Source organism: Gobius niger (assembly GCF_951799975.1).
Source record: "Gobius niger genome assembly, chromosome: 8".
NCBI lineage: Eukaryota > Metazoa > Chordata > Actinopteri > Gobiiformes > Gobiidae > Gobius > Gobius niger.
This window is the reverse complement of record NC_136859.1, coordinates 8565260-8823596: the sequence shown is the minus strand read 5'-3', so window position 1 is coordinate 8823596 and position 258337 is coordinate 8565260. Positions and strand designations below refer to the sequence as shown.

At 40.9% G+C, this 258337-nt stretch overlaps 4 protein-coding genes across 4 annotated transcripts; 1 reads left to right on the top strand and 3 right to left on the bottom strand.

The window, feature by feature from the left end:
- Window positions 1–29477: 29477 nt before the first annotated feature.
- On the bottom strand, window positions 29478–62731 carry sim1a (SIM bHLH transcription factor 1a). The gene is made up of 12 exons (XM_079561326.1): window positions 62257–62731; window positions 51610–51689; window positions 47717–47806; window positions 45739–45847; window positions 45578–45663; window positions 44408–44607; window positions 43397–43503; window positions 43177–43324; window positions 33121–33289; window positions 30794–31021; window positions 30545–30713; window positions 29478–30461 (listed from the first exon to the last, which is right to left on the bottom strand). The coding sequence occupies exons 1-12, from the start codon at window positions 62429–62431 to the stop codon at window positions 29800–29802; spliced, it is 2223 nt and encodes a 740-aa protein (XP_079417452.1). The 5' UTR covers window positions 62432–62731; the 3' UTR covers window positions 29478–29799.
- A 7902-nt stretch (window positions 62732–70633) lies between these two features.
- ascc3 (activating signal cointegrator 1 complex subunit 3) lies at window positions 70634–229317 on the bottom strand. Its single transcript, XM_079561281.1, has 42 exons — window positions 229264–229317; window positions 228625–228742; window positions 224851–225001; window positions 219089–219669; window positions 211134–211251; window positions 195921–196122; window positions 194609–194744; window positions 192648–192773; window positions 170094–170297; window positions 163504–163644; window positions 155697–155861; window positions 145479–145655; window positions 145246–145317; window positions 142723–142857; window positions 123259–123450; window positions 120743–120967; window positions 119282–119401; window positions 118005–118169; window positions 117805–117891; window positions 117555–117731; window positions 115708–115933; window positions 115471–115625; window positions 113597–113695; window positions 112946–113114; window positions 109819–110039; window positions 109599–109684; window positions 107862–108028; window positions 106628–106773; window positions 104298–104418; window positions 103783–103925; window positions 98143–98280; window positions 97931–98051; window positions 97721–97853; window positions 96104–96229; window positions 89569–89680; window positions 86945–87079; window positions 81274–81498; window positions 77759–77910; window positions 77498–77648; window positions 73841–74047; window positions 71304–71479; window positions 70634–71224 (listed from the first exon to the last, which is right to left on the bottom strand). Exons 2-42 carry the CDS (start codon window positions 228727–228729, stop codon window positions 71077–71079), a joined length of 6636 nt encoding a protein of 2211 aa, XP_079417407.1. The 5' UTR covers window positions 228730–228742; window positions 229264–229317; the 3' UTR covers window positions 70634–71076.
- On the top strand, window positions 163954–167918 carry LOC306966714 (microfibril-associated glycoprotein 4-like; the record flags this gene model as incomplete). Its single annotated transcript, XM_079561527.1, has 5 exons — window positions 163954–163977; window positions 166298–166492; window positions 166871–166967; window positions 167067–167234; window positions 167639–167918. The coding sequence occupies 5 exons, from the start codon at window positions 163954–163956 to the stop codon at window positions 167887–167889; spliced, it is 735 nt and encodes a 244-aa protein (XP_079417653.1). The 3' UTR covers window positions 167890–167918.
- A 2471-nt stretch (window positions 229318–231788) lies between the features above and the next one.
- On the bottom strand, window positions 231789–236475 carry LOC306966819 (uncharacterized protein; the record flags this gene model as incomplete). Its single annotated transcript, XM_079561635.1, has 5 exons — window positions 231789–231815; window positions 232141–232260; window positions 233294–233386; window positions 234054–234209; window positions 236344–236475. 5 exons carry the CDS (start codon window positions 236473–236475, stop codon window positions 231789–231791), a joined length of 528 nt encoding a protein of 175 aa, XP_079417761.1.
- Between the last annotated feature and the right edge of the window lie 21862 nt (window positions 236476–258337).

Here is a 258337-nt window from a genome sequence, read left to right as displayed (position 1 = left end):
CGCATATACTGTCGATTAAACGCTTTTCTACTGCGGCAAAGAGAAAACTTATGCAATAAAAATGGATACAGTAAAAGCAGGTCTGTGTAAGATATTGCTCTTTATTAAGGGGTGCTCTCCAACAAGTGAATATCTAGGTTTGTTTAAATTTGAGTTGTTAAGATTTAGTTTGGCATTTGGCCATAGTTCTGAGATGTTTCTGACTTGATTCAATATATTTTGTCTTTATTTCAAGTTGATTTATCTGTCAATGGGAGAAAATTGCACTTGTCCCATTGGCAGTTTTACTTTGCTAATTCAAGCAAGATTATTTTAGAACCATCTGATCAGTGTCATCAAACAAGCAAAGTGTTCATGGTCCGATAAGGAAGAAAGTCTAAAAGAGTGAAATTCACTCAAAAACAGACTAATATTGTCAAATCAAGTCATTTAACCTCTTAACCCCCTCATGAACATAATAAAAAAGTGACAAAACACACAATTAAAGAGTGATGAAAACGCAACAAAAAAGTCACACAAAAGTGACAAAAATTAGATGAAAAAGAGCCGAAAACACGACAAAAAAGCAACAAAAAACACAACAAAAATGTATTAAAAAAACACAAAGAAAACACTTCCAAAACGTGACAAAAAACGTGCTGGAAAAGCAACAATAACACAACAAAAAATGTGACAAAAACACGACTAAAGAGTGATGAAAAAGCAACATAAAAAAAAAAAAAGAAAGCCACGGAAGAGCTCCAAAAAGTGACAAAAACACAACAAAAACGCTACAAAGAAGCGGCGACTATGTGACAAATAAGTTACAATTAGCTTTGCAGGTCTTAGCTTTCAAATATAGCGTAAGCTCCAGTTGAGAAACTTTTAGATTTGGGTAAAGCCGAACTGGAGAAAATGTGCTCAGTTAAACCCATGCTTGATTTTTGTAGTGTGCTCATTAAGTATTAATAATGTATTGATAAGCATTAATAATCTGTTTAGGGTTAAGGCTAAGATTAGGTTTAGGCCTAGAGTTAGGGTTAGGATTAAGGTTTAAAGTCAATGGGCCCGATCTTGTGCATCAAAACGCAGACGATAGCGTGACATTTTGCGCTCAGTAGGAGCGCACTTTGTGATCTTGCCACTCCAGACTTAGCGCATTTAAGTGGGTGGAGACACACATTTTCCTCCAACCAGATCGACTCGTGCTTTTTTTTTGCTTCGCGTTCACGCCAAGCGCGGCCGATCCGCGCCACAGCGGACGCTGTAGCTCTTTTTCTCTCGAGATGTGAACATCGTTTAGCTCACGATGGGGTAAATAAAGTTTTTAGTTTGACCTGTGAGAGCCTAAGGCTTAAGAAAGAACGCAAGACAGCGCAATGTAAACGAGGAAGTGAATGTCAGCCGTGTTTCCATCAGTGCAGTCGCCTCCTCTTGTGACGCCCCCTCACAGGTGGCAGAGGCGAATGGCACATGAAGCGCAGCCACTCGGAAAATAATTCACCAAGAGCCTGCGCCGCCCCGTGCGCCGCCACAAGATCTGGCCCTATAACTTTATAAGTATAACCAATTTATGGGCTAAAAAACGGTATTAAAAAAAAAAAACATCTATAATAATTCAACATTCATTTCCTATTCCAGTCTGTCCACAGTAAAGCAATTGTTGTGTGGAACCAAAGTTTGGACATTTTTAATGCAACACAATTATAAAATATCCCTAAACTTCCTGTTCCGAGGGGAGCCTGTGAAAGAGGATCCAGTGTCTCTGTTTGAAACTGGACATGTGTTGATACGATCGTGAGTGTCTGTGGTTATCCCTGCTGTAAAACCCGAGCCGTCGTCTCTTTGAACAGAACAAAGTGCTGTGTCTGTCCTGAGATTATCCCTTCAACAGTGTCCATGGCCCACACAGGACGTCCCGCGACCGGATAGGCCTGGCACATCAGGGCACATCGGTATTTCTGCCCACTAAAGCGTTGATGTCTTATAGGGATCCATTGAAAATAAAGACTGATTTTAATAATAGTAATAAATAATAGTGCAAATGCAGATTGTGCTCGGGCAAGACACTTCATTTTATGCCCAGACTTTTAGCAGAAGCCTGGCAGATCATTAAGCTTTTGTTTCAAAGCGTCATTCGAGTCGGGACGTCCTGCCTTTGGTACAGGAGATGAGACTATGGCAGGTTACAGAGGGTTGGGGGCATCGGGGCGCGCGTCCATCTCGGTGGGGAAATTTAAGACGTGTGGAAATGTCCCGCGCGGGGAACGTGGACGATAAAATGTGTTTGACAGTTTTATTGTGACCCAGGGCGCATCCTCAAACGGGACAGCATGCGGAGCGGCCCGACAGCTGCACATTTTGTACCCATAAATATAAATAACTAGGTTTAATAAGAGGCTGTATCTTTTTATTTACAGACTAATGCAGATGTGTGATGTTTGCAGCAGGGGGAGCTGTAGAGCAAAGCAATGTTTTCATGTTGTTGTCACGGCGATGGCCGCTGGTTGCACTGCTTTAAAAGGGGCTAGATGCAAGTTGGCCATTTTATACTCACTACTGCCACCTCAGGTCATACATGTAACTGCACCATCTATATTAAGCTCATGCATGACGGCACTTCGGACCGAATGAACACCTTTTTGAGTGACAGTGCAGGATTTTAGAGGCAGTTGTGGGGAACAGGTCTGAGCTCATTCTACACAGTAGGACATGGCTGGAACATGTAGGGGGAGGAAAAGACCACCTCAGGCGCCGACATTGTCCGCCATTGCTGCAGTACCTCCGTATGTGGGCGGCAAAAAAAGCTAGTTTTCTATTGGTTAGCATTGCACTTTCCACACGTTTTAACCAACTGCAAAGCCTGGTTTTGCTACACCTAGACATTGCTCCTGTGAAAACACTGGGTTAGTAACAAATAAAGAAACCAGGATGTTTTTTGGAAGAAAAATGTTAGCAATCTTGTATACTAATGAGGGCTGGATCTTTATTGACCAGCCGTTAGCATTAGAGCTAATGGTGCAGGCGTGGCTATGACCAAACAACATTTCCTGCGAGGGCTGTGTCTAGAGTGAAGATCCCGCCCTTATGCCCTTTTTAGGAACATGCTCCGTCACAGCAGGGTAGGAGGAGTCTGGAAATCCGCCATGATTTCCTCCTCGAACGTAGTTATTATGGCAAACGAGGAGGAGTGAGGAGATGGAGTCTATTAATATTGTCTATGAGTCACGAGAATCAATAAATCAATCAAGAAGACTGTAATTCTTGCTTGTTCCTGTTACCTCTCAATCTTTGTCTGTCAGTTGGTCAACCTTTCCCTTTAAAGCCATTCATATAAATGCATTATCGCCCCTCCTGCTTCTCACTGTGTTCCTCAGCAGCAGCTCCTCCTTTGCCTCTCCTCATCTTTGCCCAACTCTTCAACTACACACAAGTTCTGACCCTCTTCCTGCAGCCAAATTTTGACTTTCTTATAGATATGTCCCTTCAGGCGTCATCCACTGCCTCTGCATCCAAGAACATTTTTAACTTCACATAATTATCTAAACACAAAGTATAAACCGAACCAAAGGTCTCTGCTCTGGCCGATGTGGCTCTATTCCATGGGAAATTTAGTTGTGTCCAGTTGTGGCTAGAGAAGAAGGAAACTGAGGATTGGAAAGAAAGTGTTTAGAAAAGAGACATTATAATCAGAAAGTTAAATGTTCTTGTCAACTGCCCGATGTCTCTGGTCTGGACTTGGGTCTATACTTGACTGGTGTGGATTCTAGTCTTGGGCCTGGTCTGGTTTGGACGTCTGGGCTCTGGTGTCGATGGTCTGATCTCTCCGGTTGATGCAGTCTTCGACTCCGTAGACCCCGCTGCAGCTCTCAGCCGACACATACTTGCAGACACATTTTTGCAGATGCTCAGACACACGGAGTGACGGATGAGTGTTGCATTGACAGTTCAGAGAAACTCGACTCCAGCTCCACAGGAATAGACAGAGTCCGGGGTTACACCAGGGCCGCTGTCTGCACCTGACCATCACCAAGTGCTCCCCGAAGTTCTCAAGCTACTGCCAAAATAAAAGTAGCTTTTGTGGGAAAAGCACTACTGGTATAGAATTAATAGTATAACAGTTTCTTATTATGGATTTCCAGAAAAGAGGTGGTCTCAATGGTAACAGGGAAACTTGGTTTGGTTTATTTGGTTGGGACAGAGCATATTAATGAAAACACACACGGATTGTCTGAGGCTAATTTCCATCCGTCGTCCCCACTCTCAAACACACTCTTTCATCTTGGCCTATTGTACATGTTTTTAGTGGCAAGGGAAACTGGAGAGCCTGGAGGAAACCTACACAGACACAAGGAGAATATGCAAATAATCCAGGTGGGAATCGAGCTCTAACTGCTGTGCCACTGTGCCGTTGCTTGTGAATTGTGGAGTTTTTTGTGCATTTGACTTTTTGAATGTTTTTCTTGTGCGTTATTGCATCTTCGAGTGGTTGGAAAGTTGACTCTCGATGCAGAATAAGTGATCATTGATGTCTTGTTCTAATGGACAGTGAGGCCTGAGTCCCGTGTGTCACGTCTTAAGCACACTGGCAGAGGAGAGCGAGTCTGAGCCTTTGTTGTTCCTGTAATGATCGTAAAATGCTGATTTGTGAGGATTCTCCTTCCCGCTGCCGCTTCGCTCCTGATCAGAGCTTTGAGTGACGTAAGTTCGATGATCCATCAGGTCTCACCAGTAAAACCAAAGGAAAATATTCAGTTGCACCCGTGAAATATTTAGGTCAGGTTGAGGCATAAACAAAATAATTGAATAAAGTTTCATGGAAATCTCTCAGTTCTCACTAAAATGAACATAATAACAACCCATCAAAATCTTTGTATGTAATAATAAAACTGCACAACTTAAAAACAGGTTGAACTTTTTGCCACATTTTAAAATCCTCTAAGAGAACATGTGAGTGAAAGTATTTGTTCTCGTTCTGTGGAACCAAAGTCTGATGGAAAGCTAATCTCCAGGCTCATGTTTCAGTTCACAGATATGAACAGGACATCTGTGTTTGAGCGGAATCAATCAGAAACTGTAGCTCCACACTCCGTTTGGAGAGACATGATCGATTCATCGGGACCAGGCCTGATTTAGACCTGCATGTGTCCGGGGCTGAGGAGAGCATTAGGTCTGCGGCAGGAATCTGCTTTTCTAAGAAGCTCCTCACAAGTTTAATGAGTTTCACTTTAGATACATTTTCCTTTTGTTCTGCCGTCCTTCAACACAATCTTCAAGATTTTAGGTAAAATATTCAGAGAAGACTTGAGTCATTTTCTTTGAATGTGTTGAACTACATCATGTAATAACAACTCACCACTGAACTACATCTAAGTCACACAGTTACACAAATATCTTTGAACCAAGCAGTTTTCTGCTACATGAAACCAATGTTCATTTTCACAACATATTTTAATTTAGTTTTGATGAAAATATAATTCAATTTTAGTTGAGATTTAGTTAAAAAAAAATCTTTAATTTTAGTCTAGTTTTAGTCAGCTAATATTGCAAGTACATTTAGTCGACTAAATTTAAGACAAATTTTGTCCATTTAGAATATTCATTATAATCATATTTAATCAAGATCCTTTAATCATGGAGCTGCTCCCACATGAACAAAGCTCAGAGAATTCAGACGGTCAATAGAAGTTTGGATGATTTTAGTCTCTCCTTTTCATTTGTATTTAGTCTTATTTTAGTCGACTAAAATATCTGGACATTGTAGTCATAGTTTTAGTCTCCTGAAAGACTTTTAACTTAGTTTTAGTCTAATTTTAGTCAGCAAAAATATCACTTTGACTAAAATTAAGTCATATATTTATACATACATACATTTAGTCGACGAAATTAACACTGCATGACTTTACTGGTCAGGGCAGTTTCATGAAAGAGGGTGGAGAGAAAGGAGAGACAGATACCAGAATTGGCTGTCGGGACTCGAGATGTGTTTAAAATGAAATGATGTTTAATGTATGTACTAATTGAATATTACCTGTACATTGAAATATTGAAAATATGACATATTTACAAATGGTGGCAAAATAAAATAAATAAATAAAAAGAACTACACCAGACTCTAGAACCTGTGTTTGTCGGCCGAGGAGGCGCGGAGCAGTTGATGAAAACAGAAAAGGCAAACCCACACTTTCTTTTTTATTTTTAACTTCCTTTCTCTGGCCAAACTGTCCAAGATAACATTTTCTTCCACACTTCATCTGTGGATCTTCCCGCAAAATAACAAAAAAATGAATTAAGTAAGTAATTTCAATGCTGCACTGCTTGAAATCACGAAGTGTGCACGGGACAGCTTGCATGTTTTTTTTTGGAGGAATCTTTTTTCGTGTCTGGGAAGAATTTTGAAACACATTTTTAAAGTTTAAAGTCTGAAATAAAATGTGGTGTTGCACAGTTGGTAGAGCGGGTCATCTCACGATCCCAGCTGCTGAAGATGCACCCTGTCCTTGGGCAAGACACTTCACCCTCCTTACCTCCAGTGTCTGCGTACATTGGTGTATGAATGAGAGAGTGAATGGGTGAGTGGATCCTTGCTGTTAAGGCCTAATGAAGGTAGAAAAGCGCTGAGACCATTTACCGTGGTTCAGTCACATGAAATGGACACTCTATTGTCATCAAAACCCCTACAGATTAATGTCCAGTAGCGACGTAGCTAAGTGCCGTAGCTCAGTCCAACTATTGCCACTTTAAGTCTTTGTCATCACTCTCTCACGGCCCGCTGCTGTCCGCTGGTTTGTCCCGTGAACATGTTGAATCGCTGAAAGGCTGCTCTCCTCGCAGGCCGCACTCTCTTCACTCTCACAAACGTTCACACTCAATAAGACATTATCGCCCCGCGGAGGTGCCAGGACCGTGGCCGCGTGTGGAGGAGGGGGAAGGCGACAGTGTGGCGGGACGTCCCAGCGCAGGCGAGAGGGGCGGGAAGCGAGGGAGCGAGGGTGAGATAAGTAGGGTGTCTATGTCAGACTGATGGCTCTATCTAACGCCAAGAATTTGTCGAGATCGACGCCCGAAAACTGGAGCGTACACAAGGCAACGGGAGGCTATTTCCGAGACACAGCTGTTTAATCGTTTATCTGCAAGACTGTACAGACTGAATACGGAAAAGAGGAAATTACTTGCATCTAAGGCTGGGGGGGCAGCTCAGATTTTGTCTGTACCAGTACTTACACAATGGCCTACTTGGTTTATGATACCTGGTTGAAGATATCTTGCTTTAACAGTATAAAGGCAAAACATCTCTGTGCCATCACAACCTCTATCTGCAAAACAAGTTGATCTGACAATAAAGTATTTATATCTCTATCTACTGTATATCAGGACTGTTGAAATACATGTTTTGTCCTGGAGGTCATTTGGCAAGCCCACTCCCCAATTGCAGCATTTTAGCGGAACAGGCCACCATTTTTACATCCTGAGATTATGTTCTTACCTGAGCTTAAACAAGTTGAGAGAGAGCTTGGTCACTTTGAACTTCTCCCTGTTTGGAGCTTTAGGAATATACTGGGACTGAGGTCACACAGTTCTTCCATACTGTGATATGTTCTTGCCTGAGCTTAGACGAGTTGATGCTTACCTGTGTGGTCTTTGTGTTTGCCCGTGAAAGATGACTGAGCGCACGCACAAAGACCAGACAGGTACGCATCAACTCGTCTAAGCTCAGGCAAGAACATATTTCAGATGGAAAAATGGTGGCTTGTTCCTTTTAGCCACTTAAACACAGCAAGCGCCGGCAGATACAGTCTTATAACTCTCACTCGGCCAGACAAGTGTTATTTTAGCCCAAATATTGTATTAATTAAAAGGCCTGAGTGACGCTAAGCTCGCACCAGACGGACATGGCAACTTGATATCCATAAACAATATTTTAGGGGTTCCGATCACGGCTGTTGGACTGTTGGCTCTGTGATTATCATGTTTTAGCAGGTTCAGAGCCTTCTTAATGAGAGTAATCTGTAGCCGCAGCTATTAGCCTATTATTATTTATTTCTTATGGGAAATTGCCTGTTTGCCAGACCCGATTATTGGGTACTGCAATATTCAAAATACACAGGGTTCATACCAGAACCTGCAGCTGAATATGTTTCAGAACTCAACTGTTGTGTTTTTGACCAACTTGCAAAATGCATCATTATTTTCCAAGAAATTTAGATTTGATGTCAATTGCAATCCAATGTTATGCTTTCAATGATAAGTAATGTCAATGTGCCACAGAAATCCTGATACATATTTTTCACATTACAAGAAAAAAAATCTGGTAGGGCCTTTAGAAGAAGGAAAAAGCAACCTATGACGTATAGCAGATATAAAATAAATGGGTGTATTATGTTATGGCTTGGATCCTTCTTAGATCAGATCAATAAAACAATATATTAGTTTATAACAGACTCTTTGTGCTTCATGCCATGTTTGCTACCATACATTTGCCCGTAACACTTTTGCCCAAACATGTTATTTTAAACCTAACAGGTGTCTAATGAATCATGGGTCACACCTTATGACTCCGGTCTGTTGCCCCCCTTACACCCCTCTAACAAACACACACACACACACACACACACACATACACACTTGGTCTGGCCCCGTTTTATGCAGACACGCAGTCTCTGGACGCCCTGTGTACCGTGTGAGGGGGAGCGTGACCTTTTTGACACCTGGGCCAAATCGTGCAAAAACCCAGATCCCAGAAGCCAATGACGGAAGTGATCTGAGCAGCTGACGGGAGGCTACACACACAATAGATTTGGAAAAAGCCTGGGGTCTCTCTGTGGCGTTTGCATGAGTACATTTAGAGTATGCTGCCATGTATGTATTGTATGTAACAAACAAAAGAAGCAAATACAAAGCGATTTTGGCTGGTAAATGGTTTCAACTTATATCGCGCTTTTCTACCTTCATCAGGCCCAAAGCGCTTTACAGCAAGGAACCCGTCACCCATTCACTCTCTCAGTCATACACCAATGTACGCAGACACTGGAAGCAAGGAGGGTGAAGTGCCTTGCCACCGTCGCTCCATGAATGAGCGATGGGCGAGTCCATGACGGGCAGAGGCGATGACTGGGCGGAGGTGGGTTGCAGCACAGCTGGCCAGAGGACAAGGCCATGAAAGAGAATGGTTAAATGTGGAATCCTGGACGACGACTGACTGTGGCAATGGAGTGGCATTTGATGAAGGGTCAGTTGGATGAAGGTGGATGACACTGTAATGAGTCTTCAGGGTTAATTCAAGCTCAAGATTAGATAAGATAAGCCAATATTGACCTCCCAATGGAAAATACTTGTTCCATCAGCTCTCAAGAACATTCAGGAGGTGCAAACAAGAAATTTGCAATTGAGGACAAACAAGTATATAGGGATATCTTATAGACAATGATGGTAAACGTCAACAACTGTGCCATCAGCAGCGTTTTGACTTAAGGATTCTTAATGTGGTAAATCATTGGGACAACTCTTAGTGCCATCTACAACCCCTGCTGTCTGAAGAGAGAGCACCACATCCAGCATGACCAGCCCCACCCGGCTCCTCACCTGTTCCACCTGCTGCCCTCAGGGAAAAGGTCCATCGGTGCCAGTAAAACCAGACTGGCCAACAGCCTGTACCCGCTCTCCCCTCCGTCCCACTGACAGCAAACCATACCCGCACTCTGCAGTAACTGTGATCTTTGCATTGCTGTGTTTATTATAATCACATCCAGGTCTGATCATATTCTCTGTTTCTGACGACCTTTTGATCCGTTTCTGTGATGCCGTTTACTGCTGCCAAGAAAGAATGTTACTGCATATTACAACTACAATTTGTCTACTTGACAATGACAATGACAATGAAGCAATTATAAAGCAAAATGTGGTTTTAGTGGCCCAAGCTTCTCATTGAATTGCCACACATTGCCAGAAAAGGTACTTTTTACTCATTCAAAAAACTAACACAGTGAGACAGTACTACATGAAACTTCCAAGTCTAAATAAAGGTGTGGAGACACAGTTAAAGCCTCTCTTAAAAGCACAGTTGAATGTTTCACTGCATTGACCACCGGTTTGTGGCCCTAAACGCCTTGTAAACTTCAATATGCAGCCCTCAGTGAAAACCTTTGGACACCCCTGATCTAATGTCAACAATCCACAAGATGTGACTGTAAATCCAATTTATCCGACTGATTATGTTGGCTTAAGTAACCTTTGTTGACATATGGACTTGTGAATGTTATTGCACTTGTTTGTGTTGCCCAGGTATGAGCTGCGGTTAAAGCTAATGGGGATCCGTAATGAAGATAAATGTGTTCGGTGGCACGCTTTTACATGCTATTTTATAACACTCACGGAGCCTTTAACCGTTTACTGAGGGCCCTGACAGAATCATGGGAAACACGAGACACACTTTGAAACTGCACTTATAAAACTGTTAACACTCTTTCAATTCGTATAACACTCCACACATACAGGCTGCTAATGGAGAGCAACACTGCAGAACATTCCAGGTTTCATGTTGCTATACTAAAACAAATGAACTGTCGTAAAAGTCCAAATATAAGCGAACATGCCACTGGGTTATCAAAACGAAGCATTTGGCAGTTCCAGGACAGAAACTTCCCCGATAAAATAAATGTCGTGTTTTATCCTATTCACAGAAATGTTGCTCAGTGTGGCTTTAATAACTATAAAACACTGTGCAAAGCCATTTATTATTCACTACTCACGCGCTCCTCCTCAGCAATGCTTTTTCTGTAGCCGCATGATGCGTCTCTGCTCTGACCATGAGCACCAGGTTACACAATGACACATAACGTTCAGGTTGGTGAAGTGTCTCGCCCATGGAAAACCAAAATAATAACCAACAGTACAGTGCAAAATATACACAACACAGGGATGGAGAGAGAGGGAAGGGGAGGGTTCAGTTTTCTGATGAGGTGGTCCTTCAGTCAGATGGACAGTCACAGATTGAGATTGGACAGTCTTCTCCCTGATGGTAAGTAAGGTTGCAAAATTCTGGGAATTTTCAAAGTTGGACATTTTCCATGGGAAATGATGTGAATTACAGGGAATTAACACAACTGTAGGTGTTAAAAATAGACATAAAACTGCAGCATTTGAATCTAGACTTTAGCTCAGCATTCAACACTGTAAGCCCACAGCAGCTAATACACAAACTGCTCCACCTGGGGATCAACACATCACTGTGCAACTGGCCACCGGCTGTACGTGTCGGCGGCAAGTCCTCCAGAACCATCAGAACACGGGGGCTCCCCAAGGCTGTGTGCTGAGCACACTCCTGTTCACTCTGCTGACCCATGACTGCACTCCAAAGTACGACTCAAACCCCTTCATCAAGTTAGCAGACGACACAACAGTGGTGGGCTTCATCAGCAACAGAGACGAGTCAAACTACCTGCTCCACAACAAGGACGAGAGAATGAACTATTTCGATTTATTGTGAAATGAATTGACAAATAAATCTTTGAAATCTTCTTTGATAGTTATAAACTGAAATATCAATCACAGGGGAGATCAAAAGTTTCACCTTCGCCATGTCTGACTCCAGGATTCGGAGAGGACAGTGTTTTAGGTTATGTGGCCAAGAAAGAAGGGTTTGTGGAAACATTCCATGTTTGTATCTGATACATTCAGCAAGTATGTGCAGTATTACAATATGACATAGCTTTAAGTCTGTGTCATGTTTGTGTCATGTATCTGTACAGATTGTCCGGTTTAATGCAGACACAGGCCCTGCCCATTTCTCATACAGTATTGGTCACCGTTTCTCATTATGTGAGTTAGACGCAGGTGAATTTAACCAATCACTTATTAGAACGAGTATTAATCATAAATTATATTTAGAGAAGTTTCTGTAAGTTTGGCATGACGATATGGAGCCTCACACTTGCATGGGACTGGGATGTGACTCAAATGCATGTTTTATGGTTCAAAAACATAATAATAGTTCAGTAATTGTTTATTAAACAAAAAAAAATGCAAAAAACAAAATGGTTATCTAAGCGTTTTGATTTTTTTTTTTTTAAGTCTCAAAATTTGTAAGCTTCCCATCGAAATTTGCTGGAAAATTTCTGGAAATGTATCTATTCTCCGGCCCTTTGCAGCCCTAATGACAAGACTGAACAGTTGCTCAAACAGCTGAGCTTATGCCACTCTAGCGTGTGCTGCAATAACCTGCTACTGTTTGCTCAAAACCAGTGAAAAAATGCAGATACGTTATTCGAGAAAAGCAGCACATCTCACCCGGAGCCTTCAAACCACCATCATTAAAAGCACGTCCTAATCTGAGCGAGAGCCGATCTGCACTGAGATCATTGATCATCTGAAACAGGATTATCTGCGTCTGTTTTATGAGATTTAGAGTAAGACGAAACCGTTTTCTGTCACCCCCGGGGTCACAGCGCAGAAATTAGCAACTTTATTCAATGCGGGATTAATTAGTTAATGGTGCTGTATACTGCTGCACTCGTGAGGGAGGGCTGTGGTTCTGCCGTGGCTCTGAAAAAGATTTGGCTGACTCAGTCCAAGTTTAGTCTGGATGTAAGGCTTGTCGTATCCCGTACAGCATATTTACTCCTGACCAAGATCCTGGCTCAAGATCCTGGCACTCAAAATAAAAGTGACTTAGAGAGACTAATCCATAGGGCTGGAACAACATATCATTTTGAAATATAGCGCATATACTATATCATCTTTGCTGTGATGCGCATATATAAGGCGGAGGACATGGCCGAACCAGCTGGTGACTTTGCGTAGCCAAGCAGGATGCTCTGGGCTGGCATGTGCAGGCTCTAAGCTCTTCGTTGGGAACCCGCCGGGACCACCTGATGTTCTCGATGGTTCTGAGAGTCCTGCTATCAAATCTATCTATTCTTGCAGCCAGAGTCTTGTTTAAGTGCCAAGGTTCCGAGCCATAAAGCAGGATGGACAGTACTGCTGAGTTGTAATACCAGAGCGTTATCTTGCAAGAGATGGTCTAGTGTCGCCCGAGTGGTTTTCAGAGAGACTGCAGAGCTGATGCAGCCAGGGCTCTTCTGCGAATGATCTCTGGTTTTAGGTCCCCGTTGTCTGTCACTATGGACCCCAGATACACAACTCCCAGATTGCCCAACTCACTCGGAGGCCAAGCTTCTCTGCCTCTTCACTGTACATGCCCAGAGAGTCTCTCAGCTGGATGTAGGATGTGCTGAGCAGGACGGTGTCGTCAGCGTACTCCAGGTCAGTCAGGTGGCAGCTGCCGAAGGACACTCCGGGGACTCGCTCACACACCCTGGACATCAGATGGTCAATGATGCAGTTGAAGAGGTCAGGAGCAGCCACTGAGAAACCAGTCAGATTCTCTGCCTGTTGTTGTTTTACTCAGATTAAGACTTAATTATAATTATTTTGGAAACTCATCTTGCACTTTCTCCTATCACAGTTTTTTAAAATGAAAAATCATAATACTTAGTTGATATGAACACATTGTATCATGACAATAAGTGCCGTACTAATCCATGCGTTTGTCTCCAGCAGGTTAGACTATTGTCAGACTGCTGCAGCACATCTGGAACGCTGCTGCTCCAGTCAGGACTAGAACCAGGAAGTACGACCATATTAGTCCAGTGCTCAGGTCACTGCATTGGCTGCCTGTCGCTCAAAGAACTTGTGCACAAGTCTCTCCATGGCGTAGTGAAAAAGTGCATCCCTGACGAGTGAGAGCGATATGACCAGTCTTATAAGAAAGCCTGCAGGAAGTGGTCGCCTGCTGGTCCCAGAGTCAGGACTAAACACGGTGAGCCTGCAATTCAGAATTATGCAGCTACAATCTGGAACTATGAGCCTCACCTTCCCTATAGACCAGACATTTAGTATGAATACAGGCCCTTCTTGTACTATTGGTAAAACAAGTCTAGCACTCGAGTTCCCATGGAAAAGTGGCATCGCTCGTACTCACAGATTCACCTCCACTCTGATCTTTGACTTCGGCTCAACTCTCTTGTCCTCTGTTTGCGTGACTTTTCTCAGGTCAAACACTTTCACATCTGGAATGGCTGTTGCCCGAGCCCGCGGTTACTCATTCTATTTGCTTTTCTCGACAAAGTTCACTTTTAACCAACTTACACTCAACAGAAGTACATCAGGTTAACAAAACCGGGCTCCACTCGTGTCAACAGCTTAGTCTCTGGCATTTCACACCTTTCCTCAAAGCAACAGTAGCAAACTCAGGCGAAACACTTCAACGCAGCGGGTAATTAAGCACAATGCAGTCACCCTGTGGAGATAATGAGGCTGAATAGAAATGATTTTAAACAGATCTCAGAACAATAATGCTTTATTTTCTACCATTTCAAAGTTTATCTGACCAAACAGAGACACTTCCAAAATGCAGTAGGTTTGAGTAGTCTAGCCTTAGATAAGATGAAAGATCTTATTGCCAATGGAACATATTTTTGTTTCTTCATTATGTTTATTTTGCATCATTTCAAGTGGAAAAGAAATATTTTTAAATGTAAAAGTCAATTTGTCTGATTTCAAGTAGGATTTATGCTTGTTCCCTTGGCCTTAGATTAGTTTAAACTGACTGAAATTCAACATACAGTACCTGAATTCAAGGGATTTTAAGTCATTTATCTCATTTAAGATGGTCATTTTTCCAGTGAGGGATCCCTGTTGTACATGCTTTAGTAAAATCGGAGGGAAAACCCCACCCATAATCAGGGAGAACATGAAAACTTCGCACTCAAAGGCCCCATGGGAATTGGACCTTCAGGCTTCGAAGCAAGAGAAATACCCACTGTGCTGCCCATTTTTCATTTAACGGGGAAATTGTTGCGACAAATGCAGTGTCATAATGAGACAGTAAGCCATTAGACTAAAATCAGACGTTTCATGAGTTAGAAATTTTAAAAGAAAGTAGTAATAACAATAAAGTCCAGACTACGTCCATCCACCGCTGTTTCAAGAAGTACATTCCCATTCAGTTTTCTCATAATCTAACACTGTTATTCATAATGCACTTTACAAAACAACACTGTTGACCAAAAAGCAGCAATAAGCCACCGCATGATGACCTTAGTGTTTTTATGTGGGGGTGTTATACTATCTGTAGGTGTTTGGTAATATTCTTTATCACACATCTTTATCACTATCTTACACTTTGTTGGCTAGAAAATGCAACATGGATCCAAAACAAAAAACTAAAACAAAATATCCAGTAGTTTCCCTTCCTGATCTTCCCGTGAGCCACCACTGAAGATGCAAAGATCATTCAAAGCTGCTCGAAACACAACTCCAGGTATGTTTTTGATGAGAGAACATAAGACACATCTTTGATCATTTAAGAGGAACTTTAAAGACATCGATTTATGCATTTCCTCAAAGCAGTCAATCGTATAGAAAGGGAATCTAATGCTATACTTCTGAAAACGTAACCTCAGTCTTTAGTGCAGGCCACATATTGAATTGTATATGAAGCGATTTAGCAGAGGTTTGAAGAGCATAACCTCAACTTAATTTACTGTAGAACCTCTGTCTCACAACAGAATGTGAATTACTGAGATTATGATGTTGTAGTCAAAGTGTGTGTTGAGGTTTAATCACTGGAACATTTGGAATGTGCAAAATTATTCTAAAAAGTCTTTTAATTGAATTTGAAATATCGGTCCGTGTGAAACTGCTGAGACCATTCATGGAAACTCTATAGAAAACACATACAATTCACTTAATATTACAAAATCCTTTCACTAATATGATACATAGCTTTGGGATCAGCAGTTACTCAACAGCTGATAAGCATCCTTCAAACATCTAAACATGAAAAGTCTATGGAAATAAGGGGAATTTTACTTCCTGAACCAGTGGTGCCCGACCACATTTGACCTCCACTTAGCACTTTGTGTGTAAGTATGCGGCGCAGTACCAGGCCGACATGTGCGCATACCCGCTAACGGCTGCGCAGTGAAAGTGCGAACCGAGTTAAAGACTAAACCCTGAAACTCCCTCCACAAACTCGCCAAGAGCAGGAGAGAAAAGAACGATCTGCATGAGCCGATTTGTAACTCCGGTCACAACCAGGCAGTAAGCAACCAGTCGGACCGAATGGTGCGCGCAATTAATCTCCAATTCAGAAGCACAAAGCAGCTCGTTTGTATGTCCGAGAGGCCGGAGTGGGAGGCAGAGGCGGGGGCCGAGGGTCAGAGGGGAGGGGGGTTATGGGAGAACATGTGTCAGGGGTGTAGAGACAAAAGTCCTTTGCAAACAGTGCATACGGCTCACCTCAGCGCGGTGCATGTGTGTCTGTAAAGAAAGGCTCTTCGGCCATTTCTAGACCACTCGCGAAATACTTTCTACATGTCGACATGCACTTGATGACTCACGTTTTAGATGCATTTGCTTTTTGTTCTGAACAATCTGCAAACATCTGGGTAAAAATGGTAAAGGACAAACCTTGAGTCATCTCCTGGGTGAACTCCGCATTTTATTTTAGCTTTCATCTGTTTTCTTCCCTATTGTGTTTCCTCAAACACTCAAACGCCCCGGGACACGGCTGCTGCTGCAGAGGGTCCCAAGATTTTTACATGAGCACTTGAATGTTATTTTTGATCCACTATTTCTTGGTCGGGAGGCAATGTCCGTGACTGTTACTGTAGAACCGCTACTTTCTACTTTTCCTGTATTATTATGCTCTAGTTACTGGGATTAGAGAATATGGCCTGTCAGGTGTCACTATTATGTCCCCCCCCCTTAAATGCCATGTGAGCCGAAGCAAGTGTTTTAATTGGTCTAAGTCCGCAGACAGAAGCTGGACGTGAAGCTATGAAGGCCAAAGCCATAACATTTGATGTGTTTGTCTCTTCCATGAAACCAGCGTTCTGCCTTTGTGCCAGTGTAAACAACATGAACCAGACACAGACAGACAGCGCCCGGATTCAGGATGGGACGGGCTTTGATGAGGGGTCTGTGGTCCCAAACGAGGGGAGAAAGGAGAGAGAGTAAAAGGAGAGAGGGATTAGTGATTGAAAGCCCCACCCAGTTTTTTTTTTTCATTCTCATATTGTTTTGTAGTCGAAGTGAGTGTAGCCCGGATGTTCCAATGCTAAAAGTTAAGTCATTTTAGAACTCGTAAATGTCACTAAAAAGAGTGAATACTGATGAGCAATGTGGTGGAAAAAACACAAGCATATTGCAACAGACACTAATGTTTAAAATAATAACTGTGTTTAAGAAGCTGGAGGTGCTCACTTGTATTCAAAATGTTGATTATCCAATGGCCAGGCATTATAAAGAGAAAGGACATGACAACACAGATACAATAAAAGCTATGGTCATGGAATCTATACCCCTGAGCTCCAGAGGAGGCAAGAGACTAAAACGTTTTCTCCAACGTGAGACATATTGGATCCATAAACTTAACGCAACATGCCGGCCTGGACTCAATGAGGAGATCAATTTTTCTCCTTTTTTGTAACTTCTTGCTGTTTTGCTGCTTTGTTTCGTCATGTGTAAAGTGTGTATTAGCAAATCGTACTGTTTGGAGAGTTTCAATATGGCCACATCAGGTACGATTTATTACAGCATGCCTTGCCTCCTTATGTACGCACTATGTTCTCTCATGTGTACTTATTTGTAAATATTGTTTGTTTTGTTGCCTGTGACACATTGGTATATATACATATTTTTTCCTGTGATGCAAAGGTATTGGACGTTTTTTATCAAATATTTTTTGTCTCGTGACAATGATCACATGACCTGACAAGGTATTTAAACCTGAATCAGCCACAGCCGTAGGACAAAGACCTAAGGGTCGAAACGTGTCTGAGTTTTAATAAATTACACTAAATCCAGTTGTGCCTCGGAAGCTTTATTCTCAACAAAGTTTTTTTTTGTAAGTTAATAAGCATTATACCTGATTTTGTTCTTGTAGTGGAACAAAAAAGTATTTGTATACATTTTTTTTAACTTGAAGGACGGTGTTTATGGCATTTCTGTAAAACTGACCCGGAAAACTGACCCGGAAAAGTTGTGAATGTGCCTATGACCTTGTCCCTAAGATATTATGGAAAGAAAAATTAGAGCATGGACAGCAACTAACATACTAATCTAGGGGCTTTTATCGAAACATCAGGTATAGGGTCATTAAGGAAGGGGTTTGATTCAATTTCTTGAACATACAGATGTTTTGGTTGCTGTGACGATTTGTTAGTAATCTTTTGACTTTAATAATTCCCAATTAAACTTGACTGTGATTGGCTAAAATGAGGTGCGCTTGATCCAATCAGCTGAATATATTCTTCGAGCAGCCTGTCTCCTTCACCAACAATTTAATGATGCTGATGTTATTATATAATTAAGTAATGTCTTCTTGTTCTACTTGTGTAAAGTATTTTTTAAACTACAATTACTATAGTGTCCCATTTGATTAAGGACTTTTAACACCATCGAAGTGCCTCGGATCTCCTCCTTTTCACCAAGTTTCAAGGATATCCATTGGATCCTGAAGAGCACCCACTTTCCCAATGTTCTTGTGGGTATCTTAAGAGAGGCTCCTCGTTCAGATGCAGAATCCGACCACATCAGATGATGCATTTGTTGATGGTGCAGTCGGGTTAAGACAGGAAACAATGTGCTAAATTCAAGATGGGCCAGCCTTTGATGAGAGAGGAGTGTCCCGTTTCAGGATGCAGAGAGGCTTAGTGATGAAAGGTTGTGAAAATAACACCAGCGCCTGGGACCAGAGCGTGAAATTGTGGACAGGGGGTTTAATTTGTCTGTAAAAAGAGCATCAGAGACACACGCAACACAAGACTAAAGTTGTCCCCCTTTAGACTTGCATAAACGTGGAGCCTTCTTCCTTGGGCTTGATGTTACAGAAACTCTCATAGAAGTTTGTAAATGAGTGATAGTTGAGATCCGTACTGTAGATTCAGCAACTCAACAAAAAAACAATAAGCCAACCAGTCCACCTCAAAAAATATACAAGCAATGAATGTTAAAATGTTAAAATGAGTAAGAGCAGAACGGTGTTTCAAAACAGCAGGGATATATAAGCTCTCTTGCTTAAGGATAACATTTCCTCCTTGGTTTAGGGATGTTTTTTCCTACCTTGAATCACCTCTCATTACAGAATACACATTCACAATCTCTCTTCCAAAGCTCCTAAGTGTTAACCTTGACAGAGTAATAAATAACTATAGCAGACTTTTAGCAGAGCATTTGGCCATGAGCTTGACTGTGAGTCACAGTCACAGCAAAGACGCTTTTATCATATAATATATTCTTAAAAACAATCCATTTTGTGTTGACATGAAATGTGAAATGTTCAGCAGCCTAATATGTAGATAGTTGCCAAGTTGTAATTATGTATTGTACATATTTACCGAGCTTTTGCTCACATGAGCAGTGCGTACAAATGAGGATCAGCACAGTCATTTTTACTAGAAATCAGATTTGGGGCCTAATAGATGCAATTTTCATTTGGTAAACTAGGCGCAGTGTGTGAATTCTGCATGATTGCAGCCCCAAAAGCAACATTTTTCTGTGAGACAGTGGTAAAATAAGACTCCAAGTCTAAATAAAGGTATTAAAACCTCTCTTAAAGAAGAACTAAGCAACTTGTTTACCTTAATAAATCCTTTGCGTAGTCCCCTAATACTAAAAATAATAATTGTAATGGGATGATTGGGGGGTATTTCCTCTCCCCTGGCGTCTCTGGCCAGAAAACCCCAATTGCAACTTTCCCTGCACCGGGTCGGAGGTGCGATACACACAAATTTAATCCCGAAGAAGAAGCTAACAGGCTAACGGGCAAAGCTAACTGTGGGCTAACGCCACTTAAACAGTATTTACAGCCAAGTTTCAGTGAAAAAAATGATCTCCATTGTGCAATTGGATGTACAATATTTTCTGTCAGCGTATATTTAATCTCACGGACAATTAATGAGTTAAAAACCGTATCATTCTACGACACCTACAGTGATGCTAATGGCCTCTAGGGGCATGAGTTACTTAGTTCTGCTTTAAATACATACAGTTTAATGCATTAAACTGCATTGACCACCAGTTTGTGACCCTAAACGCCATAAAAACTTCAATATGCAGCCCTTGATGAAAGAAGTTCATCAATAACCTTTTCCAGCTTACATTCACTTTTTAGCAAAAGAAGATTTTATTACTTTGTGAACTCACAAATTCACAACAGTCCAGTTTTCAGGACAAGGTAATCAAAGTTTGTCCATTCCACTAACCTCACCTTTTTGTCTTAGAGCTGGCATACCTGGCTTTCTCAGTAGTAAATAGTAAATGTATTTTTACCACCGTAGACTATACTGTACACACCACAGTTTCTAAGGAAAAAAACAACAAAAGGCACAAACCGTTTGGACGTCTCCTCAGTGGAGACGACGTGACTTTCGGTGATATTTGAACATATGGAGCAGAGCTTAGGCAGCAGACAGGAACAGTGGAATACCGAGGTAATCCCTGAACTAACATCGAAGTCTGTCGTTTGGATTTGGACGGCTCAGAATCACACGTGCACCAAAGTTTAACAGACGAAGACTAAACACTACAGCAGTTTACAAATTAGACAAGAGAGTACACAAGGAGCCGGGGAGGAGACATGCACCAAAACAGGAACTAAATCATGCCTTAGATTGAAGTTTAGAAAGTAAGAATGAAAAGATTGAGTTTCCTGGGCCACCAACGAACCACATTTGGCCCCAGGGACGAGCTTTGGGTGCCCCTGGTCTAATACATTTGTTAACAGTGCATTACTCAGTCACTTTGTCTTCGCGTGAGTCGCCTGCAGAGACTGAGCCTCACCTGTTGGACCTGACCGCAGACCGAAGGATCGAGTTTCTTCATTGGTGCGAGTCCAAACTTCGGTCGTAAACAGGTCGGGACAATTTCCACAGTAAAATTACACATGCATTATCGAATCCACGTGAAGACGTTATTTTAATAAACCGTGGGGCGCATGAAGGACCGGCAGCTTCAAAACGTGGCACACGATTGGTTGACTTTAGGTTAAAGAGCGAGATGTTTCCGAGTGCAGTGGAGAGACCCACCATCACCCCAGGATGACAAGCCCAAACCCAAATACACAGATAATTTGTATTAAACACAGAGGCTGGTAGTACAGTTCACTATGTAGCTTTTTGAAGAGATTATACTTCTTAGAGTAGTTTTAAATGAGTGAAATAATAATGAAGTATCTGTACTCAAACTTGAGGGGAAAAAATAAACCTTTTTCCACTGTGAGTAAATATTTAAGTGGCAAATGCTTGATTTTGATTTGTAAAATAGATGTAGTTCATCTAGTGCACTATGTTCTTCTGTATTTTCATGCCATTTTCTGGGAATTTTTTTTGTAAATATCACAATTCTGTGGCTGCATTGAAAATAAAGTAACAAGGACCATTTTCTAAGATATGATCTTACCTGAGCATAGACGAGTTGATACGTACCTGTCTGGTTTTTGTGCGTGGAAGAGCGTGGTAGCTTCCAACTTCACCCCCGTTTGGAGCTATAGGAATACATTGGGAGAGGCCAAATGCTAACAACATTTTTGGCCGTTTTGCGTGACTGAGCTCACACACAAAGACCAGACAGGTACGCATCAACTCGTCTAAGCTCAGCAAGAACACATCTCAGTATGGAAAAACGGTGGCCTGTTCCTTTAAGGGAGAACGTGAGTCACTCATGTGATTCGCAGAAACCTAGCGAGTGTGCAGAGCCACCTTAACCAATGGGCTAGCAGGGGCTGAAGCCCAGGGGCCTACCACAGGCAAGGGCCTATCATAATCAAGAATCACTTCACTTGACTAACAATGAGTGCAAGGCGCTCCTATTTGTGAGTAGACCCACCCTACCTGGCCCAGAGGGACACATGTAAGAGTAGCAGGGTTTGGGTTTTTGTGGGATTTAGGGCTATGGTTATAATTTATCATTGGGGTTTGCGCTGAGGGGGGTTAGGCCCTACAATTCTGTTTTAGCCCCGGGGGCCTGTGGGTACATTAAGGTGGGCCTGCGAGTGTGTCATGAATACTTTCAGAAACACACAAAGTTATCTACCACTACATCTCTTACAACAAACACATTGGCTCGTGATTTGGACTGTGAAGCGAGGTCGGTAAAGTTCACCACTAAATGTTCCCTCTCGTTCCGAAGCACTTGACTCGCCGCTAACCCCTCCTCCTGCTCTCAAACCCATAAAACCTGTTCCACTGCAACACATTAGCCCCACTCTGACCACTCCATCGCCCCCAAACCGCTGCTCCCGGCTTGTAATGTGCCTCCGACTAACATCTGTAAATGATTTGTCCGTTTGGCGTTGGCACGGACACGTGAAGAGAGGAGGCAGAGAGGAGCTAATTTGGGCCCGCAGTCATTAGACATGCAGCGATGCCTTTTAACTGCTCCAGGGGCCGATCCAGGGGCCAGCGCGGGGCCCGAGAGGGATCGATAGAATGTCACTTTGAGGAAAACACTCAGACAAAGTAATCCAATTAGAACAACTCGCCGGCATCAGCAGCGTTTATGTAAAAAAGAGAGGAACGGGCCCTGCAGAGAAAGAGTGACATTCATCGAGATAAACTGGTTAGCCTGTTAGCACTTTTTAAACAAATCATTTATTACTGTTCTCTCTACTTAGAAGGAAGATATAAAGCAAAGATTACTTACATTTTAGAGCCTTCTTGTGACATTCCTCTTCATAAACATACTGTCAAGCCATTCATGGAAGTGGGAGTCATTTTTAAAATCTTCTGCAGTAACTAACCGAAGATCCCGGGTGAGTACCTTTACCCTTTTCCATGGATGAAGGAACAACGCTAATTCCAGATTCAGAGAAGTCACGCTATCCTACGCATACATGATGGCTCCGGTCCCTCACCCAAATCTTAACCCCAACCTGATGTTCCCAAAGGCTTATCTTAACTCCAAACCCCTGATCTTAGCCCTAAGGGAGAAAACCTGCAGAAGAGGCCTTGAAATTTGTTTTTTGGTAGGGAGTGAGGAGGAAAGCTGCGCTACCGAATGACTCCGTTATCAAACCATGAAAGACGTTGGTAGTAGTAATATTTTTGCTGACTAACATGAGACCAAAACTATGACTAAGCAGGAACAGGTCTGTGCTTTTTTTCATGTGGAGAAGCTCTATAAAGCCGTGGGCCTTGACTGAATATGACTATACTCAATATTATTACTGTAAAGTTCACTAAATCCATCTTCAACTTAGTCGACTAGATTTACATGCAGTTTGAGTCGACTAAAACTAGACTAAACTTGAAGACAGTTATTTGACTTCTTACTGCATTCTTTGTCGTAATCATGGTACAGTATATCTTTGATCTGAAGTCTATCAGATCAAAGAAGTCAGGCGTTGAGTCATTGGTGTCGCGGTCTTAGCCCGTCCACGTTGGAACGAAGGAACCCCGCCTACAGGGATGGGACTGAAGCTCCAACGAGGACCGGACGTTCTGCGATCTTGGTCCGTCTTCTGAAGGGCCTGTTCGTCCTGGGTCTCTATAGCCTGTCCATCCATGGAAGGGATTTCTCCTTCTCATTTTTAATTTCTCCCACTGGATTTTGGGACATTATGTTTGCCTGGATACTTCATTTGCCTGGAATTTACATTGTCTTGTTTATTGTTTTGTTTTATTGCTCACCTTAGGAGCAGTGATATCTTCAGAATTCTTTCGGAGATTTTACTGCGCGGACGTCGAGGTGCTCCTAAGGTGATCCTAGCCTTACAATATCGTACCCCTTTTTATCCACTTAACTATACTTGGATCTTGTAACTATTCACGTAACCGTATTTAAATAGGGAAACCGTGGAAGAGCTTGGTCGCTTCTAACTTCACCCCTGTTTGGCCCCATGAAGGAGAAGCTAAATGCTAACAACATCTTTGATCTTTTTGCGTGACTGAGTGCGCACACAAAGAGGAGACAGGTACACATCAACTCGTCAAAGCTCAGGTAAGAACATATCTCAGTATGGGAAAACAGTGGCCTATTCCTTTATGAAGCCATTGAGGGAGACAATAACATAATCTCCTTCTTCCTTAGGGTTAAATCCAAAACATATGTAGCTCAAGCTAAGTATAAACAACTGTGCCTGCCGTGGGAAAAGCATCTTATCCAAAACTACATGTATCTTACCAACACAGTATGTGGATGTTTTCCCTCCCCGACACTTGTAAGGTGCAGACATGTTGTATTTACCCTTTTCACCTTCACCTTCAGCGACCAGGCTTTTGTTGACAGTGTCTCGGCTCAAGGCTGTTCCTCGGCAACCCGTCCGCCGCTGATGTCCTCTCTCACGGGCCAGAGGTGTGAGGGGGGGGGGCTAAAGTGAGGAATAAAAGGTGCTTCGACGGGCTTTTAATGTAGGAAGAGAGAGGAGAGAGAGAGCAAACAAGCTGCTCCAACGTGTCATGATGAGCAGTTTAGCGATGCAGAAACAGCTGGCCTCAGACGACCCAAAGAAGAGCGACTAAAAGATGCTAATTATTCAAGCTGGTAGAGAGCACGTGCAATCCCTCAGTCATTCGGTCTTTATACTGGAAGTACACTTGAGGATTGTTTGAGTTGATCATGTTTCAACTCTCATCCATGAGGCTTTGTCAGTCTGAAGATGTTGCTGATGGGAAAGCTGGATATCCACTTCCGAGTGCAGAAATTAAACACGAGATCAGCACCCAGCTTGTTATTTGAAACTCCTTAATTATAAGTTGGTGCTACTTTCACACAGTTTCTCAGAGATTCTCAACTGGTTGGTCAGGACCCAGAGGTGGATTGATCGTTCATAAATTGTATACTGTATTTTGATATTCAAAGGGGCTAGATGCAAGTTTGCCATTTTATACTCACTACTGCCATCTCAGGTCATACATGTAACTGCACCTTCTATATTAAGCTCGTGCATGACGGCACTTCGGACCCGAATTAACACCTTTTTCAGTGACAGTTCATTTTTTTAGAGGCAGTTGTGGTGAACCGGTCTGGGCTCATTCTACACCTTAGGACATTGCTGGAACATGTAGGGGGAGGAAAATACATTATTTTAACATTTTTAAACTTTGTACAGTCCCTTTAACTTACTAAAAAGTAAAGTCCAAAATGTTGTGGTCTTCAGTCTCTTCAGGTACTTGCCCTTTCTCGTCTAGGGGTTCACACATAACGACTGAGAATAGCAAGAGCGACAAACAGTCTGTCTCACGTATAGAGGATGTACGAGATATCTGAACGTGCGTTGGCAGCACATATATGAAGTCCGCAAGTGCGACGTACGGAAAGTTTCAGACAAAACGTACGAAAAGACATACGCTGACCGTACAGACAACGCACGAAGATGTACAACGTGCGTACGTTTGTTTGAGTTTGTTTGACGTGACAAAGACCCTCTGCGATGGGTCTACGGCTCAAAGTTAAGCAGGTCACACATGCCCATACGACCGATTGTGACTCAGGCTTAAACTAATTTCTTAAAAACACTAAGACTTAACCTAAATTAACAGATTCATTCAAATTAATACTGCTGCTGTACTGGAGACTGCAGTGTGTTTTAACCAGAAGGGACTTGGATACTTACGTGTGTATATATACAATATATACAATATGACATTGGTGGTGGGATTTCTGACTTTTATTAGGGGCAAATCTTTAGGACCCGTTAATTTCAAAGAGTCGCTTAAAGGTCTGTCTTCTTTTTATCCAATTTTTGAATGATTTTCTATTATCCAAGCCCCACGGTTGCCAGATGTACGATAACTATCGTATTTGTATGATTATTTTGACCCTTGTACGATGTATGATTAACAATTCAAAAAAGCCCTAAATGTGTGATAATTTCAGAGCGCCAGATGAAGTCTGGTTAAATGCACTGTCCCCTCAGCAGCACTTTGCTTTCGCTCTGATCTGGAGTCAAACGAGTAAGAAAGAGTAAAATGTAAATGAGGAGTATCTGTTTTGAATGTTGCACACAAATACTGAGAACGAAACAAGGTAAGGGACAGATGCATCCTCTTTGGTTAGCAGAGTTGCAGAACTTGAAAAGCCATGAGACATTTGTTCATTTCAATGTGATTGTGTTTCAGAATAAATGTATTACTTAAACAAATCCTAAACTGGATTTTAAAAAGTGCACCTGAAGTGATTGTTATTTAAAGGTAGCCTGTATATAGTGCATACCGTGTGAATGAATCAACAAAAACGAACCAAGGCACATTTTTCAGCAAAAAAAAGGATTTAATTTCATGACATCTCTCCAGTCCAAAAACCCACATGTGCGACCGCAGATGTGCTTCAAAATCAAAAACGTTTACTCCATAATAAATACAAGTCTCTGCCTGTGCGATAAAACAAAAGTCAAAACTACCTTTTCAGCTCATATTTACAAGAGATTATAAATAAATTCCTACGAAATGAACACAATTCAGGCAGAAACAAATGAAAAACAAACCAAACGGGTATAAATATAGTTCATTTGAAAATCCACAACAAGGATCGATTCGAATCTCGTCACACGATAATAAAGGGATTATGAATGAGATGATTGGGTCAGATTGCGTACGGCCACAAGTGTCGAAGGCGGAGATTAGTAAGAAAGCAAGTCCTCCAAAACTCATCCAAAGAAAACCATCAAAAATAAATCAGCAGGTTGTATTGTCAATTACGGACCAATATAATGCCACTAACTGTGATGTTATTCAGTATTTACTAAGAGACTCATTTCGGTATTTTTTTGCACAAGATTATTTCAATAACCTGGAAAAAAACTGACCAATTTACCAAGATTAAATGTTAACTTTCTGCAAAATATCACCTCACTGAAAGGATGTTCGTGGTCATGAAGTTATGAGGTACAACTAAGCTTAATTTAGTGGGGAAATGGGCTTTAAAATCAAAAGAAGACAGTGGGATTTGCATATATTTATTACACCTACCAGGCCAGGCATTGCTGCACAACTGGTATACGATTACTTGAATTGAAGTGTAGAACGAAGTTGCTAGGTGGAGAGTTCCCAGGGTCCCAAAAGCACTTTAATTCTTTTGATTTTATTAAGCATGATGGACTAAATCTGAAATCTGAAAATCTTTGACTTAGTCCATCTGTATTCTTACAATAGGTTTGCTTTCACAACTATCTAGACCAGGGATAGGCAACCTCACCATTGCGACCTAAAGTGAAGAACTTTTTTCTGCAAATGCCAAGTGGTATTGGCTTCGGGACTCACCACTACCCTTGGATGACAAGCCACGAAAAAAAAAAAGGTTCTCTATAGACTCGGAAATGGTTCCAAAACCCACTTTTGGGTCCCAACACACCAGTTGAGAATCACTGTTTTGCTACTTCTTGCAACTCTTCTTTGCATGATAATACTTCTCAATATCATCTTAGGGGCCAGAGGTTCTGTCCTGGAGGGCCAGATTCGGCCCCCGGACCTGAGGTTGCCTTCCCCTGATCTAGACTGTCATAATTTGAGGTGGATTGAGGGCCAATGCAGCTCAGCGGAAGAGCCACAGTTTTGGAAAGAAATCTCTTAACAGAAAATCTCCAAATGTCTTTGGATTCCCACAAACCTGACACTTTCATCTTACGGCTGAAAAAACTTCCACCTGATCAAGCACATAACTTTGAATATTGTTACCACTTCTCGACAACTTTAGAAAGGAATTTGCCTTTAATTAATCTGTGCCGAGAGAAGACGACTTTGAAACTTTGTGACTGTTTTTGTTTCATGTGGATAGGCCCAGCCGTTACAGAGATATTGACCATAAACATCATCAACATTCAGCATTTTGACGGTTACCATAGTTACCACAATAGAAGTCTTAGCTGCACCAACTCCATTTCAAATTATAGAGATTATGGACCGTTAGGAATCCTTAATGAATATAGACCATTTTAGATTTTACCTTAGTTACAAATTAGCATGTAAAACTGTGTATATAAATGCGAAGGACCAAACATACCTCACCATGTGTTTTGTATTGTTGTCCCTATATTCATTTGTATGAGAACGGTCAATTCAAAACAGGTCTTGTAACAACTGTAATACTTTTCAGTGACATTTAAGGCCTTCATTTTGATACAACAAATCGGAAAACTGGTGGATAATTTGTCATTCTCTCTCTAGGTAAATCTAAGTAATCTAATTAGATGGGTCTAAATATTAGCAGCAAAAGAATAAAAGGTGCTCTAAAAACGTTTGGGACCCACTGGCTATACAGTACGAGAGCAATAGTTTGACTTCTGTGATGAAAGTGTAAAAAGACGATAATAGAGCTGAATTTTGAATCGTCGAAATAGTGAAATTGCATGGGGTATTGCATGATTTGTCCCACAGACTTTAAACATGCGAGTCAAATACAGGAAGTAGAGGACAAATTTCCCAGTAATTTGATGCCTTAAGTCAGTGTTCATAGTAGTAGAAGTTTTCAAAGTTGTCAGCGGGACAGTGGTGAGTCAAGAAAATGTCACCTCTTCTCTGAGGACTCTTCACGCTTGGTAATCAAACTGCTGCTATTGTGCTTTTTACAAGTATTTGGTAATAAATTCAAGCTCATCGTGATCACCATCTTACACTGGTTACACTGGTTAGAAAATGCAATATTGATCAGAAACGGTGAGCCTAATTCAAAGTGTCCCACGGCCTTTGGTCCAGGTGCATTGTCTCTAAGCCCTTGATGGCAATCATGTGCAAGCAAAATCATGTGTACAAGCATGTGCACATTGTGTTGGTTCTTCTTAGCGTAAATAGAGAAGTCAGAACCATAGACTTTAGTTTGTGATGCTGGAAAAAGAAACAATTACAGTGAGTTGAATCTGCAGCGGCTCCAGTCTGCAGATATGTCGGTTTAAAGAGGCAGCGGCCGATTAGACGAATTGTTAATGAAGGAGATGTATGAGTCCGATCGATCGCTCAAATAGAACTGGCTCTACTTTTTTAAAATCCCATCCCTACTGTGTGTGGCAGGAATTACTCAAAACATAACTACAAGTATGTTTTTCATGAAAGAACAATATTGTAATATGATACAGGGGGGGGGGGGGTGTATTATGCAAAACCAACTATTCAGAGGTTTTTACCATCTTACAATGTTGTTCTTTCATCAAACACATCACACAGCTTTGAGTAATCCTTGAATCATTCCCTGTGGCCATTCAAAAAGTTTCCCCTGAGCTCAATCTCTTGCTAAGCTTAATTCTTTCATCGCAAAGTAAAAACACTCGCCACACCAGCCAAACCGACTGAAATCTGCACAGCAAAGAAGAATAAGACGCTTACAGGAGTGAAACCCCTGGATATTCTGTTTCATCTGTTTTAGATCAATAATGCATTTTCTAACCAACGAAGTGTAAGATCTGAGTGTTTCAGATTATTACCAAATACTTACAAAAAGCATAATTCCCCCTCTTAAAGAGTCAGTTCTGCATAATACCTCTTTAAATGAGTAATCTGGTCTTAACCTTTGTCAGATACACTTATTAACCTAACCATTGTTCTTCACTGGAGTGAACCCAAAGGTCGGAGGGTCAAATGTAGATCTCATCCCTTGAGGAGCTTGAAGCTATAGCTGGATTACCATGTTTGAACAGATGTGCGTGAGGAAGTTTTTCGAATAATGTAAAAAGCCATCAACTCATACAAACCACTCCAGATGATTACTTAGAAAACCTCTACAGTGATGAAAATGATGTGAAATTATATCTATTATGGATATTCCTTGCTTGTGGCGTATAACTGACAGAATGCTAGCATTCTTAGCAACTTGACGAGGAAAGGTTAGCCGTTAGCTGCCGTTGGTAATGATCACTGATGTCCCTTTAAGTGCTTGGCCTTGCTCCGCTAACCGCGCGTGGGCGCCCATTTCCATATGTGCCGTAGCTCGCAGTGAGTCCGGATCGTAGATGCTCTCCAGAGTATACCCACTGAGGGAGTACGCCGCGTGCTTGTGGCTTAGCGGGTGGGACTGGTACAGGGCCGGAGCGGGGGTCGGCGAACCGGAGCAAGCGCCCGATCTGGCAAACGAATGGTGCAACGGTAGAGAAATGGGAGGCGATAAGTCATTCTGGAGGTAGTCTTTGGGCTTTGAAATGGGGCTGTTGCGTCTAGACAAAGGTCCCGGGCTCGCGTTTGGGCTGACCACGTGGTTGAGACCCCGACACACCATGGTTTGCAGCGGTAACGGCGTAGGAGGGTAGTCTTGGTTGTACACGGGGGCTTTGGGGAGTCCGTTAGCGGGGCCTAGCGGGATGTCCTGAGGCAGTTTGCGCATGTTCAGCCTGCTCTCCTCCTCCTTGATCATCTGCTGTGTGGCCCGGATGAGGCTCTGGATCTTGCTAGGTTCCTGTGGGGGGCTGGAGCTCAGGGGATCGGATCGAAAGCGCTCCCCTGAGTCCGAGCCGCCGTCAGGGGAGCTGACGACGCTGTCCTCGTCCCAGTGACCGCGGCCTTCGAACAGACACAGCCCAAAATCAGAACAACGGATCTTTTGGCCTCATCTCAATGCCTAAGAATTGCATTTAAAGTCTCACCGTGATAGCTGTGGATGGCAGTGATGTGGGGCATGCTGCTCTCGTAAACCTCCGTGGAGCTGCGGGGCAGAACTGAGCGGCCCACGCCCCACCAGGCCTCTCTGCCCGAGGGAGGAGGACCCAGGAAGTACCGGCCGGCCTCACAGCGCCCCTTATCGCAGCCGTGGCCCTGTATGAGGAGAGGTCACAGTGGCAAATTTAGGTATTACAGTAATTGTGCTAAACATACATTACGCTAGCTCCCGTTACCTGGGCGTGTGCGTGGAGGTGGTGTGGGTGCGCCTCTGGGTGGGGGTGGTGCTCCTCCGTCAGCCCGTAGCAGAGCGTTCGTGGCTCGGTGAATTGTCTAAACACGCAGGAGGAGTCCATGGATTCGCCGTGGTCCAGGAGCTGAGGAGAGGCCGAGTCTGTGAGGGGACTACTGCCCCACGGACTGTCCCGGTCTGACTCTGAGCGCTCCGCCTGGAAACCCCCGTACTGTCAGGAGAGGGGGAAAGAAATGAAGTGGAATATTGTGTATAATTGTTAATTGTGATCTTTAAAGCTGCTCTTGGCCTCCTTGGCACTGCTTTTTCGGGCTTTGTAAGTTTATTTCTTTACTTATGTGCTTAATGCAGTGTATAAATGCAGAAATTCTCAGAAGTATAGGTTTTTAAATGACATGTGGCACTTACACCTCACCAACGCATGAATGTACTTATTTGAAAAAAAAATCTGTTATTCACAATTAGCCCCTGAGTCTGTCATCATAAGCACCATTATAAGTTTAAGTCAGTATTCTAGAAAGATATGAACATGCTAATGGTTAGCCTAGCTAGATGCTGTAGCTCTGCCTCTCACTTTATGCCCAAATATTGATATGTTTAAAACAGGTCTCTCTTGTAAATGAGATATTGAATCTCAGGGGACAAACCTGTATAAAAAAAGGATAAAAAAAAAAATCTAAAATATTTCTACCGGACAAGCTCAACTGTTTTTAATACCCATGCCATGCGCATTAAAGTGATGGAAAACAACATTATCGATTGTTAGTTAATTGATATGACAAACATTTGAGCCACTTAAGTGCGAAGAATTAGCACAGGCGGATCGGTAGGTGATGGTACCAATGGCCGCTGGCTGCTCTGCTTTGTGACGACAAACTAGGGGCCGCCATTGCTCCATCATTGCTGTAGTACCTCCAAATAGCCGCTAGTCTCCCATTGGAATGCACTGCGCTTTAGATACGTTAAAAACAACTTTAAAGCCTGGTTTCTAGTTTTCTTTAATGTTCTACTGCTAGATATTCCTCCTGTGATAACGCTGGGTTAGTTACAATTAAAGAAACCAGGCTGTTTTTTGTCTTTTTGTTTTGTTTTGTTAGAAATCTCGTGCTAATTGAGGTCGACTGTTTGCATTGGAGCAGCACGAACTACACGTCGAGCAAGGGCCGAGTCTACAGTGAAGATCCCACCCTGCCCTCTTAGGAACATGCCTCGTCAGAGCTGGGGAGGGGGAGTCTGTAAACCCGCCAGGATTTCCTCCTCGAACGTGGTCATTGTGGCAAACGGGGAGGAGTGAGGAGGAGATCTATTCTTTTTAACAGTCTATGGACAGTACAGAGGACGGTTCTGTGTTCAATTGAGGCAACTGGTAACTGGGATTGTTGCCACTTGAAAATTATGACTTAGATCGTTTCAGCTGAATGAACAAAACAGCTAATGCTACAACTGTACAGCTCTACACCTAACAAGAACATTATATAACATCATATCGAAGGCTGTGACCCAAAGTAACGTTCACTTCACTGATGCGGTGGTTTGTCATTAGCTACACTAGCCACCATTGCTGTCTTCATCCCATATCTGAACTCGGAGCACTCTGATCATCTCGAGTCTACATGTTTTAATTGTAACACGTTGCAAAATCCAAGGTCTTTTCCCTAAATGGAAGATCGGGAATTTACCAGTTGCCTGGAACGCAAAAAAACCCAAACATGAAATACAGACTGAAGCGGAACAGCTAATCTAAACTACTCCTGGTATGTTTTTTTCTTAGTCTTTGTTTGGTTGATTCTATTTATGGTGGTTTTGGTCGGACTCGGTGCTGCAAGTGTACGACTCTGAACTCCAAAAAACATGCTCAATAGGTTAATTCTGATCATGACAAATGCAGTGACTCAAATGCAGAAAAGCTCAAACACAAACAGCTTATAACATTTAGGAACGACTTGGTTGATAATGCAGAATTTACAGTCGAGCTCGGCCAATTTCATCCAGTTTCTCATCAGATTCTTTAGACAACATAATCATCCTCTGAGCTCTTTTTGGAAGCGCTCCATTTCTCTGAAGGCCCAGGACTTGGCTGCGTTTTCGTGACCTCACTGTTTAAATAATCACACCATTAAAGCTATTAAACCATCTGGATAAACATTAGCTCTGTTTACCACAATAACAGGATTTCACGGAGTGCCTCGAGGCTCGCCGTCTTTGTGTTTAAGTAGTTTGCGGGCCCATTACCGAACAATTTTGAAATAGCGTCTTTGAATCCTCTTGTTCACGGGCAGGGGTCTACTGTACATGGCCTAGCTCTCTTACCTGAGTATAGGGGGACAGCCGGGCTTTAGTTTTGGGCCGGGAGACTCTTCCGCGGGATGTCCTGCAGCTGTCCGTCAGGCTGCCAGTGCCACTGCTGCTGCCAAACGGGAACGACGACTTGGAAGAGATCTGATCCAAGGACAGCTGCAGTCCCTTATACTCTGTGTCCCTAAAGAAACACATCCATTTTGAGAATTTCAGTTAATTGATGTAAAGTATAGTTACTCTGCTGAGACCCTGTTAATCTTGTTGTTTTAGACCTCGGGAAATATATTTTGAAATGCTTAGTTTAACTGTTAATGCAGGTAATTCATATATGAAAGATTGCGAAAACAATGTATTTTACAATATAACTTACACCAGACAAAATACTACAAAACCACAGCCTTCAACCTATCGGACAATCATTTAAGGCTATTTTATTCTTTTTATTAGTCTAAAAATAAGTAGGTAGGTCTACATTCAATTGGAAGATGATATAAGATAAAAAGGGCTTTGCCAAAAGTAAACAGAGAGGGAAGCAGTTCAAACAGTATTGAGATGTATGTGAGTTTGTGATGAAGCAGGCAACAGTTTAAAGGGATATCAATAAATAGCCTAAATTATTTAACTACTTAGTACTAGTGTTTTGGGGCAAGAAAAGCTACTATACTACAACTTGTCGGCGTTCATTCATGATCCAAGAGGCATAGCCGCAGCTTATTCCTTGAAAAGATGGGTATATGGCACAGGGCTTCCTTCTGCCTGAAGGAGTCCCTCACCTTTCTCCACGCTGTCATGAAGCTCAAGCAAGGACTGGACGTTAGCCACAATCTTCAGCCCTATCTGTGAAAGGACTCCCCTCAGCCCTGGGAAATCTCATCTATAGCAGAGAGTGACTACTTTCTCCCATTCATTCTCAATGGGGAATATGGATGCTGTACACTTTTTGGCCACCAGTGTCAAATTGGGGGCGCTGTTTCACTCCTTTCGCAAAGTTAAGGAAACACTGTTGTGGTGTCTTGGTGTTTATCAATCACAGAGTGTTGTAGCACATCAGATACCAGCTTACCAAATTTAATTGCAAAGGTTGTTGACATTAAACAAAGGTACATGTTCGAAGTTGATTTAAAAAAGAATTTATTCTGAACTGACACTTTAAAAATGATCTAATATGGCATTTTCTTTGAGTTAACAAATGAAAGAGATAATACTGCTGTAGATACAGGTGTTGCTGTTGTTTATGTTCTGCACTATATTGCTAAAATAGGCTTTTGCCCTAGTTAACATTTGTTTTATTGTAGCATGTTATATACTGTACATAGCTAGAATCAAATGTATATCAAAAAAATAAAATAAAGTAATGATTATATTTGCAGTTATATGTTATTCACATGATATCGCCATGCTTGGCCCGTGACCCACAGGCACTTTTTCATTTTGGCCCTCGGAGACAAAAACTTTGGCCACCCCTGATCTATAGCCTATCCGTCCAAGGGAATGGGATCTCTCACTGAAATGTCATTCGCCTCAAGGTCTCTCTCATCTCCCATTGGGTTTTGGAGTTTTTCCTCGCGTAATGGAAGCTCTGAATAAAGAGAACGCCCGGAGCATCATCAGCTATCTCAACTACCCATCTTTCACTGTTTGATTTGATCATTGTTGTTCTCCAAACTGTTGGTTCTTGGCCTGAGCACTGGGTAACAATCTTTCAGACGCCCCATTAAAAAAAAAAAACACTGCAACACGTATTAAAGCTTCTGAAATCATCTTTAAAAAAATGTCCATTGTGAACTAAATCTTGTAAAAAAGAAAAGTCATAAATTTCACACAACTGCAATATTTGTTGAGTGAAAATTGCGATTTCCCCCATCAGCGTCCGTCGGCGTGCTTGTTTGTGGAGGATGGAGATGGCAGATGGACCGAAAGCTCCGTCCCTTCTCCATTTTAATTTCAAATGTGGTGGCTGCGGCGCGGGCCTCTCGCTGCGGGGAAAATGGGAATTGATTGGTGGCTAAAGTGCTCGGTGGATTTCTCGGCGGAGGAAGAATCGAGTTTTGAGGCAACACAAAAGCTGCACAGGGTTTACTTTGGACAAACAGCAGCGGCTCTGCTCGATCTCTCCACACACAAGCCCACATTACAGGGATTACATTAGCTACAGTCCGAGAGGATTCTGGAAAAGAGACAACCAACAAGTGCCAAAGCTGTCGCCGAGCCAATCCATGCTTGTTACTCAAATTTGTCCATGGGAGGAAGAAACTGGCATGTGTTTTCTCGTTGCTGTTTTTCACTGGTGTGGTAAAAGAGGAAACCGAAAAAATATGCAAGAATCAAAGTTATTATTGATAGTTGCAAGAGAAAAGATGATACTTTATTTCTTATTTACAGTATTGTAAACAGGCCTGGCTTGGCTGACCCTTTCTCTTTCCAAAAAGGATGAGTATATATATTTACACTTAACATCATTTCCAGTTTTGCCTTGTATAATATAAAAAATATCAGTCAATGTATTAAAGCCAAGTTTTGTGTCCCGACCACTAAGTTGAGAACCAACAAATACATAAAAAAAAACAAAAAAAAACTATCTTGACCGAATGACACAAAAACAGTCGCGATTCAACTACCAGCTTCCTGTCGTTCTGTCACAATGTGAATCAGAAAATCACACTGTAAAGTTCAGGCTGTAAAGTTGTCCTCTGCAGAGAACAAAATATCCTATCTCAGTGGGGTTTTATCATTTATGAAACCTAATAACGTAATACTGGAATTGGGCGGGTGAAGCCATTCCATGGGTGAAAAAAACATTTGCCTTGTTGTTTTCAATGTAAAATTGGTTATTAATATCTTATTTTTTGAACAAAATCAATATTTTGAATGAAAAAATATCAAATCCAAGGCTCCGAGAGCTGCTTTTTCAATAAAAGAGGGAGAAAGGGGTAATTTTTCATCATCACAGGAGCCCATGGGCTCTGAATAAACAATATTGAATTCTAGCCGCGCCGTAAGTCTGCGGTTTTTCAGATATTTTGGGGCAGGCTTGGCTGCCCAGACCCGGCAACCCTAACAGGTGGCAATGCATAGATATCATATAATAAAGGCTAGGTGTCTTGTCGACGTCCGCACACGGCAGCCATCTTGCCACAAGGAGCTTGCTCACTTGTAACATTGTGTTTTATGGTGCATGTACTTTTTAAACAACCATAACGTTTTCTACCAATTTTCAAACAGTTTGGTTTGTTATAAACGTCAGAAATTTAGTCATGACACTGCATACATGTGAATAAAAAAGAAAATCTGAAATTTCAACATGTTCCAGAAACCAAACCATTTGTAAATCCGTCAAGAGTTCAACGAGATAAGAGGATATTTGTGTTTGTACCTTACTTAAGATACCACAGAACTCGCCAGAAAACATCCCTGTGCCGGAAGTGACTCCGCCTTTAAACATCTAGCCTTTATTATATGATATCTATGTAGCAATGTCGAGGGGGAAGAAACCACCTCTCATGGAATCACAATTTTTCACTTTTAAGCCGCTTTTTCATGGACTAGAAACATATTTATCACAAACAAATAAAGTCAAGCCAAAATCGAGTCAGTTTGTTCACAGCACATTGTTCAGTAGAAGCGAAAAACGGCCCCTTTAGCAGACGCTAGCACATGTTGCATGACGCTAACATTAGCTTCCTGGTTAGCATTGTCCGTTTTTTAAGTATTTATGGATTGCTCCTCTCCATAAAAAACATAGTCGTAATTCAGCATGTGTTAAAGTAATGGTGGACAAATGGGAGAAAGTTTAACGTTTCTTTTGCCCCCTCTGGCTGCTTCGAACATGACCATATATGGGCAATTTCTGACAATGACATGCTTAAAAAGTGCTGACTTTCAACCTTATTCTGAAACTTAATCTAAAACGTTGATCCAGATGTAGAACTCAAGTCTACATGTTTTGGAGGCAGTTGTACTTTTGTGAAAGACTTTCCTAAATAACTTTCAGGAGGCAGAGTGTATTGTGGTTGCGGGTGTCGCAGGTTATCGGCCTGAGCACACAGCGGGGGGTCAGACACAGGTGAAGAGCTCTTATCTCGTCCTATCTACGGCTGAGCACACGAAAGCTACCGGTGAACCAACATTCACTGTGATAAAAGTCTGACCTCCCATTGTGCGGAGTGTGAAAAGCATTTTGAACCAGCGCCGTGTGGGAAAAAGCATTTCTCCACTGTCAAAGAATTAAGTTATATAGGATTTCAATTATAGTCCTTCATAGGGAAAATAAGTCTAAAGTTACACTAAGACTAAACCATGGGGATGCATTTATGAGGTGCAAAAGGAAGTAGTTGTCAAATGGGACACACTGGGCTTAACAGTATCATTTACTGAGCAGGAAAACATCCATCAGGCCTGTGTAAGTGTGGTTTAGACCTGGAAACTGTTGTTTTCCACTGTGGTGAGTATCATTTTAGCAGAGAGAAGTTGAAACAAGGAGGAATGAGAAGGCCGGGATTTACTCTTTCAACTTAAACAGCGCTTCAAACAGTTCAGCAGCAGAGTATGAAGAACTTTCTGACGTTTTTGGAAGAGACGGGATTGTTTTGTAGAACTAGGGCTGGATGATATGGCAAAAAAGAATTGTTATGATTTGTGGGAGGTAGTGCATTCTAACATTGTAAGGAGGAGGAGGAAGAGAAGAGGAAGGGGGAGAAAAAGGAGGAGACGAAGAAGAAGGAGAAGAAGAAGAAAGAAAAAAAGGAAAAGGAGAAAAAGGAGAAGGAGAAGAAGGGGAGAAGAAGAAGGAGAAGAAGAAGGAGAAAAAGAAGGAAAAAAGGAGAAGGAAAAAAAGAAAGAGAAGAAGATGGAGAAGGAGGAGAAGAAGGAGAAGGAGAAAAAAAAAGAGGAAGAAGGAGAAAAAGAAGAAGGAAAAAAGGAGAAGGAAAAAAAGAAAGAGGAGAAGATGGAGAAGGAGAAGAAGAAGGAGAAAAAGAAGAAGAAGGAGTAGAAAAAGGAGAAGAAGGAGAAAAAGGAGAAAAAGAAAGAGAAAAAGGAGAAGAAGGAGGAGAAAAGGAGAAGAAAAAGAAGGAGGAGGAGAAAAAGGAGGAGAAGGAGAAAAGGAGGAAAAGAAAAAGAAGGAGGAGAAGAAGAAGGAGAAAAAGGAGAAGAAGAAAGCTGAAACTAACCCAAACTAACCCTTAGTGGAGCTTACTAAAGGCGTTTTATTGAGCTAAGTTAAATAAATGTGGTAACGTCATTTCATGTGGAGGTCTGGAGCTCCACTGATCACGTTACTCTCCATCAGCTGCATTTAGACCCTCTTGGAAGAAGAAGCAGAAGAAAAGACAAAGAAGAAATAATGCCTTAAGCACCAAGGAATAAACAAAGCAAAGTACTGGTATCAAATAAAATGTAAAAACTGAAAGGTACACAGCCCTATCCTGGACTCAACCAGGGAATACACCAGAGCATGAACGTGACAGTAAAAGGGGGAAAATCAGTGAAACAAGCGGGAGCCATTAGGAGTGATTTAGTTTACAGCCCATCAATTAAAAGGCCGTAAACACAGTGATGTTACGGCTGAGACGGCAGGGAGCAGAGGAAATATGTGTCAAGCTGTTAGGAACAGGCGTGTCGCTTAATGAGAGCATTTATAGGCTTTCAATCATCACGAATCTGTCAAATCCACACATCAGAGCCATAACAGAGATGGTGAAGCTAAGAAATGTGGCCAGCAGCAGGTATAGGCTCGGTGCAGTAGGAATCTAGGAGATAAGACGTTCAGACTGCAGGATAAAGTGACCCAAATCTCATCTCCAACATGACATGAGCAGCTCGGTGACTAATCAGAGGTGAGAAACTTTGTGGAACACCAGCACCAAAGTCTCTGCTGGAGTGTGGAGGAGGACAAGAAAAAGAAGCAAGAGACACTCGAGGCTCATTCATTCATTTTTTACTAGAGGCTGATATATCGGACCGATATTTGGGGATTTTACACTATTGGCTATCGGCCGAACTAGCGCCGAGAAAATATTTCCGGGAACATGATAGAGACTTCCCGCATTTTGCATTGGAAAGAGCATAGTTAGGGCTTTAAAGCAGTACTAAGTAATTCCACCCTAGAGGCCATAAGCACCACTGCAGGTGTCGTAGCATGTTTCATTTTTTTTACTTATTAAGTGTCCGTGAGAGTAAATACTACGCTGACAGAAACAACAAAGAGAGGGAGGGATATTGTACATCCAATTACACAATGGAAATAATTTTTTCCCTCAAACTTGTAAATGCTGTTTATGTGGCACCAGCCCGCAGTTAGCCTGTTAGCTTCTTCTTCGTGATTAGTGTGTATTGGTGCTCCGACCCGGTGGCAGTCAAGTTACAAGTGTGGTTTTCTGGCCAGACACACCAGGGGGAGATGAAAGACCCTCCAATCATCCCATTAAAACTTGTATTACCCCCAGAGGGACTACGAAAAGGATTTATTAAGGTAAACAAGTTACTTTGTATACGAGTCCTCCCACAACCTTCTAGGCGAGAAACATCGCAATGAAAATTGGCTAGCTTCAAGTTTGTTAAGCGCAGGTTTCACTAAACCTCTGTTATTATGGACGTGCTGCATGTCATTTTGAAGTGCAGAATCTGGAGAATTCAATTGCTGAGTGTTTTAACCTCCACTATTGTATTTTTGATCACCAAGTAAAATGTTGCGCAGCTAGTAACAATATGCTAATGCTAACGACAACTAATCAAAGCTAGGACAGAAACTATGACTGAATCACCTAAAGTGATCAAATAAAATCAGCCAGTGCTGGAGTGGGCAAGTCTTTGTTTTTACAGCATTTTGGAAATATATCAGCATAGGTCTGAGAAAAACCCATATCAGTCGGCCTCTAATTTTGACTTTATTTTAATGACTTCAAAGTGCTTGAATATAAATAAATTTTGGAGTATCTTAATAAAAGATTGCGAATGAAACAAGCTTCAACATTTAACTTTTACAAGCCGTTATTCAAGTGTACACGTCTCTTTTGTTTTTTGAATGGGACTCGTAATTCTAGACTCTTTGTTGTGTTTTCATCTCTTTTTGTGTCGCTTTTTCCTTGTGTTATTGTTTTCTTTTCTGGCACGTTTTTGTTGCTGCTTTGTTGTTGATTTTTGTCACTTTTTGTGGCTTTTTTGTCATGTTTCTGTCACATTTTTGTTGTGTTTTCATCCTCATTTTCATCACTGCTTTGATGTTTTTTTACAAGAAGCTTTCTGATTTGTGTAAAGCCAATTTGGTTAAGGTGGAGGGTAAGAGGTTAAATTAAAACAGCCTTTTCTTCCAGCTTGTCCAAACCTTTTTTGCATTGAGCATCACATATTGAAAAACTTCAGTCTCCCTGGTTGAATTGTAGCATGTAACTCCATAAATAAAACATCTTTTGACTTGAGCAGTACCAAAGCTGAGGTCCGCAGTCCCCCTTGTGTTTATTCAGGGCTGGATAAACTGTACCGACGTCTCCACAGGCTGCATACTCTGCAAACCAATCCACAACGGAGCCAGACAGTGACATAACACCGGGTCGATCCGCGGACTGCAGATAGCATACAAATATGTCCAGCAATCCCGCTCTCATTGCAACAGCCTTTGTTTCCTTTGATAGAAAAAAAAAAATCTCTATTTCTGAATTGCGCAAGCCTCCACAAACATGTCATTTTTCCAATTAACCTCTCGTTAATTGCTTCCCACAGAACTGTTTGTGTAAAGCTCCCGTTCCAATACTCATTATCTCGTATGACGGAGATGACAGCGAGATTCCATACGAGAGCGCTCGTCTCTCGTCTGCTCGTATGTCACTGTGTTACAAATCTATACGGATGTGTCTGAGGATTGTGATCTACACGACCGATCTGAACACTTTGCAAAGCGCAGTTTGAAGTGATATCGCAGGGAAGCTATTATTATACAAATGATCATCCTGGCTGTTTACAGAAAAGGCTACTCCGAGTTTACTTCCACTCTCACCTTGCAGTTATCGCTAGCCACGAAAGTTCTAGATATTCTACAAAGAAGATATTTCTGGGGATTTCTGACAGATTGAAAAAAAAATCCTGTACTCTGAATAATTGTGATCATGGCCCAACCGATATATTGGCCGGCCGATATTAAAGTCCAAAATTGGGATACTTTCAATATCGGCTATCGACCAAAATCGGCCGATAAAAAGGCTGATATCTCTGGGACTAAGACTTCCCATTTTCAGCACCGGAAAGAGCTCAGTCAGAGCTTTAAAATGAGCCCTCCCTCAACTTCCTAGGCCTCAGGGGAAACATTATGGTGAAAATTGTTTGTACACCTATTTTACATATTTTAGTTTATAAACTTTGGCGTATAATTTTCGGAACCATAAGAGACTTACTGTTTTTTGTTTTGCAATCTACTGATTTTTGTCTTTCCAACAAGCTCCCTCTGAAGTAACTGCTAAACATAATTATACAGCGCCCCCTGCTGTCACAGTTCAACGCTGACACATTTAGAAGCTTCATACACAGGATTATGGACAGTTCTAAAACGATCAAAAATATCAGTGGTGCATACCGGAATCGGCTAATCAAAATACCCGATAACTGTTTATTAGCTTAGTTAAGTATATTCAAAGGACAGCGTGCAGTTACATTAAAAACATGGCTGCACCAGATTTAGCACTATGCTAATTTCCATCTGTAATCCTCACATCGGTCGACTGATATTTATATATATATCCATGATAGAAACCTTTACTATAACAATATATGCTTAATTTTAGGCTATTTGAGGGATTAAAAAAAAAACCCAACAACATCAAATTAAATAACCGAGCCAACCTCCTTCATATCGGTATCGGACCCCGAAAATCCCTCATTGTGATTGTGCATGAGGCTACATTGAGTAATAGACAGGTAATGTAAAGTTTAGAATAAGGCACTGATGAATTAATAACAAAAATAATGGAAGTAACTATGAATAATATGCATAGAGTTAGCGATTGTATGTAACTTGTAAATCTTCAGGAAGAGGCATATTTGTAAAGCGTTGCTTCATTATAAACTTCTATAATTTTTTTTTTGGTATGACTAATTAATAGTTTGTAGATGCTTACTTAAATATTGCCAATTGTTTACAAACACAAGAGCTCATCATTAAGTCTTGGCTTGCAGTAATTTTTTTCGTAATTACTTTTTTGTATTAGGTACTTTACTTTAATCGTTATTTCAGGTTCGATTTAGTTTCGTTTATTGGAGCTGTTTACATTCATTTTCTCACAGAAATCACATCATTATTTACACAGTAATGGAAGCTCAAAAGGAGTGGGCTGAAGCTGAAGTTTATGTGTGGCCATCCCTTATTACACACTCAGTACTCGTGCATTTCACAGAAGTATTCTCAGTGGGAACACAAGTAATAACAGCTGCACACTTTACATTACATTGATGTAGATTATTCCTGTTTATCATTTTCATACCCAGGCGCACACAGCCATGAGAATGTACCTGCTTATGAGTTACGTTTTCAGCTACACAATCAGTAACATAGATCTTACTATTTGCAGCATCTGACCTGGGAAGACCTTGTAGCTACAATCCACATCAAACATATATTGTCACAAGCTTATAAAGATCACTGTATAGTATTTGAGTTATACATCTATTGCACAAACCAGTATGAGAGCATCTGTATTAACGTGAGCTTACATAAGGCATGTACAGAGAAGTTAGAAACAGAGATGTACTGCACCAGATTATAGCTGAATGAAGCCCAACATAAAGCCCTTACTACTGCTATTACAACTCATCAACCTTACACAACACTTTTCACTGAATTTCACATTGAATCAGTCCCTTTCATATTTCAAGGCCATAACTGTCACATCAAAGTTCCCATTAGTTCATAAGTCTTTATAGCAGCCATTCCCAAAGTCTGTTGTATCGCAGTGCCCTGATCGAAGCAACGATGCCACCCCTCCTCAATAATGATAATTCACTCTATTCAACAAAATGCATGTTTAACAGCAAAAAATGACATAGAAAGAAGCAAATAACCATGAGAGTAGATTCTACACTCACGTGAGGACGTAGTTGACGCTGACGATGCAGTGCGGGCGCGAGGAGCGGCTGTTGTGGACGATCGTGGCGTAGCTCTGCACCCACACCCAGCCGCCATGTTTGGACAGGAAGCGGTAATACTTCGTGGTGACCTGCCCTTTCACCAGCACTGAAGCATCAGATGAGAAACAAAATTATATCTTGTAACATAATGTCATAGTGATAGCGTGTTTGCACTCACAGAGGTGGTGGGCGCAGCGCAGGTGGAAGGAGTCGCAGCTGTGGACGTGATGGTACAGCGTCTTTTCGATGAGGTCCTGAGGCTCGTATCCGGTCAGCTCGGCCACTCTGAAGCATCAAATACAACATATCACACAAAAATATCCAGAGGTGGTCTGAAAGACATTTACTTAAAGGAATAGGCCACCGTTATACCATACTGAGACATTACCTGAGCTTAGACGAGTTGATTCTCAGTCACGCAGAAAGACCTAAGATGTTGTTAGCATTTAGCCTCTCCTCCTCTCCCCTATGGGGCCAAACAGGTCACTTCTAACTTCACCCCGTATGGCTCCGTAGAGGGGAGGAGGAGAGGCTAAACGCTAACAACATCTTTGGTCTTTTTGCATGACTGAGCGCACGCGTAAAGACCAGACAGGTATGCATCAACTCATCTACGCTCAGGTAAGAATATATCTCAGTATGGAAAAACTGTGGCCTGTTCCTTTAAGTACTGTAATTAAGTAGAGTTTATTAGAATCTGTGCGTTACTTGAGTAGAACTTATTACTTTTACTCACCTACCCTTCAAAGATAAATAAAATACTTTCTACTCAACTACATTTCAAGGATCAAAAGTAAAAAGGAAATCTGTCAATGTGTTTTGCTAATTCTAAAAGCCTGATAATGCACACTCCAGAACTGTAGGTGGCGCTGTGCGAATATACTGTCAAATGCCAATGACTCACAACAAGGAAGAAGGTGTGTTGCCTTATGGGAAGCAAATTCAGGTGCATTTTTGGTCTTTTTGAAGATGCAAAGTTATTTTTCCCCAACACTTATTTAAACGGATTTGTACTTTTAATACTTGACCAGTTACAACTGTATCTGTACTTTCACTCAACTAATGAAATGAAGAACTTTGCCACTAAAACAGCCATTTCCAAATTAGTGATCAAATGTTGGTGCTGCTGGTCACAGAAAACAAAGGGAACAACCTAAAAAGACAACAACGTGAGTGAACCCACACGCACCGCGAGTCGAGGAAGATGAGCTTCATGTCCAGGCTGGCCCTGAACATGAACATGTTGCTGTGCAGTTTGATCTCGGTGACGGCGGAGGGCGGTAGAGAGTGGCCCACCGCCACCAGACCCACGTTCTGATAACAGCCGTCGAACGGGGACATGTCCAGGCTGTACTGACGCACCTTCAGGTACCCGCTGCAGTGGATCACCTACAGGAGAGTATTTAAGGGGAGACACCATTTTTTCAGTTTGGTGTCTGAACATATACCTAAGCTTTTACCTGGAAACAAAAACATACCTAATCATCACAATAACATGTTTCATTATTGCACTGATTCAATGTTTCTCCATAGATGTATAGGACATTTTTTTCAACATATTTTTTCAGAGGGATTTTTCGATAGTTCATTCCTAGCCTGATTGAGTTTTGAATTTCAAAACACAAGGCGAAATTTCATGTTTTGCAGATTTTTCCACTAAAAACAGCTTATTTTAAAGGGACTAGATGCAAGTTGGTCATTTTTATACTCACTACTGCCACCTCAGATCTGACGCGTAACTGCAGGTTCAGTGCAGGAATTTAGAGGCAGTTGTGGTGAATAGGTCTGGGCTCATTCTACACATTAGGACATGTAGGGGGAGGAAAATACTTCATTTTAACATTTTTAAACTCCGTTTAGTCCCTTTAAAACTAAACAACATATCCCAAATCCCATATTATAAAGTCTTTGTAACTAATATGTCAACAAAATAACATCACAATTGAATTGGGTTCAATTTGTTATTCAGATTTTGTAGCAGAAAAAGATGTGAAATTTGGGGCAGTTTTAAGCATAAACTCCTTATTTTTGTATGAAAACATAAAATGACTGAAAACTTGCAATATATTTTTTTATTCTCATATTTATGACATAAATAAACAGCAGAAGCTTCAAATTTATATCTTTAAATTTAAAAATGTTCCCTATTCACCTGCATAGATGTGGCTTAAGACATTCCTTTGTGTATCTCAGCCACCTGGATTTAACAAACTATGCTATGATCTGGGGTTGCTGTCGTGGAGCAGCCACTAATCACATCAGTGAAATTGCGCAAATGAATCGGTTTATTTTCTGAGACAAACTAAACTAAACAGAATTCATCATCAATTCATTGGTTAGCTGGATCCTTGAGTCTGACCTTGTATCCTCCACATGTGAGTCCAGCGTTTCTTTTGGCCAAGACACATTTCATTCGGAGAAAGAAGGAGCGCTCCATTTCAAATTCTGCAAAACAGAGTGAGAAATCAATGCTTTGTTAAGTCGATAAGGCTCCGGGTTGGGATTTTCCCCGCGGTTTACCTTGTACGAAGTGCGAGTGGTACGGCTGGTGGGCGGTGAGCACAGCTGTCATCTCGTCATGGTCGGCCGGGTGGATGTATTCAAAAATGCTGTTTCCAGTCAACTCTACCTGCAGAAAAAACAATCAGCTTAACTCTTAACGGCAGGAAACACAGCAGACAGGGCCTCCAATCATGAGCCGAGATGATAGCGGCCTCAGACCTGGAGCACATGGACTGTTTGAATAAGGATGAAAACATTGGGCCTCCTGAATGTGGCGCAAGATTCTTAAAAAGATGTTCATGAATGAGGCCCATCGCTCCTAGTTGTTCGTGAGATTTGCTCTGCTGTAGTGAGGACAATTTGAGTGTGGAGCTGATCACGTGATGGTGTGAAGAGGCTTTTCCTGGACAAGGGCACAACCTCATCATGACATCAGCGTTATGGATGAAAAACAAAACAAACAAAAAACATTCTCTCATTTCTCTTTGGAAAAGTCTCATGCTGTCTTCTTAGTTGAAACTATTGAAGGTTGTTTTTTTAGTAAGACAGAAGGTTTGTTTACTCATTCCGATTACTTCTCCTAATGTTCCTCAGAAGCATCATGAAGTGTCATGTCTAAGGCAGCTTGCATGGATTTAATAATAAAATCAATATAAAAGCTTGCACCCCCTACTGACTGACACCTTCTCCAGGATGATGTCCCAGTTGTGGGATCGAGAGGCCATCGAGATCAGAGAGTGTAACATCTATGAACCAGGACGATGGAGCATAAACTTAATGCCACACCTGGGACGCCGTCCTGGTAAAGGCGCCAGTCAGTAGCACATGACGAAAATGACCATATTAGTCCAGTGCTCCGGTCTCTGCACTGGCTTCCTGTCACTCAGAGAATAGATATTAAAATAGTTCTGCTTGTGTATAAGTCCCTTCATGGTCGGATCGCAAAGTGTGGCTGACGTGTTACAGCCGTATGAACCACCTCGGGCCTTGAGATCCTCAGGAAGGGGTCTCCTGGTGGTTCCCAGAGTCACCACTAGGCCTGTCACGCTAGCAAATTTGTAGTTCGCTATATTGGGGCAGGAAAGTATCGCGATAAACAATGTTATTGACTCTTAACGATACTAGATTACCGTCAACTCTCAGGCATGAAAATGAGAGTTTTTGACAGTAAACCTTTGTTCTAAAAGTGCATAATCATATCCAAAAATACCACACAAGCTGTTTGAAACATGATATAATGTAACTGATAGGGGGGTAATGATAATGAATGTACAGGCGAAAGATATCGAGCCCAAAATGTTATCACTTATCTGTTATTTATTGAACGATAAGTCGATATACAGTGGGGGGAAAAGTATTGGGCCAAAATCCAATAGAAAGTTGGAAAAGCCTCAGTTAGGACAAGAGACAGTCCTCAACCCTGACTATGTTTAAGTCCAGGCTGAAAGGACACCTATTTACTGCTGCTTACTTGAAACTCGTAAAGCAGGAAAAGGAAAACCTCTGTCTTAAGAGAACAATCCTTAATAGTCTGCTATGCTCATGAAATATTTGAACCTTTCAAGCACGACCGGGCCTAGATCAAGATCAAATCAGAACAAAACCGGTTCTGAGAAGAGTCTAAAATAGATCTAAATTGGGTGTACAAGAATATAAACAAGATTATCTGTAAGAATAATCCACTTGAATCCACCTCTTGTGCCACCAGTGGTACATGGACCACAGTTAAGAGCCCATCTATTATTTAAAATGTAGCTATAGTACCTTTCAAACCCATTGCCCCATGTAATCTATGCAGCAATTGTTTAAAAATAAATAACAGGTCACACTAAACGTCTCTTCCTGATTGGTTCACTCAACAAATGTGCCTCGAAATCACACTCAAACCGAGCAGCACCAGCATTTTCTAGGCAGAATCGGAGAAAGATAATTCAGGCTACAATATGTAAAGACTTAAGTGTGAAAGAAATGTGTTGAAATCCATTTAAAAACCAACCTGGGAAAGGCCTAAATGAACCGATGCGGTCTCTGAAATGTACATGATTTTCCCATCCGGTGCCACCACGAAGATGAAGCCGTCCAGAGTCTGCGGGGAAGAAAAAAACAACCAATTTCAATTTCACAACTAATTCACTCTCAAAACTGCCACGGGCAACGTAATGAAAACAATCAGCTTCATTGCCGGCAGCAAGTGGAGAATCAGTCATAGGCTCTTCATCCAAACAGAAACCGCCTCAGACAAAATGGGCAAGATTTCACATTATGTTGATGGGATTTATTTGGAAAACAGCTCGTCACAATCTGCTTAAAGTCTGTGAATGTCTGTGGAGAGAGTGTTATTCCCCTTTAAAGGTTTGAGACGTCACAATGTAGCTTCACGTCTGGAAATTATTGTTAAGGAATCTGGGAGCAAGGTTTGGCAGATAAAAGAGCAGAAACATAGATTGTTTGTACTCAAAAGTAATTTATATCCTGATTCCTGCTTGTTCAAAATTTACATTCAAAATCTCTGCAGACTTTTCAGAAAATCGAAAGGCTCGCATTGTGAAAGAGTGATTCAGGAGCATGATTTTCACACGTGGATTTCGCACCACAGAGTCTAGATCTTAACCCTATCTTTGGGATGTGCTGGAGAAGGCTTTGCACAGTGGTCACAATGTTAAAAAATGGATACAGCACAAGATCTTTTGACTAGGGATGCACCGATCCGATACTGGTGTCAGATATCGGAGCCGATAGTGGAAAAAATACAATGTCGGGATCAGCTACAAATATCCAATACTGAACCGATACCAGTTTTGGCCCTCAGTGCCTTAAAAACACAACTTTTACCAAATAAATCTAAGGGATTTACCAAATAAATCTTCGGTGGTTAGCATCAGTATGCTAATCACGCTAGCGCTAATGCTAAAGGCAAATAATCAAGGCTGGGTCAGAAACTATCATAGAATTACCTAGCCTAGTAGCCTAATAAAGAAATAACTAAAAACCTAAACCTAAAGCCTGTCATAAACCCAAGGATATTTAGTGTAGTAAAGTCCAGTGATCCTTGTTACATTTTATCCAAGAGTTCATCAATAGATATAATTGATCTGTAATATCATCGGTCATTATCGGATATCGGCAGATACTCAAACTCCAATATCGGTAGCAAAAAAGCTGGATCGGTGCATCTCTACTTTTGACATAGCAGAAGCTTATTGAAACACGTATGTTCTAATCAAAGCTAAAGAGGTCCAACAAAATAACAAAGTGTGACCTTTTTTGTGGAGATTTTAACCTGGTCAGGCTATAGTACATGTTTGTGTTCGGTCCTTTCTAACTGTGTCATTTTCTCATGCAAAGGGAATACTAAAGGGATTGTTATGTAAAGAACCCTCTGGTGTGTGAGACTGCTGAGCTCGAGAGGTTAACCAATACATTGGGAATACAGTACATCGGGCTAATATCATGGCAAGGCTTAGTTGTAGCACAATTCAGACACAAGGCAATTCAAAGTGATTTGCAGTTGCATTTCAAGATCACGGTGATTATAGGCCGATATCTCCGGAAACGAAAGTGTTTTTACCCTCTTTAATTGTCAGGTGACCTTGGGTGTTCAGAAAGGCGACAAGAAATACAATTCATTATTATTATTATTGCTGAACCATAAGAGATGATTATCATTTTTTGTTTTGGAATCTGCTGATTTTTGTCTTACGAACAAGTACATGTGAATGCCCTGGGGGAAAAAATCAGCCATATGCCCCTTAAAGAGCGCCCCCTGCTGCCACAGTTCACCACTGACACATTTCACCGTTTAGAATAATTGTTCACAGGATATAGGAAAGATATTTTCAAAATCGGCCAAGAATATTGGCAGTGCATATCGGCATTGGCCTGAGAAATTGGCCTCGGTCAACCTCTACTGAGCTCCATTAATCATATTATTAGATTTTTTTTTTTCCTTTACAGGGCTTTCTTTAAGAATCCTCCAGCTTCAGGCATTCATCAGAACCAAAAATCAAACTCAAAAGCAGATAAAACGACATGTCCACCCTCTGACCTAACCCCTGAGGAGCGTCTAAAATTGCACCTTTATCATGGTACTGTGAGCAAATGCTGACAAAGCAAGACAATACCAGACGATATTATGTATTTACAGAAACACAGTGGAAAACACCCACACTGCTCGCTCATTATTTGCGCGTTATCCGTGAATTTGGAAACACGTTTGTGCCACAGGCTCATTTAACGCTCGTTTAGCCCTGTCGTTTTCCTCTGTGGTAGCAAGTGTGTTTTTACGAGCCTGTAGTGCTGCCTTTTGTGTTTTTGTCATCGAACAGGGAGAACGAGGGAGAGGGGGGGAGAGAGAGAGGGAGAGAGTGCGTGACCAGGAATGCGTCGGGCTCATTTGCCTCTTAAAGCGCGAGAAGGAAGGCAGCGGGAGGTGTCTCGCTCTGCCACACGCTCAGGCTATCGCCGAACAATGGGCCCCAGCCAATAATCGCATTAATAACAGATATAGGACTCTTCCAACAGGGCAGAGAGGAGACAGATATGTATCAATCAATCACATGTATTTATACAGCACAGTTCAAACTAGACCAACATGTTTTTTTCTAAAGCCGATGCCGATATTTTTCCAAATGTTTTGTCTATAATCCTGTGTATGATGCCTCTAAACTGTAAATGTTAAAAGGACTTAACTTATATATAACTTATATAGCGCTTTTCTACCTTGACCTGGGCCGAGAGCGCTTTACAGTAGGAGCCAGTCACTCTCTCATTCATACACCACTGTGCACAGGCGCTGGAGGTAAGTAGTGTCTTGCCCAAGGACAATGAGCATTTGCAGCTGGGACTCGAACCCACGACCTTCCGACCCGCTCTACTAAGATAAGATAAGATAAGATAAGATAAGATCAACCTTTATTAATCTCACAAAGGAGAAATTCACTTGTTACAGTCGGCGTTACTTCACAGTCTTATTGTACAACCTAACTAACTAACCGCACCGCCATCCACCCCTGCAAAATGTAAAATGTGTCAGCGTTGTCAGCAGGAGGCGCTTTTTTAGAGGCATATTCAGGACATTTCTTTTTATTTGGTGCTTCAGAGGGAGCTTGTTTTAAAGACAAAACAAAAAACGGTCTCTATCGCTTATGTATAAAATATGATTAGAAGTGAACAAACTTCTGACCAATTTTTATTGTTATGTGTCTCATTAAAGCTCTGACTTTCCACTTAAGAAGAAGAAGAAGAAGAAGAAGAAGAAGAAGAAGAAGAAGAAGAAGAAGAAGAAGAAGAAGAAGAAGAAGAAGAAGAAGAAGAAGAAGAAGAAGGAGGAGGAGGAGGAGGAGGAGGAGGAGGAGGAGGAGGAGGAGGAGGAGGAGGAGGAGGAGGAGGAGAAGAAGAACAAGAAGAAAAGAAGGAGGAGGAGAAGAAGAAGAAGGAGGAGGAGGAGAAGAAGAACAAGAAGAAAAGAAGAAGGAGGAGGAGAAGAAGAAGGAGGAGAAGGAGGAGGAGGAGGAGGAGGAGAAGAAGAAGAAGAAGAAGATTCGATGTGGCATTGTTTCAATACATTTCGTGACATTAATACTTCACCAAGATCTTGCATTGATGATGGGAGAGTGCAATCACTGTGCTAAGCCTTCTCCAGCACATCCTAAAGCTTCTCAATGGGGTTCAGATCTAATCCATGAATCCTGACATTGTCATCTTGGAATATGTCCGTGCCATCAGGGAAGAAGAAAGCCATTGATGGAATAACCATGGGAGGACCTGACCGACTGCAGCCACCACAGAACAGTTAGATAAATCCAGGTGCCGATTTTATTTTTTGGCCAGAGAGTGTATAACAAATACAAAAGTTCAATATAGATATAAACGGTGGTGTTGTGTTGTTACCTGCAGCAGATGAGAGCCCAGTTCCACACTGACTCCGTCTAAAGAGGAGCGACTCACGTGACCCCACGACTCTCCCAGACCTGACCAACAAAACACAAAACAAGGCTCAAAGTCAAACACATTTGTTCAACACATAAACATGAAGCAGAGAGCACTCGACACGCCGCCTTTCTCTGTAAAGTTGTTCTGGTAGGTTTCCCATAATAACCCCAACGAAAACATGGACAGTGACCAAAATGTTGTTGTTTTCTTCCGTTCTGCCTCTGGGTGAAAACGGCAGAATCAGAGACTGGTCCAGCTAACTGATTCATCCACCAGGCTGTCAGGAGGATCCCCAACATTATATTTCTGATTTTATTGAGTGATTTTCTGCATTTTCCAGCTTATTGTTGAGTATTGTTTATCTTTATTTTACTGCACTGCATCCAATATACTCATAGTAAACAGCTTAAAGGAATATTGATTTTCATTTAGTTAAACTGGAAATAAAAGAAATATTTCATCATTCATTATTAAACATTATGTCAAAATGTCATCTCATGAACACAATGCCGTGTTGTGGAATTTGTGTCTTGACCCACCCCTGACTTTTTTCTAAATTCATGTAAACAAACACCACAACTCAATTTACTATAGGGACAACCAACTCTACTCATTACGACAACTTACCCTGCAACATATTTCCCTGTCTTTGAACGTTAATAACTACGTGCAGTAAGATACAATAAAGGGAGGAGTACTACCTACTACAAGTCAAGGGTTTAAAAACCTCTTACTACCTTCCCTCTTAAATCTAAAAGCTTCTAGACTGGAGAGGAACAGTGTAGGGCTGGGCGATAAATCGGAATAATTCAATTAATTCATGCTTTTACAGTAAAAACAGACGATTTGGAAAATGGCTGAATCGTAAAATCGAATCCGCTGTTCCATGTCCCCCCAACGTGCGGCCAATTTATCAAAGTTTCCGACGCTCCGTAGTGAAATGACACGAGTGGAGAAGCAGAGACTTTCTGACGATCTGCTGCTTCACAAAGGCCGCGTGTTGTGTTTTAAGAGGACGTGCTGGAGTTTTCTTTCCCGCTTTCCCGTCTGCTCCTGTGCCTTTCTCTCACTCTGCTCTGAGCGGACCATTTAACTCCGCCCCTTTCCTTTGAATCTCCATGGAGACGGTTGTCAATCACAGCAGAGGCATGAAGACCACGGCTTATTAAGAGGTTTTCCTTTTGCGAACAGACAAGGAATCTATAACAGAAATAACCATTTTTAAATAAAGTGTTGTGTTTATCTTAATGGGCCCAATTGTAGCTACATTATCAAACATTAATGAGCAGCAGTTTTATTCATATGAAAGATCAGGAGACTTTTAAAAGTTTATTTCAAATAAAATCGAAATCATAATCGTCCAAAATGAGTTAAAAAAAAAAAAAATCGAGATTTTATATTTTGGCCATATCGCCCAGTCCTAGGACATTTTTTGTCTCATTTTGAAAGTGTTTTCGTTATTTTTTCACCTTTTTGTCACATTTACTGCTTCTTTTTGTTGCCTATTTGTTTAGTTTTTGTCACTTTTTGGTGTGTTTTTTGTCGATCGTTTTCTTTGTTTTTTCCACTACATTCTTGTTGTGTTTTCATCCTCGTTTTCGTCGCTATACTGAAGCTTTTTTCCCAAGAAGCTTTTAGATTTGGGTAAAGCCAAACTGGAGTGTAACACGCTCAGTTCAGGCGGGGGTTAAGAGGTTAAAGCTCACGATCAGGGGGTCTCCAACCTTTTCCCATGATGAGATACTTTTATGCAACAAAAGCAACAGACAGCTAGAGGTTTGTCCAACTATTCAACAATCTTTACTCTACTTTAAGTAAGTTTCTTTTCAAAATGTTTAACACCAAAGAAAATGTAGAAATTGAATTGAAAGCCTTGGGCGGCGAGATCCCCGTAATAATAAGCTGTTGGGCTTTTCCCATAGAATTATGAAACTGTGAATATTTGGTTAATGAAATGTGAACAAACGCTTTAAATTTCAGTGTTTCATGTATGAATAAGGAATATAATTATGAGAGAAAAATTCACCGCGATTAATCGATTTTCCCAAGCGTGATTCAAGAAAATAATTGATAGCGTCTCTATGCTGTTGATGAGCAGTGGACTCTAAGACTGATCTTCCGAGTACAACCAAGATCAAGATCAAACTAGGACTAAAGGGTTTTTTAATATAAAGCTACATTGATCTAAACTAAACCAGACTAAAATAAATAAAAAAAATGCCTATATAATTTGAGAACCACTGATTTATAGGCCATGTTGCATTAACGACAGCCAGCTTTCTTTGCTTATTTCCCGCGTGGTCGTAACGTAACAATAACTCATCCGAGACAATAGGCCTATGCAGACAGTAAATGTCATATTACTGCAGTGGTTTATTTATTTATTTTTATTTTTTCCATATCATCAGTATGGAGTTTATTACTGCTGGGCATCGTCTGCGCCGGGAAAATGTTTATCGAGAGCCAACAACTTGTTCGTCAAATCCGCGGCCAAAACGCAGCAGCTTCTCCGACAACAACGTGCAAAGCCTGACGCCAAAAATAGACCAAGCAGCACGCGGGCATTTCCTGGACCGAGATCGCTTGCAAAATGTCGCCTTTTTTTTTTTTCCCTTCTCCTCACTACGACAGAAGACTTGTAGGAGAGAGAGAGAGAGAGAGGGAGAGGGAGAGAGACCAGAGCAAACACGAGGGCCACCGCGCGAGCCCCAGCGCGACACATTGAAATGCAAATCCCGAGCAGAAGAGCAAACAGGCGGCGCGCGGGGGATCAGAGCGCGGCCCGTTCAAGGCTGGGGCGCGAGAAACACCGCGCGACACGACAAAAGCGACCACTTAATAAACTCATTAATATCATTATGAGGCGCGGACGCGGGAGAAAGAAGGGGATGGTGACGTGAAGTTAGGATGAGCGTGAAGGCCGGGAATAAAATGGCGTTCATTTTACGCACCAAGGATTTGACAAGACTTTTTTTTTTTTTTAAGACACCGCTTTTTCCATTAAAAGAAGTGTAGTATTAATAATTTAGCATGTTTTTAGAGACTGGCTTTGTTCTTAAATAATTAGGAAATAGAGGAATAATTGTGCGTAAACGCTGCGTATGAGGAAAACACGATGCTCTACGATGAACATACTAAACAAAAAAAACAAAAAAATGAACATTACTAAACTAAAGGACTGTATTATCGCGTGATTTCACCTCTTAACCCTCGCGTGAACCGAGCACATTTTCTCAAGTTTGTCATTACCGAATTTTAAAAGCTTCTAGGAAGAAAAGCGTCAAAATTGCGTCAAAAAACGTCACATAAGAGCAACAAAAAAAGTGATAAAATGTGACGAAAAAGCGATAAAGTGACAAAAATGCGATGGATAAAAGGTTAAAAAAAAGTTACAACAAAATGGCAACAGTGCAAGAAAAAGGATCTGTTTCGATCAGTATTGTGGTTCTTAGCTTTCAAATGAGACGTTGCACTGGCTTATAGCTCTCCAGTCAAGAAGCTAGTTTTTAGATTTGAGGTCGGTGGAACTGTAGAAAAAAACACTTGGTTAAGAGGTTAAAAAATCCTTTTAAAATCCTTAATCGGCGTTAATGGGAAACCTTTAGGCACTTGACGACTTCAGAAAGCGTATTAACTCGGCTGTTTGAAAGAAAAACGCCTGTTTCAAAGAGTTGATTATAAAGTTTTAAGAATATAGGTTATTATAAAGAGAGAAAATAAGTTTTGTCGTGGCCTAATTGAATATAAGCTCATTTCAAAGCCCTATTATACAAGTAACTGAATTCATAACCACCAACGCCATCGGCTAATTATACTAAAACGAAGGCGAGACTCTGCAGGTGAAAACTGGGGTTAAAAAATAGGTGTCAATGTGAAACTTTTCCTGTAGATTGCTAGAATAATGGATTGCAAGTATCAAATTAGTATTTCCATCAGAAATTATGGCATTTATGCATAAAAAGGACAAACCTTGCTTGCATTTCAGGGACAAGTTTAAGATTCTAGGCTCATTTTGTGGATAAAGTAGATGTAGAATATTCAGAGGGGATTGTGGAACGTTTAGGCTATTTTACTACAATGAATTGATGAAAAAAAAAACAAATCAAGCAAATCTTCATAAAATGTGGTAAAGTATTAGACAAGAACATCTGTTATCTGTAGGTGCTTTAGGGATGTCAAGTGTGAGATTTATTTTTGTTTATTGAGAAAACAGCCTTTGAAGTCCCTGTACAGAATATGAGAGAAAGTTGATTTAGTGTAATATTAAAACACCTTTATAGGAAGATTTGACAATGTTTATACTTTATATGTTACGAGTATGGCTGGGTACATTTTTTTCAATAGCGGTACTTCAACGATACTTGGTTTTCGATACCTATACTAAATCATGTGTCATATAGAACCTTAAAACAGATCGGCAATGTTAATTATTGCTTTTCCTTCCATTTCATTTCTTTTGCATCTGTATCTTGAGGTGAAACAACCAAGAGACTTCCTTTCACTACAAAAGGGCAGAAAAAAACACATTCCTAGATTTTCTTTTTCCCCTCCATTTATAACCATTTTTCCCCCCATTTTTTTCATATTTTGCTCCAATTTTTTGCCCTAAATTTCCCCCGATTTTTGACATGTTTTCCCCCCAATTTTCCCAAAATAAAATAAATATATATATATTTAAAAAAAATCCCAACATTTTTCAAAAAAGTTCCCAAATTTACCACCATTTTTCCCCCCCAATTTTCCCCCAAACTATTTTAAATACTTTTTTTTTCCTTTTAACTTTCGACAGCATCAAAACTTGAATATAAAGATTCTATACCCACTTTCGATGCTTTTATTTTTTCGATACCAGTACTACCTATAGATTTTTTTCCTGATCCCATACTGGTATCGTTTAACAGTGTACAGCCCTAGATGTAAGAGCTAACAGGCCAAAGTCCAACAAATTTGAGAAGAGTAAAAAGTTTTGTTGACAGACAATAAAACACAGTTTGGTGCAAACATATATAAAACACAGCGTCCATCTCCCTCTTTTCAAACAGACTGATCCAGGTTCCTCTGGCTCCGGCCGTGCCCGGACACTTGGACGTGTCCTGTTTGTAAACCCTCGCAGATATTTGTGGGGTGACATGTAATTGAACCGAGCGAGGCTCAAGTCGAAAGGTCGCGCCTCTGACAACTCTCGAGAGCCGTAAATAAAGTCAGCCGAGCGCAACAACAAAAAAAACCTCCCAAAATCCTATCAAGATGAAGAGCTCTCGACTGCCTTTGTGCGCTTATGCAGATGAGGCCCGAGCTGTGCTGAAGTGCTGGACCTCTGTCGGCTGCACCCGGAGTTAAAACCACATTATGTATCAAACTCTATACGCATGTTATAATAAACTGTGGGCTCGTTTGTTCAGACAAGTGAAAGAACAGAGTATTTTCTGTAGTCCACCTATGAAATCTGTAATGTGCTTTATAATCATTAATAATAAATAATTGTTTGAATAATTGTCATTTTGATTAATTTAAGCCAAGTTTAGACCTTTATTAGTGTAAGACTAGACTAGACTGTGTTTAGTCCTGATTTGATCTTGATCTCGGCCTCAAGGTCACAAACTTTGTAAGGTGGTAGAGTTTGGTCTAAACATAGTCCTGGTCTGTGAAATAGAAACGATCAAGTGAATAACAAAGGGTTAGAGGTTATTAAGGAAGCTTTGGGAATGTTTTGTGATGAAATAACAAATGCTTCGCCAATGCTTAGCGTTGACCTCTAACCCCCTGCCTTAACCAAGCGCATTGTTCGGCATTACCTGAATCTTTAAAGCTTCATGGCTGGAGAGTTTATAGCCTACAGTGTAACGTCTCATTTGAAAGCTAAGACCTACCTGTCGCCATGTTTTTGTTGCTCTTTTGTTGCTTCTTTGTTGGGTTTTTGTCATGTTTTGGTCACATTTGGTTCTGTTTTCTTCCTCGTTTTCGTCACTATTTCTTTACACTTGTTTCAAAAGGCATTTAGATTTGGGTAATGCCGAGAACTGGCACTAAATTACAAAATATGTCTGAATTAAGGCTGGCAGGTATTAGACCAAAAGCCATATCCCGATATATTTAGGTTGAATATCGATATATATATCCCAACATTTTTCCTGAGAGCTGTGAAATGAAGTGTTAGTCAAAGCCAAATACGAGAAGTTTTATTGAAAACTCACTATAAAATGTAAACATAAACACTGTATAACAAAGCTCTGTAAAATCTTAAATAAAAATAGCCTAGAAAATAAAATAGGTCAATCCTTTTTTTATATAAAGAGATAACAAAATAAAGTGCTCAGTTTAAGAGATTACCTGTTTCTTTTTGTTAATGGCTTATCTGAATTTGAAATATCCCGATATATGCGATATGGTCTAATTCCATATCTCGTTCAAAAATATATCGATATATCTTAAATATCGATATATCGCCCAGCCCCAGTCTCCTTTGCTCCATGAAGTGAAAGCTTTTCTACATTTCGACTGCCGTTACAAACTTGTTGTTGCAAAACGTGTCTCTACAGTCCTGTTTTACAGTGCAGATGCCTGGGCAGCCACACGCTTGTAAAACAACCCGGCGTGACAGCCCTGACATCGCAGAGCCATGCCAGAAATGCGCAGAGGTGAGCGGGCGCTCGCCACTGACAGACAAGTGACAGAAGGCACCAGTAAAGGCGCAATTTACGACATTTTGGGGACGACTATCGCCTCGCGGATGTGGGGCGGTTTAGGAAGACGAGATCTATCAATCAGTGATTTAAAAGTCAAACTAATTGCCAATGCTGTGACTGTTGAGTTTTTGGACGTGTCTGGGTTATTTTTGGGAATCCCCTTTGGACACTTGAATGCTGCCTTGTCAACCTATGCCTTAATGTGTGGCTATAATCTGTTTTACAATGACATATATATTATAATCTGCAAATTGCAAAGACTATGCAACATCCTTATCAAAACATAAAGTATCTTGTCTCCAGTTTGCGAACATACAATATACCTTGTATTTAAACATGAACCTGTTTTGCATTACAATAAAAATGTCTAAAGCTTGTGTTTCTCTCACTGAATTGAAAATATTGAACAATTTTACAGCTTTACAGTGTTGGATTACAGAAATGTATAAACATTTGTGGTAAAGAAAACAAATACATGTTTCTGATGAGAGAAACACAAGCGGGCCTAATCCAGAGCCCTGGGGTGCTTCTTTTACAAATAGATGTCAGCACAAAAACGACAACTACAAACAACTTCCAATGCACTTTTTTCAACACAAGATGATAGTTAATCAGTAGAAATATTAAAACGGGGGTAAACCGTTGCACAAAAGTAGCGTTAATATAAAGAAATCTTGCTAGAACTACTGGGATTATGGAAGAATTGCCCCCGTGAATAGAGTTAGCGTCGTCTATTTGCGCATGTGGTCAAAATGAGTCGTCTCTAAAATATCCGTTGCCGTTGTGCCAGTGCTGTGATCCCGTGGTTTTAAACTATGTCTACTATGCTGCATTTTGGAACGGAGGAATTTTCTAATTTTCTCCTGTTTGCCTCAGTGTAAATAGCTCTCAGCTGATGCAACATTTCTGTGCTTAACACGGCGTTTTCCTGATGCTGCTTTTACATACGAGTATTTGACCGAGCAATCTCAGTGTCATTGATCAGGACGGGCCGACTTTGAACTTGATGGCCTTATTGATCCAGAGCCGTAGGAGACAAAGCCTTGAGAAAAGTTAATTTCAAGCAACGCTTTTTAATGTATTAATGTTTGAACCCTATATGAAAATGTCAGCACAGCAGGATTATGGCCATAGCTAATGCGGTTTTATGCTATTTTAAAGTGGTGATTCCCAACCTTTTTTGTTCTCAGAGTAATATAGTATTGAAATACAACTCAGTTTCACATTATTTTTTTAGATCTGAAATAATTCCAAGTACCCCTGGTTAAGGGGAGACACTGCAGGCAAAATCCATTTTTTCAGTTTTCAGGTTTTGGGCCAAATTGGTCCTGCTTGATCTTCACAATAACATGTTCAAATATTGCGCTGATTCAATGTTCCCCCATAGACTTATATGGGACAATGCAATTTCAAGGGCCTTTTTCTCAAAACAAATTTTTCTGTCATTGTGGCGACACTATGTCCACGTCAGTCGGACCTAAAGACCCATTTATTGAGTTTTGAATGTCAAAAAATGAGGCGAAAATTACATTTTGACAAATTTTTCCACTAAAAAACAGCTTATTTTAAAACTAAACAAGAAATCCAAAATCCCCTCTGAGAAAGTCTTGGCAACTCATTTACCAATGAAATGAAACAATAAATTTGAATTTAGCTCTATCCATTATCCAGATTTCGCCGCCGAAAAAATGTGAAATTTGGGGCATTTTTAGGCATAAAACACCTTGTTCTTATATGAAAAGATAAAATGACAGAAAACTTGCAATGTATTTTCTTCTCACATTTATGCCAGTGATCTACAGCAAAAGTTTCAAATTGATATCTGTAAATTAAATTTGTTTCCCTATTCACCTGCAGTGTCTCGCCTTTTAAGAAACCACCATTATTAGCATTTTACAAAGTGTTTCTTTTCCGTAATTTTACCACTTTGGGCTCACACTTATATGACTGGAAACTGGGGTAGAAGAGAAAAGGATTTGTTTAAAAGGTTTTGGTATCCATTGTAGGCCTTTCAATACAATGGCAGCAACTTCAATTAGGACTTTATTTAGTCATAGTACTTAAGAAATGCTCCAAAAGGATCCTAGAAATAATTAAATGCCAGTACTTTGACAATGCATTTGCCGTACAGTATGTGCTACTTTGAATAGACATACATTGAACAAAACACTAACTATTATTCCAGATTCTTCTTATTATACACTGCTTGTATATATATATAAAAAAAGGAAGGTCTGGTGTACAATATGTTTTTGTTTATCCAGTTTTAATGCCTGGTGATGCCTAATTATTGTGCTTTTTCTCCCAAAACATACATATCCGTGTAAAAAGGCGCTTCATGTGAACCTCCCTCTCTCCCTTTCTTCTCCGTCCGTCTGTCTTTACGGTTGCCATCACGCAGCTCCATATGTTGTGTGGATCAGACGTGCACATCATACTAATATGCCCGGCTCTGCAGTGGTCACGCAGCCTCGAAGCTCCGCGCGGATAATCTGCTACAGCCCGCGAACCACCGGAGGCCCCCCCAGGAGAAGGCCCTCCGATGTGGGGACACGCAGAGGAGGCGATAGAGGGCAGGGGGGGGGGTGGGTGGAGGTCAGGGCGATAAATGACACGTTTCTCAGGAGGGAAGCGGCTGATACATACTGGGATTCTCACTGGATTGAAGCAAAATTACATCTGGATTATATAAATCATGACTGAATAATAAATATCCACAATTTGCTTGAATTATGGATTGGGTCTCACAATTTTCTGCAATGTTTTCTTCTCCTTTTTCTACACATTTACCTTCCTGCATTAACACGGAAAGTATGACAGTATATCTATGGCATTGTACACACATAATCAAATCATTGTGTTTAACTGGTGAGAAAAAAAAAAGGGGGGAAAAGGAGTTTTTTTTTTTCTGAATGGGAAGAATTGCAAATGTATGCAAATGAGCAGTGTTCCCATGAGACCTGTTAATGTTATTTCAGAGGAATTACAAGAGGTTTACGTGTATCCATTACATCTAAAGGCTAATTATTGTTAGAACCTGGGCATTGATGTGTGATAATAAAGATGCTTATAGGGTAGTGTGAATATAGAGATAAGGTGGAAAAACTAGGCCCGACAATGGCGGAACAGGCAACAAACGAAACGGGAGAGCGCGTGTCACAAAAGGATTCTTGGATCAAAACCTATTTTCGCTCTAGACGAACACTTTCAACAATGTAGCTAATTTAGGTTAAATCGTGAAAAAAACCTACTTAATCTGTTTATTATTTATTTATGAAATTATTCCACATTATTCCATATAATAAAGAGCACTTTTGCGTAGCCTATTTTGGACCAGATTTGAATAGCTAAAAAAAAAAAAAAGCACGAAAATAGGCCTATAGGAAAATACGAACAATAACTACAGCCACATGTAGCGTCAATAATCAGTCGCCAAAATAGTTTCAAAAATCGTTTTACAAAAATGTAGCCATTTTCGCTCCTCGCGGTGTCCGCAGCTGCGCGCGTGGACGACACGCGTTCCGCTTTTATGATCCAGTCATTATTGTTCAGGCACTTGAGGTTTTTAAAATCTTGAGTGAAAACTAAAGTGTAAATTAACTAAAGTAATTTATATAGACGGTGATTAAATTGTACGATGGGCCTTTTTTTAATAGTAGCCTAGTAGGTCAGGGGTAACACATAATAAGATAAAACAAAAAGGCACTTTAAATTTCTGCCAGTATTTGTCAAAATTTTTTTAGTGAAAAAAATTAATTAGTCCCATTTCGCAACAATCCTGGCAGCTTAGCCTATAATGTTAAATAGGCTATTTTTTTCCTGGTCTATAAATTAAAAAAAAAACGGAAAAGAAAAGGGGGATAAAATAAAATAATACATAGAAGAAGCTAAATAAATAAATAAATAAATAAGATGTTACCTTCGGGAAAGACTATCCTCATCTTGAGGTAGCTGGTGGTGAGGCGGATGATGGACGCCTTGTCGAGCTGGGAGGTGATGGCCGAGGGCAGCGGCAGGAGCTTGGCCAGTTCATAAAACTCACTGTTCTCCTTCTCCCGCCGGGTCCGCGCCGCGTTCTTCGACTTCTCCTTCATCTTCTTCGCTAGTGTTGTCCCTCTCGGTCTCTGCTCTCATAGCACTCCCGCGAGGCTGAAGCGTCTCCAAAACAGGGCCATTTTTGTTTGTTTTTTTTACTCCAAAAATCCACAGAGCGTGTCCATATTATTCCCAAAAGTGAGCGAGCGCAGCGTTGAAAATGCACGCACAGTCAGCCCATTTGAGATGTCAGCGAGCTGGTTAGATACATGATGCCTGCTTGCAATAAGGGACTGCACCTACCAGGCCACAAAAAGCAAAAAATACGCACAGAAAAGAGTGAAAACACCATCACATTTCCTACTGCATTCCCTCTAAATTAAAAGAGCAATTGGGCTCCGCTGCTGCACATGCCCGTCTATTATTTGCCACAGCGCTAAAAACCTGTTGGCCTTGTTGGTCGGTATCCAGTCAGTCAGAGAATCCTCTTGCGCATGGCTCGTCTCTCTCCTCTCGTATTTGGACGGATACCAACACATCCAGCAGCCACAGCCTCCAAATCCCACCCACCACCGCGATCCGAGCGCGCATTGGCCGCCCGGAAGGAACTGCTCGCGAGGCATTGGACAATTCCCAGACAGGCGGAAGGTAATAGTCAACTCTCTAAGGCTGTTTGATGGGTGTTTTTTATACAGATTTAGCCGATAGAAATGCAAGCATGCAGACTTTACCCTGGATCTTAAAGGTATACACTGCTTAAGATTCCAGGCAATGTTCTAATAGCATTTGGAAGATCATCTGCTGGATCCTCCATGGAGAAAAGTTACGGGTCAGGTCTGAGGAGAGGCCAGACCGCTCATAGTGAATGTGTTTTAATTCAAATTATTCAATGAAATGTTGCACAGTGTGGTTTTTTTATTCAGTTGTTTTTTGTTTTGTTTTGTTAAAGCAGCCTCTAATGTTAGGAAATGTTGAGGCCCATCATGAAGTCGTCATGGTTACCTGAAGATACAGACGGCATCTCTGGAATCGCCCATATATGGTCATTCTTGAAAACAGTTAAGGGGGGAAACAATTTTGGAAAAATCTAAACTTTGTCTAATTATTCAAAAACTACTGTAACAAATGCTGAATTATGAATATAGTTTCTACTAAATAAAGAAACAAAGACATGGGGAGGAGCAAACGTGGTTCAACAGCCCATATATACATGAATAACGGAGAATGCTAACTTGATACTACATGTTAGCATTGGGCTAATGCTAACGGTTAGCTAGCGCTAGCTACAACTGCCGTTTTTTCACTTCTACTGAACAATCTGCTGTGAGAAAATATCCATATGGGCCTGATTTACATTTGACTTTATTTATGTGTGACAAATAAGTTCATATTCCACCAGAAAATGGCTAAAAAGAAAAATTGTGTTTCTCTAAAGAGAAGAGATGCCGTCGGTATCTATAGAGTTCGGGAAAGTCTACAGTTACCATGGAGATCGGCCATCTTTGCAGCTGTTAACATACATTTCCATTGACTAACATTAGCTAAAAAAACAGTTTATAAAGTGGAGAAAATAGCCGTGGAACAGCTCCGTTAGCTGCTGAGTTACTGCTGGTAAATCCATCTAACACACTGTGGTGTCCAAGTGTTTTAATGTGAACAATAACTCCAGTATTATAACTTCTAAAATCTCCATTAGTTTACAATTGCTGCTAATCCCATAATGCTTAGCGATATGATGTCACATTCCCGAACTCTATAGGTCTTGTTTAGCCCTGTCAGCTAGACTAACTAGTCCAATCATTTACATGTGGCTGGACCATATGGCTCACTTTTTTCCCTCATATTGGTCAATTTCGATTTTTGATTCGATTTCATTTTTTTTAATAATAAAAAATAAAGACATTTACAGGCTAGCTGATTCAAGAACATCTACATATCTTTTATAGCAGTGGTTCAAGACATGAAAATAATGACTGTGTTTAATCTCTTAACCTTCACCTGAACCTCCAAGCATATTGAAAGAAAAAATCATGATAGCTACAAAACGAGTATGAAAACGGAATATAAGAGCAACAAAAATGTGACGAAAAAGACGATGAAAAAGTGACAAAAAGCCACAAAAGAGCAACAGAAAAGCAACAAAGGAGTAACAGAAAAATGTGAACAAAAAAGGAATGAAAAAAAGTTTAAAAAGTGACTACAGTGCAAGAAAAAAATAATCTGTTTGGATGAGTTTCGTCGGTCTTAGCTTTCAAATGAGGCGTTACACTGGCCTATAGGCTGTAACCAAAAATAGTCAGCTATGCAGATTATTATGCCCCATCAAATCCTTTGTTCATTAAATCAAAAATACTAAAACTACACGACTTAGTTGATCTTGGCACAGCTATTGTTATGTATAAGGTTCATAACCATAAGCTTCCTGAATGTATTCAAGAAAGGTTTAAACTCAGAGAGACTGGCTGTAATCTAAGAGGAACTCATATTTATCAGAAAAGTGTATTTGGAACAAACACCAAAGCCAGATGTGTCTCAGTCAGAGGAGTAAATGTATGGAATAGTCTAAATGACACCTCAGATAAGTGTTTCACTTCAGCCAAAACCCTTTTCAGTCATTGTTTCAGTGTTTTGTCTGTGTGAAGATACTGACTGAAAATAAACTAAGCTAAACTAAAAGTCCTGGTCCGTCTTACACGAGATTTGAGAAACAGTGCAGGGCCTCTGACACCTCTGTGGCGGCACATGTGGCCAAACTTGGCTCAGGAATAAGCTTTAAACTTGTGGGAGATGCCAGTCGAGTCTATGGTCGAGGCTGAGGATGTGGGATGTTGTTGGGATTTTAAACGGCCGCTGGCAGAGACAACAGCCTGGATTTAAAGCCTGGGTGATTCCTGGACAGAGGTGCAAATTAGTGAATAACACCACCCACTTGTATTTGGAATCCTATGCTGACAGATCCCGTTCACCCGCTTTGAATAGCTTATAGTTAAATTAATGAGAAGTAAATATAGGTTGTGAATGTGTTGTTGTGTTTCAGCTTGAGTTTATTTAAATGATCAGTTGTTAAATCACCAGAAGAAGCCTAAGTACCACAGTTTGGTCATCTTTCTTTTACTATTACCAACACCACAGTAAATCTCATTGTTCATTATTGGTAACATCTTGACTTTACAGCACAGTGATAATTTGGTAATAGGCTTGAGAGTGTTATGTACACCCCTGTGCTGTTGTACTTTTTATTTAACCAAACGACTTGTTCTTACTGCGTGGTAAAGTGCAACCCTTATTTTCATTTTGCTTTAATTGCTGTAATATTTGGTTGGACCTCCTTTATCTTTGGTTACAGTCAATGATCGAGGAACATGCTTCAGTATGGTCCTTATGGCGGGAGCTGACATTGCTGTAATACCACCCAGGGGCGACTCCAAGGGACACTTGGGAGCATTGATTCTAATGGGACTTCAGACGTCCCAAGAACGGGTTAAAAGCCTGGCTCCAAAGAGTTTTTCTTTTTCTAAAAAATGCTATGACCCATGTGGTAACGCTAGGCTAGGTGAAATATTTTTAACCACGCTAGTTTTTGTTTATCAGCCTGAAAAGGATGAAGCCTTTTCAGTGCATTGACTGGCTCCAGAGTCTGTCAATCAAGCTCTGGAGGATCCGCCCGCCCCACGAGCGCAGGGCCTCCCGCCTTTTTGCCCTTTTAAGGCGCTGGCTGCGTAGGAGGAGTCTGAGCGGCCATTATGGTTTCATACAGGACTCGGGACCTTTTCTGTGAATGGGGCTGAACGGGTACTAATCTATCTCTAATTATTATATCTATGGTTACAGCACCCATTCACTGTAGATTTGTTTCAATAACAGGGTTTCTACAGGCAGTCGAATTTAAAGCTTTTCAATAAGGCTGCACAATATATCGCAATAACAATATTGTATCGCGATATTAGGTGATATATCCACAATATATCGCAACATTGCTAAAGCCTTCATCTGACTGAGATTGACACATTTTTTGCAAACTCAATTTTCCCCATGTTTTGGTCTTTTTGAAACAATTTGCTTTCGATTTGTGTTTAATTAAATTAGAAAGGAACATATTGTGTTGAAATGGTTTGGTAAAATATCACAGTAATATCGTAATCGCAATATTGCACCGCCGTATCGCATATCACAAGTTACTTCAGTATCGTCCAGGACTACTTTTTAATGCCATTTTTAAAACCCAAATACTAGGGCTGGGACGATCACGATACCCAGGGGCCGATCCGATACATATTGCGATACAGTAAGTAATTATGACAAGTGATATGTTTACCTTAAAATGTGTCAAAAGTAATGTGTCTAAAGTTTATACTTTTACTGAAGTGTTTAGATTGAAAAGTGCTTTAACACAACATGTAACAAAGTGCTGTGTAACTGTTACTGAAAAAAAAAAAGAGTGTATGATAGACAAACACAAGTATTGAACGTGCGATACTTGATAAAGTATTGATACTTGGTGTTGCAGCACAAAGTATTGCGATCCAAGTCCGATCCGATATTTTGTTCCAGCCCTACCAAATACTATATTTTAAAGCCACTATCGCAAAAATCTGTGCATGTTTTACTTCTTAAAGGGGCTAGATGCAAGTTGGCCATTTTATACTCACTACTGCCACCTCAGGTCATACTTGTAACTGCACCTTCTATATTAAGCCCGTGCATGATGGCAAAACATATTTCATGCCAGTTTGACTTTAATTTGATGCCCCGTATAAAACCCTGAATACGATTTTAATGTCAAAAGATCTAGTGTTGCATTCATATTACTTCAAGATCTTGTATTGATGATGGGAGAGTGTGACTACTACGAAAAGCCTTCTCCAGCACATCCCAAAGCTTCTCAATAGGGTTAAGGTCTGGACTCTGTGGTGGCTGATCCATCTCATGCTCCCTGAACCACTCTTTCACAATGAGAGCCATGATGAACCCTGGAATTGTCATCTTGGAATATGCCTGTGCCATCAAGGAAGAAAAAATGCATTGATGGAATAACCTGGTCATTCTGGATGTTCAGTCAGATGATCTCATTCTTTGGTCTCATAATGAACAACTGCAGCAACAAGATCATAACAATTCCCCATGTTTTCCCTCAGTTTCCCAAATTTCAGCCTTCTCCAGAGCCAGGGCCTTGGTCAGGAGGAGTAACTGTAGGAAAAACCTTCTGTGCCTGTTTTAGTTTGAGAAATCATCTTGTTCATCTTCATCTGTTCAAAAGAAAAAAAAGAGACGTATTTTTGATGAAATAATGCATTTATTTGAGCAAACTTTGAGCAATCTGTCAAAACAACAAATTCAAAGTTTGGACACATTACTTTTCTAGATCTCAACCTAAAAGATCCACTGCGGCCAATGCATCTTCTCAACACAGCCACTTCAGCAGATGTGATAACCTGCTCATTTTCCCATCACGTTGAGGAGTAAATCACCTCGGTATTTAACATGTCAAATCACTGTGTTTAACTAAATAAACTTCTTATTAGCAACAACATTTACTTGTATCACAAGTATCAAAGGTCCATACATGCCAGTATGACATATGCAATGTTTCACACTTCTCTGTGTTTGGCTATTTAGAGGGAAAGCTCAATAGTTTCTAAAAAGGGGTCGACAGAAATGTGTAAAGATTGTGTGGACAATTTGAGGCCGTTGTTCTGTAGCAGGATTTAAATAATAATAATTAAAAAATAAGCTATATGAAGTCACACAGCGTCACACTAGTAACTTTGCTGGGAATATACTGTGTATGAACTAGACTGGGCAATACATCGTCCATAATAAAAGATAATATTGAGCAATACAGTTTATTTCAATTGTCAAGAAATGGGGAAAACATTGAGGGAAATGGGGAAAAATTGGGCAAATTTTAGGAAAAATTGGGGAAAATTTAGGGGAAAAACTGGGGGAAAATTGAGAAAAAATTGAAAAAATTGAGAAAATAAATTGTTAAAAAAAATGACAAATAATAGGGGAACATTTTGTAAAAGAAAAAAAAACAGGAAAATTGGGTGGGGATTGGTAAAAAAATGTGGGGAAAATAAATAAAAAAATGTGGATAAAAGAAAATACGGGAACAAAATTGGGATTTTTTATAAATGTTTTATTCTCCTGCCATTTTGTAGTCTGTTCAGGACTATTATCTTTTTGAGCGACACACCAGAGTAAATTAAGACGTTAGCAGCACATTTTTGCATATTCCTCATGGTTTGCAAAAACACAGCTTCATCATCGTTATCGAGATTTAATTAATAATTTAAAAAAAAGTTATTTGAAGTCACACAGTGTAAGTGAGACCTGACTAGTAACATTACTGGGAATATATATGAACTAGAGCTGGGCAAAATATCATCCATAATATAAGATAATATCGAGCAATAAAGTTTATTTCCATTGTTAAGAAATGGGGAAATAACAGGGCAAATTTTACTAAAAATTTGGGAGAATTGAGGGAAAAAATGGGTGAAACATTATAAAAGACAAAAAAAAAGCGGGAAAATTGGAAATAAAATGCGGGGAAAATTAATTAAAAAAATAAAATAAAATAGGGGAACATTTTTTGAAACATTTTGTACGTTTTATCCCCTGCCATTTTGTAGTCTGTTCAGGACAATTATCTTTTTGAGTGAAAAACCAGAGTAAATTAAGACACATTAAGCACATTTTTGCATATTCCGCTTCATCATTGTTATCGAGAAAGTATTTTTGTCAATATCACCCAACATTAATAATATGTTTAATATCATATGGCATGCTTTGATTTAGTTTTCTGCTAAGTGGCGTTGCTTTAATATTTTGGGAGCACACATGACTCCACATAGTGACCCGTTCTTCACAAAATACTGAGCAATCCCTCGACAGACAAAGCGGCAGTAGACATCACACCTCGGAATCCTTCTGATGAAATGTTTACAGCAACATTTTCAACAATAAACGAAGCATTTTAAGCTGATCCATTGACTAGTGTTAAGCCAATAATTGTGCATTTTCCCATTGATTGGCAACATAGGCATTGACAGACACCGGCACTTTGCTATTTTGAAAAGTTAGCATAAATATGTACCAGCTCAAGAATCCATGTAATCTCCAACACATTAGCAAACAGATGTAAATAGAGGTATTATCCTTTTTTTTTCTCCTTTTTTTTTTTTTACCATGTTTTAACAATGTTCCCTCCTCAAAAGCACATCTATAGTTGTGTTTTTCTCACTCGTGCTCTGTAGTGTCACCTGGCACAGTTTCTGAGGCCTGTCCAACTTTAGTAAACAATGTCAGCCAGCCCGATACATCCATCATTCGTTTTCCCCCAAATCAATGTCCAGTTGTTTTTAATAATTAGCCAAAGCTATTCCGGTTTGAATGAGCATAACTGGGCTGCACTTTGGTGCCCTCTACTGCTCTCTTTTCACGTTTCTTATAGTCTGCATCGATCACCACGACTGGCCCAAATCATAGCTCCTTTAAAGGGATATTTCAGAATCTTTGACACAGGGCCTCATTTCCTAGTTATCAAGAGTGTTATTGATTTCTGGATATATATATATATTTTAATTCATGGAATCCTTTTATTTGAAGAGTGTAGTGATAGAGTAGTGCTAGGCTAGTGCATGTCTATGGTAACTAGTAGCCTGCATTAAAAACAGTCCAAGCAGTCCACTTATAACACCAGACTACCCATATAAATGCCTGTGTTGACGGAATATTTTTTGAAATATAACCATTTTGCATTTTAAAGAACTTATATTTGAGCAGCATCAGCTTCCTGGTTGTAAGCTACGCAGCGGCGGAGTGATCTGCGAGGTTACCGGATCTACAGCAGTTGTGCAGGCTATTAGCTACCATAGACATGCACTAGCCTAGCATTAGCCTAGCATCACTAAACTCTTCAAATATAAGGACTACATGTCTAAAAAAAAAAAATGTATATCTCTAGAAACACTCTGGATAACTTGGAAATGAGGCCCTATGTCAAAAATCCTGAAATATCCCTTTAAAGTGGACAGTTGTAGCTTTTACGGCTGTGGCTTTACATCCGAGTGTGGATATTTGACATTTTACAGCTCATTTCTGTGTATAGGACAGTTATCGGCAAGGACTAAGCTGGTTTGCATCTCAATGTTTGGTTGGAGCGCCCTCTTCTGGCACCAGAGGGAACAGAGTCCCAAACTCAAACAAAATATCAGCAAAATGGACTTAAAACTGAACTTAAAAATGCAGTGAAGACCAGGAATTAAAGATCAAAGCGCTTTTGCAGTAGAAGAACCCAAAGCCGTGTGATTTTGCTACGTTTTTGATTGGAGGAGCAACTTAACACGGTTAAATGCTGAGAAAAAGAAGATGTTGCTCTTCCTTCTTCACTCTGCTCTCAAAGCGGTGTTTTTGGCACGTTCAGAAAGCAAGAAGACTATGGAAATTGCCCACGAAAGTTGAAAAAGGCAAAGGCAATGCGTTCTTAAAGTGTAAGAAAAAGAAATGTGGAATGACTATAGCTAATCGCAAAAAGGCAAAGTTGATTGCATAGTTCAGCTCTATGTTAAATCGAACATAGATGATATTAAGCACGCGGTAATGTAAACAAAGGTATCTTCAAACTTTCGAATGTTAGCATGGTATGGTTAGAAAGTCAGTTTTTGGTGTGTTTTTTGGGGGCCGTGTCCGTCGGGATGGGTCAGCTCACAGACAGGTCGGCCACGGAGTCGGACACTTCCGTATTGACTTGGGCCGAGATACTGGCGTTGATCACATTCAGGTGGAGGTCGTACTGCTGATCCAAGCCCAGGTAACTGTCGCTCAGCACGTACAGAGTGTAGATGTATCTAGAAGGAAAAGGAAATGAGATATTTAAGAAGAGGCAGATGGAAGATGCTCGTGTCTAAACCAGGCTGCTGCACTTACTTCCCGGTGGTCTGAGGGGTGAAGAAGGCGACAGAGGCGACCGTTTGGTTCCGGACGTAGCCCACTCGTTTCACCGCCAGCAGCTCTCGCCGGTCCACCTCCCCCAGCACCAAGAACCAGCCCTCATCCTTCGATTTGGGGAACCGCGGAGCCTGCGCCTTACTGTCCTGCTTCCTCTGAAATATGAGGGACAACACACGACATGCAGTCAGGCAGCCGGTCATAAGCACACCAGTCTTAAAGATAGTATTCTGATTTTGTTCTGTTGTCAGCTTCAATCAAATGCCAGTACATTCATGGTTTGTATTGCACTTTACAAGCTTAACATTAGTGGTGAAGCGGTTCAGCTATCTCACCGTTCAGTTAGATTCATGGTGCAAGTGCTATTTAGATCTTACGCCCGAGTCTGATAAGAAATTTGAGCCGAGATATCATGTGGAGGTGTTGTCCCGTGTTAGAGGACAACATTAAAGGGACTATACAGAGTTTGAAAATGTTAAAATTATGTACTTTCCTCACCCTACATGTTCCAGCCATGTCCTAATGTGTAGACCTGTTCACCACAACTGCCTCTAAAATCCTGCACTGGCACTCAAAAAGGTGTTAATTCGGGTCTGAAGTGCCGTCATGCACAAGCTTAATATAGAAGCTGCAGTTACATATAGGACCTGAGGTGGCAGTAGTGAGTATAAAATGATGAACTTGCATCTAGCCCCTTTAAATTGCTATTTATCATATCACAGACAGACTTGAATGGTAGGACTAGCGCAATGTCTCGAGTTCATGTCTCCGGGTCAAGTACCGATGGTAAATAACCTTCTCCTGTATAAGACATCCAGACTGCAGCCTATTCTTCATCTATCCTCTCCAACACCATTGTTAATTCTCTAACATCCCGTAGTTCAGCCCTTTTTCCTACTTCGACCCCAACCAGGCTGCGGTGTGGGGAGGGGGGAGCTGCGGGTGGAGTAACACACATGTTGAGTGTGTCGGTCACGTTTCTAAAGCATGGGCGAGGCCAGCACTTTGATGCCGGTGCTGCACCAAGACCATCGCTTCATTGTCTTTACCTCAGAACTGTTTATCTCCCAGTGGGCTAGATAAGTAGTTTGATGTCCATACAGTGTGTAAAAGTATGGAAAATGCAGTGTGATGTTTGTGAAAAACGAGTGAAGAGGAGATGAGAATGACTCTTGTCTGTGGTGCTGCTCGAATGCCGTGCGTGTAACCTGTCCCGCACTGCGCTCCCCTCTTGGCCCTGGTGCAGTGTGTGGGCGCTCTCATGTTACAACATAGTCAAACACCTGCGACTTAAAGTAAGTGTGGCCAATTAATGTACTTTTTCTTTTTACATTTAGTTGGTGCGGCTTATATTCAGGTGCGCTCAATAGTCTGAAATTTATGGTAAATAAAATAGCCTAAATCAGGGGTGCCCAAACTTCTTCTTTTATAAGTCCATTTTTGACACGTATCTTTGTTTATGTCAACAACCAATAGTTGGAAAACTGGGAAAGCTGATGCTACAACGCTCTGTGATTGATAAACACAAAGACACCACAACAGTGTTTCCTTATCTTTGTGAAAGGAGTGAAACAGCACCCCCAATTTGACGCTGGTGGCCAAACAGTGTACTGCATCCATATTTACCATTGAGAATGAATGGGAGAGAATTGGTATTAAACATATGCGGCACTCTCTGGCGGGCCAATGGAATTATGGGCCACACTTTGGACACACCTGGCCTGAATGATCATTATTAGGCAGTATTTATAATCTCAATATAGAACCGTGTGCTCGTTAAGTGTCAAGTTTTGCTTCATACGTAGACAGCAGCAAACACACGTATTTGAATTTGAATTTTGAGGCTGGATTATGTCCAAGTTTGGATTTGTCTGCACCGCTGACAATGCGCGGTGCACTGGATCCATCATTCACCACAGCCTGGTCATCTGCTGGAGAAGGTCTGAAGGAACCTTCTGAGGAAGGGCCAATGCCCGAAACGTTACATCTGGTGTAAGTAATAAATACTATTTTTGGGAGCTATACAGTTGTGCGGACACTTTTTTTCTCTTTCTTGTGTTCCTCTTTGATCCTGCACAATAATTCAGACTCGATGTGCGTGTTTTTTTTTGTTTTCTATCGCTATCATCTGCAGGAGAAGCTCTTACAAAGCCATGCAGATTTCATGTGTTTTTGGAGGATGTAACTGGGTCTGGAGGGTCTGCAGCTTCCTGTTCAGCGGTAAGGGATGAAGACATACATGCGCTCTGTTTGGGTGCACATACATACGCGCACATAGCTATGGGTAGGACAACCCTGGTGTAGCCACTGCTGCCTGGAGTCTGACAGATGGAAATGTGGCCAGGTTAATTCATGCCAACGGCCGCTTTGACAACCCTCACACAGACATCTTAGTCATAAAGGCAATAGAGTCTGGCCAAGCTCCCACATATGATAGAACCTCTGTTGCTTTTATGTAACACTATATTCATAAGCTTTATCGCTGCTGGCAGAAAAGTACAGCCTTGAGCACTGACCCTCTGCTGTCCCACGTTGCTCCGTCTCAGCGACACCTGCAGCACGTACTCCTGATCAGCGTGGAGCTCGCACCAGCTGCTCTGGTCCCGAATGTTCGCCCCGGCTGCAGGTAGGGGGCGCTCCGTCTGTTTCGCGTCGCCCTCCCACCAGCCCTTCACGCTCATGCGCACGTCCAGCACTGGGAGGTGGCTCAGGAACGACCACGCCTGAAAGGGACAGGGCAGAAGACAACGAATGTAACAAACACTTTCGGTAATTGTGAGATATATCGAGAACTTAAGTCAAAATACTATGTTCCACCAGCTGATGTTTTGTTATCTATACATCTATGTGTACTTTTCCTTGAGCTACAAAACCCAAAATACTAATTGTGAACTGTTTATGCATAGTTAATAATGAGGTGAGCTAAATGTCCAGGCGCTGCTTTTAATCAACAATTCCACCAGAATCCAGTCTTCTTGGGCCGGGTACCATTACATTTATTCCGATACCAGTGCTTTAACAATACTTGGTTTACAATATTGATACCTGAATGATACTTTTTCCGATACCTCCACTAAAATAATTGTCATCTCGAACCAGAAAACAGAACAATAATGCTAATTTATTCCTTACAATACAATTCCCTTTGAATTTGTTTCATTTATTTGAGAAAAAGAAGAAGATGATTTTTATTTATATAGTGCCTTTCACAGACATGGTCACAAAGCTCTTTACTTGAGACAATTGTACACTCACTCTATACTCGGTGGTAAGTTACGTTTGTAGCTTCAGTTTCCCCTGGGGGAGACTGACAGAAGTGCTGTTGCGACTGCACACGTCTGCATCAACTGTGCCTCTGACCATCATCATGCATTCTTCCTGGCCTATTGTACATGTTTTTAGTGGTAGGGGAAACCGGAGTACCCAGAGGAAACCTACGCAGACACGGGAAGTACACGCAAACTCCACACAGAAAGGCCCCGTCCAGGCGGGAATCGAACCCTGGACCTTCTAGCTGCTAGCGAGAGCGCTAACCGCTGCGCTACCGTGCCACCCATTTAACCTCTTAACCTCCACCCGAACCAAGGACATTTTGTCGAGTTTGGCATTACCCAAATCTAAAAAGTGTGAAAATAGCGACAGAAAACAGCCGAAAACGAGGACGAAAATGCAACAAAAGAGCGACAAAAACATGACAACTAAGCAATGAGAAAGTGACAGACGTGTGTGACGAAAACGCAATAAAAAAGCCACAAAAGATTAACAAAAAAGTGACAAGAAGCGAGAAAAGTGTTGGAAACCAAGGCCCTAAAACAATGCAATTTGGGAAGTTAAGATGCCTCTATTCCCTTCAAAAATGACAGGAAAAAATGACAGGAAAGATTGCACAATATTTTTTCATGTGTCATACTCAACAGCAACAAAACCCAACCCTTATATTAATAACTTAACAAACAGCTACACTCACATGGACCTTTAGATCAGCCCCAAAGCTCCGGATTAAAACCGATCCCGGGCTTCAGAGCATGTTCAGAGTGGAAACACACAGGTGGACCATTAGCCATTAGATCGGTGTGTGCGTTCGGAGGGCGCACACTTGCTCCGAAATCACCGGGAAAAGCTATTTATGAGCAGATTACTGCGGTCCGCCCGGGCAGCCTGAGACGCCGCGGCACATCTAATCATTTAATTACAGCAGGCAGCACACGCCGGGGGGTGGGATGGGGGGTTCGCGGGGGTCGTGCGGGGCGAGCGGAGGGGGGACGGTGATTGGGTGAACACACAAGGCTCAGGACACTCTCATTACAGCAGCAATTAGCACTTCCATCAAAGCTGAAAACCCCGTCAATACAGCGGTAATAGAGGAGACCGGAGAGCTGTGATGGGACCAGCTCCAAGCGTCGTGTGTCACAGGAGCGAAATGTGGCAAAAAGAAATTGTTAATTTATATTTCTGAAGCACTCCAGTTATGTTAAATTGTGGCTACTAGGGCTGCGGAATAATTTATCTTTAGCGCAATATTAAGTGAAACAATAAGAAGCCACAATAGGCTAACATGACGCTAACTTCCTACAATAACAACTGTTTCCTGTAATTTTATTCCTATTTTATGTATATGTCTGTTTTTATGGAAAATGTATATGAAACCTTTGGAATTTCTCACATTTCTGACTAAATCGGTCATAAAATGTCGTCTGATCTTCATCAAAATCATAAGAACGTGTAAACAGTGTCTGTGTGAACTAATACCACCCAAACATTTACATTTTATCATATTTTTATTGGCCCTAACATGTAAACATTCACAGGAGAGCGTTGAATAAGTAAGTGCACCCCCTAAAGCAGCAGTTTTATAAAGAGGAATGGTTATTGCTGCAAAAGAAGGATCAGCCAGCTGTTACAGGGGTTCACTTATTTATTCCATGCATGTTGTAACCTGGCTAACACCATGCTGCTGTGTGGGCTCGAATCATTTCGAACTGCACAACAGCCTGGGGGCCATGGCCGAAATTTTCGCATGGATTTGGGAACCAATCACAGAGCGAGGAGGGACGGCAAGACGATGACGCGCTATTCGACATACGGAAGCTTGAAATTTATTTACGGATTTAAAAAAAACGTTTATTTACGGATCCAACATGACAGCAGCAGACACAATGGTATTTTTCGATCAAGCTTTAGACCTTGTTCTAAATAGTTTAACTCAAAAGTTTACAGCGGGTACGTCATATGTCATCTCATACGATGATACGATTGGCTATGGCTACGTGCAGACGCATGATAGACTTTTTTTTCGTATCGCCCAATAAACGACTATGGACGATCGTAAACCACACCTCTCCTACGAGAAAATGAATTGGTGGTCCCCAGACTAAATATCACTTGTGATTTTAGTCTGGTGTTAGCCAGGCTATGCATGTTGTGAATGTCTCAGGTTTTTCTGCAAGATATCTTGATAAACTTGTGAATTAATTGATTTTTCTATTGATGACAGCACGTTGTCCAGGCCCTGAGGCAACAAAACAGCCCCACACCATGATTCTCCTGCTCCAGACTTCACAGTGGGGAGAGGGTTTTGATGTTGATGCTTTTCCAATTTTCCTCCTCACATAACGTTGTGTGTTCCTCCCAGAATATTCAACTTTGGTTTGCAAAAGAGCACTTGGATGCTCCACAGCACTACTGGAAAAATATACTGTGACTGATTAACCCAAAGATGAATAGTTTGGGAGGAAAATCAGGTATAGTCCCTTTAATAACTTTTCAGTTTGTAAAGCTTTTGATACATCTTCAATTAAAAATGGTGTGTTTTTTGTCAGCGAGTTAGGACAAAGCTGATTAGCCTGTGTCATGCTGTTAAACTCTTTTTTCTGTTATATCTAATGGAATGTACTCATTTAGCTGAACTATGACAAGCCCGTTTGTAGGACATTTCTTTTTATCATGTTGCGCAGCCAAAGTGCTTCATGTGATCCATTTAATTTTGTTTCATTCTATTTACTTTGTCTTCAATCGATATGTTTAAGCCTTTTACTGTGTTTTGTCTCATTCCACTTTATCAATCTTAGTAAATCAGACTGACACCCAATCCAAGTATTCTCGAGTTTTTTCCCATTAATCACAATGTTCACTCAGATCCGTGCAGTTTTTATATTTGCAGTTTGAAATCGTACCTGACTGATTTGATTGTGCTGAAACTCCTGTCCGAGGATTGAGGCAAAAACGTTTTCTTTCCCTTCACAGACGCCGATCAGCTCCGGAAGTCCTTCAATCGGTCCGGTGTATCCGACCCTCTCAGACGACCGCCTCTTACTCGACCATTTCCTATAAAACACCGGGCAGTTCTTTACAGCTACATTGTATTGGTGATTATTGGATGAATAAGAGGTACTGAAAGGCACTCTTGGAGGTCAAACTCTGTTGTCTGTTATTACCTGAACAGGTAGAGGTGTTCCTTCTGGACGTGAGGTAGAGTGAGCAGCGACGACTCGTGCAGCCATCGGCCCTGGATCACCATCTGCACCAGGTTACAGACGCTCAGAGCCGCCACCAGCCAGCCCTCGCTCGCACACACATCCAGCATGGCCTGGGCACACGACACACGGGGGTAAAAGAGGATCAGCACATGGGACACATTAGTACCAAGGATGTGCAGCTAACACCGTCCTCATCAAATCTGTTGGTTAATTTCAATTGTTGATGCTTTTTTAACAGATCATTGTTTGGAAAATATTAAGTGGTGTTAGTAGAGTGGAAAACATTACCACCCATATCCTGTCTCAGCTCAATCAATACCAAATGCTTCCTCTGGTTTCATTTAACACATAAAAGTCTTCCATTGTCTCGTCCAAACTCAAAAACTAGGTGTTGCTTGTGCCAAAGAAATGGCTGTAATTAAACCTGTCGATTATTAAATCCTATGACGATTATTGAGATTGACAGAAGCAGAGATTGTGATTTCGATTAATTGCCCAGCTCTATGCTGAATACACAGCTGCTCAAATAAAAAAGATAAATGTAATGAATGAATGAAAGTAAAGGCGCCATGTAGACCACCCACACAGCTGCTGGGTCACTACAGGGTCAAATATGCACAAATATTTGCTTAAATGTGCATTATGCAACTTTTTTTTCCACATAAAAAGTTGCATTATGCACATTTAAGCTGCAAAACATTACAAATTCATTAAAATAGAGATCATTATTATTATTTGGGGGCCCCGTGGGATCTTCATATCGATAAGGGGGCCTTGACTTTTCGAACTTTGGGAATGGGTATAAAAATCTAATCAAATAGAAAAATGTACTTATTTTTTTCTCTTATATTGACTACTCCCAGCCCTAAATAAATGTTTTCTTCTGCGTATTCCTTCATCAAATGAATTCTTTTTGAGCTTATAGCCATGTTAATAGTTCTGATTTCAGTAATTTTTCATATTCAACCTGTCTCCGTCTGAAGTATTTCCCTGCTTTGAGTCAAAATGCTCTATTCCACCCACTGATGTCATGAAGTGGTCCCTTACTTGTCCACAAAATGCTCCCCTGCATTTCAAGTCCATATACTTTAATTCGCGAATTTCTGTGCTCATATTGCCTTCCCCACAAAGCATGTCTCGGTAATTGCTTGCAGTCTAATTTTGTGCACAGTTTTTGCCCATATACATTATTTTTATTATTAGCAAACTGTTATATGATAATTATGGCTTTGCAACACAAGACAAAGATATTATCCGAAAACTAAACCCGATAGACTGCTGTGTTCTTTCTCGAGGGCGTGAAATCGGGCTCATTTCGGGAGGCTGCTCTGCGTTGGGAGGAATGCGAGACATTAGTTTGTGATTTGTAGTTTCGACCTGACGATCCACTCCATAAATAATACATCTTTTGAGCGGTCAGCCATCGCCGCTTTCCAAACGAGAAACACAATTACAGACTGTGTAACTTTGGCTTTATAAAAGTCCTCTTTGTCCGGGAGCTTTCCCCCCCGACGTGTGAAGAGGGTAAATTGTTTGCGAGTGTTTGTTTAGTTGCTGTTTGAAGTCGGCTGCGAGTCTGCAAGCCATTGTCCACATGTGCAGGTGATTTTCCACACTCGGCTGCTTCTGCTACCGTTTACCGACATGGAGGTTGTATCGCAGCTTATGCATTTTGTCCAAAAAAAAAAAAAAAAGAGAGTAATTCTACATATTAAGTCTGTCTCCCTCTCATTTCAGAAGTGGACCAACCTGTATTTCCTGGATTTATGCCACAATCGATAGAACACACATCGCTGAACCCAAACGCCATTCATCACAGCACCATTGATTCATTAGCATTCTGTTTAGCAAAACATAGAAGCTTAAATTATGTACTGACCTCTTTTCTACACTGCGTTCCAAATTATTATGCAAATTACATTTTTATAACATTTTCTAAATAGGTAGCGTTCACGATTTAGAATGTGATGATGTCATAATGTCAGATGGAGGGCAGGGCCAATGCAATTCTATGGGAGAAATAGAGTTTTTGGAAGAAATCTCCAAAACAAAAAATGACAAATGTTTTTCCTCTTCAGTATTTGATCGTGATTGGATTCACAAACCTGTGATATTGTTTTTATGTCTGAAAGTCCTTTCTTTTGGACAACATCACACTCATGTTTTCGCATATTGTCACCACTTTTTGATGTTTTTCGGGGAAAATAATTGGACATTAGTTCAAATGAGCTGACAGAGGAGACGATGAACTTTGTGATAGTTTGTGTTTCATGTGAATTCCTCCAGTAATGACTGAGATATGAACCAAAAAACAAAGGTATAAATACATGCATTTTGTCAGTTACCACAGTTACCATAGTTACCGTCAGTTGCCCTCCACCTCAATGTTAAACTATAGGCTCTTTAAAATGTTGTGATGTCACGTGAACGCTACCTATTGTCAACTCAAATGAGAGTCAGCATAATTTTCAAGTCTTTAACTGGTAGAGGATCATTTAAATATGGTTGAAAAAATCTCCCAGTGATAACAGTATTTTTTTCAAAAATAAAATCTACTGTTCCAAATTATTATGCAACTCATCGTTTCAACACATTTTAAAGCTTGTAATTGACTGAAAATGGTGAAAATTTGTTGAATTTGTAGCATTAGGAGGTCATATTTACTGAAATCAAAAGCTATTTCAATCAAAAACATCTCAACAGGACAAGTTATATTTTACCACAGGAGCCCTTGTGTGATAGCAGCTCCAAAATTCTTAAATCCATTAAACTTGTGACTTTTTGGACAGTTTCTGCTTGGATTTGTTTGCAGGATGTTAGAATGGCCTCCCGGAGCTGCTGTTTAGGATGAAAACTGCCTCCCACCCTCAGAGAAGTTTTTTTCACCATCCACAAATCTCTTATCAGTATGATGATTACGCTTAATCTTTCATGAAATATCGAAGGTTTTCATATCTAGACCAAGGTATTCAACTAGTTCACGCTTTTCATCAGCAAAGAGACCCTTTTCTTTCCCATATTGCTTGAAAATGATGATCTGCTTAATAAAGTGGAACATCCTTTTTCAGTAGTTTTTCCCTTAACTGGGCTTAACCTGACAACTAATCATCCCAGGTCTCTGAGATTCAAAATTCTTTTTCTCAAATTGCATTTTTCTCTCATTGTGGCGGCACCAACAGTCTTCACATTTTCCAGCCTTGGACTGAACAATATTTTGAAGATTTTTTCAGAGGGATTTTTTAATATCTAATTCCTAGCCTGATTTATTGAGTTTTGAATGCCAAAAAATAAGGCTGATTTTTCCACTAAAAAAACTATTTTAAAGGTATCCAAAATCCCCTATGAAAAGGGCTTGGTAACTAATTTATCAATAAAATAAAACCATACATTTGAATGTAGCTCAATCAATTATTCAGATTTTGTACTTATAGTCCAAGATGCCCAAAGTAGTTGAATAAGGAGCGGTCACTGACCTGGCAGATACGAATGGCGTTGTCCAGCACAGTCTTGGTGTCGGTGGCGTAGTCGCTGCAGGGGAGCGGCGCGTGGCTGAAGTGCGCCTGCAGCAGGAGGTGGGTTTTGGTGTGAGCGCTGTCAAACGAGTGCGGGTTCACCTGCAGGGGGAGCTGCTGAGCCAACGCACTGTTCAGCTGGTCTTCGTTGTGTCGCACGGGAAGCTCGGCGTACTCCTCCGCGTCCTTGAGAAGAAAACACAGCAGCATAGTTTACGTTAAGACAGTTTTAAAGGGATATTTCAGGATTTTCTGACATAGAGTCTAATTTCCTAGTTATCCAGACTGTTGTTGACTTCTGTAGATGTTTTTTTTCATGTCCTGATATTTGAAGAGTTTAGTGGTGGTAGGCTAGTGCTAGGCTAGTGCTAGGCCTAGGCTAGTGCTAGGCTAGCGCATGTCTATGGTAACTAGTAGCCTTCATTAAAAACCTCTTCAGAATCATGGGGTCGTCCTCCAAACGTTGCCATATCTGATATGTAGAAAGCTCTTTTGTGAATTCCACGCAGGTAAACAAACTACTGTAGATCCAGAAACCTGGCAGATCACTCCGCCACTGCGTAGCTACAACCAGGAAGCTGATGATGTTCAAATATAAGTTCTTTTAAATGCAAAATGGTTATATTTCAAAAAATTGTTCAGTCAACACAGACATTTATGTGGGTAGTCTGGTGTTATAAGGGATTGGCCTCAGGTGCACTGTGCTTGGGTCAAGCCTAGCATCACTAAACTCTTCAAATATAAGGACTGCATGAATTAAAAAAACAAAACATATATCTCTATAAATCAACAACACTCTGGATAACTAGGAAATGAAGCCATATGTCCAAAATCCTGAAATATCCCTTTAAACACAAGTCAGCAAATCCCTGGAGGTCCTTAGTTAATGCCGACACAAGTCAGAATGAGTTACATGACAAAAGTCGGAGAAAAACAAAAAGTTTTACAGTAACCGTTTCACAAGAGGATGTATTAGCACAGCAGAGAGAGCAATAGTGGCCCCAGTCACCTGTGCACTTCCGTCTTAAAGCCACATATCACTCCTTTGAGGTCGAAACTTAAGATAAGGAGAAGAGATAGTTTAAAATAGACATAAAGAAGGCGCTATTGGTGGAAAAACATCGGCTCAGAGGATCTCCTTAGCTCAGAATAAAGATTTTACATCTAGCTTCATATTGGATAAGTGTATAAAAGAAATTGCTGGGGCTATTACAATTCTTGACTGGCATGTTAAGGCTTCTGAAGCCTGTTTCCCAGTCTTTTTCAAATGGCTTAAAAGTGAGAAAAGGCCTCTGAAGAAAGGGGCCAAAAGTCCTCAACTCAATCAACCCAGTCCAGCTGACGGTACTTCAGTGGACTACAATGGAAAATCCCTGGATCTTTGAAAAATGACACAAGCAAAATGTAATCCTGATTGTTGGGACCATTTCTTTTGGTAAATGACTAAATGTTATATAGACACTGCGAGTTAAATTGATGGAAATGTAAAATATCCCATTATTTATTCAAGAGTTTCATGGTAAAAAAGAAAAAAAAAAAAAGTAAAAAAGCTCTGGCACAAGACCAGATCCCAGACGCTGCAAACCCTGTGAGCTCCAGTGGTGATGCCTCTCCATCAATCTCCCCCGTGTTTGCCTTTGCACTGAAATGCACAGACACGTTTCTCTCACTCACTCCTGCATCCGTTCAGCCAAAGCAGCCCCATAAACAGACAGCACTGGGGCATTTGTCACAGAATATACTAAAACAAGGACAGTTCGGATCTCATCTGTTACCGACCGAAGGCACAAATTTAAGGGAACAGAGACTATAGGTGGGATATAGGAAGCGTGCATTGGTTTGGTGAGAACAGTGAATGATTAATTGCTCTTCGCCTTTGTGTTTGCATTTGGATGTGATGAGAGGGGAGGAGATAAATCTGAGAGGTGGTTTTAGAAAAGGGGGGAAAGAGGATTTTTTTTTGACTGTGCTTCAGGAGCCAGTTCTAAGAGCAGAATACACGTGATCATAATAATAAGCGACAAGAAGCCGAGAAGCTACAAGTACAGAAAGAGGGTTGAATATGTGGCAACAACTGAGCAACATGTAGTAAACTAAAGCCAAAGTACTATGTTGATATTCATTAAAAGAAAATGTGCTGTACACTTCAAGAATTGCTGCATACATGTTTACGGTATCAGCCATTCCCAAGGTCTGGGACATCGCGGAAAATTTCCCAGGGCTCCCCGAATAATAATAATTGACTCTATTCAAAATGAATTTGTAATTATTATAAAATTACATGGTTTGTATTATTATCATACTCTCTGTCTAATCTCTCCGGACGCAGAGAATGCCCTGTAAAGGGAACCTGTCGGACCAGGGCTTCTTTTATTCCAGAGGCTGAGATAAATAAGATATAACAAGATAAATGATGTCATGCCGCTCAGCAAGATAGCTGCAGCACCTTAGGTTTATCCGATTTTATGCTGATTGGCTCTAAGCTTGTTTTACTGTTCTTTGTTTTTTGTTTTACTGTATCATGTGTGGACACTTTTAGGACAGTAATAAAGTTGAACCTTGAAACCTTGAACCTTGAATTTCCTGTGAGCCAGCAACCATTACTTTCCCCCATGTTTAACACATACTGCACAAAGAGTTGAATAAGATTAATAGATATATTTTATTAGCTTCACATTTATAAGTGAGCCACCTGCTGCAAATTTGAATGTTTTTATTTTGGCAAGAGACAAGGCTAACACCCCATAGGATTAAAACATGTACAGGAAACAGTTACAAGCGCAGGAGAGAGAACAACGCTCTAAAAGACTCTTAGATACATATGGCGTCTCTGGGATCATCAATATATGCTCATGCTTGAAGCAGCCAGAGGGGGAAAACAAAGCAGGAAAATAATGAATCGCTGTCCCATTACTCTGAAACTACTTTAACAAATGCTGACTTATAAATACTTTATGCTTCTACCAAATAAAGATACAAAGATATGAACAGAAGCAAAGTGGATCAACAGCCCATAAATACAGGAGAAATGGACAATGCTAACCATGAAGCTAACGTTAGTCTCATGCTACATGATAATGCTAGCTACAATTCCCTTTTTTTTGTGCTTCTACTAGACAATCTGCTGTGAAAAAAACATCCATTTTGACCAGACTTTGACTTGACTTTATTTGCATGTGATAAACATGTTTATAGTCAGCCAGAAAACGGCTATAAAGAGTAAACCATTTTGATTCTCCGTGAAGCCGTGAATTCTATGTAACTCTATGTGTAACTATGGCAACCGTGAAAATCTGGCTTTTTCAACTTGGTTTATGGCTACTATCTCTGTAATTGCTCGGTCTTATCCACATGAAACAAAAGCTGCCATATGCGATTAAACTACTTAGCAATAAAGCTGTCCAAAAATGACGACATTTTTCAGAAACATGCGTGTAACATTTGTTGATTTGCTGCTTTCTATCTCTCTCCCATAGACTCACATTGGCCCCTTCCCTCCATCTGACATTATGACAGCGGTATACGTGCGCACAAAGAGCCGGGGTAACATCCAGGCGCTTAATGCAGGAGGAGGAGCAGGAGGTGTGACTATTGTTATTAGTGAACACTGCAACGATTAGGCCCAAGTGGAGGAGCATGCCAGGGCTTTGTGATTGTGACCCAGGGGGAGGGTCCACTGGGGGGCGGGGGGTGGGCGTAAGGGTCAGTGGCCTGTTGTATTTGATCGCCTCGTGGGACAAAGGCAGACAGCAGAATGGGTCGTGTGAGACAGACAAGAGTGATGAGGCTCTCTCCATATGTTAGTGCCATTAAAAAGACGAGAGAAGGAAATAAACCTACAATCCGCAGAAACACTTCAATGGTGCCAGTGGCTTATTTTAATTGATAGTTGTTGTTTTTACAGATGCGGAAAAAGCTATAAACACAATACATATTTATGTTGTGGTCTCCCCCGGAAGTTTGATTAATGGACAATTTCATCCCTGAACATTTTATTATCGGCATCTTTGTTTCGTTCCTGTCGGACAATTAGGAGCCGGTAATGTAATATTGCCTAATAACAATAATTAAGAGCCAGTGACATAATCATTTTGTACAATTATAAAAGTGAGAAGCCAATTACGCAAAAATGGGACAACGATGTGATGAATCCATTTTTTTTTTTAAATCAAAATGAGAGATTCTTTTGTAAGTTGTCTTACTTTCTTTTTTTCCTTTTTCAGTTTTGATTGCCCTTCGATTTTATTTGACAGGACAGGTCTTGTAAAAGGGGCTGAAGAGCTGGGACTCAAACCCACAACCCTGTCATCAAAACAATGTTCTGCCATATGTTTCGTGAAGTTTCGTGAAGTTTAATGACACATAACTTTTCAGAATTATCACATGCTTGAACATATCAGACTGAATAGCTTTGCTGCAATAGGATTAAAGTGAAAAATAATGTTACTGCTGCAGTGTTTCCCACAGATTTATGAGGTGAATCTTGGATAAAGAATCTCACTTAAAGTCACAGTGTATTTAATTTTCTATGTTTATGATAAAACAAGAAGCAAAAATGTTCTTTCCTATCCAAATATCAGCAGTGTTTAGACTATGGGAGAGTATATTACATCCTGATCGTTATTAAAGGAACAGGCCATTGTTTTTCCATACTGAGGTTTGTTCTTACCTGGGCTTAAACAAGTTGATATGCACCTGTCTGCTCTTTGTGGAAGAGCGTGGTCACTTCCAACTTCACCCCCATTTGGAGCTATAGGAATAAACTGGGAGAGGCCAAATGCTAACAACAACATTGGTCAACACAAAGACCAGACAGGTACTGATCAACTCGTCTAAGCTCAGGTAAGAACATATCTCAGTATGGAAAAAACAGTGTCGTGTTCCTTTAATGGGATACACTGCTGTACTATATAACATAAATCCTGCAATAACCTCAAGGGCCTGAGGTTTTATTTCCCCTGCCTTGCACCTCTGGCTTTTAAGGCAAACTATTCTCACTGCTAGTAACAAACAAACAGTGAGGGTTTCACAACTGTCCTGGATTTTCAATTTAGTTTTTCTTTCTTACAACTCCTAAAGGCCTCTTTGCCTCTTGCAGATTTGGGTTAGGAAAGGTGTCCACTTTGTCAGAAATCATTAGGAGTTCAGCCTTTTGATGCCTGTGTGGACTTATGTTAAACGCAGAAAGAATGACACCCTCCCTGTGAGTCTCTTGAGAATCCGGACTCATCATCTCGCAGCCACCAGTACGATGCAGCTTGTGACAATAATGAAAAAGCAACAAATTGGTTCAAAGCTCGTTAAGGCACCGCCACAGAATCACCTTCCCCCCTCGGTACAAGGTGTGAAGCTCGGGTCAACCCGTCCAATCAGAAGCCGGCTCTGGATGACCTCACAGTGACACGTACAAGGTCAAAGCTCAAACCAGGAAGAGAAGAGCTAATGATGAAGACATGGGTGATAATTTGCACAGTGAGACGTGACATTTATTTCTTTGTGAAATAAATGTCACAAAGAAAAGTAGAGATGCACCACCTTCCTGGAATCACTTTTAACAGCAACTTTGATTTAATTTTCTTGTGTCTGTAGTTATGTTTGGCTTGCTGGGTTTGAGATATGGAGACAAACTCACCGTGAGGACAGACAGCAGCTCCTCAATGGGCAGCTCGGCTCTCAGTCTCTCCTTGAACATTCGAATGGTCTGATGCTTGAGGTAATAATATGAAGAGATGCGTCCGTGCGTCATGGGCTCGATCGTCCGGTCATCCTGGGGAAATATAACAATATAACATATTTTCATTGTCCCACAGGAAGATTCTAGTTCTCTGTATCTGAATACCGATACTAAAAGTTGTATGGAAGTCAGATATTAATGTGAGAATTTTGATTTCTGTCATATTTATGCACTGTTATGCACCTGAACCCCCAGCAGTGACTCTATTCACTGCTCCTTAAAGAGACTAGATGCAAGTTGGTCATTTTTATACTCACTACTGCCAGCTCAGGTGTTACGTGTAACTGCAGCTTCTATATTAAGCTCGTGCATGACGGCACTTCGGACCCGAAGTAACAACTTTTTGAGTGACAGTGCAGGATTTTAGAGGCAGTTGTGGTGAACAGGTCTGAGCTCATTCTACACATTAAGACATTGCTGGAACATGTAGGGGGAGGAAAATACTTAATTTTAACATTTTTAAACTCTGTATAGTCCCTTTAACCCCTTAACGCCTATTGGCGTAAATCGGCAACATACCTCTTCTTGCCAGACTGTGGCTAAAATAACGCACGTTTTCCCTTGATACCTGTTTGCGCACATCCATGCCGTACCTAGGAACGTTTTGCAAGCACTAGTTTCTCGTAGGACCGGTCAGAGAAGGAACCACAAGCGGGTCATGGTAGCTATTTAGCGGAAATAGCATTTCTGCAAATCGAGGCAGCAACTTTGATGAAATCTTCAAATGTAAATTGAGTTGTGCTAAAATAAAATTATGCAGCAGCTCCTTGTTTCCATCTTTAGATTATTGATTGGAATGAACTTCGTGTGATGGATTTTTTTTTTGTTATTTGAAGATTTAGGTACGTTGCCAATCGGCAACATCAGGCCATAAAGGAAAACTGCAGTAGCTCCATCTGGTGGCCACAGTGACCGCATTTTAGTAGTATTTAGATGTATTACAGTGCTAAAACGTTTTTTAGAACATGCCATTTTAGTGAAATTCTATAATCATTGTAACAATAACATACAAAGATATAAAAAAAAAAGTTAGCCCTTTTTTTACACAGAACAAAATGAAACCGTTGGTGTTGTTTGCAAAGCGACCACAAGGTGGACCTACTGGACCACAAACAAGAGTTCCACGTCCGAAAATAATGTGCAATTATAATATAATTTGCAAATAAGTAATGGTAAATAGAGGTATCTGATGTACAATGTATTATAAAACCTCAGGAAAGGGAGCAAAATATGATAATTAGTCATAAAAATTGTAGATATTTTGTAGATAAATTGTCTGCACCTTTATAAAGTGCTTTTTTTTCACCTCCCTACATCAGGTGATGAAAGCAGCAGCAGCAGGGAAGGCACTGATGACAGGAACAGCAGTAATGAAGATGTTACTGAACATCCTGATGCCCTTCCTGTTACCAGTGCTGCTGCTGCAGGACGGCATCAGCTGCTCAAAATCAACACTTTGCAAGAATTTAGTGAAAAGCGTTCGCTCTGTTTACTGTTCTAATATCCTAACCTGAATACACAAGTGTTCAGTGTATCTTACAGTGCATTTACATTTGTAATAATTGTGAATAAATACATTTTGTCATTTTCATACATTTACAACTTTTGCCTGTTGTTGCCGAATTACAACATACCCAAAATTGCACTTATGCCTGTTGTTGCCGATTGGCAACATACCTAAAACTATATCTATACTATGTGCGACATAAAAATTTACAATCTCCACTTAATTTAGCATCAGCTTGAAAGCAAAAACACTGATAATAAATTTTTTTATATAATGGGAAATTAGTTCAGGCGTTAAGGGGTTAAGGCAGAAACATACAGTGTTTTAGCATGATGGTCAATTGACAAATTCAGTCCAGTAAATTGTTTATATTGGAGGTTCTTTAGCAGGGGTCCTCAAACTTTTTTTCTCTGGGGGCCTCATTATCGTTCCTGACTGTGATGGGGGGCTAGGCCGTGTTGGCTATAACAGAATTATATGACCCAGACAAAAATGCAGCAGGCCTCATTGTGAAGTAGAGATTACTAGCCTGGCACAGTCATCCCCACTACGATATCCACAAGATCAACACTTGATTCCAGGCACATGTTTATGTCCTGATTTTTTATGTCAGTGGCCCTGCTGGACACGTGTGGAATTGTTTTTCATTTATTTAAGCTGCCCCCTCGTGGCTGGAATGAGTATACATATATAAAAAAATCATCAATCATCAACTCCGCACAGGAATGGGCGAGAGACTTTTCTTTTGACATACTCAAGGATTTGTGCCCTACATGTCAGGGGCCGGGTTAAATCATCGTAGTCGTAGCCGTAGTTTGAGGACCCCTGTTCTATAGCCTTCAGTATAGGCATTTGACTATGAATATTGTGGCTGAACATGGATGAAAAAGCTACATCTCTGGTGAGGGTAACCATAAGAAATGCACCCAGACACAAAATGGCTGCACATGGTCTGGGATTTGATCCTGGGACCTACAGTATCTACTGGGCTACAACGGAGTTAACCACTACGCACCTCCTGTATTTCGATGCAGTAGGAGCACTCCAGGTCTCGAAGGCTTCTCTCGACCAAAGTGGACAGATACTTGTTGATGGACTCGTGGCTGATGTCCTCCAGGTTGTAGTAACTTTGAAAGGAAAAAAAAACATGTTCAATTTACTATTTTACTAATAGTATTTTAATTTAATTTACTAATTACATATAAAAATAAATGAAATTAACCAAACTTGACAGGTATACACACTTCCAAACACATTTGAATTCAGCAACGAAAAAAGCGATGGGAGCAACAAAAAAAAAAAAAAAAAAAAAAACAACTACAAAAACGCTTCAAAATGTGACAAATGCTTAGCTTTCAAATGAGCCGCCACACTGGCCTATAGACTGTCAGTTCTCCGGTCACTTAGTTCATGAAGGCTCTCATTCATCAATACGCTTTTAAGATTCAGATAACGCTGAACTGGAGATAATGTGCTCGGTTAAGAGGAGGAGAAGAAGACTTTATACTAAACTTTATGGAGAACCATTCATGAACAGCAGGGGAAGGCAACACTTGTTAAAATAAAGTAAAAATACTAAGACATTCTCAATTCCTATTGTAAAAAAATCCTGGAAAAGGACACTTGAATCTCCCTTTTTACCCAACCAATCGGTGGGAGAACGATATCGATAAGACTTAGTACTGGTAACTCAAAGTGCTTCAATACAACACAAGGAAAAAAAACTATTCCCCACATAAAAAGATAAATACTTCAAGTATTAATAAGGCAGTATAAAGTTGTCATAAGCTTTATTATTATTATTATTATTATTATTTTTTAACATTTTAACCTCTTAACCCCTGCCTTAACTGAGCAAATTTTCTCCAGTTCGAAAAAAGCATCAAAATAGCGACAAAAACAAGACATAAATGAGGATCCAAACGCAGCAAAAAAAGCAGCAAAAGAGCGACACTAACGAACCAAAACAGACGATAACAAAGAAACAAAACAAAAAACCACAAAACATAACAAAACAGTCAAAGAAAAAGAGATGAAAAATGAACAAAGAAAACAACAAAATGCAGCAAAACAGTAAAAAAGTGAACATAAGGTGGTGAAAAAGAAACAAAACAGGCGGCAAAAATTAAGTCCAAGACCAGTTTTGTCTTTGCTTTCAAATGAGGCGTTACTCTGGCCAACAGGCTCTAATCTCTAGTCGAGAAGCTTTTAGATGTGGGTAAAGCTGGACTGGAGAAAATGTGCTCGGTTCATGTGGGGGTTAAGAGGTGAAAGTCTTTAATTGAGACACAAAAGTACTAAATGAAGTCTTAAGGTGGAGATTTTCAGGTAGCGAGTTCTGTAATTGTGAGGCTTAGAGGTCAAAAGTGGCTTCACCATGTTTAGTCCGCACTCTTGGAGCTGCCATCATACCAGAGCCAGCTCATCTCTCGGGCTCATACTAGGTTAGAAGGTCACATAGATACACTTTAGAGACTTATGAGCCTTTGTAAGAATATGAAATCTTATCGTATACGAGCAGGAGCGTGCTTTGTGTCGGCGCTGTGCCTCTTACTGTAATAAAGCCGGGACGGACCAGCTGAGGGAGAAAATCGCTGCCTTTTTTCCCCTGCGTTTAATGACTCCCAGGTTACGGCGTTATTACATGAAATAAGACAAACCCGTGGCCAAAATGGTTTCCACGTTTCAGGAGGAGAGAGAGGAAAGAGTTCCCACATGAGGCTGCTCTGCGAGTGTAATCAAACATAATCTCTATTAGCTCATAATATTTGTGTGTGGGAGAAACAGGCCTGGCTTTGTTAAACAGGCTGCAGGTTTTCAGCACATCCTCAAGGCATTGCACACGGGTATGATACAGTACGAGTCTGTGCACACGCATTTAGGGCAGTATCTTGCTATTTACAGTATATATATATATATATATATATATATATATATATATATATATATTTACAGTATAGTATAACGGGGTACTCAAACACTTTGTTGACACCCAAACGGTTTGACATGAAATTCAGAAGTTTAAACCAGATCTAAGTGCTGCTGTTTATTTGTCTGCATGATTTTATTGGAATAGCTGTTTCTATAGCAAATCAAGTGTTCGAGGTTTGATCATGACAAAATTTCTTCTTAATATACTGTAAGTCTCAGTGACTTTTACCTTTTATCCGGTACCCAAGTTTGAGAACCACTGTAAATAATCAGAATTTTAAACATCATAAGCTGGAACTATACTGGCTCAAGATTTCTCAAAAAGCATACAGTAGTTTCTCTGGAACCGACAACATGAAAAAAGCCTGTTAAACACAAGTTTCACTGACTAAACCTCAGTGAATATGGACATGCTGCAGCTCATTTTGAAGCTCAGAACGCTGAGTTAGTTTTAACCTCCGCAACTGTATTTTTGATCGCCGTGCAAAATGCAGTGGTGAGCATCAGTGTGCTAAAGCTAGCGGCAGGATGCTAATGCTAACATCAACTAAGCAAGACTGGGACAGAAACCATGATTGAATCATGTAAAGAAATAAACTAAAACCACTGCTGCAGTGGCCAAGTGTTTGTATTTTATTTTATGAAATAACTTGTCTAACATAATATCATCAGATCGCTTTATGTAAGTTGGTAATATTAGTGCAACCTAAATTTCCCCAAGGAAATCGTGTAGAATAGTCCAGTGATCCATGTTTAATGTTTTTACATTATTTTATCGATTGATATAATTGATAAATGGTGACTTTCTTTTGCAAGAAAAATTTAACACTGTATATTCACACTTGAGGACCATTCACTTTTTGACTCAGAGAAAACCAGGACGGAAATGTTTTTGATAAATCAGCCTTATGCCCCTAATAAAACGCCCCCTGCTGTCACAGTTCAACACATTTTACAGTTTAGAAGCCTCATATAGGATTATAGAAAAGTATTTTTAAAAAATGGGCCAAAAATATTGGTCAAAATTATCTGCCAAGCATATCGGCATTGGCCAAATAAAATCCCAAAATATCGGCATCGGTCTTAAAAAAAAACATATCAGTCGGCCTCTACTGTATACAATAAATACAAATAAAAAACCCATAAATTTAACCCATCTGATCCAGTTTTGAGGTAAATACGTTCAAACCAAATGTCGATTTCACATAATAAATGTAATTTCATTTATTCACGATTCACAAATTAGTGTTTTTAAGTTCATCCACTGACAATGGTCCAATCAGAAAGCCCCCTCAGCCCCATGTTTTGGGTTGCCAGATCCTCTGGCTAAAACCTGTAGGTAATATAGTATGAATGGTTTAGGCACCCCTGTATAATGCTATTGTTGTAATGCCATTTGAAAACAGCGCGTGTGCAGGCTATATACACCCTGCGTTTAATAGTTAATGTATACAGTAATGTTTATCGTTCACCAAATCCGTTAAGACTTAATCAATAACCAAATAATGTCAATAACTCTCCGGACGTTAGCCAGAGCCCTGTCGTGTGTAGGTTTATGTGATCTAGAATAGAGCCTCTTCATGATGTCAGTATTTGATCGGGAAGTTCCACCGAAGCGCCTCGTGCTTGGCACCCTGCGCTGGCATCGCTACAGGAAATCATTATCCTCATTAAATATTTACACATTTTGAAGCTTCAGAGAAAACAATGTGGTTTCCTGAATCCTGTTGAATAACAATGGAGCAATTAAAGCGTTCTTCACAAATACATTTATATCACAAATCAGACAAGATTACTTTATTAGATTACTTTACAACTTTCTATCCTGTTTAAGAAATTAATTTGACAAAAAGCTCCTCCAAAGACATCTGTCATACTCATAACATTGAACAACTCCTGCCGAAAACTATGTCACATTAACAATCAGAACTAAGATTTTCTTAACTACCTTTGACCTCAGCTCTTAACCCCCGCCTTAACCAAGTGCATATTCTCCAGTTCAGCTTTACCCAAATCTACAAAACTCATCTGAACTGTTTTTTTTTTTTCATTGCTTTTTTACAACAGATTTTTGCCACATTGTCATCACATTTTTGTTGTGTTTTTGTCTCATTTTTTTTTTTCAAGAAGCTTTCACTTTGGGTAAAGCCAAACTGGAGAAAATGTGCTTGGTTCAGGTGGTTAAGAAATATGGCCATCCCCGGGTAAACAGGAGAAAAGATGTCCTTCGTCAAGGACTTCTTCCAAATCGGTAAATAAGATAAGAGAATTTAAGTGGAGGAATTCCTTTGTTACATCAGTTTTTAGACAAGGTGCAGACAATTAGAACAAATGTGCAATCAAAGAAACAAAAGTAAACGTGCAATCAAAGAATATCATTTCTATTACTTATTATCAAGCAGCACATAGACGAAAACCTCCCCCTTACAAAGCCAGCATGGACACAGCCGTTTAAAAGCTATCATTCATTTTCATTCTATGCCACACATGTTCTCAGGAGCTACCCGCTCGTATTTATTTACCACATTTCTGTTCGGATAAAGCCATGCTCATTATCATCAGTCTCATTTGGCCCTGACGGTGCAGTCGACAGTTATCGGGCCCTGGGGAGTGCCTGTTAGCCGAGTGTGTTAGTCTGAACGTAAAAAAAAAAAGAAAAGGGGATAGCGGCAGAAAGCTGAAGAGATAAATTAGCACGGCCAATACAAACCACAGCTGCACAGGGACGGTCAAAGCAACACAAGTAAAGATGACTGAATCTAAGATGGTTTTCAATATACAAGGCAACAAGATATGACAAAATTAAAGGCTCTCACAATTTTAGAATACATACAATTGTTAGCTGCTGGGTCTAAAATGCAGTGGGACACTTTTATCCATTGAAATATACTGGAGGACGGCAACAATGGTCTATTTTAGGAGCCATCAAATGTGTTTTGAAGGGGTCTTATTAAACTTTAAGAAAGGATATTGTTATGGTTGATTGGTCGCGATTAACCTTATTACCAGTCATATCACATCTTTCTCATTATGAGTGCTTAACTTCTCCAAAAACGACGATGGAAAATCAATGACAAAAAAAAGCGATGAAAATGCAACAAAAGAGCGACAAAAACGTTTGAAAAATGTGACAAAGAAGTTACGATCACATGTGTAAGTCTTAGCTTTCCAATGAGATGAAATGATTACACTGTTGCTCTCCTGTCGAGAAGCTTTTAAATGTGGGTAAAGACAACCTGGGGAAAATGTGCTCGGTTCAGTAAGAGGTTTAACTCATACTGAGACATATCTCGGAACAGAATTAGACAGCGACAAGTCCTCATCATCATCTCCTCAGAAAGTTGAGATCTTTTAACATTAACAAAGACATTTGATCTTTAGTGTTCACTTCACTCATTGAATCCATCCTCACATACAATATCCACTCCTGATTCAACTTTCTCAGCCGAAAATACAAAACTAAACTCAACAGAATAGTAAACCAGGCTATCAAGATCAGATCTCTGCAAACTGTACGGTGATCAGTGCGGCCATCAGGAAGAAAAGACAGAACTCCACTGGCCCAGAAAGAACATCTACAAGAAATCATATGTTCCATTTGCTGTCACTGTTTTTTTGTGAATCTGTGAGCGAAGACTCGTGTTGTGATTCTGTGATTTCTGCAACAGATGCGCGGAGAGCTGCAGCACAAAATCACAATATTCTACTGTAGACTGGTTTAAGCTTTTTAACGTCATATTAAAAACAATAATCACAATTATTTTAGTCATCATTGACACACGATTGAACGATTATTTGTTGCCTTTAAAGAAAAACAAATCTATCTTTATTTTATTTATTTATTAATCAAAAGACTATACTGAATATTTTCTGTTTTCTGAACAGTCATAAAAGTACAAATGATTTCAAGTATGCCTCGATTGAGGAGAGGTCTCTGTTTCACACCTGCCCCCTGCTGGCCGGCCCTCACACCTGCGCAAGTAACCCTGCAATATATGCAATATATTGCAATATATATATTTTAGCATAATCGTTTTTTTTTTCTATTATCCTATTTTTGTAATCGTTTAATGTAATAAAACTATATCAATATCTAATTCCTAAAGAAGTTCAGATTTAAAGCCAGTTGTAAATCCAATTGAACACTTTTTAAGCTATTCAAACCCTAAAAATTAACTCTCATGCTCCCCAAACCACACTTTAATAATCTGAGCCATCACAATCTGCATCTATAAACACAGTTTACCAACACCACCTCGATCACTACAGGCTCCGAGGACGTGAAGACTGTATGGAGTAGTAAACTATGTTGAGTATGTTGCTGTGGGTCTAAATGTGAAATGCTTCTGACAGCCGTGAAAATGCTTCACAGCTGGAGTGCTCTGTTTTGGCCTCTCTACTCCAGATGTTGCTGCACTCAGTCCCTCTCTAACGCTCACTTTTTATCCACACTAAGGGAAAGTCTACGCCCAGTATGTGTCCAGGGCAGTTGGCTATAACAGCATTTTACATTATTGCTGTGATTATCCCTTGTAAACAATTCAATATAAGTGGTTTTCTCATTTGGCTTCCTACATTATAGTGATAGCATCTTAAAAAGCTGTGACAAAGCTTAATACCTGGGGTTCATGACAAGGCGTCTGAAGAAGTAGGTCCAGGTGATGTAGTCCATAGCGTCCTGTTTGGAGGAGATGGTCCCGGCAGCGATCTCGGCGTTTAGATGGTCCGAGAGCACGCTGAGGAGGCTAAGGAGGAAATAACGATGGAAGTTAGACACGTGCAGGGGGGTGTTTTTTATGTGGGTCGCCTATTGAACTGTACACAGCACGTCGGGTCAAAAACCAGGTCCTAGTTGACGGGTCAGACAAAGAGCGGTTCAGAAGCCCCTTATGAGAGACCAACAGGCCCGGTTAATGTGACTTGAGCAACTTGGACGACCACGTCCCGGCAACGGATAAGTGGAAGAAAAATGGATGGATAGAATTATTAAACCTGCCAATGTGTGCCAATTCTCCTGCACTAGTGGCTTCTGAATAGGGATGGGACAATAACCAATAATATCGTTAATCGCAATAAAAATAATCATCGATCACCACATTTTTTGATTATCGTGCCAGAAGATAATCGCTAAATCGTACGTCTCCATGGAGATGTGACTAAAGTGAGCAGTATTAAGATTTAAATCCTCATCCAAATCCATTCTTTGATTACCCACTGCAGAAATAGCATTTTCTGTGTCGAGCTGCTCATTGTATTGATGACAACAGAATAGTCCAAAATGCTACACAGTGTGACTTTAAATACTTACTTTATGTCTCAGTCAATATGACATTTACAGCAGACAATGAACAGGAATACTTAATAATTGCCCAATCCCCATCGTTTCTACAGTTTCATAGATTTTTTTTAAACCATAAGCAAAACTTGTGATAATATCGTTAATCGCAATTATTTTGGCCAAGATAATAGTGGCCCCAAATTTCATTCTGATATTACTTTGTTGCTTTCAAAATGTAACTTTAAAAACAGAAGACAAAAAGATGAAACACTGCTTACTTAGATTTTTGATGGTTTTAAAAGTATTGCATTTCAAAAGGGGGTGTTATGCATCTTTTTGTTATAATAATTTCAAACACCTTTTAATCATTGGACAATACAGAAAAACAATACAGTGCTTCACTGGGTCAGAGATATGACAAAAAAACAAGTGCTCTTCTAGGACAATCAAAGATAACATGAATATGAAATGATGCCCTGGTGAAAAATATTCAAAGATGGTGTCCCGCTAAAAAATAAGGGGCCTCTAAATCACCACCTTACATAAGAAAATGCCACTTACATCTAACAACATATTGAAATTCTCCTAAAGTTATTCTTTCTGGATATACAAGTGTACTGTCCCAACCTACCCTCGCTCCCCTTCACAACAAACCTTCAATGCGTATTGCCAGGACTTGTCTGGACTACGCTAGTCTAGAGTGGGTTGTTATGTGTTACTTGGTAGTACTTTGGCTTTGGCGGATGTTTTTGCTTGTCAGGGCTCTGCGATAGAGGGACAAGCATTGGTAATAAAAGTGGATCCTGGTTTGAGGGATGCGGGAGAAGCATTGTACAAGCTGTCATCGTGGAAGATTCAAAGAGCACCTCAACATACACGAGTGGCCCAAAACGCCACACAAATGATGTTTGTGAGGCGAAATTCCCTTTAAACGTTCAATTCTTTTTGTGTCTTTTACCTGGACTCAACGGGGAATGGCTCATAGAGGAATTTCTTGTAGAAGTCTTTCTTTATGTCGTGAACCAGGATCACCGCTTTGCCCTGATCGTCAAACTGTGGTCGACCCGCGCGCCCCATCATCTGCAAAACGTCTACAAACAAACACATACAGATAGAACGACTGCGCTCTAAAAAACAATTAAACGTGCACATTTTCCCAAGTGCAGACCTGTAATGGGGTAGTCAACGTAGCGCCTCGATTTGCCGTCGTAATATTCCGTTCCCTTTACGACCACGAGGTGAGCGGGGAAGTTGACGCCCCAGGCCAAAGTGCTGGTGGCGATCAAAACCTACCAACACAGATACAATAATTTCACACATGAGTTTTCAGAAAGACCGCAGGGACGTGTGTGTAAAGGTTTTGCGGGCCATACGCAGCACCTGTATCTTGCAGTTGACGAACAGCTCCTCCACGGTCTTCCTGTCTCTCTCGTGAAGTCCGGCGTGGTGCATCCCGATCCCAAACGCCAGAGTCAGCTTCAGGTTTGAGTCCCGCACAGTGGCAATGATGGCCTCGATCTGAACAAAATTATTTACATGAACACCCTTTTAATGTGGCAACAGGAGGCAGACACAAACCTCAAAAACACATCTTGGCTGTCAACAACCAAGATTTTCTTCCGACCGAAAACATGCTCTGACCAACAAATACTCGACTAAAAGGGGGCGTGGCATGGCGCTGACAAAACTACAACTTTTCTGACTCAAACTCATAGAATTATATCCCAAACTGCACTCATAAGACATAAACCTTTGGGATCTTGTGCTGTAACTACAGCCTATACATAGAAGCAAACGTAAACGGTGCATTTATGTGCAAAAAGTCACATTAATCTCAGCTTTAACTTTAATCTCAGCTGTAGCTCCCTGCCTCACTCCTGCATCTGCTGCTGTACATGTGCTGTCCATACAGTACATCCATATAATCCAAATAAAGCGGTAGTTCTCTCCTTCCATCCTCCCTGTTCTCAAATGTCCTCTGGGTAAAACTTTGTGTGACACTTGTCTCTGTTTCGCCGTAATGTAAACACAAGCCATGTGCTTTATTGTGAAATGCTCCGCCTGCGTGATTCCGTGTGACGTCTTCTCAGGCCGTTTCAAATCTTCGACTTATTTATCTTGGAAAAAGCCAGAATGAAGCGGAGAAAGACACAGTGGGTCCATGAGCTGCTGCGCCTGACGGTACACTTTCGCTTTTGTTCTCCTGTGTGCTTTAGTAGAGCCGCTGTCAGAGGACAGGCGTCAGACTTGCGTATAGGCTATTTCACAAGAACCAGAGTATATGAGGTTTAAACAACTGTAGAAGTCTGGCCTATTGAAGGCAACATCTGGCCAGGACACAGAGGAGCGGCGCTCTCCTGTCCTCATTTCTCTTTCTTCAATTCAAACGTCACTCTGTCTATAAAACTTTGATATATCTGCTTATATAATGAAATATTAGCCCAAGGTAAAAGATAGACCTGCCAAATACCTCTTGTGTTGTGTTAATTGAGAGCATCTTAATCGTTGCAAAAGTGCGTGCATTTAGTCGACCAATGAAAATCAACATAAACCAATTTGTTGGCAGCCCTACTTCTCTCAGCTGTTTTGTGCGAGGGCAGGACATTAAACCGATTTACTCATGTCTCAAGCAGGGCAAACTAGTTTCTGCAGCGATATAGAATCATCCAGCAAGAAGCACCAGTAAAAATATGTGTTTATGGAAATACAACTGCACAGTGAAAGGCCGTTGTGGAAAGCACTGTCAGTCTGTGCAGATGAAGTTTGTATTCGGCCAGCACTGACCCACGACGGGAGCTAAACTACCACAGCTCGAACCCTGTCAGTCACACCAGCAGGGGGGAAAGCAGCTCCACGGGCCAAAGACAGGCGCATACATCAACATTACAGAGAGGGAGAGACATGCGGGTGGGAGACAGGACACTGCAAAAACTGAATAAAGTCAACCAATGAAAAGAAACGACTGTGGAAAGCCTCTGCCTGATCTGTCACTCCCCTTGTTGGTCTGTGAAGCTTTAGGCTAACCGGATCTGTCACTGCGAACACGGAGCGGAGATTTTAGTGCTGTTTGGGGATTACTTTGGACAATTACAATGTTGTTCCACTTTGGATAGTGAAACCCTGGCCAAATGCACGGTTTCTGGGTCCAAACAGCGAGGTTACAGACCACAGTCCCAGTAGTGATAAACCACTGGTGTCTGGGTTAAACAAGCAACATCACGTTCACCTATTTAGCTTCTTACTGTTACAACACGGTCTGTTTCTCACATCAAACTAAACTTTAAGAGATTTCTCTGTAAGTGGTCACAAGAAACTATGATGTAGATTCTTGCTGCATACTTTTAATTATTATTTGAATTATGATACATTATTTACTTTATCTGTAGTCTGTTCATAACTACTCAAATGGGGCCCCCGTTCCACTCTCCTTTGGGGAGTAGCCTCTGTTTTAGATGGTTGGTCGTTAGTATAGTCTTCAGCCCTAGCCACAAAAGAACCCAGAACAAGAACTGAAGCTCCAACAAGGACTTCCTCGGTCATGGCCATGTCTGCAGAGGGACTCCCATCAGTCCTGGGTCTATCTGCCTGGCCATCAATGGGAGTGGATCTCTTCTTCTGTGGTTCTCCCTAAAGTTTCTCTTCTGTGGGTTTTGAGTTTTTCCTTGCCATGTAGAAAAGTCCAAAGATGGGGGCACATTTCCATCTGCTGCTGATACTTATTTGGACATTACCTCTGCCTGGCCATTATATTTGCTTGGACACTACATTTGCTTGAACATTACATTGTTTTTTGTTTGTTTCATTGTTTTAATGTTTGGTGCAGTCCTGTGAGGCAACTCCTGTTGTGATATTGGGCTATACAAAACAAATGATTTATTGACATATTCCTGTGGGATCATTTTTCTAGAATCTCCTGCTCTTATCCCATTAATGTGAATCATTTGACTCGATATCAATCACTGTTTATGATGGTTTTTTGCTTTTGTGCAGTCACATGGACACCAGTCACCTGTTTTGTTTTGCTCCCTGGTCTATTTGCATTCACAAATCAGACAATTCGTTTGAATAAACTGGATGCAGAGTTTTCAGCCAGACCGCACTAGGATGGGACTGAATTTGAATCCTAAAGGTGTTGTAAATGTATGTAATATTACTATAATTAAGTTATGACTTGTTATTTCTGGTCAATCAGGATATACTGTACTTTATATTTGTTAAGATATGAGTGAAGTAACAAGAAACATGAACAAGAGACATAAATAAGATCAATAATGAAATAAACAAAGTCAGATGAGCATTTAAAATTCACTTTTATAGATATTCATTTTTGAAGTGGACAGGATAAAGGAGAACGGAGACCCCGGCTATAACTCACATGTGCAATCAGACGGTTTATCTACAGGGTTCATGAAGGCAAACAAAGGCCCCACAGACCTGGGAGTATTTGAATATAGTTATGGCCTTTATTTGGGCCTCACAGTTTGGGCAAACAAAGGTGGATGATTGAAGAAAAGGAGATGTTTTTCTTTTTTCAATTACTTGTTATCCACATTAACACTATTCTGAAGCAATATTACTCATATCATTATTGTATACTCTGCTCACTTTGTCAGAAACACGCTTTTCAAGGGTTCTTTGTGTCTGCTAATGTGCAATTTTTGTCGAGAAGCTCCTACGCGCTCTTTCAGATATCAGATATAGGAGGGTATTGGAATATTATTAGCGGACTCGCTCTCGGATGATTTCTTGGCTCTATTCTCGAATGAATCCCAAAGTATTCACCGACAATATAATGGGGGAGCTGCAGTCCATCTGAAATTACACTTAAACCTGCATTTGTGGAAATAAAGACATGCGAACTCAGCAAAACTCAGAAGAGAGCAGCAAGTTTATAAGGAGGATGGAGGACAGCGATACAAACGGCCCTTATGTATTGTGATATGTATTTGTATTTGTGTATGTATTTGCCTTTTTCAGTGAATTGTTTGCCTTGTTTGCCTTTTTGTTTGCCTTTTTCAGCGAACCACGTTGCTTTTCTGGATACTTTTGTACATCTTTGTCGTGTTTTTGTGGAGGTTTGGTGGATTTGTTTACTTTGAGAGTCCAAAATGGTCCTGAAGAAAGCAGCTTTTTGAAGGTAAACAAACTGCTAGCTTATCAGCTAAACCCATTTGAGATCTACAAACATCTTCTTCTGAGACACTGAACAGTGAAGAGGCACCAAGAGCCCCCACACCTGCAGCACGGAGGAGGCGTCACAAGAGGAGCTACAGGAAACAAGAAAAGGGACCAATGAGGAGATGGTGATAGACTGTGGAGGGAGCTGTGCAGGAGGAAGAGGAAGGACGAGGTGGAGCTGACCAGTGCAGGACACCACGCTCTGAGACGGGGACAAGCCCAGGAGGCGGTGCACCGCTTCAGATGATCAGAGGAGACAGAGGGCAGCTACAGTTTCTCCATCCTCCAAGGTCATGCGGGTGGAGTGGCTGAAGGACAACGAGATCATCGACCCGGCCGAGGACAGGAACTTCTACATCACCGTGGACCACAACCTGATCATCAAGCAGGCGCGTCTGTCCCAAACGGCCAACTACACCTGTGTGGCCAAGAACATCGTGGCCAAGCGCAAGAGCTCCACCGCCGTGGTCATCGTCTACGGATTTCCCATCAACCAGTGCTCCTCCTGTGACCAAAACAGTGAAGATGGCGGCCGCGACACAACGATCTTTCACCAAAGAAAAAAAAAAAAAAAAGAGTGGTGCTCACTGAATGGGTGCTGCTGCCGGATGCTCTCTCATCTAATGCAATTTCTCCATCTGTGAGATCAATAAAGTACCATCTTATCTTATCTTATCTTATCTTATTGAATCATGACAAAACAGCATTGTCCCCGACCTGTAGGCACCGCTTCAGGTAATTCCCAGCGGATAAATAAATAAACCAAACAAGAAATAATACTGGAGCTACTTTACATATTACCGAAACCAGGCTTGGGGGAAATTAAGCAAACCCCTTTGTTTTTGGCAGTTTTAGCCTTTTGGACGAAAATGCTTTTAGTTTTAGTCACACTTTAGTCATTTCTAAATATAGTTTTAGTCGACGAAAACTCAAAAAGGGTTTAGTCAAGTTTAAGTCAGTTTCATAAAAAAAAGAAAAGAAAAGGTAATTAAAGGTACACTGCGTAACATTTTGGACTATACTGTTGCCATCAGTACAAAACATGCTCCCAATGACCAGCTCAACACAGAAAATGCCATTACTGCAGTGGGTGATCAAATAATGGATTTTGATAAGAACTTAACCTGTTTAAATCTCAAATTCTGCTGAATGTAGTCACATCTGCATGGAGACGAGCTAAAGGCGTGAGGAATTTTTCAATGCTGAAAATATCTGTCATAAAATAAATGCTGGTAATTATTGTATTTAATGGGTACAATTCTATGCGGTGTAGCCCTCAAGTAATAGTAGCCATCTTTAACAGATTCATTTAGGTTGATAAGTGTTAAAAATAAGTATTGGAACTTGGGACAAAGGGCAACAGGCTGTAGCATGTCATCAACTTGCTTTCTGTGTTCATACGCTTCTATATTTAATTGGGGGGAAAAAACAGTCCTGAAAAAAGATAAAGTCCCTGTTGAATGGCTGTCTGCTGCACGCTCAGACCATGGATCTCACACTGGAGGCGGGAAAGAAGAGAAAAGAGAAAGAGAGGGGCGCAGCATGCCGCGTGCAAGTGCATGTAACCTAACAGTGCCTTTCTGTGTCACATGTGGCGAGTGTGTTCTCCAGTCCACGCCCAAGCCCTGGATAAAAAGTCTGACAAACCACTTCTCACATTTTTGTCTCGACAAAGTAAACTCATAAACGTCATCATGGTTTAGTCACCAAAGAGCTATTTTTAGCTCATCACCTTTACGTTATCTTCATTCAAAACAGGTGCGTCAAAGAAATGATTTTGTTATTGTCTTAGATGACGAAAAAACAATTAATCACATTCATGAATAAATACATTAAACCCACCTCTCGCTCGTCCTGGTGCAGCCACTGTTTGGGGTTGTCCTCTGTGGCCAGGAAAGCGATCAGGTCCAAAGCCGTCAGTCGAGTTTGACGACGAGAGGAGACGAAGATCAGCACAGGTTTGGCAGGAGAGTGGCTCCGGATAGCTGGGATGCAAGTGATGAGATAATGGAAGAGAGTGCATGAGTATCAGCTTTAAAAAACGACATAATCAATTGCTTTAGGGATTGTTGGTTGTTTGCGGTTTGAGATCTAGCTGTGATTGACTAATACAATGATGGCTTGATCTAATGAGCAGGAAATATCTCACAAATTCATCTTGCTCTCGATTCTTCAGTCTTCTCTCACACATTAATACTCTCATGATAAGTGTGAACTGAATCTTGATTTTCTAAACATAAATTGCCTAATCTAATCTAATCTAATCTAATCTAATCTAATCTAATCTAATCTAATCTAATCTAATCTAATCTCGAAACTCTTTCTGTCATGAGCCTCGATAAAGGCTCGACTTGTACCTTGGAAAGTGGGTTTGTTCATGGTGGCCATGCGGGGGCAGTAGTGCTGTCCCGGAAACCCGTGGATGTGCACCTCGAGCGGGACGGGTCGAACAGACGGCCGGAAGTTAAACAGTCCCACCTGTTACACATGCAAAGACAGTACGGGTGAGGAGAGAGGACAAAAAGAAGGAAACGCAAACAGAGAAAGATTTAGTGTGAGCAGCTGGCGACGCAGAGCCCATCTGTGATACTTTAACCTGTGAAATAAAGTCGGGTTGTTTGTCTGGGTTTGTGGGACTTGTGCCAAACACTAGACGGTGATTAGCAAGATTTATGAAGCGAACGCAGCCAATCTGGACAGCAGCTTGTTTGTGGGAGAGGTGAAATAAATAGACGTAATATATTATAGATTGTATGGTTCAACACATTTGTAGATTTTGTGTTTAGATCTTCAGAAAATATCAGGCAAAAATATTAGAATTGAGAGACAGACATCAACAAATAAGCAGTAGGCTGACCAAAGGGGTTTTTCAATAGAGGTAGATTGGCTATTTATTTATTTATTTTTTTTTTAGAATAAACCAGTCTAGACTCCTGTGAGAGTGATCCAACGTCTACAGCTCATATGGAAACTACTTCTAGTTAATTGACAACTTTTTAGGACATTATTATTTATTCTCAAAGCAAGTGCCCAACTGGAAAAAAGCTAGGTTTGTTTTGCTTAACATTTCAGCACATTTATCATGATGGTGAGCTACGTGAAGCATAAACAATAAACTAAATAGGCAGTGTTGGGGAGAATACTTTAAAACTGTATTCCGTCACAGCAAACTGAATACTTGCCTGAAAATGTATTTAGTAACGTATTCCATTACTCTGGCCAATCAGAGTACTGTATTCTGAATACTTTAAATACTTTTTAAACACCGCATATTTTTGTCATGTATACTCTTGATGTAGGATTAAACACATGTGTAAGTTCATTGCACTGTTTATTCATGTTTAATTTGCTACCACGAATTAGATAAGAACTTAGCAGGTAACTTAGCTTACTGCTACTGCTAACAACAACAACAACAACCAACTTTCATTCTAAATGATTTAAAACACAGCGAAAAGGTAAGTAATTTGCCATCCAAAAATCGCAATATTTTGACGTAAATTTCAAAATAAAGGTTGTAGTAAGTTTCTAGAAGGATAGTTGGTAACTAGTACAAATTTGGTGCCAATACAGTAAAAAACGTAGAAGGTATTGAAGATTATCCATAAATTGTCATATTTGTGCATACATTTCAAAATAAAGGCTCAGACCTAAAAAATGAAGTTGCTAATAAAGTAATTGGTAACTAGTATAAATTTAGTGCCAATACAATAAAAATTTAGAAGGTATTGAAGATTATCCATAAATTGTCATATTTGTGCATACATTTCAAAATAAACATACAAAAGTTCCTTAATGCAGCTTTAACATTAACAGTGAGTACATACTATGTCAGGAGTATTAGACTTGTTATATAAAATGCCCTTTCCAATATGAATTCCCTTTGTTCAGAAGTAATGGACAAAAGTGTGCAATTGTCTCGCTGGACGTTTCAAAGCCTTCAGTACAAATCACTGTCATTGTTCTCTTTAGCCACCGTATTGCTGCAAATCTCCCTTTTTGCTACAGAATGACAAGACAACCGCCCCACTCATATCCCTGGCATCTTCTTTCATCTCTGGACTTTAAACATGGCATTGCGATATAGGAGTGTGGTCTGTTCCCGGGATTAGACACTGTTCAAACTGGGCCAAAGTCTCTGCCTGGCCTCGTGTTACATACTTCCAGATAAATACAATCGGGCAGATGATACAAAATGTTGGGCTTAATACAGAAATATGTGGTTAACTTTACAATTTGTAAATCCTCGGGGATCACTTACACAATGAAGATGATGGACGCAATCGCTGTATTTGGCCAAAAAGTAAAATAGATAAACAGAAAAGAGGGAGAGCAACGACACTAGAAGCACCAACCGCACAATGAGAAAGATACAAAGGCATAGAGTTCTCATCTCCAAACATCTAATAAAATCTATGATGTTTATATTTGCTTTAAAGGGATGCAAGTTGGTCCTTTTATGCTCCCTACTGCTTCCTCAGGTCTTACCTGGAACTGCAGGTTCTATATTAAGCTTGTGCATGACAGCTCATTCTACACATAAGGACATTGCTGGACTATTTAGGGGGTAGAAAATACTTAATATTAACATTTTTAAACTCTGTATAGTGCCTTTAACACGAATGATTGCTTGTAAAATGTAAAAAAAAAAACACGTATAACTACAAAGGTACAAAGGAAAACAGACCTGTTCTATTCCAAGCCAGTCGGCCAGGTCTCGGGCGTTGGCCAAAGCGGTGGACAAACCCACGACGCGGACACCTTTGGACGTGTGCGACGAGATGAAGTTTGTCCGGGACACAATGACCTCCAGGACGGGACCTCTGTCTTCACCTATAGGCAGGGAAATAAACAAACATGTATTTTACTTCATGTGACGGCAACTTCTATCAGTTGTAAATGTCTTTCAAGTAACACGAATCAACTTTAGAGCTTTGTCCTACGTATCCAGGAAATGCCTTCCTCACCTCTTGACCTTTTGCTAAATTAATTCTCTCATCGCAAATAGAAATCACTCCCGATTAGCCACAGAGCCACACGACTTTTATATATATTATTTACTCTTTATTGAAACAGCTGCACAGTTAAGGGGAGGGCTTACATGGAAATCATGTAAAGGATCCCGAAAATAAAAGTACTGGATATTTGGTTATAGATGCTTTACATCAATATGGTATTTTCTAACCAACAAAGTGTAAGGGAGTGATAACGATGGGAGATTATTACCAAATACCTGCAAAAAGCATAATACCTCCTCTTTCATTTTTGACCTCTTAACCAAATGTCTTTTCTCCAGTTCAGATTTACCTAAATCTAAAAGGCCAGAGTAACGCCTCATTTGAAAGCCTACAAAATCAATTTAAACAAATCTTTTTCTTCGCGCTGTTGTCACTTTTCCATTGCATTTTCGTCACACATTTTTTTCACTTTTCTGTCATTCTTTTTTGTTGCTTTTTGTTGTGTTTTTGTCGCTCTTTTGTCTATTGCTCTTTTTTGCTGCATTTTCGCTATATTTTTTTCCACATTTTCATCGCTTTTTGTCACTTTGATGTTGCTGTTTTGTGGCTTTTTTGTTACGTTTTTGTTACACAATTTTCTCACTTTTTTATTGCATTTCTGTCACTTTTCTGTCACTCTTTTGTTGATTTTTTGTTGCACTTTTGTGATTATTTTGTTGCATTTTCATCGTCGTTTTCGTCTAGTTTTTGTTGCTATTTTGACACTTTTTTCAAGAATCTTTTAGATTTGGGTATTGCCAAACTGGCGAAAATGTGCTCTGTTCAGGTGGGGGTTAAGAGGTTAAAGGATTCCCACCTTTTCAATGAACTGCAATTAACTAATAGGATTAATGAGTAAAAGTACAATAGAGGTGTAGAGCACGTGTAGGATGTAAAACAGAAGTTGACCTTAGTGTATCTTACCCAGCAGGTGAATCTCGTCGATGATGAGGATGGCCACTTTCTGGACGTAGCTGCGGTTCTGCCAGCTCCTGCTCACTCCGTCCCATTTCTCAGGGGTGGTCACGATCAGCTCGGCCTGAGCGATGGCCCTCATGTCTGGGGTCACATCTCCGGTCAGCTCCACCACTCTGGAGGACAGAACACAGAGGCGTGAAGAAGAGCCGGTATACGTGGAATGAAAAGGTGATTATTATAAGGGATATTCTAGATTCAGTGGCGTGGGGTTTCAGTCAGGGCCTTCAGTACCTGGGTTCAACTCACTCAAACGCATATAAACTGATCGATGATAGGCATATGGATAAAATCAAAGCAGCTGTGCCTCTGCTCCCAAACAAAAGCAAACCTTCCGGAAAACACTCGTACTACTATATGGAAACACGCGACACATGACGGGCAGAGACGAGCGCATTATATACATTATTTCTGGAAACAGAGTGAGACATCCAGAGATAAACCAAAACGCAAAATCCAAAGTAACAATGAGATACGAGACCTACAAGTTTGGTGCTATGTGGGACGCCTTTTTAGTGCTCGTGGTCCCGTACCTGTTCCCTGCTCGAGTCCCAGCGCAACTGACACAGGGAAACTCTGCTCCTGTCCGGGGCCAAGCGTCAACATCCCGCTGTCGTTCCCGCTGCTTTGCTATCAAAGCTTTTCATGAGGAAGCAGCGCCAAATACCCAAGATTAAGAAATCCACTTAATTTTGTTTGGACATTTCACAAGAGAAATGTTTTGTTCATCCGGTTTGGTTGAGCTATATTTGTTCAGATGTTCTGGAACGTCTTTGCTGATGTGCAGTTACATTTCCCAGTTTTCCCAGGTAAAGAAAACATAGGGGTAGCTGAGGAGTCACAGCAGGGTCTGGGGATGCGCTGTCATTGTACATCGAATGTTGATTGGCTGATAATTCTGTCAGTCACGAGTGTCAAATCATGAGTGTGGCCTCTCTGTCTGTTCTGCAGGCCCTGAGGCAGAGCAGCTCACCAGAGGTGTTTAAGGCACTTTTTGAGCAGGGAATTACAGTTACACCTCAACAATACCAATATAAGCAACTAAACTGTACATTATATAAACAAATTACAAATTAAATATACTATTAAAGGGGCTAGATGCAAGTTAGTAATTTTATGCTCACTACTGCCACCTCAGGTCTTACGTGTAACTGCAGCTTCTATATTAAGCTCGTGCATGACGGCACTTCGGACCCGAATTAACACCTTTTTGAGTGACAGTGCAGGATTTTATTGGCAGTTGTGGTGAACACGTCTGAGCTCATTCTACATACGTATTAGGACATGGCTGGAACATGTAGGGGGAGGAAAATACTTGGTATTAACATTTTTAAACTCCATATAGTCCCTTTAAGACTTTTTACACTTCTTTTTTAGCAGAGAAGGCCCTGCTGCCCCTGACGGCACACCACTGCCTAGATTGGACTTTCAAGTGCCTCTTGAATGGGCTTAATGAGAAGTAATACAAGGCAAAATCAAATGAACTACGGCACTATTATTTTGTGTAAAGATGCTAAAAAAAGCAGCAGTTAGAACATCTAGAAGAACCAGGACAACAGAGTGGATTTTCTTTCTCAAAGGCATTGGCAATATCAACTTGTTTTCATAGTAACATAATAGAGTTTGACATTTTACTGTGACAAACTTAAGAAATGATCCTAACCAGTGATGAACAAAGCTACTTACTTTTTCCCCAGTTTCTCCTCAATTCGGACTTTCCAATCCTCGATCCTCTCCCGGACCAGGGCTTTCAATGGAGCAATGTAGACCACCTACATGGAGGAAACATATTCAATAGCTTATTATTTAAGTATCAAGTGCCATAATTTCATGTGAAGCAAAAACTGTCAAAAGTTCAAAGCCTTCTCTGTCAGCGCTGCTCGAACTCTACGGTTTTCAAACTCACCTTGGAGCCAGGATACTTGTTGAACACCCTGAACATGGCCATCTCAGCGGCAATGGTTTTCCCGGAGCCCGTCGGTGCCCCCAACAGGACGTTGGTGTCGGTGTGGTACAGCGTGTGGAAGATCTGCGTCTGAATGGGGTTGAAGTGAGTGAACTTGTAAAGAGTCTCGTATTCACAGTTTCCCAACGCGGTGATGGGCAGCGGCTGCAGGTCCAACAGCTCTGAAGAGAAGAAAACCACATAATCCAAGTCATGTAGTTGCACTTATGATAAAACTGTATAAATGATAGAGGTTTGGTCGTCCAAATCTGGCACAGGAAGAAAAAGGAGCTTGGGAGCTTCTTGTAGCGCTTCAGCCTTTTCAAAGAACAGTAGCTCCTCATAGAATCAAGATTCCTAAACATGAGTAGCGTTTTAGAAGCATTTTCTTATTGTTCTAAATATGCTCACAATTTATAAACATTTAGGCAAAGTATAAAAAGGACACCTGTATCCTCTTGACTACTAGCTATCCACACAAGTCACTTTGTTAGGGCTGTCAAAGTTAAAGCTTTACTCACAAAAATAATTAGTGCATTAATCATGAATTAATCGCAAATGAACCTCATCATATATGTTTTGACCAAACACACTCTTGTATCTGACGCACACATGACCTGAAAGACAAATCACTCATATTAACTGCATATTGTAAGCCGGGGTCTCCAACCTTTTTACACAATGAGGTATTTTAATGTAGCAAAGGCGACAGAGATAATTATACATCAAAGAGTCTAATTATGCTATTTCAACAATAATGACTTTAATTGTGTCCTTATACTCTACTATATGTACCTAAAAGTTTGCAGATTCTAAAATGTGACTTATTCAGGGTTTATACAGACAGAAGAACGTGAAACATGACCAAATACTATTTTAATGGCACATACGCATACAGCCACTGGGTCACTGCAAGGTCAAATACGCACAAATCCCCCCAAAATGCCAACATAATAAGTTGCATAATGCACCTTTAAAGGAATAGGCCACTGTTTTTACATAAGATGTTGTTAGCATTTGGCCTCTCCCAGTATATTCCTATAGCTCCAAATGGGGTGAAGTTAGAAGGTACCAAGCTCTTCCACGGGCACAAAGACCAGACAGGTACGTATCAACTCGTCTAAGCTCAGGTAAGAATATATCTCAGTATGGAAAAACGGTGGCCTGTTCCTTTAAGATTGGCCAACTCAATGTGTTTCAGAGCATCACTTTCAATTAACTTATAGAGTAAAAATTGTTGAGCAATGTCACCATTTTTCAATCATTTTAGATTTAATACCAGTTTGAATCTAATTCTTTTTTCCCCCCCAAATTCATATAATGACTTAAAATGCTTTTAAATGCCCCGTTACCAAGTGTGTATAGAAGTGTTTTATGTAGGCCAAGTATTAATAATGAATATAATTAGAGAAAAAGTAACCGTTTGATCGTGGTCTTTAATCTGATCAAACTGAATCAAGAACAGGAACTAGATTATGATTGTGAAGTTCTCATAAAGCAGTAGAAGTTTGAAATGGGGTGGAAATGCATTTTACAGGAAATTGAGTACATCAGTGACAGATCAGATGCTGTTTATCTCCAGATGGATTAAGAACTCTGTATTACATCACTGGGAAAAGGGTGGATGACAGTACAGGCATTATAGATCAATTACAAATGTTCTGTTACTCAGTTTGTTACTGTAAACAAATGCATTGTTCTTCAAGTCACATAATATTAGCATCATACGCAGAAGTATTGTTGTTTCACAGATATTTTAACGTTGGTTTATGTGGTTTAAACTTTAACAACTTCAGCATTGGTTTACATTACAGAGCAGCACACTGTAGTAGAAAGAAACTATTTCCAAACTCTCTGCTTGCTTTGACCAGCATGTCGGAAACCGCAGCAAAAGAACAAACAACAACAGAGAAGATTTTTGAAGAAGTCTGGCAACGGTTTCTGCAAACCAGGCCAAGTCTCACAACTGGAAGCATTTACAGATGTCAGAGAGCTCTCCCATTATAACCGAACAGGAATGGGATTAGCGCTTTAAGTCAAATGGGTTAAACTGCTGTTAACACAAAGACAGTGCGTGCTGCGCGAGTTTGACGAATGGCCTGTTAGCACAAAGAGCTAAAGCTAATCAAAGGAAGCATATCGAGTGGTTTGAAACTTTAATCTTGAACTTTGTAGCCGTCGAACTGCACAATCATGAGGACCCACAAGTCCAACAGCCTCCTGAGCAGAATGATGTTGTTTTTTCCAGTTTCCGCCATCACCAGTTGGTTGGCTGGCTGCTCTGGGTACTTGAGCATTGATATTGTATTGTATAATTTGGAACAATGTCTCTATAAGGAAAAGGCATTGGCTCTAAAACCCAGAGGCCAGAGCTGATGAAGAGTTGACCTAGAGCTCCCCCCGCAGGTATCAGTGGGAATGACATTCACTTTTATCAAACAGCACGGTCAGTAGGGTTAAACGTTAAAACGATACCGGTATCAGTACTACTGGTGTCAAGAGAAAAAAGTAACAAACGAAAGCAGATATGGAACAGGTGTGATGCTTTTGGTCCAGCTCCAATACATTTTTCCCCCCCAATTTTAATGAATTTTCCCCCTATTTTGTCCCCCAATTTTTTTTTTTAATATATAAAATTTGTCCTTAATTTTGCCCAAACTTTTTCTCGTTTTCCCAATTTGTTGCCTTGATTTGGCTAATTTCTTATTTTTAACTATTATTTTCTCTATTTACCCCAAGTTTTCCAACTTCCTCCCCATATATTTATTATTTTTACACATTTTTTCCTCTTCAATTCATCCCAATTTTCTCCCATTTTTCCCCAGATTATTCATAATTTTTCACACTTATCCTGAAATTGGAGATGAACCCAAAATTATAAATTTGCTGATTATTGTTCTGTTTTCTGGTTGTTGATTTTATTATAGGTATCGGAAAAAGTATCTTCAGGTATCGGTATCGGAAACCATCGTTTCAGTACTAGAATCGGAAAATATATAAGCCCTAAAGGTTAGCATGAGGGACTTGACTTGAGCAACAGACTTACAGTGGTTACTTCTTCTATAGCCGCAGATGCCGAGGACCTTACCAGTGTGAGGGGGGTGTCTTTCGGGGAGGATGAGGTTCTGGAAATTGATGATGCAGATGGCCTCCGCTCCGATCCACCGGTCGGACACCACCTTGATGTAGTACTGAGACGGCAGCGGCTCGAAGATGGGGATGGTGAAGACAATGTGCTGAGGCTCTCCTGTCACCACCTGCAGGGGGCGAGAGAGAGTCAACACAAACACTAGCCATGGGGTTTTTCTTGCAGCTGTGGTGATTTGTGTGAGGGAGGAAAAACAAAGCAAAACACCTTGTTAATCTTCCAACTTGACGTCTTTCTCACCAAAGCTTCTCTTAGGTCTTCTTCAGGAAAACATTTTCCCTTTCCAGCTATGACTTCAGTATCTTTATACCTACATACTCCACATCCAACATTTTGGACCCACCATTCTCAAACTAAATTGTAAATGGAAGACAACCATTCCAAAAAAAAAAAAATGCTCACTTAAATATAGTATTAAACACTTGAATCAATTGTTCTGTTGAAATGATAGGAAGTGGGAGACTTTTGGGGGTTTCTTTGGATTTTTTTTTCTGTTCAATAAAGGTGACCCATGTCCTCAAATCTTTAACAATCCCTTTGGTTCCTCATGAGAAAAAACAATGTGAATATGTTTAGGGAAAACTGCCATACCTGCTTCTTCTGCAGAAGGATGTATTCGGAGTGGTAGATGTGATCGTTGATGGGATCCTCCACCCACAGCCACCAGGGCTCACCCACTGAACCGTGCACCTGGAAAATAATCGTTTATTATTCATTAACCAAGCTGAAGAACTTAAAAGAACTGTATTGTATGATGAGACTTTGTTCCTTTCATGAAAAACAGGGATCTACGAAATTAGGACTGTGTAACTTTCACCCGGTTTGGCCCTCAAGTATACGTGACTTGGGATTGTCAGAGGAATGAGAGAAAAGTAAAAAAAAAACAATAGACTTTCTGTATCAAAATGCACAATTTCTTGTACTCATGATGTTTGAATGAGTGTGATCTTTCGTCCAGTGCCATCAGCTCTTCTTACATGTCAGTGCATATGTCACTGCCCTGTTCTGTTGGATCAGCACTAAGCCTGCAGTATACCATTACCGCTCCCCCATGTTCACAGCATGCTTCACTAATACAACGTAAACATTTATCCGTGCTACAAGGACAGTCCTGTTCCTCTCAGATCCAGGGTCAGGGTTCAGGACGAGGACTGAGAGAGAATTGTGATTGAGTTATTGATATATTTGTAGTGATGTGCGAGTGAAGCCTTGTAACACTTTAAGGCTTTCCTGGCAGAAAGTTTCAAAAGCGACATTCACACATGCGCCTCCAGCAGGATAAAGTCCTGGCAAAGTCAGGATTTTTGGAAGAAAACCTTGACTTTACCAGGACTTTAGCCAGCTGGGGGTATATCTGTGAATGTGGCTAAAGATCCGGAGCTTCAGAGCTGCTTCATTCTGTTTGAACACTGACCTTTTGTGGACAAGCTTTATTATAGCGACTTCTCATAAACATAATGCAACAACACAATCAAATCGATGTCCATCCATCCATTTTCTTCGGCTTCATCCGGGGCCGGGTCACGGGGGCAGCAGTCTCAGCAGAGATGCCCAGACTTCCCGATCCACGCACACCTCATCCAGCTGTTCTGGGGGGACCCCGAGGCGACACCAGGCCAGCTCGGAGACATGGGACACGTGCCCTGGGCCTTCCACGAGCAAAGCAATGTGTGCATTTGAAGTTTCAAACAGGTGTGTGGTGTTTTCATAATTTGCATCTGATGTTGATGTTTGAATGATCAGATCAATCATAGGCAAACAAATAAGAGTAGTACAGTTTTTTGTAATGTGGGTCTGTGCTCCACAAAGCTCCAGTGCCCGCTCTGCTGCTTCGAGGCAGTAAGTAAGTGCTTTATTTGTCATTGTACAAGCGTACAATGAAATAGTGTTCAGGTGCTAGTCCTGAGCCTCTGCGACTGAGCCGCGCTGCCATTGTGGGCCGACCTGACCCGGAGGTCGGAGAAACTATAGCACCCGGAGGAAACCTGGCTGACTGCCTTCAGGACATCAATGCACAATCTTTGTATTTAATTTAGTCAAAGCTAATTTAGCCACTATTTCCAGTAGATCACGCTCCTTACATTTCCTATGGTGAGGCGCAGAAAACTGGCACCATATGAACAAGGTTGGGTAGGAAACGGGGGAAATCCAGCACATTTACTTATCACTTGTGATTTACATTGCCAAAGTACGGACCAGAAAACAAGCTGTTAAGGTAACACACTGAAACTCTCTGAGCCAATGAGCCGCTTTGAAACACGATACACGACTCGCAGAGTGAAGCACAGATTTGACACTTTAGTCACGTGACCAGTTGTTACTGAAACAGGCTTCAGAGAGCGATTCAAGCGCCGGAGCTCTGTTTTTACCCTTTTGTTAATATTTGGGTCAGGTGGGCTCACTTCTAAACAATAAAGACTCAAAGATTGTAAGAAAAGGTCAAAGCTAAGTATAAAAAAGTGTACCTGGTCGTTCCACCTGAAGTCCGGTGTGATGATGAGCCGCACCCTGAGGACGGTGCGTGTGATGGGCTGAATACTGGCCTCCATCGTCACCGAGGGGATCTGATGTACGCACTGCTTCACCGAGAGGCCGACGTTCACGTGGTGCAGCATGTGGCCTAGAAACATTGAATAGTGATTGGCTCATCAGCTTTAGGGGTAACTGTAGTAGTTATAGTAGTCGTAGTCGTTGATTCGTACCGATCTCGTCTTTCCTCATCTCCTTGAGCTTGTCCACAGACAGTTTCTTCTCCTCCAGTCGGTTCAGGACGATGTGGCTGAGGTTTGGGAACTGTCGAAGGGGGTGACTGAAGCCCCACAGCCTCTTGTCGATGACTTTACACAGAGTCAAGAGCCGGTACGTCATGGTGGGCCAGCGCTTCCTCAGGGCGATCTCAAACAGGGCGCGCACAATACGGGCCGCATTCTGGGGAGATAGAAAAGTAACATTTATCCTTAAAGACAAACAAAAGTGTCCTCCACTTTTAACTACCATAAAAACAGTGCACTTCATTTCTTCTTCTGATTGAAACATACATAAGAATTATTTTTGCTCCTAGAGTCGTGTAACTAAGTCATTAATCACATGTGAGGGGGTTGACCGCCGCGGGGCAGTGATGGATGTGCGGTTCAGAGGTCAGGAGGAGGCAGACCTCAGTGATACACTCAGACTGATCCGGGCAGGTGCGGGACCACGCGGCTCTACACCGATGACAGTGGCATTTGACTGAACAGGACTCAGGACAGTAGAGTGAGAGGGAAATTGTTGACCTCCAATTCGGGACGCTGACGCAAGCATTTTGCACTCTGTGAGAAGCGGGGCCCAAACCCTAGGCCAGGGATCTCCAGTCGTCAGAATAAAATGACAGAAGGGAGGACTGGAAGATACGTCTATATACAGGGTTTATACAGGTAGAAGCAGGTCAAATCTCATACTTTTTAATGCCCAAATACTAAAGTTTAATTCCACAAACACTGAATAAAATCTGCACATTTTTAATTTTTTCAGATTTCCAGACAGAGAAAAGAGAATTGGACAAAACTGACAACTTTTAGGCAAAATTGTGGTCATTTGTTCTAGACCATTATTTTACTATTTTTGATGAACTGATACAGTAAACAATTCTTTTAAATGACATTTAAGGCCTTGATTTTGGCAAATTTCATTGAAATACTTTTAGTGCTTTTAATGCCCCACGGAAACACTGATATATATAAAATCCGATAACTGTCTTAAATATTGTGACAACATTATTGCCATATTTTATCAAACCATTTGATTACAGCACCAATACATTTCAAGAAGAACCTGTAAATAAATTGATTGGGGGTCAAACCGCCTTTGCTCAGCCCGACCCCGTCAGATCTCGGAAGCTAAGCAAGAAGGGCCTGGTCGGTACTTGGGAGACCGTTTGGTAACACCAGAAAGCCTGGGTGAATGTAGTGAGTGAGTGATGGCACAGACTGGTTGCCTCGCTTCCGTCAGTCTAACCCAGGGCAGCTATGGCTACAATAGTAGCTTACCACCACGGAGTATGGAGTGAATGAATACTGTAATGTAAAGCGTAAACTAAATCAGACAATTTTGACTCCTATTGAACCTTTGGACATGGAGGGGTGTGACATTATGTGAGCAAAAAATGTGGAAATCTCAGTCAGATGAAAAACCTCAGTTTACTGATAATATGTCGATATATTGTGCAGCCCTTGCAGAGTGCTACTTATTCTTTGAGGATACCTGAGTAACTATGGGACTTGAGCGAAGAACACCCAGGAAAGCTACCAGCCCAGATGACATTTCAGCACAAAAGTCAGAAAATGTATCGAATTTCCTCTCAATACTTAACGACATTTAAGTAAATGTGTGCATGTTGTATTCAATTACTTATCAAACAATGGGAAAACTCCTTTATTAATGTGACTCATTAAGCTAAAGTAGAAATGTAGAAAAGGGCTTATTTCTATCAGATTTTATTCTCACCAAGCACGATTTTCACAGAACACAACCCACCACGAGATATGTGTGTGACGCGTATGTGGCTCCTCACCTGGGCCACGTAGGACAGGTCGGAGATGAGGGAGAAACTGTCCACCTCTCCGCGGCTGATGTAGGTTTGAAGCAAGATGTTTACTTTGCCGTATGCGTTCTCCACTCCACCCGCGGCGGGCAACTCGCAGAAAGAAGACAGCATCTGGTCCAGCTCCTCCATCTCCTCGTCACGAAGCTCAAAAACACAAAATGGAGTTTAATTTCGTGCATAACTTACATGTGAGTAATGATCTTTTTCCTTTCCTTACCTTTAATTGGTCAAACTCTTCCGCTTTGGACACGATGCTGAAGATGTCGGCTTCTGTGCGCTGGGAGTTGAACAGCTCATTGAAGGTCTACAGAGGGGGAACAAAGACAGAAAAAAGATTAATAAAATGAGAGTGACAAAGTTTAAGGTGTTAAAAAGTATGCCCTAATGCTGTATAGAAATGTGTGGTTTCTTTGGCACCTCTATGGTGTTGTATTTGATGTAGAAGTGGCTGGCCGTCCTGCCCAGGTCCGTGGAGGCGAAGTACCCAGTGCGCTCCTCGAAGCGGATCATTCGGGCCTTGTCCAGTTTCCTCCCGCACTCGATCACCAGCTCCTTCCTGTACAGCTCCAGCAAAGGATCAATCTGGAAACAAAATGACGCTCTTCTTAAAGTATGAAAGCTTTTCAGTGTCAAGTTGGAAGCTCTCCCGGTGTCGTAGCATGATAAAAGGTTTTCCCTAATTAGGCACAATTCTTAAAAACACTGCCTACGTTTACAAGCAGCCAATAACCGGAATATTAGCAACAACCGGGTTATTCCAAATGTTTCAGAAACCAGAATATTGACCTTAGCCCGAATATTGACTTGATGGCATTTAAACAGAGTCACTGTTTTCAATAAGGAGTGTTTTATTAGGATGGGAAAGAACAAATAGCCATAGATGAGAAGGACCATAATGAGACATTCAGTCTGGAATACAGTCTGGAATTGCAATTTCCCATCAAACACCAGTGCTCCTCCGGGCTGTAACCAAAACCATGAAGATTCTGATTTGATTTGATTCTCGTTCAAGCTGCGATCTTTAGCCCCGCCTCGAGTCTCAATTCACGTCCTATGACCACAATTCCAGACTATCTTTATATGTAATTGTAAATACATAAATAAAGTCAAAACACACTCCTGGGTTCCCCACCTGACTCTGGAAATCAAGCCTTTGAAGGTGGATTTACTAAAAATGGTGTAAGCTATTGTCTGTGGAGAAGCATCAATGTGAGAGAAATGTTCGATATTGATGCACTCACGCCTAAGACAAGTGCTGTAATGCTAAAGGTATGAGTTAAGCACTAACTCTAGTTAAATGCTGTTAACCGCCAATAACCATTAGTAACAGACTGAGTTTTTATTTGGTGACATCAAAAGACAAATGTTCAAATTGAACATCTTTATTGCATTTTTAGATAACTTCATGTTTTGTTGTCCTTATAATGATGCCACTGCTGGAACATAAATCAGACTTTAACACTCAAACAGCTACTCAGTACTTAAGAACTCTTATTTAGTTATTTGTGCCAATACTTTGTACTTGAGGAAACGCTGTGGCTACACTGATCAACACAAATGGATGTTCTTTTGTAGAACCTCTTGTACAAATTACTTTAGCAAAACTATTACGTATTGTTAAACCCGTCATCAACTTGTGAAGTTAAAGATAATATTCATACTTTCTCTGCATGACTTCATTTTAAGAGTGTTACCTGGTAGGCCTTGTGGTTGATGCCGTAAACCAGAGGGTTGGCTCTCATTCTCACATACAGATAGGTGTAACTCAGCCACTTCACCGCCTCCTCCACGTTTGTCACTGTCCCCAAAGCAACCTGACAAAACAGAAGTCCATCAAATTATTGTAAAATGTACCTGTAATATGTACAAATGTAACAGTAAAGAAGGAAAAGATACATAAGGGGCAACTATGGCCCTTATGTATCTTTTGTACTGACGGTGGAATATAATATGTGGTCTCTGTGTCCATCTAGTGGCCAAGGCAACAACTACAGTCACACAAGCTGAATCCAGTTAAAATGTACCTACTACAGCACAGAATTTCATGACAAAAACATTTGGCTATTCTGTACTTAAAAAACTACATGAAATTGACAACAAGAACTATATACCATTTTACGCTGGAACTTCAGAAAAAGAATAGTTTGTTACCAGCTCCAATCAAAAGGTGCCATTCATTTCAGATCAAATAATTTAAGTTTCACAATATTGATTTGTATAAAAAGGCAAAATACATGCCACGTAAACTCTGAAATTATGATAAACTTATATAACCAAAAACACTATGGATCCACCTTTTGGAATATAAACAGTCAGGGACAGCAACTTAAAAAGGATAATGAGTTAACATATATTAACACACAAGCACAACAAAGTTAATAGAATTTGGTTTTCGTTTTCCCCGCACGAATCCATCTGCCTTGTCTGACTTCACCCGACTTCACTGTTGCATTATTGTCTCAAACCGAAGTGTGTCATTTTCTCCTAAAATTTGACTTTTAAATAAAAACACGGCGGATGAGGCAGAGACGTTTCGACAGGTGGAGCGCGAGGCAGGTGTAAAATAGGCCGGGAGCTGAAGGTACGTAATTAAAAAAAAAATCTGATGAAATCGTCTGAAATAAGCCGCCGCCGAGCGATAAAGTCGCCGAGCTTTCAGTTTGTGTGACTTTCTGAGAAGAGGAGACAGACTGCTTCATTTGGAGTTCATTTCACAGGGATATATTAGGACGAGTCAATGGAGAGCATAGTATGAAGACAAGGCCACGGCTGTGCATTAAAGTGAATGTAAACCAGGATCAAGTCATTGGTAATCTTAAAGGAATTAACAGTAATATAGTGGAAATACTGTGAATTAACTCAACTGAAAGCTGATGCATAATAATCTGATGTCCATCCTACATAATATAAAGGGCAAACAATGAGTGCTTTTCACATGTTAACCTTGTTTTTTTTGTAGTGAAGCTTAAAATAACAAATGTGTCATAATAATATTCCTTTGTTTCAGATAAGACAAAGCAGTTATAATATTGTCCAGCAGAGTGTGCACAAATCAACGCAGGGTCGAGAGTTTGTTCTTGAGGTAAGACATGTACCAAGTTAGTTGAAAAATGTAAGGAAGGGTGTCTCTAATGTCCTTGCCCACAGTCACTGACCTCCGCGTTGAGATTGTCGGCCAGGCTGTCGAGGAACTGGCTCTCGATGGGGTTCTGCTGCGTCAGGAGAGTCAGGTAGTGGCTCAGTTTTTCGTGGCTCGTGATGATGGTTCCCTCCCCGTATTTATCAAACTGCGGTCGACCGGCGCGTCCAAAAATCTGCATCACATCCAGGATACCCAGGTCGACCAGCGAGCCGCGCTTCGCATCGTAGATCTGAGTGCCCTGTGGAAATGACAAAGAAGAGGCGTCAAGCATGGCTAATGTTACGGCTAATGATGTAAAGGAGGACTGAAAAAAAAGTGTCGATAGCAGTGATGTTTTATGTTTCAGGTTAAGATAAGATCTGCTTTAGAACTCAAGTTAAAAAAGGGTCTGGAACAATTGATTCATGACTGGGCCTGAAATTTGGGATGGAGTCCGGGTGGGAGGGGGCACACACATTGTTTACCGAGGTGTGCACATCTACACCAAAAATGCAACACAGTGAGGAAATGAGGCAGTGCAGCTGTTTTTATGGAGTTCTTTCTTGTCTCTTCACTGCAGCTCTGGTCTCTGCCTCAAAGTTTACAGCGAGCCCTGTGGAAGACCGGGCTGCAGCGTGGAGCATCACCGTGCACCCGCATGTGCTCTAGTGCTGTTTCATAACAATAATAACAGTAATATCAGAGGTGTTTGGGGCATATTGGTCTTTAATTGAGGCAGTTACAGACTCAGAAAAGTCTGGGCTAGGCCTGGGCAATTCATCAATATTTAATCTAAGCGCAATTCTAATAAAGGTCGATCACGATAATCGCGTGGTGCGTTTAAATCGAGGAGGATTGGCCAGTCCTGTCACATTCTGGAAAAAAATATGGACGGCAAAATGCTGCAGCGCCTGTCAGGTCAATCTCAGGGAAACACTCGACCCAAAGAAACATGAAGCCCAGATAATACATGCGGAAGCCAGAGGAGAGGACCTGGTGATTTTAAGTGTAATATCAGTCACAAAGTCTCGTCAAATGGGCAAAACAGGAACATGCGTGTCCCGTCTCTCCATCCACATCTCCTCCGGACTCCTTTAGTATTTCCCTAACACCGATCGCTATTTGGACCATGTGGACTATTTTTGAGGCTGCAGCCGTGGAATAGCTGGACTTTAACCAGTGAATTGTAAGTTTGAGCTTCTTTTATACTTATAAATGCGCTGTTTACGACAAGTATTTCTTTATGTACATAATAAGTTGTTTGCGCTTCACTCCGTAAGTCGTGACTTTGTGAGGCTCTGAAGCCAATTCTCGCTTCTTCTGACATTCTTCAAACATTTGACTTTCTTGCGTCTCCATGCCAGATGTTGGTGTGTTGCGTGGGCACTGTGCAGGTGAGGGAATGTTGTACTGTGAGGCTAGAAGTGTGGAGCTTGTTTTTGCTGATGAGTTCACTTCAGTTTTCTGTTTGGCCACAGCATCTGTTGACTTGAAAGTCCAGGAAAGGCCTTGTTTATTTATTTATTTTTCTTTCTTTTTTCTTTAAAACACAAATAATCTAATCGAAAATCGACATCGATCAATATGGGGAAAATTATCTTGATATTTTTGGGGGGAAAATCGCCCAAACTAGTTTCGAGATCCGGGACAAAAGCCTTGAATTCACCTCTGTCCCGAATATTGCGGGACGTGTGGTCACCCTAATTACTACCCAATAATATAAATCTATGTACTTGAGTAACCGATAATTAGTTACTTTTATTTATTTGTTTATTTGGTCAGGACAGCGCATGTTAATGAACATACATGGATACGTCATGCATGTAAACACACCACACCGGATTGTGTCCTTAGGCTAATTTCCATCCGTTGTCCCACACTCGCACTCAATCAATCACCCTGGCCTATTGTACATGTTTTTAGTGGTGGGGAAACCGGAATACCCAGAGGATGCAGACACGGGGAGAACATGCAAACTCCACACAGAAAGGCCCGTCCATGTGGGAATTGAACCTGGGACCTTCTAGCTGTGAGACAGGAGTGTTAACCGCGGCACAGGGCTGTTCCTACACTCTCTAGTGGCCAGAACGTCCATAGTAGATACAGTACATATTGCTGGAAAAGTGAGAGTAGAAAAAAATAAACGTCAAAGTGTCAAAACCGAAGTTGGCAAATTACCATAGCACAACTGAAAGTCAAATGTTCTTGAATTTGATGAGAGTTGGCTTGTGACGGACTCTTGGCATCTTTATCAAGTTTTATGTAGAATGGATGGACAGTTGCATGAGGTTAAAAGTGCATTTGATATAAGATTTAAATGTTCTTGGCAGGAAAAAGTGGTGGTTTGAAGAGCAGCAGATTGTGCACGGAGTCGTGGGAAAGAAATGCGTGGGAAGAAAATCAACTTAACATTGGAATCAAGTTTTGAAGCTGTCTTTGCCTTGTCTGTCCTTGACCACAGACATTACAACTTCCTATCCTGTACAAAAGTGTTCATATCACTGCTTCCCCCATAAAGTCAGCGAAAGTATTGAAAGAACCAGGCCCGACCTTGATGATGACGGCGTGTGCGGGCAGGTTGACTCCCCAGGCCAGAGTGGCAGTGCACACCAGCACTTTGAGGTATCCTTTGGAGAACATGCTCTCCATCAGGCTGCGGTCCGAGCGCAGCATCCCGGCGTGGTGGATCCCAAAGCCCTCCGGAAACATCTCCCTCATCTGCTTGTTCCTGGAGCGCTGGATCTGAGGAAATAGAACAAGGACAATATAACTCATGCTACAGTATTCTATGTGTGGAAATATTAATAATATGGCAGATAAACTGTACATTTTTGGAGCTTTTACAACCCTTATATGATTAAAAACTCTCTCCACCCTCTCCTTCTCCTCTGCCCCACCACTTCTTTCTTTCTCTCGCTGATAAAGCTGTGTGGGGTTGACTGACAGTCGGGCCGTGCCCTGTTCAAACCAGAGGGACTCTCCCTTGCTCTCAGTCTAAATGGAGGTCAGCCCCTTTACTCCACTGCTCCACAAACACAAGGAGAAACCAGTCTCCCTGTTCACATCTGAAACACTATAGAGCGGCTGAAAACATCTGGAGAAGGGATAGGGAGCTCAGGGAACAAAGGTGGAGGAACGAGGGTGGAGGTTTGGCAAAATCAAAGAGGTCTAGAAAGGACAAATCACTTCAGCCCTGCTTTACATAAAACCTGAGAGTCAGCACTTCCTGTCCATTTGTATTCCTATGGGCGCAAATGAATCACTATTTCAAAAGGCAAGTAACACAAACTGCGCTTTTGCGACCGCCGTTCTTGAACCTACTGCCAATTCGGACTGAACTCCTTCGGGATACTTCACCCTGAAGTCACGGTTCACTCCGGGTTGGCAGTTAAGTCCTTTTCTGGCGCGTTCATGCGAGTTGGGAGAGGTTTTGGTAATTGAAATGCTACGGTTGAGGCTGTGCTTTGAGCTGTCGCGCCGAGTTAGCAGTTAGCCCGCGGTCTGTAATGTGAGGTGAGTCAGCGCTGATCTGTGGAGCGCTATAGGGCAGTATTCGGGAAGGCACGGACCCAGGCGCCTGATCAGATCCCATTAGCCGTTAGCCCCGGTGTCTCTGCGCTTCTGTGGGCTGTACCTGCGCTGGCAACAGACAGCCGCCTGACAACTCCACTCAGCATCTATCATGTGTCTATGGAGGCAAGACCAAGGAGCAAATCACCCTCTCAACAGACTGTCACAGCGCTGAGAAGCACAAATGGAGGGAGATGTAAACAGCTATTCTTTTCTGTATTGGTATTATCTGTTAACTTCATTAGGAACTGTGGAACTAAGTGTAGGTTAAAGTGATACTCTGTAAGTTTCAATGTTTTCACAATTGAATAGATTGGGTTGGGTATGATTGACCGCCTGGGCCTACAACTTGACGTATTCCGTATCCATTTCCTGATCTCAGCAGCTAATCAGAATCCCTGTCCTGTTAACCCGGCCTGTCAGGTCGAATCAGGAGGGAAGGGGAGGGCGCTTGATCGTCTACTTTTCAAATTTCGTTCTGGCTCTCCTCATATTGCAAACTAGGAGTGGACTTTCAGGCCTAATTAGACAGTGTATTGGGCCTTTGTGGAGAAATTCAGTTTGTGAGCTATAGATTCATAGTTTAGCCTGTTTTTTCATTATTTCACTAGTCATCAAAGTATATAATGTGCTCTGTGCAGCACTTGATTTTGAAAAAAAGTGCTGAGTAAAACCAAAACTATACATTTCAATCGGTAAAGTGAGGAGAGTGAGGAGATGAAATTTGAAAGCTGAACAGTCAAATTCCTCCCCTCTTTAACAAGAAAACCATTCTTAGTTTGCAAAATGAGGAGAACAGGAACAGAATTTTCAAAAGCAAAAAATCAAGCTCCTCCCCTTCCCTCCTGATTGGACCCGAGAGGCTGGTTCAAAGGAAATAGCTCGTCTCATTGATCAATACGGGAGGATGCTAAACTCTGATTAGTCGCTGAGATCCGGGAAGGAGGGACTTTACAAAAAATATATACTATATATCTATGCATTTTCTAACATTTGTAATTCATTTGCCCCCTAGGTGGAGGGGTTTGAGCACCCGAATGATCCTGGGATCTATATTGTCGGGGTCTTTGTGCCCCTGGTAGGGTCTCCCATGGCAAACAAGTCCTAGGTGACGGGTCAGACAAAGAGCGGTTCAGAAGGCCCTTATGAGAGACCAGCAAGCCCAGTTAGAATCGTGAGGCCGTCCTTCTGTGGACCCACCACCTGCAGGAGGAGCCATCGGAGGCCGGCGCAATGTGAAACGGAAAAGTGGAAAAAAATTGAAAGGTATGGATGGATGTAATACATTTAGACTTCACTTTAAGAGTTTATAATATGTAGTCCAAAAACAAAGTAAGTAGCATACTTTCATACCTTACCCTTGTTTTGTGGTACCATTAAAAGTTATTGGCAAATGTGAAAACCGTCCAGAGTACAGCTGATAGACTAGTGGTTAAGGCCATTGCACCTACAATGTTCTGTCCTCAACATCATGGGCTCGAGTCCCAGCACTGATAATATGCTGAAAGTCACAATTTCTCTTCACCTCTTTTCACTCTGAACTGTCAAATAAAGTGCGCAAAACTGCCCCGCAACTGGCTTGAACCAGAGTTTGTGAACTCAAAAAACTCTTGACAATACAACAGCAGTTCCTAAATCTGGACAGAACAAAAAACAGAACTAAGCCATGTCCAGAGCAGGTGTAGACAGGCGTAGTGCTGCCGAGATTCACTGCCAGCCTCTTGTAGCTCGAGAGGTGGGCGAGAGTGGGAGTTTGAGTGAGCACTTCCGCCCACTCCACAGCACTCTGCCACCAATATCACGTTTTATTTTAGCTCAATTTGAAGAGGATATCCACCGAAGCCCTCCTGCAAATTACCTGCAGCGCGACAGGGAAATGTGTGAATTTAACAGGCTATCGACGAAGACAGAACCGGCTCGCTCGTTTGCATTGCATTACCATAACACAGGGCCAGAAATATATAAAAAACGCGAGGTTCTTCTCCACAAAACATAACATTAAAAACTATTCGCTATGAGGTCCAAAATGTCAAATAAAAAGTCGGCCATTTTGTAGCCCTAAAGCGATAAAAATGGGAGAAGTTCTTTAACTTGTAAAGGCTAAAGCTTTGGCATCTACAAAGGCAAAGATAAGGATGCATGCATTAAAATATCATTAACCATTAAGTTCAAGGAATGACGTGAAGAAATAAGTCGGACAGTTTGAAGAGAGGATATAACTGCAAAATGTTTCTTAGTACAAGGATTCTTGGCATCTTAAAAGGCAAAGGCTGAAATAAATAGTTCTGCAAAAGGTCATGCCTTTATTAAAATAACAATAAACAATATTAACTCAGGGAGGAAAAAGTTAGGAAGTGATATAGGAAGTTTTGAAGGCAAGGTAGAGTTTAAAAAAAGGAAAAGAGAGTCATTGTACTTTGTGCTAAAAGTTCCTTGGCATCTGAAAAGCAGAGCTACACACAATTAAAAACAATTTTCAATGTAAGGGCAACAATAGGTTCGAGATGTTCTGAAATGTAGTAGTTTTGGGGAAGTAGCAAAACTATCATACACTCAAAGATATCAGGCCAAAAATGATCATTAATAGCGTTGTGTATAAGGTCAAATATGATAGAAAATGATATGGAAGTTCAGTAGGTCCAAAGCAATGGAAAAAAGGTGATCGACTTAACAAAGAAATCAACATGACAAATAAATTACATGCAATAAAACAACACTACATCATGTTATGGTAAAAAAAAATATGAAAGGAAATTTAGAAAACACTGAACTCATAGCCTACCAAAAAGCCGATGCTAATCTATCATGCTTTAGAGGCACTATACCCAATTATTTTCTCGTAGCGGAAGAGAATTTATTTTGTCCTCCTTTAGTATATTGTAAACACAGACATTTGAGGGAACAAATATCTAACTATAGAGCATTTGTATCAATGTCATGATCTCTCAAGTTGGTTTTCTTGCATTTCTGTGGAAGTGACCCTACAAGTTGTGAAATGGGCCTATGAAGAATTGGGATGCTACAAATATGGACCACAGCCAACATTTTAATTGAATCAATCAATCAATCATTGGTTTTATCCAGCCCAATGTCACAGCGGGAGTTCACTCACAGGTACAAACACTAAAGTAATGAAATAAAACAGTTGAAGTGTATAGGCAAACACAATGTCCAAAATAAATGTCAGCAGCAGGTGGTGACGAGCCGCGCGGGTGTCCCCAGTCCTTAGACTCTTCAGCACGTCGATGACAAACTCAAAAACCCAGTTGGAGAAAAAAGAAACTCAAAAAGAAAACCTCGAACCACAGACGGAGAGATCCACTCCCATGGACGGACAGGCTAGAGATAGACCCAGGGCTGATAGGAGTCCCTCAGCAGACGGGCTGACTGACTCCTATCAGCCCTAGTGGCTTCCTCTTTCATTGTTTATAATTGAAAAAAATCAGGTATAGGGCCTTTAAGTTGAAATGACATATTTAGATTTGAAGAAACAATAAAAGCATATGCTAAAACCTGGCATCTAAAAAGGAAAAGTTATCTCCTACTAGAGAAATACACATGAAAAGTATCCATGCATTACATTAAAATAACATTAACCGCAAGGTCAACTATTGATTCAAAGATGTTAGCAAGTAAAATTGTGGGTATAGCATATAAAGAGCATAAAACAATGGAAAAGGAGACTCGCTTCAACTTGTGCTAAAAGTTTCTTGGCTCAGGGAAGTTAACTTTAAATTGTCTTCTGTTTCGGAGGAGAACTTTCTATCCCCCGTTTTGACCTGAGCAGTTTCAATACCTTTTGTCTTTTCCCCGCTGCAGCGGACATTGTAAGCTGATAGGAACAGTAGCCGCTCCATTGTTGAACAACTGACTGCAAAATGCCCCAGTGGGAAAGGAATCTCTAAAAATAGTGCTATATATTTCAGGCAATTTTGTGGCAAATGTGAAATGAGATACATGCGCCCCTCGTTGATTCATTTACACAACTGTGGAGGGAAGTCTTCATTTCACAGTTGGTGAGTGATTACTGTCTTAATACTGTCAAGATGATGCTCATACTTATAAGTTTGTACATTTTCAGGGTTTATGCAGGTAGCAGCCTGTATAGTCATGTAAGCTTTTAATGCGCAATTATTCAATACGTGCATTACACCAATCAAAGAAATGAGGCGAAAATTGGGAAATCAAAATCTAAATGTATACAATGGGCCACTTTTGAGTAGGGCGCGACCGGTATATATATTATCGGCCGATATTAGGATATTTTCAATATCGGCTATCGACCTAAATCAGCTGATAAAAAGGCCGATATCTCCGGGACCAAAAGTGACAAATTCCCGTTTTCAGCACCAGAACGAGCTGAGTCAGAGCTTTAAAATGAGCCCTCCCACATATTTTAGTTTATAAACTTTTGCATATTATTTCGGAACCATAAGAGATAAAGACTTACTGTTTTTTGTTTTGCTACTGATTTTTGTCTTTCAAACAAGCTCTCTGAACTAACTACTAAACATAATTATACAGCGCCCCCTGCTGTCACAGTTCAACACTGACACATTAAGAAGCTTCATACACAGGATTATACAGTTCTAAAATTTGGCCAAAACTATCAGTGGTGCACACCGGCATCGGCCAATCAAAATACCCAATAATTGTTTAGTAGTTTTGTTTATTGAAAGGACAGTGTGCAGTTACATTAAAAAGATGCTGCACCAGATTAAACACTATGCTAATTTCCATCTGTAATCCCCACATTGGTCAACTGATATTTCTATATATTTCTATGATAGAAACCTTTACTATAATAATAAAAGCTTAACTTTAGGCTATTTGAGAGATTTAAAAAAAAACATCAAATTAAATTACTTAAAATATCGGCCTTTATACCGGCTATCGGTCATGCCAACCCTCTTCATATCGATATCAAACCCCGAAAATCCATATCGGTTGTATTAATTTTACTCTTGGGTTAAAAATGTTGCACAATTTTGGTCAGAGCAGCAGTCGATTGTGTTTAGACGATATTTATTGTATGCAGTAAGAATAGTTGAGCAATGTCTATACTCACCAATAAATTTAGGTTTAATGCCAGTTTAATGCCAGAGTTTGCCTCCAATGTGATGTTTTAAAATGACAAGGCCTTAATTCTGACTTTTAATACTTAATGTCTCGCTGGTTTTGATTTTTGTCTGCCTAGAGATTAAGAACTCACCCTACATCCGCGACTATAACACTGACTCAAACACACTTTAAGATATTTAGTTCATAATTCAGTTTAAAATAGTCAGAATGTAATATCTGTCAGAAAAATGGTGATGTTCCAAGCTTTTAAACGATGTGTGTACAAAGGTAGTATTAATGTGGCACGACAAGACTGGGCACAACCGCAAGAGGGAGGAAATCTTGTTGTCACTGGAAGCTACAGTTTGTGTAATAGCTGTTTTAAAGCTGTTGTTTTAAGTAGCAATTAAAGTGTAAATGAACTTGCTTTGCATTACAACACTCCCCGAGGCTTATAGTCGGCCATTATTAGCATCAGTCTCAAGGAGTTGTCTCTCAATACCACACAAAATCAGCTGTGCTCTTCAATACAGCATTGCATTTTGTACTGGCATTAACCCCGATGGAAAACCGGAGATTGATATTGTGCTTTACACACGTCTCACTGGGCAGGAAGGGTGGAGTGCACTGCTCAAGAACACAAGGGTCTATAAGTCCAAGTGTTAAGTTCGTTTAGACTCAAGCCACTGACCTGCAGGTTAGTGAGCGAGGCAACCGCAGCAGCAGATTTTCCTTCACAGTGATGAAAGATCTGCGTCTAGACTCTGACGGCAAGATTTAAGTTCAAGGGTGAGTCAACTGAACTGCTCTAACGCTCACAAGGGAAAGTCAAGCGAGGTAGACTGTATTAGCCAGCAAACTCTTTTCCTATTCTGTACAAAGAGTCTGGGAGCTAGTTTCAGCACTCCGGGCTCCTATGGGAAGAACTGACAGGAGAATTGATCGATCAAAGAAATGCGCAGCGATACCAGCGGTGTACAGTGCTTCTTCAAGGACGGGGCAAAAAGAATATGAAATTGAAAAATCTTATTTTAATTCGATCTGGACTTAATTTTTGAAGGTGCATTATGCAACTTTTTTATACGGGAAAAAATAAAGTTGATATGTGCGTACTTGACCTTGTAGTGACCCATCGGTTGTATGAGTGGTTAACATTGTGCCTTTACTTTTGATCACGGTGGCCTCTAAGCGCTCCAGGATCAATTTTTTTGTAGGTTTTCTGGTGAGAGGGTCCGTCATCAGTGAAAACCTTCCAAACAATTGATCGTGGGGCGTCCTACAGACCACTGTGATAGGAAATAAAGGCACCATTCTGACCACTCGTACAGCCACTGGATCACACACACAATTTTTTTTTTTTTTTTAATGTAGAAGTTGCATAATGCACCTTTAATTAGATTTTATTCATTTTATTTCACCTCAACTCCTTCATTTGCGCACTACCAACTAGGCTACAAAACACAACAGGAAGAAGAAAGGTACAAATAGACTGGGGTGTCCAAACTTTTTTCACTGAGGGCCACATACAGAAAAATAACCTCACCTCCATTGTATTAAAGTTAGGAAACTCAATAAAATGCTAATTATGCTTTTTAATTGATTATGCTTAAAGTAAAGAAAACAACCGTCATCACAACTTTCTATTAATGGAATTTTATTTATTATATATATATATATTGAATTAAAGCCACCCTCCTTGAACCACCACCTTAACGTGGTGGAGAGGTTTGAGCGCCCGAATGATCCTGGAAGCTCTATTGTCGGGGCTTTGTGCCCCTGGTAGGGTCTCCCAGGGCAAACAGGTTCAAGGTGAAAGAGCGGTTCAGAAGAGACCAACAGGACTGGTTAATTATGAGGTCGTCTCTCAATGGACCCACCACCTGCAGGAGAAGCCATAGGGGGCTGGTGCAATGTGATTTGGGCAGCTCCAGCAGCTGCCCCCACGACCCGGCAACAGACAAGTGGAAGAAAATGGATGGATGGATGGAATTAAAGCCCAAAAAAAAATATAGAGAGAATTTGCAGTGGGCCAATTAAAAGTTGGACTCGGGCCGAAGTTTGGACACCCCTGAAATAGACTAATAGCTAGATTTGGATGTTTGACTCCGACACAGGACATTGTTTGACTCCGACACAGGACATTGTACAAATACATGACAGAAGTGCTGTCCTCAGAGAGAAGGGCTACAGAGCTAAGGCGCTAACACCACTAGCATGACGCTAATATCTACCAAACAACAAGTGAAGAGAAGCTGCTGAATTGCTAAAGCAAGAGTTGCTGGTAATGAAGCTGACAAAGGTTTTGCCCACTTTCTCCTTCCTTTGTGTTTTCTTGTTTATGCGTAATCCGCCCATGGTTGCATAGTAGCTATGCCTTGTCCCTTCATCAACCTCACGTACTGTAGCTCATCCCCAGTATTCTTTCTGACTTTAAAGCATAGACAGCAGCATAGGCAGGGCCGGGGGAAACGTCACACAAAGGGAATAAAGTCGAAACTTAGCTTTGGGCGCCATATCTCGAATATTCCATAGTGTTCAACCTACCCCTTTCACTAAAAATTGGGATTAAAAACTGAGAATTATTCGGTGAGGGTTTTATTGGGTTTATGGGAAAAGCACCTGAAAGCCAAAACCCGTGAATTTAACCCAGATCATTCATGCTGTGAAATCAATCTCATCACCTGGATACCTTAACACCAAATTTAAAACTTTACTGACCTCTTGTGGCTATATTTATCATTTCCATCCAGTATTTTTTTTTTTTCTCCTCTTAAAAGCCTAGATGTGAGTTGTCGCTCCACTGTGTCATCCTATTTCCAGCCGCCTTTGAGTTTTAGCCTCATTGTTGTTGATCGGTCTGCCGCGGCGCCGACAGCTCGTCAACAGATCACAGGAGACGAGAGGACACGAGGCGGGCTGCACTTGTAAAAATAGCCCCCCGAATGAAAGCAAACAGTTCGAATAATGAGGCCGGCAAGGTGTCCCCAGAGGCTCTGAAATCGCTGGTGGATTGGAGCGTCGGGGAGGAGGGGCTGGTGTTGGGACAGAGTTGTCAGACGGAACGACATGAAAGGACCACATGTGAAGCGAGGAGATGTGTGGTCACGAAATAGACTGAGTGGCAGGAGTGGTTTTTAGTGAGGGGTTTAGGTAGGGATCAACAATGAAGCATAAACAAATCAGGACTGAGAAATTGAAAAGGCTGTGATGTCCACTACAGTATAGGACAAATTGTCTTCACAGGTTTAAAATTTCAAAGCAAAATGATTTTCTAAAGGTTGTATGAATATTAAATACTTCTTTCATATCTTCATGCATATGATCAATTATAAATTCCTTCATGTATTTTTGTGAAACACCATGATTTACTCAAATGTGTAAATATCTATTATTTCTGCAGTAACCCAAAGAGGCCAGCAGGTGTCTCTTCTCCTCCACCGTATGCACTGGCACTGATTATGGTGTTGCCTCTGGATCTGCAAACAAAGGCTTCATCTCAGGTTTAGATATTAAACTCCAAGAATAAAACTATTTAGTTCATTTGTGTGAACAGACAAGAAATCTACCATGAATGTGGACTTGTCTATCTTAATTTGAAACTCTGCAGGGCTTATTGTCATATGAACATCTATTGAAAGACAGTGCCTTAACGTGAATACGACAGGTTTTAACGCTTTTGATATATGTGATATGCATGACTTATTTAGACGAATAACATTTGTTGTAAATAATAATGATCATTTTATTAGCAAGAAGCAGCAAATTAATGAAGAAATGTTGAAAAAGTCAGAAAAGTTATTTTTATTTCAATTTCTAAGATACTGACAGGAAATGACATAGATAGAGATACATTTCCATAGGAGTTTGACTCCCTCAACTCCCATTGACTTAACATGGTTGGCATGGCAACAGTTTAAAATGGTTTGCCTGTGTCTATGTCACTTCCTGTCAGTGTCTAATAAGGAATTGAAACTATAAAACACATCACAAAAATGATCAAACTAAAGAAATCTGGGTAAAAATTAAGCAAAATCTTAAATATAATTGTGTTGCGTCTAATGTGTCATATGCACCTTAAATACATGTTATATTAAAATGTCCGTATAGATACAGACGGCATTTCTGGAATCGCCATATATGGTCATATTTGAAAAAAGTTAAAGGGAAAACAATTTGGAGAAAAATATAAACTTTGTCTAATTATTCAAAAACTACTTTAACAAAAGCTGAAATATTATGAATATAGTTTTCTACTAAATAAAGATACAAAGAAATGAAGAGGAGCAAAGTGGTTCAACAGCCCATAAATACATAAATAACAGAGAATGCTAACTTGATGCTTCATGTTAGCATCGGGCTAAAGCTAACGGTTAGCTAACGCTAGCTGTAACTGCCGTTTTTTCCACTTCTACTGAACAATCTGCTGTTAGAAATTATCCATATGGGCCCGATTTACACTTGACTATTTATGTGTGATAAATAAGTTCATATTCCACCAGAAAATGGCTGAAAAGAGTGGAAAATTGTGTTTCTCTAAAGATTCTATTTCCCCCCTCGGCGAAGCCACGCCCCCTTCTATGACGAGATGCCGTCTGTATCTATCATGATATCATTTGTATCATCAAACTCGTTGAACCTGTAGAAGCAGGTGAGTCTGGTCACCGCAGCGTCAATTCCATTTCCCACAGAGGTACATGCTCAAGCAACCAGGAAGCGGAGTAAACCAATCAGCGAAGGGCCTAATCATGGACAAACAGCGCAACCGTGATTTCCAATGTATTTAATTATAGATTATGGAACTACTGCACTCCTTCGACAACGTGGGAGTACTCCTCCTCCCCCTTTCACTAAAAGAACAGCTCTCTTGTTTCGATTTTGTCAATAGAAATAGTGATTTTTCATCAAATAATCCGCATAACATAGCTTATTATTTCATGGAAATCACGTGGACTGGTCTTTCTGCTCGCAAATGTCCCGACTCATTCTGCTCATTACAGCGTTCGAAAACATTTCTTACTCACAGTGGCATCTTTTGTTTTTAATCTTTTCTAGAGTTGCATCAAACCTTTGTTCCCAGGAAAGGTTAAGCCCAGGTTGTGCATGCTCTGCTTCCACTTGTTTTCAGTATGTGCATTATTTATAAAGCGTGAAATACCACTGGATGTCCAAAAGCAATGAAAGAGCTCAGCAACATCCCTTTAACGCCAAATAGGCCAGGCTAAATGTATAATGCAGGTATTCTTAGCAGTTCAAACCTGCCTTTAGACTTATGCGACACCAGAGCTTTTCTTCGACTTGACTAATCCTTTACAGTTCATATTTGATTTGCCGCCCACGCTGTTATAAAGCCTCACTTGGTGCATTTCTCCCCAGAGACAGAGTGAAAAAGTTGCTGACCGCGAGCGGACCGAATCGATCAGTGGCACCGCTTTGAGTCACATTCGGATTCGCTCTGATGCAGTTAAACGTGACGGAGGTTCAGCCCAAAAATACACACCCGCCGCCCACGAAACATGAGCAGATTGCTATTTATTTAACCTGGTGGCAGTGTGCAGTGTATGTGTTTTGGGTTTTGAAATCCATGGTGGAATCCTGCTTTAAACAGTCTCTCATAAGGGGCTTCTGAACCGCTCTTTGTCTGACCCGTCACCTAGGACCTGTTGGCCATGGGAGACCCTACCAGGGGCACGAAGCACCCGACAACAGAGCTCCCAGGATCATTCGGGGAGACCAATTTATTTAAAAAAATTATGTTTGTAAAACCAAAAGTTGCAGAAGAGGCAACTATCCATGTTTTTAGTGACAGCTGACTTCCCAAAGCTTTGATATGGTAATAGTGGGGTGCGCAGAAATGTAAAGATGTAGTGCTACACTCGCTCTTATTGAGGTTATGCGTGTGATATCATAACAGAGCAACAGAAAATTGAGTGGGTATGTCTGCCATGTTATTCTTTGATTTGTCACTCAATTTGAGGCTCCATTTCAACATAGATTTAAATAGAAATAAAATGTGCACATCCTATATTTTCAACACGGCACCAGACTGGCAGCAGCACAAGCTCTGAAACAGCTCAGAACCAGCACCTTGGTGGGAAAAGGGTTTCATTGATTATTGAACTTCCACTCAGATAACTGGGGTTCACCTTCCGTGTCTCGCGCGTAGGCATCTTATGTTTATCCATCATGTTTTTATGCGTTGTTATATTAAAGCAGTGCCTCGCCTCTTCCCTCACTTCCCGTTTCCCATTCCGCGCCAAGTCAAAAAGGCGAAACAGCCATCCACTCCTGCTTTTAGTTTCTGTTCAGAACCGTCTGAAACTCAAAACACAGGCCACGTTCTTGCCATCTCATCTACTTAAAGGGGCTAGATGCAAGTTCGTCATTGTATACTCACTACTGCCACCTCAGGTCTTATGCGTAACTGCAGCTTCTATATTAAGCTTGTGCATGACGGCACTTCGAACCCAAATTGACACCTTTCTGAGTGACAGTGCAGGATTTTAGAGGCAGTTGTGGTGAACAGGTCTGGGCTCATTCTACACATTAGGACATGGCTGGAACATGTAGGGGGAAGAAAATACATAATTTTAACATTTTTAACATCTGTATAGTCCCTTTAAAGGAACAGGCCCCCGTTTTTACATACTGAGATATGTTGATGCGTAACTGTCTGGTCTTTGTGCGTGCGCTCGGTCACACAAAACGACTAAAGATGATGCTAGCATTTGGCCTCTATCAGCATATTCCTATAGCTCCAAACGGGGGTGGAAGTTGGAAGCTACCACACTCTTCCATAGGCACACAAAAGGCCAGACAGATATGTATAAACTCGTCCAAGCTCAGGTAAGAACATATCTCAGTGTGGAAAAACCGTGGCCTGTTCCTGTAAGTAATTTTGTCCCGTTCCAAACATGCAGTACATGGATTGAAAGAGCCGTTGCACATTTGTTCAAAATCACGAGTTGCTAATGACTCCTTGAATCCGAATATTTTTGTGGTAAAAACGACATACATTGTTCACATTAGTCTCCACTCTTTGGCCGACGCTTGTTTCCTTGTTTACAAAATACGCTGCATTAATGTGCTTAATTGTGTTAATGTGCTTGTCAATCACTACCAGACTACACGTCTTTGTAAGAAATAGGAAAAGCGTGCATTCTGGCTGGACAGGCAAGTAAATCTCCCCATGACCGCTACGCTGAGCTGCTGCAGAGCTTGTCCACATATAAACAGTTTCACATCTTCTCTGACAGCACACATTTAGATAAAATCATCTTCTCACAATAGGATAAAGTGGTGGCAACATTTCACCACAAAGGCACGGCTGCTGTCAGTTCAAACGAGCCGACACGCACGAACGCATAGCAAAAGACCCAACTCCATTATTATCGAAGTGCACAACGCAGCCGATATGGATCTGGAGGTTAGCAAAACAAAAAACAAAAAAACACTAATATCACTTTTAAAGCATTTGTGCCATTTCATTTGTTTTGCTTTCATAAATTAGCCAAATAGCGGTGCTTTCGCTTTTCTCCTGGATCTTCTGCCTCTTAAGTTATAATTAGAGCACTCTCCCCTCCATTAGCCCATCAGTGTTTGTTGGTCCGGTCTGCTCTGATGAACGGAGACCAGCCACTTTAAGCCCACACACATAGATAATGCACTGCTTATTTGCACTCTGGAAATTGCCCCGCATTAATATTTATAGCTTTATTTTAATCTTCAAAAACGCATAATAAAGAGGTGCAGGTGGGTCATATAATTTAGCGATTATTTAGCCAAGTTTCTCACTGTATTGTGCAGCCTCCTAATGTTGTTTAATAGGCCTTATCGCTCAGGCTGGAGAGGCCGTCAGTCAGGATTACTGTTGATGGCTCAAAACACAAGCACTGGAGTCAAATTCAGACAAAGTGCGTTTTTAGGAGAGGCTCTGGCAGGTATTTAGGAGTAGAACATTTATATCTAATAAAGTTCCACAGCCGTAAATTGAATGCCTTGTTTTCCTCGTGAGATGAGGATCACACGTCACAAAACCTAGTACTGCAAAAAGTATTTAACTAGATCAGTATAAACATCTCAATTTGAGCATAATAATCCAAATTTTAGTTGTTTTGACTAGTTAAGAAGTTCTTGGGCATTTGTCCTAGATTATTTCACTTGTTCTGAGATGTTTCTGACTCGTTTTGATACATTTCGTCCTTATTTCAGGTCATTTTCTTTGCCAATGGGGTAATGGTCTTATCTCATTGGCAATTTTACTTTCTTATTTCAAGCAAGATTTACCCTAGAACTGGTCTGAAATGTCCTCAAACAAGCAAAGTAAACTTGGTCCGATCAGGTAAAGTGTCTAAATGAGTGAAAACCGCTCAAAACAAGATACATTTCCTCAATTCAAGTCATTTAAGCCAATGCTTGATATTTACTTTTTGTATTGTGATCTGTCCTCTATGTTTGAGTTCAATGCTGCAGGGGAATTCGGTGCAATGGGCCGTGGGAATTATCTCCGGCCATGGCAAATTTACAGGTCATACAAAGTCTACCATCAGATTGATACAAATTAGTTCAAAACGCTACAGCAAACATCAGAGTTTTAACAAAGGTGATTTGGAGATGTTTACTTTTACTGAAGTAATACAGCTTGGGATTCACCGATACCACACACTTGTACTCATACTCGTACTCATCAATGTGGTCCCGATACCAGAAACCGATACCACTTGATGTGTGGCCGGTGCTCCTACTAGCTCTCCGCAGAGGAGAGAAAAGAGCAACAAACTGGAGAATTCTTCAGTGGAAATAAAACATTCAACATAGAGCTGACTTTATTACAGACTACACTCCCTAAATCTGAGTCTGTGCTGGATTTAACCAGAGCTAAATGTTGTTAGTGCTGCAGTGTGGAGTCTGCAGTGTTTACATGATACAGGCTAATGTTGCTAACTAGCGGCTAACAGCTCTGGTGATTCTTAAACCGCTTTATGCCAAAGGTCTTATTCATCTGAAAAAAGAAGCGACTAAAAAGTACACAGAAAATACAAAATAAAGAGATATAGCATGTCCATATTGAGCGAAAATGAGCTGCAGCAAAACAATCACAATGCCGTAGCTACTCGCCAAGTTGCTATAAACAAAAGGGAAAATCCACAAAGAGCTGTAGTAAAGGCGAAAAGATACTATTCAGCTCCAATAATAAGTAACCATCTCAATGCTATTGTTTAATAAAAAATAAATACATGACTAAAGCACAAGCATTGGGGAGCATATGTACAATTCTGATAAAACTTCTCTTAAAAGTGTAGTCTACTTTACTCAAGGAAATGTAAATGAGTAAATTAACTCATCACTGACCAATCTGCTGTGTAACCGTCAATTCACTTCAACAAGTCTGTTGAAGAAAATGCCTTGTAATCGTATTGGTATTCGGCATCGGCAAGTGCTTAAATCAAAGTACTCGTATCGGTTTTAGAAAAAGTGGTATCGGTGCATTCCTAAATTCAGCATTTGACCAGTAGTATTTGTGCTTTTACTCTAGTAATGAAATCGAGTACTTGACTATCACAAAAACAACAAAAAGTCACCAAATCACTCCTGTGTCATAGTTTTAAGGATAAGAGTTGCACGATTTTGACAAAAAATCTAATTACGATTTGATTTGCAATTTTAATATTTGATGTGTAGTCTGTTTTATTTTTCATGCAATTGAGTATCGAGCTGTATAAACATCTAAAACCACTGTTAAACATCACAGTACTCATATATTACATTTCAGCTTCATTCAGCAACAACATGCAAATCTGCAAGAGGCACTAAAGAGGCATTTTATGGAGTTTATAGAAAAACATACTTAGTTTTATTTATTCTCAAATAAATGTGGTGCTCTCACACTCTTTCTCTCTATTCAGCTACATGAATGCATTCTCCAAATCAAGGGCGTAGGTTTGGTGATACTATTAGTGGGGACACTTTACTGATCGTCGTTGAGTGAAACATCCGACATAAATAAGCGAGAAACATGGCGTGTTTCTGTCAGACGTATAAAATGCGGCTCATGTAATAAGGCTCCATAAACAGACAGAAGCTCTGTTGCAACCAGAAAATGTGAATATCTCTGAATATTTGATCAATCAACGTAAAACAAAAAGTGTTGTGATGCCGATCGTCCTCTCCCAAGTCTAAAGAGCCCACATCTGAGTCAAGTCTTTGTGAAAGATCGCACAATGTGAAGATCTCCACATGAAGTTGGTGGGGACAACTTGGCCAACCCGCTCCATGAACAAACGATGATTCCGTGACACGACGACAAGTGGTGAGAATACAGATCGGACTAGGGCTGTCACGGTATGAAAATTTTACCTCACGGTTATTGTGACCAAAATTATCATGGTTTTCGGTATTATCGCGGTATTTTTTTTAATGTGTGTTAATATGTTCAGAAAGCATTGATAGTCCTACACAAGCTGAAATAGTTTCAAAAAAGTTTAACAGTGCTTATTATATAATAAAAAAAATACAGACAAAGCCTTATCAAAAGTGCAACTTTTCACATCAAAGTAAAGGAACTATAACGACGTGTTGTTGATCGTTTCGAGGGTATTACATGTACTACTTATAGCGCCAGAAACAAAGAAGAATATTTTTGAACTAGATAAACCGTCCATATCAGGAACATTGTTCTCAGTTTGTGTCCTTCCAGTGAGCTTTCGCTTTGCAGATTTGGGAAAATGCCATCAGATAGTGATCATTATTAAATTCATAATACTGCGGCGAAAGTGAATCTACTGCAATCTGCCACCGGGAGCCCAGTAATGCATTGTTTCATTGTGCGGAGGTATCCGCGACACGGCTTATATGCTAGTGGTGGCCGACTCGTTGCATTCTCCCACATCGCTAACGTTAACTTACTTGCTATAGAGTTGTGGGAGGCGGTCACGCAGGTGAGTCAAGAGGTTCGAAGTATTGCTGCCTTTAGAGACACTTTTTCCTGCACGTTCCGCAAACAGGAGAACTGTCTTCTATCAACTGTCCAGCTTTCTAAAATACCCAAAATATGCCCAGAATTCAGGCTTGGTCCTCTTTGAAGGCTGATAGATCCTGCGCGCTGTCGTCTCGGACATGATTCCAGCTTCGAGAAAGTTTTGTTTTGGTTGTAAGCTACAGAGTGCGCCTGCGCGGCAACTTTCAGCAGATGAGGCGGCGGCTCATAAGGCTCACTTTGCCAAAACCGCGGGCGCGGTAATCCACCGAGATGATGTCGTTAATTCAGTTCAGTTCTAGGGATAATTTAACCAACACAAAGTATGGTGTAAAAAGAGCCTAAAGCTGCTTTCTCGGATATAATTATTTTTTTTGAGGTTTCAATATTTTCATCCTTCTTCAGACCAATTATCCAGCCGGGGGCCACAAGCACTCACCTCTCCTACACTTGGCCCTATAGCTCTAATGCAGTGCCTATTAACTAGCGCATACACCTTTCTAATGAGGCAGGACTCAAAATATCACTCCAGAGCGCTGTTTCAAAGACTAACCAGGCCACGACGACGCACCGATTTGAGTCCCCTGACATAATCTCCTGTCTGCCGTTTCCTGTTTTAGCATTCGCATGAAAAGTGATCTGATTTGTATACATATCCCATTTAAATAGGGAGGAGATTAGAGGCGGCATCAATCTTGGCGAGGCTCTGGGGAACGCCTGCAAAAAGGTTACTAAATTTATCACTCTGCCTTCTGTTTGCTTGAGATTTGAATACGGGCGGGGGATGGTTTGGGGGAGTCCGAACGACCGTCCTATGTGGCAAACTGCAGTCATACCTGAGCGTATGCCCAATGCACAGAGAACATTAATTACATGGGATGCGCTGCTATCACGCTTTGGCATGTCGGTAGCATAGACATGGAAAGTAAAGGAAGGAGGAAAGGGGGGGTAGGTATAGGATGCTCGGCTAATGCAAGGTTTATACAGGCAGACATAAGGTAAATGTAATGCTTTTTAATGCCATGTTAATGCTCAAGTACTATATTTTAATGCCACAAACAAATAAAATAAATCGGCACACATTTCTTAAGATTTGTAAAAATGTCATCAAACAGAGGAAAGAGATTAGAACAAAAACTGCCACTTTTGAGCAAATAAAATGTGGGCAATTTCAGGCAAAACTGACAGTTGAATTAGACCAACAATAGCAAAAATCAGATCCAATCATTTCAAAGGAGTTCTCCCCTCCCAACTGATAACGGAGCTCAATTGTGAAGGTCCAGACCTTCTATGAAACGCAATGAGTACGAGGGTATGGTAAAACCAGGCTACAGCTGAATATGTTTCAAACCATCATTTTGGTATTTTCGATGAACTCAACTTATGCAGTAAAATTGTTGAGCAGTGTCATAATTTTACAAGAAATTTCGATTTAATGCCAATTAGAATCCAATTTAATGGGGATGCACCGCACCAATACTGGAATCGGATATCTGAGCCGATACTGTCGGCCGAACTGTATTGGCTCTCAATGAATATGGACATACCACACCTCATTTTGAAGAGCAGGGGATTCAAATTGCCAATTTGCTTTAATCTCCACTATTGTATATTTGATCGCAGTGCAAAATGCTACTGCTAGCGATAACTAATTAAGGCTGGGACCGAAACTATGATTGGATCATCTAAAGTAGCCTAATAAAATGACATTTGAAAGTGCTTGTATTTAGTTTATGAAATGCTGTTCAAGAATAACTTATCTAACATGTTATGTTCAAGTTTTAATGATCAGAACAACTCACAATTTATGTGAGTTGTTCATATTAATGTAATCTAAAGCCCGTCATATACCCGAGGATAATTAGTGGAGAAGTCCAGCAATTCTTGTTGCATTGTTATTGTTTCATTATATTAATTATTCATGTTTTATTAATAGATAGCCTTTAATTGACATGTAACATCTCGTTTGCAAGAAAAGATAAGACTTTATTGATCTCACAATGGAGAAAAGAGAAAGAGGACGATTCATTTTCACTCACAGCAGCTACTGTTAAGAAAGTCTCTTGGCTTTGGTTAATATCGGATATTGGCAGATACTCAAATCCCCAGTATCGGTATCAGAAGCAAAAAAGTTGGATTGGTGCAGCTGTGATCTCTACAGTTTAATGCTTTTTAATGACATTTAAGGCCTTGATATCGACACAATTCAATTAATTACTTGTAATGTTTTTTAGTGCCTCGCGGAAACCCTGTAATCAGTATCAGCAATATAGTAGTCGTTTTTTTAATGACATAGTTACTCTCCAGTTAAATTCCACAAGACAAACAAGTTATATGGAGAGCAAACTACACTTGGGAAAATGTCAAGGAAAAGCAGCTAGGAATAAGGGTAATAAGTAAATATCTCTTACCTGTTTTTCACACTGGCCGTAGTCCGGACCCTGGTCTGGTTGGAAAACACAGATGTCCCCGAAATTTTTTGCCATTTCTATGAGCGCCATGGCCGTCCGTACTGTGGCATTACGAGCGTGGACAAACACCATCACCTAAAGAAGAAATGTAAATGAATAATAACTTAAGCCAAATGTCCAAGTAGCGAGACCATCAGATTTTTTGTTGTTGTCCTTTGCAGCAAAGTAAAATCCATTCAGACCTTTGAAGTATATTATGTTTACACAATGTACTTCTAATTTACTTACTGCTAACCTAGAAGAAGACTAACTGCTGGGGTCTAGAATTAATACGCAAACTGTTCATGTGGTAAATAGGTTTTGCTTTTTGGAGATACATAGCTTGTAAAAAAGTGCTGAACTCCAACTGTTCGACGCTACTGGTCAATAAACCAATACACCACAAAATCTGCACATTTTTAATAATCATTTTGCCTACTCACATCTCATTTAAACTCTAAAGGCCGAGATAGAGAGGGCTGTGATAAGAAGCCCAGCTGTCCAGCCCTGTTTTTTTTTCTCCCAAGTCCTAGAAGTGGTTTGACATATATTAATTTCACCTGGGAGAAGCTGATGGATGAATTTTCTTTATGATTTTTTCCCGGCAGGCTTCTTTTGGGGGAAGCCGGCGGCCAGGGAGAAGTTTAATAAGGCGCGGATGCCGTACAAAGCCGGCACAGCGCTCAGTGGTGCTGATAAAACCACCTTCAATAAATAACACTGGCTGCATCGGTCTCTTCGGACACGGGGAACACACGGATGTTCGTGCCACACATACTGCCAGCTAAAATCCTATATTTCAACGCGAAAACTGAAACGTCAAAAGAACCATTGCACATTGTGGATAATGTATGAGGTGGAGCCGAAGTCTTAGGCAGGATTTGGGGAGAAAGACTTTATTTACCATTTTTAAACACTAAATAAATATGAATAAAGATTGCTTTTACTAAAATGGTTCATGAGATGGGCCTTTTAAAATGAAACCTCCAATGACTAAATGATGTGTGCAAGACTGAGACGTTTTAATGATATATTGTAAAACAGGTACAAGCATGTATCAGTAAGTAGTTGAAGCGACTCTTGCATTTGGTTATGCAGCCGGTGAACGCAAACCGACTCAGGTTGTGCTTCACCCCAACCAAACCAAGAACCAAAAGTCAGACAACAAAGTGGAGGAAGTGCAGATAAAAGACGTATTTTAAACTTTACCAACTCAACCCAGTCTCCAGAGGATGTCAGACCATCAATATTGCTGCACTAAAAACATTATCTGTGAGAGTCAGCCGTCATATTATAGTCCACTTCTGTATCCATTAAATGTTGACATACTGCCCCCTTTTGGCTAGTGCTGTTACTGCGCACTGTGAACGTAATCCAGACTGATGCAGAAAAAAAAGTGGACTCGAGTTCAGCAGACCAGGAAGGTCTAAAAGGCTAGTTAGGAGTAGTTTGAAATCAGTAATCTTCACTTTACTGTGCGGATGCCAAATTACTCCTGGTATTATTACGCCTTACAATATAGTCCCCCCTTTTATCCGCTTAGAAAATCCACATTGTTTAATTTTGTGTAATTATACTTTGTAGTGTAACACTTCACGTAACCATATTTAAATAGGGAAAACGTGGAAGAGCTTGGTAGCTTCTATCTTGACCAGTTTTGGAGCTATAGTGGAGAGGGGGAGAGGCTAAATGCTAACGCTGTCTGCGCTGTGTTTACGTGACTGAAGGCACAGGGGGAAGATCAGACAGGTCCTAAAGAACTTGTCAAAGCTAAGGAAAGAACATATCTCAGTATGTAAAAACGGTGGCCTATTCCTTTAAAAAGGAGGCTTTATTGCAAAACATTTTCAGTTCAAAACAACTTAGTATAGACAACTTTACAGTCTCTTTCATTAAAGTACTTGTAGTAGCAGTAGTTGTAGTTGTAGTAGTTAAGAGTAATGGGTCTCTATTGTCTTCATTTCGATCCCCGCTTCTCTCCAAATTAAATAATGCCAGCAGGATAACAACAGTTCTCAATGGGAAGCAGATGGAAGCTAAACGCTAAACTCCGGATCCACAGCTCTCTCCGTCCCTGCGGACTTCTCCGAGGCTGCCGGAGTAAAGGAGAACGGAGCAGGAGTGGCAGAGCGAAACCGATAAGGACTTTAGAGACTTACAGATAGCACGCATTCAACACGGAATCTTCACAAAATATTTCCTATTCATGAAAAAGTTCCGAGGAGTGTTTTCAAAAGGGAATACGACTTCAGACTTCACTCGTGAACAACTTTCTGCACAACCTTTATAGCAGCAGAGAAGGAAAAGCCAAGTTGTGTTGCTAAAATGATAATGGCTAGATATCTTCTATTTTCTACAGCTATAGAAAGTTCATAATTTATTGTTCATCATTTATTTTGGTGGACTTCTCTCTATAGTTTGCACTTTATGTCTTTTGTTCAGAATGGAATCAGTTCTGTGTAAAAAGAGTAAAAGGAGACTTACTTGATGTCCTGCTTTCACTTGGTCCAAGACTTTGTTGTAACACACTTCCTCCATGTCATGAAGCTGCTGAAGCTGCTCAGAGAGAATTCTCAGCATTAGTAAGTCAAGTAGTAGCAGTGGGAGTAGTAGTTAGAGAGAGGAGGTTATTCAACTACATCAAGGCAAAAACGAGAGGAAACAAGACACTTGAAGTTGAAATATAAAGGAAGCGTAGCACCCTTGAATGAGCATACCTTGTTGGTGCTTTTAATCCCCACGAATGTCTGTCCGAGAGGCACCGGTCTGAAGCGTCCGTCAAAGAAGAACAGCCCGATATAAGGGTTCACGTGCAGGAAAGTGGCCACGTCCAGGTAATTGGGCAGAGTGGCAGACAGACCCAGGATCCGGATCATACTCTGAGTGGACTCCACCTGCAAGACAATGACGACAGGTGCTGAAGTAATCCATTACTGTTATTAGACTACTGTTTAAGAAACGGGGTAATGTTACGGGGTTACAATTGCAAACCTGGAATGGTCTTATTACTCATAAAATGTGAGATATTAAGAAAAACAACCAAAACCTACAAAGTCAATTAAATGCAGAAATCATTTTGAGTTGATCTCGTCTCAAGCATAGAGTGTTGTGGTCTTCATCAGGGCAGACCCACGAGGGCCCTGACGAAGACTATAGACTATAGGCTATAGACTCAGGTGCCTCAGACCTTTTTTTCCCGTTGACTGCTTTCCACTCAACACAGCTGTCCCACAGGCAAGTCTCTATAGTTCTCCTTTTTCATTCATGTTCTGCCCTATCCTTGAAGAGCACCGGTCATCTTTCACAAGATTCCTCAGACCACTGATGCACACGCCCTCATCTTCATCGTTTCGTATTGTGGTTCATTGTTGGTTCTGTGGGAAACAAGACGTTCTGCGAAAAATTAAGTGGGGCAGACCCGAAAAAGCCTAAAGGAACGGGCCACCGTTTTTACACACTGAGATATGTTCTTACCTGAGCTTAGACAAGTTGATACGTACCTGTCTGGTCTTTGTGTGTGTGCTCAGTCATGCAAAACAACCAAAGATGATGCTAGCATTTAGCCTCTCCCAATGTATTCCTATAGCTCCAAACGGGGTGAAGTTAGAAGCTGCCATGCTCTTCCATGGGCACACACAAAGACCAGACAGGTACGTACCAACTCGTCTAAGCTTAGGTAAGAACATATCTCAGTATGGAAAAACAATGGCCTGTACCTTTAAAACCAAAGTAATGAGTAATTTGATTTGCTTTGAAATAAAGTAATCAAGAGTTGGATTACTTTCATGGGGTAATCTCAACAGCACTGCATATTGGCTACATAACTATCAACTATGAAGTTTGTGTTTGCTCTCAGTTGAAAAAAAGGTGTTTCGCCTATCCCCTAGGAAGCTTCATCAGCGAATGAGAATCTACATTGACTGAACATACTCAGCAGGCTGCCTGAATCTCATTAAGAATACTTTAGGTGAGACTAAAACAACCCAGTACAGATAAAGAAGACTTAGAATAAAACTCTTAAAGGCGGCAGTTTTATTGCGTGTGTTTCAGTGTCACTCTGTCGGTCAGATTACAGCCAACTAAGGCCAAAGAATGAAACCATCTCTTCACGTCGTCTTCATTTAGTCTTTGAACGTTTGAAGGCAAATCAATACATTGTGCCTCAGAAGACATAAGAAATTCTAGTACAGGTTTGGTGGAGGTGGTGGCGGTGGGGCGCTATCTTTGCACCTCCTGCTGGATTTGACAGAGAAGATTGGTAAGGCCCTTAATGTGATGCAGTACCTGTCAGCGCCGCGCATCAAGATAAGGCTCAGCCAATCCTCGCTCGCTGCTACCCTCCGCACTCGGCTGCAGAGGCAATGTGTTCTGTGGGTTTTTTATTCGCCTTGACATTACTCTGCTTGTTGTGTAGCGGCAGCTATTAAAGAATGGGCTGAGTAGTAGTGGCAACAGTATTATCAGCAGTCGTAGTAGAAACAGTAGTAGTAGAAAGAGTTGTGGCAGCAGTTGTATAAGTAGTCATAGCCCAGGGCATAGGTGACCAAGGCGGCTGTCTAGCGCGACATAGTATCAAATATATAATTCTTAAGCCTTTTACAAACAATACACATGGCTTAACTATAGCTGCTGTAAACTGCTATGAATCAAGCAGCGCCTGCGTTCGTTGGGGGCTGTGAGCAACTCAAAGCTAATTGGAAAAATTAGCAAGGTCCGCACAATCACGGAAATATGAGTCGATGTCGCCAATCTTGCAGGCAACCTTCACCACGCAGAGAAAAGTGAAGCAGGGTTTTATGAGGTTGAACACAGACGTTTGTTTATTTCTGCCGGTCACCGCCATTCATTGCATTTAATCACATCATATTGTAACATCTTTGCAGGTTTGCAAATATGAGGCAGATCGTCATAAAACAAGCAGCGTTTTGCAACTTGTGATCCAGAGAACATTTTTATGGAGCCCAATGTCTCCTGTTTTCATGGTGGGTCCCACTGCGTGAGTTTGCGTTACCTGCTCTGTGCCCCGCCCCTATTCTGGTCCACGCGCTCTGAGCAGGAGGGAGAACGCGAGGGGAAGCGACATGCCAGTCCCGTTTCATTTCTGAATGAATAAAGTTACTCCTTATTACACCTCATCTTGCCTCTGCAAATTGTTGCTAGTTTTAGGCAAATTTCAAGCTCAGTATAGTAAATGGTCTCAACTTATACATGCATTTCCAATGACATATCAGATAGTTCTGGCAGCCATTTTTAATATAGAATTATGTAGTACTACAACATGTAACAATATCTCTACTCAGGAAGAAAATGAAAGACAACTGACTGACAGTGGCATTTTTATGTACTCGTAATTATCAAGAAATACAGTTAAAACACTGCCCCAGAGACGCACGTTTATGTGATATAATCAGCAAATGTGGCACAGACGTAGCAGCTCCGTCTGTCAAGCTACAGCAGGATTTACTAAAGATCTGCTTCACTCCTCAGACTAAATTAACCCATCAAAGAGGAAACAGAAAAGCTTTCTCTGAGATTTTTACAGTTTGTTATGTCAACAGAGTCTCAGTCTGAGTCACTGTTTAAGCTGCTCAAGACGGTAGCATGCTACTGGCTAGCATTTAGCTTCAACCACTGACAGTTGCTTCAATTAACTGCCAATGGCTTCAACATGATAAACAAATGTGTGGCTCACATTTATGAACACTAAGGAAGTACTACAGCATGTTGTAATCAAGGCTAGATGTTTGAAGTGTGGTTCAGGGCTTTCTCTTGGAGAGGTCAGAGCTGAGCTACTGAAGTTAAATGCTAACCAGTAGCATGCTGACATCTTGAGCAGCTTAAACACTGACTCATTGATTTGTTCACATAAACGTTTTTCTCTGGGGCTGTGTTTTTACTGCTATCTTCTAGAGCAATGATTATGAGTATATAAAAATGTCACTGTCAAGCAATTGTCTTTCATGTTGTAGTACTGCATAATTCTATTTTGGTATTAAAAATGCTCGCCATAACAATAAAAGTCACATGACTGAAAAGCATGTATATAGTACGGTTTAGAAACTGCTCCAAACTGCTCGGGCCCCATGCATAGAAAAAAAACATGACCCGCGCATCACTAGCCAGAAAGTATCTCCTCTGGGGGAAAATTGGAGGGAGATTGTGTACAAACAAGCAGCTCATCTCGCATGAGCCGCCTGGGATCCGTCTGTGTTTAAGGCTTTTCTTTCAGTTCAGTATAGTGTTGCCCTGCAAGAACTTTCCAGTCCCACAATGCCTTGTAGCTGTAGTGTCTACCACAATGGGGTTGTGTGCTAAGAAATAGCATGTTTTTGTTATTTGTGGTGGTAGTAGTAGTAGCAGCGTTTTACAACAACTGAATACATTGTCAACACATTATCTCTTATTAAAACAAGTTAAAACATGTACAATTACCAAATCTGATTAAAAGAAGCCATGTCTGAGCGAACTCTGCGGCATTATTAAATTTTATGACAACAAGACGTAACGGTGATTAAAAACTGAATTTAAGCTCACCCTGAAGGGAAGAGGTAACGAGCGAGAAGCGCGAGATTAATAGATCATGTTAATGAGAGACAGAGGTGATGGCTTCTCTTAAAATGGAACCCATGGAACACAGCGGGGGACGGGATAACCACTCCGCCATAGTAACCCAAGGCAGACATGGACACTCCGGCCTATTGCACACTTTTGCAGATTTTTAGGATACATCTGGCCTGTTGGTAGCTTATATTTAATCACCACTTGCGTAAGAACAACATGGGGTCAGAGCGGCTCATATCCCGCAGCTGTAATAGTGTCGTAGAGTGATCAAAATGGTCATAAACGCCGGGCATATCATCGCTTTTTATGGTTAAAACAACTACAACTGAGCCAGGCATGCCCTTAGCAGTAAAAAAGAGCTTTATGCATGCCGCGATAGTTAAAACGGCTCTTAAATGCCAACGAAAACACACAGAAGGTTTGGTATTAGAGGCAGTAGACCACTAAAAAAACGGAATTGGATATTTGTTACTTCTCCTGGACGAGTTTAATAAGCGCATCGGCAAGGAACATTCATTTTCTTCAATTTTCAGCTTATAAGCCTGTTTGCTCTACTGTATTAACCTCTTAATAAATCTGAAAGTTTCTAAAAGCGTCACAATAGCAAAGAAAACGAGGATGAAAAAGCAACAAAAAAGTAACAGAAGAACAAAAAAAATGTGACAAAAAAGCCACAAAAATGAGATGAAAAAGTAAGTGAAAAAAGTGACGACTACATGGCAACAAGACAAGGAAAAAGATAAGTTGAGATCACTTTTGTTGGTCTTAGCTTTCAAATGAGGCATTACCGTAAGCTCCAGTCAAGAAGCTTCTAGATTTGGGTAAAGCTGAACGAGAGGAAATGCAGTCAGTTAAGGCAGGGGTTAAAACATTAACGTACACACTTTAACCAAGAAACAAATCATCAAATATTCCCCCAAAAAGTTGTTCCACTGAATCAGCTTTTCTGTAATTGTAATTTTTCTTCATTGTAAAAGACCATGTTCTTTATCACACTCTTTACTCCACAACTGCCTCTAAAATCCTGCTGTCACTCAAAAAGTTTTACTTCGGGTCCAAAGTGTCGTCATGCACTAGCTTAATATAGAAGGTGCAGTTACACATGTGACCTGAGGTGGGAGTAGTGAGTATAAAATGGCTAACTTGCATCTAGCCCCTTTAAGTAACACCTACTGACACAAAACTTTCCGTTTTTTTTTTGTTTTTGTTTTTCAGGATTTGTTGATAGCTGTTTATTTAACAAGCTTTTAATCCACAAAAAAATACTGATTTTCCCCAGTAAAAAACGTTAATTCAAGGCACTTATATCAACAAAATAAACGTCTTTGTCGACCACTCTCTGTCATTTCAAGAAAAATATTACATCAAAGAAAACTTGTCCATTTTGTCTTGCACTTGTCAGTAATCTACAAGAACAGTTTTGATCGATTTCAATTACTTTTTGTTTCTATTCACCTTCATTGTCTCGCCTTATGTGCGCAGAGTGAATTTAATCAACAACTCTAGCAAAACTTGAAGTCGTTTATCACTATTTAGCATGTAAACGGATCTAAATCAGTAAGGCATATACAAAAAAATAAAGATTACTTCATTATAAACCATTTCAGTTACTGTTTTTACATAGCAAGAAAACTTAGACAAGCACCAGTAAGCAAAAACCCAAGTGGTGAGTTATTGTTTTCTTGGATCTTTGCATAAAAAAGGTGGATATTGTTTAGTTTGTGGGTTTTCATTTTAAACCAGAGACATAACTCAGTGGGATGGACTAGAGGTGAAAATATATGTAAATCTTTGGTGGTATCGTTATTTTTGCCTTTCACCATTTCAGTGTTATTCAAACTTAATCGTACTAACTTTATTTTTTCTCACAGCTACGCTCCAATGTCAGGCTTGGATTTTTTGCTTATTTCCGAAGTGCGAGACAGTCAAGAGCGGTACAAGGTCCGTGGAGGAGTCGAGGTGTTCAAAGTGCCACGTCAGCCCTTGGTCTCCTTCAGTAATATCAGCAGAAGCAGCAGATAAATGGGCAGTGAACCGAGTAAACAGCGGTCACATGTTGGGAGCACTTTTCAATTACCTAGTGGTTAACCCCACACAGAGAGGTCCCGCTGGCTGCAGACGCTGCTCTGTCTAAGGCTCATATTCGCTGTCACTGAGATGCCACTGTCTGCAGTGTGCACGCTTTCCAACCACAACTCTGCCACTTAATATATGATTGGTTTACCATTACAGGGAAATCTTTAATGCTCATACAAAGCCTGATTAATCTGATTAGTTTTGATTGCATATGATGAACAATACACTACATTGCCCCTGCAGGGTAAAATTGTCCTCTGTGTTTGACCCAACCTTTGTCAATAGGAGAGATCTATCTCAAATTGTGAGCACAGATTGCCCAAGTGTACAGTGCCAAGCTAAAGGGCTCAGTCTACAATGTATGTGTTTTTAAAGTTGAGGGGGGAAACGGAGAACCCAGAGGAAACCCACATAAAACACGTGTCATATTTCAGGAGAATGGATTGAGTTTCCTCTTTTTACTTTATCTAAATATTTGTAGATTGTGTTCCAGATCTTTATTTAACCATGAAAGTTCTACTTAGATGAAGAATCTCTTTTTCGGGGATCCTATTGTGCACATCTTTTTTTAGTGGTAGGAAAAATCATACTATCTTGGAGGAAACCTACGCAGGCACAGAAAAAACATTCAAACTCCACAACAAGGCCCCATACGGCCTGGGGATCGAACCCAGGGCCTTCTTGTTGTGCCAGCCAAAAATGCATCTAAAATGTGATTCATAGAAGTGTAGCAGGGCAGTGATGTTTTTTGTTTGTTTTGGGTCAATTTGTTTGGACAGTAACCAGTGTGACATGACTGTGAAGAGAGAACACTTTCACTCAGAGTCAGAAATCTCTCTAAGGGTGGCAGGTTACCCGTCGGGTTCGGGTCGGGCCACGAAATTGTCATTTGATCGCAGGACGGTTTGGAGTGGGTCAAAAAAGGCCTCCACTCATCTTCACCATAAGCCAGTATCATCGTGGATCATTGTAATAAGTCAGGTATAATTAACTACTCTTCTCTTTCTCGTTTCTCCGCTTGTGATCTTGAGAGAGCGAGACAGAGACAGAGAGCGAGGGGACAAGACACATGCCAATTCCGTTCATCTGGAAGTGATTAAAACCAAAGACAACTCCTGACAACTCCTTAAAAGGCCTCATTGCTGCCTCTTACAGATTGTTGCTAGTTTTAGGCAACTGTCAAGCACCTTGTCGGACAGAATTAAAGCTGCAGCCCATTAAAGCCAATCGTATTTATAATGCATAATCTTTTTTGATAGTGACGGGCAGGTTATATAAATAGAAGCATGGTTGTGTGTGCGGTCGGACTTTCAAATCTAGCTGAAAGTTGATGTTTGTGTCTGTTTTATATTACTTTGTATAGAATTTGTGTACATCACTTTGGTCAATTGTGTTATTTTCAAAGGGCTTTATAAATAAAGTTGGATTGGATACATTCATACTCTGTAATACGCCACCTTTTCCCATAGATACAGACGGCATCTCTGGAATAGTCCATATATGGTCATGCTTGAAAACAGTTAAGGGGGTAAACAATTTGGAGAAAAATCTAAACTTTCTATAATTATTCAAAAACTACTTCAAGAAACGCTGAATTATGAACATAGTTTTCTACTAAATAAAGATACAAAGACATGGGGAGGAGCAAAGTGGTTCAACAGCCCATAAATACATAAATAATGGAGAATGCTGACATGATCCTACATGTTAGCATTGTGCTAATGCTAACGCTAGCAAGCACTAGCTACGAATGCCATTTTTTCGCTTCTATTGAACAATCTGCTGTGAATAAACATCCATATGGACCCGATTTAGACTTGGCTTTATTTGTATGTGATAAATAATTTAATATTTCACTAGAAAACGGAGAAAAACTGTGAAAATTTAATCTTCCCCCTCGGCAAAGCCACTCCCCAATCTATGACGAGATGCCGTCTGTATTATCAGCCTAAAACATGCACAACAGACTTGACCTCTAGGTTTTTTTCAGTCATGACTTTGGCTCAAGAAAGCAGGCGACTTTAGGTCAAATGCAGAAGGTGAACATCACACGCTCTAGGAATCAAACCAAGGACCTTGTCACTTTGAGGAGACTTGTGCTAATCCCTTTGCCGCTGTGCCTCTACAGCATAATCAGCTTTTTCAGACCTCTACAAAGAAAATGCCTCTTACCTACAGCCTGCTCTGATGACTGGGCGCGGATCGGCCGGGTGTTGATAGGAGGTCATAGCGCCTGGTGATTCAGCAGCTCTGACTAAAAATATCCCTCTCTCATCTAATCTTTTGTCATTTTTTCCACTGAACAGACACATGACAGCACCTCATCAGAGTGACTTATGGGATTCCATTTCTCTTTGGCTCTATGGATCCAATTAATCTGTCCGCTTTGAGAAATAGTCCCGCTTCTTTACATTTTTTTGTCTGTCTTGTTTTGGGGGGGGGGGGGATTTGCTGACACTTAGAAATGCATTGCTTATTTCAGACTATGTTTGGTGAATAATAATTACCACACAAAGAAAGTGGTTGTGGGAAAGTGCTTGTCCTTTGTAAGAATAGTGATGTTATTAGTATAGTTTCTTTGTATAGTTTCTTTGTCTTCTGCAGCACTAAAATTGTGGAAAATTATGGGTTCCAGTGAGTGCCTGTCAGTTTGTGGAATGTTTTATTCAAAGTATTATTTGGCACATTAAACACTATTAGCATGTGGATGGATGATTAACCTTGACTTAATGGCAGCGGCTCCAAACTCGACAAATGTGTTTTGCAGTCATTATTTAGTTATTGCTGGAACACACTCAAGAATTCACAAAAGCGTGAAGTGAGCTTTAAACCGTATTTTACTGATTAAATGACAGACCGGGCGACTCATCTGTTTCAAAATAATAACTTGATGGCAAGGGACATATTGTAGAGAGCAAGCAGCACATAAATGGATCCAACTGTGCTCATTCAGTAAATGTGTAAACCCACATGAAGGTTTCAAACAGTCCTTGGGCAAGAGAAGGACACAAAATAATGTTACCCAGCCTGACCAAAACATAAACTGACACCTGGATTTGATTAATTGTTGCTGCAGGTCAGGTTCAGCAACAAAAGAAATCCCAAAGAATGACTACCTGAACATCCTGAATGACCAGGTTATTCCATTAATAGACTTTCTGATGGCACAGGCCTATTCCAAGATGTCAAAATCAGGATTAGGGATGGGCACCGATACCCACATCGGACCGCCTTATTGGTCGAACTCCCTCCTGAGCTGCTGCACCTAACCCGCTGTAAAAAGTGAAATGTAGCGACTTCATATTAAACAGACAGACGAGCCACATACACTTTTCTTCTTTCACAAATACCAAAAAGAGTTTTGGGTGGACACAACCTGAGAGGCAGAAAACAGGCTGTGGCTCGAGTCTAGTTCATTATTTTACTGCCCCAAGTTTTCATTTGGATTTAGTCCCCTGAACTACAGCCAAATCTAACCTACAGCCTGGTAATCCTTGGTACATTAGATAATAATAATGCTAAAAATCCATAGCTGTTTGATGCATTTCCCATACGAAAGTGATGTCATTGATCCACTTCCGGGTCCAACTAAACTTTAGCCCTATTCACTATAATGGGATATAGATGATTTTAACCTGCTGTAGAGCTGACTACAAAGCTCTATCTTAACATCTGATCACACACAAATATTACATTTACTCTGGATTTTCATTAGTGATGCTTTTCTGACATTAATTATACAATTATTTTCCCCATACACAATAAAGGCTTATTCTAAAGATATAAATATCTTCATTTTGCCTGGAGAAATGGTAAGATATATTGTTCAAATCAAATCAAATCAAATCAAATCAAATCAAATCAATCAAATCATCAATCAATCAATTTGATTTGATTTGATTTGATTATTCTAATGGGGTGTAAAACGTTTCTTGGCCTTTTTCAGATAAAGCTGCGTTTTTGCTGTGTTTATCTACGGAAGTCTCAACAGTTGGGACCTGGGAGTAGCTCTTTTATTGTGTGTAATGTCACACAAACGTATTGACAAAACATGGTTGGCACGTCAAATGTCACTTCCTGTCAGTGCAATAAGGAAGTGAAAAATCCCAAAAATGGTCAAACTAAAGAAAGCTAGGATTTGAGCAAAATCATAAACAGAATTGTGTCAACTATGTTTTTGCAAAACGTGTGTCTAGTGTGTCATATGCACTTTAAAGTGTGCGTGTGAGCTTTTATTTTTAGGTGACTTTTTTATTTGGTCAGGCAGAGTATAAACCACGCTCTAATGCTTTAACTACCTGTCGGATGGTCCGGGCCACCAGGCTCTCCAGCACGGGCCCTCGGTCCTCATGAAGCAGGTGAACCTCGTCTAAAATCAGCAGTCGCACGATCTGAGACAGAGCCACGTCTCCCACGCTCTTCCTGGTCACAACGTCCCACTTCTCCGGCGTCGTCACCAGCATCTGAAACATCAAATCAAAATCACTTAAATATGCTCCCCTCTCCTTCATCGTTGGAAGTCAAAAATAGGTAGATGTGAATGCCGATTCTGATAAAAGTGATTTGAAATAGACAAGGATACAAGTTTGGGGTTATAATTGGGTGATAGGAAAACGTACTGTGCCATTTCTATTTAAGTGACATATCAATTGCGTTAAATCTGGAGGGACTTTCATCCATTTCACTCCGGTTTTAACAAGGATATTGATGTTCGTATTGACACCACTGCTGGGAAAAATTTTAGCGCAATTTGCTGCTCACTTAGCTCAATGACACAGGCAGTAAAAGTGATCCCATCTGAGCAGTGTGTCAGGCCCATGCACGGCTCATCGACGCCCAATCGCCCGTGGACCTCCTCATTACGACAGAGAAGGCTAAATCATAACAGCACAATAACACATGCTAACACCACTGATTTGGCTTTTTGGGACTGCGTGAACTGCAGAAACATATGGTGTGAAACCGTGCTGTTCCCACATGGAAAACATCTATGGAGTTTCTCAAACTCTCATATTTACTCCACCTTCTGTCATTTAATTGCAAATAACAGCTCTTGGTTAGGTTAAGGTGTACTTAATTCTTAGGACTTGAGCTAGTTTAGTCCTAAGTACATGTTTTGCGCCCCACTGATCAACGGACAACACGCAAAAAGGCGTCACGTGGTCCAGGGATAGAACCTGCAACAAACAAAGGTTGTGGGACAGGACTTAAATTCCAAAAAATCTATTTATTTCTGTTCATTGTGAGCTGGTTCCAGTGCATATAAGGCAACCTTTCCAAACTCGCACATTGTTATGGACAATGTGTGACAATTCCAGAAATGGATGATGTCATAACCTCAGATGAAGGACAGCGGCTAATAAAATATATATATATATATATATATATTTTTTTTTTATACACATTGTTCTACCTTTTTGACTCCTCTACGAGAAATTATACCATGGTCTGGGTGAATACTCGATTCTGATTGGCTGGTGGGTGCTAACAAGCGTGCATTATTTTCATATAACCGCACACGTAGTCCGGTAGTTACACAGCTGAATCAGATAAACGCGTAATTCGTGACTGACAGGAACATATGAGATGGATTTTGTGGTTAATTTCAACGTTTTTGGCCAAAACAAAACGTTTGATAAATGGGAAGTAGAGGAGAGTGAGCAGCTAGGTTAGCTACTGTTAATAAAATATGAGCTTTCCATTTCTATTGAAATCGGTTAAGGCACTATTCATTATTTTCAGGCATACATAAAATGATCGCAGCATTAAAGCATATTTGGCTGGATTAGTAAAGTAAAACATAAAAGTTTCAGTTTGTGGGGCCCAGGTGTAAGAGACTCCACCGCAGCTGTTTCCATAAACAGTTGAGCTCGTTGAGCTAGCTAGCTAGCTTCAGGTTAAACAGCGTAAAAGTGAAATAACTCCTGCCCACGAGTGCCGCATATCGGTGTTTACTTCCACGGAAAAGTGCCGGGTTAGTCCTGTTGTGTTGTGATTCTGGCGATTCAGACAGTAATAACGGCTAATAGCCCACATAAAATAGTCCCGGTAGTCTGGCATATTTAGTGAGTAAATGAAAAAAACACTTGTTATAAATGTTACGTTTGTGGGACCATGGTATAAGCAGATTAAACAACGAGGAGCCGTGCATTAGACGGTTATAATGCACTTCGCGTCGTGCATTATAACCGTCTAATGCACAGCTCCTCGTTGTTTAATCCTTACATAATCTGACCTTGGTTCACATGCACTAATAGATACAATATGTCTTTGTTTCGTGTGGCTTGTCCTTGGAATAGATATTAGTGATAAACCAAGCAAAACAATCAAACAAATCTACTTAGATTTGTATGTTTGGTAATGCAATCGTATTTTATAAAATCATCTGGGTCCAGAGCATACACTGCTGGTTATCGCTCGCTCTAACCTCAACATCCTTCCTCTCCATACTCCACATATTCTGTACATTTTAAAACCATCTTGCTTAGACTGCACAATACATCGCCGAATTACCGCTTTCGCAGTATTAGTTGACACAAGAAGCCTCAATATATCACAAAATCAATATGGCGTTCTGAGATTTACCCTTTCTTTTGGGATGTCACAGGCTAAAACAAAAATCCATGGTAACTTTAAACGGGCAAATGTTTTGTTTAGCTTTGTTTTGGCCCTGATTCTGTTTCTAATTCTAATTCATCTCTCATTTTGTCACAACTAGATGGAAAAACAGGTTGCTTATGCGTGTTCTAAATGGTGGAACAATACTGTTATTGTTATATTTTCTTATATCATGCATCCCTGCTTCTCACTTGAAGAAATTCTTCTCCAAAACTTAATTTTCAGACACAAACCTTTGTATTTTTTTTTATTATCACAGAGATCAAGGGCCAGCAGACAGCTTTTAGCATCGCTTAATTCGAGTCCACTTTCAATCACGATTAGAACGAGAAAAACACAACAATGCTTAATTAATGTGGTGCAAAACTGTTTGGCAAACTGTCCATGAGTGCGAGGAGAAAATAAAAAAAAATCTTAATAAATTGTTTCTGTAAAAGCCGTTCATTAAATGCTCTCTAGTTTGCATTCAAATCAATCTGAGGCTGGCCATTAGAGACCACTGTGTTTGGAGGAAGAGAGGCCGCTAATTGGAGCTCCTGGTTAATCTAAATGGAGCTATTCTGGCAAGTGCGAGTCTCTTAATTGACTCACAAATGTGCAGTGCGGAGAGAGGCAGAGCGGGCGCCATTGTTTGCTAAAGCGGCAATATTCAAGAAGCCTATTCATCAACTGATCAGAATAGGACCGGGATCAATCGACTAGAGTCTGCACAGACTGGGAGCGAGGAATGCGGCTGATTTAAATTGGCCTTTGAGGTTTGGAGCAGCGTTGTCCAAACGCGGCCAAGTTTAGCAGGCCCAAAATGACCAGGGGACATTTTTATACGTTTTCAAAAGCATACAATTATAACCTGGATAAATGTCACAGAAAGGTCCACAGTTAAACCATTATTAATGCACCAGGTTAAATCGTATGACAAGGGGAGCTTCCAAATTGGACTCAAATTGGGAGTATAGAAAAAAGGCCTGAGTCTGGAGCACCTTCCGAGGGAGGCGACTGGGAGGCTTCCAGAACAGATGCCCTAGCCACCTCAGCTGGCTACTTTCGACGTGGAGGAGCAGCAACACTACTCCGAGCTCCTCCCGGGTAACTGAGCTCCTCACCCGATCTCGAAGGGTGCGCCCAGCCACCCTGCGAAGGAAACTCATTTCGGCCACTTGTATTCACGACCTTCCTGTCATTACCCAAATCTGATGACCATAGGTGAGGGTGGGAACGTAGATCGATCGGTAAATCGAGAGCTTTTAGTTTTTCAACAAATTAATTTCAGTAAGTATTGAAAATAAGTTTGGAAAATGGGATGAAGCTTGACAAGCTGCTCTAAGCTTTTGACAGACAGGCACTGGCAGACGTGTCATTGTGATCATGACTTTCCCCAAAAGCGGCTGCTCCCCTCGTCTTCTGATCATCGCTTCGAGATCTTTTTATTAACAGCGCCGTCTGCACATTCGTTCATCAACACAGATAGGGCAGATTTGTATCCTGGGCCAAACCTACCCTTGTTTATTTACTCTCTTCTGTCTCGCTCTGCTTTCTCTTTGTCTGTGCTCAGCAGCAAAATCACATTTATAACAGCCTACAGTCTGAGAAAAAAACTTGTTTCACGGCACAATGCTCCTGCTGTATGTTGGACTTTTTCAAGATTTGATTGAACGAGAGACAGCAGCAGACACAAAACATGCCCATAATAAACAAAGCACAAACTCAGGCATGTTTCTATTGGAGTATCCCTCTGCCCCCCTCTTTAAAAACATCATTAATGTTTGAGAAGAAATACGTCTTTTCCCACATTGTCACTTATTATAATTCTACCCTTTTACATTGGAAGGCGCTGATACGTGTGCGAGCAGCTGCTGAAACCACGATGATTTATTGCCTTTGTTTAAAGTTGAGACAAAGGGACATTTTAAACATTTTGTCAGTGTTGTCGTACACCGGGCCGAGGAGTGCAGACGAATGTATTTTTCCCGGGCTTAATTCTGCGTTGGGAGACATTTTCAGCCTGATGTAGACACCGCTGACATTTCCTCCAGCGATTACCACAAACCCAGTTACAAAATGATTAGTGAGATATTTTACTACGCGGTTTTATACAGGTTTGGTATTTGTCAAAGGAGCTTAATATATCACCAGCTGTGTGGATAGGAAAAGGGACATTTCCAAAGTAGTTTGTGGATTATAGTCAAATAATTGATGTGTTTGAAGCTACATGTATATCCCTGACTTTGCTCTACCTAATGGCATACATTTTTTGGCCATGGTATTTCCTGCAATATAAATCTGAAATAATCCACATGCATAGCAAAAAAAAAAGTGTGGTGTTACAAATCCACAGAAACTGATTTTGGATGATGCAACAAACAAAGTCTGCCAACTGGCAAATGCTACTCTGTGTAGGATAGATGTGAGAACTGCCATCATCAGAACAAGCTTGGTGAAAGTGTTTGGACTGGACAAAGAAAACACATACGTAATAGATGAATTCTCCAGCCAAGTAATCCTGACCTGGACATCTAGAGGTGGGTCCACAGGGGCTGCACTATAGTTACCCACAACTCCTTACGAGGAGGTGGGTGAGTATTTGGTGGTGGCAGCATAAAGTATCTTGCCACATCAGAGTAAATGAAATAATGACTGCAGTGAAGAGCCTTGAAAAACTTGTCAAATCTGGCATGTAAGGTGCAATACCAAAGCTAGATTTGTATAGATTGTGCTAAACTCAGTAGGGGACATTTTTACTAATTGGAAAAGTTGTTGTCTTAGCAAAAACAAACCTAGTTGTTTTTAAGCCACACACACATCTTTAATTAATCCCTCAATCTTCCCTAAAGGCTATTATTAGCACCGTGGTGACAACTCCCAAAAATCTCCCTTCTTTTTCATTCCTTTTCCATGAAACAGCTGGCCAGCGAAGAGGAGTAAGAGGAGGGGGGTGTGAGAGGGGCTTATGGTAGCTCGCTCGGAGAATCAGGAAGTGAAATTTTCTACCCAACAAAGTGTAACGTACCAATAAAGATGTGTTTCACATTATTGCCAAATAACTGGAAGAATACTCTGATTTAAAGGGACTATATGGAGTTTAAAAATGTTAAAACTAAGTGTTTTCACCCCCCTACATGTTCCTTCTGCAGCTGCCTCTAAAATCCTGCACTGTCACTCAAAATAGTGTTACTTTGTGCTTAATATGGAGACAGCAATTACACATAAGACCAGAGGTGGCAGTAGTGAGCATAAAATGACCAACTTCCATCTAGTCCCTTTAATGTTGCCAAAGTGCACACTCATTTTCATTTCTTATATTTATTTATTTTTTATTTTCTTATGTTTCTTCATATATAAAAACAGATGTCATCTTTTCATCTTGACGTCTTACATGATCGCGAGTCCTAAACATTTCCCCACATCATTTCGGAGTGAAGTTACCTGGGATCACTGTGTGATGATGAGCTTCCTGAGCAGGGGAGCTAAATCACAGCCCATCACACCTCAAGAGATAATGACTGCTCTCCCCCCCTCCCTCCCTCTCCCTAATTACTCAAGCTGCAAACGGCAGCCGGGACTGTGAGAAGTTTTCACGTAAGTGCTGATTCACTGCAGGCTGACATTCAAATAATACTTCATAATGAGGGTTTTTAAGTTGCCGTCGGTGCTTTTAAGGGCCTCGTCTCTGTCCGTTACAATGGCTTTGTTCTTTAGCACACAGCTGGATGAAAGGATCAGACTGGACTGACATATCATTTTTCATGCATTACACAACACAAAAAAAAAAACGTATCCTGCTAAACTTGTTTGAAGAAGTAAAAAACTTGCGAGAAATACCAAAACAAGTTAAGCAATCTTACAATAGATTATGAAGTCAAGTCCTTTTACACTGATATATTCATCCACACTCTCCATTATCAGTGAACGTCCTTTCATCTCAACGAGTGTTCCTCAACTTATATATAAATCAATGCAAAAGCAGCTCAAAATGTCTGTTCTGAATTCAGCTTTAATGACGATTTCGATATTTCTTCATTTGCCGAGTGAACTTGACAAATCATTGAGCAATCTTTCCACGAAAAGTGAAAGAACCTGCACTGAGAGGGAATTGGCCTCGTTTTCTGATATAAGCTCCACCTTTTTACCGTCACCATCCTCCTCTCTCTCTTTCCCTCCCTCTCTTCTGTTCCTAAGTCCTGCGCGGCTTATAAACTTTCAGTCTAAGCAGTGCGATCTCTCAAATCCACCTCCTCTCGGATTAAATAGATATGCCTTTTATTATTAGCTCTTTCATTTCATAAATCACCTCCGCTTCACATACGAGTTACTCTCATATAGCTAAGTACCATATCAAGCATCATTGTTCTCAAATCCATAAGAGAAATCTTCCGCCTATTATTCTTTGAGAAATGACACTCATAAAACACACAACAGAACTTTTTAGAACACATACAATTCAACATTGTCAAGAGTGATAAGTGAGGGGGTTATATCCAGCTATTTTGGTCAGTGTTTGGTTGAAGTTCTGCTTAAAGTTTCTGCTATTTATTATACGTTAAAGGGGCTAGATGCAAGTTAGCCATTTTATACTCACTACTGCCACCTCAGGTCATACGTGTAACTGCACCTTCAATATTAAAGGGATATTTCAGGATTTTTGACATAGGGCCTCATTTCCTAGTTATCCAGAGTTTGTTGCTGATTTCTGGAGATATTTTTTTTCAAGCAGTTCTTATATATCATGGCGCTAGGCTTATGCAAGGCTAGCGCATTTCTACGATATCAGCTAGCCTGCCTTAAAAACAGTCTGACCCGCTCCACAGTGCACCTGAGGCAAATCACTTATAACGCCAGACTAACCATATAAATGTCTGTGTCGATAGAATAATTTTGACCACTATGCATTAAAAATACCTTATATTTGAGCAGCATCAGCTTCGTGGTTGTATAAGCTACACAGCGGCAGAGGGATCTGCTAGAAAATAGTCCCTCAAAATGGAATCATTCATGTGATGCAAGGTCAGTTATATTCCAAAACATTTATGGTTAGCCTGGCATTATAAGTGATTTGCCTCAGGTGCACTGTGGAGCGGGTCAGACTGTTTTTAATGCAGTGTCGCTGATACCATAGAAATGCACTAGCCTAGCGCCACGTAACTCTTCAAATATAAGAACTGCATGAATTACAAAAAAAAATATCTCCAGAAATCAGCAACACTCTGGATAACTAGGAAATGAGGCCCTGTGTCAAAAATCCTGAAATATCCCTTTAAGCTCGTGCATGACGAATTAACACCTTTTTGAGTGACAGTGCAGGATTTTAGAGGCAGTTGTGGTGAATAGATCTGGGCTCATTCTACACCTTAGGACACTGTTGGAACATGTGGGGGAGGAAAATACATAATTTTGACATTTTTAAACTCCATACAGTCCCTTTAGGTTAGGTACAGTGTAGTGAGTGAACTTTGCCTCATCAGATTTTGAGAGCTGTGGCTGAGTGTGTACCTGAGTCCGGAGGATCTCTCCTTTGGTGAGCTGCATGTCTCCAGTCAGCTCCTTCACTGCGATGCCCAGAGGCTCCAACCGTTTACTGAAGTAATTGGTCATTTCCGCTGCCAGGGCCTTCATTGGAGCAACATACACAATCTGCAAAACAAGTATTCCACGTTTCATTACCTAAAATACAAGGAAAACATGCAAAGTAATTCACCCCTAATGTCTGTGCACATAAATTGCTATTGATCCAAGCACGGATTAAACCGTCCTGCCATTTTGAAAGTGAGAAGAATACGCCTTGAGAGTGAAAAAAGGGGGACCGACTATAAGAAAATGCGTGTGAAATGAACAAATCATCCCTCCAGGTATAATATTGACGAGGCGGATACTTTATTAAATGGTTCAAAGCTCAAAAAGTAAGTTAAGCACATTTTAGGCACTTTAAAATTCAACCCAATGATGCAACTTTGTGGATTCTGGCTGGTAAGTTAATAATTGAAAAACCCAGACACTAGGACACACTGTGACTCTAAGGAAATGGGTTAAAAAAACAACTGTTATCATCAGATAACATGTGGGTAAAGCAGGGAAACTACTCACTGTTGTAACAGGCTAATATACACGATATAAAAGGATCAAGTCGAAACTACTTCAACCGACAAGGAAAGGAGAAACTACTATGATGGTAAGAGTTTTGTTTTATTACATTATATTCATTATAAGAGTTAAGAGTTATTCTAAATGGTAAAATTACTCATAGACTAGAAGTAGAGTCATAATAAATCGGGTTATGCTGATTTAAAGTGGGGAGATTATGTTTTTTTCAGGTATTTGGTAAAATTTCAAGCCCACTGTTATTACATCATGTTAGAAAATACTATATTGATCCAAAACGGCCTATTCAAAGTTTAGATCAGGGGTGGCCAACCCGCGGCTCTCGAGCCGCATGCGGCTCTTGGCCAATCAGAGTGCGGCTCTTTGCATGATTGGAGATGTTTAATACAATGCGGCTCTTTGCAAAATAATTGGTAAATATTTCCTATAAACTGTAACAGTCTTTGACCAAAAATCCAACCATCGTCCTACAGACCCTGTTTCCATCTCTACACATGAATGAGAGTCTGAATCTCTCTCCTTTTCGAGGCAGCGTGTAAAAGGTGCCCGTGCGGCAGCCTCAGTCAAAGCGGGATGTAGGTTAAACAACAGGCAGGCAGATCGTGGCACTAGGATTAGCTTCTGATTTCTGATCAGCTACTCTTTATTTGATGCAATTTGGCCACATATTCACAGAAAAAGATCAAAATTAGGAAATGGAAAAAAGCGGAGCTCTTTTGAAGCGTATGATGCGAAGCGCGACATCGTAACGCGGAAATACGCAAAGTCATGACTTTTCTTTCACATGTGACAGTAGCTGTAACAGATGCAACTTAAAACACAATCTCAGATCCTCCAGAGGCTCCTGGTTAAAGTTTATGAACTTTGTGCAGCCTAGAGTGCGTTCTCTGCACAGTCCAGTCAGGACGAAGCTGCAGGCACAGAGCGCACAGGCCAGGGGCGAATCAGAGAAGAGGGCTCAGTGGGCAGGGCCCCACATACAAACACACCCCAGCATTAAAAAAAATTAAATAATATAATAATCTAATTCTGTCTCAGTCAGAACAGGAAACACAAAATGTCATTTAATATACATGTATTTCAATCTTGTTGAGGAGTAAAACCATTCAATCTAACACAATTATTAAAAAAAGAAAGAAAAAGGCATAAAGTTATAGTTTACTGTGATTAAATAAAACGGTCACATTCTATTTAATTACAATAAACTACCGCCCTGGAATCTCGCTAATGGTCGGTGCCTTTGTGGCTCTTCACAGGATCAAGGTTGAAAATTTCGGCTCTTGGTCTCTGACTGGTTGGCCACCCCTGGTTTAGATCATAGCTGACAGCAGACCTGACCGCTAGTATCAGAAGGAAGTGCAGTGTGTTATTTTGTAGACACCTTTTTAGCAGATCCTATTACTTTTGACTCATGTTTTTGCTGCTATGAAGAAGAAGAGGTAGGGTAAGAGTTGAGGAGAGTGCGTCCTGGTTACGTAGGGACGTGGATGAGATAAAAGGCGACCATCGTAGCTGGGTAGAGCGTAGAAATCCTAGAAATACTTTTAGCTATCTGAGCTGTTGAATGCAGGACGATTTCAAATTGAGCGTTCTGTCCCCATATAAATGAATTGGGAAGCCTTGCGCAATACTAAAGTATGGCGAGGAATGCTTTGCTTTGTGTTTCTTTATCATTAACATCTTACAAAATTATGTTTCATGGCCAAATACTTAACTGAATTTGAGTCAGCATTAAGCTCAGACGACAGTTTTAGACGCTAATTTGTATAAGTAAAACCTCAAAAAAGTATATTGCATTCATTAACATTAATTAATGATTTCTAACCAGGCTTTGATCTCAACTGTATGTGGTTGATAGGTTGACAATAGCTGAAAACATCTGGATTGTTCATAATTTGCAATGTTTGATGGCTAATGCTAACGGCTGTAGGAAAATTAAACTGAGCAGGCTAACAGACCCTGAAAAGTTGCCCGGATTAGCCGACTTGCTAGCTGTCAGCATTCTGTACGCCTTCCTGTTTATTTCTATGGTGACAGATTTGACATTTTTTTTGTTTCAATCATATATTTTAAAATAAGAAGTGACCAAAGCTCTGTGACACAAGAAAAAAACATGCGAGTCATAAATTACTGTCATCTCCACTCATCACTATAACTAGCAAAACAGACTCATTGACTCTGTCCACAGCTCAGGCTGGTGTTTGCTGTGCTGCTGCCCGCTGTGGCCTATCAGTTCACACAACCCTTTGATTGCAATGACGTCTACACATCTGGATCAGGGCAAGATGGCGTCTACACCATTTACCCAGCAGGCCCTACCTCCGGTCTGCAAGTCTACTGTGACATGGGGCGAGATGACACAGAGGCTGCTGAAAAATGGACAGTAAGCCATTCAATGCCACTACATGATACAATATTTAGTTGCTTGCCATTGTATTTGACAGGAATAAACAGGCGCTCACACCAGATGGCTACAAATAATGTTGGGCAAATTTCCATTCCGGAGATATGACATAAAACATATAATGACATTTCCTTGAGTAACTGTCACCATCATAACCCCGACAATGGAAGCATAGCTGGATTTGGATGGTCAATTCTGCCACAATGTGCTCAGTAAAATGTGATTTGCCCGGTTATCTCTTGAGACACAAGATCGGGCCCAAAATGTCTTATGGAAAAAACAAATGGGGAATGACTTCCAAGTACAGATGTTGGCACCTTTAAGAACTGAATGAATATCTACCAGTTTCTCCTATAGGTCATCCAGCGGAGAATGGACGGGACTGTGAACTTCTTCAGAAAATGGGAACACTACAAGAGTGGGTTTGGAACTGCCAATGGCGAGTACTGGCTCGGTAAGACAAATGCAAACTCTATGAATACATTCGCCTTGGACTTATGAATTTTTTCATTGTTTTACATTGTCAATGTTTTTTTGCCTCCCCATTTTTAAGGCTTGGAGACAATGCATCTGCTGACAAAGGGGAAAGCGTACGAACTGCGAGTAGACATGGAAGACTTCGAGGGTCAAAAGGTTTACGCACAATACGCCTCTTTCTCTGTCGGCCCAGAGAGCGACGGATACAGGCTCAGTGTTGGGACGTTTGTCAAAGGAGCAGCAGGTAGGAACTCAGAACCCCCTCCTCGATTGTACTATATATTCAGTGGCTAGCAAGACACAAAAAAAACATCTTCTATGGGTTTCAAAAAATCATCTATAGCACAAAGGAAATGAATCTCACCTAACCGAGGCAATAAAGCATTAAGTTATGCTGACAATACTCTAAAATCCTGTGTTATTAGTATTGAGTCTTTTAATGGGCCATAAAATCACTTAAGAATCACAATATAAAAAAAGTTATCTGAATTGAATTGGAGTGTGTCCCAGGGTTGTTTTTACATTAGCATGACCATAGCCTTTGTGTTGAGAGGCAGAGCAAGAGAGTGAGATATTACAAATAAATCAAATAAAGATGTACAAAAAGCTTATGCATCCCATTCATTTCTTTTTCTTCTCTTTCTTCAGGAGACTCACTAAAAATCCACCATGGCCAAAGGTTCACCACTTTCGACAGAGACGAGGACACACACGTTTCGAACTGTGCGGTGATCTGTTTTGGTGGGTTCTGGTTTGCAGGTTGCTTTAATGCGAATCCAAACGGCGTCTACATTTGGGGACCCTCACCGCAATACAAAGGCATTCACTGGAGTACCTTTAAAGGACTGGAATATTCTCTCAAAACGCTTGTTATGAAGATACGACCAGTAGCAGAGTAAAATTGTTTTGGAGTGTAAAAATCTTTGTTGTTGTGGTGGTGTATATTTAAATGCAAGTAAAAGTGCTAAAACTACACCGGTATTGCCTTTTCTTCTCCTACGTGTTAAGTCTGCCTCGTTCTTAAGAGCTAAAAATACTGCACCTCTGAGTTTTTAAAGCCCATACCCTATTACTGAACTTCTTTACTTGGGGAACTTTATGCATCTTTTGACCATTTATCACTTTTAATTTTTATCACTTTATTTTATTTGGCCATAGGTGTCCTTTTATTGAGATATGATGATTTTTGGTGAAAAATCTTGATTTTTTTTTTGGGTGATAAAACCTTGATTCCACTTACATTTTAAAAATATGCCTCAGGCATGACACTAATAAAACCCAACATTCTTGATTATTTGAGGCTTCATCTGTTAAAAAATGGTAATGATATGTATAAGGGCGTAATATCAGCACTCAGGCTTTATGACAGGGGTAGGCAACGTCAGGCCCGAGGGCCAAATCCGGCCCTTCAGCACAGAACCTCTGGCCCTCAAGATGATTTTGAGAAACATTATTACACAAATCAGAGAGTACTTTTAATATTATTAGAGTTAAATGGGAGGGAAAAAAAGGTAGAAATACTGTCAATACACCCAACTAGGTCATATATTATGTACAACACTGGCATTTGAAGGAAGTGCACTGGAAAATAAATATAAATCTACTTGGATTAAGAGATTAAATCCAAGGTTTGAGTAGATTTGGTCTGGTCTTAGATGAGATGAAACCTCTAGTAGTAGTTTTGTGTCATTTCAAGGGAAAAACAATTATTTGTCTGATTTCAAGTGGGTTTTATTGTTGTTACAGCCGTATGAACCATCTCGGGCCCTGAGAACTTCAGGGAGGGGTCTCCTGGTGGTTCCCAGAGTCAATAATAAACACGGTGAGGCTGCGTTTCAGTTTCATGCAGCTAAAATCTGGAACAGTCTTCATGAGGATGTGAGACAGACCTCAACTCTGACAATGTTCAAATCCAGGCTGAAAACAGTTCTTTTTGCCCATGCCTATGACTGAAAGTATTTTATCTGCACTCTTGCCTTTTACTGTAATTAATGAATTCTATGTTGATGTTTTTATTGATTTTATCTGTTTTCCTGTAATGTCATGCAACTGTGAAGCACTTTGAATTGCCTTGTGTATGAATTGTGCTCTACAAATAAACTTGCCTTGCCTTCCAAACAATTGATCCTGGAGCATCCTAGAGAACACTGTAATGGAAAGTAAAGGCGCCATGCAGACTACTTATACAGCCGCTGTGTCACTACACGGTCAAATACGCACATATATCAACTTTATTTGACATAAAAAGTTGCATAATGTTAAAGGAGTGTTGTAAAATTGCCCCTGCTAATGAAACATACTGGTAGTGTTTAAATGGTACAGGGTTAACCTTTTAGCCCCCGCATTAAGTGCATACCAAATGTAAAAGGCCAGTATAACGCCTCATTTGAAAGCTAAGACCTACAAAACTCATTACTTTTTTGTCACATTTTTGTGGCTTTTTTGTTGCATTTTCATCCAAAAGCCAAACCGGAGAAAATGTGCTTGGTTCAGGTGGGGGTTAAGAGATTAAACAGCTGAGGGCGACTCCGTGTGCCCTCTGCTGGCAAACACGGAAACTCATCTGAATTCAAGTCATTGGATGCTCACATTGCTGTCGCCGTTGTAGCGGCTTCATGCCAGGGAGAAGGGACCGGGAGGACAGTGCGATGATGAACGAGCTGAACCAGTCGCGATCATTTGTTCCCAGGCAACCAGCACAAATCACAATTTATGGAGAAATATGACGCCAGACTCTTGCATGGGCAAAGTTTAATGGTGATGTATGAAGACTGTCAGTCAGCACTGTCTGTGGGAAGGTACCACCAGCACAACACAGGCCCTTTGTATGGGGACTCCGCAATATCCAAAATCTCACAACACAATGGAGCTGCACCATTAATCCACATTCATCTGACATCTTATTTTGAATAGTGGCAGCCAGCAAATTGCAAAAGGCTGCAATTATTTAGCTAACATAATGTCTTCTGCAGAGAACAAAGAATTCCTGTGTCTCCATTCCTTTTATTGTGTATAGCAGAAATATGCAACCAAGACCTTCTCCAATTTTGGCATTAGCTTAGAAGCTGTTGCTGCTGTTTTGGTTGGACCGCGTGTGTCGTACCTTAAATTCGTCCTTCTTGATGACTCCGCCCGGCTGCAGGTGTTGCCGGATCTCGTGCAGCACCGTCAACATGGCGATGTTGGTTTTCCCAGCGCCCGTGGGAGCACAGATGAGCAGGTTCTCGTTGGTGTTGTAGGCCGTCTCGAAGACCAAAGACTGGATTCTGTTCAGGCGCTTCATCCCTTTGAACACGAGCTGACCAATCTGCGAGCACACACACAAGAGAAAAGCAAATACATTAATGGTATTTTTAGTAGCATTGCTTTAAAAAGGGCACAGCAGACCATCAAGTGTTCTGAAAGAGCAGATACACAAGTCCCAGGTGTTGTTACTGTGTTTATGCTTCTACATGTTTCTACATTCACGCTTGTGTTATAAAAGGTTACCAGCCTGGAGCGCAGAGTGTACACTGGAGTATTTACCAAAATGGAAGAAGTTGAATGACCGAAACAAATATGGCACCACCCACAATGGCTTTTACATCGAAATAACAGAAAAAATAGTATAGAAAATGAGGTGGAAGTGCTGAAGGTTTATTTGCTTGAATCATATGTGCCCAGTCACTAGAACCAGGGACACAAGTCGGCAGCCCAAGTCTTTTTTGAAAATTGGTGATTTTCGCTTTTTTGGGACAGGACATCACTTTGGCTACGCAGCTTCAGCAAGGTACAGTAAGTTTTGTATCTTTTTTTTACGGTGGATTTTGCGTTTGAGTTGACCTCTGATGTCTTGCTCTGTTTCCACGTTAGAATACGCTCGTCTCCTGTTTTCTTTTGTTGTTTGGGGAGGAGGCACCGCTGCTTTGGTTTGCGTTGTTTACACATCCTTTAGCGAACAAATGCCACGCAAAAAAGGCAGTTTTATACATTGTGTCCCCCGTTCTCGTGATGGGTCACATATTACATGCATTGTGCAAACAGTATAAACAAAATATCAATGTGAGACTTAACGATGAATTGTATTTGGCTAAGCATCAACGCACATCCCAGACAATGTCATATGAACCATCTCGGGCTGGAACAACCTCACGGAGAGGTTCCCAGAATAAGGACTAAATATGGTGAGGGGGCGTTCCTGCTGTGGCCAAGGTTCAATCCTAGAGTTGTAGACATGGATTAGTTTCTGAAGGAAGGAAGGATTCATATTTGTCTTGAGTATTTCAAAGACATGGTCACAAAGCCACCACCGTTCATTCCCAAGTGTCATGCAAGCTCCACACACACAGAAGGGCCCCGTGATTCTTTTTTAATTTTTTATGGTAAATGGTAAATGGTCTCAACTTATATAGCGCTTTTCCACCTACATTAGGCACTCAAAGCGCTTTACAGCAAGGATCCACTCACCCATTCATGCTCTCATTCATACACCAATGTGCGCAGACACTGGGGGCAATGTGGGTGAAGTGTCTTGCCCAAGGACACAACGACAGTGTACACTTTCAGGAGGTGGGAATCGAACCCCTGATCTTCCGATCATGAGACGACCTGCTCTACCATCTGCGCCACCGTCGCCCTTATGTTTGTTCATTTCTATTTGAGTTAGACTTGTCTTGACTTTTATCAATTGTGATCTACAAATAAACTTGCCTGCCTGATATTCCCAGTCAGCAGCAGGAAAATCTACACACAGGGGTTATTTCTGAGCTGGATTTGACCCATCCAGACCCCTTCTTCTTGTTTTCTTGAGCCAGAATCAGGAGTACCCAGCTGAAGGATTGAGTTAATGGGAGAAACTGGGCCCCCCTTTGAAGGAAACAATCATGCCTGTGTGGCAAGTTCCCCCCAGCAACCAGATTGAAGCCAGAAAAAAAAAAAAAAAAAATCAATCAAGCAACCGCAAACGTCCATGGCGAAAAAGCCGAGAGCGGAGACTCTTGTCCTGACACCGAAAGCAGACAGGCGATCAGTACCAGCGTGACTCAAGTGACAGGGAGAGAAGAGAGGAAGTACAGGGGTCTGCGGGTGTCTGCGTGGGAGGCCTCAGCTGTCCGTCAAACCGCCCCGCGCTTTGGCCCTCAATCTCACAGCGTGCGATAAGGAGAGAGAGAGATGGGCGGCAGGAAGGACAGAGACCACAGTGAACACTAACAGGGAGAGAAGAGAGCAGGGAGAAAGGAGAAAGGCTGCTCTTTTGAGGGTTTCCCGCAGTCTTGTCCGTTTGGGTCATAATTTTGGCAGCATCAAACGTTTTACTCTTGAGTTGGTCATGATTTATTGTGTTCATTTTGTTTTTTGGACAGTTTGGCTGATAAAAAGACACTGACATTCAAGCTGGGCAATATGAAGATATAAATCAAACAGTGATCCGATCCATGTGACAATCTGCCAATTTGGAGAGATTGTCAAAGTTTTTTTTTTTTTTTTTTATTTAACGCAGGTCCATGCTCAAATACAGACACTTTTCTCCACTCACTGCTCTGAATGAGTGACAAGGCGATTTAACCAATCACTGTGATGAACGAACCAGTTATCACTTAAAGGAACAGGCCACCGTTTTTCCATACTGAGATATGTTCTTACCTGAGCTTAGACGAGTTGATGAGTACCTGTCTGGTCTTTGTTTGTTTGTGTTTGTTTTGTCACCCCGTTTGGAGCTATAGGAATATACTGGGAGAGGCCAAATGCTAACAACATCTTTGGTCATTTTGCGTGACTGAGGGCACGCACAAAGACTAGACAGGTACGCATCAACTCATCTAAGCTCAGGTAAGAACATATCTCAGTATGTAAAAACGGTGGCCTGTTCCTTTAAAGGCAACAAAGGAACCAAGTGCATGAATCGTGATCAAAACCGTAATTGTTTCCTCAGCACAAAACAAATTGTGAAACAAATTTTTGGCCAAATTGCCCATTACTCACTTTCTATTTAAAATTACTTGTGAGAAATGTATGAAGACAGCTGAGTTATCGTTTGCCTTCCAACCAAATGGTAATCGTATCGATCATGCTCAAGGCGCACGTTGCCAACGCGTCCCTAGTTCAGACACTTCTACAACGTTGCACACTTTAGTCTCAGCAATTTTGCCAGCAGTGGCAGGAAAAAGGGAATCAGGAGCAGCAAAAAAAGTAAAAATAACTATGAGACATACGATGTGACAAGGTTTTTTGTGGTAACCTGTGAAAAAAGACATATTTTACCTAAAAAAGAATTGATTTCCTTTTTTTTGCTAATCCGTGTCCAATTTTGAGGAGTGTGCCAAACCTTTTAAGCTCATGTACTCCGGAGTATCCCTCCCTTATTGGGAAACGCATCTTCTACTACCTCCGTAGACTATATTTCAAGTTTCCTGTTGCTCGTCCCTTATACTGCGGCTGGCTGAGGATGCCTTGAGCTCAGACAGGCCATATTATTTATTCAAGGATTCATTAGAAGTATGTCATCACTTTTCCGTTGCTCCTCGTTTCGCTCCAACACTCAGAGAAAGAAATAATTAAAGAGGCAAGTTCGGAAAAGGATGAGGAGGCGCTGGGGCTTTTGCTGTTAGTAAGAGAGACAGAGAGAGAGGGGGAGGAAGGGAGAGAAAAAGCAGGAGAGGAGGGTAGAGGTTATTAATGCATCAAAGAGTAACTTTATTAGAGTCCACTTAAGCTGGCAGGAGTGTGTGAGGGGCTGCGTGGGGTCACGGAGGACTATCTCGAACATGGCAGCAGCGATCAGCGCCGAGAAGAAGACCGAGCCAGTTAGAACTAACAAGGCTTCGTGGGGAAGATTCATGGGTTTTTAGTAATACGTTCAATAATTGTCATTGTGTGTGCTAGTGAAGTACAATGTAGCAGAGCTGACATTAATTATTATTTTGGTGGTGGACAAGTCAAATAATTATTTCTACTGTACAGCCCTTTCAGGATTCCTTCTGAAATGCACATTGTCCTCTTGATGATTTTGATGGTTTACTTATGATAAGATGATGATTATGATTATTATTACTATATTAGTAAGAAGTAAGAACTGTGCTAGTTTGTTTATGATTATCTGGATTACAAATAATGATTCGTCCATTTTGTCTTCTGCCCGGTCACGGAGGAAGCAGGAGGAGGCACCAAGTTCTTCCCCAAATCAGCTAAAGACATAGTTCCTATTATTATCCAGTTATTATATAAGTTACGATTAAGTCTTCCAGGTTCATGGGTAAAAAAAAAAAAAAAAAACATAAACCTGGGTCCCCCTCCTGGAACCAGGGGTTTAGAGCACCCGAATGATCCTGGGAGCTCTGATTTCGGGAGCTTTGTGACTTTGGTAGGGTCTCCCATGGCAAACAGGTCCTAAGTGACGGGTCAGACAAAGAGTGGTTCAGAAGTCCCTTATTAGAGACCAACAGGCCCGTTAAATCGTGAGGCCATCCTCCCGTGGACCCAGCAACTGCAGGAGGAGCCAGAGGAAGGGGGAAGGGCCTGGCAGGACTTGGATGGGAGACCGTTTGAGAGCACCAGGAGGCCTGGCGAATGTAGTGTGTGAGGGAGTGGTTGGTGGTGGTGGCTGATGTATGCAGACATGTTGCCTCGCTTACCATCACCGAGTATGGAGAGAATGAATAATGCACGAAACTGTGAAGCGACTTTGAGCATCTGGAAAAGCGCTATATAAGACTAATGCATTATTATTATTATTATTATTATTATTATTATTATTGTTTGGTCATCTTTTAAATTGTGATACTCCATAGCAAAAAAACATGCTTATATTGCTAGCAAGCTTGATTATACTTTATGTTTTACAACAGAACTATGGATTGTGTCATCAAAATCGCAACAATTCATGAGAAATTTTAAATTTGAAAATGAATAGTACTAGAATTATTGTTCACAAAAGTATTTGGACACTAAAACGTGTTAAGATGTATTTGCTACTAGTGACTTGGCAGCTAACAGAGTATTGCTTTAGCTAGTTCTACTGATAACAATGCTTGCTAGCATCCTCTAACATGGCATATTTTAAAGGGGCTAGATGCAAGTTAGCCATTTTATACTTACTACTGGCACCTCAGGTCATACGTGTAACTGCAGCTTCTATATTAAGCTTGTGCATGATGGCAATTCGGACTCGAATGAACAACTTCTTGAGTGACAGTGCAGGATTTTAGAGTCAGTTGTGGTAAACAGGTCTGGGCTTATTCTACACATTAGGACATGGCTGGAACATGTAGGGGGAGGAAAATACATAATTTTTACATTTACTTTAATGGATGCATTGTATTTATAAAATTCCAAACCCAAAGTTTAGTTGCTCTTCTGATATAGCAACATACAGTTCAATGCTCTGCAGTGTGGCTTTAAGTTGTTCTTCACAAGTCCGAGCGCTTAATCGACACTCTCCTCCCATTTCCCCTCAAGACCACATGCCTCGCTCACTGCTAATAAATATTCATACATTTATAAGTTTTAACCCAATGAGTTTAGCCTCCCTCACCCACCAAAGAGCCACAACTATCACTGACCCTCATTTTGATTTATCGACTTTGTCTGTTTGTGACGAAAAAGCCACTGTCCCTGCACTCCTTAAACATGCTAATTCATGCTAATGTATGCCTGCCCCGGTGTTCACCTTGAGCTAAAGCACACATGTTGTAAATAGAAAGTTGCCATCGTTTAATGATCTTTGGAAATCTTCAGTGCCATTTTATACTCTCCTTAAAACCCCCCTCGCACTTCATTGTTATGCAAATGAATGCGCACGCACATCTTCCCCCGTTGGAGCGGGATCCAGCAGCGCTTGCCAAGCCCAGTCTCCGGGGCACGATGTTGGGGAGTTGTATTTACTGTATACTGCAAAGCGCTTCATACAGCTGTAAAAAAAAAATGATTTGAAAAACATTGCTCATCAGAAATATAACAGCAATACTAAAATGTGGGCTGGTGTGGATTACGTTTTGACGACACGATGGCTCAGAAGCAAAACAAGAAGGTCACAAAGAGGTCTAAATACAGTTTCATATTTTATTATTGGATTTTAATATTTACACAACACTAAGACAAATAACATTGTTCGGTAAAATGTTTGGCATGACATATAGTGAGATGCCTTGGTTTGCAAAATGGTTGAAATTTTTGTCTGAATGAATGACTGACAGGCATTTTCATTTTTGTTTAACAATTGTTGATTTACTGTGATAGACAGTTCCTTTACACGATGTTTGAGAACCACAGATACTGTATATAATGGGCTAGTATTGCATCTGTAATAGAAATCAGTTAATCATTGGGTTATAATTTTAGAAACTCCTGCAACTTTCCTGCAAGTCGGTGTCTTTTACAACAAAATAGTTCCAGTGATGACATTTTATGGTGTCCCCGGTGTGTGTTCTGTAAACAGGGAAATTATCTGACGGTTTACTGTAGATATTGTATAATTAAACAAACAGGCATAAGGACTTCATGAGGATTTCAGCTGCATCAGAACAGGTCAGTCAGATATTTATCAGCTCACTATATTTTGTTCATAAAGCTAAATTCTAACTGTTGATGCTTCTGCTGCTTCAAGAATTTCCACTTATTTTGTGCACGTCTAGCGATGCGATGTGAGATTGTCATTCTACACATCAGGACATACATAATTCTAACATTTTTTCTAACTCTGTATAGTCCTTTTAAATCAACAATAATCTGGGTCTCTAGAGTAAAATTGCATCTAAAATACATACAAGGTATTCTATAGGAAGCAAAAACATGGAAAAATGTTCCACAAAAACTGGGTTGCCCACAAAAAGGCTACGAGTGTCTATCAATAGGAAAAAGCTTGTAGAGTTTAATTGCCTGGGGAATCTGAGGTGAACACTGATGATGGAAAAAACAACACAATAAAGCATAGTACTAAGGCTGAATGAGTTTTTTGAGGGGAAAAAATAGTCATTAAATGATTTCTGACAAGCCCTTTAATGCTGAGCGCATCCTTTGATAAATATCTGCCATGACTTTGTCTGACCAATGCAACTGTCTGAAGAATTTAGCCCCAAACCCCTTTATTTTAAACTGTCCTGACCTGATCCAGCTGGCCCGGACCGGAGAGACCTCATCTGTGGTCCGCATTTACAGACTGGGTTAAATCATGTCTTTAATGAGCAGCTGCCACAGTCCACCACAAAACCAATCTTTAAACCCAGCTGCTCCCTGTTTATCTGAAGGAGAGGGACTTGGGCATGCTCTTGTAGTCTCGGTTATAACCACATGCTGCGCTGATAAAAGGGACAACATATTTGGGCTTCATCATATCAATGTTTATTCCTATCAAAGTTTAACCAACCATACTTCAGTAGAACTCCGTAACTTTGCATTCCTTCAGTGTTATTGCCTCAGTCCAGTGCGATTCTGCATGAGCTACTGTTTGGCTTTACAGTATTTTGCTCCGTCTTGGCTGCAAAGTAGCAAATGCCAAACAGACATAACAGCCAATAACATTAGGACTGTAATGTCAATCTGGAAAGGCTCCACTTGAAATCTGTCCTAAAGAGGAAGCACTCTCAGCGGAGTTATTTGTGGTTGATTAAATCAAGCGTAGCCCTCAAAGCAAATTCTCAAGTATCCAACTATAAGATAACTAAAAACCAGACATACAGGTAAAACTCGAAAAATTAGAATATCGTAAAAACGTTCATTTATTTCTGAAATACTACTTAAAATGTGGATGACCAAAGTCTGGAGAGGATTGTCAGGTAAAGGCCATTCAAAGGCCTTCACAAGGAGTGGACTGAGGCTGGAGTCAGTGCATCAAGAGCCACCACACACACAGACGAATCGTGCATGGGCTTCAAATGTTGTATTCCTCTTGTCAAGCTGCTCCAGAACTACAAACGTCAGAAGCGTCTTACGTGGGCTAAAGAACGAAGGAACTGGTCTGTTGCTCAGTGGTCCACAGTTCTCTTTTCTGATGAGCAAATTTTGCATCTCATTTGGAAACCAACGTCCCCGATTGTGCAGGAAGAATGGGGAAGCACACAATCCACGATGCATGAAGTCCAGTGTGAAGTTTCCACAGTCTGTGATGATTTGGGGAGTCATGTCTTCTGCTGGTGTTGGTCCACTGTGCATTAGTAAGACCTGAGTCAACGCAAAGTCTACCAGGATATTTTAGAGCACTTCATGCTTCCTCCAGCAGACAAGCTTTCAGGAGATGCTGACTTCATTTTCCAGCAGGATTTGCCACCTGCTCACACTGCAAAAAGTACCAAAACCTGGTTCAATGACCATCGGATTACTGTGGTTGATTGGCCAGCAAACTTTGCCCAAAAAAGATGAGAGACATGAGACCGAACAATGCAGAAGAGCTGAAGGAGCTATTGAAGAATCCTGGTCTTCCATAACACCTCGGCAGTGCCACAGGCTGACAGCATCCATGCCACACAGTCATTCAAGCAAAATTATAACAGATAAAGGCTTGACACATCTTATTGTGCATGCAACGAGTCTATATCATAGTTTCACGTTTTAAGTTGTATTACAGAAATAAATGAACGTTTTCACAATATTCAAATGCTTTGAGTTTCACCTGTATTGATTGCAAACTTGCTTATGGGCACCTCATTTCACATGCTACATGTAAGTCCTAAATGGAAATTCACATCTTGCAAAAATCCAGCTACAGCAAAACGTACATTTGGTAACTCAGCAAGGACTGAAACCCATTAAAAAAGATCCAAAGTAAAACATACCAGAAAACACTACGTCTGACAGGATTTAAGATCATAACCTTCGAAACACTTGCATTTTTAAGTATCGGCATTTCCAGATTTCCAATAATTATAATTGAAATTTCTGTTGTTGTTTTTTTTGCATGTTTACGGAGAGAAAAGCCTGAATGAGCTTTCGGAGCCAAAACAAAAACAACGGGGACAGTGCTGATAAATGGCTATAACATGCAAAAATCCACATGGTGTGCAGAACATGGCCATTAGCTGGAGCTGGCAGCCGCTGAGTGGGATGGCTCGTTAGCACAGTATGTACACAGCCCACAGCCATATGGACAAACTGGGAGCTAAGGGAATATCCCGCCAATCCACCGGACACTTACAGCGCATTAATTGGGCCCTTAAAGATTACAGCAATGATTTACAAATGCTATATCTAATGGCAATGCAGCATACTGTAAATGAGGAAAATAAGCAACATTTGAGGAAGAGCTGCGCATATTTAGATTTACATTTTTTCACTGCATTGCGATTGTGAATACATTTGTGATTTATGTTTTAAAGGGAAGATCCAGTTCATGGTAGAGCTGGGCAATTTTTGCTTACAAAAAAAATCTTTCTTCACTTTACTGAGCGGTCGTCGAAGTGCTCCTAAGGTGTTATTACGCCTTACAAAATAGTGCCCCTTTTTAGAGTAACTATACTTGGATCATGTAACTACTCACGTAACCGTATTTAATTAGGGGAAACGTGGAAGAGCTTGGTCGCTTCTAACTTCACCCCCGTTTGACCCATAAAGGAGGGGAGGAGGAGAGGTTAAATGCTTTGGTCTTTTTGCGTGACTGAGCGTACGTGTAAAGACTAGACAGGTACATATCAACTCGTCTAAGCTCACGTAAGAACATATCTCAGTATGGAAAAACGGTGGCCTATTCCTTGAAGTGCATCAACAAACCCTAAAATAACAAAGGTGATCACTGTAAAATGTGAAAAGTCACTGTACAGTTTGTAACAAGGATATCTAATCTTTTTTTTATTTATTTTTTTTTATTAGATTTTCTGAAAATATGACTTACCAACTCGATTTCTAATTTAAATAAATGTTTTAGCCCTAGTTCAGGGTGCACATTTTAAACATGTCCAGATGCTAAACAAATACAGAGTCACATTCTATAGCAGGGGTCACCAACGTGGTGCCCTTTGGGGCACGCCCAGTAGCCCTTGAGATGTTTCTAAGGTGTAAAACACTTAATTTTCTTGAATCTGATTCTTAAACATACAGTTATTTCTGTTCTTGTGACTCAGTGTTTAAAATAAAGCTATTTTGATATAATATGTGGTCAATATCCTATAAGTAAACAGTGTACATTTAAGTCTTAAGGATTTGTTTTTAACTGGTAGCTCTCAAGCAACTTAATGCACTTGAAGTCGCCCTCGGCTGAAAAAAGGTTGGTGACCCCTGTTCTATAGTCATGATTCTATAGGTTTTACACATGAAATAATCCAAAGGACATAAATCATTGCAGTCCTGGCAATTTCAGTTTTGATTTCACATAATTTGCATCCTTCATTTTTTGTGGTGAATAATCAATATCAATGCAATTCTAAATCTATATGCTATTGACTAAAACATTTCAATCCAGCTTTGCGGACAGTGAGTTGACCAAAGTGCAATACACATCACTAACAATAGTAGACGACTGAACTTAGTACAATTACAAATGAACCAATAAAACAATAAAAAGGATCAAAAAGGAAAGGGCCTGCGACAGAAAAATAACTATTTAATTCATAATTTGTACAACAACAACAAAACAATTTCCCGAACTCCAGACCTGCATCATTTTCGCATTAAAGACAATAGTTTGTCATCGACACAGGAGCTGTGAGCGGAGGTTGCTGTGCTACTGTTTCCGTGAGTCACCGTACAAGCGCCTAAGCTAATTAAATCCCTGTGTGCATTGGTAATGGGAAGCTATAAGAGATATAATTGTTGCCGTCCCTTTAATTACTTTCTGGTTCCATTTCATTCCATTCGAGCTGACAGCCTGATCAACTTTTTAATTGCTAGTTTTTGCACAACAGCTTATCAGCGCCGCTCCAAACCTGCATGAGGAGTGTGCTAAATGACCTGGCCAAACAGCCGCCCGCAATAAACAAGTCAGGAAGAAAAAAACATGCACAGAATTCAGGGACGCGGTGGGAAATGGGGGTGAAATGATGTTGCTAATCAAATTTTAAATCCACAGTTTAGTCATAAGTGTAGGGGGTGGATAAATGCCACATGCCACCAATGTATAAATCAATCAAGAGAATGTGATAATCTTTAGTAATTCTTACAAACCCGCCATAGACGTTCTTTATTTCCATGTTATGTGATTTAAAAGAAACCAGTAGTAGCCACATATGAATTAATATTTTCAGGGGTGTTGATGCTCTGTTTTGTGAAATGTATCTACTTTTATATAGAAAACGAAGGCATACACGTTGGTTAAACCCAAACATGAAGAGTGGATTCAAGATTGCGGAGGGAAGTCAGTGAAGAAAAAATATCGGCATATCAGAAAGTAGAATTCAGCCTTCTACTTTCATTCCTGTTATAGTGTACAAACCGCATGCAAAGTCAGTCCGCCGGTGTGCAAACGAGAAGCAGCAGATCCGGGTTTAGACGGAGGGAGATGCGAATGCAGCAAACAGGAGGCCCATTCATTTCCCCACAGAGCCACAGCAGCAGCAGCAGCAGCAGCAGCAGCAGCAGCAGCAGCAGCAGAGGGAGGGGTGGGTTTGGGTGTTGGGGGGAGATAGGAGACAGTGAGGTAATCCATCATCTCGTCCATAAGCACCTGCTGAAGAAGCAACGAGAGCCTCGCGAGCCTAAAAAAAAACTCTCCGAACAGACAACAGCGGCGGCAGACCACCAGTGCACTGAACTCATGCACCCCCCAAACAACTGTGCACTATGATTCCTCTTTGATATTAAAGATACTGCTACAGGCTTTGGCTTTTCTTTACTACTCTGGAAACCTTAGCCCATTCCAAAATTTGAAATGCAACGTAAATTACTGCAATTAGAAAAATGAAAATGCTAACACCATCATTAAGCAAACACCCGGAGCCAACATAAGACCTTCTGCGCATGTGTGAGGCGTTACAATGATCTACAACAGCAGTGGCTTAAGTGTGTGGACAAACAAAACAAGCTTGCCTCTTGCAGATATTTCCAAAAAGGGAGATCATCAGTGCTGTAAATTAGCACTTGTGCTAACACACTCAAAACATTGCATTTGGTTTGTCCACTGTTGTCCATAATTAACAAATAAAAAAAAAATTTATGTTATGTTACTGCAGCGCAAAATTGTAAAATGATCTAAGAAACTAAACTAATACAAAGTTATAAATCTTAATTTTAGCCTAGGTTAAAAGTCACATAGAAATAGGTAAGAGTCTTGTTGCCTTTTGGCAAGTCTCTCTAACACCCAGAGAGCAGCATGAGCGAGGAGCCACGTCAAAACTGGATTAGCAAATGCAATCAAGGTGGATTAATTATGGATGGAGGGCTGTTCCATTTCGCCTCATGCTTTCTGTCTTGTGCACTTCCTGAGCAGAGAGACAGAGACAGAGAGAGATTGACAGGGCGACCTGATATTTCACATACTGCATACAGCTTTAAAATTAGTGATGGGTCGGTAGCAAATTCGGTACGAAAAAAAAAGACTCGACTCTCATTGTTCACCTAAAAGAGCCAGGTGAACAATGAGAGCGGAGTCTTTTTTGTTTTTAGGTTTCTTGTTTATTGAGTGCTGCATGTCAAGAATAGAAGCTAACCTACAAAATTCTCTAGCTTTTACGACTTGAGGCAGAAATAAGAAGGAACATTTAAATGATCAGTGACAAATAAGAGGCCAGTGACAGAAAAACTTCAAAGTTGAGTTGGCACGATTTAAAAAAAAAGAAGCTTTCTACTATCATCTTGTGTAGTCGCATGGCGTAGATGCTTGGCGCTGCCCCCTACAGTTTGGGAGAATACCTGCTTAAACCATGCAGCTGCTGAACAGAGCATGAAGGCCGCTAGCGTCCAACTGAAATTTCTGTGCGGCAAAATTCCAATGAAAATTTCCGTGCGGGTAGCATACTGAGACCTTTAGTCAAAGCCACACCGCGTACGATTTCCCCCAATAAAGCAAATTGAAATACAAGCATTTATTTTATGACAGATATTTCCATCATTGAAAAATATCTCAGCTCGTCTCCATGGAGATGTCCATCCATTTTCTTCCGCTTTATCCAGGGCCGGGTTGGGGGGGCAGCAGTCTCAGCAGAGATGCTCAGACTTCCCGATCCACGCACACCTTCCCTAGGAGCATGTTTTGCACTGATGTCAACAGTATAGTCCAAAATGTTACAAAGTGTGCCTTTAATTTGACAACAATCAGCCTCATATTTTCGGTTTTATGTTTAGACGCTGGGTATGTGGAGTCAAAAGTAAACAATACGATCACGTGCACAGCAATGGGGGAAGGAGGCTGTTTTAAGTAGAGGTTAGCTACAGTGAAGGCAGTTTGAACCCTGACATTATCACATTATCAAAATGCTCCTGACCATGGCTCAAGATCTGAAGATCGGTGCGACTGCTGCTCCCAACAGTTTCCCCCAGCATTTTGAGTACTCAAACAGGATAACGCCGTGAATTTCAAACCCCCCCTAACATAAAACCTCTGTAAGTCTCCATTGTGAAAAGTCAGACGTGTTTTAGTGGGAAATGTACATTACTTGCTATAAGAAATAAAAGCAATAGCATCAATTGCTTCCACCATCTGATAAAGCCACAAAGCCGTCCATGTTGTGAGCTTGTTCCAAGGTTAAATTTTCACATTGGTGGCTTGGATGCTTCCCTATTAATTAGCAGTTCAGAGAAAATGTATAGAAGCCACAATGAGGGTGATGCTGCCTGCGTGTCAAATGCATTTCCTTCTTGCAGCACCTTTGTGCGCCAATAACATGTTTGTTCGTATAAATTAAGAAGGCTTTTAACCACAGTGGCAAGTGTGTGATGTCGCGACCTTCATTCATTAGTTAAAAAGCCGCTCTAATAAATTCCCCACTTTTAATGTTTCGCAAGAGCTATTAAAGCCCTAGCATAGCCTAGTTCCTTGTTATGGCTTTCAATAAATAGCGTGGGGTATAAAGGGGGGGAGCGGACTTTCCCTCCTGCCTTTCGAAAAGCCGCTCTAATAGCGCCTAAAGACGTATTAGGCATTTGTGAGCAGGCGCTTTACAGAAGTGGGGCTCCTCGGTTGTGGAGCTGCCCGGGCTTAAGGTAATGAATAGAGCGGAGAGGCTGACGGAGGCTAATTCACCTCGCTCAGCACAAGAACGGGACGCCATATCAATCTATATCAGTTGCACAGGGACTTTCAGAGATGAGGGCTTAGCAGCATAAGGGAAAAGGAGAGAAAGAAAAGGCAAAAGTGGTTTAAGATCAAATGTGTTTTCAAGTTCAATCAAGAACATTTTCCATTTTCAAGGGGCATTTTGTGTGTATAAAACGTAACATCACTCAACCTGCCTTCAGCTGCATGGATATTAAGTACAAGTTTGTTAACATATCCTACCTAAACCTCAGGAACCATCAGAACGGTTCGCGCTCACAATGCACTTTTCACCAATGAGCAAAGCTATGTGTTTTATCATCTCCTGCTCACATCATGTGTTTTCCAGAAGCATTTGACCCGATATTGATCACTTTTCACGTTACGCTACCTCGCAGCTTCAGACACTTCTTGGTTTTGTTTCGCACCATGGTCCCAGTTTCTTTTACGACTAAAATCATCAACATCAAAACCCTATCCTCACTGTGAAGTATAGTGCAGGGAGAAACATGGTGTAGGACTGTTTTGTTGCCTCAACGTGCTATCATCAATAGAAGAATTAAGTTTATAACAATATTTTGCAGAAAAACCTGAGACATTCACAACATGCATGGAATAAGTAAGTGATCCCTTGTATTAAATATCTGGTTGATCGTTCTTTTGCAGCAATAACTGCTTTTCTTTAGTTGCACGTTAGAAGTTCACAATGATCAGGATGAATCTTGGACCATTCCTCTTTACAAAACTGCTGTAGTTCAGTGAGTATTACGTGGTGTATTTACTTATTCCACGCTCTCCTGTGAATGTTTACATGTTGTGTCCAGTAAAAATATGATGAAACATAAATGTTTGGGTGGTAGGTTAGTTTAAGCAGACTCTGTTTAATCATTCCTGTGATTTTGATGAAGATCAGACCACATTTAGTGACCAATTTAGGCAGAAATGTGAGAAACTTACTTTTTCTCATTACTGTACATATCCAGCATCAATGACAGAGTTAGCAGATATGAAGACTTGCTATTGTTTGCCTCTAAAACCAGCCTGCTCACATCAGGGGACGACTGAAACGTGGCTGCGTCACCCACTCGGATACCGCATTCACAGAGGCAAGGTGGGTGAAGAGTCTAGCCTAAGAACACAATAGCTGTGAAGAGAGAAGAGAAGAAAAAGCATCTACCCTGAGTCGCTGTCGCTAAAAGTTTTGTCCAGACACAGGATATGCATAAATTGTTCTTGGTCTTTCTTTCGGTATTGCAAGTTATTACATACATACAACTGATTTGCATTTGCAGTTTGGAAAAAGCAAGGCCCGAGCCGGAATGAAAAACAGCTCTCCCATTCTTCCCCACGGAGTGAAGAATCTCCTCCTCTGATTTCATTAATATTTTACCCCGCAGGAAATGAGCTCTCCAAAGACAGATGCCTTCCTTAATTCTTAAAATACGTCCATTTAAAATTGAAATTCAGGCAAACCCCGAGCAGACAGACAGATCATTTCTGAATCAGACGGCAAGACGCTGCTGATGAGAACATTGTACTTTGACAAAAGAGAGTCATCCAGTTTTTAATAGAATAAATGTTCAATAATAGGGTGGTGACATGATGAAATGCAAGCAGTGGAGGGATGGTGAAAGGGCGGAAGAATGCTGAGGAGAGGAAGAACCACAGAGGACAGAAAAAAGGAAGCTAGTTTGTGTGAGAGAAGAAAACAGATGAGTCACACATTAAAGAGGCATTTGGAAAGAAAACAAAATCTGACATAAACTGCAATGAAAAAAATAACAATTCATATACGTTTGTCTCAGACCTGCTGAAGGCATATAAAGGGATACATATCTTCACTTGACTTCACTTTATTTCATGTCCCCGATGGGGCAATTAGTTTTGCAACACAAGGACACATAAAAACATAAAAGAGATAAACATCATTCACCAATCCAACAAGATGCCCAAGTGCAAAGCTCAAAATCAACAGAGTCATTGGCAATTGTATGTATAGCAATTGGGCAAAAAAAAAGAAACAATTTCTCCTCACACAGAACTCAACGCCTGTATACTCCGACTATGGTCAGAGTTTAGAATATGGCTACAGGTATAAAGGAGTGTTTGTCTGTTTATCCCCACCAATGGAGCCCTGAGCCTCGAACCAGAAGGCAAGTAACAGAATTCATCATGAAGAGGATGAGCATCATCACCTGTCCAGAAAACAGGTCAGAAGGTGGAGTCTAAGGAGCTCCCAAAACCTTAGCACTCAAACTTCCAAACCAACACATCATAGAAAACGTTATAAGTGACTCGACACAAGATTTATAAAACAGTCTCATTATGGTCCACATGAAAGTAAGCCAGTTTCCGGAGGCAAAGCACATGCTGCTGCCCTTTCTTGCCCCTTTCTTGCCCCTTTCTTCTTCTTATAAAAATGTGTATGCAAGACACAGATATTATACTTAATTTGATAACTTATTATAATAACAAAGTATACATAATTTGCCCTGTGGTGATGTTCTGAACTATGTGCCCAACAAATAATGACAAGCAAATTAAGTGAATGCTTAAAAGCTACATGGTTCCAGTCAGTTTAACCTCATACCATATATTTTCTCTTTGGTCTACCTCAGGCCAGCGGCTCCCAACCTCGAGGCGCCAGGAGTTAAGGCTGGCCAAAGGGACAGATCAGAAAAAGTACAATAGCATCAAAGTCAACATAACTGTGAAATGACTAGACTCCATTTGCTTGAAACTGGCAGTTATTTCTATGCCCCATTCTAATGTGAAACTTAGTAACTTGTGTCTAATTGCATTTCATGTTTATTGTGGGATATTTTAAGATTAAGTACTTTGGACAAAACAATAATATTGTTAATCGCAATACGCTAGTGCAGCGGTTAGCCCGGGTCCTAGGTTCGATTCCCACCTGGACGGGGCCTTTCTGTCTGGAGTTTGCATGTTCTCCTCATGTCTACGTAGGTTTCCTCCAGGTTTCCGCTACAACTAAAAACATGTACAATAGCCAGGTTGAATTAGAGCGTGTTTGAGAGTGCGAATGTGGGACAACAGATGCAAATGATGTCCCTACCAAATAAACCAATAAAGAAATATTTTCCAGCTTCGATGTATCGAACTTCAAATTTTGGCCTAGGTGGCGGGACTTCACTTGAAACTGTTGAAAAGTTTAAAGATCTAGTTGTACAGAGACATTAAAGCAATACTAAGTAACTTGTTTACCTTAATAAATCCTTTTTGTAGTCCCTCTGGGGGTAATACAAGTGTTAATGGCCCCTGGTGTCTCTGGCCAGGAAACCACAATTGCAACATGACGGCCACCGGACCGGAGCAACCAATGCATACTAATAGAATGACGAAGAAGAAGCGAACAGGCTAACGGGCAAAGCTAACTGGGGGCTAGAGCCACTTTAAACAGTATTTACAGGCAAGTTTGAGCGTAAAAAAAATATCTCCTTTGTGTAATTGGATTTACAATATCCCTCTATCCCTTTGCCTTTTCTGTCAGTGAAGTATTTACTCTTACGGACAATTAATACGTTAAAAAATCGCAACTTGCTACAACACCTGCAGTTGCGCTTATGGCCTCTAGGGGAGGGAGATAGATGTACTGCACCAGATTAAAGATAAAATAGCTAGTTTGCATCCACATGCCTTCTCTTTCACATATAAAACACTGCATTCTGGAAACGCTGTAACATGAGCTTTCCTAACGAACCTGATCCTGATATGGCGAAATAAATGTACTTAACTTGTAGAAACCCACATACAATGCGCTGATCTAAACCCTCAGGCCGCAGCCTATTAACGGCACAACTCTTCGCACAGTTTGATATGTATTAAAATTGACAGGCATTGGGAAAAAACTTGCGTCCCAACACACTCGCACCTGCGCCAAGTGTTACAAGTGCGCTAACTGTGTATGCAAACAACACAAGAGCAACGGCCCCAGATGTGATTAAACCATCCCTTTTATCAATTTGTCACGGCACACTTCTCCCTTTCCGCGCACACTCAATTACAGAGCCGCGCAGTGCCTCTAATGCAGTTTATTATGACGTCCATTAGCTTGAGTGACGGGAAGGTTAAGAGACTTGAGCACTTTACGCCGGGAGCTGCGGGTGTGACAAAATGCGGATCACGGCTATTATACTTCAGGGTCTTCATCAACAAAAGGCCAGAGTCGGAGGAGAGGAGGCTGACCTTTTCGCTCCTGCTGAAATCTGCGGCGCCGGGTGTCCCAGTGATGGATTGCAAAGTGCACTCGGACGGACAGCGCGCCGACCGGGGACTTTCGGAGGCAATGATGGCTGTGGCGTTTTCAAACAGCAGCGGCAGCAACGCTCTGTTTCGCCAGCGCGCAAGACAAGTACAAGTGGTCAAGTGGGCGAGGGAAGTCTGCGTGCATGCTGTAATGTGGTGACCTCTGAAAAGACTGGTGCCCGTGAAAAATAAGACTGTAATAAATATGTCTTCGTTTCAATATTTAGTATGAGCATTTGCGCAAACCTAGGGCAGGACAATAGACCCTTTCGCTGCTTACATCATCAGTGACATCAGCTGGAGGCAGGAAGTGATCGTGAGAAATAAGATCAAACTAAAACTAGCGATTATAAGTGTAAAACTACAACTAAATAATGTGGTCCAGTTGTGGCTTAAGGTGCAAGAACAAGAGGAATGACCTTTGAGATGATAAAATTAGGTTAATCGCACAACAGATAGACATTTGTTTATCATTACTATGACAACAGCTACAATGGAAATAGATGGGGAATCTAGCTTCCCGCCTCCAGCTAAGCCTGGAATGTTATTAAAGGGTCAATATAACGCCAAAATATCATTATCGCTATATTAAATGACCGAATATTCATATATTAAAGGCCACAATACATTTTTGAGCTTGAAATCTATCCACTTTTGCGAACACAGTTGAAACAAAATATGCATGGTTTACAAAAGTGGACATAAGTAACATTGTAATCCTGATATTCGGAGTTTACTTCCATTGTAGCCTTGGCTTAATCTTGATCGATTTAATTTGATATAAAAAAGACATGCAGACATAAATATCTCATTATTGTGTGTTGAAATAGTTAAGAAAGATATTGCAATCATTGAAGATAGTTATTCAACATCACAGTTTTTCTTCATATAGTCAAAAGTGTAATTAAACACTTATTGTTTTCAGTTTCAGAAAATGTAGCAGTGTCTGCGTTACAGGTATCGCTGCATAATCATAATCGAATCAAAATTGCAGTTTGAATGATTGCAACTAGCAAATTGCAAAGAACAATTATGTTTTGCAGTACAAGTAAATTGCCTTCATGTAATTTTATGTAACTGTGAAGCACTTTGAAATGCCTTGTGTACAAATTGTGCTTTATAAATAAACTTGGCTTCGCCTTCAACAAACATGTTCTGAAATGCATGCGACTCCTGTATTAGTTTAGCAGTTTATATTGTCAGCCTCTTTCAAATGTTAATGCTACTAAAGGTGTTTAAACAGCACTGTGAACTGAATTTTAAAGCAGCGATCGCAAAAACAAAACACAAATGTATTATCTTCTACAAGTGTGCTTTTGCCCCAAGTACTGGAAATCCAAAATCAAAGTACTTTTGAATTATTTGCTAAAAAAGGAACAGGAAATCTAACTATCTCTTTTCAATATCAAGAAAACCATCCTTGCACATTGGACTGTTTCAAATACTTCATACTTCTTCCTCTAAACTGGCAATTTATGGAAAATAAAAATGGATACACCTCAAAGGCACACCTTACTTTATTATGCTTACAAATAAAGGGAGTAGATTTTGAATTAGTTAGTTGTTTGTTGTGCTCCAAAGACATTCCTAAAGGGCCTATCTCACCGGCCAGGAGACTAGTTGGAGACTCGAGTTGCCGCTGGTCACGGGGATGTCTCCGAGACGTCCCCTAAAGATAAGGCGAGTCTCCAGGTAGTCTTGTTGAAAACGAACAGGTTCGATTTCAGCGGAGACTGCTTGGAGACTTGAAAACGGCACGGTAGCACAGCGGTTAGCGCTCGTGCTTCACAGCTAGAAGGTCCGGGTTCGATTCCCACCAGGGACGGGGCCTTTCTGTGTGGAGTTTGCATGTTCTCCCCGTGTCTGCGTAGGTTTCCCCTACCGCTAAAAACATGTACAATAGGCCAGGATGAATGTGAGTGTGTTTGAGAGTGCGCATGGGGGACGACGGATGGAAATTACCTTAAGGCTACAATCCAGTGTGGCTTGTTTACATGCATGAGACCCATGTATGTTCATTAAAGGGACTATACGGAGTTTAATAATGTTAAAATTATGCATTGTCTTCCCCCTAAATGTTCCAACAATGTCCTAATGTTTAGAATGAGCTCAGATCTGCCTCTAAAATCCTGCACTGTCCCTCAAAAACGTGTTACTTCAGGTCAGAAGTGCCGTCATGCACAAGCTTAATATAGAAGGTGCAGTTACACATATGACCTGAGGTGGCAGTAGTGAGTATAAAATGGCTAACTTGCATAATAGCCCCTTTAACATGCACTGTCCCGACCAAATAAACGAATAAATAAAAGAATGCAAAAATGTTAAAGTCTCCATGTGGTCTCTGCGCAGTCTCAATCATTCGTGTCACGAATACTATTTGTTGTTCTCAACCTGCGATGTTTGTGTACCAAGGAGATCTCCATACAACAATCAGTCCACGGTGACAATCAGTCAGACTGCGCAACGCCTCACAACATTCAAGGAGCAATTCTGTCAAGGTAATGTAAACAACAAAAACTAGCTGCTAGTTAACCATCGGTAAAAAGGCTTCATACTTAGACGCACAGCACACAAAGTTCACAAGTATCTGTTTTTTTATAATAAACAAATGTTATTCCACAGCAAAAACAGGTATAGCCTTTAAATATAAAAAGCATTGCTTCAAAAATCCTGCAGCCTTATACCATGTCCTGTAAAAAGTGCATTGGCAACCCGCAAAACAGAACATTTTGTGTCCCTTTAAGCCTAAAAATTGAACTGTAGAAGGACCACAGTGGTTGCCTTTTGTGCAGAGGAAAATGTTACATATAAAACGGCAATAATGTTTCTGACTTTTCGACCCGCTTTCAAAATCCGAGCAGGAAGTGCACAGCTGGAGTGTGCTGCAGTCGGCGTTTGAGTGTGGGTTTGTCAGTCAAAATGTCAGTCGGGGTGACGCGTCTTTGTGGGCAGTGACAGGAGGCTGAGAGCTACAGAACTTCTATTAAAAGAGAACATCACTCAGAGGCCATTACATCCACAGAGCTGCCCTGGTCCTCGGGATACATTGTAACCGCTTCAAAAACATGCATATCTGAACCGCTCCCTCAGAACTTAAAACACTGGGCCACTTGTCAATGCATTAGCAGACACAGACATTTATTTATCCTCTCCACTGCAAAAGAACAAGAAAGCATTTTAAAGAGACCTCAAAACGGGAAACGGGAACTTGTTTGGGACACAGCAAATGCAGATGGCTGTTACACTTGTAATACAGCATTCATATGAACTCTAAAAATTGCAAGAATAAAAATGAGTAAAAACAAAGTGAATTGAAGTGTTCTCAATAACAAAAAGTGTAGTTCAATATTCACACTGAAAACGTTTGTAAACATGGCAAGTGGAAGGTCCTGTTGCCCTTTTACCTCGAAATAAAGTAGAAGAAGAAAAGTTGATGTATTTGACCCTTTAGTGACCCTGTGATATAGACACAAACGGCAATGTGTCATACAAAGGGAAGCGGCCTAGCTGAGGGGGGAAATCAAGATTTTTCACTATTTTTAACCATTTTCTAGCTGAGTATCAACATATTTATCCTACACCAATAAAGTCAAGTCAAAATCGGGTCCATATTTTCACAGCAAAATGTTCAGTAGAAGCAAAAAACGGCACTCGTTAGCATTGTTTCGCTACCGTTAGCATAGCTTCCTGGTTAGCATTGTCTGTTTTAAAAGTATTTATGGACTGTTGAACCTCCTCTCTTTGTCTCTGTATTTTTATTTAGTAGAAAAAATATTCATAATTCAATATTTGTTTTAGTAAGGGTGGAAAAATGGGAGAATGTCCTTTTTTGTTCCCCACCCTGCTTTGAACGTGACCATATATGGGCATTTGCAAAGATGCTGCCTGTATCTATATGGGTGTTTAGCTTAGCTTCTTCCCTTCCCATCCCGGAGGCCATTATGATGCTACAGGATCAGTTCTATTTCAGGTTTTTAGGGTTTCTGGTAGGTTTTCTGAATGGAATGTATGCGTAACTATGGAGAGGTTTCAATCAGCAGTGAAAACCTACTGGGATCACTGGGATGGTAAGTAAAGGCGTTATGCTAACCATCCAAGCAGCCGCTGGGTCACGAAAAGGTCACATACGTACTAATATCAACTTGATAAGATCCTGGAACTATTTTGGAGGATCCAGCTAAGATTTGAGATGCTATAATGGTGTTTAATGAGAGGGTTCAGATTTACAAGCACCAGATTTTTGAAAACGACAGATTCAAGGTGGAATAAACGGTGCAAAGCCATCAGCGGAGTGTGTGGTACCTCGTCCAGTTCTGAGATGTAGACGGGCTTCTCTTCAAAGCCGATGGGCATGGGGTCACTGGGCGGGATCTCCACTTCCTCAAACATCTTAGTGTTGTCTCGGCGGATTCCCTCGGGCAGCAGCATCTGAATGTCACATACAGGCAAAGAAAAACCTCACAATCCACCTCAAAGAACTCAGAAACATGAAATGGAGACGGAAGTTTGAAGGAGATTTTGAGGTCGCACAAGATTTTTGCTTCGTCCAAAGGTACCATGACAGGATTTATAATAACGCATTGAGTGGGAGTGGTTTGACAGTGTAAATTATACATTTTCCAGAAGCATGAACATTTTATGCGCTTTCACACATGTATGGTTCAGTAGACTGATTCGATTGGGGACCAACTATGAAACTATCAAAAAAGCAGGAATAATAAAGAAATGAAAGATCCGCACAACTGTGTAGCTCCCAAGCTTTTTTAATGTTCACCGACAAAGCTTGGGAGCTACACTTGTGAAGATCTTTAATTTCTTTATTATTCCTGCTTTTTTTTATCCTGCACACTGACACAGACTGCGTGGATGTGTTTTTACCCACAAACTGACTTACAAAGAAAAAATATCATTAATATCAGTCACTGGGTCCATGATCTCTCTGTACAAGACCAAAAATGTCTTAAAAAACTAAATAATTTTACCTCTATATAATATTAAAGGACTTTAGAACACTGTGATGTCACCTGAAACCAAGCAATAGATCTATAGTTGGATTGATGAAAAATCCAACTATACATGCGTTTCCAATGACATCACGTATAGTTCCGGCGGCCATTTTGAATACCGAAGTAGCATTATACAGTACTACAACTTGTAACAATATCTCTATTCAGGACGAAAATGAAAGACAACTGATTGACAGTGGCATTTTTATGTACTCGTAATCATTACTCAAGAAGATGAGAGCAAAAAACAGCCCCAAAGATGCACGTGAAGAAACCAGTGAGTCAGTGTTTAAGCTGCTCTAGACGTTAGCATGCTACCGGTTAGCATTTAGCTTCAACAGCTCAGTAATTTTCAAAATGGCCACCATAACAACAAAAGTCACATGACTCAAAGGCATGTACTGTATACAGTAGAGGCGTTTTAATTTCCTTCTCTCACACTTTACAATTTTGATTGCTAGGTTGGTGCACCATCACCGCCTGCATATGATACAGTGCACAACTATCCATATTTTGTCGCAGCATGACTAGGTGCGAGTGTGTTGGACCAGGGACAACCACGGCACGTTTAGGAACCAACCTCCCCTAAGGACCAAAGCCAGCCATGGTGACAGTAACATGAACTCTATTTTGCTAGATGAGAAAGAAGAAGACAGCCCTCTGAATCAACCATAGCATGCACCATTTAATGTTTCACTGCATAACGTGGCAGCAAGCAGTGATTTTCACAGATTGCCGACTACTAGCATTAGCCGCCGTTAGCATAACACTAGCCAGTTTACCCTAGCTATTTGCTTGGCCCTTTTTGCACAATTTCATGAACCCCATCAAAAGGCTGTATTTGTCCACAGCGTTCACTTCCAGATTTCCATGGTTTAATAGTTACATGTCATTATTATTGTGTGCTGTAGTGGTGAGTCGCATTTGCTCGTGTGACACTTTAGGCTACGCTTGCAAGATTTAAATTGAAGTAAATCTCTCAATTTGGTTAGTCATATGGATCTAGTGCTCGGCCTTTATGCCAGCAATGTGTCCCGTGTGTTGAATTTGTTTTTAATTGTGTCCTGAAGCAGTGTATTGTGTCCTCATTAAAGTCCTGAATCCTTTTAATTGGTGTCGACTTGTAATCCCAATTATTTTAATGTCATGTCAAGGTTATACCAAGTCTTAACTGGCTGTAGAAGAAACAGGTTGGATAATAGGTTATAAAAAAAAAAAGCTGTATGTCAGATTCCACATTGGTGCTTCTGGCCTTACCCTGGCTCCTCCCACAAACGCAGGAGCTTTGGTGGCCTCTCCGTAGCTGTCGTAGACGTTTGGATACCGGACGCGTTCGTACACCCTCTCTCTCAGGAGCACTGGCTCACGCCGAGCATTCAGCAGAGAATGTTCCCTAAAAGAAGAAAACAACACAACAAAACGTGACTCAAGAGAAACAATTTTTGTTTTGTTTGAAATAAAAAATAACTTTAATTCGTCAGTGAGTTGCAGAGATGAGCTACTAATTACCAAAAGTAAAGCTAAATTGAAGTCAGTGACCCTTAAAGGGACTATACAGTGTTTAAAAATGTCAAAATTAAGTATTTTCCTCCCCCTATATGTTCCAACAATGTCCTATGGTGTAGAATGAGCCCAGACATATTCACAACTGCCTCTAAAATTCTGCACTGTCACTCAGAAAGGTGCTAATTCGGGTCCGAATTGCACGAGCTTAATATAGAAGGTGCAGTTACACGTATGACCTGAGGTGGCAGTAGTGAGTATAAAATGGCGAACTTGCATCTAGCCCCTTTAAATAAAATTATTATGATGCTATGCTAATTAAGGAAAAATGCCTGTAACATAAGAGAATGACCTGTACAGCATATAAATTGATTGGTAATTGGAAAAATCACGGGTTAGTTAATGCCCATTTCATCTGATCATTATTATTTAAAATTGACTTTCAAATACAGTTTTCCTTAGTTTGACGTTTTTGTAATGTTTATTACATTCCTTAAATAGGTACTTGATGTAGCACAAGAAGAAAATAACATGAACAGTAAGGGCCAAGAGCACGTCCCGGTTCTCTCCTGAAAGGGGCTAGATGCAAGTTGGCCATTTTATACTCACTACTGCCACCCCAGGACATACTTGTAACTGCAGGTTCTATATTAAGCTCGTGCATGATGGCACTTCGGACCCGAATTAGCACCTTTTTGAGTGACAGTGCAGGATTTTAGAGACAGTTGTGATGAATAGGTGTGAGCGGGAGGAAAATACATTTTTAAACTTCGTATAGTCCCTTTAAGGACAGAATTCTCCCTCTTCGGATGTCACTTTAAGAACAAAGCTATTCAAAAAAATGTAGACATTTTTTATCTTCAATGGTGTGCCACACTGATTATTATTTAATCAAAGTGAGACAAACAGTAAAACGTGATCTCTTCCTGTCCCCAGCCTCTTTACTGTCCCTGAAAGACGCCGGAGTTTGTAGGTTGTCTTGCCTGTATCAGAAAGCGCAGGTGGGCTGAGGACAGAGCTACAACAGAGTCGAGCTAAAGTGAGGCAGGAAAAAAAGGCGCCATACCTTAAAGCTCTCATCTCACGGGGGTCAAAGTTCATGGGAGCCTCCAGGCCGTCGCTGTCGTCTGTGGCTTTGGCGCGTTTCCTCTCTCTCTTCTCCTCCCTGCGATACATCTTCAGCATCTGCTTCTCCTGCTCCGAGAGGATAGTCACCTGGCACCCGAACGCCGGCTTGGACGCCTCCGCCCCCGCCATCCGACTGAAGTCTGCAGGACGACAGAACAGCTACGCTTAGTCTCACAAGTGTTTTGGGCATTTATTGGGGTATTTTTTTTTTTTTTTGCACGGTCGTTCATATTTGTAATAGAATACGACTTGTATCTATATAACTATCAAGCATGCATTTAAAAAACTTAGAATATGAATCTTGTTTTGAACAGTTTTCCCTCATTTAGACTTTCCACCTTATCAGATCAAGAATACTTTGCTTTGATAATATATCAGTCTGGTTCTAAGGCAATTACTTGAAATAAAGTAAAACTGCCAATGGGACAAGCACAATTTTCTAACCCCATTGGCAGTTTAACAACCTGAAAAAAGACACAATGTATTGAATCAAATCTGAAACATCTCAGAACAAGTGAAATACTCTAAGTCAGGGGTGCCCAAAGTGAGGCCCGTGGGCAAAAATTGGCCATTCCGTTGGCCTGCCAGAGAGTGACTACTTTTGTGCCGGTATGATTATTACTAACTCTCTCCCGTTCATTCTCAATGGTAAATATGGATGCAGTACACTTTTTGGCCATCCGCGTCAAATTGGGGGCGCTGTTTAAGTCCTTTCGCAAAGTTAAGGAAACACTGTAGTGGTGTCTTGGTGTTTATCAATTACAGAGCTTTGTAGCACATCCGCTAGTTTTCCAACTTTAATTGCAAAGGTTCTGACATCAACAAAGGTACATGTTAGAAATTGATTTAAAAAATAATTTATGCTGAACTGACACTTAAAAAAATATCTAATATGGCATTTTATTTGAGTTAACAAATGAAAGAGGTAAAGTCACTATAGTGGCTGTAGATACAGGTGTTGCTGTTGTAGCATGTTATTTGCAAATCTAAAAACCCAGTCAAACAAACAAATCAACTTAAGAGCAAAGACATTACAATATGATAAATATATCTTGCATAGGGTTTCATAATGTAAAAGTACCCATCAGGTATTGACATAACTAACCAAGAAACTATTTGAAGTATTTATCGTACTCTACACTATATGCACAGACACAACGTTCTTGTGCCAGGGCTGAATGGCTGAAGAAGAAATTACTTTCTGTGATTTCATATAAAATATTTTCGCAAACATGACCCATTAGTCTCCCAGATATGAGGACAACATGTTCAGATGAAACACTGCTTTGACTGAGAACAATAGTAATGTTGATTTATTTATTTAACGTGATGTTCTTTTACGTACTGCACTTGTTTACTTTGGCTATCAGGTTCCCGCATCCTGACTTGGATCAAATTGCCCTCATTTCCCACGGATTTCAGCGGAGCCCTGTGGTTCGGAAGGGGTTAACGCTCCCCCATCTTCCCGTCGCCGCTCCCTGTTTGAGGCACAACAGCTCAATAAAAGGCAGAATTGCTCTTGAAAACAGATGAGATCTCATGATTGCAGCACAGCCCGGGCCTGATTGACTGAATGATTTCGTCTTTATCTCGTCTCCTGCTCCACCAGCGGCTCCTGTCTGTCACTGTGAAACCTGCCCTCCCTCAGACAGCGCATCCCGACCACTCGCTTTAACAGTGTCGCATTCAATTTGGAGGAGAGGTGGGGAAAGGAACAGGGCTCAACGATTTGGGGAAAATATCTAATTGCTATTTTCTCTTTTACGAAGATTATGATTAAGGTTAGATTTGTGATTGTGTTAAATCAAATTAATTTCACAGTGTGCATTTCCAAAATGACAAGGAGCCCGACATTCGAGAGAAGATGGAAATATTAACTTTAAACTAAGACTTGAACAGCATGTGCTCAGGACATGTTTGTAGTGGTCTGAACTACAAGGATAGCAGGTTATAGGGACACGAGATGACATTTTGTTAACAGGATATAGAGCAATTAAAGTCCTGGTGATATTTGCAGCTAAAAGTTTGCAGTAAAATTGCATTAATCATTTGAATTTGTAACACTGAAAAAAGTGTAGAGCTTGCTGGGACTATTACTCATCCCACCGGAAGACCTAGACGAAGTGTGTGTGTGTGGATTGGTAAGTCTGGATGACAATACAGGTTTTATAAGCAATTCAAATTTAATGCTTTTTAATGCAATTTTTAATGTCCAAATACTATATTTTCATGCCATTAACACTGGAAAAAAGAAGAAAAAAACACATATTCCATTTCTTTGGATTTGCAAACGTTTCATCAAACAGAGGAAAGATAATTGGACAAAACGGGAACCCATTAGGCAAAAAAGTGGCCAAAAACTGCAGCTGAATATGTTTTAGCAATGTCAGGCCCGGGGGCCAAATCCGGCCCTCCAGGACAGAACTTCTGGCCCCTAGGATGATTTTGAGGAACATTGTCATGCAAGTAGGAGATCAGGTACCTGTTGGGGTACTGTAAGGATGCGGTAATATTTGGGGTGTCCTCCCACCTGGTCATGTGTGGCATAGGACGGTGATTCTCGGCTGTCGGGACCCAGGGGTGGGTCGTGGAGCCATTTTCAGTTTTTTTTTTTCATATTTTCCATCTAAAACTGCATGTCAGTTATATGACAACTTACAGTTGTATTTGGGTCGTGGCTTGTCATCCGAGGGTAATGGTGGGTCCCGAAGCCAAGTTGTGAACCACTTGGCATTTGCAGAAAAAAAGTTCTTTACTTTAGGCCAGGGGTGTCCAAACTTTTTTCATGGGGGGCCGCATACTGAAGCGTACACAGGGTGAAGGGCCATAGATCGGTAGTTAGTGCCGCAAAACCTTTAACTGCGCCCCACACCTTTATTTATGCTCAAAACCTTCATGCCAGCTCTGTCTCACAGTAAAAGGTTTGTTGTTTTGTTAGAATTATGTAGAATTATTACATTTCAAATAAAAAGGACTATCTCTGGTGATGTGTCCCGATTCAGCAAGAAGGCAGAGGGCCACCAAAAATTGGTCTGAGGGCCGCATTTGGCCCCCGGGCCGCACTTTGGACAACCCTGCTTTAGGCTATAATGGTAAGGTTCGGCCTTCGGTGTTTTGGCAATGATGAAAATCGTGCCTCAACGACGCAAACTTGCCTAACCTGTTCTAGACAATCATTTTATTGAGTAAAAATTGTTTTTCCAATAAATCTACATTAAATGCCACTTTGAATCAAATGTAATGCGCTTTAATGACATTCCTGTGGAAACCTTGCATAAAAAAAGCGTTCTTACTTTCTGGCTCTATTGGGGTCTGGAAGCTTTAGATCGGAAAACAAAAGATTGAATCAAGTGCGACTACAGCTCTTTAAAATGTACTTTCAAGGCACATTTAAATTATTTTTTTTTGACATTGTGGTCTGCACGGGGCTGGACATGGGATGGAAGCCATATTGAATCTGGCAGACAGGGCATAGGATAATGCACATTTCCCGGAATTTCCAATCTTAAAAGTCTTCCATCAAGCACAACTCTGGCTTTAATTGTAAGTACCTTAGGACAGTATGGAAAACAGGTGCAAGCCAAACACTTTGTCAGGTGTCTGGGTAAGTATCCAAACATTTACTCAACAGTTACTTCAAAAAACTATTACTCGTGTACAGGAAAAAAAATACAATTCGGAAAAAGCTGTAGGATGTGCAACTCCTTCTGTCTGATATTGATGTGAATGTATCTCAGCTCTGTCGGTCTGAAGTGTTCCCAGCCCCTTTGCAGCCCTCTCCTGCAGCCATCCAGTCTTGTTTAAGTGTCTGCAGCAGCGATTACCTCCAAATCTCCAGATTTCTCATTTCCTCTGTCGGTCACAGCGACGTAATCTCGGGGAAAAAGCTCCGCCAAGATGTGTTTAGTTTCGTTTTCACAGCTTTAGACGATGACAATCAGGTTGTGAAATGACAATGCAGAGAAGAAGCTTTTTGCTACCAAAGAAATATAAGCATCTGATAAGAAAAGGTAATTTAAGATAAAAGTTGGGTTAACATACTTGTCTCGGTAGAGATCTGTCATCTGCTTTTGACCCGGTGCTTAATATGTTAACACGATATGAGAAACAATTGAGATATTCCGTATCAGTTTGAATATAACAATGATATTGCTAGTGGTTTAAAAATGGCACTGCAACTACAACTGAACTTGAGTTGCCTTAAGCGGCACATAAAGGCCCAAGAATCAATTACTGTTAATATACAGTAATTTACCTTTGAGCATTTTACGCAGCATTTGTTTGAAACAGATTTTAAGCTATTTCAGATTACCCCCGCCACAATATATATTGTTTGTTTGGCACGGCTGTGTTAAATAGAAAATGCCCGGATGTTGATTGCTAATGGTAGCTGCAACTCTCCTTAGGTTAGGGCTAAGGTAAGGTTAGCTTTGGTTCGTAAACTCCACTATCCTTGAGGTTGGGGCTATGGTTGGCTTGGGTACGTAGACTCTACTATCCTGGGAGGAGCCTGCGAGGAGCGAGCGAACGCGGAACGAGCGATGATGACATCACCCCAGAGATGACTTGTACCACACTGTGCCATCGTCATGGCACTGGTTACTATGTCTCCTAGACGTAGAGCTGCAGGCGGATGCAGGCGCACAAACAGGTGCAGGCGAGCTAACGCGAAACGAGCCAGCGAGGAGCCTGCGAAGAGCCAGCGAGGAGCCTGCGAAGAGCCAGCGAGGAGCCTGCGAAGAGCCAGCGAGGAGCCTGCGAAGAGCCAGCGAGGAGCCTGCGAAGAGCCAGGAGCCAGCGAGGAGCCAGCGAGGGGCCAGCGAGGAGCCAGCGAAGAGCCAGCGAGGAGCCTGCGAAGGGCCAGCGAGGAGCCTGCGAAGAGCCAGCGAGGAGCCTGCGAAGAGCCAGCGAGGAGCCTGCGAAGAGCCAGGAGCCAGCGAGGAGCCAGCGAGGGGCCAGCGAGGAGCCAGCGAAGAGCCAGCGAGGAGCCTGCGAAGGGCCAGCGAGGAGCCTGCGAAGAGCCAGGAGCCAGCGAGGAGCCAGCGAGGAGCCAGCGAGGAGCCAGCGAGGGGCCAGCGAGGAGCCAGCGAAGAGCCAGCGAGGAGCCTGCGAAGGGCCAGCGAGGAGCCTGCGAAGAGCCAGGAGCCAGCGAGGAGCCTGCGAAGAGCCAGCGAGGAGCCAGCGAGGAGCCAGCAAGGAGCCAGCGAAGAGCCAGGGAAGAGCCAGCGAGGAGCCAGCGAGGTGCCAGCGAGGAGCCAGCGAAGAGCCAGGGAGGAGCCAGCGAGGAGCCAGCGAGGAGCCAGCGAAGAGCCAGGGAGGAGCCAGCGAGGAGCCAGCGAGGAGCCAGCGAGGAGCCAGCGAGGAGCCAGCGAAGAGCCAGCGAAGAGCCAGCGAAGAGCCAGCGAGGAGCCAGCGAAGAGCCAGCGAGGAGCCAGCGAGGAGCCAGCGAGGAGCCAGCGAGGAGCCAGCGAGGAGCCAGCGAGGAGCCAGCGAGGAGCCAGCGAGGAGCCAGCGAGGAGCCAGCGAGGAGCCACTGAGGAGCCACTGAGGAGCCAGCGAGGAGCCTGCGAAGAGCCAGCGAGGAGCCAGGAGCCAGCGAGGAGCCTGCGAGCGAACGCGGAATGAGCGACGATGACATCACCCCAGAGACCACCATCATCACAGGTGCAGGCGAGCGAACGTGGAACAAGCCAGGCAGCAAAGAGCCAGCGAGGAGCCAGCGAGGAGCCAGCGAGGAGCCAGCGAGGAGCCAGCGAGGAGCCAGCGAGGAGCCAGCGAGGAGCCAGCGAGGAGGGAACGCGGAACGAGCGACGATGACATACCAGTATCGAGTATCAGGCCGATACCACATGCTTGTACTCATACTCGTACTTATTCATGAGGTCCCGATACCAGAAACCGATACCATTTGACGTGCGGTCAGCGCACATACGAGGCGCACCTCTCAGCTGAGGAGAGACGATAGCAACAAACTGGAGAATTCTTTAGTGGAAATACAATAATCCACATAGAGCTGACTTTATTACAGACAGCGCTCCCTAAATCAGAGTCTGTGCTGGATTTAACCAGAGCTAAATGTTGTTAGTGCTGCAGCATCTGCAGTGTTTACAAGATACAAGCTAACGTTGCTAACTCGCGGCTAGCAGTTTTGGCCATTCCGACGCCGTTTTATGCCCAGGAGTTTATTCATCTGAAAAAACTAACCCAGCGACTAAAAAGTCCTCAGAAAATCCAAATTAAAGAGATACAGCATGTCCATATACAGTGAAAACGCTCTAGCTACTCGCTAAGTTGCTACAAACACACGAGAGAAACCATTTAATACTATCTCAATACTATTGTTTAATAAAAATACATAAATGAAAAAAGCACAGGCATTGGGGAGCTTTTGGACATGGGCTTTTCTGTCTGTGTAATAAAGTGCAATAAAAATGAAAAATTATATTGAATGAAAATAAAATAAATAATAAATGGCATCAGAACAATTGTAATATAACTGCTCTTAAATGTGTAGCCTACTTTACTTAAGGAAATGTACATGAGTAAATTAACTAATTACAAACCAATCTGCTGTGAAAGAAGTAAGAATGTTGAAGAAATGTTTTTTATACTGCAAATGGCTAATAAACTGAACTAAACTGATGTAAACATAATTTCTCATGCAAACTGTGCTCTCCAAATGATCCGTAACTTTATTTATTGGATCATAAAATTACCACATTGTTGGGGCCTCTTAAATAAGTGAAGCCATATTTTGTCTGACTATACTGGTGGTTTAAAGACAATATTCAGGTCAGGTCAATAGGAAAAGGGAGCGGACCTGGTTTGGTTTGTAGCTTTAAAGGAAATGAGAAGGTAAGAAAACATTTAGTGTCATTTGTTGTTGTACTGCTTTAATTACTGACACGTACAGCAGCCAGATCCACACTATATAATGGCTGCACTCTATAGACTTTCTCCACTTTTTTCTTCCACCTCTGGGGCTTCTTTACATTAGCTCCAAATGAGGTGGATGTTAGTCAGAAGCATGAAAGTTTGAATGGAGTTGTCTCCACCCCGCTGGGCCCACCCCCCTGGGGGACACTGACAGCTCTGTCCAGGTAGAAACGAACCCCCATCGAGTGTTTGTGCCAGTGCTGCTGTCTGGGTCATTAAGCACAGGCACTTTCCTCCTTCACAACTCTACTGTAAGTGTAGGTGCAGGGGAGAGAGAAGTGCATTAGACACAAAAAATAAGTCAGTTCAGAAAAGCAGCCATTTCTCAACTTTAAGAATTAACTTTTTGATCTCAAACTGGCAGATTGTACGGAACATTTGGTTGAGTTGGACGGTCTAATGGCTGCAGTTTCTTTTATAAGAGTTTTATCGTTCTGCAAAGGAAATACATTTTGAATATGTTTTATACAGAGGCTGCAAAGGCTTCAACTTATTCTTTTAAAATACTTTAAGGTAACTTTATTGTACACTACCCTTGATACATAGTACTTAACTAAAGTACAATGTAATAGGCTTTGTAACAGTGTGTAATAAGTTGTACCTATGGGTTAGACACACAATGAAATAATATGCATTTGTAGTTTGTAGAAGCCGCTTTGAAATGCAACAAGCTCTCTTTTGTCAATGAAGCTAATCACAATACGATGCTGCTAATAGATTATGTAATTTGCTATAAAATGAAGTTAATTCATAGAAGGGTACATGCCCTTGTACGTTGTATGTCGCTTTATCATTGTTGTTTCGCATAACTCCTTTTCGGGAATGTATACAGTACTTGAGTTTCAGTGATGTAAATCTTCCTTAAAGAGACAAGACGGAGTTTAGAAATGTTAAAATCTTGTATTTTCACCCCCCTACATGCCCCAGCCATGTCCTAATGTGTAGAATGAGCCCAGACAACTGCCTCTAAAATCCTGCAGTGTCACTGAAAAAGTTGTTAACAGTGCCGTCGTGCACAAGCTTAATATAGAGACTGCAGTTATGTGTAAGACCTGAGGTGGCAGTAGTGAGTATAAAAAATAAAACATCCATCTAGCCCCTTTAATGTAAATGCCATCTTGAAATTGGTAATTCTATTATGATCAGATAGTGCATAATCCATGGTTTTGCTGTTGTTTCGTTCCTTTTGTACCATTGTGAAATGTACTTTTTTTTTTAAATCACATCGAGTTTGGGGGTTGGAGCTCATAAGCTTATTGCTTCAGCTCACTCCTTTTGAGCAGAATGTATGCTGCTCAAATAAACTAATGATCCAAACTAGACTAAAAATACTTTTGCAACACAATCATATCCTATCTGGAATATTGGTAAACTGGCATCTCCATCCCAACTATCTGTGTGGAGCTTTTCTCATGCGATAACCTAAAATATGTACAACAGGATTCATCCTCCAGCTGAATCGTCCTGACCAAACCTAGTTAAATATTTGGAGATGGGTCACAAATAGCCCCAGCGACGTTGCAGGAAAGGTCAAATGTACAAGCAAAGTCCTAACATCAGTACACTTGTTTGGGATTTAGATTCGATTAATTCATAAGTCAAATCTATGACAAATATTGCATAAAGTCTAACAAAAGTTTTCAGATCTTTGCTTGCTTCCATAGTCTCCGCTAAACCGTGCGCGAGACTCGCCGATTGAGATAAACACCTACGTGCCAAAACGCAAACTGCAATTTAAACGGCTAATCAGCAGGAGACAGGCATCCCCTCTAAATCCCGCTCTTCCCGGTGCCATGCGAATACTGAGAAACTTAATCAGGCTTTTTTTAACCCCTCCTGACTCTGCTCTCGGTCTCCACGGAAACGCTAATCTCAAAAGCTGTCGGCGAAGTTGAATTTTTAACACAGATCAAAACTTTGGCACAATGAAATTACATCAGATGAGGATTGGAGGGAAGTTTCTGGAGAGCTTTTGTTTAGGCCTGTGCAACTGGGAAATTAGTGAATGTTGACAGTAACTTTTACACCGAAAAAACAAGTTCATAAAAGAGCGGAAAACATTTAATCGATTGGATCTGTCAAATACCTGATTTAGTTCACCGTCGATTGAGACATTGTGCCTTGAAGCTCAACAGCATTTGCATAAACATCTGTGAATCTTGCATTCACTGAAAACTTTCCTTAAATGCAGTCGTTGTCAAAAGTAATTTGAATTTGATGATTGCTGTAATTACTGCAAGTTGAACGTACAGCTTTGATATAGAGTTCTTGCTTGAGTCGGGGGGTAAACTATCGCAAGTTACTGTTGCAGGCCGTAAAACAACTTTTCCTAATTTCCATGCATATATTAGCACAACATGAGTGACTGAATGATTTGAGAATTAGCCAGAAATTAACCAGCTTTTTACTAAAAGAAGGTTCTGGCAATATGCTGCTAGTTTTAGTAATTGCCATATAGACCTATATTTTACTGTGATTTAATCTCAATTTAATTTCCTGCTTCTTTTACGGCAGAATAGAAACACTTGTTTCTCCCTCCACCTGGAGCTAGGTCTCAGCTTTTCATGTTATTACCGGATAAACACGAAATGTAAACTTTTCCGAAGCCTATTCAAGTGACAAGATCACAGCATCGATCATCAATGCCATTTTAAAATGCTTGAAGTTGTTCTTAAATTTGCTTTATTAATACATTTTTAACAATTTTTAGCTTAACACGCTCACTATTGTAAGCGTGTTAAAATCCTACGCATCCCACTTTCAGCAAACTTAGTATCCATGGATGTTCCTAGATTTTGTCCGTCCGTCTTATGAATAACTAGCTGCAAAAATCATTTCTATTTGCTATTGTTTCTGTGAGGCGATAAAAATGCAAATGTGAGCGGCTAATGTGAGCGGGTAGCAGTGCTGTTTCGCACAGGGATTGCTACCGTGGCCCATTTGGGGCAATTTCTTTGTGTTTACTTCATGAAAAAGCAGCGCTGTGTGTTTGTTTTTAAAGCCACGATGTTCCAAATGTTCCAAAAATCTAGTTTGAATGATTTGAAAGATCAATGTGCTTTAAACTTGGGTGCATTATGTGACTTTTTATGTGGAAAAAAAAAACTCCATTAATGTGTATTTGACATTTTAGTGACCCAGCAGATGGGTGGTTAGCCTTTACATTCCATCACAGAGGCCTCTTGCTCTAGAATCCATTTTTGTTCGCGTTTCTGGTAGGTTTTCACTGCTGACCAATGCTCTCACCATAAAACCTGCAGAAGAATTGATCCTGAAGCGTCATAGAGGCCACTTCGATGGAAAACAAAGGTGCCTTGCTGACCAACTACACAGCCATTGGGTCACAAATGGGTCAACTAAATAAACTTTAACCAGCACCTTTTAATTTTTCTAACTTATGCAAGCTCCAACTCCTTCCTGCAGATACCATGTACTGCAGCACTTCTCCCTAATACATGGGGGGAATCGATATTCAGAGCTATGGTATTGATTAGATATATCAGGCCGATATTTGGGGATTTTACAATATCGGCCAATCTAGCGCTAAAAAGTCGATATCTCCGGGACAGAAAGTGAAAGAGACTTCCCGTTGCATTTGAAAGCGCTAAGTCAGGGCTTTAAAACGAGCCCTCCCACAACTCCCTCGGCCTCAGGGGAACGGAGTTGTTAGCTACAAGTTTGTTAATGTAAGTTTCACTAAACCGCAGTCAAGATAGACATGCTCGATGTCATTTTGAAGCACAGAACTTGGAGAATTCAATCGCTGAGTTAGTTTTAACCGCCACAATTGTCTTTTTGCAATTAGCATTAGCAACAGTATGCTAATGCTACTGCTGGGATAGTCAAGTATTTATGTTTGTACAGGATAAAAGACCAGCTATTTGGAAAACTCGGCCAAAAACATTAGTCAAAGATATCAGCCGAGTGTATCGGCATCGGCCAATAAAAATCCCCCAAAATCGGCATTGGCCTTAGAAAAACCCATATCAGTCGACCGCTAGTATCGAGATATGGACATTCAAGGTATTAATATCGAAAAAGCAACAATATATCGTATCGTATCAATATCGAGATAACTGGCATGAATATCGAGATATGAAATTTTGTCCATATCGTTCAGCCCTAGTATTGATACAGTATTGTTTTATAATGTATCAGTATTTTGAGCACTGCCCTAACTCATAAAACCCCCCATGAGAAACTCCGACACATTCCATCAAAAAACAGTATCGTAAAAAGGAAAAAAATAGGGGGAAAAACATCAGGACTTGGCACACAGCGTTCCCTTGTTTTGGTCTATTACCGTGGCATTTCTCTTATTCATGAGAGATGCTGAAAGAGTAGTCTCCGGGGAGGCCAAAGCATGATGGTCCTTATCAAGGCAGGGGGGAGATAGCACTAGAGACGTGGGAGAAATAATGAACAATTGCTTTGAAGAGAAAGGCCAATCTATAGGTAATAGGCTTTTGGGAGAATTGAACCTGGAGTGGCGCCGCGGAAAATTACTCATGCTACATACAATGCGAACGGCTGTTCACACGGAGCTAGCAGAAGTAAATTGAGTTATATATTGGTGCAGAAGCAGCAGTGCAATTTCCGTAGTTAATATGTCTGTAGCAAAAAGGATACATTAACAGTGCAGCGTTGACCAAGACAATAGTTAATGCTTAACATTTATAGATCTTGTAAAAGATTTAACTAGTTTTGCTTTTGTGCTACTATACTTTACCAATGGGCCATGAACGAGTCCTTTCCTTGAAATATGGAATTTTGTTACTAATTTGCAGCTTCTTTTTCTACAATTCTTCTAGAAAAGGCAACGTTGCTGGTGTATGATTAGTATTACTGAGCATTATCCCATCAAACTGACATAAAAAAAAACTTCTTATGTACTTTTAATGTGGCACATCTTGCAAAAACAAACTTTTTAATCATGTTCGAACATCCCTAGAGTAGAATTTTTCTTTATCCACACAAGTTTGAGCTATAATCGAAATCACAATCTCTACTTTGGTCAGTAGCAAAGTAGATTGGGTCATGGGTCTTTATAATAGTCCGGTTTGCAGCCATTTCTTTGGCAGAAACAGGACGTAGTTTAGTAGTTTGGGTGAGACAATGGGAGATTTTTGTGTGCTAGATAAAACTGGAGGAAAGCATTTGTTTTTTGTTTGAGCTGAGGTTCATGAATCAGCAAAAACGAAATTGACCAATATGAAAAAAGAAATTGTGAGTAATTGTTTCCCATATCATCCAGCACTACTTTTAAATACGTTTCTTCAACACAAGATTGCCCTCCATATTTATAAAGTCCATAATCCATCACCCTCGTCACCTGACTCGTCCTCTGCACTTCTGCACAACAAGACGCAGACCAACATAGTCTATGAGAAGGAAGCAGAAGTTACATCAACCAAAAATTCTCCGTCATTTATGGAATATCTGAAAAATGTTCAAGGCTGTCCATTATTTTGACGAATTGAAAATCAAACCGTAATTAAAACGCAGCACTGCTCTGTCCCTGAGCGTGCGGCATTCTGGGCTCTCCCAAAACACTAGTGCCAAGGTGATTCCAATATGGTGCCCGCTCACATCGGAGCTGAGAGCACATTGACTTGGATAAATCCACGAAGGACAGAGAGAAGAAAGAGAGAAGGCGGTAAGAGGACACGGACCGGGCACTTGCATCAAAGATGGTGTTAACTGCTACAGTGGGGAAAAAAAGTATTTGGTCAGTTTCCCATAGACTTTCTATTGGATTTGGGCCAAATACTCGGAAAACGGTTTGGCCACTGTGTTTCACCATACACTAAAGTTCAGATTGAAAAAAAATTGAAGTGACTTAATACTTGACTTAATTCTTACATATTGTCTGTCTTTCATTGTGGCTACTATTACAACATTTAACATTTGAGCTCTTTATGAACCTAGTATTCATGTAAATTCCAAAGTGGGTTACACTGACATAAATAATGGTATACAATACATCTCATTAAGCACCTAAAAGAGGGAGATTAATTAATGGCGGATAAAAAAGCTCACAACGGAGTTTTTACGATCCTGTCCTTCAAAATAATTGGAGGGAAATTATCCCTTGCAAAACCACTGCGACGAAGTGTCCTTTCTATACACAAAAATGATTACATTCACTCTCAAATCTAAATGCTGATGTGCGCAGGTTTGATCAATAATTATACAAATATGGCCACTGTAAAATGGGACTGTTATGTAAAGAAACCACACAAATCTATATTACACTCTGTTCTCGTTTTATCACAAGCTTCTGAGTGAATTTAGCAGTCTCGCTTTCCTTGGAGGATTAATGGTCTAATTCATTTGCGACTCCAGGACACATTACGCTTCATAAAGGGAGGATATTACAAGTGCAATGTTTTTCTTTCCCTTTTAACGGCAGATAATTATTGGCAACAATCATCTCCATTATCGTAAATGTGCGGACCTGCTGCATCAGATGACACAGGGCCTCGGCTCTTGGTCTTGCTTTGCGACTCTTCAAAGACAGCTATCAGCCGCGCAGTAATGACAAGCTCTTATCTGAACAGAGGGGACCGAAGGCTGGGTAGAAAGAGGCACCCAATGCAATCTTCTTGGCCTCTTATGTTGTGAAAGATGGGGGCTGATTACAGCATCAAACAGTGATTTCAGAGTGATGGCTTTGTTGTGGCGGAGGTATAATATCATGTCATGTATCACAGATTGTCAGACAAAAATGGCTGAAAATAATAGGTGGCCATCGCTGACCCCTGTGTACAATAACCCACTTAAAAGAGTCTATTAGCGGTTCGGGACAAGACCAGCAAGCAATTATGTGTGGCAAAGTGGGCAGCTGAGAATGATGTGGGCTTTAAAAAGTGTCAAATTGATCATAAAACATTACAATTGCTTTGGTAAAATGAAATGAAGTGGAAAGTAGCAGGTTATGTTTCAGTGTTTCTTCAAATGTTGAATCCTACATGTTTTAATTGTGCTCTATACAAAAATGTGCTCTATACAAACCCAATCTTGATTTTAAAAAAAACAGAAAAATCTTACTTTTAGCGCTCTAAAACCATCCCGATTGGAAAATTGTCACAGCTTTGGATCACGGTTTGAGTGTCATCAATCCCTAAAGCCATGCAGGCGCGATATTGGCCGTCAGCGACGAGCGATCACTCATCGTGGGCAAAGTCTTTGGTTGTACGACGGTTCTATTTTAAATCTCTGTCCCTCTCACTGTGCGATATAAGACCTGCGATTTTAGAGCTGCGACCGAAATCAGGCGGGGTCTTGCTGCAACTTGGATCCGTCGCCAGAGGCACAAGCAACAGAGGAGAGGCATGAGCGGGTCCGAGTACGCATTTGTGCTGTGATGTGCAGCTCTTGGCTTGTTTAATGCTGTAAATTGTGAGAAATGTAAGCTCTGGTCGTGATGTGTTTGTATTGATACCTGTGATATCAAAAAAAATATTTCTCCTCTCTGGAGACAACATAGTCTTATCTTATCTTATCTTACAGTTGTTATCTTACATTGTTGCTTGGCCTGCAAACTACATTCTTTTTCATAGATATTTCAAAGACATATAGTCTGGGAGATTTCCCGGTGGGCGTGATTGACAGATGGCGTCAACCAATCAGAGCAACGCTAGATACGTCGCAGCAACAAGCGGCAGGAAGCCGTTCCAAATCCGTCCTTATTTACGAGGAACGCTTTTAGGGATTTTTTTTCAAATTATTTAAAACAGACAAAAGAGCAGAAGAAAACATTGTATCACTCGCCACACACGCCATCTCTATTGGTTTGGTAGAGTGGGATGACGGCTTCCGCCTCTTGGGGGAATGAAGTCCCGCCTCACGGTGTGTGATTGGACCGATGTGGGTAAAATCGTGAAATGATTTCATTGCACTTTTCCTTGTAAATAAACCCTGCTAGCGACACTTGCCTCAGCTAAACACACAACATCTGAAGCCTAAAACTGCTATGACAAAACTTTCGTAATCGTTTGAGACTGGAGGCAAGGTGGGTGAAGTGTCTTGCCCAAGGACACGACGACTGTGGGCACCTGCGGAATTCGAACCGCCGATACTCCAATCACAAGACAACCCGCTCTACTATCTACGCCACTGTCGCCCCGGCACAGTGTACATAAAACAAGCCATCTTATTAGTGTGGATTGTGAGCAGGGGACAGGTGGTTGCTGGTTGGATGTGTCAGTCTCACCTGCCGCGCTCAGGCCTCTGTCGGTGGGAGCACTGAGCAGGGAGTCCACGATGGAGGTCCTTTTCTGGAGCAGAACTGAGATCATCTCCAGTCCCTCCGGGCCCAGCAGTTCGAACAGCTGGAAAGAGAAGCAGACACAGGGGGAAATCAATGCAAAAGCCCAAAATACCTGTACACTTCACACAATGGCAATTCATGGATAAAAGGTGAGGAAAGGGGATGGGTACCTCACTTAGAAACAAATTTGAAAATGACACACAGTATATCTTGGCTGTTCAAAAGTGTACAATACTTTAATAAAGGAACCATTTGGTGGGTGTAAAATTCTCCAGCTTTAAAGTGGAGATATTGAGCATAATTGTGTTTCATAAACCTGTTATTGGCCACCTCGTGATTGATATTTTATTACTGGGATAATTTCTGTGTATAGGGAAGACACTACATCACCAAGGCTTGCCTCTCTTTGTTTGTGGGCCCTCTGCAGGCAGCACTGGTAATTATCTCCTGTAAATGAAAAATAGAAGCACCATTTTTATCCAACACTATACAATGTTTCCCAACCAGAGGTATTGGGGTACACTGAGCAGGGCATACTCAAGTTGGAATGATTTCAGATTGAAAAAGACAGTAAAACTGAGTAGAATATTAATTTCGATGGAAAGTTAGTCTTAATTATTTTTTTTTCAATACAAGGCTTGATTTTGAACACAACACACTATCAGATACTGATACTGATACTGATACATTAATTTAGTTGGTCTCGTAATAATATTGGTAAGATCCCTGAGGTAAGGGGTATTAAATGAACGACTCAAGTCGTATGTGAGACAAAAAAGGTAGGGAACCACTGTGCTAAATGGCAAAAGTCAAATGAAGTCTGAGCACAAAACAGCTCAGAATTGGTCCAGTGTATGGGTGGGCCATATCGTATCACATATTGTTATCGCAATATAATTTTTTTATATCGTTGTCATTTTTGATATCGTTGTGGACACGATATAATTTATGTTGCTCAGCTCCATCAGGGCAGCATAACCACTGAATGTAGAACACAAAAGTAAATGAAGGATGTAAACTGCTTGAGTAGATCATATTTGCGAGGAAATCAGTATGGCGCAAAAAAAAAGAATAAAATATCTTTGCATTAATCTTCCAAATTTATTTGCCTTATTTTTTTTATATCCAGCTAAGCCTGGAATGTTTACAAACCATTAAAGGGTCTATAAAGTTTATAACAAACAATTGTTCTTCAGTCAAGTCCAGGGATTGCTAAAAAAAAAAGCAATTATCAAAGTAAATAAGCCAACTAAAAGCTCAGAGAACAAGGGCAAAATTCTCAAATACACACATTATAATTGATGAAATTATAATGGCAGAAGATTTTCAAATTGGCTAAATATTTCTGGTGAAGTTTGCAGTTCAGAAATTCTTCATCACAGTAACAAATGCCCAAAAAACCATAATAACAACAGAAACATTTAAACAAATAGAATTGGCTTCTTTGGCTCATATCGGTTGCCGTTCTAGTTAAAAATCGTCCGTTTTGGTTTTCATTACTGCGGTCTACAGAATTTCAGGAGTTTTCCGCGCTTCATTCGTTCGTGAAGGCGCAGCCATGGCATCCCCTGCGCAGTCTGTGGAGCCAGGGCTGAACACCTGCTAATTACCATCAGTCTGCTGCCGAATATGCTCCGCCGCTTAGCCTCCCAAACACAGCCACCTGGCACTTAGCGAGTGACAGCCACACAACAACCAGGAACCCAGCGCACAATTAAAGGCATAATACAGGCCTGACAGAGCACTCATCAATATCATTGTGCGGAGACGTCTAAGAGGCAGCGGCGGGCGGCGATAAAGTTGGTGCTCCTTAATTGGAAAATGGCGGAGCGGGAGGTATGTAATTTACACCTAAGACAAACAATACCGTGTGTTTTCCCTTTTTCCTTTCAAAGCTGGTTTTCAAGATGGAGGTGCTCTTTCACTGTACGCGCCTGTCTCTCTCTTGGGAAAGCAATCGCAGCGGAGTGGGAAGCTAAAACAACACGCATGCTTTGATGCAGGGTCAGTCTTTGTGGAGGACTTCGCTGGTTTGCCTTCATGGGCTTCAAGTAACTACCGGCTCTAGCTGTTTTTACTGCCGTATAAAATGTAAAAACTCGCAGAAATGACTACAACCAGGGCTGGCAGATTTTTTTCCACCCATTTTATAAACTCTTGTGAAATGTGTCCTTCGAAGGGGCTCGGTACAGTCCACTCTCCTTGGGGCCACATCCATTCAAAAGCATTAACGGCGTAATAACCGCACACCTGCTACTACTGCAGGTCGGAGTGTAACCGCCCGGGGCGATGGGGGCGTCTGGGAAAACATATTCAATTTAGCAATGGAGAGGGCAACACGAGGAAAGGCTTTAAAATGGGGCACACGCTCAAAAAGATATTTTATTACAGGTACCATAAAAAGAAGGTTCTCAAACTGTGGTACTTAAAGAGTTTTCATGGTACAAATTTCTGCTTTAGTTCTACAATAGCTACTGTGCTTGTCCTGGTTAAAACTTACTTTACACCCAGTTCAGGTTAGACCACATGCCTTTTGGACTTTGACAGCGCTACAACTGTCATCATTAAGCACATTACAGAGGTTATGGTGAACATCACCACTAATTCTGTATCGCAGGGTGGTACAGTGGCTCAGCAGTTAGCGCTCGCACTACACAGCGAGATGGTCCCGGGTTCGATCCCCAACCAAACGGGCCTGCAAAGGTTTCCTCCGGTAGCGAGACAATGGATGGAAATCAGCCCATGGCTAATACTGACTTTTTCAAATTCTCTCTTTTTTTTTTTTTTTTTTATAGCAAGGCAAGTTTATTTGCAAAGCACAATTTATATGTGAAAGTAATTCAAAGTGCTTCAAAGAAAAAACAGAATACTACTAACACACATACTGCAATTACTTAGAAAGCCTATCATATTAATAAAATATAAACCAAGTGAAAATCAAGACTTTCACAGCAAACAGGACTAAATCTGTGTGAGCTCACAGTCGTAGGTGTTTCACCTCATAGACAAAGTTCTTGACCTGTCATCTGCCCTTTCACCTCTCATCCATCCCGTTTGGACGGGTGGAACACATGGTACAAGATTGTGTGAGCTCTCAGTCTTACAGGAGGTGTCCTTTGCAGTCAAAGGTTCTTTAGCCGTCATCTCTACTCAGTAGTTTAAGTGTTGGACATTTCTCATCCAAAAAGCTTCAACAGCGACACTAATGTTCTCTTCTACTGGATCAGTATTCATTTTACTTGCTGCAAAGTAAAAATAATTGATCGCTGATTAAGCTTCTTGGATGAGAGAATTTTCACAACACTTTAACGACAAGTGCAGACGACAGCTTAATAACTTTTGTCAATGATGGGAAACTCCTGAGCGATTGAAAGCTTACACTAAGAGATTCAGTCCTGTTGGCCGTCTTGATTTTGACCTCGTTCAGAACTGGTCTAGTTGACAATAATGATTAGAAAGGGAATTGTACATTACGTTGTGGGAAGGACAAGCACAGAAAGCAAGGCCGACTCTAAACGCTTGAGCAGAGTAAAAAAAATCATAGAAGAGGCCAGATCTATTGTGTAGCAGCCTTTTCTGTACAATTACAAATCCGCCAGCTTCATATTGATCCACAGCGCCATGCTCTTGAACTTGAGTTGTTCTCAGAGAAACGACGCAAACGCCTCGTTCAATAAAGACGAGCAGGTGAGGGAGGGCGGATGAAGAAACGCTGTACGCTCCTGCTTCTGCACTTTTCCAAAACCATAAAACATACACCTTTCACCGCTTACACCACAAAACAAAAGGGGTAAAAAGATTAACAAAAAAGATTAGCATGTAGTTTTCATATTTGATCGTGAGGTAAATAATGCCCGGTGACTCTTTTAACTGCAGCTTAATTGGAAAACTCACCCAAAACATGGATGGTAGCAGAATGTAAAAATAAATAAACCTTGCTAATGAAAATGGTATTGCTATTGCTACTGGTATCGAAACTATAGGTATTGCCGACCCGAAGTTTCTATCCATTTATCTTTAACATGCTTCCTTTGTACTATCCCGTGTTCTGCCATCTTTCCTTACATCCTCTCTCCCCCTCTCCCTGCTCAGATGTGCATCACGTAGCTGACATTTGGAGCCTCTCTCGCTCTACTCACCGTTGCCTTTAGAAGTTCCAGTGTTGGTGCAGGGAGAGGGAGAGAGGGGTCCCGCCGACCCTCCATGCATCCAGCTCAGTGTGTGAATGTGTAAAGTCCAAAGGCTGGTGCACTCAGGCCCATTAGACCTGACAATAGAGGAGACCTGTGCCGTGTTATTCCTCAGCAGTGACCCCGCGACGCTGACATTTCGAGTGCTGCAGTGGGAACAGTAGGTACAGTGAAGAGAGACTTTGTGCATGTGAGCACTATCACACAGGAAAGCTCAGTTCACGTGGGTATAGGCTTGGAGCTGTGTGGATATTGTTGTATTTCTTCAATTAAATGCATTGGAGCATCCTAGCCTGAGATTTTTAGATTGGTTTCAGTTTGTTCTCCGCATGTACCCTGATAGTATTAATGTCAAACACAGGTTTTTTTTAACAGAGATTTCATGGATAAAATTTTGCAATCTTTTTTCTGAGGAAAAAATGTCCAATTCTGGATGGGCTGTGAGGAACAATTCGAGTCAGAATGTGAGAGGAATCCAAGCGCTTTGTGAGTCAATGGATGTTTTTTCTAAGCTACTAAAATGCAATTTATTGGTACATAAAGTCACACTGCATAAAATGACACCCAAATCCAAAATACAAGCATTTGTTTCTATTTGGGTGTTCTGCTGGTAAAAGAAATACCTTAAAAACACCACCATATTGCCCAAAATGCAATTGAGGCTGCAGAGAATGGAGACTTTTCTGAGGAACAGAAATAATGTTTTTTTATGAGTCACCTCCCTCGAGTCCTCACTCATAACTTTGCACTTAAAGCTGGATATCAAAAGCTTATCTACATTGACATGGTGTTGTCTCTTTTTGACAATATGACCTGGAATTTTACACCATGGGGAAAACATAACGAGCTAACAATAATAATTGATTGACTGCGGAATTCTTCCGCAGTCAATTATTGGTTTTCATGTTCTTTATTGATTGACTGCGGAATTCTTCCGCAGTCAATTATTGGTTTTCATGTTCTTTATTGATTGACTGCGGAATTCTTCTAGTTATTATTCCTCTTCCATCTTTTTCCCGATTTTCTAGAGCTTTCAGCACGTTCATGCTTTGTGCAATTTCTGCAAGTTATGCATCAAAATGTTCCGCATGTTGAGGAGAAGGGTGCTATTACTTTTGGGACTTCTGCAACTTAGGGTTTTTCCGCAATCGGCCGAAATGTCGGAGATTTTTCCCATTGACTTATAATGGGGCTGCCGCAAATCCATGCTTTTCTGCACTTTTTTCTGCATTTTCTGCAATTTCTGCACTTTGTGCAGGTTCAGCTTATGCAACTTGTGGGTTTTGAGAAAAAATTGGCCTTCTGCAGATTTCCAGTTTTTTTATACAAGAGTTTGACATTTTTGCATTAGTGTGTATGTGGGAATCCAGCCAATGGGGAGACTCCAGGACTTTCAGCCATTTGTGCAGCTTCTGCCAATCAAGCACTTTCAACAGTTTGACCAGTTTATGGAATTTAAAAGTTTATGCAATAGTAACAATTTATGCAAATTAACCACTTTATGTTAATTTAAACCGTTTATGCAACTTAAATGTTTATGCCATTTAGGATTTATGAATTTTAAAGAGTTTATGCAATTTACATAATTTATGCAAATTGACCCATTCATGCATTTTACCACTTTATGCAGTTTATACAGTTTATGCAACATGACATTTTATGCATTTTACCAGTTTATGCAAAATAGATTATGCAAATTATGCAATTTATGCAATTTGAACAGTTTATGCAATTTCTGCATTCGCTTCCCGCAATTCCGCAGTCAATCGCAATGGCGCAGCATTTCTAGTTATTATTCCTCTTCCATCTTTTTCCCGATTTTCTCCAGCTTTCAGCACCTTCATGCTTTGTGCAATTTATGCAAGTTATGCATCAAAACGTTCCGCATGTTGAGGAGAAGGGTGCTATTACTTTTGGGACTTCTGCAACTTACGGTTTTTCCGCAATCGGCCGAAATGTCGGAGATTTTTCCCATTGACTTATAATGGGGCTGCCGCAAATCCATGCTTTTCTGCACTTTTTTCTGCATTTTATGCAATTTCTGCACTTTGTGCATGTTCAGCTTATGCAACTTGTGGGTTTTGAGAAAAAATTGGCCTTCTGCAGATTTCCAGTTTTTTTATACGAGAGTTTGAAATTTTTGCATTGGTGTGTATGGGGGAATCCAGCCAATGGGGAGACTCCAGGCCTTTCAGCCATTTGTGCTTCTGCCAATCAAGCACTTTCAACAGTTTGACCAGTTTATGGAATATAAAAGTTTATGCAATATTAATCATTTATGCAAAGTAACCACTTTATGGGATTTAACCTGTTTATGAATTTTAAAGCGTTTATGCAGTTTACATAATGTATGTGAATTATCCCATTCATGCATTTTACCACTTTTTGCAGTTTATACAGTTTATGCAACATGACATTTTATGCATTTTACCAGTTATGCAATTTGAAGAGTTTATGCAATTTCTGCATTCTCTTCCGCATTTCCGCAGTTATATTTAGTTATATTTAGTTGCCAAACTATAATTGCCATACGAGTCTGTTTTGTTGGCACTTATACAATATCCATAATTATAATAATTATAAAAGACCAGTAGTAGTGCTGAAGCCTCACAAGCAAAAATGAACTGACAGAAAATGAACTGACAGAAAATGAACTATTAAACAAAGGGACATTTCCACTGAAATTAATATTGCTGTTTCTCCATTGTATTTTCTGCTTCATTGCTCTTGACGTTACAGGTTATTATGCCTTGTTTGTATTTGTATTCCTAGATTTCATCATTTGTTTTTGTTGTGAAGCACTTTGGGCAGCAGTGGTTGTTGTAAATGTGCTATATAAATAAAGTTGACCTTGCTTTGCTGTTCACAATCTTAAAGGGACTATACAGAGCTTAAAAATATTAAAATTAAGCATTTTCCTCCCCCTACATGTTCCAGGTGTTAATTCAGGTCCGAAGTGCCGTCATGCACGAGCTTAATATAGAAGGTGCAGTTACGAATTAGACCTGAGGTGGCAGTAGTGAGTATAAAATGACTAACTTGCATCTAGTCTCTTTAAGTAAACTTCTTTTGTAATGCTAAAGGACTTAAAATGTTATTTTTATCTATTTGCATGCCATTATATTTTTAAAGTTTATATAGTTTACAATTTATCTCTACCACGTTTTATGTTTCATGTTACACTTTTGCACCAAAGAAACTTCCTAGTTTGTTGTCGGTGTCGCTTCTAACATTTCCGCTTATTTAGTAACTCCTGCACAAGTCAGTGTTTACAAGGTGCGGGGGCAGGTGAGGGTGTGGTGTGTGGTGGGGGTGCACTGTGAGGCGCGGGAAGGTGCCGAGCTCATCTCTGCTTCAGTAGGACACAGTGAGCAGTATATGATAGAAAGTTGAAGGTCAGATCCATACAGAAGTTTGGTATGTGTTCAAAGTCCTTCTTTAAAAGGCCAAGGACGACGTGCATTTACTGTCATGTTATAAAACACAACTACAATTCAGCTGCGGCGCAAACGATGAAGGTCAAGATCAATAAAACGACAAGATGTTCAGCGGTTCTCGCAACAACGGGCAAACAATACAGAGACACCCAAAGCCTTTACAAATTCGCACCAACAAATTTGATGCTGGGGTGCCAAACCATACTGGAGCAGCCTTACAAGACATTTTGATTACTGTTATTGGAGCACTGAGTATTTAGTGCAACCGTACCTCGTTCTGCAGCTCGTCGTTGCTCCTGTGGGACGACAGCATTTCGAACAGAGACGAGCACAGTTCCTCTGGGCTGGACGAGATCATGTTCCCTCCGTTCAGGTACTTCTCCACCTCTGTCCGCAAAATGCCCTCATCTTCCAAAGCCTGCTGCCCCCTCCCCAAACTGGACGCCTCATTCTCACTGGACGCCTTTATACTTTGATGATTGGCGATAAAGTTCTTAAAATCAAAAGAGATATCGTTGTCCTCTTCGAAGCCGTTTGCCGGAAAGTCCTCCAAAGGCTCGAGCGTGTAAGTCTCGTGTGAAAACTGGATGTTGCGTCCGAAAGCGAAGCCTTTCTTGGGGTCGTGGCGCGAGCTCTGGTTTTGGACGAACTCTTCCACTTTCGAATCGCCGAGTTTGGAGACGATTCTGACGACGGCTGCGCAGGCGGATTCGGCAGCAGACGAGGGAAAAGGTCCGAACATTTGTTTGATCGAGCGGGTTTCCTCTGTGCCCACGTGATCCTTGTTATGGAAGGTCTCGAAGAGAAACACGCCTGCGCTTTCGATGGCCTCCTGTCCATGTTCTGATCCCACTGTCAAAAGAGAGAGAAAAAAAAAGATTGAACAAAAAACAATAAGCCTGAACATGGTGAAAGTTTATTTATTCGGCATCAAGTGGACAGGAAGACTCGGGCAACGCAATTTGGGAAAAATTTTGAATTCCAATTTTCAACATTCCTGGAGGCATGAATAGAAGTTGTTTTTTGCATTACCATTTGAAAGACTGGAAAATGAACAGCAAAACTAACACCCAGAGCAGTTAATAACTACAGAGTTAACAGATATAAATAAAAACACACAAGGAGAGTGAATATTTTGTTCAGGGTGTACTGGATTTATGGCGAATTCCTTTTACTTCCAATACAATAAATCTCGCCACCCTATTTAAGAACCAACTTGATGTGTTAGAAGCAGAAGTGTGTAGTGAGTTTGGCAAATTGTGATGACTCGACGACTGGGCCAGAGTCGTGGGGGAAGTTCCCAGGCTGCAGTTCAACATGAACCGGTTGATTACAGCGATTATAAAAAGGTCACAGTCATAATCGTAAGAATTTTAGACTCCACAGTATGTCTCTGTCATGTCTCATGAGGCACAGCGAGCAGCATGTGTATGTGAGCGCAGCATCTATCATGGGTAATCTAAAGCTGGGGACACACCAGTGCAGTAGTTCGCATCTGGTGGGTTGTGAGCCTTTCCCAGAAAGCGTTTCTTTTAACCCGTAAACCAAGCACCTTTTCTCCAGTTTTACCCAAATCTTTCTCAACTGGCGAGTTTACAGCCTATACATGTGTTTCTGATGACATCATGCATAGTTCCGGTGGCCATTTTGAACACCGAAGTAGCATTATGCTGTTCTACAACATGTAACAATATCTATACCAGGAGTGCCCAAAAGTGGGGCCCGAAACAATTCTGTTGGCCCGCTAGAGAGTGACCTACTTTTGCGCTGCATGTGGTTAAAACTCTCTTCCATTCATTCTCAATGGTAAATATGGATGCAGTACACTTTTTGACCATCAGCGTCCAATTGGAAACACTGTTGTGGTGTCTTGGTATTTATTGATCACAGAGTGTTGTTGCATCAACTTTCAGTTTTCCAACTTTTATTGCAAAGGTTGTTAACATCGACAACAGTATATGTTAAAAATGGACTTATAAAAGAATTGATGCTGAACTGACACTTTCAAAATCATCTAATGGTGGCATTTTTTTTTTAGTTAACGAATGAGGTAAAGTTACTGTAGGTGCTGTAGATGCAGGTGTTTGTTTTTTACGTTTTGCACTAAATTGCTACAATTGTTGATTTTGTTCTACTAAAACTAGGCTTTTGCCATAGTTACCATTTGTTTTAATATAGTTATTTGCATAGATAGAATCAAATGCAAATGTAATTGGCAGTTATACGTGTTTCGTGCTTGACATCGCCATGTTTGTCCCGCGACTCACAGGCACTTTTTCATTTTGGCCCTCGGAGACAAAAAGTTTGGGCACCCCCGCTCTAAAGAGTTTTTCTTTTTCTAAAAATCACTATGACCAATGAGACAACACTGGGGTACGTGAAGTATTTTCCATCACGCTGGTTTTGTTCATCAGCTCGAAAAAGAGGAAGCCTTTTCAGTGTATTGACTGGCTCCAGAATCTGTCAATCAAGCTCTGGAGCTCTGTGGAGGCTCCGCCCGCCCCGCAAGCACAGGGCTTCACGCCTTTTTTCCCTTTTAAGGAACAGGCTGCGTAGAAGGAGACAGAGTGGGAATGTAAGTTTCACAGATGCCTCGGGACCTTTTTCTATGAATGGGATTAAGTAGGTATAAATCTATCTCTAATTATTATATCTATGATTTTCCCCCTCGGCAAAGTCACGCCCCCTTCTATGACACAATGCCGTCTGTACCTATCAAGCAATTAACTGCCATGATGCTAAAATATACAGTGTATCAAAAATATATCACTATAGCAACCATTTCAATGTGTGGCACAGTGTTAACAACAATAAAATAAACTTCGGATTCCCAGGCAGCCGATATCAATCATTATGCAGCAGGATGCTCGTTTTGCAAGCTCCTAATTAACTCCTGATTTCACAACTTGGCTTTACACCTTTACAAATCTGAAAAAAGAAAGTCTTTTTGTATCACATTTGACAAGTTTGTTCCCGAAATCTTGCCTAAAATTATAAATCAAAGCACAGGCAGGATTAGAAATGGGCTTCCAATAGTTTACTGTATAATCAACACCTCATCAAAGCCTCAAAGCCCAGTTCCCTGTTCCTCTTTTTGCCTGCCTTAGCACTAATAGAACTCCAAATAAAAGGGCAGCCAGTTCATTTGAAGACTTCTTGATAATACCTACTGCGATAACAATGTTTTGGTGCTGGGTTATTGCAGTAATTGGGGGGTAAGGGGGAGAAAGTGCATGCCTTGAAGTAAAAGCGGCAAAAACAATATCCAAACTTGCAATTGAATAAGACGCTACTAGTTGTTTTAATTGCTGTGATTATTAGGATCCCTGTAAATTAGTGTGTGGAGATAGCAGCAGCAGCAGCAGTAGTAGCAGTGTTGTCGCGCTTAGCCTCTTAATAGAGATTGCACTATTTATTGTAAGGCAGATGTTCTCGGGAGCGCTGCGAGCTATACGCATAAGCTCGCTGTTTAAGGTCAACGCAACTCATTTAAATAATATATCCAAACAACTGATGCCTAACCAGAAAGAGAAATGCAAAGTAATTGTCCAATTAGAGGAAAAATGTCACGGAGATGGTGGAGAGAGAGAGAGAGAGAGGGAGAGGGAGAGGGGGGGAGAGGGTGAGGAAGGCTGGAAGAAGCAGAAGAAGCAGATGAAAAGGATTTAGACCAATTAAAATGGTGGGTGCAGTGGGTACAGCTTGCGTTTGAGCATAAATGGTGTCTTTCATCCTCGCCGTATAGTGTCCTCGTAAGTGCTTTCTTATTAGACCGCAGTCTCTCGGAGCCGAGGGCAGGTTCGACGCGCCCGCAAAGCAAGACAGAAAGAAGGGAAAGGAAAGACACACAACAAACAGCATTAGTCGGCGCTGACGAGCGACCGGCAGCGGAGTGAATGACGATCATCACATGGTTTATATAAGAGGAGAGAGAAGAGACAGGTCGCAGCTGGGAAGTCAATTATGAGAGACAACTTTTTTATTTAGTTGTTGCCAATGTATTAGCAGGAGTTGGAAAAGTTAATCAAGCTTTTCTTATAATATTGAAAAACTGGTTGAGCGGGTTCCTGTTTTGAACCCATAACTTTAAGAGACATCAAACAGAAGTCCGTTTATAAAAGCTATAAATCCAAGAGAAAAAGTAGGAAGTTGAGTTTCATCGTCCTGATGTGATTACGAGTAACAAGGCCGCGGTCCAAATGTCCAATGACCGCAGCCAGGAAGTTTATAGTCAGACTCGCAAACACATATGTGGTGTAAAAGGTGACAGCTCACGGGGCTGTGGTAGGGCGTGGCAGTTTGCATCCCACTTTTTTGTGGTGAAAATCATATATATCAAGCCGATATTTAGGGATTTTACAATATCGAATTTGCATCTGAAAGAGCTAAGTGGAGGCTTCAAAACAAGTCCCCCACAAAGTCCAAGGCCTCGGGGAAGCGGAAAAACATCGCGATGAAAACTGGTTAGTTACAAGTTTGTTAAACGCAAGTTTCGCCAACTAAACCTCATTGCGGACATGTTACATGTCATTGTGAAGCACAGAAATGACATGTGCTGGAGAATTCAAATCGCTGAGTAAGTTTTAACCTCCATAATTGTATATCCGGAGGGATGGGAGGTTGTGCCAGGCGTATAGTTTTAAATGTTGTAGTCTGTAAAGCACTTTGCGATACCTCGGTATGAAAAGCGCTTCATAAATAAAGTCTGATTGATTGATTGATTGATTGATTGATTGATTGATTGATTGATTGATTGATTGATTGATTGATTGATTGATTGATTGATTGATTGATTGATTGATTGATTGATTGATTGATTGATTGATTGATTGATTGATTGATTGATTGATTGATTGATTGATTTGAGCCAAAATGCCGCAGCCAGCAACAATATTCTAATGCTAATGGAAAGTAATCAAAGCTGGGACAGAAACTATGATTGAATCACCGGAAGTAATAAAATAAAATAATGTATGTAAGTATTTATGTTTTTTACAGGATTATAGACCAGACAAAATATTGGTCGAAAATATTGGCCGCGCCATCAACATCGGCAAATAAAAATCGGCTCAGCCTTAGAAAAACCCATATCGGTAGCAAATAGAGCAAATATGTTTGTTTAAATGACTGATTGATTGATTTATTGATTAATTAATTGATATGGGGTTTTACAATCAGTATAACACTCTCTTGGCACTCAACACTAAACTTAGTAAGCTTTCATTAGTTCTAGAACTGTAGTTCTACTATTGACCTTTGCTTCAGTTTCATGTCAGTGGAGTGTGGACAGAGACAGTAAAGGATTTCTGCATGACGTGAAATTCAGCTCAGATTCTGTAAAACTGAAGATATACGGTCTTCTATTTGAATTAAAATGATAAAAGGGTAGTAAAACTATTATTACGCTTTATATTACGCGTGATAGATTTTAAACCTGCATTGAGGATTTACAGGAATATAGCCTATATACTTTAGAACATGCCACCCGATAGGATGCAAACAAAAACAAATGGCATCAGGTTTATTTTACTATTCAAAATGCTGTAGAAGCTCCTCGTTCAATGATCCTCCAAGTATTCTTTTCTTATTTTATTTCATCAGGCAAAACATTAAGAACAAATTTATTAATTTACAATATTGGCCTGAAAGTGTTTGAAGTGGACTCCTCCCGCAACCAGAAAGCACACTCTTTTACTCCTAATCCCTGCTTTGCAAAACACAGGCAAAAACATCCACCCAAGCTTCTCTACGACAAAACAACACGCTGCAGTCCGCTCTGACAGCAGGCTACATCCCCGGAGCCAGAGGTTTGTTCTGAAGGGGAGCTGGGAGGGGCTTAGGGACAGAGCACATGCCAGTCATGTCATGCCAGAAGAAACTTTGAATAGGCCACAGTTGCATTACAAAAAAAATACCTGCAAAAACATGATACCCAGATTTAAATACCTAGTAGCAAAGGCTAACCACAGCTGTAAGTAAAGAATCTAGCCATTGGCGGAGTGACTAAACACAGGGAGGTTTTGAATGATTTACCGATATGTTTTGCGGCCTGTAGAACCGTCCGGAGCTCCTGACTGAGGCTCTGCTGCTGCACTCGATCCTGGGGTTCACCGCACAAACTGACGATCTTCTGCCACGTCAGGCCCTCCTTTGCAAACAGCTCCTGCCTCTTTAGACGCTTGGCCTGAAAGAGGGGAAAAACTATTGATGCTGGAGAAACAGTGAGTCAAGTAACCATTCACCTATTAATAACAAACCGAGTGACTGAGGTAGACTTTACAGATGCCCTATATAGAAAACTACTGTGCACTATACCAGAAAAACTACCCCGGTATGGTCCGGTACGTAAAGTTTTAAAATGGTTTGGGAGGCTTTAAAAATATTCAACAGATATTGTAACAGTTTGCAACGACTGAGAGAAGCTGATTGAGTCCCTAGACACAAAACACAACATCAGAGAGAGACGAACGCATTTTCTCACTTTTACATCATCGTAAACTGAATATTGTAACAGTGGATACAGTTTGGAATTGTACAGAAATAAGGTGCCCAACGCAGCCCACCAACTATTGCATCAATAGTGGTTGGAATATTTGGATGACAGTCACTGACCTTCTGACCGTCTAAAACATGGTGTCTTAAAGGGACTATGTGGAGTTTAGAAATGCTAAAGTTAAGTATTTTCCTCCCCCTACATGTTCCAGCCATGGCCTAATGTGTAGAATGAGCTCTGACCTGTTCACCACAAGTTCTGCCTCTAAAATCCTGCACTGTCACTCAAAAGGACTTTAATTTGGGTCCGAAGTGCCGTCATGCACGAGCTTAATATAGAAGCTGCAGTTACGCGTACGACCTGAGGTGGCAGTAGTGAGTATAAAAATGACCAACTTGCATCTAGTCTCTTTAATGGCTCAGCCTTTACTCGTGAATTACATTTACACAAGGGTGTAAGTTTGCACTGTGCGATCTTTCACCAAGACTTTACTCATATGTGGATACTTTAGGCTTTGTTTTGTGTTGATTGGTCAAATATTATTTCCAAACATGTAATGTCTGTAGTTTTATTATGTGAGATGTTTTACTAAAAAATGATCAGAAAATAGTTGATATGCTCTTTACATAACTTAGTTTTATTCACAAGTGAGAGAGGGGTTCTTTGGTCTCAGAGTGCAGCAGTGCAGGGAGGGACCGTACGAGGAGATTGTGGATCACTAGAGACTGACTCTTACAACAAAAAGTCATTAATATTGTTCAATAATAATAAAATGAATGGAGGCATGAATTCCTTCTCATTTAAATAATTCCACCAAACCTACGCCCTTCGAATCGGGGAATAGGGCAGCACTAGGGCTGGGCAATGAACCGGAATTTAAAAGACTTCTTTGGTCAGTCTCAAAAATCGTCATGGGACTTTAAAACAGCTCCTAGTTTTGGAGTTTGGATGAGACAATGGAAGATATTTGTGTGCTGGAGACTAGATGCAAGTTGGTCATTTTATGCTCACTCCTGCCATCTAAGGTCTTACGCGTAACTGCAGTTTCTATATTAAGCTTGTGCATGACGGCGCTTAAGTAACAACGTTTTGAGTGACAGTGCAGGATTTTAGAGGCAGTTGTGAACAGGTCTGGGCTCATGCTACACCTTAGGACATGGCTGGAACATGTAGGGGGATGAAAATACTTACTTTTAACATTTTTAAACTCCATACAGTCCATTTAAAATGATACTGGAAGAAAGAATTTGTTTGTTTTGCTGAAGTTTGTCTGAAAGGTCGGTGTAAATTCATGAATCAGCAACAATAATTACTTTTTAGTATGAAATCAATATAAAAGATCAATATAATTAAAATATTCTTGAGACTTTTTTTTGCGTCCAGCCCTGGCCAGCACATTGGAAATGCATCTAATTGGATATTTTTTTTCTCAGACAAGATTGCAAAGCGTATCGAATTGTCTAAATAATTGCTATGATTTGCTCATTTCAACCAGTAACCACACAATCACGTGACCTATACTTAAAATGCTTTTTCTTGCCAAATTATTTCAGACTTTTTTCGACTCTTTAGCATACTCCCATGACTAGAAACTATTTAAGCATGTGGAAGCAGTAATGAGCCTGGCTGGCTTTCTTACTTACTTTCTATCTTCCATCTATACGGAGTAAAAGTCACACATCTACCTCTTATGCGACAAACCTGCAAATTACAATCGATCCCTTCCTCCTCTTTAAAACACAAATCTGACTCTGTTTTAGCCCCATCATTTTTCATTTAAATAACTTTTCAAACAGCCTGGATATTCCCTTGCTCAAGCACAGCATTAAACCAGGGCAGGGCTCTGTGGTCAGCCACTGTATTAAGATCCAGGTTTTATTACTATCAGCACCTCTGTGTCTCCTCTAAAACTGAGCATTTTCAACAAGAGCTTTAAGATTATCTCAATGACTCCAGCTGGCCCGTTTCCCTGAAGAAGCATTTCTCAGGCTTAGAGAGTTTAGCTGGAGGTGAGCCAGGTATAAAAGAAAGTGCCTGGAAAACTACAGTCCAAAATGCACTCGTCTTCATCACATCAGAGACAGGAGCGCTCAAGAAACACAATTTTGAACAAAGGTTGATGAAAATTAAATATGAAACGTAGCTGCTGGGGATTCGGGTTTGGATGAGCGGTTTGCGGAAAAGAGGCAGTTTGTTTTTCATTGAAAACAGTAGGAGCACGGGGATGTGATTCAGAAAAGCATCTTGCAAACATTTTGTGGGGTAATTAGAACCTATTATAACAAACATTGATTCAATCTTCATTTTAGATGTAGAATTTCATTTAGAGAAAAGTACAACGTCAGAGGGAACAATACAATTTTAGTGTGAGGAAATTAACAGTGAAAGAAACCAACACAAGCACAGAGAGAGCATGCACTTCCTCAACATCCTCTACTACTTCTACTACTTCTACTACTACTACTACTACTACTACAAAGAGCTGCACGATAGATTTCCAAATGATCTACAACTACATAAGGTGACGCAATATATTGGAAAAAAGCCTCAGTATCGCAAAGTCGCTGTGATCTTCCATCCAATTTTAGCCACAGTTTGGTCCTGATTTTGTCTTTTTTTAAAGGTACACTGCATAACATTTTGGACTATACTGTTGCCATCCGTACAAAACATGCTCCTAATGACCAGCTCCACACAGATGCCATTACTGGAGTGAGAAATCAAAGAATGGACCTGATTAAATCTCAAATTCTGCAGACATTAGTCGACATCTCCATGGAAACGAGCTGGAGACGTACCCACTCCCGGTAAAGTTATCTCATCTCTTAGGACAGCTGAGCAGCTCACGGCAAAATCACATGTTTGCCAGAGGTATTTTTCAATGCGGAAAACATCTGTCATAAAATAAAAGCTTGTATTTACATTTTATTTTTTGAGTAAAATTCTACGCGGTGTGGCTTTAAGCTACTCAAATATTACAATATTGGTATCACAATATTCAAGACTTTTTCAATGAAGGTTCTTGAATCGTCTTCTGTACTCTGCAATTGAAGTGTTGAGCGTTTCGCCTCTCATCCAAAAGGCTTCGTCAGTGCACTAAAGTTCAGTTCAGCTAAAGACCACGGGGTATTGTAATATTATAGACTGCACAAAAGCCTGTGTTCAACTAATAATAGACAATAACAAAATGTCACCGTCAGCAGAAACATATCACAATGCCTAGACGGTTTATTATCTTGGAATTGTCTCGGAACTGATTTGTGTCATATTTTTGTACTGATAAGTCGAGAGAAATAATATTGTCTGAAACATACCTTGAGATCAATGGCCTTCTCTGTGGGGTCCTCATTTTTGGAGACTCCAGAGAAAGACCGGAGGGCTCCAGTGAGGCGAGGGGGAACCATCCTTCTCCCACTCATCTGCTACAGGAGGCTGTTCAGCAAAAATGCACATTCATAAAGCAGTAATGGAGTCAGTCACGAAAAGATGGTGAAGCCCTAACAGCTTAACAGCTTCATAATTTATTCAGAGACGTGTTGGCCATCAATTAAATGTGACAACTCATGTTTAGTTGATTAAAAACAGCTGTGTTGTCCAATTCCAACACGAGTCAAATACTGTATACAGCACATTAAACATGTATTACGCATCATCACTAGGCCTTTTTATCATCAGAAAGGAGAGTAAGCAAACCATTACTCACATTTGGCCACAAAATGCGTGTGCTTTCGTGATATGTTTCAGTTTCACAACGCTAAAGGAGCCACGATTCCCTGGAAAGTGAAACTTCTCGGACGCTAGCTAATGTTAGCTCTTTGCTTAGCTTTCCTATATGTTAGCCACCTTAGCCACGGATTTCGAACTATGCACCGGGCCGGATATCTTGGAGAAATCAACCCTAATGCTCCACAGTGTGTGCGATAAAAATGAAACATTCACAGCTTTAGAACTACCTGTTAAAACGCTTGGCACAGTGAGCTGTCAGGCGCATGCAGTTCCCAGTCGGCATATCAACAGAAGCTACACGAGCGCGGGGGATTGTGGGTAGTGTAGTTTTGCCGTACAGCTACATAACGGGGGCTGATTGAGGGCGAGACTTCATTACCCAAACACAGAGGGGAAGCCCTGCAAATCACTGGAACACCGGCATACGTGTGTCAACGTCACCTGGAGCCTTATGAAATTATAGTTGTTATAAAATACGCTTTTAATCCTATATGTGCCTGCTATGTCATCAAATGTTCTTTGCTTTGTTTTTAAAGTGTGTTTATAAAAAGATTTTTTTAAACTAGATTATATTATTATTATTATTTTTATGATAAGTTATATAAATGTGTAAAATGATTGAATTAATCACCTGCTTTGTGGCTGATGAAAATATATTGGAAAAGCACATAGCAATCAAAACAAATATGTTCTTTTCAAATTGTTGTGTTGGCCTATGTCTCCTCTTGGGGTCAGGTCTCTCCTAGAAAGAGATTCTGAACTTAGTGGGACTTGTCCGGTATGGATTGCATTCGGCAAATAACTTGTTGTAAATTATGAATTACAGACTCAAAAAATATTGTTTTTGAAGCTGTCTATTAATTTGAGAGGAAAACATGCTCTGTCGGGGTGACAAACCACTCTCATATTGGGGGTTGTGAATATAAAAGGTTGAAAACCACTGATTCAGAGCATGAATCATCATCAAGGGATAGAATTGTGAATGGGGCAATCATAATACAATATGTGCAAATACTATTACAGCATAATTTGGTAAGATGAAACAATCGTATTGGCACATTCACCACCACCACACTTGGATGTGACAAACCATGTCTTTGGTAGACTGGCAGAAACGCGGCTCACACACACACGCCATTGGACGCAGCCACCGCCAACCAACCAGCTCACACCACTCATCCAGGCTCCCCCTCACGGTCTCTTATCTCACCTGCTTAGTGTTTTTTTTTTTAGTTTCTTGAAAGGACAGTGTGCAGTTACATTAAAAAGATGGCTGCACCAGACTTTGGCACTATGCTAATTTCCATCTGTAATCCTACACAGTTAAAATGACATAACAAAATTAAGAATTGCATATCACAGGCAATTTACAACTACAAGTGCAATAAACAAATACAAATTGCAAGACAACATTATTACACTAGTAAACTAGCCATCAGACGGCACCCGCGAGGGGATCATCTGATGGCCGAATACCTGTCTGGTACTTTTAATGTGGGCAGGACTGGTGGTCTCGAAGCCGGACTTGACTGCCCGTGAGAAGCTGTGAAAATCTGCATTGTTCTTTAGATTGTCTGGGAGATTTAGATTGATTGGGAGAAGGCAGACTTTCTTAAAGGAACACTGCAGTCACCCCTGGATACAGACCTTAACTCGCTGCTTGTTAGCTGCACTGAAAAAAGTTTACAGTTGAACCAACTTAAAAAAGCGTTTCAATTGGTAACAACTAATAAATTAAGTATTTTCAACTTTTCATTTTATATTGAACCAAACTTATATTTTTAGTCAGATTAAAGTTAAATAATCATTCAATGTTTTCAAAAATATTACTTTCTTTCAACTTACAAAGATATATAAAATTTGATTATTATTTTCTAAAAATTAAACTTAAAAGTCAGATTTATTCTAAAGCTAAATTTTACACAAAAACAAGTTAGTATTTTTGACCTTTTTCTTACAAAAACATTGTACATTCTAATCCACATCTATACTTTAGTTCAACTTAAAATTTTGCAACTCCCCCACTCTAAACATTCTCACAATCCTATTCAAACGTTTACGTTGAATCACCTTGTTTTTCAACATTCATCTACCAAAATTACAATATACAAGTTTGTACGTTATTTGCTACTAAATAACTGTTGTCAACTGAAAATATACATGAACAGTGTTTCTCAAACTGTGGTACATGTGCCACTGGTGATACTCAGGCTTCTTCCGGTGGTAGGAGATCATTTCCATTTTTGACCTATACTTGGCACCTATACTTTGACATTTTTAGGCAATCTGATTTATTATTGACCTAGCACTGAAAAAAAAGATTGTACTGGGTGTGGAGTTTGAGAACCACAGCTTTAAACAGTATAAACTTGTTTGTAAGTTTAGTAATGATGTGAAGATGTAAAATAAAGGTCGTAGCTGCAAATTATTTATTTGTAGTAGTAACGTCACATTGATCTCACATTTTTCAGTTTTCAGAACATTGCAATTGAATATTGTACAGCCTCCATGATAATATTCACATGCCAGAGTAGCAGTTCAGGTCGGATTGTTCTGTGCCAGCAATAAACCATCCTGTCTAAACAGGAGGATTACAAAGTGCTTTTTTTGTTTTCTTAAACACTCAGTTTTATAAAACTTTTAAAACACAAAATGCACCAAGATGTAGACAAGCTTAAGATGATCATGCATGCATTTAGCAATTTCTACAGGGCATATGCAGAGCTCCAACAAAAAACAAAAAGAAAACCAGTCATTTACTCCTTTGGTTCAGATTGTACTGCAGCAGAAATGAAAATTGAGATAAAAAAAGACAGACTTCCATTCTGTTATGTTCTGGAATATTAATAAAGTGCTTATTTTTTCAAACTTCTTACAACACTGTCATAGGCTTAGGATGACCATTAATCTGCACTTTGCAGTTTTCCTAAGAGTGTGTGCACTTTTGGGGACATTTTCTGAGAATCTAGCTCCAAAAAAACTTTCTGGAAAACCTCGAGAGTGTAACGGATGCTTTTAGGGTAGGCAAGATTGAGAATGTAGATCAAACTGAGCAGTAGGGCACAAGCAGATGCGACAGAGCCGAGTCCATTTAAGACTGTTACGCCTTCGATAACGATACCAATGTCCTCTGGAGGAAGTTCGAAACATCCTTCTGGTGGAATGGAAAACGCCGCCATGGTCACTTGCTCCAAATCGACCTGAAGGTCATCTTGCGGACTGTCCTATAGAGAGCAGAAAAACAGTGTTAGCTTGATGACATGCATTGGTATCCAACCAATTAGAATTTAGATTAACCGCTGAGTTTTTGAAAAAATAAAAAACACAAGTTACATTTTGTCATTGCTCTCAATTTCTCGTAATTTAAATGGGATAAAGCAGAAGTGGGTACATTTATGCTTTATGCTATGGGCGGCACGGTAGTGCAGTGGTTAGAAGCTAGAAGGTCCCGGGTTCGATTCCCACCTAGGTTTCCTCCTGGTACTCCGGTTTCCCCACCACTAAAAACATGTACAATAGGTTCCCCCTAACCCTCTTCCCCTATCCTGGTTTAATAAAGGTCAATAAATAATGAAATTGGCGTCCAATGGATAAACAGGAAGTAACTCGCTTCACGGACAATTTCATTTTTAAGCTCTTTTTGCACAAAAATATTACAAATTAGAGTAGAATAAAAAATTTCAAGAAAAATATATACACTCTGGAAATGTTGCAGGAGGTTTGAGGAGCTGGACAGCCACCGTGGCTTTTGACGGGCTGTACAGGTTTATAGAGGCAATTGCAGTAATTAGGTCAGGGATAATTCAACACATTAGGGTATGAGTTGCATTCACGTTTTAAGATTGTAATTCAGTTGGAGGGCAGGTGCCAATATAACTCTATGGGAGCAAAACAGTTTTTGAAAGAAATTTCCAAAATGAAAATGTCCAAACGTTTTACCTGATCACTTAGTGATTTGATTCCCAAACCCGCCATATATTTATTTATGGCTTAAAGTCCTTTCTACCAGCCAAAATCACAAATATGTTTTTGAATATTGTCTCAACTTTTAGACGCCTTTATGAGGAAATAATTAGACCATAGTTCATATGAGCTGAAAGAGAGGGCTTTGAACTTTGTGACCGTTTTTCTTTCATGTGATTTGGCTCAAGACTTACAGAATTTATAGAGCACAATTCATACACAAGGCAATTCAACGTACTTTCCAGTTACATGAAATCACAAGAGGCAGGCTGTAAGGAAAAATATGTTACCTACCACAAACTCCTTGACAAGATCACCAGTATCTTCCCCAAGAGCAATGACAAGGGCCTTCAGGAGACACTCTCTCTTCAGATCGATGTTTTCGGCCTGAAGCATAAATTTAAAAATTAATATCAAGCAGCAATTCGACAATAAGATGAACCTTGGAGAAGGGGTCATTTATGGTTAGTAGGAGGAACTTTTTCTCACATCATGCAATTTTGTTTAAGTGTCAAAGCTAAGAAAAAAAAATCCCAGTGAAACTTGTGGATGGTATTGTGTTGAAGACTCTCGGGTCTGTGATATCCATCATAGACTCCTGTGAGGAATTAGTTTACTGGGTAAGTCCAATTAAAGGAAAAACTGCTGTTCCACATCATTTCGTGCACTATTTTCAAGCAATAAAGAAGAAAATCTCGAAAAGCATGAAATAGTTAGAAATTGCACTTTAATGCCAACATTCTATTCTATTTAAATGCCAATTTAAAATTTTATAACCAATTAGCATGCATATTAAATTGTGACAATTAGGAAAACTAATGAAAAGCAAAATTTTAGGTTTATTTGCAGTTTGGCAATGTGATGTTGTGATTGTTTGGTGGTTTAGCAGCAAGGCTAAGCTACATTCATCTTGTGGGCTCATATTTGGGTGAGAAAGATAGACTAAGGTAGACTCAGAACCGCAAAAAAATCTGACCAAAATTGGACCAAAACAAGTCAATTAGTCTGCGCTCAGCTTAAAGCAGGACGGAATCAGGATAATGCAGCTAATTACCTGGTCAAACGTGTGCAGGATAGGAGCGATTTTGGCCCCTGCAGTTCCTTTCTTGGATCTTGCCAATGCCAACAGTCCACTGGAGTAGAGGTCAAGTTTTTCCAAAAACTTTGACTCGAGAGGGAGGGCCACAAGCCTGTGGAACTCTTCATTCACCTGAAGCAAAAGGAGTGTTAATGTACAAATTTGCCAAACTAGGCGGTCATCCACCTTATTCTGGACGTTCGCGTGGGCGCCACCATTAATTGTGCCCACCCCTTTTCTCCTATCAGTTAACATGGGGCTGGAGAAGTCCAGATAAAATCAGTTTCTACACAAAAACAAAGACGTTTTTCGGCCACGCAGAGAAATGTTGCAGTTGACTTGTTGGTGCAAATGAACATTGGCCATTTTACACAAACTAAACATCAGATTTGAGTGGAGAATATTTTCCCTCGTTTTCCGCTTAATGAAAGTGTTTGTGTTTGACCGAAAGTGTTTGTACAACGGAAGTGCCGAGACAAAGCAAAAAGAGACAAAAGTGGGCGGAGTGGAATAAGGTACATTACCTCTCGCTGACTGAAAAAGGCTGTCCATCTGTCCTTGAAGTCCCCAATCCTAGGCTAGGTCAACCACTTCTTGTCGTGAAGTACCTGGTGTAGCTCCATCGGCGACTGCGATAACAAGTGGCGTTATTTCCAGTTTTATAACCTTGATTGTTCCCATATCTGTCAGGTCATTAGTTGAACTCAGATTGCAAAAATCATTACCGAAGTCTTTATCCATGTATTGCAGACGAATGTCAGTCAGTCCAAAGGTGTTCTGTAATTCCATTTAGAAGAGTCAATTTCTCAATATTGTTGTCACCAAAGATGACTTTCAGTCGTCTGGAAATCTGGAAAGAAAGAATGCAAAAAGATATCGCATAAGTACGTAGTAAGTAATAAGCAGTATATATATATATATATATATATATTTGGCATCCCCACAGTAAAGTGAAGATTACTGCGCGGATTTCGAACTACTCCTGGTATTATTACGCCTTACAATATAGTCCCCCCTTTTATCCGCTTAGAAAATCCACATTGTTTATTGGTGTAATTACACTTTGTAGTGGAACACTTCACGTAACCATATTTAAATAGGGAAAACGTGGAAGAGCTTGGTAGCTTCTATCTTGACCTGTTTTGGAGCTATAGAGGAGAGAGGGAGAGGCTAAATGCTAACGCCGTCTGCGTTGTGTTTACGTGACTGAAGGCACGGGTGAAGACCAGACAGGTCCTAAAGAACTCGTCAAAGCTAAAGTAAGAACATATCTCAGTATGTAAAAACGGTGGCCTATTCCTTTAAGTGGACACCTTTTTAGATCAAACAATCGAAAATGTTCAATATACCATCCATCCACCCTTTTGACAATGAAAAATACAGTGTTTTGGAGTATGGCCATCTCAATGATCTCACAGAAGTTAGGGAGTCCTCCTATTGCGCCATGGACAAATAGCATTCCATGCACGTTTGTAGTGCTTCAGCAGCAGTGATCTTCTTTCACAAATTCAATCTCCACTTGAAAAAGAAAACAAAAATAGTGGAACCCATTGTACTAACAATGCACTTATTAATTTATTTCAACAAGAGTTAAAAGTAGCAGATTAAATAACTCACCTCAGATATTCCTGTCCAAAGTCCTCCAAGATAGGCTGTATAATTGTTTTGCAGGATAAATATCAATAACACATCATCTGTAAGAGAAATAAATTTAAATATGTTCACTACATTGTTTTTTTCCAAACAGCCTTTGGTTGATTACGTGTAAAAATCAGATCTGGGGTCATGCCATCAGACTTGCATGTGCAGAATTAAATTCTGTGCAATAGAATAAAACAAAAAGAAACATTAAATGTTGTATAATATAAAAGCATTATTATTACTATTTTTTATACATCTGCACGATTCACGTGATTCCATGACTGTGGCTAAGCGGAGAACACTTTTTAAACGCGAAGTCGTCAACAATAAGTACGTTACTTTTCTGTGGAATACAGCCAACAGGCCTCTGTGGTAAAGTTATCTGACATGGGTAGAGAAAAATTAACTCACTGGAAATATACTGCATTTCAAGCCTAAATTGGGCTGGTTTATCGTCTGAGGAAAGCGCCAGCATCGTTAACACAGCGACGTAAAATGCATAAAATAAACCAATTTTCGAACGCGGTCGCGAGACATCCATTTATCCACAGACACTTTTACAGCGCAAAGCAACGATAACTGGCAAGTCGTCCAGAATAACAGCTACACGATTTAACAAACTTACGCACGTTGTCGGGTTGTTCTGACCGCTCGGCGACTTCAGCAATGGCGTCTCTCCAACTGCAGAGCGAAGAGAAGGGGGAGGAACCAGGATCCGAAAACAGAGGAAAGAGCGGGCGAAACACGGACGGTGCATTGTGGGAGTTGGAGTTCTCAGACTCAGTTCATTGCCGTTTGCACGGCAGAATTCTTGAGTTAACGCGTAACTTAAGACTATTTTGATCTAAAACATAAAGTATGTAGAATTTTGATATATTAAAGGAAAAACTTACCAAAATTAATCAGAAACCGATGATATTCACAAGTAGCGTTTCTGAGAGCGCGGAGATAATACGTCACACACTTGGCGCAGATTTGAATGCGTCACACCATACGCAGGAGAAGAACTTAATTTTGAACTTTGGGTCAAAGTAATAAATGACTTTGACCCAAAGTCAAGCATTTTTTAGTTGTTTGAAACCACATATTTCCTTTGTAGTCAAAACATGAGAAATGTACTTTGGCTTTATGTAAATTTGTACCTTGCTTCAACAAGGCCTAAATAGCTGAGAGCGCAGCTGTACATATGTTTTTAAAGGGGGTGGGGCAGCATCATTAAGGATTTTGTGAACTAAGCGGATATCGGAGTACCTGATCAGATAGTCGAAACCTAGTATACTATATTTTTCAAGTATATTGCAGTGGTGGTACCGCCAAGGCTTTTTATCGAGGATTTTCAGGGTCTGGTTGGACCCCTGGGGTTTCAAATGGTTTGTTTGGCCTGAGACCATGCTGACATACAATATAAGATATGCAATATGATCATTGCATTATGATACAATTTTGCAGCTTCCGATGACAAAGAGCTTCTGATGTGCTGGAAGTTGGCGATGTTACATTTCAGAACACGGCATACATTTACCTAGCTTATGAGATCACGCATTTACAAGCCATTACACCAACATATTATTCCAACAAAAACAAGGCAGGGGCAGACTAAGTGTAACATAGCTTTATAACTTTCAGTACAATGGAAATGTTTTGGTTACTGAGAGCTTGCACAAACATCAAGTCAATATACTGGAGTGAGAGTAACTTCTACCCACCTTCTGAAAGAGGCTATTCTAAGGTACAAAATCATGCAATCCTTGTTGCATGTGATCACATATGCCTATACATAAAACAGTGTAGTCCATGGCCTCTGCTTTGCTGTGCATTGATCATATTAGTCATATATTAGTCATGTTATGTTTTCTGTTTATTTCCAGCGTAGAGGTCAATCGTGTTATAATGCTACACAGTTTCATTTTTGCCTTGAGCTCACCTTTATTTGGTGATTCAACCTCATTGCAATTCACAGTCCACCAACAAATAACACCTGAGCAGTTTCTACATGTTTGTCCTTCCAGGGCTTGTCCGTAGACGCCCAGTGAACTGTATGCATGAGCGGAGTGCGCTGAACTCTGGCGATGCCCGGAGAGAGGCAGAACCGTGTCTAGAGGATTGCAAAGAGAGACAATGATTCATGATTGTTGAATCCCGCATACTGCATTGTAGGACTGTAGGGCATGGCATGGCATGTAAAAAACACAACGCATCAGTTTGAGGTTTATCCATGTGAGTTCAGAATTCCGGACTTGTCATTGCTGATATCGCAACAAAAGACACATCCTGAGTGGATGACATTACCACCGGCAAAGGCAAAGTTAGAAGTGCTGCAATGGAATAAAAAACGAGAGGCCACATTTAAACAGAAAAAAGGTAGAATTCCATGTAATTCCAATCCATTAATACGCTTTATATTGGATAGCAAAAGGAAACTGGGGCCTATATTTGGACCCCCTCGAAAATGAGATGCTACATCTCAAGGGGCTTTCCATTAATGCACAATATTAGCAACATTGGGTCTTACACAATGGGAGGGAAGGCTAATGAGACGTTGAACTTCACTCTCACAGGCAAAGTACAGGAGAATTAAGTTGCATGACTTTGGATGGAACAGAGAGGTCGACAAGTATAATTTCCAAATACTTCTGATCCCCTGTTGACCATAGCATTTTAAAAGTAAAATCCCCCAGTCCGCCAATACTGTTGAGGCCTGGCCATGTTTGCGGGCCTGGGCTAAGATAGGGCCACATTTGATACCAGGCCTCAGTTGATCTAGAACCTCTGTGAATGCATTTTTATTTAGGGGTGAAACACTGATTCTCCACCTTTGACATTGCTGGTGATCACACAAACCTACAGAACAGTGTTTTCAGTGAGACTGTCCTAACAGAGACACACCAGACTGTCAGACACCGAACTCTCCCCTCTCCTGCCCGGTCAAAGGTTTGGACACTTTTTATGCATTGGCTTTTTATTGTTTTCATCAAAGGCATTAAACTATGAATGAACACATGGGATAAACCAATAAGGGTGAAATATCTCTTCAAAACTGACACCCTATATTCTTGTCAGTTTCTCAATGAGTTTCAACAAGTGGAAAAAACACAGTTCTGGTGACTACTTCGTGAAGCTCGTTGAGAAAATGTGCAAAGTAGTAATCAATGAGGAATCTATTCCACCTTTTTTGTTTAAAACAGAGAGTTAATTAATTCAAAATTCCTGTACAGTGAATTTGACAATAAAGCTGACACTGCTGACTGATCTCATTGGTCTGGGTTTCAGCTAAAACTTGGAGGAAACTCCCCCAAACACGAGCACCTAAAACCTAACCCTCTGCTCTCTAATTAATGTGCCAGGTGCAAACTTCCATCTTCATCTCTGTTTCCTTGTCTGTCTGTCTCTTTGCTCTTTGTTTGCTTTGGCTTCTTTTCCTTCTCTTTCCCAGATGGCATTGTACAGCTGTTCGCAGTGTCACAGGGCTCTTTCTTTCCTCCGTGAGTAAATCTGTTAGCTTCAAGTCGAACATGTAGAAATGCAAAACAATTTTATTAATCTAAGCCAAAGTAAATCTTTGAGTGCATTATCATGAAAATGTATTATTATAAATTATATTCTTTGTACATTCTACTATAATAATCCAAAGTGTTACGGACTGTGCATTCAAGGTTAAAGAGACTAATCGGAGTTTAAAAATGTTAAAATTCTGTATTTTCCTCCCCCTTCATTTTCCAGCCATGTCCTAATGTGCAGAATGAGCTCAGACCTGTTCACCACAACTGCCTCTAAAATCCTGCACTGTCATTCAAAAAGGTGTTACTTCGGGTCTGAAGTGCCGTCATGCACAAGCTTAATATAGAAGCTGCAGTTACGCTTAAGACCTGAGGTGGCAGTAGTGAGCACAAAATGGCCAACTTGCATCTAGTCTCTTTGAGGTTGAGCTTAAGGTACACTTCGTTGATTAGGAAAAAAGAGTCCTCTGCATTTGACCCATCCTATAAGGACCTATGTCAGGTCTCTACTTTTTAGATCTACAGAGGCCAAATGATTTTCAAGTACTGTTACCCTTACCTTAGTCAGTGTTCAACCTGGCACAGTGCTGCACGTCTTGATCATCTAACCACCAAAAGCTACTTCAGGGCCTGCCCATAGTAAACAATAAAGCCGCTCCCCTCCCATGTACTGTATCTCCTGTGGCATATGGGCCCCATTTGTTGTTGTCATTGTCCCGCTCAACATGCCGCTAATGCGCTTCCAGGACGGGCTACGGGCCGCTCCCCCAGGGCACCCATCCATCCTCATTATTCACGTTTTGAAGTCGGCTCCGCAGCGAAAGCCTTCTCCCACGGCGCAGCCGGCGGAGCATGTGTCTTAATAAGTCACCTCCCGGAAAGCTGCTGTTTAGTAGGTACAGTACAGGACTAGAGAGGTACACTGTGCAAGGGACGGGGAGGAGAGAGGGGTGGAGGGGTTTTAGAGTAAAAAAGGCACTTTTGGTTTATTGATAGCGTATCAACTCTAAAACCGTGAGTTGACCCATGTGTTGTGTTCAAAATTCTGTTAATTCAATACACTCAAAAAGTTCTTAAACCATCCATTTTACTGGAAAGTAAAATTAAATAAATTAAATTAAATTTCCTTTGATAGTTTTGTCCTCTTTTGAAATCTGAAACAGTTCCAAGTCCCCCACTTTGTGCTAAAGTAGACAGACACTACTTTAGAAGATGATGACGTAAGTATCATCAAAATAGATGGATGAACATTTTTTAGCTAAAACAATAACAAACCTGAATGTGGAGGAGCAGCGACTCTAGTCAGAGCTACCCAAGGGAGACCAAGCTCCTCATTAAATCTCCCAGTGAGTGCCCAGCAGAGGACACTCATTTCCCCTGCTCGTGTTCAATCATCGTTTTGGTGATCTGGCTGTCTGTTGGTAGTCAGTTAGTCGTCAATAGTTTCAAATCTAAGGGGTTTATATCCAGTGAAATTTCAGTGGAATCTACAGAAATGACAAAACTTTCTGAACACACTGTACTGTAGAGTCTTGATCTGTGCCAGGTCCAAATGACTGAATGCAGCTTCACCCACAAAGTGTTCAGGAAACTAAGTAAAAAGTACAAATTATAGGTAGTTTTACTTTACTTAAGAACATTTTATGAGGAAAACTTTTTACTTTTACTTCACCACATTTTAGAGCCTGTATCTGTACTTTCTGCTATTTTATTTTCAAAGTGACCTCTCCCAGTTTAGACTTGGTTTAGTGGTTTACCCCTTTAGACATTGTTTAGATCTGGTTTAGACCTGACCTATAGTTTAGTCCAGGTTTAGACCTGGTCAACGGCCTGTTTCTGACCTGAGTTAATCGTTTACTTGTTTGATTCAAATGATTCAAAACATTCCTGTACATTAGACTCTTAAATACTTATACTTTTTACTTATAAAGTAAATTTTACAATGCATACTTTTGTAGTTTTACTCAAGTAAACATTTTATCAAATACTTTTACTTTTACTTAAGTACATTTTTGGTCCTGTATCTGCACTTTTACTTAAGTAAAAATATTGAGTACTTCTTCCACCACTGGTCTGGTGGCCCCATATTGTGTGTACATACATACTGTACATATGAATTTTATTTTGTCTGTTAACTTGTTGTCTTTTTGATTTAACTTTCTTCATTTGACATTTATTCTTGGATCAATGGATTGAGGGAAACAAAATGTAAATTCTTGCTTGTGCTTCACAAAGCAGAACTGACAACTTTATTTACTCACAAACCCCATATAAACTTGCTGTGGTCGATTGAAACTGTCTTCACAATGTCTTTTATATTTACAAAATGAGCCAGTAAGACTCAAACAAACCTAAAGTCTTGGATAATGTTATATTTATTGTGCAGGAAATCTAATCTCAACTTTATACAAACTCATTACTCCATCAAATGAAGGAACAGTTTCTTCATTACTGTCTGTGTATTTGTCAGTACAAGCAAATACGCAAAAATCTCCCCAGGTGGCACCACTCTGCTACAACATCACAAAACATCTGGGCTTCTATTTGTGATTTCTTCTTTGTAAAAATAAGAAAAATTGTTATTTTTGCTCATTTTGCCGATGTCCTTAATTTCACTGACAGCTTATTAAACCAGGAACGAGAATAGCTCTGTCTAGCTCTGAGCCGACATCAAGAGAGACTTTGATCACTGGGAGCCAAATAATCATTTCAGTAGCTTTTTCGCCGCCCTCTCAATTCGATAGCGCCCACACCTTTCCGTATATTTAAGGCAGGATATATGCATGTCTATTACATCTATATTAATAAAAGTCACTGTTTGTTGGTATAAAAATAGCTGTGGTATTTCAAACAGAGCTTTGCGTCACGCTGGAACAGAGTCAAAGCAAAGTCTTAGGAATATTATTAGAAATGGAAATAGCATTGAGCTGTGTCACCTCAGTGCAATCATCTGAAGAAATACACGAGGATATTTATGAAGTTGAGGCCTGTAAAATTGCAAGAAGGTGTTAACTCAGTAGTTGCTCAGCAGTGATCTGTTTGCACAATTTGCTCCCTGTACTGTTGTGTGCTGGGACTGTAAACATATTTATCACACACTAATAAAGTCAAATCAAAACAGCAGGTTGTTCAGTGGAAACGAAGGACAGCACTTGTTGCTAATGTAATCATATGTAGCATGAAGCTAACGTCAGTTTCCTGGTTAGCATTGTCCTTTTTAAAGCATTTATGAGCCGCTTTGCTCTTCTCCATGTCTCTGTATCTTTAGAAGAAAAATAAAATCAGAATTCAGTTCAATTTGTTAAAGGATTAATAGCTCATGCAATGTTAACACATGATTTCCCTGCAGGCCTTCTCCGTACAACTTTCCATTCCGCAGTTAAAATAAAGACAAATCGAGATGTTGATCCATGTATTTGTGGACGACCTGTGTTCATGCTTCTCAAATACACTGTTTTGATGCTTGTTCTTTTGTTTTAAATCACGTTATGGCGGAGATTTGGAAACACGCTTTATTTGTAAGCACCATTTGTATTGAATTTGCATTCGCTATAAGCCAGCCTCACATTCATTTCCTCATTTCCTTTACATCGCACTCCCTTATGTTCTGCCTGAAAGGCAGAGGCCACCGTTTTTACATAATGAGATATGTTCTTACCTTAGCTTAGACAAGTTCATTTGTACCTGTCTGGTCTTCACGCGTGCCCTCAGTCACATAAACACAGCACAGACGGCGTTAGCATTTAGCCTCTCTCCCCTATAGCGCCAAACGAGGTGAAGATAGAAGCTACCAAGCTCTTACACGTTTCCCTATTTAAATATGGTTACATCAAGTACATGATCCAAGTACAGTTAATTAAACAATGTGGATTTTCTAAGCGGATAATAAAGGGAACTATTTTGTATGGTGTGATAATACCAAGAGTACTTCGATATCTGCGCAGTAATATCTTCACTTTACTGTGTGGACGACAAAGGAGGAGGAGAAGAGGCTAAATGCTAACGCCGTCTGTGCTGTGTTTATGTGACTGAGGGCACACGTGAAGACTAGACAGGTACAAATAAACTTGTCCAAGCTCAGGAAAGAACATATCTCAGTATGTAAAAACGGTGACCTATTCCGTAAGCTATGCCGGGCCTGATGTGGCGTGGATCGGGACCAGCAAATGCACATGTTCACCCCCAACCCCTCTCCCTTTCCCGGCCGTGGAGTCTGATTGGAGGAAAAAGGCTCTTGTACATCACTGCCATTGGCCACGGGAGCTTCTCTGCCCTACAAACTTCCCACTGACATGCGCTAAGTCTGGAGAGGCAAGATCTCAAAGTGCACCCCTACGAACCGCAAAATGTTACGCTATAGTCTGCGTTTTGAAACACAAGATCGGGCCCATAAACTCCTCCTCCAAAATATATATATATACATTTTTTTCAATAGCTTTATAGTTTTAAAGTGCATAGTTTTATAGTGTATAGTTTAGCTACGAAGCTTATATTATTATATATTCACTCACAATGGCAATAAAAGCAATTCTGATTCTGAAATTGAGCGTACAAGAACCAGACCAACAGTTAAAAACTTCCATACACCCCACAAACAAATGTATTACAAAAATAAATGTAATTCTTAAAAACAACCATTTGAATTGAGACCCAGTCCCATTTTACCTTTTATTATTGGTTTTGACCTGGTTGCGGGAAGTTCAGTCCCAATTTGGTTGGTTTAAACCTTGAATATGTTCAATACATAACTAATCATTGTCCTGTGCATGTTTTGTGATGGTGCCTGTGAGCTTGTGTATGTGTAAAGAGAGACAGAGAGAGAGACAGCAGGTTTGGCTCTGAACGGCTGGAGTCTGTTCAAAAGAATAGGCTTGAATTATTCACTTTTCCCCCGCTCTCCGGAGACGCTTTTATTTGTCTGCCTTTTAGTTTCCAAATTGAATCGTCGGTGGGCGCACTCATGATGATTCGACTGGGGGATACTTTAAAATATTGAGAAATCCATTTTAGATAGAGCCTAATGCGCCGAACAGTAAGTAAAATAAAAATCCAGTTTTGTGCGTCGCAGTTTGCCAGAGTTTAGTTGGATGAAAAAGCCGTGGATTTTGTGGCTCATCATTCTCACTCAGTCTCACATGACAACTCCGCGAGAGGGAAACAGGCTTACGGGCTGCGGTGGGGGAGATTACCGATTCGAGCAAACAACCATTTCGTTTTGATTTGTTGGGATTTAAATGAGTAAAAAAAAAAGAAATGCCATTTGTAGATTCAATGTTCAGTGCCCTTCCTGATGTCCTCCTGTTTGTGAGTATTTGGGTCTATTTTAGATTGCACTTAATTGAGTTTCACATATTGGTAGTAATTTAGTCACTTTTGAGCTTTTTATAGTCTAGCTTATGTTTTTTTTTCTTTACAGGAGAACACTCACCACATTTGTTGATAAACTCTCTCAATTTGTTTAATTTTAGCCAACTATTATCTTTATCATTGCTTTGTATACATAGATGCTACATGTTGATATTGTGTCTTGTTGCTGCAGTTTGTAAGCACAAATACACCCAGATAAGGGTACTATTATAAACACATTTTCTGATATCAAGTTTGGTCCCAAGCAAATTTTTACATCCCTATTCGGGGTGAATTTATGAACACGTTTCAACTTTCAGGGAGCAATACTGTTAAAGTAAAAAACAACAACAACTAGTTGCTCGTTCAACCTATAGAGGGAATAGAAAAGACAACATACTGAAGGAGAGAGACATGTAGGCCTTTAAGCACTGGCTATGGCGTTGCTGACCCTTAATGAGACCAGATGCAAGGTGGTCATTTTTATACTCACTACTGCCACCTCAGGTCTTACGTGTAACTGCAGCTTCTATATTGTTCTTATTCGGACATACCCGTTGTACCTGTTATTCATACTTACAGTATTTTCTTGACAAAGAAACCAATAAACCCTAGGATTTTTTATTGCTAAAGGTTATTTTAAGTCAAGTTTTTAGGCAAACAATATTGGAGGTGACTGACTCCGCCCACTGCACGTAAAGCTCCACCACATTACAAAGACTCTTGCCTATGACAGGTGTGATCTTTCAAACATAAATATCTCAAAACACGTCTCCTGAGTACCAGCCGAGACCTGAAAGTACTTTTTGTACATTTTACATATAAACCAGTTTTATTTTATTTTATACCACTTATCAGGCAATTGACTAAAGGGCAAGGAACCAAATATGATGATTACGTTCACATTGATTTTCTGCTTGATAATGAACATTTTTGCAGAAACTGCAGCTGCAAACAGAAATACACTTGTGTTATGTACCCCAATAACACTCTTTAAGATACCACATGCAAGTTAGTCATTTTATACTCACTACTGCCACCTCAGGTCTTATGCGTAACTGCAGCTTCTATATTAAGCTCGTGCATGACGGCACTTCGGACCTGAATGAACACCTTTTTGAGTGACAGTGCAGGATTTTAGAGGCAGTTGTGGTAAACAGGTCTGGGCTCATTCTACACATTAGGACATGGCTGGACCATGTAGGGTGTGGAAAATATGCAGTTTTAACATTTACTATAAACTGCCCTATAAAGGGTTAAATGTTTCACGAAACTGGTCAAATTTGTAAATCTAAGCCATTAATAATTCACAGCGCAGCAGTGTCGTGACTAAAACTGTCCCTTCACACCAAGAAGGTCCAAAGTTTGATTTCCACTTCCCTATTTGCACTTTTGCGTGTGATCAATACAGCATTAAGATGCGGAGCATTTTGAATCGCTCTCCTCTGTGCAGCAGGTGATGATTATTTACGAGTGACACGTGAAATGAAAGTGTCTGCACTTCCCAAACCTTTTATCAAATTTACCGTAGTGTTTGTCTGAATCCAATCTCCGCGCTCCGCTTTGTAATATTACATCTCACCAAACTGCCATTATATCACACAACGAAAAGTCTTCAAGAGCTTTGAGAAGTTTAGTCTTTAGAAAAGGCTCCGTTCATCTTTGTAAATGATATAATATCCATAGTTGAAGCACTAGTAAAGTTTATTCAATGGCTGTAGTCTTATAGAACTTTCCCATTGCAGCAGGACCCAATCGGAGAAATAAGCAATGTGTAATTGTGTAAAATTCATAGTTAAATTTTTATGTTGGCATTGACTCCTTTTGTACTTTGATGGCCCTTAACTTTGTCTCAAACTTGTACAGCATTTTGGGCTGTGGATATCTCAGACTGTGTCCAAATCAAAAGCTGGTTTTGCTGTCAAGTTGATGGTCTATCTTTTACATGATGTAAAAGTTGTTTATGCTTATGCTTGTTTTTTTATTTAATTCTTAAGACAAATATCCAATCAGAAAAAGCCCCACACTTACACTACTGTATATATTTGCTAGATCTTATGGCCCGGATATGACCTGGAAGTGACTTTACTAGTGGTTAACAATTGTTGAAATAGAAAGAAGAACCTTTTTCCTCACATTTAAATATATTTTTTCTCTCAAAATAACCCTGTAGTCAAAATCTGACCAAAAAAATGCTTAAATGCTCAGTGACTGAGGAATAGCATATTCATATCTTGTGCTTGTGTCCTTTTATTCAGCTGAAGTAAAATTAAATCTTATATTTAAAGAATTTAGTGGTGCTAGGCTAGTGCAAGGCTAGCGCATTTCTATGGTAACTAGTAGCCTGCATTAAAAACCTCTTCAAAATCATGGGGTCGTCCTCCAAATGTTGCCATATCTGATTTGTAGAAAGCTCCTTTGTGAATTCCACGTGTAGTCATGCCGGCCGCAGGTAAACAAACTACTGTAGATCCGGTAACTAAGCAGATCACTCCGCCACTGCATAGCTTACAACCAGGAAGCTGATGCTGCTCAAATATAAGTTCTTTTAAAGACAAAATGGTTATATTTAAAAAAATATTCAGTCAACAGACATGTTTATGGTAACTAGTAGCCTGCATTAAAAAATGCAGGCTACTAGTTACCATAAACATGCACTAGCCTAGCACTAGCCTAGCACCACTAAACTCTTCAAATATAAGGACTGCATGAATTAAAAAATAATATCTCCAGAAATCAGCAACACTCTGGATAACTAGGAAATGATGTCAAAAATCCTGAAATATCCCTTTAAGTTCATTTGTAGTTAGCATCTGTTTAACACCTTTATAGGGGAAAATAGCTTTACAATTTCTTTACAATGTTTTACAAAGTGCTTAAAACACTTACTTCCTTATTTCTCAGATTTATGATAGCGAAAAATAAAGATTTAAAGTAGTGAAAAATAAAATAAAACCAATCCACTAACCTCCTTGAAAAGCCAACCACTGATCAAGTGTGTCTTCTGCTGACAAGTACTTCTACTGCAAGAAGCACTGGACTAAATAATGAGTCTGTAAAACATGGTAAAATGTTTGCAACTCAAAGATATGACTGAACTATTTGTTTATCTAATTTATATAATATGTAAAAAAGAAAATAATAATAATAAAATAACCTGTTTAGCATAATACTAGCAATGACAGCAGTTAAACCACATCCATAATGATACCCAAGTGGAGAAAAGCTTTGAACTAAAAATACGACTGATATCAAAAGCAATGCCTTACGTTTTTGCTCTGAAAGGAGGTAGAAGTGTTCATCCGTCTACAGTGGAAACATCCATAAATGTGCAGTAGGCAGATCCAGGGCAGCAGGATAAAGGATGAGGCCCCGCGGAGGTGACAGCGAACGGCCACAATCGAATCCAGCGTCTGGGAGCGTGAAAGGATCACAAAGGGGCTATAGATTGTGGAAATTAAATAATGAATGTATATTTTTCACAATAAGCATCGGACTTGTACCTATACTGAAATACTTTAGTCATAATTAATTATTTCATTCAGATGTATTTGAGCCACAGACGCCTGGGGGCTGATTGGTAAAAACATGGCTGATCGGCAGCTTTTTGGTTGACATAGGCTCCATTAAAAAAACTCCTGAGTTTGATAACCTGACCATGTTGCCCTTTCTGTCTGGGGTTTGCCTGTTCTCCATAATGTCTGGGTAGGTGTCCTCTCCCCATCAACCCAAAACATGCACAATAGGTTGTTCCTCTGACCAGACCCTGAACATATCGCTAAGGAGCTGGACGTCGTTGGCCTATGGGCACTTCACTGTGTCAGCCCATGGCTCCTAACAGTTTTGACACTGAAGGATGCGTCCAGTGTACCAGCCGACTTTAAAGTGATAGTCTGTAAGTTTAAATGTTGTACGCATTTAATAAATTGCCTATAAATGACTGCCTGGGTCTGAAATTTAACGTAGCGTAAGTAACTTCTTTTTTCTGAAGTCCCTCTCTTTGCTGATCTCAGACACTAATCAGAAACCCCGGGCTATCACTTTGACCAATGAGACGAGCTTTTCCCGTGAACCGGCCTGTCAGGTCCAATCAGGAGAGACGGGGGCGGGAGCTTGATCGTTTACTTTTGAAAGTCTACTCTCGCTCTCCTCATTTTGCAAACTAGAATTACCTTTCAGGTCCAATCAGTAGGGGAGGGGGCGGGACTTGATTTACTCACACTCTCTTCTTACTTTGCAATCTTACAGACTATCACTTTAACCCAGTTATCTTTCACACAGGCAAGGTGGGGGAAGTGTCTTGCCAAAGGACAGCAGCAGTGTGAACTGATTAGAGTTCACAACCTTCAAATTCATGATAAACAATGAATTTGAAGTGTAAAATTCATTGTTTATCATATTTTTAAGCCACATGTCCTTTCTTTTACAACAAGGGACACAAAACACCAGTAAGATTTGAAACGTCGACCTCAAAACTGCACCCCTGCCTCCATGTTTTATCATTTTGCAATTATGACACAAGGCGAGGGTGGTTGTTTTGTTTTATTTATTTTTTTCCGTCAACATATAATCTGCACCGGGAACAGACTAATTCCTGGCAGCGTGCTCCACAGAAGGGAGTCCAAACACAGTTATTTGAGCAGCTTTCAGATCCGCTGTGACCTTTGCTGTTTCAAACTGTCGTCTGGATGGAGTTGATTAGTCAGGACTCGTGTGGTCGAAGATTGGGGAATAGACGATTTTGGGAGGAAAATATGAGGATCGTTGCACTTACGCTGACCTTCAGTGGTCGAGTGGCGTGGTGGAGGAGGTCTGTGGTTCTGAAAACTTTGGCACAAGTCTCCTGTGCCAGTACCATGCAATCCATATAGTCCATTCCTTTGTGGAAGATACCAACTTCAAAAGTCAAAAGGGGGGATTGAGTATACATTTAAGAACTTTATTTTGAGCCCGTTTTCTCAAAATAAGTTTTTTTATTTCACTCTTACAACGACATCATCACTTTAGGAGTTTTGAGTTTTGAAGCAAAATTTGAAAATTTCCAAAATCCACTTGGAAAAAATGTCTGTATCTAGTATGTCAATAAAATAAAACCATATCGTGCCCATTAAATGCTTTTTTTTGTATCAGCTTTTCTTTATTTTCAACACTATTAACATTATGTGATCTCATTAACGACAATAAACTATGAATGAACACGTGGTACTATGGCAAAAAAAAACTCTTCCATGAGTCCCAATAGGAAATGCCTGGAACACCTCAGCTGGCTTCTTTCGACGTGAAGGAGCAGTGACTCTACTCCGAGCTCCTCCCGGGTAACTTAGTTCCTCACCCGATCTTGAAGGGTGCGCCCAGCCACCCTGCGAAGCTCATTTAGGCCGCTTATATCCGCGATCTTGTCTTTTCTAACAGTCTGTGAAGTGAAAGCCATTTCTGATCACTACATCATGAAGCTCAATGAGAAAATATCTCAAATGCAAAGCAGTAATCAAAGCAAAAGGCGGCTATTTTGGCTATTTTCTTTTTGTTTGATTCCATACTTGTTCATAAATAAATGCCTTCAGTGAGGATCTACAATGCAAATGGTGTTGAAATGAAAGAAAATCCAAAACATGAAGAAAGCGTTTCCAAACTTTTGACAGGCACTGTATTTAAACCTGTCTGTATCTATTATATAGGTTTAGTTAAAATTTAAATTAACATTATATTATTTGATATTCAACATGTTTCTCATCTTTAAGTCAATAATCTACAGCAAATGTTTCAAATTGGTATAGTTTGGCTACATTTTTATTTGTTTTTCAGTTGATATTATAATTTCTATCAAATGTAATGCAGATACAGAGAGTGGAAATGACATGACTCTCAAACCCATCCATCCATCCTTCCATTTTCTTCTGCTTTATCAGGGGCCGGGTTGGGAAAAAAAAAAAAGACTCTCAAACCCTTAGTGCAAAACAAACAATACAGACCAACAACACATTTACATACACAGCAGGGTCCAGCAGATGGGGGAAAGGGAAGAGTTCGGCTTGAAGAGGCTGTGAGATGGGCGCAATGTCTCCATCACCATGGCACCTCTTTCGCAGAAGAGCCGGTCGTACGGGCCCTGTCCAGATCACTGTTGTTGAGCCAAGACCTCCCAGTATTACACGGTGCACCGAGAAGTGCGTGATAGACTCTATAAGTAATGCTACAGTGTGATTTATCAGATTTCCTCCCTCTCTGTGAGAAACACTGAACAAAGGATCCCCTCAAGGCAATGTTTTTAAATACACATCCACACCGCTACACCTGAGCGCTTCAGCAAATCCCCAATGGCACTTTTCCTTTTAACGCTTAGCGCCGTACACCGCGCTGGCATAATCAAACGCCAGCTGTCAATCACGCCAATATCAATTTCAACATATTACTGTGGAGGCTCGCGTGCGTATTCTCCGTCTGTGACAAGGAATTTGCAGAGTGCGAGCGAGGGGGAATTTATTTGAGATTAATAATGTTTCACGCATCACTTGTCACCGCCGCGCTCCATCTGCATAAACAAAACAGAGCTGCCAATTAGATAGACGACTGGCATCTTTCCCCGCAGCTATCACGGCGCCGGTACACGGCTCCAAACCACCAACGGGGCGTTTGGGGTTTTTCCATGATTTCAATAGAGTCACCCCCTCCTCGTGTTGTTGGACAAACTGAGGACAAATAAAGCGACTTGAACGGGCAGCTTTCAGAGGCAGATGATGGTTTTAATTTGTAATAAATGGATAACAAGTTTGAGGGTAGACTGTTTCAACTCATTCATGTATTCAACCAATGCAGGGAACTCTATCAACAGGTTTGAGAAAACTCTTCTATCACATTGCCACATATAGATAAACATACACAACTGACAACATAAAATATATTTTATACCAGAAAAGTGACAGAAAAGTGACATTCAGAATCTTTTCTTCAGGGAGAGACCCAGCCCCATTCAGGAACTTTTTTTCAAATGTTTTTAGCTTGAGGTGAAATTGGAGCATGAGAGGAAACCGACATGGAGGTGTAAATAATAAAAATAATAAAAACTTAATAAAGCCCGGGATTGAAACTGGTACCGTACTGCCATGTGGCCAAACCGCCTTTGCTCTGCCCGATCCCATCAGACCTTGGAACCAAAGCAGGGAAGGGCCTGGGGGCTGGGAGACCGTTTGGGAAAACCACTAATCCTGGGTGAATATAGTGAGTGGTTGGTGGTGGTTGGTGGTGGTCGGAGGGGCCGATGACTGGTTGCCTCGCTTCCGTCAGTCTACCCCAGGTGGCTACAATAGTAGCTTACTACCACCGAGTATGGTGTGCTATATAAATAAAACAATTGTTGCCTTGTTGCTGTGAGGCAGGATCACAAACCGCTAAGCCACCCTGCATTTTTAAATATTCAAGCACTCACTTTCTTTGTTTTCTATTATTGAGGTAAAAATACACAAAAAGGGATTTTAAATGTATTTTAACCAAATTATAGAAAATAAATTGTGTTGCTGTTACAGAATATTTTACCTACTGCCACCGGTTGTCAAAATCTTTGCCTCCGACATGTCTTATTCTGGATCAGGGTCCCCAACTTTGTTCCCTTTGGGGCGTCCCCAGAAGCCCTTGAGACATTTTCTAACTGGGCGAAGTGGACCAGCCAGTATTTCCTTGATTTTGTTGCACATTTTAAAGCCCATAACCCATCACGGCTCCCTTTCTGAGCAGTTCTGTGCTCAAACTGTCCTCATCATAATGCCATCAGTTTGTTAATATGCTGTTAGCTAAAAGTGAAACCTGTAAAATCGGCTTGAAATCCATACCCGCCTGGTTGCTCACTCCTTGATCTCTTTTCATTACATAGACATTTATTCAAATTAAGAGATAATTAAGGGACCCAAAGGAATCTTATTTTAAGCTTCAAATATCCATGTAATGCCTTCTTTAAAGTGCAGAGACACACAACAAAAATAAAACATAAAAAAACTGACAAAATGCTATGAAAACGGGACAAAAAATTGTCAAAAGGCCTAAAGACCAGTCCAGAAGCTTTAACATTTGGTTAAAGCTGAACTGGAGACTGCTTTGTTAAGGCGGGGGTTAAGAGGTTAAACTTCTGCCACATTCCAGAGGCAAAATCAATAGTAAAATGTCCCTATAGTCTTCCGTCATCAAAACGGCACTAAAAGCATGTACTTCTCCTCCCATTAAATCCTCACTCCTGACTCCTGGACTGTTTTATCTGCGACAGAGTTACTCACTAAAAAAACAATATGGCCCATCCCTCAACAGTAAAACTTTAAGGGGAAGGAAATGAAGCGATTCACTCTTGGGGTGTTTAAGCTAAACTTTGATGTGTGCGGAGGAGACCGGCTACGCCAAAAGAGGAGATATCAAATCCATAAGTGCTAGAAACCGATATTAGTTCAACAGCTGAGGCAATAACAAGGCGGGGTGCTCTTTATTGTGCCTGCTGGGATGTTTGTCCTCTGTAACCAGTCAGGAGCAGTGGGCGACCAGACTGCAGCGCCTGAGGACTCCTCTTCAGATATTGAGCTATAGCTTCTTGGTCTGGAGGCTGGAGGGAGAACCTACTTTGCATGTTTTATGTTGATGTTATCTCAGACAAGGGGAAAGTATGTGCTAACTCCACCCAGAAAGAACTTGACCTTGAGGCAGGAACGCTGACAACCCATAGTGCAAATTCACGGCCCTACCGATGTTCAGAAAGGTTTTACTTCCTATGTCACAATAAGGGAAATTTTGTGGCACCCGCTGCTATCCGCTTGGTCAGGCCTACAAATTTCTTCTTCTGAATCACTGAAGAGGCACCAAGAGCCCCTACAGCTGCAGCACAGTGGAGGCGTCACAAGAGGAGCTACAGGAAGGCAAACAAGGAGGTATCCGGGCAAGACTCTAAGCCACACAGCTAAGCCATGTCCTCTGGAGAATAAAACAGATTAACTGCTGAGCTCTCCCTCTGTCACTAACCTAGGGGTTAAATTTGACCCCCACCTTTCCTTTGACAATCATGTCACCTCCATCTGCAAAACTGCCTTCTTTCACCTCCGTAATATTTCCAAACTGCGCCCCACCCTCTCCCTTCCTGCTGCAGAGAAGCTCATTCATGCTTTTGTCTCCTCCAGGCTGGAGTACTGTAATGCACTCCTCATCGGGATCCCTGGCAGGAGCCTCCAAAAGCTCCAGTATGTTCAAAACAGCGCTGCCAGGATCCTGATGAGGGTGCGAAAACACGAGCACATCACCCCCATCCTCCGTACACTGCACTGGCTCCCCATTCAGTCCCGCATACAATACAAGGTCCTCTTGCACACCCATCACTGTCTGCATGGTGGCCCCCACTTACCTCACCGAACTGCTCACACCACACACCTCAACCAGGACCCGGTCAGGCCAACAGCACCGTCTGGTCATGCCCAGGACACGGCTCAAAACCATGGGCGACAGGGCCTTTGAAGCCGCTGCTCCCTGCCTCTGGAACGCCCTCCCAGACCACCTCAGGGCCCCACAGACAGTGGACACATTTAAAAAAGGACTTAAAACCCACCTTTTTACAAAAGCTTATTTTAACAGCTAATGCTTTGGTTTTTTAGCCCTGTCTTTTAATATATGTTGTGTTGTATTTTATAATGTTTTGTTTTTAACTATGCTGTCCATTGTAGCACTTTGAGATTTGGTGTCAAATGTAAAGTGCATTATAAATAAAATGTATTATTATTATTATTATAAGATGGTGGAGCAGGAGGAAGAGGAAGGAGGAGGTGGAGGAGCTGTCCAGTGCAGGACACCACGCTCTGAAACAAGAACAAACCCAGGAGGCGGTGCACTGTTTCAGAGGAGACTGAAGGCAGCCAACCAGGTTTCCTCTAGGTGCTATTGTTTCCCCGCCCTCCAAAAACATGCTGGTCAGGTTGGCCCCCAATGGTCAGTTGCAGCGGCTCAGGACTAACACCTGAACACAATTTCGTTGTATGGATGTACAATGACAAATAAAGCTCTTACTTACTTACTTAGCCGTCCCATTACCACAACAAAGCTCTGAGATGGGGTAAAATATGGTAGTTTCCTTAGACGACTAACCGCACACTTCCTGGTTAGCTGCTGCTCCCACATTTTTTTGCCCATTGCCTTTCACACAATCTTGTTTTTCCAACTGATTGCCACACTTTTCATATTGTATATATTTTTTCCTTTTCTTTAAAACCCTTCTATACTTTTGTCCTTAACCACAGTACCTGCTGGCTCCGTCTCACTTTTCTATAATAGCCAGGTCCCATTGCTTCACGTTATACAGAGTCTGAATCACCGGCACTTAACATGAAAGAAATCCGTTGGACATGTACACAGCACTCGGCAATTATCCTTTCACCTCCATGGAAACCAGGGCTTACTGTTTCTCCCATTTTGATAATTTCATACATTTCTAAGTGCAGTTTGAATAATAGGGGAAGCGGAGATGTGGGCAACAAGAAAACTCCACAAAGAAGGGGAACAGAGGTTAGTTGCTTGGTTGACAGCTAAAGCCAATTGGAATTCAGCAAAACTATTTCTGAGCAAATGCTTTTCGCTCATGAAAAACATTCCTGCAGTTGTATTTTGTTTCTTGAATCTTTAGATCATCTGATATCTGACCAACTAGAATCAGGCATCACTCTGTTTTTCTGTTCAAATGCAGGAGTGCCTGGGATATCACTACAGTTTTTTTCAATACTGGTACTTAAACGATACTTGGTATTCGAAACCGATAACTGAACGATTTTCGATACCAGTAATACCTAAACTTTTTTCCTCGATGCTACTGATGTTATTTAATGGTACCCAGCCCTAACCTGGCAGGTAGCTCCAGAGCCGGTTTTTCCCATATGCAAACTACGCCAGGTGCGTAGGGCCCCCGCAGCCGCAAGGGCCCCGCATCTCAGTCAAACTACGGTGTTGTTTCCCTGATTAATCAACGCGTTGTTACGGGGGTTGTTAGGCTCTCTGACAGCGCTCACTCACTCTCCGCCTACTTTGCCACATATATCACCAAAACGGAGCAGTCTGGTGAAGTGAATGAGTAGGAGAGACCTGCCGCCTTCCCCCTGTCACTTCCAAAGTGCGAGTGCTTCTCCGCTCGTGGCCCCGCTCAGCCGTCTGTCTCCCGGTGCTCGCTTCACCTCATGCGCGGCTGCATCATGTCCCCCGTGTCCCGGGCACTGCTCTCATGTTTTCTCTGCGCGGACTCGGGGCAACGGCCACGCGCTCATTTAAACTCTCTGCTTATCGTCTCTAGCGGAGACTCAGGACAGTAGTTTGGAAAGTAGACGAGAGTAAAGGCGTTCTCCGTGGCCTTTTTGTCTAAAAGAGGAGTTGAATCCACACGGTCTTCATGAGCACAGTTACTTACAGTAACTCTGGTTCTCTGAATGTGCACAGTCTATAACGAATTGGGCTACTCAGGCTACTTCTCAATAGAAAGACAGAAATAACCGTTTTACAGTTCCCAAACTGTGGGTCAGGGTCCAGAAGTGAGAGAATGGGACCATTTGCCATTAGCCATTTTAAAAAGTGGGGGAAATGGTTTAGTCCTAAATCCCAGTCTCACAGTGGCAAAGTGGTGGTTGGTTCTCACACAGAGGGGCAGGGCCTGAATTGAGGTCATTATGTTCCACTTATCCCCTGCACTACTGCGGAACTGTTTTTCACCATAAATGGATTCGCTCTTCGTCGAATAGCCATGAGATGCATACTGTAGGGCCCCCATGTGGATTTTTGCTGAGGGCCCCAGAAGGGCCAGCACCGGTTCTGGTTAGGTCACAGTAAATCATTTCTCACACAAGTTTGGTGGTGATCCACAGACGTCATTCAAATGTGTCATACACAGTGTGTTCGCCTTTTGATTCTGCAGAAGCCTGGCCCTCATTTCTTTTTTGCATTTTGTGCATTTGCATAAGCCGCCATGTTTGTTTTGATGTAGATGGACCATGCGTTGGTCTGATTGGTTAATTCTGATTGGTTAATACCCCTGACAATCATGCTCATCAAAACTAGCGGTGAAATCACAGCCTCCTGGACCATACTTTTTGTGAACAGATTAGTGAAAGCGTGCAGGCTTCCCGGGCTATACTTTATGGAAATCAGAGAGGCCGTTGTGGAACGTCAGCTCGGCCTCAGTCACTCAGTCGTGGCTAAAGATTTATCTCACCACAATGGAATCGATGGATTACAAATCAAGAACGATTTGTAGCCTTCGGATGACCTTGCTTGCTCATTTGATTTCTTGTGTTTGGGTCAATATCCGTGTGGCTTTACATGTGTTTAGCTAAATATGATAATATGATAGATCTGTTGATGATTTGAAGGTGTTGTTGACTTCTTAAGCCTCTCCCCGCTCTCTCTCCTCCTGGTCGTTGCCCCCTGGCTGTGTCTCCTCTGCGTCTCTGAATTAAACATGGCTCCCTGGAACGCGGTGGGCGACTGCACAGGACGGTCGATAGGCTTTTAATCCCTGCACCCGCTCCCCTCTCATCCCCATTCGGCTGTTTGGGTCCGTAGCCTAACGCACTGTGGCTTTTCGCTCACTGTCCTTCAACAGACTGACAATACAACTCTCAAGTTAAGCTTAAGTGTACACATGTGGCAAGGCGAGGGTGGTAGCTTATCAAAATAAAATAATAATAATTGTAGGTTAACCCCCACCATAACCAAGTGCTTTTTCTCCAGTTCAGCTTTACCCAAATCTCAAAGCTTAGAGCCTATAGGCCAGTGTAATGCCTCATTTGAAATCTAGACCCACATAACTCATTCAAACGTTTTTGTCGTGTTCAGGGGCGGATCTAGAGTGGCACCCCAGCTTCTCAGCCAAGTTTGGTCCTTGTCTGGAACTGTTTAAATTCTAGTGTCATCGTCAACCTGGTACTTTGTAAATGCATTGTTTCAAGGACTAGTTGCAATCCAGATCTTCAAAGCCTGATTCATGTAATAGTTTTTTTTGGTCTGTATAACCAATGTCATGTCTCACATCTGCTCTAGAAGCTACTTGGGTGCTTACAGAGGCTCACTCTCAGTTATTATATTTATTTAAAGAAATACACCAACTTTATAGCTAAATAAGGAGCCACGTGCCAACTCTGGTGGCTCCCAAGATGATGATTTTTTTTTTTTTTTTTTTTTAATACAAAAGTTTAAAGGGGGAGTATTGTGCTTTTTTCAATCACATAGCACCAGTCTATAGCACACTACAATGATGACAAAACCTTCTGTCTGTAAATGCAGTAAATTAGAATAACTGCCTTGTATAAAATTGCTCCTTCAAAATGGCTGTAGTGCAGTGCTTAATTTGATCCCCCGTTTGGGGGAACGCATTCCCCCAATTAAATTTTTTTCAGGGTAAAGGATCCGGGAAATATTTTGGGGGATCCGGCAAAAAATGTATCTGATATAATGGTGTCTAACGAGAGTGTTCTGGCAAATGTTTTGGCCTGTTCCCCCAATCCATCACATCAGACCAAAAATGTTCCTGAAAATACTAATTTACAAATTAAGCACTGCTGTAGTGGATGTCTTGAAATAGGCCTCTGTCTCTTTACGAACCTCTGACCCTTTCCGACACGCCCCCTCCACGTGCTGTCTGTGGCATCAGTGGGGAGGGGGCTCTGCTGAGGAGCAGTGATTGGTTACAAAAATACGTGAATGTGCCAAGGCAACACTTCAGGCATGTTTTTAATGAGGGAATGACATAATAACATGATGTAAAGCTTGAAAAAGTCGATT

What these genes read in the sequence shown, in the direction of transcription:
- sim1a (XM_079561326.1), bottom strand. Translation starts at nt 62,431, where the DNA reads ATGAAGGAGAAGTCGAAGAACGCGGCGCGGACCCGGCGGGAGAAGGAG. An exon ending in CCACTCGCACTTCGTACAAG is followed by an intron (nt 45,664 to 45,738) that starts GTAAACCGCGGG and finishes TCTGTTTTGCAG; the next exon opens with AATTTGAAATGGAGCGCTCC. An exon ending in TGCCATCCACAGCTATCACG is followed by an intron (nt 30,462 to 30,544) that starts GTGAGACTTTAA and finishes GTCTGTTCGAAG; the next exon opens with GCCGCGGTCACTGGGACGAG.
- ascc3 (XM_079561281.1), bottom strand. Translation starts at nt 228,729, where the DNA reads ATGAGTGGGAGAAGGATGGTTCCCCCTCGCCTCACTGGAGCCCTCCGG. An exon ending in CGTGAGATGAGAGCTTTAAG is followed by an intron (nt 194,745 to 195,920) that starts GTATGGCGCCTT and finishes TTCTTCTTTTAG; the next exon opens with GGAACATTCTCTGCTGAATG. An exon ending in TGCACCAGGACGAGCGAGAG is followed by an intron (nt 98,281 to 103,782) that starts GTGGGTTTAATG and finishes AATTTTGTTCAG; the next exon opens with ATCGAGGCCATCATTGCCAC.